General features: G+C 46.3%; 4 protein-coding genes, 1 non-coding gene and 1 pseudogene across 16 annotated transcripts; 3 read left to right on the top strand and 3 right to left on the bottom strand.

The window, feature by feature from the left end:
• Positions 1–22,283: 22,283 nt before the first annotated feature.
• Positions 22,284–43,769, top strand: COIL (coilin). 7 transcript variants are annotated; one of them, XM_027975392.2, is made up of 7 exons: positions 22,284–22,552; positions 33,677–34,787; positions 34,906–34,992; positions 35,476–35,523; positions 38,438–38,507; positions 41,470–41,558; positions 42,817–43,769. In XM_027975392.2, the coding sequence occupies exons 1-7, from the start codon at positions 22,308–22,310 to the stop codon at positions 42,880–42,882; spliced, it is 1,716 nt and encodes a 571-aa protein (XP_027831193.1). In that variant the 5' UTR covers positions 22,284–22,307; the 3' UTR covers positions 42,883–43,769. The 7 variants fall into 7 exon arrangements, with proteins under 7 accessions (XP_027831193.1, XP_042111181.1, XP_060250707.1 ...); XM_027975393.3 differs by lacking the exon at positions 22,284–22,552 and adding an exon at positions 22,875–32,358; XM_042255247.1 differs by lacking the exon at positions 41,470–41,558.
• Positions 43,770–75,699: 31,930 nt separating this feature from the next.
• On the top strand, positions 75,700–107,576 carry TRIM25 (tripartite motif containing 25). The gene is made up of 9 exons (XM_015098442.4): positions 75,700–76,377; positions 81,348–81,443; positions 84,665–84,898; positions 87,701–87,872; positions 90,082–90,147; positions 92,999–93,025; positions 93,378–93,455; positions 93,585–93,683; positions 95,414–107,576. The coding sequence occupies exons 1-9, from the start codon at positions 75,778–75,780 to the stop codon at positions 95,941–95,943; spliced, it is 1,902 nt and encodes a 633-aa protein (XP_014953928.2). The 5' UTR covers positions 75,700–75,777; the 3' UTR covers positions 95,944–107,576.
• A 22,486-nt stretch (positions 107,577–130,062) lies between these two features.
• Positions 130,063–160,035, bottom strand: DGKE (diacylglycerol kinase epsilon). Of its 5 annotated transcripts, XM_042255244.2 has the most exons (12): positions 159,819–160,035; positions 158,933–159,409; positions 151,098–151,257; positions 149,353–149,472; positions 146,623–146,766; positions 146,229–146,386; positions 145,800–145,851; positions 141,348–141,461; positions 139,915–139,986; positions 136,087–136,214; positions 135,752–135,863; positions 130,063–135,376 (listed from the first exon to the last, which is right to left on the bottom strand). In XM_042255244.2, the coding sequence occupies exons 2-12, from the start codon at positions 159,385–159,387 to the stop codon at positions 135,197–135,199; spliced, it is 1,695 nt and encodes a 564-aa protein (XP_042111178.1). In that variant the 5' UTR covers positions 159,388–159,409; positions 159,819–160,035; the 3' UTR covers positions 130,063–135,196. The 5 variants fall into 5 exon arrangements, 4 of the variants coding, with proteins under 4 accessions (XP_042111178.1, XP_004012435.4, XP_012040537.3 ...); XM_004012386.6 differs by lacking the exon at positions 159,819–160,035 and having other exon boundaries at positions 158,933–159,716; XM_012185147.5 differs by lacking the exons at positions 139,915–139,986; positions 159,819–160,035 and having other exon boundaries at positions 158,933–159,716.
• Positions 150,822–150,894, bottom strand: TRNAY-AUA (transfer RNA tyrosine (anticodon AUA)). The gene has a single exon. It is a non-coding gene; the product is annotated as a tRNA-Tyr (tRNA).
• A 4,556-nt stretch (positions 160,036–164,591) lies between the features above and the next one.
• C11H17orf67 (chromosome 11 C17orf67 homolog) lies at positions 164,592–201,902 on the top strand. 2 transcript variants are annotated; one of them, XM_027975394.3, is made up of 4 exons: positions 164,592–173,455; positions 174,370–174,470; positions 197,010–197,147; positions 201,490–201,902. In XM_027975394.3, exons 1-3 carry the CDS (start codon positions 173,401–173,403, stop codon positions 197,124–197,126), a joined length of 273 nt encoding a protein of 90 aa, XP_027831195.1. In that variant the 5' UTR covers positions 164,592–173,400; the 3' UTR covers positions 197,127–197,147; positions 201,490–201,902. The 2 variants fall into 2 exon arrangements, with proteins under 2 accessions (XP_027831195.1, XP_004012434.1); XM_004012385.6 differs by having other exon boundaries at positions 201,487–201,902.
• LOC105612049 (sorting nexin-7-like) lies at positions 184,340–194,998 on the bottom strand (annotated as a pseudogene).
• Positions 201,903–261,070: the final 59,168 nt, after the last annotated feature.

The following is a 261,070-nucleotide window of genomic DNA, read 5'->3' as shown; positions in this document are numbered from 1 at the left end:
GGTCGCGAAGAGTCGGACACGACTGAGCGACTTCACTTTCACTTTTCACTTTCATGCATTGGAGAAGGAAATGGCAACCCACTCCAGTGTTCTTGCCTGGAAAATCCCAGGGACGGGGGAGCCTGGTGGGCTGCTGTCTATGGGGTCATACAGAGTCGGGCATGACTGAAGCGACGCAGCAGCAGCAGAAGCATGGGAAGGACATGTGCAGGAGAGCATCTTGTTGTATTAATACAACCTGTAGCTGTCAATCAATGACCCCTCTGGATTATGCAAATGGCCCTGCCTTAAAAACTCTGTATCTCAGCCCTCTAAGCCCATTTGCCTCTTTTGGCATGGCCCACCTCTTTCGGGGCTTCCGTCTTGAGAGGTTATCTTTGTCCTTTCTTTGTGTGTTCTCACATTGCTCAGTCGTGTCCAACTTTACAACCTGTTCTTTCTTTCCTTACTGTTAGCAAACTTTCTTGCAGTGGGTAAGACCTTACATTCTTCTTTGCATCCTTACTAAGAACCAAGGCCCAGAGGAAGAAGGGTCTCTAGACTCTCCTGCTAACAGTACCTCATTGTAGTTTTTGATTTGCATTTCTCTAATGATTAGTGATGTTGAACATCTTTTCATATGCCTACTGGCCATTTATATGTCTCCTTTGGAGAAATTCTGTTAAGGGCGTCTCCTCGTGTTTCAATGGCATTGTTGTGTGTGTGTGTGTGTGTGTGTGTGTGTGTGTGTGTGAACTTGTGTGAGCTGTTTGTATTGATATATTTTGGTGATTAAGCCCTTGTCTGATGCATCATTTGCAAATATTTTCTCCCATTCTGGAGATTGTCTTTTTGTTTTCCTTTGCTGTGCAAAAGTTTATAAGTTTGATTACGTCACATCTATTTACTTTTGTTTTTATTTCTATTGCCTTTGGAGACTGACCCTAAGAAAACATTGGTGTGATTTATGTCAGAGAATGTTTTGCCTATGCTCTCTTCTAGGAGTTTTATGGTATCATGTCTTGTGTTCAAGTCTTTAAGCCATTTTGAGTTTATTTTTGTGCATGGTGTGAGGGTGTATTCTAACTTCACCGATTTACATGCAGCTGTCCAACTTTTCCAGCACCATTGCTGAAAAGACTTTTTCCCATTTTATATTCTTGTCTCCTTTGTCGAGAGAAATTGACCATGGATATGTGGGTTTATTTCTGTGATCTCGGTCCTGTTCTGTTGATCTGTATGTCTGTTTTTGTACCAATACTACACTGTCTTGATTACCTTAGCTTGGCAGTATTTTCTGATGTCTGGGAGAGTTATGCCTCCTGCTTCATTTTCTCCCCCACTACCCCAGGATTGCTTTGGCAATTCTGGGTCTTTTATGGTTTCACATAAATACTTGGATTATTTGTTCTAGTTCTGTGAAAATTGTCATAGATATTTTGTTAGGGATCGCATTAACTCTGTAGATTGCTTTGGGCAATAGTGCCATTTTAACAATGTTAATTCTTCGAATCCAAGAGCATGGGATATCTTTCAATTTCTTGGAATCCTCTTTAATTTTCTTTGCTGTTTTATAGTTCTCAGGACATAAATCTTTCACCTCCTTGGTCAGGTTTACTCCTAGGGTTTTTGTTTTTTGGTGTTATTTTTAAAAGGTATTAATTTTTAACATTCCCTTTCTGATATTTCACTGTTACTAGAAAGAAATGCAACCAATTTTTTGAATGTTAATCTTGTATCCTCCTACTTGGCTGGATTCGTTTATTAGATATAGCAGGTTTTGTGTGGAGTTCTTAGAGTTTTCTATATATAGTATCATGTCAACTGCATATAGTGACAATTGTACTTCTCTTCCAATTTGGATACTTTTTTTGCTTTTTCTTCTCTGATTGCTGTGACTAGGACTTCTAACACCTGCTGGGGTCCAGCCTTAGCAGGATCCAGGGATACCCTCAGGATAGATGGCGTCGGCGAGAGAGATGGCACAGTGAGACCAGGCTCAGGTTTAAAGCAGGGTCTGTCACTTTATTCTCTCAGGGAGTTTTTATACCCTGAGTTTGCACGTCAAGGATGACCAAGCCAAAGTTAGTTTAACATTACATCAGTTTGACCTTAGAATGTTTTCTGCATACTCCTTTGTTTATGAGTCTTTGTGCATTATCTTCTGGCCTTGGGGCCTATTGATATTTTTTACCTTTTCCTGCAGGCTGGGTGAATGTAAAACCTGTTTTCCAGAATCTATTCTTTATTTTCCATTTGCCTTGAGGTTAACAAAAGACAGTTGCAGTCGCATAGGGTAAAGGTACAGCAGGTTGCAACATAGTAGAAATGTAACAGAAAGATCAGTTCTTTCGCAGAAGTCACCAGCTAAATTTGTACTCTTGGCTAAAATTAACAGTTGTCTTATTGTTTTCACACTAGGGCTAAACTCTCATCTTCTAAATTCGTTAACTATATTAACAATAGTTCTCATTGTACAACGTCAGCACATTAAGAGCAAAAACACAGCAAGCAAGCATTGATCCAGTAACAACTTCATAGAATAATATTTTTTATGTTCTCTAATAGGGCTTCGTTCCAATCCCAAAGAAAGGCAATGACAAAGAATGCTCAAACTACCTCGCAATTGCATTCATCTCACACGCTAGTAAAGTAATGCCCAAAATTCTCCAAGCCAGGCTTCAGCAATACGTGAACCGTGAACTTCCACATGTTCAAGCTGGTTTTAGAAAAGGCAGAGGAACCAGAGATCAAATTGCCAGCATCCACTGGATCATGGAAAAAGCAAGAGAGTTCCAGAAAAACATCTATTTCTTGACTATGCCAAAGCCTTTGACTGTGTGGATCACAGTCAACTGTGGAAAATTCTGAAAGAGATGGGAATACCAGACCACCTGACCTGCCTCTTGAGAAACCTGTATGCAGGTCAGGAAGCAACAGTTAGAACTGGACATGGAACAACAGACTGATTCCAAATAGGAAAAGGAGTACGTCACCCTGCTTATTTAACTTCTATGCAGAGTACATCATGAGAAACGCTGGGCTGGATGAAGCACAAGCTGGAATCAAGATTGCCGGGAAAATATCAATAACCTCAGATATGCAGATGACACCACCCTTGTGGCAGAAAGTGAAGAGGATCTAAAAAGCCTCTTGATGAAAGTGAAAGAGGAGAGTGAAAAAGTTGGCTTAAAGCTCAACATTCAGAAAACTAAGATCATGGCATCCGGTCCCATCACTTCCTGGGAAATAGATGGGGAAACAGTGGAAACAACGTCAGACTTTATTTTTTGGGGCTCCAAAATCACTGCAGATGGTGATTGCAGCCATGAAATTAAAAGTCACTTACTCCTTGGAAGAAAAGTTATGACCACCCTAGATAGCATATTCAAAAGCAGAGACATTACTTTGCCGACTAAGGTCCGTCTAGTCAAGGCTATGGTTTTTCCTGTGGTCATGTGTGGATGTGAGAGTTGGACTGTGAAGAAGGCTGAGCACCTAAGAACTGATGCTTTTGAACTGTGGTGTTGGAGAAGACTCTTGAGAGTCCCTTGGACTGCAAGGAGATCCAACCAGTCCATTCTGAAGGAGATCAGTCCTGGGATTTCTTTGGAAGGAATGATGCTAAAGCTGAAACTCCAGTACTTTGGCCACCTCATGTGAAGAGATGACTCATTGGAAAAGACTCTGATGCTGGGAGGGATTGGGGGCAGGAGGGGAAGGGGACGACAGAGGATGAGATGGCTGGATGGCATCACCGACTCAATGGACGTGAGTCTGGGTGAACTCTGGGAGTTGGTGATGGACAGGGAGGCCTGGCGTGCTGTGATTCATGGGGTCGCAAAGAGTCGGACACGACTGAGCGACTGAACTGAACTGAACTGAACTGAATAGGGCTTCCTCACCCCCCGCAGTGCTCTGTGCCTATTAGGGCCTTTTGTGTGTTCATGTTCTTTATGCTGTTTATGATTAAGGTGTTGTGAACAGTCATGTGCATTAGTACCAAGAGCATTAACACATTTGTCAAGCAAACTAAAATGCTAGCAAAAAGGGGTTTAGATTGAAATAGTCTTTTCATCCCGGATAATCTTATAGGAGGCCACTGTCCTGGAGACATACTGATTAAAGTTTTAAGTTGATTTTGTTTGGAAAGAGATCAGGGAAAGCCTTCTGCCTGTGTCACAGAAATTAGGGAGCAGTCGAGTCGGCGACTGAACTGAACTGAACTGAACTAGTATAGTAAGCATCAGAAAGATAGGTATCATCTTTAAGGTGAGCGCCGGGGCAGCTTTTCTAAATCTCTGGAGTCCTGATCTGCCTTGCTTGTCAGGTCTTCTCATGACCTTGTCATGGGTGGGATCTCGTGTGCTGGCTCCCGGCAAATACCACGCTGAATAGAAGTGGTGAAAGTGGACATTCTAGTCTCGGTCCAGATTTTAGCAGGAAGGTTTTTAGGTTTTCACAGCTGAGTAATATACCAGTTGTGGGTTTGTCATAAATAGTTTTTATTATGTTGAGATATGTTCCCTCTAGTCCCGCTTTGGTAAGAGGTTTTTTTTTTAAATCATGAATGGATGTTGAATTTAGTCAAATGCTTTTTCTGCATCTATTGAGATGATCACGTGGTTTTTGACTTTTGTTAATGTGGTGTGTGACACTGATTGATTTCCAAATGTTGAACCACCCTTGTGAATTTGGGATGAATTCCACTTGTTCATAGTATATGATCTTTTTTGTGAATTGTTGGATTTGATTTGCTAATATTTTGTTGAGAATTTTTACATCTATATTCATCAAAGATATTAGCCTGTAATTTTCTTTTTTTGGTGGTATCTTTTCTAGTTTTGGTATCAGATTGATGGTGGCTTCACAGACTGTCTTTGAGAGTATTCCCTCCTCTTCAGTCTTTTGGAAAAGTTTGAGAAGAATTGGCGTAAGTTCTTTTTTGTTTGTTTGGTAGAATTGGCCTGTGAAACCACCTGGTCTGGACTTTTGTTAGGAGTTTAAAAAAATTATTATTATTACAGATGCACTTTCACCTCTAGGGACTGGTCTGTTCAAATCACCTGTTTCTTCTTGATTCAGTTTTGGTGGGCTGTATGTTTCTAGAAAGTTGTCCATTTGCTCTAGGTTGTCACTAAAATAAAATTTTAGAACTGAAAAATACAATTACCAAAATAAGAAGCTCAGTGAAAGGATTCCACAGCAGAATGGAGGTGACAGAGGAAATAATCAGTGGATTAAAAGAACAATATAAAGTACCCAATCTGAACTGAGGAGAAAAAAAAAAAAGAGCCACAAAGACCTGTTGGACTATAATTAAGAGTTCTAACATTTAAGTCATTGGAGTCCTAGCAAGAGAGACTGGAAAAGTACCCAAAGAAATCATGGCTGAAAAATGCCTCAAAGTTTCAGACTGGAGTCCTGAGGAGTGTCCTAAGGTGTATAACACACTAACCAGACGTAGGTATGTTGCAGGAAGGGGGACCACTTCCAGGGCCCGAAACTGGGCTTTATCTAACACTCGGAAATGAATGATCCGAGGAGACACTTGGGCTGACAAAGCGAGAGATTTTATTGGGAAGGAGTGCGTGGGTGGAGAGCAGCAGGGTAAGGGGACCCAGGAGAACAGCTCTGCCACGTGGTTCGCAGTTTCAGATTTTATGGTGATGGGATTGGTTTCCGGGTTGTCTCTGACCAATCCTTCTGACTCAGAGCCCTTCCTGGTGGTGCACGTATTGCTCAGCCAAGATGGATGGCAGTGAGGAGGATTTTTTGACCTTTCCTGATCTCTTCTGGAGGGTGGTGGCTTGTTAGCTCCATGTTCTTTACCAGGGTCTTTTGTCCTAAAACAACTCATGCAAACGGTTACTATGGTGCCTGACCAGGATGGGCGGTTTCAGTCAGTGCTGTACCCCTAAAAGGATGCGTGCTTTTAAGAAAATTCAGTTCATCTCCCTTTTTCACTGGGACGCCTTCCTAAAGTCATTCCCTGGCAACGAGCCTGTGCACTCTTTATTTCTTTCCTCCCCAAGGAAAAGTGTCTTTCTCCCTCCTGACCCTATCTACATAGCCTAACAGCGCACACTATACTTGTTTTCTTTTTTCACCATCGAATATTAAACGTAGACTAACTTTAGGGAAACATGTAGTGGATTCTGCTGTAAATCAAGCACATAACAGCATTGATACATGAAAGATAGTACTGCCTGAATTTGAGAAAACAGCTTCACTGTATTGGGAGTAACTCTTCTTTCTTAGAAGTTGATATACTATTCCAATTCTATCAAATCAATGTTTCAGTTCAGTTCAGTTCAGTCGCTCAGTCATGTCCGACTCTTTGTGACCCCGTGAATAGCAGCACACCAGGCCACCCTGTCCAATGCCAACTCCCGGAGTTCACTCAAACTCACGCCCATCGAGTCGGTGATGCCATCCAGCCATCTCATCCTCTGTCGTCCCCTTCTCCTCCTGCCCCCAATCCCTTCCAGCATCAAAGTCTTTTCCAATGAGTCAACTCTTCGCATGAGGTGGCCAAAGTATTGGAGTTTCAGCTTTAGCATCATTCCTTCCAAGAAATCCCAGGACTGATCTTCAGAATGGACTGGTTGGATCTCCTTGCAGTCCAAGGGACTCTCAAGAGTCTTCTCCAACACCACAGTTCAAAAGCATCAATTCTTTGGCACTCAGATTTCTTTACAGTCCAACTCTCATATCCATACATAACCACAGGAAAAACCATAGCCTTGACTAGACGGACCTTAGTTGGCAAAGTAATGTCTCTGCTTTTGAATATACTATCTAGGTTGGTCATAACTTTCCTTCCAAGGAGTACGCGTCTTTTGATTTTATGGCTGCAATCACCATCTGCAGTGATTTTGTAACCCAAAAAATAAAATCTGACACTGTTTCCACTGTTTCCCCATCTATTTCCCATGAAGTGATGGGAAAGGTCAGTTTTCATTCCAATCCCAAAGAAAGGCAATGCCAAAGAATGCTCAAACTACTGCACAATTGCACTCATTTCACACGCTAGTAAAGTAATGCTCAAAATTCTCCAAGCCGGGCTTCGGCAATACATGAACTGTGAACTTCCAGATGTTTAAGCTGGTTTTAGAAAAGGCAGAGGAACCAGAGATCAAATTGCCAACTTCTGCTGGATCATGGAGAAAGCAAGAGAGTTCCAGAAAAACATCTATTTCTGCTTTCTTGACTATGCCAAAGCCTTTGACTGTGTGGATCACAATACACTGTGGAAAATTCTGAAAGAGATGGGAATACCAGACCACCTGACCTGCCTCTTGAGAAACCTGTATGCAGGTCAGGAAGCAACAGTTAGAACTGGATATGGAACAACAGACTGGTGCCAAATAGGAAAAGGAGTACGTCAAGGCTGTATAATGTCACCCTGCTTATTTAACTTATATGCAGAGCACATCATGAGAAACGCTGGGCTGGAAGAAGCACAAGCTGGAATCAAGATTGCTGGGAGAAATATCAATAACCTCAGATATGCAGATGACACCACCCTTATGGCGGAAAGTGAAGAGGAACTTAAAAGCCTCTTGATGAAAGTGAAAGAGGAGAGTGAAAAAGTTGGCTTAAAGCTCAACATTCAGAAAACAAAGATCATGGCATCTGGTCCCATCACTTCGTGGGAGATAGATAGGGAAATAGTGGAATGTTTATAAACATAATTGGAATGCAATGTTTCAGTACAACTTGGAATTAATTACAAGTGCTTATTTGCTCAGCCATGTCCAACTCTTTGCGATCCTATGGACTGTAGCCCATCAGGCTCCTCTGTCCATGGGATTTTTCAGGCAAGAATAATGGAGTGGGTAGTCATTCCCTTCTCCAGGGGATCTGACCCAGGGATGGAACCTGGGTCCTCTCCTGCATTGCAGGTAGATTCTTTACCATCTGAGCCACCAGGGAAGCCCCAGAGAGACGATAAATTTTGTTTGGCTACTCAAGTCTTCTTTTGCTTAATATATTGAAATACATTTCATTGAAAAAAGTGGGAAAAAGTTCTAGAGCAGGTATTTTACAGAATTTATAGCAAAAAAATATTCAGAAGTAAAATGCATATCCATATATAAGATTAAATTGCTAACAAACCTATATGTAATAGTTCAGAATCATTTATCTCTCTATTCACCAGTCATCAATACACGGGTCTTTGATCATATCTTCACTTTTATGGAATTGTCACTTTTACCCTTCATCTTAACTCCTTAGACCAGGCACCCTCTAAATGCAAGAGCAAGTGGTATATTAATCACTTAAGTCTTAGTAGTGCATTCCCAGGTGTTGAGAAAGTGAGCAATTCTAATGACTGGGTAAACACTTTCTTTCCAAGTCAGGTAATTCCCAGTTCTGCGTTCTTAACGGTATTTAACCTAACTGAGTTGTTGACTGATCTCAGTCGCTCAGTCATGTCCAGCTCTAAGCAACCCTATGGACTGCAGCACACCAGGCTTCCCTGTCCATCACCAACTCCTGGAGCTTGCTCAAACTCATGTCCATTGAGTCCCTGATGCCATCCAACCATCTCATCCTCTGTTATCCCCTTCTCCTCCTGCCTTCAATCTTTCCCAGCATCAGGGTCCTTTCCAGTGAGTCAGTACTTTGCATCAAGTGGCCCAAGTATTGGAATTTCAGCTTCAGCATCAGTCCTTCCAATGAATATTCAGGACTGATTTCCTTTAGGATGAACTGGTTGGATCTGCTTGCTATCCAGGGGACTCTCAAGAGTCTTCTCCAATACCAGAGTTCAAAAGCATAAATTCTTTTGCGCTCAGCTTTCTTTATTATCCAACTCTCACATCCATTCGCAACTACTGGAAAAACCATAGCTTTGACTAGACTGACCTTTGCTGGCAAAGTAATGTCTCTGCATTTTATTTATTATGCTGTCTAGGTTGGTCATAACTTTTCTTCCAAGGAGCAAATGTCTTTTAATTTCATGGCTGCAGTCACCATCTGCAGTGATTTTGCAGCTCAAGAAAATAACGTCTGTCACTGTTTCCACTGTTTCCGCATCCATTTGCCATGAAGTGATGCGACCAGATGCCATGATCTTATCTTCCGAATGTTGAGTTTTAAGCCAGCTTTTTCACTCTCCCCTTTCACCTTCATCAAGAAGTTCCTCAGTTCCTCTTCACTTTCTGCCATAAGGGTGATGTCATCTACATATCTGAGTTTATTGATATTTCTTCTGGCAATCTTGATTCCACCTTTGGCTTCATCCAGCTTGGTATTTCACGTGATGTATTGTGCATATGAGTTAAATAAGCAGGGTGACAATATACAGGCTTGGCGAACTCTTTTCCCAATTTGGAAACAGTCTGTTGTTCCATGTCCAGTTCTTACTGTTTCTTCTTGACCTGCACACAGATTTCTCAAGAGGCAGGTAAGGTGATCTGGTATTCCCATCTCTTTAAGAATTTTCCACAGTTTCTTATGATCTACACAGTCACAAGCTTTGGTGGAATCAATAAGGCACAAGTAGATGTTTTTCTGGAATTTTCTTGCCTTTTCAATGATCCAATGGATGTCGGCAATTTGATCTCTGGTTCCTCTGCCTTTTCTAAATCCAGCTTGAACATCTGAAAGTTCATGGTTCACCTATTGTTGAAGCCTGGCTTGGAGAATTTTGAGTATTACTTTGCTAGTGTGTGAGATGAGTACAATTGCGCAGTAGTTTGAACATTCTTTGGCATTTGCCTTCTTTGGGACTAGAATGAAAATGGACCTTTTCCAGTCCTGTGGCCACTGCTGAGTTTTCCAATTTGCTGGCATACCGAGTGCAGCATTTTAACAACATCATCATTTAGGGTTTTAAATAGCTCAACTGGAATTCCATTACCTCCACTAGCCTTGTTCATAGTGATGCTTCCTAAGGCCCACTTGACTTTGCCTTCCAGGATGTCTGGCTCTAGGTGAGTGATCACACCATCGTCATTATCTGGGTCATGAAAATCTGTTTTGTATAGTTCTTCTGTGTATTCTTGCCACCTCTGTTTAATATCTTCTGGTTCTGTTAGGTCCATACATTTTCTGTCCTTTATTGAGCCCATCTTTGCATGAAATGTTCCCTTGGTATCTCTAGTTTTCCTGAAGAGGTCTCTAGTCTTTCCCATTCTGCTGTTTTCCTCTGTTTCTTTGCATTGATCACTGAGGAAGGCTTTCTTGCCTCTCCTTGCTAGTTTTTGGAACTCTGCATTCAGATGAGTATATCTTTCCTTTTCCCCTTTGCCTTTCACTCCTCTTTTTTCCCCAGCTATTTGCAAGGCCTTCTCAGTCAACCATTTTGCCTTTTTGCATTTCTTTTTCTTGGGGACAGTCTTGATCACTGCCTCCTGTACAAGGTCATGAACCTCTGTCTAGAGTTCTTCAGGCGCTCTATCAGATCTAATTCCTTGAATCTGTCACTTCCACGGTGTCATTGTCAGGCGAGTGTATGCTCCTGGGTTCTGTCTCATCACAACAAAGATCTGGAGTGACAGACATTAAAGCCCTCGGCGCGTCACAGCTCCTGGGTCTTGGACAGATGGTGTTATAGCTCTCAGACAAATCAGTGTTACCGCTCCGTGTTATAGCTCTATTTTTTTTTTTTTTTTTAGAAAATAACAGGATAATCCATTCTCGAGGCGTGAGGACATGCCGACCCAAAGACGTGAAGAGAAGAGTGGGGGAGCGCTCCAGCACGCGCGGGAGAGGGCGCCCTGGCCCTTTGGCTCCCCCTTTTATATGTTTTTCCTCCCCCTGGCTAGCCAGGGGTGCTGTTTGTTCTTCCTGAGGTCCTCACTCTGGTCCTCGGACCTTCCTTTGTCATTTCTTTGTTCCAGTTTTGTGGGCTTTTCCCTTCCTTGTCTTTTAGCCACTTCCATTCTGGACTCCTGTTTCCTATTCTAACCACCTAACCTTCCCCCTCAAGAGATGGGAGGCCCAACTCTTTGGGAATAGGGGCGTCGAGGTCTTTCTGCTTATTTCCTGCTGAACTGGGACGGCGAGCGGTTATTGGGCCTCCCCCTCTTGCTAGCCTCAGGCCTCAGAGTCCTTATAGCGGTGTCCACCTAAGGGTGTGTGATATTTTCCGTGGTCGGCTGGAGTTTTATATCTTTGTTGAACTGGCACTGTGTGTTGTAGCTTGTCGACCTGGGCAGAGACAAAACAGGTTAGACAATTGATAATACACGGAATAATCATAAGCAGCATCAATACGGTATAACAAGGACTAGTGGGGCATTAGCCAATTTCAAATTCCCAGCTCCAGGATGGCTCAAGTCCCTCCTTGTTTAGGGATCAGAAGATTTATTTCCTGCCTGTTTTGGAGTACGGTGCCTACCAAGCTGTGTTGGCTCTTTAGAGCTATCCTGAGAAACCTTACCCCCAGAAACTAGATTTTGTGGGTGTTCATTAGGATGGCACTCATTTGTACTTCTGAACAGGTATCTGAGCTCTCCCAAGGGCTCACAGGTGTATTGATTTTGGGGGTGTTCATTAGAACGGCACTCATTTGTAGCCCGAATAGGTATCTGAGATCTCCCAGGGGCTCACAGGTGTATTGAGTGTCTTCTTCTGTTTTTTTTTTACGGCTTGACTCGTGAGTAGTGAATCCAGAAGTCGTGTCCTGGCACCTTGACTGCTGTGGGGGTAGAAAGTATTACAGGGTAGGGGCCCTTCCATGTGAGCTGGAGTTGAGCTTTTGGGGACCCATCTGTTCAGACTTTAATTAGGACTTGAGTCCCTGGAGCATATAGTGGTGACTCCTTAGAATCTTTTGGGTCCTGGTTTATACCCCACAAGCGCATACCCTGTTGGAATTGCCCAATGGCCATGGTGTAAGACTGGAAGGTCTGAACCTCTGGATCTAGGAAGAGGTCATTGACATAAACAAAAGGTCTCCCATATAGCATCTCATAAGGGCTAAGACCAAGCTGTTCCTTAGGGGCAATGCGGGTGCGGAGGAGAGCTATCGGTAAAGCCTCCTTCCATCCCAGGGAGGTCTCCTGGGTTATCTTTTTTATAGCTGATTTTAAGAATTAATTGGCTCTTTCTACTTTTCCCGAAGATTGAGGCCTCCAGGCACAATGGAGATAATAAGTAATGCCCAGTGCTTTAGAGACCCCTTGGGTGACCTTGGAAGTAAATGATGTCCCATTGTCACTTTGTAATGACCTGGGCAGACCAAATCTTGGAATGATTTCATGAAGCAGTTTTTATATCACCCCCTCAGCCTTCTCAGTCCAGGTGGGAAATCCTTCAGTCCATCCTGTGAATGCATCTATCATGACTAATAGGTATTTATACCCTTGAGAAACTGGCATCTGGGTGAAGTCCATCTGCCAGTCCTCTCCTGGGTAGGTCCCACGTCGTTGGATGGGCTGGGCCAGCTGGGGTCTTCAAGCTCCTTGGGGGTTGTTTAATTGGCAAGTGGGACAAGAGGAGACCACCTGTCTGATAGTTGTTTGGAGGCCTGTTCCTCTGAAGGACCTTTCTAGTAATCTTTGGAGGGCCTTTTGCCCTAAATGAGCGGTGGCATGTAAGGAATTAACCAACTTCCTTTGGAGGTTCCCAGGCAGAAAAAGGAGTCCCTCCTTTTGGAGCCACCCCATATGATCTTGAAAGCCCTCGCTCTTGGCTTTAAGAGTCTCACCTTCAGTATAGGAAGGAGTTTCTAGCAAATTAGTCTGTGGAACTAAGGTGGCAACCCCTATTAGGTCATGGTTCTGTAATGCTGCTCTCTTAGCTGCCTGATCAGCTGCTTGGTTCCCTCGTGCCACTTCCGTGCTCCCTTTTCAGTGTCCTTTACAGTGGGAGACTGAAACCTCAGTGGGCAGATGGACTGTCTCCAAGAGTCGAAGAATTTGATCACCATATTTGATTGAGGACTCTTCGGTGGTCAAGCGGCCCCTTTAGTTTCAGATAGCTGCATGTGTATGTAGCACCAGAAAGGCATACTTGGAGTCAGTGTAAATGGCTATTCTTTTTCCTTTTCCCAGCTCTAAAGCTTGAGTCAGGGCTGTGAGCTGAGCTAATTGGGCTGAAGTACCTGGTGGCAGAGGCTTAGCCTCTATGGTCTAAAAATTGGAGACTATTGCATAGCCGGCTCTTCTTTTTCCATCCAAGACAAAGCTGCTTCCATCAGTGTGCCAGATTTCCTCCGGATTGGTCAGAGGATCTTCTGACAATCCCTCTCGGGGTTTTGTCCAGTGGTCCAAGATTTCTAGGCAACAGTGAAAGGGGAGAGAGCCCTTGGGGGTAGGCAGGAGGGTGGCTAGGTTAAGAACCTCACAAGGGAATATACTGAGGCCTGGGTTTTCCATCAGCATTACTTGATATCTAAGGATTCTTTGATCAGACATCCATAAATGGCTTCTCCCATTTAGGCATTGTTTCACTTGGTGGCTGGTAAAAATAGTTAGTTTGCCCCCAAAGGAGAGTTAAAGCATATTCTATCATGATTGCAATAGCCGCAATATTTCGAAGGCAGGGGGTGGCCAGCCTCGGGTCATTGGATTGAGCCTCTTGGATAAGTAAACTACAGGCTGGACTCAGATCCCAACTTTTGAGTTAACACTCCCAAGGCTACTCCCTCTCTTTCATGGACGTAAAGTTGGAATGCTTTTTCTGGGTCTGGCAACCTCAAGGCAGGTGCCTGAGTTAAGGCCTGTTTTAGTGTAGCCTCTGCCTTCTTTGGAGGAGTTCCCCACATCAGTGGGATTGAATCATCCTGTCCCTTTAAGCTTTCATATAAGGGCTGGGCAATTAGACTATAGTTGGGTATCCAGATTCTACACTACCCAGTTAGCCCCAGGAAAGCTCGCAATTGTTTTTGAGTCGTGGGGGAGGACAACCGGAGGATTTCCTGTACCCGATCAGAGGACAGCCTCCTGGACCCGTGTGTAATCTGAACTCCCAGGTAAGTGACCTTTGTCTCGACCATCTGTGCCTTAGCACGGGAGACTTTATACCCCCTTTCTACCAAGAAGTTTAGAACCTGAATTGCATGTTGTTGGGCACTTTTCTCATCTGGAGAGCAGATTAGTAGGTCATCTATGTCCAGTTCTAGGAGATCCCGGCTAAGGGCCTATCCAAACAGGTGGGAGCTATCTCTGAATCCCTGAGGTAATAGTGTCCAAGTCATCTGTTGGTGTTTTTCTCCTGGGGCCTTCCACTCAAAGGCAAAAAGATATTGGGATTCTTTAGCCAATGGTATGCAAAAAAAAAAAAAAGCATCTTTGAGGTCCAAGACTGTGAACCACTTGGCACTGGGTGGGGTTTCTCCCAAGATTACCTAGGGTTTGGGTACTGTGGGATGGAGGGGGACTACAGCTTTGTTGATGATCTGGAAATCTTGAACCATTAACCAGATTCTGTCCTTTTTCTTTACTGAGAGGATTGGGGTGTTACATGGCAAATTGGTGGGGACCAGTAGCCCACAAACAAGGAATTTATTTATTAAAGGCTATAGTCCCTCCCAAGCCTCTCTTCTGAGGAGATATTGTTTCCCGTTAGGAAACCGAGTGGGATCTTGGAGGACAGTGATGACCAGTTCAGCTTGGTGGGCTCATCCAGGAATCCCCTGGTCCCATGCCTGGGGGTTAATTTTGCCCTCCCATAGTTTTTGGTCCCTCTCTATTGGAGAAAGTATAATGGGTTCTTCAGTAGTAACCAGAAGCTATAGGGCTCTAGGGGCTGAAAAGCTTCCCATCACAAGGGTGGTCCCCAGTTTAGTAAGTATGTCTCTTCCCAGTAAGGGAGTAGGACACTCAGGGACCACCAGAAACTGGTAGGAAAATATTTGTCCATCCCAGCAACAAAGAAGTGCTTGGGTGAATCTTTTAGTAGTTATTTTTCCTGTAGCACCCAAAATGGTACAGGTGTGGGAGGAGAAGGCTCCGGAGTAGATCAAGACAGAGTAGGTAGCCTCTGTGTCAACCAAGAAATTCGGACCTACCGGCCACATCCAGTTGCACCCTTGGCTCCAGCCCCGTGATGGTTATCTGTGACAGGCGGGCTGGCTGGAGCAGGCCGCTTCATTCCTGTTGAACCATCGTGAGGGAAGGCTTGGCACTTGACCTTGAGGTTCTTGGGTCCCAAGGGCAGAGTGCCACCCAATGTCCCAGTTGATGGCATTTGTAGCAAGCTGTTTGAGGAGACTTATCATGGTTTGGACACTCTTTGGCTCAATGCCCCTCCTGTCTACAGGTCAGTCATTTGCCTTGTGCCTTGTCCTTCAAGGGCTCGGGGTTTGCCATGGGGCTCCCTTGCTGGGTGGCCAGCATCTGGGCATGCCTTGTCTCTTTCCTTTTCTCCCTTTCCTGGGCCTTGGCCTCCTTCTCCTGTTTTCTGTTATAAAAAAGTATTGGTGGCTGTGTGGACCATCTCATCTAAAGAGGAAGCAGGGTTTGGCTGCTCTAGCTGTTGTAACTTAATTCTGATATCTGATGCACATTGGGACAGGAATCTGTCCTTTAAAATCACCTGTCCCTCGTAAGAGTCTAAGTCCAGATTGGTAAACTTTAGGAGGGCCTCTTTTAGCCTTTCCAGAAAGGCAGTGGGGTTCTCGTCGGGCTCCTGAGTTACTGCTGAGACTAGGCACAGTCCCATAAGTAATAGGCTTCCTTCTGTTTCCATGGGTGGACTTCCTTAAGAGTGAGTCTTTCTGAAGCTTATTCTACCCAGTACTGTTGCAGCCAGAGAGCCAGGCGTCCCCGGGTCAGGGTGCAGATCCCCAGGCAGGCTAAGGCGTGACAGCCTCTTAGAGATCGAATCCCCAGGCAGGTCGAGGCATGACGGCTTCCTGGGACCCCTGGACTGGCGGATCCCCGAGCAGGTTGAGACGTGACAACCTTTTGAGGACCAGGACCAAGATCCCTAGGCAGGTTAAGGCAGATTGACCTCCTGGGACCCCCGGACTGGAGTTGGGCATCCCCACGGTCTCCAGCATGACCAGTGCTGGGTAGGATTAAGGGGTTGTAATCTTAACTCATTGCTGGTTGGTCCACCGTGGAGGGAATAGATATGATGATGTAAAGCAATCCAAGCCTGTGCTCTGAGGCTGGGAAACAGTGAAACAGTCACAAGCCTTGTCCTCTTACGGCCCTAAGAGACTGCAAGTCGCTGATTTCTTCCCCTCGTCCTCCACAAGAGCAGGCTAGGGTGTCTCCAATGGTAAGTTTCGTTGTCATAGACCTACTTTAGGTAATAACATGAGCAATGACAAAGGAGAGGTTATCTGGCCCTGTTGAGGCATTAAGGTATGTTAGTAATAGCCTGGGTGGAGCCTACAAGGGAACAGGGTCCTGATTGTAGGAGTTAGAAATTGGCTTAAGAACAAATTGTTAAGAGGCAACAGACCAGATGTTCCTTAAAAGTGGAGTGGAGATTTGATCCAGGGGTATGTTTGTAACTTTAGGAGAAGGGTGGTAAGGGTTTGGGCTCAAACGGCCTGCAGGGCTAACTCCCAAAGTGGCAAACATTATCCCTGGAAGCCCAGTTGCCTTTGAAGGGATGCCAACTGATGGACAGGCATTGTGTGCCCGTCGCCCGCCCTAGCGGGTCCCCTGGGAGATGCTGGTGGTGTACATGTTGTAGGAACATGCAAGATGAAGGCCTGAATGTCTAGAGGGGTTGGATATCGCACAGTATTTCCCTCCCAGGGGCCAGCGATCTTCTGGTTGCCCCTCCAGAAGATTGTAGAGGCAGCGTTGTGGGCCCGGATGGGGCTGAGGAAAAGAGCATGAAACAGGAGGGAAGGGGGCAGAGCACAACCTTTGACAGAATGACATAGCGCAAGGGCATAGCGTAAACTGATTAAAACGGATTGGGTCCAAGATGACGAGTCCAATTCAAGCAAACCTGAATCCCCAATCTATAAGCCAAAAGACACATCCAGAGGTGGCAGGACTGCTCTAAGGCACTGTCAAAAGATGGAGGAGTGGGTGGTTCCCCAATAGTTGGGATGAGCCTCCCCATCATCAGCATATGAATTCACCCCGCAGGCAAAACCTAGCCAGACTGCATTCCTCAGCAATGGCCCACACCCTGAAGAGTGGACGGCTCCTCTTTTTATGTTTGTTCCCCCCCCCCCCCCCCCCCCCCCGCCCTGTCCTATGTAAATTGCTGTTCTGCCTGATGTCTTCACTCCAATACTCTGACCTTCCTTTGACCTTCCTTTGTTCTATTTTCTCAGGCTTTTCCCTTCCCTGTCTTTTAGCCACCGCCATTTTGGACTCCTGTTTCCTATTCTAACTACCTAACATAGTCATAAGGGATTTGACTTAAGTTATACCTGAATGGTTTGAACATTCTTTGGCATTGCCTTTCTTAGGGATTGGAATGAAAACTGCCCTTTTCCAGTCCTGTGGCCACTGCTGAGTTTTCCAAATTTGCTGGCATATTGAGTGCAGCACTTTCACAGCATCATCTTTCAGGATTTGAAATAGCTCAACTGGAATTCTATCACCTCCACTAGCTTTGTTCGTAGTGATGCTTTCTAAGGCTCATTTGACATCATATTCCAGGATGTCTGGCTCTAGATGAGTGATCACACCATCGTGATTATCTGGGTCGTGAAGATCTGTTTTGTACAGTTCTTCTGTGTATTCTTGCCACCTCGTTTTAATATCTTCTGCTTCTGTTGGGTCCAGACAATTTCAGTCCTTTATCGAGCCCATCTTTGCATGAAATGTTCCCTTGGTATCTCTAATTTTCTTGAAGAGATCTCTAGTCTTTCCCGTTCTGTTCTTTTCCTCTATTTCTTTGCACTGATTGCTGAAGAAGGCTTTCTTATCTCTGCTTGCTATTCTTTGGAACTCTGCATTCAGATGCTTATATCTTTGCTTTTCTCCATTGCTTTTCACCTCTCTTCTTTTCACAGCTATTTGTAAGGCCTCCCCAGACAGCCATTTTGCTTTTTTGCATTTCATGACGGGCAGGTCATGGTGGAGAGGTCTGACAGAATGTGGTCCACTGGAGAAGGGAATGGCAAACCACTTCAGGATTCTTGCCTTGAGAACCCCATGAACAATATGAAAAGGCAAAATGATAGGATACTGAAAGAGGAACTCCCCAGGTCAGTAGGTGCCCAACGCACTACTGGAGATCAGTGGAGAAATAACTCCAGAAAGAATGAAGGGATGGAGCCAAAGCAAAAACAATACCCAGCTGTGGATGTGACTGGTGATAGAAGCAAGGTCCAATGCTGTAAAGAGCAATATTGCATAGGAACCTAGAATGTCAGGTCCATGAATCAAGGGAAATTGGAAGTGGTCAAACAGGAGATGGCAAGAGTGAATGTCGACATTCTAGGAATCAGCGAACAAAAATAGACTGGAATGGGTGAATTTAACTCAGATGACCATTATATCTACTACTGCGGGCAGGAATCCCTTAAAAGAAATAGAGTAGCCACCATGGTCAACAAAAGAGTCCGAAATGCAGTACTTGGATGCAATCTCAAAAACGACAGAATGATCTCTGTTCGTTTCCAAGGCAAACCACTCAATATCACAGTAATCCAAGTCTATGCCCCAACCAGTAACGCTGAAGAAGCTGAAGTTGAACGGTTCTATGAAGACCTACAAGGCCTTTTAGGACTAACACCCAAAAAAGATGTCCTTTTCATTATAGGGGACTGGAATGCAAAAGTAGGAAGTCAAGAAACACCTGGAGGAACAGGCAAATTTTGCCTTGGAATGCGGAATGAAGCAGGGCAAAGACTAATAGAGTTTTGCCAAGAAAATGCACTGGTCATAGCAAACACCCTCTTCCAACAACACAAGAGAAGACTCTACACATAGATCATCACCAGATGGTTAACACTGAAATCAGATTGATTATATTCTTTGCAGCCAAAGATGGAGAAGCTCTATACAGTCAACAAAAACAAGACCGAGAGCTGACTGTGGCTCAGATCATGAACTCCTTATTACCAAATTCAGACTTAAATTGAAGAAAATAAGGAAAACCGCTAGAACATTCAGGTATGACCTAAATCAAATCCTTTATGATTATACAGTGGAAGTGAGAAATAGTTTTAAGGGCCTAGATCTGATACATAGAGTGCCTGATGAACTATGGACTGTGGTTTGTGACATTGTACAGGAGACAGGGATCAAGACCATCCCCATAGAAAAGAAATGCAAAACAGCAAAATGGCTGTCTGGGGAGGCCTTACAAATAGCTGTGAAAAGAAGAGAAGCAAAAAGCAAAGGAGAAAAGGAAAGATATAAGCATCTGAATGCAGAGTTCCAAAGAATAGCAAGAAGAGATAAAGCCTTCCTCAGAGATCAATGCAAAGAAATAGAGGAAAACAACAGAATGGGAAAGACTAGAGATCTCTTCAAGAAAATTAGAGATACCAAGGGAACATTTCATGCAAAGATGGGCTCAGTAAAGGACAGAAATGGTCTGGACCCAACAGAAGCAGAAGATATTAAAAAGAGGTGGCAAGAATACACAGAAGAACTGTACAAAACAGATCTTCACGACCCAGATAATCACGATGGTGTGATCACTCATCTAGAGCCAGACATCCTGGAATATGAAGTCAAATGAGCCTTAGAAAGCATCACTACGAACAAAACTAGTGGAGGTGATGGAATTCCAGTTGAGCTATTTCAAATCCTGAAAGATGATGCTGTGAAAGTGCTGCACTCAATATGCCAGAAAATTTGGAAAACTCAGCAGTGGCCACAGGACTGGAAAAGGTCAGTTTTCATTCCAATCCCAAAGAAAGCAATGCCAAAGAATGCTCAAACTATTGCACAATTGCACTCATCTCACATGCTAGTAAAGTAATGCTCAAAATTCTCCAAGCCAGGCTTCAGCAATACGTGAACCGGGAACTTCCAGATGTTCAAGCTGGTTTTAGAAAAGGCAGAGGAACCAGAGATCAAATTGCCAGCATCCACTGGATCATGGAAAAAGCAAGAGAGTTCCAGAAAAACATCTACTTCTGCTTTATTGACTATGCCAACGCCTTTGACTGTGTGGATCACAATGCACTGTGGAGAATTCTGAAAGAGATGGGAATACCAGACCACCTGACCTGCCTCTTGAGAAACCTGTATGCAGGTCAGGAAGCAACAGTTAGAACTGGACATGGAACAACAAACTGGTTCCAAATAGGAAAAGGAGTACTTTAAGGCTGTATATTGTCACCCTGCTTATTTAACTTCTATGCAGAGTACATCATGAGAAACGCTGGGCTGGAAGAAGCACAAGCTGGAATCAAGATTGCTGGGAGAAATATCAATAACCTCAGATATGCAGATGACACCACCCATATGGCAGAAAGTGAAGAGGAGCTAAAAAGCCTCTTGATGAAAGTGAGAGAGAGGAGTGAAAAAGTTGGCTTAAAGCTCAACATTCAGAAAACGAAGATCATGGCATCTGGTCCCATCACTTCATGGGAAACAGATGGGGGAAACAGTGGAAACAGTGTCAGGCTTTATTTTGGGGGCTCCAAAATCACTGCAGATGGTGATTGCAGCCATGAAATTAAAAGACGCTTACTCCTTGAAAGAAAAGTTATGTCCAACCTAGATAGCATATTGAAAAGCAGAGACATTACTTTGTCAACAAAGGTCTGTTTAGTCAAGGTTATGGTTTTTCCATTGGTCATGTATGGATGTGAGAGTTGGACCATGAAGAAAGCTGAGTGCCAAAAAGTGATGCTTTTGAACTGTGGTGTTGGAGAAGACTCTTGAGAGTCCTTGGACTGCAAGGAGATCCAACCAGTCCATTCTGAAGGAGATCAGCGCTGGGTGTTCTTTGGAAGGAATGATGCTAAAGCTGAAACTCCAGTACTTTGGCCACCTCATGCGAAGAGTTGACTCATTGGAAAGACTCTGATCCTGGGAGGGATTGGGGGCAGGAGGAGTCGTGGACGACCGAGGATGAGATGGCTGGATGGCATCACCGACTCAAATGATGTCTTTTAATGAACTCCAGGAGATGGTGATGGACAGGGAGGCCTGGTGTGCTGCAATTCATGGGGTCGCAAAGAGTGGGACAGGACTGAGTGACTGAACTGAACTGAACTGAATTTGCCTGGATTCATGGATCTAAAATTCCAGGTTCCTGCACAATATTGCTCTTTACTGCATTGGACTTACTTCCATCACCAGTCACATGCACCACTGAGTGTTGTTTTCACTTTTGCTCCGTCTCTTCATTCTTTCTGGAGTTATTTCTCCACTGATCTCCAGTAGCATATTGGGCACCTACCGACCTGGGGAGTTCATCTTTCAGTGTCGTATCTTTTTGCCTTTTCATACCCTTCATGGAGTTTTCCAGGCAAGACTACTGAAGTGTTTTTCTATTGCCTTGTCCAGTGGGCCACGTTTTAAAAGGAAACGTCTCCACCCTGACCCATCCGTCTTGGATGGCCCTGCACACCATGGCTCATACTTTCATTGAGTTAGACAAGGCTGTGATCCATGTGATCAGTTTGGTTAGTTTTCTGTGATTGTGGTTTTCATTCTGTCTTGCGTCTGATGGAGAGCTTACTGGAAGTTTCCTGATGGGAAAGGCTGACTGAGGGGAAACCTGGGTATAGTTTTGATGGGCTGGGTCATATTCAGTAAGTCTTTAATCCAATTTTCTGTTGATGGGCTAATGGAATACTTTTTAAAGCATGATCTGTAGGTGAGTTTAGCATGTACCTTGGAAGTTTAAGGAATTGACTGATACTGCCAGTGACATAAGTCCCTCCATACTTATCTATTTATATAAGTCAGCAAGTTTTCTCAGGGATTGACATCTATAAAAACAAACCAAAAACATAGGTCCAAAATTGATGGCGAGCTCTGTCTTATTTAGTAATATTCATTCAAAAGATTCAGATTAAAAAAACACACACACACGGCTGCATTTATTCATAGCTATATTGCCATGCCCATTTTATTTTTCCTGTTTAATAATTATGTGACAAAGTGTGTGGTGTTTCATGCTATTTTGATGAACCATGTCCCACTAGAAATAATAACTCAATCCGGAATAGATTGTGTTATTTTACGTATATGAGCAAATATCTTAGAGCAGTGCTGAGCAGGGTTTGTCTAGACAGTTGACTGAACGCGGACCGTACCTAGCGCGCAGGAGAAAAGGTGTAAACGCCTATCTGCTGTCCTCTGCCGGCGCGCCGTCCTGAACGGAACCCGCTCCGCGCCGCGGCGCCCTCACAACGTTCCGTCGCAGCCGCTCCCACCAATAGGGGGCACACGCTCGTAGGCTGCCGGGGGCGGGCCCCGAGCACGCCTCTCGGTCGCCCGGTCGAGTCTCTCGGCTTCCGTTGCGCATCGAGCAAGATGGCAGCCTCCGAGACGGTTAGGCTACGGCTTCAATTCGATTACCCGCCGCCCGGCGCCCCGCACTGCACGTCTTTCTGGCTTCTCATCGACCTGAACGGATGCCGCGTCGTCACGGACCTCATCAGCCTGATCCGCCAGCGCTTCGGCTTCAGTTCCGGGGCCCTCCTGGGCCTCTACTTGGAGGGGGCGCTCCTGCCCCCCGCCGAGAGCGCGCGCCTGGTACGAGACAACGACTGCCTCAGGTGCGCGCGCGGCGCGGCGCGGGGGGCGGGCGCGCCTGCGCACACGCCGGGGCGCCGCCGGCGCGGAGGCCGCGCGGCCGGCTGCGCGGGGGGCGGCGAGCGGCCTGCCGGGAGCCCGGGGGCCTCCGGCCGCCCCGTGGGGCGCGGGGGCCCGGCCGCGGACAAGCCCCGGCCCGCTGTCTGGGCGGGGCCCGCGTCCCGTCCAGCCTCGGCGTCCCGTCCAGCCTCGGCGTCCCGTCCAGCCTCGGCGTCCCGTCCAGCCTCGGCTTGCCGAGCGCTTGCTCAGCCGCGCCCCGTCGTTAGGTGCGCGGCGCGGGCCGGCCTCGGGCTCGGCCTTGCCCCGGCGGCTCGCGGGCCCCAGCGGGCGCCCAACAGGCGTGGCTTCGTCACCAGGTGCGGTCTCCCCGGCCTCGGAGCGCCTGCCGGACCGCCTGGCGGCCCAGTTCTCTGTCTCACTTGGGTTCGGTTAAATAGGTGTTTGTAACCTTTTGGCTTTGACTTGGGAAACCAAAGTTTTAAATACGCTTTTGGAAACTTAAAAAAAAAGAGAGAGACAGACACTGACATGAGTGTGAAGGTGCAGTCTTGTGTAAATTGCTCACGTGTGGCTCATATGTCTCAGTAAAATGGTAAGCCAGTCGTTTTGTTGCAGGAAGGGGGACCCCTTCCAGGGCCCGAAACTGGGCTCTTGTCTAACAGTAGGAAATGAATTGTTGGAGGAGACACCTGCGCTGACCAAGCAAGAGTTTTTATTGAGAAAGGGCACCCGGTGGAGAGCAGTAGGGTAAGGGAACCCAGGAGAACAGCTCTGTCTCATGGCTTGCAGGCTCAGGTTTAATGGTGATGGGATTAGTTTCTGGGTTGTCCTTAGCCAATCATTCTGACTCAGAGCCCTTCCTGGTGGTGCAGCCTTGTTCAGGAAGACGGATGCCAGAGAGGATTCTGGGAGGTGGGTAGACAGGTGGTGTCTCCTTTTGACCTTTCCCAAACTCTTCTGGTTCAGTTCAGTCGCTCAGTCGTGTCCAACTCTTTGCGACCCCATGAATCGCAGCACGCTAGGCCTCCCTGTCCATCACCAACTCCCGCAGTTCACCCAAACTCAGGTCCATCGAGTCCATGATGCCATCCAGCCATCTCATCCTCTGTCGTCCCCTTCTCCTCCTGCCCCCAAACCCTCCCAGCATGAGGGTCTTTTCCAGTGAGTCAACTCTTCGCATGAGGTGGCCAAAGTACTGGAGTTTCAGCTTCAGCATCAGTCCTTCCAATGAACACCCAGGACTGATCTCCTTCAGAATGGACTGGTTGGATCTCCTTGCAGTCCAAGGGACCCTCAAGAGCCTTCTCCAACATCACAGTTCAAAAGCATCAATTCTTTGGTGCTCAGCTTCCTTCACAGTCCAACTCTCACAGCCATACATGACCACAGGAAAAACCATAGCCTTAACTAGACGGACCTTTGTTGCCAAAGTAATATCTCTGCTTTTGAATATGCTATCTAGGTTGGTCATAACTTTTCTTCCAAGGAGTAAGCGTCTTTTAATTTCATGGCTGCAGTCAACATCTGCAGTGATTTTGGAGCCCCAAAATAATAAAGTCTGACACTGTTTCCCATCTATTTCCCATGAAGTGATTGGACCAGATGCCATGATCTTCGTTTTCTGAATGTTGAGCTTTAAGCCAACTTTTCCACTCTCCTCTTTCAGGTTCATCAAGAGGCTTATTAGTTCCCTGTTCCTTACCAGGACCTCCTGTCCTAAAACAACTCATGCAGATGGTTATTATGGTGCCTGGCCAGGGTGGGCAGTTTCAGTCAGTGTGCTTCCCCTAACAGTTTCAGTTCAGATTCATATATTGGAGTGATTTATTTAGGGCTGCTTTTTTTAAAATTTAAGATTTATTTATTTTAAAGTGGAGGATGATTGCTTTACAATATCGTGTTGGTTTCTGCCAAATATCAACATGAATCAACAATAGGTATGCCTCTGTCCCCTCCCTCTTGAATCCCCCTCCCACCTCACTCGCATCTCACCCCTCTAGGTTGTTACAGAGCCCCAGTTTGAGTTCCTTGCCATACAGCAAATTCCCCCTGGCTGTCTGTAGTGTGTATGTTTCCATGTTCCTCTCTCCATGCCTCCCATCTTCTCCTTCTTCCCCCACCCCACGTGTGCGTAAGTCTGTTCTCTATATCTCTGTCTCCATTGCTGCCCTGCAAATAGGTTCATCAGTACCATCTTTCTAGATTCCATAGATTTTGTTCATATATATTTGTCTTTGTCTTTCTGACTTACTTCACTCTGTATAATAGGCTCCAGTTCATCCACCTCTTTAGAGCTGACTCAGATGCGTTCCTTTCTATGGCTGAGTAATAGCCCCTTGTGCGTATGTAGGTGAAATCTAGGTTGCTTCCGTGTCCTTGCTGTTGTAAATAGTACTGCAGCCAATATCAGGATACATGTGTGTTTTTCAGTTTTGGTTTCCTCAGGGTTTATGCCTAGTGATGGGATTGCTGGGTCAGAGGGTGGTTTTATTCCTAGTTTTTAAAGGACTCTCCATACTGTCTTCCATAGTGGCTGTATCAGTGTATATTCCCACCAACAGTTCAAGAGGTTTCTCTCTTCTCCACACCCTGTCCAGCATTTATTGTTTGTAGATATTTTGATGATGGCCATTCTGACCAGTGTGAGGTGATATCTCATTATAGTTTTGGTTAGCATTTCTCTAATAATGAGTGATGTTGAGCATCTTTTTATGTGTGTGTTAGCCATCTGTGAGGCTTCTTTGGAGAGATGTCTGCTTAGGTCTTTTGCCCACTTTTTGGTTGGGTTGTTTGTTTTTCTGGTATTGAGTTGTATGAGTTGCTTGTGTACTTTAGAAATTAATCCTTTGTCTGATGTTTCAGTTGCTATTATTTTCTCCCATTCTCAGCGTTGAGTGTTCACCTTGTTTGTAGTTTCCTTTGCTGTGCAAACACTTTTAAGTTTAATTGGGTCCCATTTGTTTATTTTTGTTTTCCTTTCCATTACTCCAGGAGGTTGGTCATATCGGATCTTGCTGTGATATATGTCATTGAATATTCTCCCTATGTTTTCCTCTAAGAGTTTTATAGTTTCTGGTCTGAAACGTTTAGGTTTCTAATCCATTTTGAGTTTATCTTTGTGTATGGTGTTTTAGGAAGTATTGTAATTTCATTCTTTTACATGTAGTTGTCCAGTTTTCCCAGCAGCACTTATTGAAAAGACTATCTTTGCCCCATTGTGTATTCTTGCCTCTTTTGTCAAAAACAGGGTACCCATAGGTGCATGGGTTTGTTCTGGGCTTTCTGTCTTGTTCCATTGGTCTATAGTCCTGTTTTTGTGCCAGTTCCACACTGTCTTGATGACTGTAGATCTGTAGTGTAGTCTGAAGTCAGGAAGGTTGATTCCTCCAGCTCCATTCTTCTTTCTCAAGATTGTTTGGTCATTTGGGAGCGTTTGTGTTTCCATATGAACTGTGCGATTTTTTCGTTCTAGTTCTGTGAAAACGCCGCTTGTAGTTTGGTAGGGACAGCACTGGATCTGTAGGTTGCGTTTGGCGGTGCAGTCACTTTCCCAATAGTGACTCTTCTAGTCTAGGGACGTGGAGCGTCTCTCCATCTGCCTGCGTCATCTGTGATTCCTTTCATCAGTGTCTTCCAGTGTTCTTTTGTCTCCTTAGGTAGGTATATTCCTAGGTATTTTATTATTTTTGTTGCAGTAGTAAATGGAACTGATTCCTTAATTTCTCTTTCTGATCTTTCACTGTTATAATATAGGAATGCAAGTGATTTCTGTGTATTAATTTTGTATGTACAAAATCAAGGCCTCTTTTTAAAAGCTTCATTTACAGTGAAAAAAAAAAAATAGAGTTGTGAACCAGGCTACTTCCTTCTGCTTGCTTTTTGTTGAATGTTGAATATTCTTTTTCCCAGAGTATGTCAGATTCATATGATTTTTTAATAGCATCAGGGAATTTAATTTGGAACAGTTGCTGTATCTTTGAGTGCATGTATGTATCTTTCTGCCTTTCTTATAAAAGCAGGAACACTATGATTTACTAATAACGTTTAGCTATTTCCAATGACAATTTGAAATAGTCCAGGTTTCAAAAAAAGTTGTTTTCCTTTTTTATTCATTCTGTTCTTTCTGCAGTTCAGGGACTGTTTATTATAAATATTGCATCCTGTCCTGTTATGCTTACTTTCTGATCTCTCTCCTGCTTCATGAATTAATAACTTGCTGATAGCTAATTGCAGTTGTACTTCATTTAATCATCTGAAAATTAAACTCTTTATAATGAAGTTAGCAATGTCAAAAGCAAACTATGAAAGCTGTTATAGGAAATAAATACAGCACCGATGGCAGGCAGACTTCTTCCTAAACACCAGATGCACAGTCGCGTATGTCAAAAATATCTCGGCAGCTGGCTTCAGTGGTGAATGGGGCGGACCGTAGGAAAAAGTTGAATTTGGAAAAGTCCTGTATGTTTTTGCGACTTCATGTCCCCAGTCATTTGCTCGTCTTCCTCAGACTCACTTTTCTTCAGAGCTACAGAAGAACACAATCTCTTTTCTCCACGGTACCTAATATTTTTGGAGTAGAGCAAAATAGTTTTGTGTTTCTGTATACTATCTTCTTGTGCCATGTGGACTGGGTCGTTATTCCACGTTTTGCTGCTAAGTGCAAAAAGGAGAAAGGAGAGATCATGATGGAACCCAAATGATCAGGGAATTCAGCAGTAACTGAAGGGGAGGTAGGGAAATGTTGGATGGCCCTGTATAGTTGTGGAGACAGAAGCAATACTAACTTGGCGAATAGATGAGTGTGACCAGCAGAAGGGCTTTGTTGGGATTGCCAGGAGTGCTTAGAGAATTCTCACGAGGGAACGTGGAGCCTGGTTGTGGGAATCCTGAGAAATTAACCCTGGAGGCTCAAGAGCATCTCCACACTGTCTGGCGCGGTCGCTTCCTCACAGCCCCTTCTTTTGAACCCCCAGAAGCTGACTGCTCTGCCCCCAGGCTGCTGACAGTGGCCTCCTGAAGGCGGTCTCCATCCCCCCTGGGAAGAGGATGCACTCCCGTTTGCCTGGAGCCCCGTTAGTCTGCGAGGGCCACTCTGATGAAATACCACAGGCTTAAGCAACCGAAAGTTCTCTCTCACTATTCTGGAGCCTGAAAATCTAAGATTAAGATGTTGGCAAGTTTCGGTTTTTACTGAGGCCTCTGTCCTTGGCTCGTGGGTATCTCTCTTACTGTGTCTACACATGACCTTTTCTCTGTTGTCACAAAAAGGCGCGTGACTGATGTTTCCTTATGTGTCCAAATTCTCTCTCTCATCAGGACACCAGTCACAGTGGACTAGGGCCCACTCTAACGGCCTTACCTTAATTTTATTACCTCTTCAAAAGCTCGTCTCTATATACGGTCACATTAGAGTACTCTGGGGTTAGGGCTTCATAGAAGAATTTTAAGGGGACACAATTTAGCCTACTACACTCCCTGAAGGGAGCTTCACAGGGGCCTGCCGGCAGCCCCTGGCTTGGAGAGCGACCAGGTGAGGTGAGAGCTCTCTGTTGAAGAGTCATTCTGTGAGAAAGTGCCTGCTCTCCTCGGTCACTCTTTGACCCTGTGACGTTTGATGCTTATTATTAAATACAGAACATTAGAGACGAGTTCTCATCTCATGGTGCTGTGATCAGTAGCTCCTTGGATGGCCAGCCAAGCCCTCTGACATGTCTGTGAGGCTGCCAGCGAGCGTGAAGAAGACAGTGTTTGAGCCAGACTGAGAGCAGTCCGGTTTCCGGAAATCTTGGATGCCAGAGAAGGTCCTCGCCTTTAAAGCTGCTGCTCCTCGTGCAGCTCTGGGCCTCCTGATGCTAAGTCTCACTTTGTGGCATGCTGATGGTTTGAGGAATATAGCATGCCGGGCGCACCTCTCTGTCATATCAAGGAGCATGCTTGTCTAATGCCCTTGGGTTTTCCCTGTACATACTGCTGTGGTGAATATTCTTCAGTATCTTTGTGTACGTGAGCAGTGACTCAGTAAGATCATTCCTAGAAGGGGTACTACTTGGTCAAATGTTAAAATCTGATAAGTACTGTCAGGTTGGCCTCCAGAAAAGTTGTACAGGTCTGTATTTATGCCAAGAGTGTGTGGGTTACCTTTGTTCAATATTGTGTGACAGATAAGAGTGACGGAGAGCAGAATGATGAAGAGATCAGGGTCTGAATTCAGAGCTCTGGATTCGAATTTTGGCTCTGTGGCTCATTAACTGTGTGCCCTTGCTCAGACAACTTACTTCTCTGTAGGTGGTGATGCGGGGGACACATGGGGCCCCAAGAGATTGCAGATTCCTGCTTACACCCACTTTTTTGAATTTCACCTCCATTTGATGGGACAAGTTCATTAAAAACCCACCAACTCCTGTCCTCAGAAGACATTCATTTTATTAATACATTCATTGTATTAATAAAAATTGGAACTAACATTTGGATAGCTCTTGCTCGTAGCCCAGCACTGCTCTAAACATATATGGTAGCTCATTTGAGTACTATATTATTACCCTGATTTTCACAGATGAGATAAGTTGAAATAATGATACTTTAAACTTTTAGCCAAAGGCAGAAGAAGATTTGAATTCAGTCACTTTGGCCTTGGCAATGACTAGGGGGAGTGGGGAGGTGTCAGGCAGTACAAATGATCATGTCTTCTCTATTTCTATATGATAGAATCCTCAAAGTGAACTTGCAGATTTAAAGCGACTACCTTACATTTTAATACATTTTACCCAGTTTGCCCTGCAAAGAGTTTGAGTGAACAGGGAGTCTTAAAAATTTCTTGGAATTAGACAGGTAAACTATACAGGCCGTCTGCCTTCACTGCTCATTGTACAGGTCGCTCACTGTTCTTTGTAAAAGGACAGCTTCATTCACTTTTGTTTGTGAGCAGACGGTTACATTTGTTGTCTGTGATCCAAGTGGAGAAATGAAGAGCATTGCCAGAGAAGCGTCCACCACTGGGCAAGTGAGCCGTTTCTCGTTCCCTGGTTGGCACTGAGCTTCTCAGCCTTAGTATGTTCCAAACTGGAATTGTCTTCAGCAGCCGCAGATGGCGAGGCTGCAGCAGTCACAGGTCGAGCACCCGCAGACCCTTGGTCTTGAGAACGCGTGAGGTGTCGCTCAAGCTGCTCTGGAAGGCTCCTCTGAAAGCCGGGGTCCTGCCCGCAGTGGGTGCAGCGCGTGCGGCGTTCCAGTGAGCTAATGAGCCGCAGTGACTGAACAGAAAGTCTGACATCTGTGTCCTTTTCATTCACTTACTTATTTTAATTGGAGGGTAGTTGCAGTATTATGATGGTTTTGGCCATACATCAGTTTGAATCGGCCACAGGTATATGGAACACGTGTCCCATACATGTGTTCCCCCTCCACCTTGAACCCCCCTCTCCCACTTCCCTCCTCACCCTATCCCTCTAGGTTGTCCCAAAGCACCGGCTTTGCGTGCCCTTCTTCATGCATTGGACTTGCACTGGGCATCTATTTTACATACGGTAATATGCATGGTTCAGTGCTATTCCCTCAAATCATCCCACCCTCTCCTCCTCCCACTGAGTCCAAAAGTCTGCTCTTTACCTCTGTGTCTCCGTGCTGCCCTGCATGTAGGATCATTGGTACCATCTTCCTAAATTCCATAATATGCATTAATATACAGTATTTGTCTTTCTCTTTCTGACTGACTTCACTCTGAATAATAGGCTCCAAGTTCATCCACTTCATTTGAACTGACTCAAATGTGTTCCTTTTTATAGCTGAGTAATATTCCACTGTGGTATGTATGACAGGTTCCTTATCCACTCGTCTGCCAGTGGACATCTAGGCTGTTTCCATGTCCTGGCTATTGTAAACAGTGCTGCGATGAACATTGGGGTACACGTGTCTCTTTCAATTCTGGTTTCCTCGGGTTGTATCCTCAGCAGTGGGATTGCTGGGTTGTATGGCAGTTGTATTCCCAGTTTTTTTTTTTTTTTTTTTTAAGGAATCTCTACACTGTTCACCACAGTGGCTGTACCAGTTTGCATTCCCACCAATGATGTAAGAGCGTTCCCTTTTCTCTATACCCTCTCCAGCATTTATTGTGTATAGACTTTTTGATGATGCTCATTCTGACCGGTCTGAGATGATACCTCATTGTGGTTTTGATTTGCATTTCTCTAATAATGAGTGATGTTGAGCATCTTTTCATGTGTTTGTTAGCCATCTGTGTGTCTTCTTTGGAGAAATGTCTGTTTTGGTCTTTTGCCCACTTTTTGGTTGGGTTGTTGGTTTTTCTGGTATTGAGCTGCATGTATATTTTGGAGATTAATTCTTTGTCAGTTGTTTCGTTTTCTGTTATTTTCTCCCACTCTGAGGTCTGTCTTTTCACCTTGCTTATAGTTTCTTTCGTTGTGCAAAAGCTTTTAAGTTCAGCTGGGTCCCATGTGTTTATTTTTTTCTTTCCATTACTCCAGGAGGTGGGTCATGTAGCATCTTGCTGTGATTTATGTCACAGAGTGTTCTGCCTATGTTTTCCTGTAAGAGTTTTATAGTTTCTGGTCTTACATTTAGGTCCTTAATCCATTTTTAGTTTATTTTTGTGTATGGTGTTAGAAAGTGTCCCCATTCCATTCGTTTACATGTAGTTGACCACTTTTCCCAGCACCACTTGTTGAAGAGATTGTCTTTTCTCCGTGATATTTTTTTTGCCTCCTTTGTCAAAGATAAGGTGTCCATAGGTGTGTGGATTTCCTGCATCTATTTTCAAAGTGTGATGAGAAGTTTGGTACTCATCAGCATCTCAGAACTGAAGCCCGAATCATTGCATCGCTACACGTGAAAACAAACTGATGAAAGAGGGTACGGAAAGTTCCGTACCCTGCAGTTCCTCACTAGTTCTTAGATTCGCAGTGTCCCAGACTGGCTTTTGCCAGCTTGAGGGTTACTTCCTTGCTCCTAGGTGCCGACATCCACAGCTGAGGACAGCAGGTAATGAGTTTTTATTATGGAAGTCCCTGCTATTTCAGAGTTTTATTTCTCTCTGTGTCCTCCTTCTGGCATCAATAGCTTTTATTTTATCTTTATGTGTATGTGTCTGTATATTTGTGTATCTTGAAGGGTAACTGAGGATTTTTTTCAACTACCACATTGAGATAAATCCATAGGATTAATGTTCCTTCAAAAATTTAAGAATGCCTATAATCTGTTTTATTACTCACTGGTTGTACTTTATTTTCAAATCTGATTGTCGGCATTGTTCCCTGGTCACTAAAAGTACTTGGTGAAAGGTACACCTGGATGTGAATATGTTGCAAGAATAGTGTTTGTTTTTAGCAGGCGTTTTTAAACACCCACTGCGTGCTTGACATTGGTGACGCTCACTCAGGTCTCTGTCACTCTGGCTGTGCATATTAGAATTAACTGTCGCCAGTCCATGGAGGAACAGAATTCCTTTACTACAGTGAAGTGCTGTTGGATGAACTGTGTATTGGAGTTCTCCAGAGAAACAGAAAGAATTCGAGCTGACACAGACGTGGCTGTAGCTGTAGATGTAGAAATGAGGTTTTCAATAAGGACTTGGCTCATGAGATTATGGAGACTGAGGAGTCCCAAGATTGCAGTTGGCAATCTGGAGACCCGGGAAAGCTGATGATAAACTTCCAGCCCAAGTGCAAAGGCCTGAGAACCAGGAGAGCTGATGGTATATTTCAGTCTGATTCCTAGTCTAAATGAAGAGAAGTTCTTCTGATGTCCCAGCTCAAAGGTAGGCAGGGGGTGGGAATTCCCTCTTGCTCAGCCTTTTAGTCTGAGTCTCATTCACACTGGGACGTCTGCTCACAAAGGTGGGCTTCCCAGTGGCACTAGTGGTGAAGAATCCGCCTCCCATTGCAGGAGACTAAGAGATGGGAGTTCGATCCCTGGGTTGGGAAGATCCCCTGGAGGAGGGCACAGCAACCCATTCCAGTATTCTTGCTTGGAGAATCCCAGGGACATGGCTGCCTGGTGGGCTACAGTCCACAGGGTCATGAAGAGTTGGACACGACTGAAGCGGCTTAGCAGCACGCCTGGTCACAAAGGCAGTCAGTCTATTTAGTGTACAAATTCAGATGTTAATCGCATTCTGAAACACCCCCACAGACACACCCAGAACAATGTTTAACCAACTATCTGGGTACCCCAGGGCCTGGTCAGATGGAAAGTGAAAGTCAGTCATATCTGACTCTTTGCAACCCCATGGACTATGTATAGTTCATGTAGTTCTCCAGGCCAGAATACTGGAGTGGGCAGCCGTTCCCTTTTCCAGCAGATCTTTCCAACCCAGGGATCGAACCCAGTTCTCCCACACTGCAGGTGGATTCTTTACCAGCTGAGCCAAGAGGGAACCCCAGGAATACTGGAGTGGGTAGCCTGTCCCTTCTCTAGGGGATCTTCCTGACCCAGGAATTGAACCGGGGTCTCCTGCATTGCAGGCAGATTCTTTACCAACTGAGCTCTCAGGGAAGCCAGGTTGACAACATGAAATTAATAATCACCAAATGTTATAGAATTTTATAATGGCTGTCAGTACAGTTTAAAACATGTTCAGTGTTTTCCTAAATTCAAACAAAATAAAAATGAAATCTGATTTTAAAAAATAGCTCACAACTTAAAGCAAAATGGGTAATCAGCATTGTCACCATTTAGGGTAGGCACATAACATAGTGGAAAGGTTGTGAACTTTGGAATTAGAGAAACAAGCTTGAGTTACATTTCCGTGACTTACTGGCTGTGGGTCCTGGGCAGTTAATTGTATGAACTGTAATTTTGTGATCAGTTTTAAAATGAAAAGAAACCTACTTCACGATGGTGTTTAGATGAAAAAAAAATCTGATTTTAGGATGCAGTAGATGATCAGTAAATAAAACTGGTTGTTTGAAAGTTGACCATAAGTGACGCCATAGATCATTTTGTTAAAGAGAGTCTTTTATCTTGAAGTGATTTGACCTTTTTTTCATTGCCTGATGTAATCATGTTAGCGTATAACTATGCCCTGGAGACATGCTTATGAATTACTAAAGCTTTCTCTCTTGTTCTTTTAACAGAGTTAAATTAGAAGAGAGAGGAATTGCTGAGAGTTCTGTAACAGTTAGTAATGGGGATAGTACTCGTTTATTACCTAGAAAAGCAAAGAAGCGGGCATTTAAGTTGGACGAAGATGAAGAAACTGAACTAGATTACAGAAATTCAAAGAAGCTTTGGAAGAGGCCTGAGAACAATAACAGTGAGAAGACCTTGGATTTAGAACCGAAAGCCGCCACAGACCAGAGTGTGAGTAAAAAAAACAAGAGGAAAAACAAAGCCACGTGTGATGCAGTGGAGGTTGATGATGGAGAGACTGAAAAAAAATCGCCAAAGAAGAAGGAGAAACGTGAATATAAAAAACATGCCAAGACTCCCAAGTCTTCTAAAGCACAGTCTGTGAAAGAGTGGGCCCTCCAGAAGTGCAGCCCTAAAGCTCTTCCTGCTAGAAACAGCCTTGTGAAAGCCAACAGGAAAGGTGGCATGGTCGTCCGTACAAAAGACAGTCGCGATTCCTCCTCGGAGTCTGAGTCTTACCACGAATCAACCAGTGATGGCCTCAGCAACGTCATCTTGGAGGTCAGACACTCCTCAGAGAAAATCTCGACGGACGTGTCAAAGGACGGATCCTCCGTGAAAACCACAGCTGCAAACAAAGTGGCTCCAAAAACTGGTTTTACCTCTGTCCCTGTCAAGGGCAAGACCTCCAGAACATCATCTTCCAGTTCAGACTCGAGTTCAGAGTCAGACGATCAATGCGTGATGCCAAAAAGGACCCCCGAGTGTACTGCGGAGTTCTTAAAGACTGTAGGCCTCTTTGTAGGAAGAAATTGTCCAGGGCCATCATCACAGGCTCCAAACGCCTCTGGATGGAAGCAGTCGGACCCAAACAGTGGCGGTCGGACCCAAACAGTCCTCTGCCCTCCTCCCAATGTGACTCTCCCCGCCAGTTTGGGAAGAGGCTGGGGTAGAGGAGAGGACCTTCTTTCCTGGAAGGGAGCGAGGGGGCGGGGTATGCGGGGCAGAGGTCGAGGACGAGGGCATGCTGTTCCCTATGTTTTAAATAGAAACGCCGACTATCAGAAGCAACAGCAGTTGAATGAAATGGTAACAAACTCATCTACCATCATCCAGGTAAGTACTGCTGTGAGCGCATGTCTTCCTGTTCCCTCGTGCTGTGTGTCTGGAGCAGATGTCGGGGTTCACATTTTCTCACCAGTAACACAGTCTGGTGACTCATGCTGTTTTTCAGAACCCCATGGAGACACACAGGAAGGACTACAGTCTCCTACCACTGTTAGCAGCCGCCCCTCAAGTCGGAGAGAAGATCGCATTCAAGGTATGTATTTAAAAACAGCAGCAGTTAGCAGCAAAAGAGTTCATTCCTCGTCCCGGTAAACTTAGTCATTAGCACATTAGGTTATATTTGTACCTATAAGTTAATGTAATTTATGTTAATAAAATTTAATGGATTATTAAACTAACTTATTTATAAAAACTCTTCCTGAATCATATCTTTCATGTTCTCTTGCCATGTGGTAGGTGCCCAGTAATTCTTTTCTGAGTGAATAAAAATAGCTCAGCCTGATGTCTGGAACACAGCAAGTGCTCAATAAAAAAAGGCTCTACATGTCACCTCCAAACCTCCCAAAACCCCCCAAAGAACCTTTCCTACTTGAACCCCTGTTTTGCTACAGGCTCTTGGTAGGGCTTCCTGAGTGGTGGAGTAAGCACCCGAACACGGCATGTTTTGTTTTCTTAGGAGTAAGGAAAAGGAAACACGGGGTATCTGTATTTGTGAGTTTTTTTTCTTCTTTTTTAGCTTTTGGAACTAACATCCAATTACTCTCCTGATGTCTCTGACTACAAGGTAAGGGTCTTTATTTACAAATAATCAAATGTCAGTACATTAAAGAAGCTAAAGTCATGTTTAATACTGCTAAATAACAGATTTTTATGGAGTAAACAGTGCTGTAAAGTAGAAAATAAAAATATTATCAAAATGTAAACTTTTTAATGATATCAGTTTGAAGTCTCTCCGTGTTATAATACCTAGGAGGAATATAGAGTGAGAATGACAAATTTTTTTTTACTCAGTTTTTTCTAATCAGCTTAGATACACAGAGTTATTTGAATATCCCTCCCCATGATCCTCATCTTTGAAAGGAAATAAAATAGCTCTCAGTCAAAGGGCTTCCCAGATGGCTCAGTGGTAAAGAATCTATCTGCCGGCGTAGGAGATGCAGGTGATATGGGTTCAATCCCTGGGTCGGGAAGATCCCCTGGAGTAGGAGATGGAAATCCACTCCAGTATTCTTGCCTGGAGAATCCCGTGGACAGTGGAGCCTGCTGCGTGAGCACGCATGCACAGACTCAGCCAGAAAATTTGATTATTTTCGGCATGGGAATCTATTTCATATATTTATGATTTCCTATTGGTTCAGTCAGTTCCGTTGCTCAGTCGTGTCTGACTCTGCAGTCCCATGGACTGCAGTATGCCAGGCTTCCCTGTCCATCATCAACTCCTGGAGCTTGCTCAGACTCATGTCCCATGAGTTGGTGATGCCATCCAACCATCTCATACCCCTTCTTGTCCCCTTCTGCCTTTAATCTTTCCCAGCATCAGGGTCTTTTCCAATGAGTCAGCTCTTTGTATCAGGTGGCCAAAGTATTGGAGTTGCAGCTTCAGCATCAGTCCTTCCAATAAATATTCAGGACTGGTTTCCTTTAGGACGGATTGGTTTGATCTTGCAGTCCAAGGGACTCTCAAGAGTCTTGAACAGCGCAGTTCAAAAGCATCAATTCTTTGGCACTCAGCTTTCTTTACAGTCTAACTCTCATATCCATACATGACTACTGGAAAAACCACAGCTTTGACTAGATGGACCTTTGTTGGCAAAGTAATGTCTCTGCTTTTTAATATGCTGTATAGGTTGGTCATAGCTTTTCTTCCAAGGTGTAAGCGTCTTTTAATTTCATGGCTGCAATCACCATCTGCAGTGATTTTGGAGCCCCCCCAAATAAAGTCTGACACTGTTTCCACTGTTTCCCCATCTATTTCCCATGAAGTGATGGGACCAGATGCCATGATCTTTGTTTTCTGAATGTTGAGTTTAAGCCAACTTCTTCACTCTCCTCTTTCACTTTCATCAGGAGGCTCTTTAGTTCCTTTTCACTTTCCATAAGGGTGGTGTCATCTGCATATGTGAGGTTATTGATATTTCTCCCGGCAATCTTAATTCCAGCCGTGCTTCAGCCAGCCTGGCGTTCCTATTGGTTACTATGATCTAATATGGTTTCTTTTGCCTTACCAGTTAACCACAGGTAATTCACAAATATTATCCGTGGAATTTCCTCATTTAATATTTGTGTGGGACTTCATACTGGCATATGAACTTCATCACAGTTCAGTAAAAGTGTGACTCAGTAGGACTATAGAATTACATGTTTTCTTCCCTTTCTTACCCATTCAAAATTGTGTTAAAATCTTGTTAAAATGCATACTTTCTTATTTTGATGTGAGATTCAGAATGTGAGCCCATTTTTAAAGGAAATAATTGATATGCTAACATAGTGGTATAGATAAGGCACAACAATGAATTAATCTGAGTTGATACCTTGGAAGTCTTTTAAAATCTTGGTAAGAATCTTTGTTCAAAAGCAGGCTAGAAGAAGAATCAGTTCATGAAGAAATTTGGTTGGTTAGTTCTGGGTGTTTGGTGTATTTCCATCTTTTCATCTTAGTCCCTTAATATAGGTGACCACATAACTTACCATCTACATCAGAACACTTGCAAATGAAAAGGATTACTACTGTATTGATAATTTATACTGAAGGGAAGCATAAATGGACCTGTCTTTGGCAGACCAGGATGTTTTTTCACCCTACTACAGATGATTAATTTAATTCTGCAGTATGTGAGGAAATGGAAATAAACATAGAATTTATATGTCCCACAAGCTGTATCAATCATTGATTATAGATGATGTAGATTTTTAAAAAATATTACTTTATAATACTGTATTGGTTTTGCCATACATCAACATGATACAGATTTTTTAAATGCATATTAAATAGATGTTGGTCATTAGAGTTATTATTTTGGAAAGCTGTTTGCTACTTTGTTTCCAGTATTTTTAGGACTTTTCTGAAGTTACTTTCCAAACCATTTCAAGAGTGAACATCAGTGTTACTGTTTTGCTTTGATGTCAAATGCTGTTATCCACCTAGATCATTAGCTTTATTCATTAAGCTTGTCTTTAAAAGTCAAAGCTATCTTCAAAGAATGTAGTCTCCCCAACCCCCGACCCTGTCTAATATCTATCCATGGGACTTTAATTTATGGAGGTGACGAGCGATAACACAGCAGAGTCAGTGCTACTGAAGAGAGGAATTTATTAGTTACATTTCCCAAGAGAAAGGAGATGCCACGCCAGGCAGGCCTCCAGGCGCCAGCGTCTGGCTGTGGCCGGGAGGCAGGGCAGGGGTGAGCAGCTTCCGTCCGGGCCTCCTCGGGGTTGCAGGGCCGGCTGGTTTGGGTGACTAGAGGCTGTGGGCTCTGGGGCTGTTCCTAGCCGTGTGGAGCCTGCACCAGCGATAATTTAGACCAGAGAAATGGGGCTTGCTGTGGGAGTCATGTTTCAGATACATGTCGACTCATTTAAAAAAATTTTGTTGAAATGAAATTCACAGAAAACTCACCATCTTAACTATTTCTAAGTGGTTTTAGTACATTCATCCTATTTCACATGGTGATTTTTGACTTGGACTTTTATTTTGAAAGGAAGGAAGAATATTAAGCCATAACCCGGAGACCCAGCAAGTAGACATAGAAATTCTTTCATCCTTACCTGGTGAGTCTTCTAGAAAGATATTCGAAAGCGTAGGCTCTTCACGTCCGCACGGGCTTGTGAACAGCTTCTAGCGCAGGCGCCGCCGGCCTCCTTGGCCGCCGTGGCTACGGGGCCCTCTGCTGCCTCTGTCCGCGCGCAGGGCCTGGGGTGGGCCGCGCTGCGCTTCCGCTAGTGCGGTTGCGTGTCTGCTGAGAGCTGTTGGCGTTGTTCCCCAAACTGTTAGGCACGTTGTTCTTATTACTGTAACCATGTAATTTCATAAAATTACATCAATTAATGAAAATTGATGGCAAAAAAAGTTACGTCTATGAGACCTAAATTGAATGATAACTCAGGATCGTTGCTGAAAATTTTGCTTTTGAATTATATGTGATGGGTTAGCTATAAGAGTTTGGGAGGAATTTGATAAAAATGTGAGAAGATTCTGCACTTAAACTGTGTTGCTAGTTTTATATTCTTGCATCCACTTGAAAGACAAAAATCAAAAAACCTCGGGACTTTTCCTGGTGGTCCAGTGGTTAAGACTCCATGCTCCCAGTGCAGAGGGTGTGGGTTTGATCCCTGGTGGGAAAACTAAGATCCTCCATGCTGCGTGGTATAACCAGAAAATAAAACCAAACAAAACCCCTCAAAACTCAAAACCTGGAAATTGCATATATGCATCAGGGATAAAGTTTATAAAAGAAAGACAGCTCCAGTCAGTGACTCATAAGACCTACTAGCTCTGTTTGAAAAGGCTGGCAAATGAACATACTTCTCTGTGTTAAATGAAAATGAAGAGTCTGAAACAGATAAGTGTAGCCACACTCTCATGCATTATTTTAAATGGTTCCCTGCTTTATGCCTGAATCACCCCACCCATTTTTGGTTCTGAAACCCTGGAATAACAGGGCTTTTATTGTGTATGGCTTAACTTGGGTGGTGTTTGCAGGGGTCCCTGCCCAGAGATTAGAGGCGATCCCTTTTTCTTTAGCAGACTAAGGAATTAATTTTCTGTTCATGTTTAAATAAGATAGTAAAAGAGTTAAGACTGTAGTATGCAGGAATCATGCAAAAAGATTTTTCAGGGGATTCCCTGGTGGTCCAGTGGTTAGGATCTGACGCTTTCTCTGCTGGGGCTCAGGTTCAATCCCTGGTTGGGGAACTAAGATCCTGCAAGGTGTGAGGGCACCCAGAAAAAACATAAACAAAAAACCTTACACTGGTTTTCCAGCTCTCTTCTAATTAGATTTCATTTGAAGAAATCCTCCTTAGGAATGTCGGACAGAGGTTTGTCTGTGGTCAAATTCTGTGGACACAGCCTGGTCACTTCTTGTCAGGTGATTGACAGTGATGATATCCAATTAGAACTTTTCTTTTTGGGAGCATCAAGAAGCACCTGATCTGTCTTGTAGCAGAAATACAGGTAGTCCTCACTTTGCACAGTTCTAATATACATGAATTCAAGTTACCATGGTTTTGTTCAATAGAACCAGTCTCCAGTGTCCTTGGTATATTAACTCTCCTTTTTAAAAGTATTTGTTTCTTTCTTTGACTGCACTAGGTCTGAGTTGTAGATCTCCCGTTGTAGCGTGTGGGTTCTAGTTCCCTGACCAGGGCTCACACCTGGGCCCCCTGCATTGCGAGCGTGGAGTCTTAGCCACTGGACCACCAGGGAGGCCCCTGTTAGCTGTGAGTGAGTGTGTGAAGTACTGCCAGCCCTCCAGCCCACACAGACCACTGCACAGTAGCAGGTGCCCATTATGGCCAGGGACTAGTCACCCTGCTTCTTTCAGAGTGTTTTGGCGCTGGCCGCGGTGCATCTGTTACTCAGTTCCCACACCGTAGCACAGGGTGTGGTTGTGGTGCCTCCTTGTCTCAGTCATAAACCCACGTGTCGCTTTACGAAAGTGGATAATTGAATAGGGACTTGGCCAACAGCAGTGAAGGAGTGACAAAGAAACAGAAAGGGATAGCCCTAAAAGTCACATCCACACTGAATTTAAGTGAGCTCGCAGAAGAAGGAGCTCACTGTGGAAATGCTGACTTTGCGCTTCCTGTGCACTTCTTGACATCAGCGAGGAGAGCGGTCATGATGAAAGGAATAAGGATGTCCTAGGAATTACATCAGCAAAAAACTGAGCAAAACTGAGAGAAAGAAACTCTCAGATCTATTTCATAACGTTAAAACCTCAAAGGATATCTTGCTGAAAGTGGACTCAAACGGAAAGGAGTGTGGCGGCTGTGCCAGGCGTGGGCAAGGTCCTCGCTCTGCACTGTGGCTGGATGGCAAGGGGGCGAGCGCTGTCCAAACCACCTGGGTGTGTGTGGACACAGAACAGTCACGGTTCTGTCACTGATTCTCATTGCTTCTGTTTCAAGTTGGGTCAGTGTCCTACATAAATGGCAGTTGTACTGTGTTTTCATTTCCCTATACAGTAAAGGTTTGAATGTTTTGACAAAACATTTTAACCGTGAGACAGTCATCAGTTTCCCCATTGATTAAGATTGTTCTGCATGATTTCAGCTTGTGTGGTCATTTCTAGAGCCCCACCCTACCATGTAAAATGAGGGCTGCTGTGTTACCAGGGAAGCATGTACAATGTCTGCGGACGCAGCAAGATATAAGAATTTTGCAGAATTCACGTTGCCTTCTCTTATTGAAACAAACCGGTTCTGGGGGTGTTGGGGATTATCTTGTGGTTACACACTCTCTTCTGGGATTGCTAGTGCATCAGCTCACTTCTTTTCTGGGAAGGGCGGATTGTCACTGGGGAGTGCCTGAGAAGCCCCTGTCTGTCGGCACAGGCTTCAGAGCATCTCCTGTCACTGAGCACTCTATGCTTTCCTGTGTGCACCAGCCTCCACATCAACGGGCAGTTTGTTTGTGGTGGTTTTTCTAATGATACGAATTCCCTGTAGAGGAACTTTTTCACTACTGGGAAATGACTTATTGTCTCTCCTTCCTACCGTCTGGTTTCAGCCATGAAAGAACCTGGGAAATTTGATTTGGTTTATCACAACGAAAATGGAGCTGAGGTAGTGGAGTACGCTGTGACGCAGGAAAAGAGGGTAGGCGTGCTTCTCTTCTGGGATTGCGTGGTCGTCCATTCGCTTGACTGGCTGCTGGTGGTCTGGAGGGTGACACGCTGCGGCTTCCTGCACTGCTTGCATAAAATCAGAGAGGATCCCGGCCTTGCGGGGCGGCGGGGGGGGGGGGATCTCCAGAAGTCTCCACTGTGTCTCCTTACAGTCACTACTACCTCCCAAGAGTTACCGTGATTCTGACGTAGAACAGTGCAGATACTTTTGAAGAATGACACAGTGATGAATCTGTCTTCTGATTTTAAGTCCTTAAATTGCCATTTTAGGAAGTATATGGTTTAGAGCTTTGTTGGCAGCCAGACTTCCAGAGATGCTGGAATGGCTGCCTCGTTAGAGTATGGTAGCATTGAAGTGAATAGAATTTATATTTAAGAAACCGCTTCTTAAGGTGTTTATATTTGAAATGTTATGATATTATTCTGAAGTTTTACTATTGCACAGTCACGTTTTATCTGGAATGTAAACTTGTGGAAACCCTAACCAGACTGTATGTTTTGCTTTGTCTTCAGGATAGATGACACTCAGGGATTTACTCCAAAAGCACATTTTTAGGATCTGTGGTAGGCTCTGCAGATTTGGCCCCGTATCCTGTACTTCTTTATTTGCAATATATGCAGTCCCACTTTTTTGTTGAAATGTATTCTTGGAAACTACACTGGAAAATTAAATGTTGGAGGCTTTCCTCTTGGAGGGAGGCCTTATTAAACTGAGGCCTGAAGTAGGGCCTGTAATTACGTTTTTGGACACTAGATGGCTCTCATTATTCATCCACATGGCCTTCGTTAGCTTTGCTTTCTCTTGGTAAAATGAAATAGCTCCTCTGTTTTTAGGCAGCACAGGAAAAGAACCATAGAGCTGCATGAAAGGGCATGGGCAATCTAGTGATAACCCTCTGGGCCGTATCTGCCTCCCAAGAAGTCTGCAGACTGCTTGTCCATAGAGACTGGTTGGGCAAATCCTTCTGACCCCTTGGTAACCAGCTGGTACCACCCAGCCCCAGCCCATGCTCTAAATCAAAGGAAGATGAAATATATTTAATATAAAATTTAGCTGTGTTCTAGGTAAACAAGGCCTTCTACCCTAGTTGAACTGAATTTACTGGGACTCAAATTACCTCCAGTCCTCAAGCATTCTTCACAAATGGAAATTGAAGTTTTTAACTGACTAAAATTCATATGACCTCAAAATGACGTCTCTAAACTGAATATTTTCTGTTTTTCCTCAGATAACCGTTTTTTGGAGAGAGTTGATTGATCCAAGATTGATTATCGAATCTCCGAGTAACACATAAAGTGTGGAGCTTCCCCGAGTTTGACCTCTCCACCTCGTGGTTTATAAATGTCTTATTTGTGAAAGTGACTATAACCTGAACGGTTTTTTTTTTAAAGAAGATTTGTGAGCTGTATGCATTTTCGGTTATCTTCCATTTGCTGCATAGGAAAAAGTCTACCTCACCATTTAAAAGCACATGGGTGTTGCTTTTGTAGATCTTTTTTTCTCCCCAGGCTTAATCTTAGTAACAGAATTTACAACATGACATTCCTTCAGGCATCGTTTATAAAACAATACGTACGGTTTCTTCTCTTTTTTATTTTTTTCAACCATCAAGTAGCTTATCGTCAGTAGGAGTTTGTAATACCAAATACAGAAAGTGCTGTATATCTTGTCTCAGTAAGTTTTATTAAGTAACGTTTTAAAACATGAAAGCATGTTACTTGACTTAATTTTTTTAAATTTAAGTTGTTCCATTCAACGTGGAGCATCTTATACATCTCAAGTGTTTATACTTGTGATCGTCAGCAGTTAATCAGTAGCTGGGTTTGTTACAGGCAATGAGTTACGGAATCCTTTCACACTTTTCTCAACTTTAAGGATTCTCAGGGCCTGTGGAGAGCAGTGAAAATAAGTCTGTGTGCTTGGGAAAGAACTAGGGCTCTACTTGAGGGGGAGGATTCACTGTGAGCTCAGGCCAGGGTGACCCGCCCAGCCACTCGATCCCGGGCGCCTGGCTAAGTGTGCTGTGCTGGAGTGAGGGTCTTGAACAGAAATTTCCTTTTCTGTTATTATTCAACACAAAGCTAAAAAAGGCTGAAATATATACTGTGAAAATTGTTTTAACAAAACATCAGACCCCTCCTTTGGCTGTGCAGATTTTTAAATAAAATCATATTGGACTAAGCTTCTGTGCTGAGTCATCTTGTTCGAGTTTTGTGGACCGCCACCTTGTTTTATAGTGATGCAGAAGATTGAAATTCTCTGTGACAAGAAGGTCTGCCTTGACTAAAGACTGTGATGTCGCAAGGCTTAGTTCAGTGGAGTTCATTAGCTCTGGGAGCAACTGGATCAAAGGAAATGTCTGCCTCTAAGTTGCATGACATTGATGTGCATCAGAATTGGTATTTACTGATTTTTAGACAAGAAACATGACTCCAGAAAGAGAGAGATTAACGTGAACGATGCCATCCTGGTATTGGGGCCCTGGTGTGAGCATGCTTTCTTTCCAGGTTTGGAAAACAAGACAAATAGTAAAGGCCAACGGGCGCTTGAAAACAGTGCTCAGCACCACTATCATCAGGGAGACCAAAACCACAGCGAGACATCACCTCACACCTGTTAGGGTGGCTCTTACCAGAAAGACAAGAAATCATCGCTGTTGGAGAGGGCATGGAGAAAAGGAAACCCCTGTGCGCCATTGGTGGGAATGTAGATTTGCTATGGAGAACAGTATGGAGGCGCCCCCCGATGTTTTTTTAAATTAAGAATAAAAGTATCATATGATCCAGCAATTTCACTTCTGGGTATTTACCCAAAGAAAACAAAAACACTGACTTAAAAAGATTGCTGTATTCCCATATTCATTGCAACATCATTTACAGTAGTCAAGCTATGGAGTCACTGATATCCATGGATGGGTGAAGAACGGATGAACGGATGAAGTGGTGTGTGTGTGTATACATAGTCAGCCATAATGGCACCCACTCCAGTGCTCTCGCCTGGAAAATCCCATGGACGGAGGAGCCTGGTAGGCTGCAGTCCATGGGGTCGCGAAGAGTTGGACACGACTGAGTGACTTCACTTTGACTTTTCACTTTCATGCATTGGAGAAGGAAATGGCAACCCACTCCAGTGCTCTTGCCTGGAGAATCCCAGGGACGGGGGAGCCTGGTGAGCTGCTGTCTATGGGGTCACACAGAGTTGGACGCGACTGAAGCGGCTTAGCAGCAGCAGCAGCAGCAGCATAAGAATCAGATCTTGCCTTTGTGATAATATGGATGGATCTTGAGGGCATTATGCTAAATGACTTAAATCAGACAAAGACACATACTATATGATCTCACCTATCGAATTTCGAAACGGATACAAAGAACAGATTGGTGGTTGTCAGTGGCATGGGCTGAAGGTGGGCAAAATGGTAAAGAAGGTCAGAAGTATAAACTTCAAGTTATGAAATAAGTCCTGGGGGTACAATATACACTATGGTATAGATAATAATACTGTATTGCATACTGCATTTGAAAGTTGTTCAGACAGTAGATCTTATAGGTTCTCATCACAAGAAAAAAATGTTGCTGTCTGGTGACTAGACTTTTTCTGGTGCAATGTATGTAAGTATTGAATATGTTATACTCCTGAAACTAATGTTATGTGCCAACTAGACCTCAGTTTAAAAATAAAAAAGACCTCAGGATGTCTTTTCTTTGGATTATAATTAGTTCACGAGTCATCTTGTCCTCTATGGTGGTGGTTTTCTAAGTGAATAGCAGTCCACCAGAGTCATGGTATCAATGTAGGGGGTCATTACCTGCAGTTTGGAAAATAGGATAGAGAAATAGTGTACCACATTCAGTAAATTTCAGTTTGCTTTATGAAAGAAACAATTTGCATATAGCCAAGTGTGCATCATGTACAGCTGTAATTGCCACACGTGGAAACTGTAAACAATTATTCTAGGAGTGAGAGAGGAGAGGTGAAAACAGGCAAAGCGTCCATGCTGAGGACCGAATCTGCCTCACTGCCCCTTGGCTGGTGGTCCAGAAGCACAGTGGTGTGATTTTTAATCTTTACTGGCTTAGTTGCATCGTGAGGAGTCTTCCCCGCAGTATTCGGACTCTAGCGGCAGCACGGGGGCTCCGGAGTACACAGGCTCAGTACTTGGGGCGTTTGGGCTCAGTTGCTCTGCGACATGCGGGATCTTAGTTCCCCGATAGGGATTGGACCCACACCCTCTGCATTGCAAAGTAGACTCTACCATTGCTCTAGCAGGGAAGTCCGAGAAGCGCAGTTCTTGATGCCAGTCAGTATTATTCTAGGATTATTCTCTGGGCTCAAATAGGAACTCAGCTAACTCTTGTCAATTCAGTATTGAAGAACTTGCCAAAGACCACCCAACAGAAGACGGAGAGCCTAGTGTCATTTCAGAGCAGGATGACGGCCGTCCCTAAAGCGGCTCCGTCTTGGCCTGAGTGCTCGCCCCCCTGCTGCCTTTATCCTTGGGAGCACATTTGAATCTTCTGGCTAATTGCCTTTCTGGCCCCACGACCCAGTTTTGTCCATCTTCAGGCTGTCCACTTACCATTAAGTTAATTAAGTTCTCTTTTTAAAAAATCAAATTTTTATATATATTTTCGGTTTGGATTAAAATTTTTTTAAAGAAAACAGCTTTATTGAGGTATAACTTATATACCAAAACTGCACATCTTTAATGTGTTCAATTTGATGAGTTTAGACATGCACACAGTTCTGAAACCATCACTACAATCAAGGTAATAAGTATCTGTCACCACAGATTCATGTTGTACGGCAGAAGCCAACACAGCACTGTAAAGCAATTATCCTCCAATTAAAAGTGTTAAAAAAATATCACTGCCAAAAGTTTCCCATTCCCCTTTGTTTGGTTTTGTTTTTGTAAGAACACAGCATAAGGCCTACCCTCTTAACACAGTTTTTAAGTGCACAATATAATATTGCTCACTTTGCTGTACAACAGAGCTCTAGAATGCATTCATCTCTCCTAACAACCTTCACACCCACTGAGTAACAACGCCCTGTTTCCCATACCGCCTGTCTCTGGGAACCACCGTTTGCTTCTATGTGATTATTCTAGACCCCGTATGTAAGTGGAGTCTGCGGTATTTGTCCCTCTGGACTGGTTACTTCACTTAGTATGACCATGCCCTTTGGTACATCTGCGTTGTCACATAAGGCAGGACTGCCTTCTTGTTTTCGAGGCTGAATAATACTCCACTCTGTGTACTACCACATTTCTTTATCCATTCATTCATGGAGGGACACTTAGGTTGTTCCACTTCTGGGCTACTGTGAATAATAAAAAATGGTAAATTCTTTCTTTTTCTGGCTGTGCTGCTCTGCTGGGTCTTGTTGTGTGCGGGCTTTCGCTGTTTGTATGTGGAAGCTTCTCTAGCTGTGGTGTGTGTGGGCTTTCTCTGGTTCTGTGTCGAGGTTCTCTAGGTGTGGTGTGTGGGCTTTCTCTGGTTATGTGTTGGAGCTTCTCTGGTGTGGTGTGTGGGCTTTCTCTGGTTGTGTGTGGGAGCTGCTTGGTGTGGTGTGTGCGGGCTTTCTCTGGTTGTGTGTGGGAGCTTCTCTAGGTGTGGTGTGTGTGGGCTTTCTCTGGTTGTGTGTGGGACCTTCTCTAGGTGTGGTGTGTGTGGGCTTTCTCTGGTTGTGTGTGGGGGCTTTCTCGGTTGTGTGTGGGAGCTGCTCTAGGTGTATGTGTGGGCTTTCCCTGGTAGTGTGTGGGAGTTTCTCTAGGTGTGGTGTGTGTGGGGTCTCTCTGGTTGTGTGTGGGAGCTTCTCTTGGTGTGTGTGTGTGAGCTCTCTCTGGTTGTGTGTGGGAGCTTCTCTTGGTGTGGTGTGTGGGCTTTCTCTGGTTGTGTGTGGGAGCTTCTCTTGGTGTGGTGTGTGGGCTTTCTCTGGTTGTGTGTGGGAGCTTCTCTAGGTGTGGTGTGTGTGAGCTTTCTCTGGTTGTGTCTGGGAGCTTCTCTAGGTGTGGTGTGTGTGGCCTTTCTCTGGTTGTGTGTGGGAGCTTCTCTTGGTGTGGTGTGTGGGGGGTCTCTCTGGTTGTGTGTGGGAGCTTCTCTTGGTGTGGTGTGTGTGGGCTCTCTCTGGTTGTGTGTGGTAGCTTCTCTTGGTGTGGTGTGTGTGGGCTCTCTCTGGTTGTGTGTGGGAGCTTCTCTAAGTGTGGTGTGTGTGGGGTCTCTCTGGTTGTGTGTGGGAGCTTCTCTAGGTGTGGTGTGTGTGGGGTCTCTCTGGTTGTGTGTGGGAGCTTCTCTTGGTGTGGTGTGTGCGGGCTTTCTCTGGTTGTGTGTGGGAGCTTCTCTTGGTGTGGTGTGTGTGGGCTTTCTCTGGTTGTGTGTGGGAGCTTCTCTAGGTGTGGTGTGTGCGGGCTTTCTCTGGTTGTGTGTGGGAGATTCTCTGGTTGTATGTGGGAGATTCTCTAGGTGTGTGTGCAGGCTTTCTCTGTGTTTGGGAGCTTCTCTAGAGGTGTGTGTGGCCTTTCTCTGGTTGTGTGTGGGAGCTTCTCTAGGTGTGTGTGTGGGAGCTTCTCTTGGTGTGGTGTGTGTGGGCTCTCTCTGGTTGTGTGTGGGAGCTTCTCTTGGTGTGGTGTGTGTGGGCTCTCTCTGGTTGTGTGTGGGAGCTTCTCTAGGTGTGGTGTGTGTGAGCTTTCTCTGGTTGTGTGTGGGAGCTTCTCTAGGTGTGTGTGTGGGAGCTTCTCTTGGTGTGGTGTGTGTGGGCTCTCTCTGGTTGTGTGTGGGAGCTTCTCTTGGTGTGGTGTGTGTGGGCTCTCTCTGGTTGTGTGTGGGAGCTTCTCTTGGTGTGGTGTGTGTGGGCTCTCTCTGGTTGTGTGTGGGAGCTTCTCTTGGTGTGGTGTGTGTGGGCTCTCTCTGGTTGTGTGTGGGAGCTTCTCTTGGTGTGTGTGTGTGAGCTTTCTCTGGTTGTGTGTGGGAGCTTCTCTTGGTGTGGTGTGTGCAGGCTTTCTCTGGTTGTGTGTGGGAGCTTCTCTAATTGTGGCATGTGTGGGCTTTCTCTGGTTGTGTGTGGAGCTTCTCTAGCTGTGGTGTGTGCCGGCTTTCTCTAGTTGTGCTGTGTGTGGGAGCTTCTCCAGTTGTGGTGCCTGGGCCTCTTTAGTTGCCACGTGCGGGATGTTAGTTCCCCAACCAGGGATTGAACCCATGTTCCTTGTCTTGGGAGGCAGATTCTCACCCGCTGGACCATGAGGGAAGTCCCTACAGTTAAGTTCTAAACTGCCTGAGCCTTCAGGTGTCCAGCTGTGTGTAAAAAGACCCCGACTTGGCCCAGTTTCATGCTGCATCTTTCCCGCCTACTTTGAAAGCTTCAAGCTCTCCAGTTCCCCCCTGTCACTGATATGATTGATCTCCTCTCTGCTGTCCTCATCGTGGACACTGTGATGGTCAATTCATCGCCTGTTGAATTCTTTTTTAGTTACTTTCAAACCTCAATTGGGTGGGTCATTCACTTCCTACTCATTTAACTGTTTGAAGGGATGACATCACACTCTTCACAGGTGAAAAAAATAGCTTGCTGGAGATGTAGGTACTATTTGGTTTAATTTTCAATTCTTATTTATATCTAAAAGCAGCTATTCCAACTTTCTTTTCAAACTGCACCCCCTCCCCTTGGGGGCTCTTGCTGTTGACAAAGATGAGGAGGACGGTGCACCGTGCCCCTCTCCTCGCTCCCTTCGCTTCTCAGCAGTGACTGTTGTGGTTTGGTTTTCTTCCCTGGTGACTGTTCTCAGCTTTTGCTTGCAGGGCCAACTGTGCTAGTCTCGATCCAATCAGGAGAGAGAGAACACAGTCATTCAACCAGAGAATTACTAACTATAGCAAGGGCTGGAGTCATGAGGAACTGGCTATTAGGAAACAGAACTCTTAAAAATACGGTAATAGCAGTTATGACGGGTGGCCACAACCCCTGGGGCTGAGATAACACCCCTACCCCTGGGGTTTGTGATCAGACCTTGCTGGGAGGGTTGCTAGAAATCCACCATCTTTCAAATCCTGACATATTTAATTATGCAGAATGTTAAAGTTACATTTATTAATACTGCCAAATGTCTGATCTCACCAGAAAGGTCTTTTAGTATTGGGAAGGTATCAGCTCACTATTACCAGAAACAAGTTTTCCAAAATTGTAATTGTTGCTTGAAAGCTCAAATTTTTTTTCATTGGCAATTAACACACACACCCACCCAATTATTCTTCTTGAAAGAGAAGGTCACTTCATTCATTGTCTCGACAATGTCTGGCAGTACCCGTGTCTGCATGACCACTGGTTTTCTATCAGTAATTATTTCAAGTAATAATGGTGTTCCATGAAAAATGGGGCAGTCCAGCTCACAATGCAACCAGTTACACACGTGGTTTTCCTTTGGACAACCCCGCTATACTATGGTATGAAGCCTTTAAGGGTCACGATTTAATAACAATTGTCCCTGCTGCACCAAGGATGTTCTTAAGTGCAACTGTCTTCCTCCCCTCCCCCCGCCCTGCACTGTGCGTAAGAAACCGAGGACACCACTGGCTAGATTGGTGTTTAGGCGCAGCAGTGGGTTGCTTTTGCACCATCTTTGCAAACATCAACATGTGAAAGGACAAGTGCCATCTTAGGAGTTCTGACCTCACAGCACCCCTGAAAGTGTCTAAAGGACCTACCTGCAGGGCGTTCACAGGCTGCACTTGAGAACTGCCGAGGAAAGTTACAGTGGAAAGAAAATGGGCTTTGAAGTCTGAGCTAGGTGACAAAGGGTGAGTGTCTTCGTTTGTAGAGTGAGACCAATCCACCTTTAGATTTGTAATGAAAGGTCAAAGTAATGTTTGTAAAACGTGGCATTCAGAAAGTATTGGTCTATCCTTGAGACTTTAATATGACTGTACAGAAACGGATTGATCAAGTAAACTCTGGGGAAATCCCTGGTGGTGCAGTGTTTAGGGCTCGGCACCCTCAGTGTCCAGGACCCATGGCTTAGGTTGATCCCTGGTCGGAGAACTTGAATCCCACAGGCATATTGAGTGGCCAATAATAATAAGAATAAATTCCAACTTCCCTGAGGGTCCAGTGCTTAAGACTCCATGCTTCCATGGCAGGGGTCATGGATTCAATCTCTGGTTGGGGAACTAAGATCTCCATGCAGGTCCCCTAAACATAAATACGTAAAAATAAACTCCAACTCAACCTTCAGAAACAAAAGTCACTAACAAATATTAGCATTGGGTATTCTTCAACTGTGGTGTTGGAGAAGACACTTTTGAGAGTCCCGTGGACTGCAAGGAAATCTAACCAGTCCATCCTAAAGGAAATCAGCCCTGAAATTTCATTAGAAGGACTGATGCTGAAGGTGAAGCTCCAATACTTTGGCTGCCCGATGCGAATAGCTGACACATTAGAAAAGACCCTGATGCTAGGAAAGATTGAAGGTGGGAGGAGAAGGGGATGACACAGGATGAGATGCTTAGATGGGGCCACCGACTAAGTCAGTTCAGTCGCTCAGTCGTGTCGCTCATTGCGACGCCATGGACTGCAGCACCCCAGGCTTCCCTGTCCTTCACCACTTCCTGGAGCTTGCTCTAACTCATGTCCATTGAGTTGGTGATGCCATCCAACCATCTCATCCTCTGTCATCCCCTTCTCCTCCCACCTGCATCTTTCCCAGCATCAGGGTCTTTTCCAATGAGTCAGTTCTTCACATCAGGCGGCCGAAGTATTGGAATTTCAGCTTCAGCATCAGTCCTTCCAATGAATATTCAGAACTGATTTCCTTTAGGATTGACTGGTTTTGGCACTCAGCTTTCTTCATAGTACAACTCTCACATCCATACATGACTCCTGGAAAAACCATACCCTTGACTAGACGGACTGTTGTTGGAAAGTAATGTCTCTGCTTTTTAATACGCTGTCTAGGTTGGTCATAGTTTTTTGTCCAAAGAGCAAGTGTCTTTTAATTTTATAGCTGCAGTCACAATCTGCAGTGATTTTGGAGCCCCCCAAATATTAAGTCTGACATGGTTTCCACTGTTTCCCCATCTATTTGCCATGAAGTGATGGGACCAGATGCCATGATCTTCGTTTTTTGAATGTTGACTTTTGAGCCAGCTTTTTCACTCTCCTCTTTCATTTTCATCAAGAGGCTCTTTAGCTCCTCTTCACTTTCTGCCATAAGGTTGGTGTCATCTGCATATCTGAGGTTATTGATATTTCTCCTGGCAATCTTGATTCCAGCCTGTGCTTCATCCAGCCTGGCATTTCACATGATGTAAAAAGCCTCTTGATGAAAGTGAAACTTGAGAGTGAAAAAGTTGGCTTAAAGCTCAACATTCAGAAAATGAAGATCATGGCATCTGGTCCCATCACTTCATGGCAACTGGATGGGGAAACAGTAGAAACAGTGTCAGACTTTATTTTTTGGGGCTCCAAAATCACTGCAGATGGTGACTGCAGCCATGAAATTAAAAGACGCTTACTCCTTGGGAGAAAAGTTATGACCCACCTAGATAGCACATTCAAAAGCAGGGACATTACTTTGGCGACTAAGGTCCGTCTAGTCAAGGCCATGGTTTTCCTGTGGTCATGTATGGATGTGAGAGTTGGACTGTGAAGAAGGCTGAGCCCGAAGAATTGATGCTTTTGAACAGTGATGTTGGAGAAGACTCTTGAGAGTCCCTTGGACTGCAAGGAGATCCAACCAGTCCATTCTGAAGGAGATCAACCCTGGGATTTCTTTGGAAGGAATGATGCTAAAGCTGAAACTCCAGTACTTTGGCCACCTCATGCAAAGAGTTGACTCATTGGAAAAGACCCTGATGCTGGGAGGGATTGGAGGCAGGAGGAGAAGGGGACAACAGAGGATGAGATGGCTGGATGGCATCACTGACTCAATGGATGTGAGTCTGAGTGAACTCCGGGAGTTGGTGATGGACAGGGAGGCCTGGCGTGCTGCGATTCATGGGGTCGCAAAGAGTCAGACACGACTGAGCAACTGAACTGACTGAACTGACTGACTGACTCTGTATATAAGTTAAATAAGCAGGGTGACAATATACATACTTGACATACTCCTTTCCTGATTTGGAATTGGTTCTTTGTTCCGTGTCCAGTTCTAACTGCATACAGATTTCTCAGGAGGCAGGTGAGGTGGTCTGGTATTCCCATCTCTTTAAGAATTTTCCAGTTTCTTGTGATCTACGTAGTCAAAGGCTTTGGTGTAATCAATAAAGCAGAAGTAGATGTTTCTCTGGTATTCTCTTGCTTTTTCTGTGATCCAATGGATGTTGGCAATTTGATCTCTGATTCCTCTGCCTTTTCTAAATCTAGCCTGAACATCTGGAAATTTATGGTTCATGTACTGTTAAAGCCTGGCTTGGAGAATTTTGAGCATTACTTTACTAGCATGTGAGAAGAGTGCAACTGTGCAGTAGTTTGAGCATTCTTTGGCATTGCCTTTCTTTGGGATTGGAATGAAAATGGACTTTTTCCAGTCCTGTGGTCACTGCTGAGTTTTCCAAATTTGCTGGCATATTGAGTGCAGCACTTTGACAGCATCATCTTTCAGGATATGAAGTAGCTCAACTGGAATTCCAGTTGAACTTTGTTCATAGTGATGCTTCCGAGGGTCCACTTGACTTAACTTTCCAGGATGTCTGGCTCTAGGTGAGTGACCACACCATCGTGGTTATCTCGGTCATGAAGATATTTTTTTGTACAGTTCTTCTGTGTATTCTTGCCATCTCTTCTTAATATGTTACACTTCTGTTAGATTCATACCATTTCTGTCCTTTATTGAGCCCATCTTTGCATGGAATGTTCCCTTGGTATCTCTAATTTTCTTGAAGAGATCTCTAGTCTTTCCCATTCTTTTGTTTGTTAGGTCCATGAATCAAGGCAAATTAGAAGTGGTCAAACAGGAGATGGCAAGAGTGAACACTGACACATTAGGAATCAGTGAACTAAAATGGGCTGGAATAGGCGAATTTAATTCAGATGACCATTATATCTACTACTGTGGGCAAGAATCCCTTAGAAGAAATGGAGTAGCCCTCATAGTCAACAAAAGAGTCCAAAATGTAGTACCTGGGTGCAATCTCTCTCTGTTTGCTTCCAAGACAAGCCATTCAATATCACTTAATCCAAGTCTATGCCCCAACCAGTAATGCAGCTGAAGTTGAACAGTTCTATGCAGACTTACAAGACCTTCTAGAACTAACACCCCAAAAAGATGTCTTTTTCATTGGAGGGGACTGGAATGCAAAAGCAGGAAGTCAAGAGATACCTGGAGTAACAGTCAAATTTTACCTTGGAGTACAAAATGTAGCAGGGCAAAGGCTAACAGAGTTTTGCTGAGAGAACGCACTGGTCATAGCCAACACCCTCTTCCAACAACATAAGAGAAGACTCTACACATGGACATCACCAGATGGTCAATACCAAAATCAGATTGATTATATTCTCTGCAGCCAAAGATGGAGAAGCCCTATACAGTCAGCAAAAACAAGACTGGGAGCTGACTGTGGCTCAGATAATGAACTCATTATTGCAAAATTTAGGCTTAAATTGAAGAAAGTAGGGAAAACCACTAGACCATTCAGGTATGACCTAAATCAAATCCCTTACAATTATACAGTGGAGGTGAGAAATATATTCAAGGGATTACATCTGACAAGACAGAGTGCCTGAAGAACTATGGACGGAGGTTCATGACATTGTACAGGAGGCAGTGATGAAGACCATCCCCAGGAAAAAAAATGCAAAAAGGCAAAATGGTTGTCTGAGGAGGCCTTACAAATAGCTGAGAAAAGAAAAGAAGCTATAAGGCAAAGGAGAAAAGGAAAGATACACCCATTTGAAGGCAGAGTTCCAAAGAATAGCAAGGAGAGCTAAGAAAGTTTTCCTCTGTGATCAATGCAAAGAAATAGAGGAAAGCCAACTCAATGGACATGCGTTTGAGGAAGCTTTGGGAGATGTTGATGGACAGGGGAGCCTGGCGTGCTGCAGTTCATGGGGTTGCAAAGAGTTGGATACGACTGAATGACTGAACAGCATTCTTCATGGTTGATTGATTCATTTCACTTTTCAAGTTATATTTATGTATCCTGCTTTAAAATGTGCATTCAAAAGATTCACTGCCTAAATGAGAGTGGGGTTGTAGCTAACACCCGCTCTTTAAACAGTCTGGGCACCTTGCTGGGAATGGATCAGCCAGGAGAACATCATCTCTTCCGCGTCCCAGTGGACTCAAGGGAGAATTGAAGCTCTGGTCTGAACTGTGAGTGTTTCCTGAAATCTAAGCACCGGATCTTTGATCATTGTAGGGTCATAAAATGTCCAAGCTAGAAGCCACCTTGGAATGACAAAGCCCAAACTCCATTTTACCCTAAAACAGCAGGTTCAGAGGTGGTGAAATAACAGAGATGCTTGTGGTTAGACCATGGGCACTAGAATCTGATGAACCAGGAATAGTTCTGTCTTATTCTCTTCGTTGTCATTTTCCCATAAGACAAGTTTTCTAACTTTTCTGAACCTCAATTTCCTCATCACCGTAACCACCAATAGGAGTATGAGATAATACTCCTATTATTAGGAGTATTGAGGATTGAATTAGGAGTAGTGAGGATTGAATGAGATAATAATGCATGTAAAGCATTTAACACAGGCCCTGGCACATAGTAAATGCTTGATAAGACACTACTTTGCCAACAAAGGCCCGTCTAGTCAAGGCTATGGTTTTTCCTGTGGTCATGTATGGATGTGAGAGTTGGACTATAAAGAAAGCTGAGCACTGAAGAATTGATGCTTTTGAACTGTGATGTTGGAGAAGACTCTTGAGAGTCCCTTGGGCTGCAAGGAGATCCAACCAGTCCATCCTAAAGGAGATCAGTTCTGGGTGTTCACTGGAAGGCCTGATGTTGAAGCTGAAATTCTAGTACTTTGGCCACCTGATGCAAAGAGCTGACTCATTTGAAAAGGAAAGGTTGAGGGTGAGAGGAGAAGGGGACGACAGAGGATGAGATGGTTGGATGGCATCACCGACTCAATGGACGTGGGTTTGGGTGGACTCCAGGAGTTGGTGATTGCCGGGAGCCAGCACGGGAGATCCCACCCATGACAAGGTCATGCAGAGAGACCTGATGGGCAAGGCAAGTCGGGTCTCAAGGGGTCCTCTGCCTGAGCATCTACCCCGAAACCAAAATCTGTCTATTTACTGTCTGCTATACTATACTCTTCTGACATTACAGGGACTATCCCCAACCACCTTTCTCTGGAAAGAGTTAACTTAGAGCGCTAGTTAACAGTCTCCTGGGCGTAAAAAGAATGTCTCGGCTTAAACCCCTGATGGCCCTCTAACTTGCCTGAAAGTTGGAGACTTTTACAACTTGTGATTGTTACAGCCCCCCCAACTGCAAGAGGCACGAAGCTTAAAGCATCTTAAAGATATAGAGCCTTTTAGAGCTAAGAATTAGTTTGGTGAAGGGTTCCATTGTTGAGTTAATATTTGCTGCCAGGCCTCCATATCCTTTATCTTTTAGGCACCTGGGAGGATATTAATCAATGTAATTGGGATGCAGAAGTAGGAATATAGTAGTTTTGATGTTAGCAACACTAGACTTTTGAGTTAATGAATTTTCTCTTTGTTATAAATCACTCTTTCTTTGTTATAAATTGTTGTGTCCTTGCTATGTAAGAATGTAACTTTATTTAGTGCTTTCTGAGAGTGGCACCAGACTTTGGGAAGAACAACACTATTACCCTTATCAGAAAAGGGCTGTAAATGTTAATTGGCCTTCTGACAGAAGGTGATGTAAATCACCTAAGACTTGTGTATACAGCTAGGTATGCAGAGAGAAAGCCTGGTCTCAATAAGAGTCAGGGCTACTGACGCTGCATAATTTTGTATTATCCATTGATCTCTATGTACAATCAAAAGTATAAAAAGCCTTTCCGAACAATAAAGGATGGACCAGTTTCTCAGACCAGCTTCTCGAACTGGTTTCTTGGAAATCTGGCTCCCCCCGTGTCTCTCTCTCTTTCTCCCTCTCCCTCCCTCTCCTTTTCAGGCTGAATTCCCATCTGGAGCACGGAGGCTCACCAAGTCTACTTACCTGCACTATTCAAACGGGTGCCAGTGGCCTAACGTAGATGGTGCAAACCTCTTCTCGAGGTTTTATTAGTTCTCCACGTAAACCAAGTTATTCAGCATCTTTTCTCCACTAAATTTTCCTACCATACTGTTCTTTCCTAATCTCTCTTTATATTTCTAATTAAATAGTCCTTTCCCAGACTCTGACTCTGTCCCCACTTCAAATTCCCTGGATCCACCCGGGGCTGGACCCCAGCAGGTGATGGATAGGGAGGCCTGGCATGTTGTGGTTCATGGGGTCGCAAAGAGTCAGACACGACTGAGCAACTGAACTGAACTGAACTGAAAAGGTTTAGAGTGGAATCCCTTTCGGTTAAGAATATGCTCTTGTAAAATCAATAAGTAAAAAAAGCCAAGCATAATTGAATACAAGAATGTGTTTTGGGCCTATTAGCAGATAAGTAGAATGCGCTGCTCTGTGTGCAACATGAATAAGGGTTTTGGTGCTTTTTTAAAAAAACTTCTTTATGATAATCATCAGTGCAATTTTTTTGCCCCTTCAGTATAAATTCAAATGTCTTATTGTGTCATACCTGGTCATATTAATTTTTTAATAAATATAGGTAACCTCATCCTCCCTCCCATTTTTTTTTAAACAAATGTTGTCTTACAAAAGCCTTGGATTTTCAAACATTTACTGCATTAAAGCTGCCTGTTGCCAACTCTCTTAGAATCTCCTTTGGGCAGCAGTCTTGAGAATGCCACTCAAGTAATTACAGTAATGAAAGCAATAAAAGTATAGCTAATCTACTATTTTTAATTCCAGATTTAATTTCTGGAAACAGACAAGTTTGGTGGATAAAGTGGAGATACCATTTATAAGGTAACATCCCTGATGTTACTGTGTGGGTCTGTGTGTAGGACAGCCACAAACACAGTTTTATATATCTTGTTAACAGTGGGGAATCCAAGGACCTCAGATGAAAAACTCCAACTTTCGAGAATCTCCTTTGGCTCATTTAACTAAGGGATCTATTAACGCTCCAGCCATCAGGTGGCTGGATACAGGAGACTCTGGTTCGATCTCTGGGTTGGGAAGATCCCCTGGGGAAGAAAACGGCAACCCACTCCAGTATTTTTGCCTGGAAAATTCCATGGACAGAGGAGTCTGGCAGTCCATGGGGTCACAGAGAGTCAGACATGACCACGCAACTGAACACAAACACACAGACATAAACACGCAACACGCACGCATGCACGCACACCCTCAGGGGCGTGGCGATTTAAGCTATTGAGCGCTCCCTGCAGACGGGAGCCAAGGACAGTAGCTCAGCACAGTTGGAGCCCTGCTTTCCAGTCACAGCGCTGCAGCTGAGCAACGATCTGGCTCCTAGCGTGGAAGAGGATGGACGTGACATTGCACTCCAGCTGACATGTCAGTTACTGCGTTTTAAGTGCTTTAATAAGATTGTTTTAAGTGCTTTATTCATTTAATCCTCACAGAAACCCTAAATCGTGTTGCCTCCCTTTTATAGCTGACATGCAGAGGGACCCGAAAGCCAAGTAATTTGCCCAGAAGTCACAGAATAAGAGGCCGAGTTGGGATTTGAAATCAGCTATGCTGAGCTCCAGAGTCAGTGTTGGTGTCTATGCTATACTGACAAGGATCTTAAGCCACTTGAGTGTGTTTTTCAGAATCTTATAATGTAGGAGTTTTGCTTATTTTATCAGATGTCTCATGTAAAAGTCATAGGAACTTGGGACTTTCCCGTTGGTCCAGTGGCTAAGACTCTGCACTCCCAAGGCACAGGGCCCAGGTTCGAGCCCAGGCCTGGAAACCAGATCCTACCCGCTGCAACCAAGGGTTCGCGTGCCACAACTAAAAGATCTGGCTCACTGGGAGGAAGATCGAAGATCCTGCATGCTGCAACTAAGTCCCGGCACAGCCAAATAAAGAGATAAAAGTAATTAGAAAAGTCAGAGGAAAGTGGACACGTCACTTAACTGCTCCAAGCCTCCCTCTGTCATCTGAAGAAAGAGGGAGAACACAGAGCTATAAGGATTCCTTCAAAAATGGATAAAAAGCTTCTGGTATTTAAGAGGCATGCTGGCCATTTCCTACAGAAGGAGGGTCAAATATAGAAAATGTTGTCCACTTAATACTTTTTACAGGGTGGGGGGCACATTATGAGAAGATTACTATGATTCCACTTTAATAAAATTTTGCTTAATTTCATGAACAATCTTCCCTATTTTTAACATTAACTCCTTTTTGTTCATATGACTCATTTTAAAAACTATACATTTTTCTCCTTAAAAGCAATATATGCGTTGTTTGTAATAATATAGAAAACAGGAAAAAAATGCCCATAATACACTTACCGACAAACATCTCAACAGTTTGATGTGCACCCTCTTTCTACACACAAATACATTTAAATAAAACTAGCATCAAATTGTATATATTTTTTGCAAGCTGCTTTGTTTTAAAAATGTTATCATGGTGCAAGCAATTACGTATAGGATGGATGAAGAACAAGGTCCTCCTGTTATTATATATAGCACAGGGAACTATATTTGATAACTGATAAACCACAATGGAAAAGAAGATTAAAAAGGAATGTATGTGTATGTGTGTGTGTGTGTATTCAGTTCAGTTCAGTCGCTCAGTCGTGTCTGACTCTTTGCGACTCCATGAACCGCAGCATGCCAGGCCTCCCTGTCCATCACCAACTCCCAGAGTTTATTCAAAGGTCGGTGATGCCATCCAACCATCTCATCCTCTGTCGTCCCCTTCTCCTCCTGCATTCAATAATTCCGAACATCGGGGTCTTTTCAAATGAGTCAGCTCTTCGCATCAGGTGGCCAAAGTATTGGAGTTTCAGCTTCAACATCAGTCCTTCCAACGAACACCCAGGACTGATCTTTAGGATGGACTGGTTGGATCTTCTTGCAGTCCAAGGGACTCTGTATATATATACATATGTATATATGTGTATATATATATATATATATATATATATATGTATAACCAAGTCACTGCTGAACAGTAGAAATTAACACATTATAAATCAACTGTACTGCAAAAAAGAAAGAAAAACATTAGTATCTAGAAATATAAAATCGCTACGTACAAATAGCTGTTTAACCAATATTCCCAAATGATGTTGCTATATAATGGCTAACAACGTCTAGAACAATGGATAGAACACAAAAAAGAATATAAGAAAATATAACAGAAACAAAATAATGGTGTGTCCTTGGTGTTCCTCAACAGAAAAAAAAAAAAAAAAAGATGGGGAAACAAGGTTAAAAATATGTTTTCACCAAATGTTTTATGATTTTTAATAAAACATTTTAGTACACTGTTTTCCTAAAGGAATTAAAGCTATAATAAAAACACAATCATCTCAAAAACAAACAAAAAATGTTATTTTGAAAGTATTAATCTTATTCTCCCATGTCCTTAAATATTACACAATATCTTTGTGAAGATCTGTAAACTATCACATCACATGGATGTATTAATTTACTTAATTAAGCAGTCCTCTACAGAAGTTTTGTTTCTAAGTCCACAATGAATGGCTAACTAGATGTTAAGATGGTTTCCAAGGACACAATGAATATCCCTGGGGGTAAAACGCATAGAAATACAACTAATTTTTTTTCAGGCAAGGCTTCATTGGGGCTCCTGCTGCAGCAGGAGAGAGTGAGAACAAGTCGCAGGTTCCCTTGCTCACTCGCCAAGCAGGGGTGAGCTGGTTCCGTGCATGGGGTGAGGGTAGGGATGTGTCCGGGCTGCAGGGGCGACCTGTCATGTAGTGTGCAGAGGGCGAGAGCAGTACCCTGCTTTTACTCAGGGCGCCGTGCTTTTGCTCCCAGCTCCTCGGAAGTGGAGCTGTGTTTGGGCCTTTTTGTATTTTGTTGTCCATAATTTCCTCCAGCTGTTCACGCACACTGTTATTTTCAGTCCCTTATGAAAGTGAAAGTGTTAGTCACTCAGTCATGTCCGAATCTTTGTGACTCCGTGGACTGTTGAGTTCAGTTCAGTTCAGTCGCTCAGTTGTGTCTGACTCTGCGACCCCATGAATCGCAGCACGCCAGGCCTCCCTGTCCATCACCAACTCCCAGAGTTCACTCAGACTCACGTCCATCGAGTCCGTGATGCCATCCAGCCATCTCATCCTCTGTCGTCCCCTTCTCCTCCTGCCCCCAATCCCTCCCAGCATCAGAGTCTTTTCCAATGAGTCAACTCTTCACATGAGGTGGCCAAAGTACTGGAGTTTCAGCTTTAGCATCAGTCCTTCCAAAGAACACCCAGGACTGATCTCCTTGCAGACCAAGGAACTCTCAAGAGTCTTCTCCAGCACCACAGTTCAAAAGCATCAATTCTTCGGCGCTCAGCCTTCTTCACAGTCCAACTCTCACATCCATACATGACTACTGGAAGAACCATAGCCTTGACTAGACGGACCTTAGTCGGCAAAGTAATGTCTCTGCTTTTGAATATACTATCTAGGTTGGTCATAACTTTTCTTCCAAGGAGTAAGTGTCTTTTGATTTCATGGCTGCAATCACCATCTGCAGTGATTTTGGAGCCCCCCAAAATAAAGTCTGACACTGTTTCCACTGTTTCCCCATCTATTTGCCATGAAGTGATGGGACCAGATGCCATGATCTTCATTTTCTGAATGTTGAGCTTTAGGCCAACTTTTTCACTCTCCACTTTCACTTTCATCAAGAGGCTTTTTAGTTCCTCTTCATTTTCTGCCATAAGGGTCATGGACTGTAGCCCATGGAATTCTCCCGGAAACAACACTGGAGTGGGTTGCCATTCCCTTCTCCTGGGGATCTTTCCAACCCAGGAATCGAACCTGGGTCTCCTGCATTGCAGGCAGATTATTCACCATCTGACTCCCCAGGGAAACCCTTACAGAGTTTCTTTGTTTTCCGTTATTCTTACAGTTTCTTTGCATTCTGTTGCTCAAGAAGGGGATGTTTTTCCAGGTGCAAGAGCACTGCAGCAAAGGGTCCCAGGTCCCAGCCTGTCTCATTTCTCCCCCAGGAGTGACCCACCTGACTTTCAAGAACAAAGGCCCCAGGCAAAAGGCAGTGAGTCTCAAAGCCCCACGTCCTGACTCTGGAGGAAAGTCACAGTCCTACGGAGGTCAACAGAGCAGATCTTTAGAGTTTGGGGGAAGTTCCACTTTCTCCCAGACCTCAGAGGCTCCCAGGCTCCGACTGAGCCTTGGCTGGAATCCAGAACAGATACAGGAATGTCTCAGGGAGACTGGAACAGAGGTAGGGGGAGAGGATGCGGCCTCTGACAGCCCAGCTAGAGAGGTAGCCACCAGTAAACGTTCCCCTCTCAGCCTCAGGCCTGACTCCATTGGCCAAGTCACCCCCTTCCCTCTTGGATCCTACAGAGAAGAGGCCAAACCACTGGGGTGACCAACTCAACCATTTGCCTGGGACCTTTCTAGTGTTAGCACCAAGAGCCCTGTGACCTGGCTAGCCTGGGTGAGCTAGAATGGCTAATCAGCCTCCATAAATCCAAGTCACAGAAAATGCCCATGGCGCCCAGGATGCAAGGGCTCAGGTATTCCTGTGGGCAGGGGTCCTCCAAGACTCATTGGCTAAGTTTCCACAATCTGGTGGAGCAGGTTTCACTGCCTGTGAGTGCATTTTTTCTCCACGTTCACCAGGATTTTCCATCAGTCACAGTCAGATCCAGTAAGCGCAGCTAACTAATAACTGTGGCTGTGGCCAGAGATCGGTCGAAACTACTTTGGGTTTTGCTACCTGAAACGTCCTCATGCTCTGGGCAAGTGGTCCCCATCTTTGGGGATACATTAGAATCCCCTGCGGGACTGCGCTTCTGTGTTGTTCAAAGCTCCAAGGTCATTCTGGTGCACAGCTAGGATTAAAGACCCACAGTGCTAGGACACAGAACACCAGGCACTCAACTTCCCCTTTATCTGAAACTGTTTTTCAGGGAAACTCAGCTCTGCTCAGGATCTCCAGCTCACCTTTCTGTAGCTGTGAACCGGCCTCCACTCAGGCGTAAGTCCTAGTTAAAGCAATTTCCTTAAACCAAAAAGATCAGCCCTAGATTACATTTTCTTTCTTTTTAATTAATTCATTTTTGGCTGCGTTGCTATACACAGGATTTCCCAGCTGCGGAAGGTGGGGGCCACTCTAAATGCGGCGGGGGCTACTCTAAATACTCTAAAGGCTTCGCATTACGGTGGCTTCTCTTGTTGCGGCTCGTGAAATAAAACTAATTTATAAAAGTAGTCTCAGGCAGACTACTGAGGATGATAAACCCCTGGCCTCCAAAATGGCCATCGTGTTTGTTTATTGTTAAGCAATTATTTGAGGTTTTGAATTCTTAGAACCATTACTTCCTCTGAGAGTCCAATTAAGAGAACGCGCTAATGTGCTAGGTATATATAAGCTGTCTGCTAAGTCTCTTCAGTCGTGTCTGACTCTGTGCGACCCCATAGACGGCAGCCTACCAGGCTCCCCTGTCCCTCGGATTCTCCAGGCAAGAACACTGGAGTGGGTTGCCATTTCCTTCTCCAATGCATGAAAGTGAAAAGTGAAAGCGAAGTTGCTCAATCGTATCCGATTCTTCACAACCCCATGGACTACAGCCTACCAGGCTCCTCCGTCCATGGGATTTTCCAGGCAAGGGTACTGGAGTGGGGTGCTATTGCCTTCTCCGATACAAGCTATCTAATTTTAGATAATCAATGCAAACCGCACACTCTACTGAAAGTTTCCCTAAGCCTGTTACAATTCCTTTAGTTGGCTTTCCCTCTCAGTTCAGTTCAGTTCAGTCGCTCAGTCCTGTCCGACTCTTTGCGACCTCATGGACTGCAACACGCCAGTCTCCCCTGTCCATCACCAACTCCCAGAGCTTGCTCAAACTCATGTCCATCGAGTCTGTGATGCCCTCCAACCATCTCATCCTCTCTTGTCTGCTTCTCCTCCTGCCTTCAGTCTTTCCCAGCATCAGGGTCTTTTCCCAGGAGTCAGTTCTTTGCATCAGGTGGTCAAAGTATTGGAGTTTCAGCTTCAACATCAGTCCTTCCAATGAATATTCAGGACTGATTTCCTTTAGGATGGACTGATTTGATCTCTTTGCAGTCCAAGGGACTCTCAAGAGTCTTCTCCAACACCACAGTTCAAAAGCATCAATTCTTCGGTGCTCAGCTTTCTTTATGGTCCCACTCTCACATCCATACATGACCACTGGAAAAACTGTAGCTTTGACTACATGGACTTTTGTTGGCAGAGTAATGTCTCTGCTTTTTAATAAGCTGTCTAGGCTGGTCATTGCTTTTCTTCCAAGAAGCAAGTGTCTCTTAATTTCATGGCTGTAGTCACCACCTGCAGTGATTTTGGAGCCCCCCAAAATAAAGTCTGTCACTGTTTCCATTGTTTCCCCATCTATTTCCCATGAAGTGATGGGACCAGAGGCCAGGATCTTAGTTTTCTGAATGTTGAGTGTTAAGCCAGCTTTTTCACTCTCCTCTTTCACTTTCATCAAGAGGCTCTTTAGTTCTTCTTCACTTTCTTCCATAAGGGTGGTGTCATCTGCATATCTGAGGTTATTGATATTTCTCCTGGCAATCTTGATTCCAGCTTGTGCTTCATCCAACCTAGCATTTCACATGATGTACTCTGCGTATAAGTTAAATAAGCAGGGTGACAATATACAGCCTTGACATACTCCTCTAGCATTTGCTTAATCCAGCACCACTTTGACTCCTAATTAATTTATCAAAATAGACCATTAATGGTATCACAGCCTAGTGTTGAAATAGGAGAGAAGAGGGTAGGACACAACATTTGAAAGAATGACATAGCCTTAGGACACAACATAAACTGATTAGAATCAGATGGGTCCAAGATGGCAGACAAGTCCACTTGGCTAGCCCTTGACCTTCAGCATATGCTCACTGTAACACAGCAGAGCTACGTGACACACCCACAGGTACTGCGACAGTTCCCAGGCCAACTATCAAAGATCGAAGAAGTGGGCGGGGCCCAATTCCTGGTAATCTCTGCTGCTGCTAAGTCTAAGTCTTTTCAGTTGTGTCCGACTCTGTGCGACCCCATAGACGGCAGCCCACCAGGCTCCCCCGTCCCTGGGATTCTCCAGGCAAGAACACTAGAGTGGGTTGCCCTGTCCTTCTCCAATGCATGAAAGTGAGAAGTGAAAGTGAAGTCGCTCAGTTGTGTCCGACTCTTAGCGACCCCATGCACTACAGCCCACCAGGCTCCTCCATCCATGGGATTTTCCAGGCAAGAGCACTGGAGTGGGGTGCCATTGCCTTCTCTGGGTAATCTCTGCCCTTTCCCCAAAATAGTTGGAATAATTTTCCCACTCATTAGCCTATGAAATTACCCAGCCCATAAAAACTAACCACACCACATTTTGAGGCCACTCTTATCTTCTGACATGGCCCACACTGTCTGGAGTGTGTTTCTCGCTAAATAAATCCACTTATTACCTATCACTTTGTCTCTCACTGAATTCTTTCTGTGATGAGACATCCAGAACCTGAGCTTTGGACTGCTCATGTGGTACAGTGGATGGGAACCTGCCTGCCAATGCAGAGGGCATGAGTCTAACCCCCGGTCTGGGATGCTTCTATGTGCCACGGAGCAGCTAATGCACGGGCCACAATGACCGAAGTAGAGCTCATGGACCACCACTACTGTGAGCTGCCACTACTGAAGCTCGTGTGCCCAGAGCCTGTGCTCCAACAACAAGAGAATCCACTGCCACAGAAGCCTGCACAAGGCAACCAAGAGTAGCCTGCTCAGTGCAACTAGAGAATGCTCGCATGCAGCAAAGGATACCCTGCACAATCAAAACAAAAAAAGAACCTGACTTTCATTAGGGCTTGAAACCAGGTGTATGATTTCAACCAGAACACTATGGCTTTTGGCCAGGAAGTCCCACCCACATGGGTAAGAGTCCCAAACTGGGTTTTGGCTGGGTTTGAATCCTGGCACATGGGTTTAAGTCCCAATATGAGGTGAATGGTTTCCGTTTCATTGCCTTAAAAATCTGGAAACCACTGATCTTTTTACTGTCTCCATATATCTTGCCTGATCCAGAATGTCATATCAGGGACATATCCAGAATGTCCCTGGTAGCCCAGCTGGTAAAGAATCTGCCTGCAATGCAGGAGACCCTGGTTCGATTCCTGGGGCAGGAAGATCTGTTGAAGAAGCAATAGGCTACCCACTCCAGTATTCTTGGACTTCTCTGGTGGCTCAGCTGGTAAAGAATCCGCCTGCAATGTGGGAGACCTGAGTTCGGTCCCTGGCTTGGGAAGATCCCATGGAGAAGGGAATGGCCAACAACTCCAGCATTCTGGCCTAGAGAATTCCACAGACTGTATAGTCCATAGGGTCACAAAGAGTCAGACATGACTGAGTGACTTTCACTTTCAGAATGTCATATAGTTGGAATCATATAGTATTTAGCCTTTTCAGATTGACTTCTTTCATTTAATAATGTAGATTGAAGTTTCTTCCATGGCTTGACAGCTCGCTTCTTTTTAGTACTGAATAATATTCCATAGTCTGGATGCACCAAAGTTTATTTACCCATTTGCCTACTGAAGGACATCTTGACTGTTTCCAAGTTGTGGCATTTATGAATAAAGTTGCCATAAATATCTGCGTACAGGTTTTTGTGTGGATACCGATTTTCAACTCCTTTGGGTAAATACTAATGAGCATGATTGCTGAATTGCGTATTGAGTATGTCACTTCTGTAAGAAACTGTCAAACTGATTTCTAAAATAGCTGTCCCATTTTTGTATTCCCATCAGCAATGACTGAGAGTTCCTGGAGGGTGTTGTCAAAATTTTAGATTTTGGCCTTTCTGATTGATGTAAACTAGTATCTCGTTGGTTTAATTTGCATTTCCTTGAGGACATATCATGTGGAGCATCTTTTCATATACTTATTTGCCATGTACATATCTTCTTTGATAAAGTTCTTGTTCAGGTCTTTGGTCCATTTTTTTATTTGGGTTGTTTGTTTTCTTATTGTTGAGTTTTATGAGTTCTTTGTATATTTTGAAAAATAGTCTTTCACTGGGTCCATGTTTTACCAGTATTTTCTCACATCCTGCAGCTTGTCTCCTTATTCTCTTGATCCTAATCCGTGTTTAGGATTAGAAGATAGAGTGGGAAAAAAACAGGAGACAGGGTGTTGCTGGATTACCAAAATGGTGGACTGGAACTAAGCTTACAGCCCCATTAGAAAACAGCATCGAAAACATCAGAAACAAAATGTTCTGAAAGAATCTGATATTGAAAAAGACATGAGAAATGTCCACCTCTGGCTCCCTCCCGCCTCCTCTTAGTCACTCAGTGGTGTCTGACTCTTTGCAGCCTCATTGACTATAGCCCACCAGGCTCCTCTGTCCATGGAATTTTCCAGGCAAGAGTACTGGAGTGGGGTGCCATTTCCTACTGCCGAGCACTGAACCCACATCCCATGTGTCTCCTGCATTGGCAAGCAAATTTGTTACCACCAGCGCCACCTGGGACAGCAAGTTAAAGACTTCAGAAGACCAGACTTTAAAGACCAGAAGAAAGGACTGGCAAACCCTAAAATCAGGTCAATAGAAACAATACTAGCTAGAGAAGAGGAAGAAAATGAGACTTAAAAAGATTCACAAAGCCTCAGTAACCTACAGGACAATATCAAGCAAGCTAACATGTATTAAACTGGAGACAGGAAATGAGGCCCAAAACTGGAAGTAACAGAAACTGAAAAAATTGCCCAAATTTGGAAAAAGAGAACAAGGTACAAACCAAAGAAGCCTAGTGAGAGAGTCAATTCTTATGTAGGTTGATAAGGAGTCCAGGGCCCTCGAGGAGGAGAAAGGGATCTTGGGCCCTCAAGGAGAAAAGGGATAAACTTTTTTTCTACATTCCTTGACTTGGTTACATGAGACTTTTTTTCTAAAGCTCTGAGTTGTTAGTTGCAACAATCTATTTCTTCTAAGACCAACTTTCTTTAAGCCCAGAGTTAATGATTATACAACAAAACAATTCATCTTGTGCAAGGGCATGTTTTTTCTTAAATTCTGTACTAATGATTATAAAACAACAATTTTATCTTGCTCAAGGACATATTTCTCCTTCTTAACAAGAACCTTCTGACTAATCTTATTATCTTAAAATGTATGTTGTGGGAGTGGGTCTGGCAAGACCTTTCTTTTGTTAGTAACCAACTGAAAAAAGTATATAAGGCCTGGATAAGACTAGTGAGTAGGGCACTCTCCACCCCTTTCTGATGTCTATGGCAGAAGCTTTCTCTCTTTTTCACTGTAATAAAACTTTTTCCGAAGTTCTGAGTGCCTGAAGCTGTGTCTCTGGTCCCGAAGCTAAATTCTCTGCTTCAGAGATCATGAATCTGACACCATTCACCAGAAGCTATAACTAGCAAAACCCAAGCAAGATATTTTTTAAAAAAGACACTTAGGCACATCATAGTTAAAACGCTGAAAACCACAGTTAAAGAGATAATCTCAAAACTCATCAGAGGAAGTAAAAAACATTCAACAAACCGTGGAAAATTCTTAAAGAGGTTGGAATACCATACCACCTTATCTGCCTCCTGAGAAATCTGTATGCAGGTCAAAAAGCAACAGTTAGAACTGGACATGGAACAACAGACTGGTTCAAAATTGGGAAAGGAGTACGTCAAGGCTGTATATTGCCACCCTACTTATTGAACTTATGTGCAGAGTACATCAAGCGAAATGCTGGGGTGGATGAATCACAAGCTGGAATCAAGATTGCTGGGAGAAATATCAATAACCTCAGATATGCAGATGACACCACCCTAATGGCAGAAAGTGAAGAGGAACTAAAGAACTTCCTGATGAAGGTGAAAGAGAAGAGTGAAAAAAGTTGGCTTAAAATTCAACACTCAAAAAATTAAGATCATGGCATCCAGTCTCATCACTTCATGGCAAATAGACGAGGGAAAAATGAAAACAGTGACAAACTTAATTTTCTTGGGCTCCAAAATCACTGTGGACAGTGGCTGCAGCCATGAAATTGAAAGATGCTTGCTCCTTGGAAGAAAAGCTATGATAAACCTAGAGAGCATATTCAAAAGCAGAGACTTCATTTTGATGACAAAAGCCTGTCTAGTCAAAGCCATGGTTTTTCCAGTAGTCATGTACAGATGTGAGAGTTGGACTCTAAAGAAAGCTGAATGCCAAAGAATTGATGCTTTTGAAGTGTGGTGTTGGAGAAGACTCTTGAGAGTCCCTTGGACTGCAAGGAGATCCAACCAGTCCATCCTAAAGGAGATCAGCCCTGCATATTCACTGGAAGGACTGATGCTAAAGCTGAAACTCCAATACTTTGGGCACCTGATGCAAAGAGCAGACTCACTGGAAAAGACCCTGATGCTGGGAAAGATTGAAGGTGGGAGGAGAAGGGGGGTGACAGAGAATGAGTTGGTTGGATGGCATCACTGACTCAGTGGACATGAGCCTAAGCAAACTCTGGGAGATAGTGAAGGACAGGGAAGCCTGGTGTGCTGCAGTCCAATGGGTCACAAAGAGTCAGACATAAGTCAGCAACTGAACCAGAACAGCAGGGGGGCCCCAGGACAAACGAAAGTTGATGTCTCATCAGAAACAACAGAGGCCGAAGAGAACAGAACGGCATCTTTAAAGTGTTGAAAGGAAAGTCAATCAACAATTATATATTCTGTGAAACTACCCATTAAAAGTGAAGATGAAAAAAAGACACTTTCAGATCAATAAAAGATGAAAGAATTGCCAGCAGTTCTGCACTGCAGGATATGCTGAAGTGAACTTGCCGTCAGAAGGAGGAAGAGTACCGGAAATGGTAAATACGTGGAGAATAGATCTTTCTTTCATGTGTAACTGTATTTTCCTTTGAGAGGTGATTGCTTAAAGTAAATGTAATAATATAACACTGTTAAAAGATTAGCTGAGGAACATTAAACTTGTGAAGAGTTCATTGGAGAAAACGATTTAAATCAGGCAGTGCCAACCTGAAAGTGGTTAGAGGGCACTCACTCTGCCAGCAGGGACGAAGGGAAAGGCTCCCACAGGGCAGACACAGGAGCCAAGCAAGGGGGTCGCTTAACTGGTTTTAGTTTGGGCAGTTGCATTATTCGGGATAGTCTAGTTAGCTGAGTTTGTGATTGGCTGCTCTCAAGGGTTGATTTCTTCACCTTGAGGTATTTACAGAAATTGACTCTGGCTTAAGTTGTGGCTTGCTTACATTGGCTGCCAAAGCATGGGAGTCACCCTAGTCTAATGACTTCCTTGTTTAATTACTTTCACAGTGGTGTGGGGTTATTAGGTATGTGTATGTAAAATGAATGTGTACTCGGTCGATAAGTCATGTCAGGCTCTTACATGACAACAATAGCAAAAGAAGTGGTCAACAAAATTTTAATGTAATAAGACTGTCACATTTTATGTATCTATTCATTCTAACATATTCACTATAAATAGACTGATAAATTAAGGCTGCATATTAAAATCCTCAGAATAACCATTAGAAATATGATAAAAAGAAGGGATAGTTAGGGAGTTTGGGATTGACATGTACACACTGTTAAATTTAAAATGGATAACCAACAAGGACCTACTGTATATAGCACAGGGAATGTGCTGTGTTATGTCTGGTCAACGTTATGCAACAACCTAAATGGGAAAATGACTTGAAAAATGACAGATACATGTATAAGTGAATCACTTTGCTGTACACTGAAACTAACCCAACACTGTCAACCAATTATACGTGAATATAAAATTTAAAAGTACAAAAACAAAAGTATAAGCAAAAGGCCAAAAGAGAAACGAAAAAGAAATGTATAGCATCTTTGAGTAATCCAAAAGAAGACCAGAAAAGAGGAAAAACAGAGAAAACCCAAAGAACCAACCAAATACAAGGAACATTTTGGTACATTTCAAGTCAATAAGCACGTTAAATTCAAATGGACTAAACACTCGAATTCAAAGGCTGAGACTGTCAGACTCGATGTAAAAGGAAGACCCAACTGTGTTCAATCTACGAGACATACTTTGAATACAAAGACACAGAGAAACAGAAATTAACAGGTTAGAAATCTATTCCATACAGGTAGGAAGATAAGAAAACTATTTGACTATATTGATATTGGACAAAGTGGATTTTTGTTTTGGTTTTTAGATGATGTATCATCATTTACTCATTTGGTTGCACCGGGTCTTGGTTGTGGATGCAAGATCTTCGTTGCGTCATGCAGGCCTTCTGCTGCGGTGCATGGACGCACCGTGGTGGCGTGTGGACTCAGTAGGTGTCGTGCATGGGCTTAGCTGCTCCACCATATGTGGGATCTAAATTTCCCGACCAGGAATTGAACCCACATCCCCAGCAGAGAAGTCCCAACAAAGTAGATTTTAAGAGAAAGATTATTATGAGACATAAATATGGACTTTCAAGGGGTTAAATACCACGAAACATATAAAATTCTTAATGTGTAGGTACTCGTATTAATTTCCTAGGGTTGGCATTACAAAGTACCACAAACTAGGAGACTTAGAACAAAAATTTATTCACTCACAGTTTTGGACGCTGAACGTCCGAGATCAAGGTATCAGAGGACCATGCTTCCTCCAGCATCTGTAAGAGAGGCTCCCTTCTTGCCTCTTCCCAGCTTATGGTGATTTTCCAGCGATCTCTGGTGTCCCTCGGCTTTCGGCTACAGCAGTTGTCTCTGCCCTCAGTGTCATCTGAGTTTGTCTTCACATGGCATTTTCCTACATCATGCCAAATTAGAGCCACCCTAATGACCCCATCTTAATTGATTACAGCTGCAAAACCCTATTTCCAAATAGACACCAAGGGTTAGGACTTCAACATATATTTTGTAAGGACACAATTCAATGCGTAACAGTACCTAATGACAGTTTCAGAATACATGGTGGGAGGGGCAAATACAAAGTGAGAAATAGACAGACAAGCTCATCATCACATAGAAGAAATTAACATCCTGTCAGTCTCTCCATATTTCAAAAGACAAACAAGTAATAGAGCTGACTAAGATGGAATTAAATTAGAAATTAATAACAAGATATCCAGGAAAGCGCTAGATACTGGGAAATGAAGCCATATCCTTATACGTAATTACAAAGAAACTACAATAACAAAGAAGAGATTACAAAGGAAATTAGAAAATATTTTGAATGAAATAACAATGAAAACACACACCAAAACTTGTGGAATATAACTAGACCAGTGCATAGAGGGAGATTGATAAACATTTATATTAGAAAAGAAAGTTAGATAATAATGATCTGATGTTCCAGCTCCATAAACTTGAAAAAGAAGAGCAAACAAAACCAAAAGTAAACAGAAGGAAATAATAGCTATGAGAAGAAATCAAGGAAAAAAACAGCAAGTAGAGAAAATTAAAGCCGAAAAAGGAGAGCTGGTTCTTTGAAAAATTTAATAAATTAATAACCGAGTAGATGGAGGAACCAAGAAAGAAGAAAGAAAACACAGATTATTTATATCAGGAATGAAAGAGGGGTTGCTGCCACAGATTCTACTGACATTATATGGTAGAAACAAAGACCTCTGAAAATTCTGCCTCTATAAAAGAAAACTAGCAAACATTCTCAGGATAAACGTTTTTAGCACTCTATAAATTAGCAAAAAGCTTGCAACAATTCAGAAAAATGCTTACTCAAAGAAAGTGGCTGAATCTTGGTAAGAACAGCAAGTTTTGTGGGGTTTTAACTTGACCTTTTCCCAATATCCCCACCCTAGTTCCATGGTAGTCTAAAAAAGTAATGGTCTGCAAATAACTCCTTAGAAAACACGGGGATTGGTTTCAGGCACTTAAGGAAATTCATATCTAATTGTTGGCTGATTACGAAGCTAAACAAGCAGAGTTTACAGCTACACATGACAAAGAATATAGACTTTACAGAATTAATTCAGAAAAGTCACTAAACAAATAACGACGACAAATGGCCACAGCAACAAACCCTGGGAATGGGTGAATCTGGTGTCCACAGAGCCACACTGTATTATTTTAAATGTCCATGTCCAGTTCTGAACAAAAAGTTGATGACACAAACAAAGAAGACATGGCCCATATAAGGAAAAAAAAAAAAAAACCCAGAAACTGTCCCTGGGTAAGCATGGATGTTGCACGTTCTAAACAAATTCTTTAAAATCAGTTATGCAAAATACATCCCAAGAACATTAGGAAATTATGTCTAAAGAAATAAAGCATGAGAGTGATGTCTCTTTACTGTATCAGTATGGAAACAGAAATTATTATTATTTCTTAAAAAGAACCAGATCAAAATTCTGGTTTTGGAAAGTACAATAACTGCAATGAAAAATTCACTAGAGAGACTCAATATCAGACTTGAGCAGGCAGAAGAAAGAATTCATGAATCCGGACATAGATTAATTGAGACAAGCCAGTCGGTGAAGCAGAGAAGAAAAAGAATAATGAATACAGGCTCAAAGACCCGTGAGACTTGAACAAGCTCTTCAACATACACAAGATGGAAATTCCTAAGGGAGAGGAGAGAGGAGGAGGGAGGAAAGAATACTGGAGGAAATAACAAAAGAATAGAACAGTCTACTTGAGAGTATTTAACACAGTGATTGGGACGTTGTTTAGCTGCTAAGTCATGTCCAACTCTTCTGTGACTCATGGATCGTAGCTCACCAGGCTTATCTGGCTTATCTGCCATGGGATTTCCCAGGCAGGAACACTCGAGGGCGTTGCCATTTCCTTTTCTGGGGGATCTTCCCGACCCAGGGATCCAACCCGCATCTCCTGCACTGGCAGCTGGGTTCTTTGTGGCTGAGCCACCAGGGAAACCCGGTAATGGAGATACTGAAGTACAAAAGATATATGACATAAAAATAGGTAGTGAATGGCAGATATGAATGGCAGATATAAATCCTATCTTAGGACTTTAGAGACTTCCGTGGTGGCTCAGACGGTAAAGCGTCTGTCTACGATGTGGGAGACCTGGGTTTGATCCCTGGGTGGGGAAGATCTCCTGGAGAAGGAAATGGCAACCCATTGCAGTATTCTTGCCTGGAAAATCCCATGGACGGAGGAGCCTGATGGGCTACAGTCCATGGGGTCCCAAAGAGTCGGACACGACTGAGTGACTTCACTTTCTTAGGAATTTAATGTAAATGGGTCAGATGCTCCAATTAAAAGGCAGAGATCGGCAGGATCACACACACAAAAAAGTGATCTCACCATATACAGTCCACAAGAACCACACTTTAGATTCAAAGACACAAATAGGTTGAAAATAAAAGGACAGAAAAAGAGAAACTACGCAAATAGCAACCAATAACAAGATAGACCACATCTGGGTCTCAATAAATTTAAATGATTGAAATAATACAAAGTATATTCTCTCTCCATAATGGAATGTATTTAGGTAGGTCTTAGTAAACAGCCACTGCATGGAATTTGATAATAACGCATGTCCCTCCTAATGTTATTCACTAACTAATCAGCCTTTCTAAACTTCTCTTCCTGGAAGGAGAGGTCTACAAGCATTCTGGCATGAGTCAGGTCACCTCACCCACAAGAGCTAGGTCAGAGGGAATTTCATAATGTTTATTTCCTGGAAAATGCTCCCCGTGGGGGACAACTTTTTATAGTAGGACACACTTGGTTTTTGGAATCATAGTCTGGATACCAATAATCATTACCTTAGACAAGTTATTTAGTTTCTCTAAGCCTCAGCTTTCTCATCTGTACCATAAGGTATTTGTACCTCAAGGATTTAGAGGCTAAATAAATAAATGTAAATTTCCTACCTTCTTCAGTCTTCTTTTTCTCATGCAAATAACATCGTAATATGCAAGAGAAGACATGGGGTAAATAGTCCTGGAGCAATAGAGAAAGCTGGCATTAGGATGTTGAATAAAGCAATCTTGAGCTAGTATCCCAGTCCTCTTTTGTATGAAGTATGTGACCCTCATCTATAAAATGGGCATAATGACGTCCCTCCTGTAGTGCTAACAAGGATTATGGGAGATTATAAGGCTATCTACGACTCGCCTAGCACCCAGAGGTACGGATAAATGGTAGTGGTCAGAATTAGAATCCGCCTTTCCCCCCTTTTTGGTGCCCACCCTGTCCCCAAAGTAAACTCCAGTTCACTCCCCCCATAGCACTACGTTTCCTTTCGCCCGCATCTCCTCTTGAACTCGTCTCCCCTACTGCACACACACTTGTGCACCGAGGCTAGAGCAGCCGGGGAAACAAAGCTACAATTAGAAAGCAACTAAATAAACAATTTTGAGAACAATGTCTCAAAATTATATTTGTGTGCGTGCACAGGCGCGCGTGAAAGTGGGGACGTATGAGACAGGAGATTTTTATGAGACTGGGGTATCTCCAAACTCCAGGAAACTAGAAGGCGGGGCGGGGCGTAGAGGGGAAAGCGTGTCACATCGCCGGGCGCGGAAAGAAATCGCCAAGAGGAAGCCTCAGCCTGCGGAGATCGTGTTGCCCAGACGCCAGGGCCCAGCACCAGGGAAACGAAAGGAAGGATGAAATAAAATTTTAAAAAGGCAGAGAGTGGCGGGCCACCCGGGAAGCCCTTGCTGTAGGTGTTTCCACAGGTCCGTCCGATAAGCCCGCCTGGCGTGCGGCCGGGCTCCCCGAGGGTAGGGACCCGCGCAGGCGCGCCCGCCCGGGGCTCCGGCGCGCTCGGGAGCCGGGGTTCACTCCGCGCCGCGCGGCCGCGGGAACCGCCCTGGGGCCGGGAGGCCGGTCTGAACGCCCAGGGTGCGGCGCCCCGCGCCCGCCGCCGGGGCCGAGCGCGGCGGCCGGGACCGCGGGGACCCCGGGGCGCCCCCACCCGGCGCGGCCCGCCCGCCCCACGTGACTTCCTGGAAGCCCGGGGGCCCCGCCCCGCCGCTCGGTTTCGTTTCCTCGGCGGCCTCGGGGCCACTGCGCCGCCGTTTCCCCGCACGTCCCGTCGGGCGCCGCAGACGCACCATGGCGGAGCTGTGCCCGCTGGCCGAGGAGCTGTCGTGCTCCATCTGCCTGGAGCCCTTCAAGGACCCGGTCACCACGCCGTGCGGCCACAACTTCTGCGGCGCGTGCCTGGACGAGACGTGGGCCGTCCAGGGCGCGCCGTACCTCTGCCCGCAGTGCCGCAGCGGCTTCCCCGCGCGGCCGCAGCTGCGCAAGAACACGGTGCTGTGCGCCGTGGTGGAGCAGTTCCTGCAGGCCGAGCAGGCCCGGCCCGCGCTCGCCGCCGACGGCTGGACGCCGCCCACCCGCGCCGCCGCCCCCAGCGCGGCCGGCCAGGTGGCCTGCGACCACTGCCTGCAGGCCACCGCCGTCAAGACGTGCCTGGTGTGCATGGCCTCCTTCTGCCAGGAGCACCTGCGGCCGCACCTGGACAGCCCCGCCTTCCAGGACCACCCGCTGCAGCCGCCCGTCCGCGACCTGATGCGCCGCAAGTGCGCCCGCCACAACCGCCTGCGGGACTTCTTCTGCCCCCAGCACAGCGAGTGTATCTGCCACGTCTGCGTGGTGGACCACAAGACCTGCTCGCCTGCGCCCCTCAACGAGGCCAGCACCGACCTGGAGGTAGGGGGGCGGCGGGCGGGGGCGCCGAGAGGCAGCCTAGGCCGGCGGGGTGGCGCACAGGGCCCCGCTGTGGGCAGTGTGGCCGACCAGGCGGATCCCGTGGGGGCGGTGGAGGGGCATCCTCAGGCCTTGCTGTGCCTGAGATGGGGCCAGGGGTACAGCCAGTGTCCTGGTAGAAGGGGCCGTGAGAACATACAGCCCTCATATTCGTGGCTCACCCCACTCACCCATTTTACAGAGGGAACTACTTAAGACGCAGGTGATATGTTGTTTGCATTAAGCCTAGCAGTTGTCTGGGGGTCGCTTGTGGCTCAGACGGTAGAGAATCTGCCTGCTATGCTGGAGACTCCGCTTCTATCCCTGGGTCGGGAAGATCCCCTGGAGAAGGGAATGGCAACCCACTCCAGTGTTCTTGCCTGGAGAATTGCGTGGACAGAGGAGCCTGGCGGGCCACAGTCCCTGATGTCTCAAAGAGTGGGACACGGCCGAGTGACTACACTTTCACTTTAGCAGTGATCTGACATGTTTAGTAGAGGGTTTTGAACATCAATATGAGGGCTAGAGGTTACCTACGTTCTCTTAAGTTCCCCTAGCTCCCAGGTGGTGGGTATAATGAGTTGTTTACAGCTGAGGAAGTAGGAAATGGACATTCAGAGAAGTTCATTTCACTTGAGTTAACCCAAGTGGCCAAGTGGTCATTGAGCCTTGGCCAGCTGGTCGGACACCATTGTTGCTGTTTCTCCTGGTGGACCAGCCTCAAAACCAAGTCCTGGAATTCAGAGCACAGGACATTCCTGAGGTCATGTGAGATAAAGTCTTTGTGAGCCAGAGACTTCTGGTGACCGGGGAGGACCGACCACTGTGAGGGGGAGGGTGGGCAGGGTCCCAGGAAGCCCTGGACAGGAGGCCCAGCTGCACGCTTGCTGTGCCCTTTCTCCTGCCTGAGCTCCTTTAAAGCACGGGGCTGGTCCTCATCAGCAACGTGAGGAGGGGGATCAGGGCCCTTCTTGGTCTGAGATGGTTTCAGTGGTTGCCTGGGGTCGGTCCTCATCAGCAATGTGAGGAGGGGGATCAGGTGGATTCCTCAGGGCCCTTCTTGGTCTGAGATGTTTTCAGTGGTTCGAGGACCCTGATTTCCCATCTGGAATGGAGGCAGAGGCTGAACAGGTGTAGGCCCACTCCCTTTCCTTGCTTCAGTCAAACTTCAGGGTGAGGCCTGGGTTCTTTTCTCTCTCCCAGGCTCTCAGGGAAAACCGGGGCTGTCCTCGTGCTGTCTAAGGAGATGTGAGGCCTGGGGAGCTTTGCAGTGGCTCCACGGCCCGGGGGCAGGTGCTGCTCTGGCCTGGGCAGGACCCTCCCTGCCTCGTCTGCGTGTCCAGGCCGAGCTGGGTTCCTGCGGCCTGCTTCTCTGAGTCCCTCAGGCCTTGCCTGACATTGACCAGCGAGGTACAACTGTCTCAGGCCCAGCCCACTTGGGTCTTCACCTGTTACAGGAAAGAACCTGCCTGGCCTTCAGAGCCTGGAGGCCTGCTCTGCGTACATCAGCTGTGGTTCAGGGCAAGTCATTACATTTCTCTTGAGGGTCAGCGTCTTCATCCCTAAAACGGGATTAATAGCATTCCGTCTGCACATCCAAGAGTGGCCAGGAGGCTCCAGGGGGCTGAGCTGTTTGGGAAGTGCTTCTTAGGCAGGCCCCAGGGCCCAGCTGGTTGACTCGGATTCTGACCAGAGCTGAATGTTGAGACCTGGGTTTGAATTCTGGCTCTGCTTCCTGGCTGGGAACCCATCAAAGGGCCCAATAATGCTGCCTATCTGAGGAGGTGGTTGGGAGGATTAATGAGGTGATCCATAAATGGTGGGTTTTGTTTATTTGTTTTAAACACAGCTGTCAATCCGCCTGCAGTGTGGGAGACTCAGGTTCAATCCTGGGGTCAGACAGATCCCCTGCAGAAGGGAATGGCTACCCACTCCAGTATTCTGGCCTGGAGAATTCCAAGGACAGAGGAGCCTGGCAAGCCACAGTCCATGGGGTTGCAAAGAATCAGACACGACTGAACAACTAACACTTCACTTCTTAGCTTTTAGGTTGTGTGTGTGTGTTTTTTTTTTTTTTTTTCCTTTTCAGTTGACAGAGATCAGAGTTGCTTTTTAAAAAAAAGTTGTTTTAAGTTTTGGCCCTGATGGTCTTAGTTGCGGCGCACAGCTTCTCTAGTTGTGGCGCGTGGGATTAGTTGCTCCTTGGCATATGAGATCTTAGCTCCCTGAGCAGAGATTGAACCTGTGTCTCTTGCATTGGAAGGCGGATTCTTAGCCACTGGACCACCAGGGAATTCCCCATGCATGGCATTTTTATAGCTCACTAGTGCTCCATAGAGCTGCTGCTATCATTTCTGTTACTCAGAAATTCCCTGAGGAGAGTTGCTGCATGGAGGGTGTTAGACTGCCCAGATTTTCTTCTCAGGATGTGTGGGCCTGAGGACTTGGGCAGCCTAGATCTGCTCAGAAGGCCTGCTAGCAGTTCTTATCCAGGGGGCAGAAGGCAGTGAGGGGCAGAAGGGCCCTTTGTGGTCTGGTCTGGAGCCACAGCTTCCGCTCGATCTCCAGGGCCTGGGGCTGAAATCTGCGCCCAGGTTATCTGTGTGCCATGCACGCTCGGCTTTCTAATCCTTTTAACAAGCCTTGCCTGCCCTCCATTCTCCTGGCCTGCTGTGTCCTTTAACCCTGCGGCCCCCCACCTTTTTGGCAGGCAGCAGGGACTGGTTTCATGAAAGACGGGGAGAGGTGGTTCAGGCAGTGTGGGGAGCGGCAGGTGAAGCCTCGCTTGCTCGCCTACTGCTCACCTCCTGCTCTGCGGCCCGGTTCGTGGCAGGCCTTGGACCAGTACCGGCCTACAGCCCAGGGTTGGGAACTCCTGCTTTAACCTATCTCCTTTTCCAGCCCTGCTGCTGGTCAGTACTGGTGGCAGAGCCAGCCCAGCTGGGTTTGATCACTGGTGTAGGGTGGACTCAGGACTCTGGTGCCTACTTGGAGGACCGAAGTCCCTAGTCTGTAAGCGATGCTCAGAACTTTGAAAAGTTCCCTGTCCTTGATTAGCTGCGCTCAAAGGCCTTGGGTGGCTTTCCTTTGGTCTATAGCCGTGTGTGCCCCTGTGTACCAACAGGGACTGTTGTATGCATTTGATCAATATGTGTAAAATCTTTCAAGAATGGTGAGGGACAGGGAGGCCTGGTGTGTTGCAGTCCGTGGGGTTGTAAAGAGTCAGACACGACTGGGAGACTGAACAGCTATAAGAAAGACCACTGAGAGTGGGTCTTGGAAACAGTTGGCAGCCCCCAGGAGTCCTGAGGTCTCTTCCAGGTCTGAGACCTGTGAGGCTGCATGTGCCCGGGGCTGGCCTTCTGCCTTTGGCCACAGTTTATCTTGGCCACTGCTAGAGGCTGGGTCAGAGGTTATTGTCACAGAAGTCACATCTGAAACACCATCAGTGACTTGGGCTTTCGGGGCTGAGTTAGTGTGGCCTTGGTTTGTGCTTCCAGCCTTTCCATGTGACTGTCACTGGGTTATTCAAATCTGGAGTGAAGGTCAGTGACCTGGGAGAGTCAGAGGAGAGGAAGGGAAGGCCAGAGTATTGTTGAGCCAGCTAGTTAAGGGACGTGCATTTTTTTCCCCTAGAATTTCCTGTGTGCTCAGTTTGGACATAAGTCTGTTATTGTAATGCCAGCATCTTGTAACACTAGTTAATAATGATGTGACTTAGGTAAGCCCCTTAATTATTCTGCTTCAGTGACATCATATGTAAAGGGCGGATAATCCCCTACCTCCTAGTGTTGTTTTTAGCTTTACAAAGTTAATATGTGGAAAGCACTAGAACAGTGTCTGACTTGGAGTAGTTCATGACCAACACTAGCTGCCCTTATTACGGTGGAGGTGGTGGTGATTTTCCTACCCATTTCTACGCCACAGCATTTTGCCTGAGTTGGGTGCAAGTCAGCTGGTGATTATGAAAATTTACGAAAATACTCAGAGGCTTCGGGTGGCATTAGCTGCCTTGGCGCCTAATTTACTTTTGCATCGGAACGTGACCTGGGGCCTAGCGATTCTGAATCACCCTAGTTCAGTTTCAGGGACTGAGCTGGTTTGCCGCCGGTTCGTCCTTATTCCAGGGTGTAGCCCTTGGAGGGCTTTTGTCTGTGGGGCTTATCAGGTGAGCCTTGGACTTTGGTTTTTGTCTCCCTGCCTCTCTGAGGCGCACAGAGGCTCTCCCAGCTGTGTTCCGGAACTGGCAGATGGCCCTGGGAGAACCCCAGATGCCAGGCTCATCTCTTTGGGTTTCTTTCTGGATTTTAACTGTATGGTTCTCCCTTTCTCTGTTAGCCCCCCACTGGTTTTCAGTAGGTCCCTCCTCCCCCAGTATATTGTCTGCTTGTTGGTTGTTTGTAGTGGGAGGCTTGGTGTGAACAACTCCATTTGCCACTTACTGAAGCGGCTGTCTCAGCTCATTCTGTCTGGGTGAGCTTGGCCCCCTTGCTTTCCTCTCTGCCTCAGTTTCATCATCTGTAAAATGGGTTCTAGTGAAGAAGCTCGTAGTAATCCAAGCTGATGTTTGCTAAGGACGTTTGTCCTTCCTAAGATCCAGGCACTAGGCTGAGGACTGACACTGCTTCAGTTAATTGTCCTTCTAGCCCTGCAGGGTAGGAACAGCTGTGTCTATTTCCTGACCAGAGAAACAGGTGAGAGACAGTTGGACAGCTGAGAACTGAGTCTGCTCTGTCCAGCTCCAAGTCCTATCCTTATAACTTCTTCACTGTGCTGTCCCCCTGAAAGGATGGAGGCAGTGAACACGAGCATGCGTCAGAAAGCTGCAAGCAGGCGAGACTTGGGGTGGTGGAAACAGCTGTGGGTCCCTGGTGTTGGGTGCTTCTGGGGGGCTGGGACAAGGTGTGTTCTTACCTGGTTCGTTTTCTCTGCAGAACAAGTTGAGGCAAAAACTGACTGTCATGTACGGCCAGATCAATGGGGCATCAAGAGCGCTGGAGGACGTGAGAGCCAGGCAGCAGGAGGTGCAGGTGAGTGACGGGGCGCCCCGCCCCTCCGGGGAGGCGGGCTCAGCTCTGGCATCCGCACGGCTCCTGTTGGGTCCACGCACACAGTCAGAATTCAACAAAACATGCAAAAATCTACATGCCCAGAGAGATTCTTAATAGACTACGAGTCCAACCTGAGTGGGAGGAATCACTGAAAATTAAGGTTAAAACATAGCACCATAAAAAGTAGCTACGGTTTAAGTGGGAGAGAAAAGAAAGCAAAAGCTGCATCTGTCTGTTTAGTTTTCGGCTGCGCTGCACGCAGCGTGGAGGAACTTTTGTTCCCCAGCCAGGGACGGAACCCTTGTCCCCTGCATTTGAAGCAGTCTTAACCACCAGGCCCCCAGGGGAGTTCCTGCACCTTCTTGTTTGTAAAAAGTGTGTTTGTCTTCTAGGACTACTGTAACAGATTACCACACACGCGGGTTCCGAGAAATGTAGTCTCTCACAGTTCAGTTCTCGGGTTGGTTGCAGGCACAGGCTTGGTTTGAACGACCGCATCTGCCACTTACTGAAGCCGCCGTCTCAGCTTGTTCTATCTTTGTGAACTTGACCCCTGTGCTCTCCCCTCTGCCTCAGTTTTATCATCTGTAAAATGGCCGCCAGGAGGCCCGCAGTCCAAATCCAAAGTGTCGACAGGGCCACACTGCTTCCGAAGGTCCCGAGGAGGGGTCTGTCCCCGCCTCTCCAGCTTCTGGTGACTTCAGGCGTTCCTTGCCTTGTGCCCACATCACTGCAGTCCCTGCCCCCATCTTCACATTGCCTCCTCCCTCTGTGTCTGCTCTTTGTCGCTAATAAGGACACTTGCTAGTGGATTTAGAACCACCTGGGTAAGCCCGGATCATCTTGGCTCCAGGTTTCTACCTTGGTTACATCCGCAGAGACTCCTTTTCTCAGTAAAGTCGCGTTTCCAGGTTCTGGAACACAGATGTAGCTTTTGGGGAGCCCCCATTAAGCCCATTACAGAAAGTGTAGGAAAAAAGACTGGGAGGAAATATAGTCAGGGAATAGTAGTGCAGGTGTTGGAGTGGTAGAATTATAGAGGTTTTTCCCTTCCAGGTTCGTAATTTTTATAAGGTTACAGTGCTTTTACGTTGAGAGGAGGTTTGATTTTTAAGCATCTTTTCTGGAGGGGCAGCATCTGGTTTCACTGCCACAGCTGTGGTTAGATTAGATGAGATCTAGATTAGAATCCTAGCCTGTGATACTGTGGTCCTGTTGGCAAATCTCTGAGCCTTAGTTTTTCCATCTTCTTCCAGAGCCTCTTTCCGAAGGTGAGCTCGAGGCTTAAGTGAAAGATTGCACGTGAGAATGCCTGTATTGATTGGCGGGCAGGCTAAGTTCTTGGAGCAGAGATACCCCTCGGAATCAGAGGCTTCAGTAAGATCGCTATGTATGTTCCTCTCTGCGACGGCTCAGGGCTGGACCCGAGCCAGGCGGGCTGTGGGATGGTCTGCGGCCTGTGACCCATCAGGCTCCAGGCCCTCGTCTTCTTCCTGCCCTTCCCCCGTCTCTAGCTGCCACTGGGTCACCGTTAGATCTTTGCTGTAGCCTGTGAGGAGGGGTGACAAGGGGGGAGAGTGTTGCGCTTGTTACTTGCGTTTGCGTTGTGTAGGCTGCAGCGTAGTCACCTGACCAGCTGCAGGGGACGCTGGGAGATGTAGTCTGTGGCTGGGCAGCCGTGTGCCCATCTGAACCCAGGGGTGTTTTCTTACTGACGGGGGAGAAGGAGGATGAGTGTTCGGGGACATTGATGGTCACATTGAAAGGGGCAGGGTCAGGTACTGGTTTAAGAAATGAATCGAATTCTCAGGAATTCCTGGTGGCCCAGTGATGAAGACTCTGAGCTTCCGCTGGAGGAGGCTTGGGTTCAAATCCCTGGTGGGAAAACTAAGATCCTGAATGTCGCATGGTGTGGCCAAAAAAAAAAAAATTGAATTCCAATCTCCCTGGCCCTCTTGTGTGTGTTTCTCTTTGTCAAGTTTGATTCTGAGCTGATGAGGTGACCCAACCTGTAAAGGGAAACTGCAGCTTCTAGAGCAGTGCTGTCCAGTAGAAATACAAAGTGGACCTTATATATAACTTTAATCTGAATAGTGCATGAGACTAGGTCTGTTAAGGTATTTTATTTAACTCAGTATATCCAAAGTGTTATTTTGGTCAATGTAAGGTATTAATGAGATGTTCCATACTCTTCTTAGGTCACTCTGTCTCACACCTTAGCTTGGACTGGCCGTAGTTCAAGGGCCTGCAGCTGCGTGTAGTGCGGTTCTAGAGGGAATTGTCTAGGGCAGCTTCATACCCTTGAAAAAAAAGTTACTCATGAACTGCTTTCTAGCTTAAGAAATAAAACATTGCCAAGGAGAATATAGCCCTGGCTTTGCTTTCCCCTTTCTGTATCCCTCGTCCTCTCTTCCGGGAGCCACGGAGAGTCCATGGGGACACAGAGAGTTGGCCACGACTGAAGTGGCTGAGCACGCACGCGCCGTTCTCTCTGTTTCTAAGTCTTGGGTACGGTGCATCTCACTGCGTGTCTTCTATAAGTTGTTTTTCCCTTATCATAGTTTAATATTCCATCCCAGGGAATAATTGTCAGTCTTCTAGTGACTGACATTCAGGTTGTTTCCTTGATTTTGCTCTTCAAACAGTGCTGCTTAGAGCATTCTTGGGTGTCTCTGGAGCAGTCTTTTTCTAGAGTACATTCTTTGGACTCAGTTGCTGGGTCCGAAGGTGGTGGTGGTGATGGTGGTGTTCAGTTGCTCAGTCATGTCCAGCTCTTTGCAGCTCCATGGACTGCAGCACGCCAGGTCTCCCTGTCCTTCACTATCTCCCAGAGTCTGCTTAAACTCACGTCCGCTGAGTTGATGATGCCGTCCAAGCCTCTGTCATCCCCTTTTCCTCCTGCCCTCAATCTTCTCCAGCATGAGGTTCTTTTCAAGTGAGTCAGCTCTTCACATCAGGAGGCCAGAGTATTTGAGCTTCAGCAACAGCCCTTCCAATGAATATTCAGGGTTGATTTCCTCTGGGATTTAGGTCATAAGGTATGAACACCTTGAAATTCACTGATCTTGCCAGATTGCTCTCCAAAGTGGTTGCACCCGTCTGAGTTTCCGTGAAGCCCAGGTGAGAGCTTGCGGTGCTCCGCGTGTCGGGCCCAGCCCTTCGGCCCGTCTAACGGGTGCCCTCTTGTCCTGGCCTCTCAGGAGGCTGCACATAGGAAGATGGACCAGCTGAGACAGGAATACCTGGAGATGAAGGCTCTCATCGATGCCTCCGAGGCCAGCGCCACAAGGAAGATAAAGGAAGAGGAGAAGAGGGTCACCAGCAAGTTCGACAGCATTTACCAGATCATCCTCAAGAAGAGGAGCGAGATCCAGACCCTAAAGGAGGAGGTTGAGCTCGCCCTGACTAAGGGGGACGAGTTTGAGTTTCTGGAGGTGAGTCATGATGAGCGTGTTGCTGAATCCTCTTTCTGCCTCGCATTAGAGTGTGGAGCGGGACTCTCAAGGGGTTGGGGCGGTAAGGGGTTTTGGAAGCATCCCTGAGACACGCAGGCTGTATTAGTTTTCTACGTTTTGTGACCACTTACCGCAAACTACGTGGCTTAGAAGAAAAGCTGTCCGTTACCTCACACTCTGTGTGGCTTAGGCTGTGGTCTCACCAGGCTGTATGTTCCTTTTGGAGCTCAGGGTTGTCTTCTAAGCTGACATGCTTTTTTTTTTTTTTTTTTCACTGTGTAATTTTTCTGTATTAAAAGAGATTTGTTTCTCTGAAATGATAGATCTACTATTTGAATTCATAGCTGGGATGAGATTCAGTCAAAACAGTCAGCAGTGTGTATCCATTCAGCCTCTTTCCCACTTTTTATTCTTCTGGATTGCCCCAGCGTTCTTCTTCCTGTTATTCACATCTATCAGAATCTTAGTGATAACGTTGCTGCTGCTGCTGCTGCTGAGTCGCTTCAGTCGTGTCCGACTCTGTGCGACCCCATAGACAGCAGCCCACCAGGCTCCCCCGTCCCTGGGATTCTCCAGGCAAGAGTACTGGAGTGGGTGCCATTGCCTTCTCCGGTGACAATGTTACTGATTCCTTTTCAACTTAAGCTCTCTTCAGCCGGTGTCTGGTCAAATCACTTGGAATAAGCAAGGTCATTGTTGATATCTGATCCTGATTGAACTCCATCTCTGTGTACAGCTTAAACTCTTCATTCGGAGGGCTTCATACTCCCAGAAAACCACAAACTTCAGGGAAGTTTTAGCTCAAGACCCATTTTTCAGTGTTTTCTGCTCTTTGATGTCTCTCCTTTGCCTGTCTGACAAACACAGACAGAATACCTGTGTCCCTTGGACATCTCCCCCAAGACATGTATTTCTCTCCCCCTTAGAAAAAAGCCTAATTCTCCTTTGTTGGGGTCCAGTGTGTTTGGTACCTGTGGGTTCTAATAACTCATAAATAGGGCGTCTGACTCTCTCGTTTAAGAAAGGAGGATATTCTGTCGTTTTTGTTCCTGGTCGCTAAGTTGTGTCTGACCCTCTGGCAACCCCAGGGACAGTAGCCCGCCAGGCCTTTCCCTCTGTGGGATTTCCCAGAGAAGAATGCTGGAGGCGGTTGCCGCTTCCTTCTGGGGAAGCTGTCATGCTTGTTGGCAGAGTTCAGTCCCTTGCGGTGCAGGCTTGAGGGCCCTGTGTCCTTGAGGTTCCTAGAGGCTGCCACGATTCCTCAGTATGTGGTCCTCTTTCGATTGGGCAGCTGGTTTCCTCAGAACCAGCAGAGAATTTCTCCTTCCGGGAAGACCCACTTTCTGTTTTAAGGACTTTTACCTGATTTGGTGAGGCCCACCCAGAAGAATCATCTTTGTGAAGAAGGCGAAATGAACAGATTGGGATCTTACTTACACGCGCAGTACTCCTGCAGGGTTCCCGTGTTCTGCGACGTAGTGACAGGAGTGATACCCTTTCACACTCACTGTCCTGCCCTTAATCTGGGGGGGAGGATGTGTAACGTGTGTGCCCAGGGCAGTCAGGAGGCTTGGGGTCCATCGTGGGATGCTGCCTGCATTAGGCTGCCACCTTCTTCCCCCCATCCCGCCTCTGCATGGTCCCCAGAAGTATCTTTCTACAGCACGGACACCCTTTCTGCCTTTGTGTTCTCGGCGTGGCCCGTAGGGCCCTCGGTGACCTGCCTGCCTTTGCCAGCAGTCTTATCTCTTGTGAGCCACCCCCAGCATATGCCTGGGGCTCTGACCCCAGCAGGGTGCTCCTCAGAGGCCCTGAGCGTGGGCAGGGGACTCTGAGACTGGCCTCTGCCTCGTAAACCCTGTCATTTGTCCAGGGCAGCCCCAGTTCCCCCATCTTCTGGGATCCCATTGTTTTCCCACTGCTGGTGATCCGGAGCACGTGACCTGCCTCTGCTGTCTCCCTTGACGACCTCAGTCTAGACGTGCTTGTTTCTTTGTCTGTTTCGAAGGCTGTCTGCGCCTTTCAAGAGGGGCCCTTCACCCTCCCAGTGTGCACAGGAGAGTGCCGGGCACGCGACGGGTGTCTCCGGGAGCCCTGCTGACTGGGTGGCATGCTGCTTTGACACCTCAAAGGCCCAGATTCCACATTCAGGTCCTGGGGAGGCACAGGAGTGCCCAGGAACCTTGTCTCCTGTGTGCAGGGTCTTCTCACCACGCCTGGCGGGGATGGCATTTTCTTCCCACGTGCTCACTCCTGTTTGTTGATCTAGCTGCCTCGAGCTCTCCCAGAAGGATTCTGAGTCCACATCTGGGCCTCTTGAGACCATATGATGTGATTTGGTCTCCAAGCTTGGGAGACCTTCTGTAAGATTCTTCTCCTGCATTGGATGTGTGGCGGAAACCTGCAGCCCTCCAGGCCTTCCTGTTCTGTTTTCGGAACGTGCATTCAGAGCTGGTCTTTGAGGGGTGATGGTGGTGGAAAGAGCATTATCCATGGGTTAGGAGGCCTGGCTCCCAGCTGTGTCCTTGCTACTAATCGGCAGAGGTCCTGGCAGGACACCTGTCATTTCTTGACTGCAGTTTTTCCCTGTGTAAGGTGAGGGCTCTCCCACCTCCAGAGGGCTGTGTCTTAGAGTGGCACTTCAACCCCCAGCCACTTTTAAGAGGCTGATTAGGCTTAGTGCCCATGGGCACGGGGACGCTCCTTCCAGGGTTCATGAGGCCTGAGCCTGGGCCCTTGCTTTGCCAGACCTGCCTGAACTAACCCCCTGGCTCATTGCAGAAAGCGACAAAGCTGCAGGGAATCACCACGAAGCCAGTCTTCGTCCCCAAGGTGGAGCTGAACCACGAGCTGATTAAGGAGGTCTATCAGAGCACCTCCGACCTCAAGAATGAGCTGAAGCGGTCCCTCAGACAGCCCCAGGACAAGAAGCTCGAGGAGCTCACCGTCCCAGGTAACCATCGGCAGCCTCCCTGGCTTTCCACTGGGGGTTCTGGAAACGGGATGGGTCCCCTCTGCTGTTGGGGAAGGGAAGTCCTGCTCTGGAGGACTGGGGCTTGAGCTTCAGATGTTACAAGACCACTGCCCTCATCCAGGAGGCAGTGGGCAGTCTTCACCTCATCCTGAGACTGTAGTCACCCTTCCTAAAATGTCTTTCGTGGCCAGGTGTTATGAAGGTCCTTTCTGGATAGGCTTTTATTTGGTCTGAGTCTGAGGCTGGCTCAGATGGGCTGAATGGATTCTGGGTTGTCAGTGTTGTTTGGTAAGGAAGTGGCTAGTTTGGAGGTCAGAGAAACGTGAAATTCTTTCTTGATACCCCCTACCTTGGGGCCTCCCAGGTGGCTCAGTGGTAAAGAATCTACCTGCCAAGCAGGAGACGTGGGTTTGATCCCTGGGTTGGGAAGATCCCCTGAGAAAGAAATGGCAACGCTTCAGTACCCTTGCCTGGAGAATCCGATGGATAGAGGAGCCCGGCAGGGTACAGTCCATGGGGTTGCAAAAGAGTTGGACACGACTTAGCAACTAAACAACCACCACCCCATGTCTTTCTGCTTATATCCAGCCCATTGTCAGATTTTGCTTCTTAAATATCTCTGGACTCAGCTCGTTTCACTGCAGCCACCACGTGCCTGCTCTCCGCTGAATCACCTGCGGCAACTTCCTAATGAGCGTCTCTGCGGCTGCTCCTGTCGCAGCTGGAGAGAGTGCCTCAGGGTGACAGTCTGCTCTCCTGGCATCCTCTCCCCTGCCTCCTCTTTGGAGAATTTCCTTTGTTTAGATTGAAGACCACACTCTTGACTCTGGCTGTTAAGCCCCTGCCTGATCAGGCCCCGTCCACCTCTCCAGCCCTGAAGCGGCCCCGTCCCCCCAATACATCCCTTTAAACTCAGTCCTTCAAAAATGTTAACCTCCCTGCCACAGGGTCTTTGTACATCCCACCCCCCCCTACCCCCCCCCCCCCTACCCCCCCCACCGCCCCCCCCACCGCCCCCCCACCCCCCCCACCGCCCCCCCCACCGCCCCCCCCCCCCCACCGCCCCCCCACCCCCCCCACCGCCCCCCCACCCCCCCCACCACACACACACCTAGAGGGCTCAGACTCCACCAGGTGACTCCTGCCTCCCTTGGAGATCAGTTAAAACGTTAACATTTCTCAGCAAACTTTTCCTGTTGCCACTCCGACTCCTCAGACAAGGTCCCGGGTCCTTATCCTTCCTTGGGGCCCTTTTTGCACCTGTCGTTTAAAAAAAATTATATTTATGTAGCTGCCTCGGGTCTTGCTTGCATCATGCGGGCTCCTGCATTGAGGCACATGGACCCTCTAGTTGTGGCTTGCAGGCCCTGGAGTGCCCAGGCTCACAGGTTTAGTTGCCCTAAGGCCTGTGGGGTCTTAGTTCCCCAGCCAGGGCTTGAACCCGTGTCCCCTGCTTTGCAGGGTGGATGCTTAACCACTGGACCAGCTGGGAAGTTCCTTCGCGCCTGTCGTTTTACTCCTCCTTGCCATCGCCCTTTGTCTCCCCTGCCAGATTGTGATCCGTGAGAGCAGGGGCTGGGTCTGTTTTTCGTCCAGTACTGTCCCCAGTGCCTGGCACAGAGCCCAGCACATGCTGGGTCTTTGGTCTGTAATCCAGGGAGCAGGCCTGAGTCCCAGCCTGGTTGGCCGAATGGCCCTGCCGAAGAGCCTGCAACCGGTGTGCCGCGGCCGTGGCCACGGGGAAAGCTAATTTGGTGCGTTAGCCCCGTGTGTTTGTTTTCCTGCTGCACCCGTGGTCGCTGGCCTGGGGACAGAGTGGTGAGAGACTCCTGGGGGAAAGGAACCTCCTGGACACAGCAGGCACCTTGGTCTCGCTCCCTGGGTGAGGGGTCTTCCCCACGGTTTGGGCGAGCAAGCACAGCTCACAGACAGGTCAGCGGTCATGGAGCTGGGTGCTGGCAGAGAAAAGACTCCACCCCAGCTACATTTTAAGGCAGAGAAGAGAGGGAACACACCAAACTTGTGTTTCTGTTGCCTCGTTTCTAGTGCTTGTAAGCGGTCAGCGGGGAAGGCTGGTGGGGATCACCTTTGTAACCTCCCTGCAGCTCGCTGCCCTTCTACCATGCGGCTGGCTCCTTGGCTGGGTGTGGAAGAGCCGCCTAAACTAACCTCTCCTTCTTTGGCCCAGGGGACGCTGGAGGATCCTGCGCACCACACACACCGAAGCCCCACCGGCCTGTGAAGAAGGTTGCGAGTAAGTAGTCGCACCTCCCTCCCCGTGGGCGGCGGCAGCCGTGGGCATCAGCGCTCAGGCTGAGGCACCAGAGGGTGTCACGGCTCCTCCCGGGGGGCCCGGCCCACCCCAGGTCCTGGGAGGCCTGGAAGCGCCTGGGGGCAAGTACCGACCGACCCTGATGTGGGGAGGTTGCAGGGCTCCTGGGAGGACCAGCCGTCAGCGCTGGACAGCCCCACTGCTTGGGACGGCAAGGTGGCCAAAGCTGGTTCGTCTCGAGAAATACTCAACGTGATGCCAAGTTCCGGCCTGGGTGGTAGCACCCCGAGCAGAGGCCGTCTCTCTTCGGTCCCGGGTGGGATGCGAGTCAGCCCTCCCGGAGCCTCTCAGCCTTTTCTCCGTCATTACCCTCTGCTTTTACCCCTCAAGCCCTTTTAGACAGAATTTTCCTAGTCACCCCGTACGTGAAGCTTAATACCCCACATATGGTGTGACTGTTTACATATGGTGCTGTGATCCATAAAAAGAACAAGATTTTTCCTTCCTTGCCTCTTCCTGAGTCCCTAAAGATCAGTTTTTGTCCTCCACTTTGGGGGTAATGGGCTGATGGCTCAGATGGCACCTAATCTGCCTGCCGTGCAGGAGACCTAGGTTCGACTCCTGGGTTGGGGAGATCCCCTGGAAAAGGGCACGGTAACCCACTCCACTATTCTTGCTTAGAGAATTCCATGGACAGAGGAGCCTGGGGGGCTACAGTCCGTGGGGTCTCAAAGAGTCGGCCGTGACCGAGTGACTGTCACTTTCGCTTTCACTTGGGGATGTTGGAGCCCTTGTTGAGATGGGGGCTGGGTGCAGGATGGTCCTCAGGTTCCTCATCTGTCGAACGCAGACCATAGTGGCGTTGACCTCATGGGACTGTTGGGTGACGTTTATGTGGGACACTGACAGTGAAAGCTCTAAAGGCCAGGCGTACGTCCCTGATGCTGAGCTGAGACTCCAGCACTGTGGCTGCACGAAATGAAGAGCCGACTCACTGGAAAAGACCCTGATGCTGGGGAAGATTGAGGGCAGGAGGAGAAGGGGGCAGCAGAGGATGAGATGGTTAGAAAGCATCACCGACTTACTGGACATGAACCTGAGCAAACTCCGAGAGACGGTGAAGGACAGAGGAGCCTGGTGTGCTGCAGCTCATGGGGTCACAGAGTGGGACAGAACTGAGCGACTGGACCACAGCAATAAACGCCATCAGACTGTGGACCGAAAGAGCCAGTGAGGACGGGGGAGGGCTGCTCGCCGCCGTGGTGGGTGAGGGGTGAGAGAGCTCTGCGCTGGTTTTTGTTGTTGTTTGCTTGTTGTTAGTGTTTAGTGCTTTCGGAGTGGCGTGTAGTCAGGGGCTGGCATGCCTGGGGCGGGGGAGGAGGGGGCCTTCAGGGGAGCCTGACACGTGCAGGGTGCCCCGTGTGAAGACAAGGTGACACGCACTGTCAACCTGTGTCCTTCTCACGGCTCGGGCCCAGAGAGCCTCCCTCCCACTGCCCCCTTCCACAAGCCCGCTCTGCGTGTGCGAGCCGAGGATGCTGGCATCAGGCTGCTCGTGGGTGGACTCGTCACAGTGTGGGGGAGGCTCCCGTGGTCACTGGGAGGGAGCCCTGTGCCCACAGCCGAGGTCACAGCCTGGAGTCCTCCCAAGATGCTGGTCCAGTGGGAGTGGTGGGGGGTGGTGAGACACAGGTGGGGAGAAGGGGAGAGTGAAAATGACCCCTGAGAAACAGGGCTCTGAGTGAGAGGAAGGGGCGGCCGGGGGCCATGTGGGGCCGTGGGTGGGTCCAGTGGGGCTGGTCTGGAACATGCAGGGTCCTCAGGCCAGCGGGGATGAGATCCAGGACTCCCCTTTTCATTTCAGTTGTGGTAGTGAAGAGCGAACCCGAAATCTTGAGCACACATCAGAGTCCAGTGGCTTGTAACCCAGACTGTTATTTCAGCTGGTCTGAGGGGGCCTGGGAATTTGCATTCCTTACAGCTGCCCAGGTGACGCTGACGCTGCTGGCTTGGGGTGCATGCTTCGAGGATAGTTGTTTTAGCTAAACTCAGTCCCCATAGATATACACTGCAGATACTTTTATAAAGACTATTGTGATATCTGGCAAGCATGTTTTTTTTTTTTTGGCTGGCTTTCTATGTGGGTTTTTTTGTGTGTGTGTTTTTGCATTTTTTCCTTTTGTGGAGATATGATTTACCTACAGTAAAGTGTCCAGATCTTAAAAGTACAGTTAGATTAACAAACGCATACGTCTGTGTTGCTGCTGCTGCTGCTAAGTCACTTCAGTTGTGTCCAACTCTGTGCGACCCCATAGACGGCAGCCCACCAGGCTCCCCTGTCCCTGGGATTCTCCAGACAAGAACACTGGAGTGGGTTGCCATTTCCTTCTCCAATGCATGAAAGTGAAAAGTGAAAGTGAAGTTGCCCAGTCGTGTCTGACTCTTAGTGACCCCATGGTAGCCCACCAGGCTCCTCCGTCCGTGGGATTTTCCAGGCAAGAGTACTGGAGTGGAGTGCCATTGCCTTCTCTGATACATCTGTGTTACCATTATGCCTTCTCCGATACATCTGTGTTACCATTACGCAAATCGGGATAAAGATTTCCATTTCACCAGGAAATCCATTCATGTTCCTTATTAGCCCCTCACCACCAAAACCATGATGTAGGACCGTAGATTAATTTACCTGTTGACCCCCTTATATTTTTCAACGTAAAATGTACTAGCTCTATTTGTATGGGTCACCTTCATGTAGCGATTATTATTACGGTGTTTGAAAGTATGGTTGTGTTGTGCTTTGAAACATTTTAATTCTGAAAATTTTGTTTTTCAGAAGAAGAGAAGAAGCCCAAGAAACCTGGTAAGTTATGCATTTCTGCATCTTTTAGCTCCTTGAGTACCCAAGTGCAGAACTAAATGCCAGCAAGGAAAGCTGAGCTGTGGGCTGGTGTGTGTTGGGGGAGGGTCTGAGATGGGCATGGGCTCCATAACTGTGACTTGTGCTGGCCGCTGGGTCTGGGCTTGGGCGTGAGGATAAGTGGACATGCATGAGACCAGTATGATGCATGTTCCCCTGTCTGGACTCTTTCATGTCACCCTGGTGGTCCAGGTGTGTGTTTGTGGAGGCAGCTCTTGAGAAATAGTGTGGGAGGGGTTCCAGGCCATCAGGTCACTCTGTCGTTTCCCCAACTCACCTGTCTTCCTTATCCCAGCCTCTGCCTTACTCAACAAGCCTGTCACCTTTGGATCCTCGGAACACTTAGTGAATCTCAAACAACCTGGCCAGGAGGGTGAGTTCTGGTGGGCCGTGGACAGTGGAATGCTCTGAATTTGTTTGGAGCGGGAATGAGCAGGAGTGAAAAGCAGCACTTTTCATTTTATGCATTGGACAAGGAAATGGTTTTCTGTTCCTCCTCCAGGTGCAGCCAAAGCCCCTGCCGTGCCACCGACCTCAGCATCTCTCAACGCCAAGGTGCTGGAGAACTTCCTAAGCAAGTCCAGGCCGGAGCTCCTGGAGTGTGAGTAGCTGCTGCCTTGCTTGTCCTTGCCTCTGTCTGGCGTGGTCAGCCTGCCCCCTGGAGGGTGCCCTTACTGCTCCTCTGTGGCTTCCAGCCTGGAAGTGGTGGCAGTTCCTTCCTCCAGGCCAGGCCTCGGGCCACCCATAGCTTCACCCACGGAGCACCCTCCGCTGGTGGTCACTTCCTTGCAGCGGCAGAAACCTCTCTCTGCAAAGTATGCTCTGGCCCTCCTTTTCCCACAGCTGCTGTGGGCGTGGTTCTGGCGCAGTGGGCGTGGCTCACCCATTGCTGGAGCTGTGGGTGTGGTTCTGGCACAGTGGGCGTGGCTCACCCTTTGCTGGAGCTGTGGGTGTGGTTCTGGCGCAGTGGGCGTGGCTCACCCATTGCTGGAGCTGTGGGCGTGGTTCTGGCGCAGTGGGCGTGGCTCACCCATTGCTGGAGCTGTGGGTGTGGTTCTGGCACAGTGGGCGTGGCTCACCCATTGCTGGAGCTGTGGGCGTGGTTCTGGTGCAGTGGGCATGGTTCACCCGTTGCTGGAACTGTGGTACCTGGTATCAGGGCCGGCCTCCCTGGAGCTTCCTGGCTGGGAAAGGCCTCCCCTGCCCCCAACCCCTGTGATTGATGCCAGGCTGCTGGGGACAGTGCTGAGCCACGTGTCTGTGGAGACCCCTGCACTCTGCGGTACAGCTGTTTAAGCAGAGGAAAGGAGTTCTAGGGACTTAGGGTATTCAGAGGACATTTTCCCAGGCCATTCATTTTGCCCTGGGGGAGGCCCAGGGCCAGGTGCAAAGTGTCTTTCCCTGAGCCAGGGGGTGGCAGAGAACCCTGGTCTCTAGCTTCCCAAATTTCTAAGCTCAGGATTTTCCCTGTCTGCCCAGCTCTCTATCATTGGTCCAGGGTCCTCTGTGAGTGGAAGGGCAGGGAGGGCTAGGGAGGAGCACCTATCCTAGGGAGGAGGTGGAGGCCAGGCTTATGTCCTAATCAAGGATTCTATTCAGGTCATTGCTATGCTTGGCAGACCTCAGTTGACTGCCCGCTGCCCCCAGTTAAAGTCGAGACCCTTTGGCTCGGCACTGGTGGCTTCAGAGGTCCCTCTTCTCTCGCTGCAGCCTCTGTGTTCCCAGCTGCCCCGGCTTCCCTGTTCCCAGCACGTCCGTCATCCTCGTGACTCCATGCTTGCCTTCACTGTCTCTCGCAGCCTTTCTCCCTCCCCTGCTCTCCTGTTTAATTCTCATCTCCCTTTCGCTTGGCTCAGATTCCAGCCCACCCCTGAAGTACGTGTTCCTCGGTGCTCTCCCCTCCCTTGGCCCGTTACCCCCATGGCTGTGTCCCTCCAGCAGAGTGCCTGCCCGTCAGTGGAGCAGGGAGTCCTCACTGTTGTCGCTGCTGATGTGCTTGCCTTACTTCTGGGAGTGGGAACTCCACGAGGCCAGGCTCCGCATCTGGTTCATGGCTGCGCGTCCTGTATAGAGCCTGGCATAAGCCAGGGGCTCCGTAGGTGGTTTTGGGTGGAGGAATAGAGAGACAGACGGGTGACTAATAGACACACAGATGGCTTGATTGGCAGTTAGAGAGGTGGACAGATGTCTGACGAGCTGGACAGAATGAATGGGCTGGAAGGGTGGTTGAATGGATGGGAAGAACAAATGAATAAATATTACCAGCTAGAGAAAGGAGGCAAGGTGGGAGTGCTCGGAGCGCCTCTGATTGACTCCTTGATGCTTCCTCAGATGTGGTTAAGGTTGTCCTGGACTACAACACCGCCCACAGCAAGGTGGCCCTGTCCGAGAACTACACCGTCGCGTCCGTGGCGGAAACGCCCCTGAACTACCGGCCGCATCCCCAGCGGTTCACATACTGCTCGCAGGTCCTGGGACTGCACTGCTACAAGAAAGGGATTCACTACTGGGAGGTGGAGCTTCAGAAGAACAACTTCTGCGGGGTGGGCGTCTGCTACGGCAGCATGGAGCGGCAGGGCCCCGAGAGCCGGCTTGGCCGCAACAGCGCGTCCTGGTGTGTGGAGTGGTTCAACACCAAGATCTCCGCCTGGCACAACAACGTGGAGAAAACCCTGCCGTCCACCAAGGCCACGCGGGTGGGGGTGCTTCTCAACTGCGATCACGGCTTCGTGCTCTTCTTCGCCGCGGCTGACAAGGTCCACCTGTTGTACAAGTACAAGGTGGACTTCACCGAGGCCGTGTACCCCGCCTTCTGGCTCTTCTCCACAGGTGCCATGCTCTCCATCTGCTCCTCCAAGTAGGCCGGCCACGGATGCTCGGCCGAACCGCCCACGTGCTTTCCCAGGTCCCCCCGGGAGGGTGCTGCAGCTGGGACCCCTGGGGAGTTGCCCTAGGTCCCCCAGGGCCAAAGGGATGGGAGGGGAGCTGCGGAGGGCGGGAGGCTGGGCAGATGGCATGAGAAGTCAGGGTTGGCCAGGGACAGGGGTGGGGGTGTTTGCCTTGTGGGTCAGGAAGCCTCCCACTTCCTGGTGCCTCTCCAGCCGGATGCCCCCCTCGGTCCTGGTAGATCCAGGCGGCTGGGCGGGTCTCCAGGGAGTCAATGTCACAAGCGCCTCTTTCCTGCTGGACATAATCTGTAACCCCTGTGGGTTATTCCTCAGGCCTCTGGTGCCTGCTTCTTTCTTCTCCGAAGTAGCCTTCAAATCTTGGAGTTCTGATGACTCTTTGTAGAGCTATTCAGGTCTGTAGATTAAAAAAAAAAAAAAAGCCAAAGTCAGTGAATTTCATTCCCCTCCACTGCCTCCGTGTGGGAGTTGGGATGAATGCTCAGACTTCTGGTTATTTTCTGTGCTTGAGGGAAGCAACCCACAGCAGGTCTCCACCCAGACCGGAGTTTCCCAAAGAAGCATGTCCTTTTGCCCTCTGTTGTCCCTTCCTGTCCTGCACCTCATCACCCCATCCACGGTTTTAAAATGTTGAGTCCCAACAGGAATGCTTCCGGTCTAAGGTTTCAAACCATGATCTGGATCAGTCTATGCTGACTTTGTGATTCAGGGTCAGCATGACCTGGTCCCCACATGACCAGAAGCCCCACCAACTCCTGTGTATTATGAAAGGCATTTCCGCAGATGCCTTTGGCTTTGACTGCGGCCCAAGAACCTTCCGGTCGCACAGGCTGTGGGGCAGCGGTCCCCCTAGGCAAGAGGGTGTTAGCAGTCGGCAGCTTTGCTCTCATCAGAGCATCTCGCCTTTTGACTGGCTCTCCTCAGTGCTAGCCTCCTTCCTCCAGGACCGTGAGACCCTGCCCTAGCTGGCGGACACCCCACCGTGGCCAGCAGAGCTGAACGGTTAGCTAAGCCTGCTGCCACGCAGACAGGCCCGGCGCGGCTGCCTCCATGACCACCCCAGTCACCTGCTTGGGTGCCTGCCTGTGGCCAGAAGGGCCTGCTCTCAGATCCATGGGCAGCAGCAACATTCCTGTTCAACCCAGCGCTGGTCCTCTTGTGAGTCAGAGAGGCCCGAACCCTTCTACTCTCTTCCTCACTTGAGCCAAATGCAGATGTAGGAATTGACCAGGAGAAGGGTCAGAAAGACTGAAACCAAGGAGGAAACCAGCTGCCAGGCTCAAGTAAAAGGGGCTATTTTTTCCTGCAGTGTTTCTGTGCAGTGGAAATAGCCTCAGTCCACTGAGGGCTGGAGGGAGTGGATGGCTGGAATTTCCTGAGCTCCTTACATCCTTATCAGGATGTAAGTTTTCATCCCCAAAGTGGGAAAAATGTTAACAGCCTGTGAAGAAATGAGTCCTGCTCTGGGCTTTCCCAGCAGGGGAGCTGAAGTCAGGCTCCTTACTCATGATCTGAAAAGGGCGATGCCACTGGAGACAGGCACCCCAGGCCTTCCCATATAGATGTTTGATGTTATGTCAGCTCATCTTTGGTCTTGTGCTGGGTCTTCAGGGCATTCTAGTTAAGCCCAGAGCACTTGATATTGCCGGCGGAAGTGTTGATCTGTGTCACCTTCCAACACGAACTTTCACTTCCTTGGGAGAGCACTCATCTTTGTAGGGAAGATCCCCTGCAATAGTTGAACTGTGGGTGTTTGAAGATTTTCTTCCTTTGCTACTGGGAAGAAAAGTTCTTTGGTGATTCTTCTCTGCTTTTGGAGATGGTTCAAAGCACCTTCATTGATCTCCTGAAACAAAAGCCTTGTTCAGAGCCAGTTCATACTTGGGGAACAGCTGGGTTGAGGAGAGTGCCCAAGATTAAACCACAGGTCCTGCTTGGGCTCTCCTCTAGAAATGAGGGCAGCCGGGGGTGGCGCTTCCCTGTTAGTGCATCGTCCAGCTCAGGACGGAGGAGCCTGAGCCCCTCTTGTGATGAGAGGCAAGCAGGTAACCCAAGCTGAGGCTTATGTGGGTGCCTTGGAGACGTGAATTGAGGAGCACGCCCTCGCTGTCTCAAACCATACTGTGTCCAGTGGTGAGACTTCATGTCCCCTCTCACCTTGCAGGGCTGGTACCCAGTGGTCAAGTCTTAGACTTGGGGGAACTTTGCATTCATTTGACTTCCTGTTTTGCAGAGTAAGTCAGATGGGCAGGTGTTGGATGAATCCACTCACTGCTCTTGCCATCCCATCTTGGAGGAGGTACCTTGTAGATGCCCCCTGGTACCCTGGGGAAGGGTCAGAACTTCCCAGATAAACGTAAAAAGTGTTCTCCCAACCTAGGTAGCAGGGACTGTCTCTGCCACTCTGGCATGATAAATCAAAGATCAGGGTCAAGTTTTTGTTGTTCAAAGACTGATTGATTGGTTTGCCTGTTTTAATTATTCTGAGATGGGTCTGTGATCTAGAAAATAATACCGATACATTATTTCTTACCTTATTCTGTCTGACCCTGCATTGATTTTAATTAGGAGTATTTAAGCCTGTATTCTTGAGCTTGTATTTTTGTGCATTGATTCTTTAGGACATAATCAGTGTTGTAGACACTGTTCCTTTGAAAGGCATGAGAAATACCAGGACCAAGGCTGGCTTACGTGCCTTAGAAGCTTTGAATGCAATAAAGCGGTGGTGTTGGGTGCTCTTGCACACTTTCCAGTGTGTGTAGAAAGTGTTCCTTAACTGTCATGCAGGAGTCAGCAAATGAGGTACCCAAGAGCCTCTGGGTAGCCCCCACTCAGCTGCCTGCTAAATTTCAGCAGACCTGGAGCCTACTTGAGGCTGCATGGGTGGGGCAGCCCCTCAGGAAGCTTGCCATGAATTCTCAGCCAAATGTCCTTCTGGGCTTTGCTTCGGGATAATCTGAAGATGAGGGTAGGGAGGTAGGGGAGGGGTATGAGTGAAAAGAGTAATCAAGGAAACAGTGGTGGAAATATGAGTGAAATATTCTTTCTACTGTTGTCGCTGTTTGAAAATTCCTATAATAATAAAAACTTAAAAACAATGAACCAAAACTAGCCAGCAGTGGGCCCGGATTTTATCCTTGTTTGAAGAGGGGAGGGAGTTGTGGGAGGTGTGGATTTGAGGTTGTTGTATAATAACTTGACTGGCTGTTGTCTCTTGTTCCTGGTGGGGAGATTCTAAATCCTTGGAATTGCCCTCGGCAATGGGAATGTCCTTGTAATTCACCAGCCCCTCTTATCACATCTGAGCTTATGCTAAGAGGTGAGATGACCCAGGATCGGGGCTGGTCATCAGAGAGGCCAGCCATGAGATTATAAATAAAATAACGTGTACACAGCAAAGGAAACCATAAAGAAAACAAAACAGAAAGACACCTATGGAATGGGAGAAAATATTTGCAAATGGTGCACAGACAGGGCTTAATTTCTAAAGTAGACCAACAACTCATACAAGAGCAACAACAGCAAAATACCATCCAATCTAAAAAGAGCAGAAGACCTAAATAGATAATTCTCCAGGGAAGACATACAGATGGTCAATATGCACATGAAAGGATGCTCAACATCACTAATTATTAGAGAAATGCAAATCAAAACTACAGTGAGGTACCATCTGACACCAGTCAGAATGACCATCTTTAAAAAGTGTATAAATAACAAATGCTGGAGAGGGTGTGGAGAAAAGGAAACCCTCCTACACTGCTGGTGGGAATCTAAGTTGGTGCAGTCACAGCGGAAAAGAGTGTGGCGGTTCCTAGGAAAACTGAAAATACTATAGAATTACCGTAGGGTCCAGCAGTCCCACTCCTAGGCATGTGTCTGGACAAAACTTTAAAAAGATACATGTTCCCCTGTGTTCATAGCAGCACTGCTCACAATAGCCAAGTTGTGGGAACAACCTAAAAGTTCATCGGCAGAGAGATGGATAGGAATAGGTGGAGCAGTGGGATACTACTCCGTCGTTAAAAATGAAAAATGGGGTTTGCAGCAACATGCGTTCAACTAGAGCTGATCTCACTAAGCGAAGTCAAAAAGAGACACATACCATGTGACATAACTTATATGTGTTATCTAAAATATGGCACAAATGAACCTGTCTGCAGAATAGAAACAGACTCACAGACATAGAGGACAGGCTTGTGGTTGCCGAGGGGACTGGGGACGGGATGGACTGGGAGTTTGGGGTTAGTAGATGCCAACTGTGATAGAATGGATGGACAACAAGGTCCTACTATATAGCACAGAGAACTATATTCAACGTGCTGGGATAAACCTCAATAGAGAAGAATGTAAAAAGAATGTTCATATGCTGTATAACTGAGTCACTTTGCTTGCAGCAGAGATTGGTGTAACATTGTAGATCAATTATACTTCAATAAATTAAAAAAAGAAAATAATGTATATGCTGCTGTTGCTGGGTGGAGGGTTCTGTGTCAGCTGGTCAAGTGGGTTGATAAACGTTTAGGTCGTTTATGCTCTTTAAAAAAGTGGATTTGGCTGTGCTGGGTCTTAGCTGTGGCATGTGGGCTCTTACCTTAGTTGCGGCATGTGGGATCTAGTACCCCGACCAGGGATTGAACTCGGGCCCCCTGCATTGGGAGCATGAAGTCTTAGCCACTGGGTCACCAGGGAGATCTCGGGTCTTTCATATGCTTATTGATTTGTGTCTACGTATGAGGCAGTGGGAGAAGGGTGTTAAACCCTCTGAAACTTTGAATGCATCTATCTTTCCTTGAAGTCCTATCAGTCTTCATTCTGTGTAATTTGAAGTTGCCTTCTGCTTAGTTGCTCAGTCATGTCTGACTCTTGGAACCCCAGGAGCCTGCCAGGCTCCTCTGTCCATGGGATTCTCCAGGCAAGAATACTGGAGTGGGTTGCCGTTTCCTTCTCCAGGGGGTCTTTCCAACCCAGGAATTGAACCTGGGTCTGCTTGAAGCTGCCTTACCAAGTGTATAAATACTTAGGATTTTTATGTCCTTTTGGTGATTTGACCTCTTTATGAACTGACCCTTTTTACACCGCTACCAGTTTTTGCTCTGAAAGCCACTTTTTGTGATATTAATATAGTCAGTCTAGTTTTGTTTTGATTAAAGTTAGTGTGATGTCTCTTTTTTTCATTCTTTTGCTTTTAACCTGTGTCATTATATTTAAAGTGTATTTCTTATAGACAGCGTGTACTTGGGTCTTGCAGATCTGACAGTCAGCTTTCAATTGGCATGCTGAGACCATTTACATTTAACGTAATGGAGCATTTAACGTAGAATGAGAAATAATGCTGTGGTCATCTCTGGGGAAAAAAAATCTGTCATAATCCTCTGAATCACTTCTTTCTCCTTGAAAACAAATGAAACCATGTGACTCATACTGGGACTTTAACCTGGCCAAAACCCAGGTTGGGGGTTGAACCCACAGTCCTTTAACTGAGATCACACCTGGTGTCAGGGCTTTATGAATCTGAGGTTCTTGATGTCTCATCACAGAAAGAATTCAGTGAGAGACAAAGTGATCGGTAAGAAGTGGATTTATTGAGAGAGAAAAACACACCACAGTGTGTGGGCCATCTTAGAAGGTGAGAGAGAGCCTCGGAGTATGGCATGGTTAGTTTTCATGGGCTGGGTAATTTCATAGGCTAATGAGTGGGAGGATGATTCCAACTATTTGGAGGAGTGGGTGGATATTTGCAGGAACTGGGCCGCCACCCACTTTTTGGTCTTTGATAGCTGGCCTCGAAATGGACAAGGTGCTGATGAGTGTATCACGCAACACATGCTAATATGTTATGATGACCGTATGATGAGGCTCAAGGTCCACTGAAAGTGATGCATTCTGCCAACCAGAACCTAGTTGGTTCTAACCAGTTTTCAGCACATACTCAATGGCTGTGTCATTCTTTGAAAGGTTAGGCCATGCCCCCTTCCTTCCTGTTTCATTTACATACTGGTTTCAGCTTGCCAACACCTGTAATAATTTAGTATTGCTCTTTGAAAATATTATCGTTTTGAGTATAAGGGAATGTTTATGTATATATAAATATATATGTATATATATAATCACTCAGTTTGCAACTTTACATTTATCTTTGTGTAAAAGGTCCATATACACATACAAATGGCATTTGACTTTTAATACCGATATCCATGAATAATATTAGATTATTAATCACCCTCTGATGCCACTGGGACTATCAGATACAATAACCCTTGAAGTTATAAAAAGAAGAGTGTCACCTTTTTATTGGGGAAGGACATGGCAACCCACTCCAGTGTTCTTGCCTGGAGAATCCCAGGGACGGCAGAGCCTGGTGGGCTGCCATCTATGGGGTCGCACAGAGTCGGACACGACTGAAGCGACTTAGCAGCAGCAGTAGCAGTCACCTATTTAGAGCACAAAAACTAAATTCTTCAAATGCCATGCCAAATCAATGTTTCTTTTAACAGAACCTACTTAAAAAAAAAAAAAGCTCACAAATTTATTCCCACTTTATAAAACAGTCACTGCTTATCTGTAAAAGATGACATCTCTTTATACAACACTTAAAGAAAAGGCTGAATGCAACCTATGCTGTGTTCCCTTTTTGGAAAGTTATGTTTTAAAAACTGTAGATCTAAATTTTCTAATGGTGTAGGAAGTGCCAGCTATCTTTAGTCAGAAATAGATGCCAGTAACGTCATCTCAAAACAATTCCATGAAGTGTAAACAAAAAAGCTGCGTTTATTTCCTGCTGTGCGTGCTGCACAATTTTGTGCCGTTCTGTGAGCAGCCCTTTGCTCTGTTAATAGGAGCCCCACCCGTTAGGTGGAGTGGTTTCTGTTTTGTATCTCTAACCCTTAATGATTCATAATGACTCACGATTCTTTACGTCTAGCTGTTTAATATGCCTCAAGTCAGATTTGCTTAGCAAATTCGAACAGTGGCACACAGTGACCTTTCCTTTGTCACCTTTCTGAAAGGTAGCCAATTATCAGAAACTACAGTGGTATTGGGTACTCTTGAACACTTTTAGGAAATCTTAGCTGCTACCATGAGGAAAAGAAAGTAATAGACGTGATAATTCCTAATTTTATGTCAAGATGGAGACTAAGAGAAGTTGAAAAGTAGAGGTTGGAATTCTGTTCAACAGTCATCTTTTCTCTCGTGTATTTTTAATCTTTCCCTTTTCTCTGTGCTGCATGGCAACCCACTCCAGTCTTTTTGCCTGGAGAATCCCATGGACAGAGGAACCTGGCAGGCTACGGTCCATGGGGTTGCAGAGTTGGACACGACTGAAGCGACTCAGCATGCATGTATGCTGCCAATAATGCCGTTACATTTCTTTCTTTAAAAAAGATTATTTCTTTCTTCATTTTTGACTGTGCTGTGTCTTCATCGCTTTGCATAGGCTTTCTCTAGTTGCTGTGAGTGGTGGCTGCTCTTCGTTGCAGTGCGTGAGCTTCGCGTTGCAGTGGCTTCCCTTGCTACGGAGCTTAATAGTTGTGGCTTGTCGGCTGTAGAGCACAGCTCAGTGGCCGTGGCACATGGCCTTAGTTGCTCCTTGGCATGCAGAGTCTCCTTGGTTTAGAGATCTAACTTGTGCCCTTACGTTGGCAGGCAGATGCTTACCCACTGCACCACCAGGGAAGCCCTCTGCCACTACACTTTTTAACAAAGCACCAATATTTAATGAAAAATTGCACTAACTTGCTAAATCTGTTGTAGCCCAGGTGTTGCAAGAAGGGGGACCCCTTCCAGGGCCTGGAAGTGGGCTCTTATCTAACACTCTGAAATGAATTGTCTGAGGAGACACATGTGCTGACAAGGCAAGAGATTTTATTGGGAAAGAGCACCCGGGTGGAGAGCAGGAGGGTAAGGGAACCCAGGAGAAGAGCTCTCCCACGTGGCTCGCAGTCTTGGGTTTTATGGTGATGGGATTAGTTTCCGGGTTGTCTCTGACCAATCATTCTGACTCAGAGCCCTCCCTGGTGGTGCACGCATTGCTCAGCCAAGATGGATGCCAGCGAGGAGGATTCTGGGAGGGGGTTGGACACGTGGTGTCTCCTTTTGACCTTTCCTGAACTCTTCCCATAGTGGGCGGCTTATTAGTTCCGTGTTCCTTACCAGGACCTCCTGTCGTGAAACAACTCACGCAGTGGTTACTCTGGTGCCTGGGCAGGGTGGGCGGTGTCAGTCAGCGTGCTTCCCCTGACACAAGGGTCTGCCTCCCAGGTCATGGTTCATCTTCAGCTGCTCCATGTAGGACAGCTGCTCCTCTGTTACTGAACACAAGTTCACGTGCCTGATGCACAGTGATGTTACCGAGTCCAAGCTTGCTCTGCTCACTGCGCAACAGGCCAATAAATCATGAGGTGAAGTGTTGAGGCAAGAAATACAACTGTATTTGAGAAGCTGGCAGACCGAGAAGGGGGAGGACTAGTGTTCCCCCAGAAACCATTTTATTGGGGTCTGGATGCCAGTTTCTTTTATAGAACAGAAAGGAAGACGAGATGAGAATGTGAAGTAAAATGACAATTAATATTATAAAACATCTCCTTGACTTGACCAGCATCAGGGAGGGGATGTGTTAATTTATTTTTTTCTGTAGCTGTTTCACGGATGGGCAGGGTCAGATTGTCTCTCTGAGATAAACAAAGTCACTTTAGTTTAACGTTCAGACAGAGGGGCACATTTCCTGGGGCAGGCCATCACGTGTGATTGTAATAACAAAAGCAATGAGAAAAAACTCAAGAGAAACAGAGCCAACACAGAGTCAGATTTTGCTTTCCCCTGTTACAGTGAAGCCAAATAAACTGAAACGTCAGAGTCTGGAGCAGAGAAAGGTTTATGGCAGTGTCAAGAAAGGAGAAAGGGTGGCTTGTGCTTGAAAATCTTGACGTCCCTGATGGTTTGGGAGAAGGTTTTCTTATAGGCAAATTTTGGGGTAAGGGCTGCAGGGTGTGTGACTTTCTTCTGATTGGTTGGTGGTGAGGTATTGAGAAGTAACTGTCCTCCACCTTGGTAGAGACCTTTGTTTCTGCAGAAGAACTCAAAGATTCTGTTACGTGTATTCTTCAGGAGGAATCAGGACCCTGCCCCGAGGCTGTGCTATTATTTATTGACTGCTCCTCCTTTGTTTCTGTATTTCTTCTCTTCCCTGATTAGCAACTGTTTGAATCTGCCCTTTGGAACTCAGGGAAGGTCAAGGAGGCTGAATGAAACCTATTGCCTACCAATAGGAACAGTGGACACAGAGAGGACTTGCACCCAGCAGGGCTCCGCAGGGTCGTGCTGTGTCGCCTCCATAAGACCTGTCCTGTCCCCGCCCTCCCCCAGGTACGGCTCCGGTTCACCAGTGCTTCCTCACCTAGAACCCTGGCCCACCACCCGCCTTGAAACAATGCTCCTGTTGCTACAGTGGCCTCATGGACAGGTGACTTATTCCATGAGCATTTTTTGAGTTCCTGTTATGTGCCAGGCATTGTTCTCATGCTGGGGACACAATGGAAAAAAAAAAAAACAAGCCCCAAACCCCTGCTTTTGTGGATCCTACACTCTAGCAGAGGATACAGACAGTACGCAAAGTATTAGTTAAGGGAGACCTGCTATGAAGAACGTAAGGTAAGGGGGGAGCACAGCTCTACACAGTCAGCAAAAACAATATCTGGAGGTGACTGTGGCTCAGATAATGAACTCCTTATTGCCAAATTCAGACTTAAGTTGAGGAAAGCAGGAAAAACCGCTAGACCATTCAGTCACTCAATCGTGTCTGACTCTTCACGACCCCATGGACTGCAGCACGCCAGGCTTCCCTGTCCATCATCAACTCCCGGCGTTGACTCATACTCATGTCCATTGAGTTGGTGATGCCCTCCAGCCATCTCATCCTCTGTCATCCCCTTCTCCTCCTGCCTTCAGTCTTTCCCAGCATCAGGGTCTTTTGCAGTGAGTCAGTTCTTTGCATCAGGTGGCCAAATTATTGGAGTTCCAGCTGCAGCATCAGTCCCTCCAATGAACACCCAGGACTGATCTCCTTTAGGATGGACTGGTTGGATCTCCTTGCAGTCCAAGGGACTCTCAAGAGTCTTCTCCAACACTACACTTCAAAAGCATCAATTCTTCGGCACTCAGCATTCTCTATGGTCCAACTCTCACGTCCATATGTGACCACTGGAAAAACCATAGCTTTGACTAGATGGACCTTTGTTGGCAAAGTAATGTCTCTGCTTTTGAATATGCTGTCTAAGTTGGTTACAACTTTTCTTCCAGGGAGTAAGTGTCTTTTAATATCGTGAATGCAGTCACCATCTGCAGTGATTTTGGAGCCCCCCAAAATAAAGTCTGTCACTCTCTCCACTGTTTCCCCATCTATTTGCCATGAAGTGATGGGACCAGATGCCATGATCTTAGTTTTCTGAATGTTGAGCTTTAGGCCAACTTTTTCATTCTCCTCTTTCACTTTCATCAAGAGGCTCTTTAGTTTTCTTTCACTTTCTGCCATAAGGGTGGTGTCATCTGCATATCTGAGGTTATTGATACTTCTCCTGGCAGTATTGATTCCAGCTTGTGCTTTCTCCAGCCCAGTGCTTCTCATGATGTACTTTGTATATAAAGTTAAATAAGCAGGGTGATGATATACAGCCTTGACGTACTCCTTTCCCTATTTGGAACCACTCTGTTGTTTCATGTCCAGTTCTAACCGTTGCTTCCTGACCTGCATACAGATTTCTCAAGAGGCAGGTGAGGTGGTCTGATATTCCTATCTCTTTAAGAATTTTCCTGTTTGTTGTGATCCGCATAGTCAAAGGCTTTGGCATAGTCAATAAAGCAACAGTAGATGTTTTTCTGGAGCTCTCTTTTTCAGTGATCCAACAGATGTTGGCAATTTGATCTCTGGTTCCTTTGCCTTTTCTAAATCCAGCTTGAACATCTGGAAGTTCACGGTTCCTGTACTGTTGAAAGGCCATTCAGGTATCACCTAATTCAATCCCTTATGATTATACAGTGGGATAGATTGAAGAGATTAGATCTGATAGACTAAGTGTCTGAAGAACCATGGACAGAGGTCTGTAATGAGGTAGAAATTGCTAGGCCTTCAGTGTAGGACTCTGAGACCTCAGTCTTGTTTTCAATAAACATCTCACACCATTAACCTAAAGCTATACCCCTTGTCCTGAATTCCTGGAATGTGTCCTTTGTGTGATAAACTATCATCACTCAGATCCAGGGAAAGGCTGTAATTAACTTCTGTTCCATATGCCTGAGGGAAAAACAACTGGTGATCACTAATCTTTAGCCCATACATCTGTTCCATTGTAAAATGGCCAGGGGGCATTTATTCAATCGAGAGAAACCATAAAGATATTAAATTGACCTTTAAACTGATTGGTTAAAAATGACCTATTTTAAGGAAAGGAGCCAACCAAAAATGCACAGATTAATAGTGGTAAAGATATAAAGAATTGTAAGTCCCACCTTTGGGGGACTCTTTACCCTATCTCAGTGTCTATGCTGAGAGTTTTGTACTTGCCTTCTCTTTAATAAATCCTATTTGCTTGTTACGTTGAGTGTTTGCGTGTTCTTAAAGTTCATCCTTCAGCTTCATGAACAAGAACTTGGATTCCCATTTCATCAACACTGTACAAGAGGTGGTGATCAGAACCATCCCCCAAGAAAGAGAATTGCAAAAAGGCAAAATGATTGACTGAAGAGGCCTTCCAAATAGCTGAGAAAAGAAGAGAAACTAAAGGCAAAGGAGAAAAGGAAAGATATACCCGTCTGAATGCAAAGTACCAAAGAGTAGCAAGGAGAGATAAGAAAACCTGCTTAAGTGAATAATGCAAAGAAATAGAGGAAAATAATAGAATGGGAAAGACTAGAATCTCTTCAAGAAAATTAGAGATACCAAGGGAACATTTCGTGCAAAGATGGGCAACAGTAAAGGAAAGAAACAGTATGGACCTAACAGAAGCAGAAGCTATTAAGAAGTAAGATTACACAGAACTATACAAAAAAAGTCTGGATCAACCGGACCCCCATGATGATATGGTTACTCACCGAGAGCCAGACATTCTAGAGTGAAGTCAAGTGGGCCTTAGGAAGCATTTTAGAAGTGATGGAATTCCAGATGAGCTATTGCTAATCCTAAAAGATGACTCTGTTAAAATGCTGCAGTCAATATGCCAGCAAATTTGGAACACTCAGCAATGGCCACGGGACTGGAAAAGGTCAGTTTCATTCCAATTCCAAAGAAAGGCAATGCCAAAGAATGCTCAAACTACTGCACAGTTGCACTCATCTCACATGCTAGCAAGGTAATGCTCAAAATCCTTCAAGCCAGGCTTCAGCAGTATGTGAGCTGGGGAAAATCCAGATCTACAAGGTGGGTTTAGAAAAGGCAGAGGAACCAGAGATCAAATTGCCAACATCCATCCATAGAAAAAGCAAGGGAATGCCAGAAAAACATCTGCTTCATTGACTATGCGAAAGCCTTTGTCTGTATGGATCACAACAAATTGTGGAAAATTCTTAAAGAGATGGGACTGCAGAACTACCTTACCTGCCAGTTGAGAAACCTGTATGCAGGTCAAGAAAGAACTGACATGGAACAAGAAACTGGTTCAAAATTGGGAAAGGAGTACATCAAGACTGTATATTGTCACCTTGCTTATTTAACTAATATGCAGAGTACATCCTGAGATGCTGGGCTGGATGAAGCACAAGCTGGAATCAAGATTGCAGGGAGAAATACCAGTAACCTCAGATATGCAGATGACATCATCCTAATGGCAGAAAGCGAAGAGGAGCTACAGAGCCTCTTGATGAAAGTGAAAGAGGAGAGTGAAAAAGCTGGTTTAAAGCTCATCATTTAAAAAATGAAGATCATGGCATCTGGTCCCATCACTTCTTGGCAAATGGATGGGGGGAAAAAATGGAAACAGTGTCAGATTTTATTTTCTTGGGCTCCAAAATCACTTTGGATGTGACTGCAGCGATGAAATTAAAAGATGCTTACTCTTTGGAAGAAAAACTACGACAAACCTAGACAGCATATTAAAAGCAGAGACATCCCTTTGCTAACAAAGATCTGTACAGTCAAAACTATGGTTTTTCTACTAATCATGTATCGATGTGAGAGTTGGACTATATAGAAGGCTGAGTGCTGAAGAATTGATGCTTTTGAACTGCCTTTCGAGAGTCCCTTAGACTGCAAGGAGATCAAATCAGTAAATACTGAAGGAAATCAACCCTGAATATTCACTGGACGGACTGATGCTGAAGCTGAATCTCCATCTTTGACCACCTGATGCAAAGAGCCAGCTCATTGGAAAAGACTCTGTTGCTGGGAAAGATTGAGGGCCGGAGGAGAAGGAGGTGACAGAAGATGAGATAGTTGGATGGCATCACTGACTCAATGGACATGAATTTGAGCAAGCTCTGGGAGACAGTGAAGGACAGGGAAGCCTGGCGTGCTGTCATCCATGGGATCGCAAAGAGTCAGACACGACTAAAAGGCTGAACAGCAACCACAGATTCCTGGGCTCCATCTGTGAGTTTCTGACCTCAGAATTTATACTTCTGGCAAGTTCATTGGTGTTGCTGATGCTGCTGATCTGGGAACCGTACTTCGAGAATCATCGATCTAAAAGAACACCTCAGGGGGCATCAGCACAGACATCCAGCTGGGCTTTTGCGTGTCATATTTGTCCCCGTTGAGGTCTCCACTGATAGGACTGCAGGAGGACCTGCAAGATTCGTATGGTGGAATCAGCCCTTGGTATTGATAGAGGTTTCCCCTGCGTCTGAGAGTAGTAGTTGTTGTTCAGTCACTCAGTCATGTCTGGACTCTTTGCGACCCCATGGACTGCAGCACACCAGGCCTCCCTGTCCTTCACTGTCTCCCGGAGTTGCTCAAATTCATGTCCATTGAATCAGGATGCCATCCAGCCATCTCATCCTCTGTCATCCCCCTCTCCTCCTGCCCTCAATCTTTCCCAGCATCAGGGTCTTTTCTGGTGAGTCAGCTCTTCGCATCGGGTGGCCAAAGTGCTGGGAGCTTCAGCTTCAGCATCAGTCCTTCCAATGAATATTCAGGCCTGATTTCCTTTAGGATTTAGGATTGACTGGTTGGATCTCCTTGCAGTCCAGGGGACTCTTAAGAGTCTTTTCCAGCAGCACAGTTCAAGAGCATCCATTCTTCAGCGCTCAGCCTTCTTTATGGTCCAACACTTACATCTGTGAAAAGTAGAGCACACGTATTATGGCATAAAGTAAAGAGTATCCCCAGCTTTCAATTAGTTCCAGTTAAGATACAGACTCACAGGCTTAGATTTGGCAACGCTTATGGTTGCCATTGGAGACGGATGGGCGGAAGGGATACTTACAGAGTTTGGGATGGACATGTGTACACTGCTGTACTTAAAATGGATAACCAACAAGGACTTACTGTATAGAACAAAGAACTCTGCTCAACGTTATGAGACAGCCTGGTTGAGTGGGTGGGGTGGGCAAGTTTAGGGGAGAATGGATACACGTGTATGTATTGCTGAGTCCCTTTGCTGTCCACCTGAAACTATTAAATATTGTTAATTGGTTATACTCTAATAGAAAATAAGTTAAAATAATAGTTCCAGTGAGATCACTTTGCTTTTACAAAAGTCCTACATTAGTGCATTAATATGGCAATAACTCTTTTCCATAAGAGTGAAGATTCTCTTCAGATGTCTCTGAGTGGTTGAACACAGGGACTTAGGTGGGTATTTTGTGAAAGCACAATAGTGTAATGCGAACTTCCAGAAACTGAGAGATAACCTGTGATCTCATCTCCTTGGCTTTCCTTATGCTTCACTTCTTCCCATTCCGGGTATTTGTCACTTTGTCCATTGTTGATTCTCCCTAGCCACTCTCCCCTAAAGTAGAGTGTTCTCAAACTCCACAGTTTTTGCTCTTCTCACCTGAGTATTCTGATTTCCAAGAATTCACCCTCTTTCTTCATCGTCATCATCATCCTCATTGCTGGTATTTATTTCTGCTTACTGTGTTCTTACGTTCCTTGTAATGCACTGCACTTGATAGACATATCAGGATGTTGCTTTTGGAGGCAATGAGCAGAAAATCCAACTTTAATAAAATAAGGAAGATGGCAGAGTGTAGGTGGACGTGGAGTCCATCTCTCTCCCCAGATACATCAGGAAAACACCTTCAGACACAGAGGTGCATGTAGAACTCCTGTCTGAGAGCAGACAGGAGTGCCTGACCAGTGGAAAAGAACCTATAGAACCACGCAAAGCTCGATAGGACGAAGGAGCCAGGGGGAAAGACAGGAGTGTTAGTGGGACCGGACTTGTCCCTGAGGGTGCGGGAACAGAAGCAGGGGTCCCATCCCCACATCAGGGCAATTGTCTTGAGTCAGAGGAGAAACACTCAAGGTTGAGAGTGAAACAGCTGATCTGTGGTGTCCTCAATGGAGTGAGATACAGAGAGTCCTTGCCGCAGCCATACAGACCCTGGGCAGGGACACAGGTCCTGTGGAAGGTGCCGTGGCTGGGAGCTGGCGTTTGGGGATTGTGGAGCAATCCCAGGATGAGTGCTGCTGTTGACTGTGGAGAGACAGATCGAGGGGATGTGAGGGAGGAGACTGTGGTGGGAAATGCCTGTGGAGGGAAGCCAGGGAGCGGTGGAAGCAAGGCAGTGTTGCTGAGTCACGCGTAGGGGGTGGAGCCATCACCATAGCCTCTCTCTCCCCAGAGGCCAGCATCCACTGCTGAACAATAGAGAGACTGGCCCATCAATCGCCTAATGCACTGAATTATAGAGGACCCCACCCAGGGTGCCCCTTTAGTGCCTGATGTACTGATCTATAGAGCAGGACCCCAGCCAGGGGGCCCCCTCTGTGTGCCTGCTGCACCGAACAACAGAGAAGGACCCCGGGCAAGGGAGCCCTCTAAGTGCCTGAATGGGTGGAGCTGCAGAGAAAGAGTGGCCAAAGAGACCTCCTGATCCCCAGCTACAAGAGGCTCGAAAAAGACTCTGATAGGGCCATAACTCCTGGGGCGGAGGCAGTGGGTGTCTCTGCACAACCTGGCACCCCAGGGTCCCCGCAAGCCAAGCAGCTGCGCCACCTCCACACTCAGGCCTCACTGGGGCAGAGCTGCCACAGACAAAAAATGTCTTCCGTCTACACGCAGAGTGTCGCTTCAGTCGTGTCTGACTCTGCGACCCTGTAGACTGTGGCCTGCCCGGCTTCTCTGTCAGGAGGGGTTCTCCAGGCAAGAATCCTGGAGCGAACGGGCCAATCACTGGTCGCTGCACCCTTCTAGAGCACAATATTCCCTTCTGGCCTAGCCACCAACCCCCCTGAGTACCTGGTGCTTCTGGAACCCCTGCAGCCCAAGCAGCTGCACCACCCCCACAGCTGGCCCTCACGGGGAAACCCAAGTCCTCCAGGGCAGCCTCAGGAGCAAAGCTCAGTGGACGACCCCCATGCAGAGGCGGAAATAAAACCACAATTGAAACCCAGAGGCAGTGTGACTAAGGAAGAAGACCCAGAATCTTCCCACCAGCTGTACAAGCTGCAGGTTAAATCCACATGATCAACTAGGCAGACTGTGTCTATGGAATATATAAAAGGACATTGAGAGCTGCCACAAAAGAAAATGTACTAGTTCTGATAGCTGTGAACATGGGAGGCAAGAACACACAGGAGCAGGACCAGATTAGGATCTGAGCTGCCCCCACAGTGGGTCCAGAGATCCGCACAGTGCTGGAGGGCATCCCAGGGAGGTGAGGTGGACTGTGACACCCAGCGAGGGAAAGGTCTCTTAAAACATTTATTATTCTTATGTTTTGGCTTGTTCTGTAGATTCTTTTGGATTTTTTTCTCTCTCCACCCCTCCACCCCCCCCCCCCCTTTTCCTCCCTCTGTTGTAGTTGTTGATTTTACTGGCACTATGAAATCTAATTCAGCTTCTGAGGGGTTTTTTTCCCCCTCAGTCACACTTTTTATTGTTGTTATAAACCTCTGCCTCTGTGTTGGGCTTGTGCAGTTCTGGGGAGTTTTCCTTTTTTCTTTTTTTTCTTTCTTTCTTTTCTCTTTTTTTAAATTTCAATTTTTTATTTAACATTTAATTTAATAAACATTTAATAACATTTAATAAACATTTAATTTAGCATTTATTCCTTTGTTTGCTTTTCCTACTGATCTTTTCCCTTCGCGGTTAATCTTTAATGTATATAAATCTTCTTCATCTACTTCTATTTAACTTTGCATGTCTATTCTTTCTTTCTTTTCTTTCTCTCCTTCCTCTCAACATATTTGCTAGTTTTGTTTTCATTGCTTTATTCCCCACTTGGGGCCTTGCTTTAGTTTTGTTTTCCACTTTGTGCTTTAGTTAGTTTTGTTCTTAACTGGTAAATATGATTTTTTTAATTTCCTTTGTTCACCAGGTCAATGGATTGTACTTTATTTTTGTTGGACTGTTTTAACTTTGCTGATGGGTGTATATGTATACGTGTCTATTCCATTATTTTAATTATTATTTGCCTGATTTTGTAACTGCCGTTTTCCTGAGGTTAATCTTTGGTTTCTCATTTTTGGATATTTGTTTTAACCTCACTTAATGCCATAACAAACCACTGTGGAATCTTTGTTTCTACAAGATCAAGCCCTGAGCCTTTGGAGTGGGAGCACTGACTCCAAGACCCTAGACTACAAGAGAGTCTACCAGAGAACCAGCCCCGCTGCTAAGTGGCTTCAGTCATGTCTGACTCTGTGCGACCCCGTAGACGGCAGCCCACTAGGCTCCCCCGTCCCTGGGATTCTCCAGGCAAGAACTCTGGAGTGGGTTGCCGTTTCCTTCTCCAATGCATGAAAGTGAAAGTGAAGTCGCTCAGCTAGCCCTAGTGAAGTGAAGTCGCTCAGTTGTGTCCGACTCTTTGCGACCCCATGGACTGTAACCTATCAGGCTCCTCTGTCCATGGGATTTTCCAGGCAATAGCACTGGAGTGGATTGCCATTTCCTTCTCCAGCAGATCTTCCCGACCCAGGGATCGAACCCAGGTCTCCTGCATTGTAGACAGATGCTTTACCATCTGAGCCACCAGGGAAGTCAACTAGCCCTAGGGAGTATCAAATAGTGAGAACTCGCAGAAAGAAAACCACTTGAATGCAAGACCATCACCCAACCACCAGTAACACTCTCTGCAGGACGCCTCATCTAAACAACAAACTAAACAAAAATACCATCCAAATCATTAGCGGGCAGGACTACTACCTCACTCAGCCTCGCCCATCAGAGGAAAAACAAACAAACAAAACCTCAGCACAAATCTCAGCCTATAGGAAGCTTACACAAACCACTGGACCAACCTTAGGAGGGCAGAAACCCAAAGGAAGAAAAAATTCAACCTTGAAACCTGGGGAAAGGAGACCTCAAACATAGTAAGTTTAAAAAAAAATAATGAAAAGGCAGAGAAATACTATGCAAATAAAGGATCAAACTAGAAACACAGAAGTCCAAATGAATGAAGAGGAAATAAGCAAATTACCTGAAAAAGAATTCAGAATAATGATAGTAAAGATGATCAAAAACCTTGAAAACAGAATGGAGAAAAGGCAAGAATCAATTAACATAGACCTGGAAAATTAAAGAATAAACATACAGAGACAACCAACACAATTACTGAAATTAAAAATACTCTCGAAGGAATCAATAACAATATCTGAAGCAGAAGAACCAGTCAGTGAGCTGGAGGATAAAATGCTGGGAATAACTTCTGAAGAGCAGAATAAAGTAAAAAAGAATGAAAAGAACTGAGCTGAGGACAGTCTCAGAGACCTCCGGTACAATATCAAACACATCAACATTCGAATTATAGGGGTCCCAGAAGAACAGAAAAAAGGGCTATGAGAAAATTTTTGAAGAGATTGTAGTTGAAAATTTCCCCAACATGGAAAAGGAAATAGTCAGGTCCAAGAGCACAAACAGTCCCACACAGGATAAACCCAAGGAGAAACATACAAGACACATACTAATCAAAGTAACAAAGACTAAGCACAAAGAAAGAATATTCAAGGCAGCAAGGGAGAAGCAACAAGTAACACACAAGGGAAACCACAAAGGCTTAACCGCTGATCTTTCAGCAGAAACTCTGCGGGCCAAAAGGGAATGGCAAGATATATTTAAAGTACTGAAAGGGAAAAATCTACAGCCAAGATTACTGTACCCGGCAAGGATCTCATTCAAAATTGGTAGAGAAATAAAAAGCTTTTCAGACATGCAAAAGTTAAGAGATTCAGTACCACCAAACCAGCTTTACAACAAATGTTAAATGGACTTATAAAGTCAAGAAATACAAGAGAAGAAAAAAGAACTACAAAATCAACCCCAAACAATTAAGAAAATGGCAATAGGAACATATATATCAATAATTACTTTCAATGTAAATGGATTATATGCTCCAACCAAAAGACACAGACTCACGGAATGGATACAAAAACAAGACACATATATGTTCTGTCTACAAGAAACCTACTTCAGACCTAAAGACACATACAGACTGAGAGGATGGAAAAATATATCCCATGCAAATGGGAAGCAAAAGAAAGCTTGAGTAGCAGTCCTCATATCAGACAAAATAGACCTTAAGATAAAGAAGATTACAAGAGATAAGGAAGGACACTACGTAATGATCAAGGGATCAATCCAAGAGGAAGTCATAACATCATAAATATCTATACACCCAACATAGGAGCACCTCAATACATAAGACAGACACTGACAGACATGAAAGGAAAAATTAACAATAACACAATAATAGTAGGAGACCCCACTCACACCAGTGGACAGATCATCAAAACAAAATTAATAAGGAAACACACGTCTTACATGATACATTAAATGAGGTGGATCTCACTGATATCTTCAGGACATTCCATCCAAATGCAGAAGAGTACACCTTCTCAAGGACACATGGAACATTCTCCAGGATAGACCACATCGTGGGTCACAAATTAAACCTCAATAAATTTAAGAAAATTGAAATGGTATCAAGCATCTTCTCCAACCACAACACTATGAGACTAGATATCAATTACAAGTAGAAAACTGTACGCAACACAGACACATCTAGATTCAACAACATGTTTCTAAATAACCAACAGGTTACTGAAGAAATCAAAAGGGAAATAAAAAAACTTCTAGAAAGAAATGACCATGAAAACATGACAACTCAAAACCTATGGGATGCAGCAAAAGCAGTTCTAAGAGGGACGTTTATAGCAATACAATCCCACCTCATGAAACAAGAAAAACATCAAATAGATGACCTAACTTTACACCTGAAACAACTGGAAAGAAAAGAACAACAACAAAAAAACCCCCAAAAATTAGTAGAAGGAAAGAAATCATAAAGATCCGAGCAGAAACATTATGAAAAAGAAAGAAACAATAGTAAAGATTAGTAAAGCTAAAAACTGGTTCTTTGAGAAGATGAACAAATAGACAAACTTTTAGCCAGACTCATCACGGAAAAAAGAATCAAACAGCAAAATTAGGAATGAAAACGGAGAGGTCACAACAGACAATGCAGAAATATGAAGAATTATAAGAGACTATTATGAACAAATATATGGCAATAAAATGGATAACCTGGAAGAAAGGGACAGATTCTTAGAAAAGTTCAATCTTCCGAGACTGAACCAGGAAGAAATAGAAATCATGAACAACCCAATGACAAGCACTGAAATTGAAGCTATGATCAAAAATCTCCCTAAAAACAAAACCCCAGGACCAGATGGCTTCACAGGAGAATTCTATCAAACATTTAGAGAACTAATGCCTATCCTTCTAAAACACTTTCAGAAAATTGCAGAGGAAGAAACACTTCCAAACTCATTCTACAAGGCCACCATCATCCTGATACTAAAACCAGACAACACAAAAAATGAAAACTGCGGGCCAATATCACTGATGGACATAGATGCAAAATATCCTCAACAAAATATTAGCAAACTGAATTCAGCTACACATCAGAAAGCTCATACACCATGATCAAGTTGGATTTATTCCCGGAATGCAAGGATTCTTCAATATATGCAAATTAATCAATGTGATATATCATATTAACAAATTGAAAGATAAAAAACATACGATCATCTCAATAGATGCACAAAAAGCCTTTGACAAAATTCAGCACCCATTTATGATTAAAATTCTTCAAAAAATGGGCAGAGAAGGAACCTACCTCAAGACAGTAAAGGCCATATATGATAAGCCTACAGCAAAGATTATTCTCAATGATGAAAAACTGAAAGCCTTCCCCCTAAGATCAAGAACAAGGCAAGAATGTCCACTTTCACCAGTATTATTCAACATAGTTCTAGAAGTCCTAGCTCCAGCAATCAAGAGAAGAAAAGGAAATAAAAGGAATCCAAATTAGAAAAGAAGAAGTAAAGCTCTCACTGTTTGAAGATGACATGATACTGTACATAGAAAACCATAAAGATAGTATCAAAAAATTACTAGATCTAATCAGTGAATTTAGCAAAATTGCAGGATACAAAATCAATACACAGAAGTCATTTGCATTTCTATATACTAACAATGAAAAATCATAAAGAAATTAAAGAATCAGTCCCATTCACCATTGCAACAAAAAGAATTAAATATCTAGGAATAAACTTACCTGAGGAGACAAAAAATTATAAGACACTGATGAAAGAAATCAAAGACAATTTGGAGAGATATACCATGTTCCTGGGTAGGAAGAATCAATATTGTGAAAATGACTATACTACCAAATGCAATCTACAGATTCAATGTGATCCCTGTGAAATTACCAATGGCATTTTTCACAGAACTAGAACAAAAATTTTCACAATTCATATGGAAACACAAAAGACCCCAAATAGCCAAAGCAGTCTAGAGAAAGAAGAATGGAGCTGGAGGAATCAACCTTCCTGATTTCAGATTATACTACAGAGCAGCAGTCATCAAGACAGTTTGGCAGTGGTACAGAAACAGAAATATAGACCAATGGAACAAGATAGAAAGCCCAGAAATAAACCCACGTGCCCATGGGTACCTTATTTTTTATAATGGAGGAAAGAATATACAATGGGGCAAAGACAGCCTCTTCAATAAATGGTGCTGGGAAAACTGGAGAGCTACATGTAAAAGAATGAAATTAGAGCACTTCCTAACACCATTCACAAAGATAAACTCAAAATGCATTAAAGACCTAAATGTAAGACCAGAAACTGTAAAACTCTTAGAGGAAAACATCGGCAGAACACTTGATGTTGTAAATCAAAGTGAGATCCTCTATGACCCACCTCCTAGAGTAACGGAAATAAAAACAGAAGTAAATAAGTGGGACCTGATTAAACTTAAAAGCTTTTGCACAGCAAAGGAAACTGTAAGCAAGGTGAAAAGACAGCCCTCAGAATAGGAGAAAATAATAGCAAATGAAACAACTGACAAATGATTAATTTCCAAAATATATAAGCAGCTCATAAAACTCAATACCAGAAAAACAAACAACCCAATCAAAAAGTGGGAAAAAGGCCTAAGCAGACATTTCTCCAAAGAAGACATACAGATGGCTAGCAAACACGTGAAAAGATGCTCAACATCACTCATCATGAGAGAAATGCAAATCAAAACCTCAATGAGATATTACCTCACACTGGTCAGAATGGCCATCATCAAAAAGTCTGCAAACAGTAAATGCTGGAGGTTGTGGAGAAAAGGGAACGCTCTTGCACTGTTGATGGGAATGTAAATTGATACAGCCATATGGAAGATGGTATGGAGATTCCTTTAAAAAATAGGAATAAAACCACCATATGACCCAGCAATCCCACTCCTAGGCATACACCCTGAGGAAACCAAAACTGAAAAAGACACATGTATCCCATTGTTCATTGCAGCACTGTTTACAATAGCTAGAACATGGAAGCCACCTAGATGTCCATCGACAGATGAATGGATAAAGAAGTCATGGTACATATTCACAATGGAGTATTACTCAGCCATAAAAAGGAATGCATTTGAGTTAGTTCTGATGAGGTGGATGAACCTAGATCTATTATACAGAGTGAAGTGAGTCAGAAAGAGAAAGATAAATATCGTATTCTAACGCACATATATGGAATCTAGAAAAATGGTACTGAAGAATTTACAGGGCAGCAGTGGAGAAACAGACATAGAGGATAGACTTATGGACATGGGGAGAGGGGAGGAGAGGGTGAGATGTATGGAGAGAGTAACATGGAAACTTACATTACTGTATGTAAATAGATAGCCAATGGGAATTTGCTCAAACTGGAATTTCCTGAATGGCTCAGGAAACAAACAGGGCTCTGTAGCAACCTAGAGGGGTGGGATGGAGAGGGAGATGGGAGGGAGGTTCTAAAGGGAGGGGATGGATATATACCTATGGCTGATTCTCTTTGGAAGGAATGATGCTAAAGCTGAAACTCCATTACTTTGGCCACCTCATGCGAAGAGTTGACTCATTGGAAAAGACTCTGATGCTGGGAGGGATTGAGGGCAGGAGGAGAAGGGGACAACAGAGGATGAGATGGCTGGATGGCATCACGGACTCGATGGACGTGAGTCTGAGTGAACTCCGGGAGTTGGTGATGGACAGGGAGGCCTGGCATGCTGCGATTCATGGGGTCACAGAGTCGGACACCACTGAGCAACTGAACTGAACTGAACTGATGGCTGATTCATGTTGAGTTTTGACAGGAAACAACAAAATTCTGTAAAGCAATTATCCTTCAAAAAACTACAGGAAAAAATAAAAAGAAACATTTTCATCTCACATACCAAGTTATCCCAAGGAAGGGAAATTCCAGGATTGGCTGAGTCAGTTGCTTAACATTGTAGTGATTGGGTCTTTCCACCTTCTCAGTGGTCTTGCCATTCTTGCCCTGTTAGCTTTGTCCTCAGTTTTGCTAACTTCCTGTTTAGAAAATGACTGCAGTGGTTGCAGGCATCCCACCATCTCTTTCTCTCTGTATCTCTTTTTAAGGGCCAGGGAGTCTTTTCTAGAAGCAGATCTCCCCCATAAGATTGATTGGCCAGAACTGGGTCATATGTCCACCTACAGCTGCCAAGAGAATGGGATTCCATGTTGGTTATCCCTGAGTTGGGGTGGGATTACCTTCTCTGAGTACTTGGTTATACTCTGGGGCACAAAGATGAAAAAGGGAAATGGGATCAACAGCTGTCAGCTGTACATGTGTCCTGGTTATTTACTGCTATGTAAAAGCACAAAAACGTAGAGCTGAAAACAATACCAGTTTTGCTCTTGACTGCGACTTGCATAAGGTTTGATTGAAACAGCTTATTTCTGCTTCACTTGGCATCTCCGGTGGTGGCTTTAAGGCTGGGCTATAATTGCCTTCAGGCTGACTCACTCACAACATCCGACAGTTAATGCTAGGGGGCCTTCCCTGGCAGCAGGTGGACTTTCTCTGTGTAGGACTGAAAAAAGGCCTGAGTTCCAAGGGCAGGTGTCTCAACAACCAGGCAAAAGTCATATCACGTCTTATGCCCCATTTTCGCTGCTTTGTCTTCAGTGCAAGTAGGTCACTAAGGTCAGACCATGTAAGTGGAACTCGGTTTCACTTTTAGATGGGAGGAGAAGCAAGGAGTTTGCACATCATAATACGCATTATCTGATTAAACCCTTCCAGCAGCGCTGTGAAGTAGGTTCCATTCTCTATCTTTTTTATGGATGAGGATACGAGTTCATCTTAGAACCTTGAAAACATGATGCCAAGTAAAAATAAGCCAGCACAAGAGGACAAATAGTGTATGGATTCTGCTTCAAGGAAGTGCTTAGAATAGGCACGTTCATAGAGACGAAAAGCGGAACAGAGTTGACCAGGTCCTGGAAGAGGTGAGAACTGGGGAGCCGTTGTTGCATGGGTTTGGAGTTTTTGTTTGGAATGATGCAAAGGTTCTGGAGATGAGTGGTGGCGATAGTTGCATAACGTTTGTGAGTATACTTTGCTCTTGTTCAGTCACTGAGTAGTGTCTGACTCATTTCGACTCCATTGATTGCAGCACGCCAGGCTTCCCTGTCCTTTGCTGTCCCAGATTCATGTCCATTGAGTCAGTGATGTTACCTATCTCATCCTCTGCCACCCTCTTCTTTTTCCTTCAATCTTTCCCAGCCTCAGGATCTTTCCCAATGAGTCAGCTCTTTGCATTAGGTGCCAAAGTATTGGAGCTTCAGTTTCAGCATTAGTCCTTCCAGTGAGTATTCAGGGCTGATGTCCTTTAATCAACTCTCGAGTTGATTTCCTTGAGAGTCCAGGGGACTCTCAAGAGTCTTCGCCAGCATCACATTGCAAAGGCATCAATTCTTTGGCACTCAGCCTTCGAAAAATCATAGATTTGACTAGACGGACCTTTGTCAGCAAAGTGATATCTCTGGTTTTTAATACACTGTCTAAGTTTGTCATAGCTTTTCTCCCAAGGAGCTAGCGTCTTAATTTCACGGCTGCTGTCTCTGTTCACAGTGATTTTGGAGCCCAAGAAAAGAAAATCAGTCTCTGCCTCTACTTTTTCCGCATCTGTTTGCCATGATGTGATGGGACCAGATGCCGTGATCTTAGTTTTTTAAATGTTGAGTTTTAGGCCAGCTTTTTCACTCTTCTCCTTCCCCCTCATCCAGAGTTTCTTTAGATCCTCTTCACTTTCTGCTGTTAAGAGTGATATCATCTCCATATCTGAGGTTGTTGATATTTCTCCCTGCAATCTTGCTTCAAGCTTGTGCTGCATCCAGCCCGGCATTTTGCATGATGTACTCTGCATATATGTTAAATAAATAGGGTGACAGTATACAGCCTTGATGTACTCCTTTCTCGGTTTTGAACCAGTCCATTGTTCTACCTTTGGTTCTAACGGTTGCTTCCTGACCTGCATACAGGCTTCTCAGGAGGCAGGTAAGGTGGTCTGGTATTCCCATCTCTTTAAGAATTTCCCAGTTTGTTGTGACCCACACAGTCAAAGGTCTTAGCGTAGTCAGGAAAGCAGAAGTAGATGTTTTTATGGAATTCTCTAGCTTTTACTATGATCCACCGGGTGTTGGCAATTTGATCTCTGGTTCCTCTGCCTCTTCTAAATCCAGCTTGTACATCTGGAAGTTCCCCGGTTCACATACTGCTAAAGCCTAACTTGAAGGATTTTGAGCAGCTTACTCACTTAGAAAATTGAAATTATTTTCTGCTCTGCCTTTTCAGTTGGGTTTTGTGAGGAATAAAGAAAATACTTCGTATAAAATTGCATTATAAACGATCAAATGCTCTATAAATGATTATGCTACTTAATTCCAGACCATATGGTTCTTAGTTAATATATTCCAGTTTGCTTACTTTCTTACCCCTCTTCAAATAACAGGTTCTTACTAGTCTTATCTCTTGCCCCTGTTGTCTGGGTGTTTCATTCGTCCAGCGTCTATTGCCATTACCTGAATCATGTTCACAAGCTTTGGTGTCAGATCCTAAAGGTCACTGCTGCTCTTACCAAATTAAAGCAAGCCTCTTGCATTGTGTTAGAGCTTATTTTTTTTCCTAAGAAACAGGAACTGACTGCAGCTCAGTCCCTCCGAAGGAAGAAAGCAAGTTATTTGCTAAAACAGTGCTTCTTAAACCACTTGTGGTGAAATAGCAGATGTTTAGTTTCTTTTTAAAAATTTCCAGTACACTGTAAAATATTAATAAAGAGAAACCCCAATTAAGTAGAGTCAAGAAACAAGAAGGGAGAGCTCTCAGACCCTGCGATGATAGCAGAGCCCAAGAGGAAGAAGAAACATCCCTCTTCTTTCCTGGAGAGGACTCAGCCTTTGCAAAGCCACAGAGTCTGTGTTGACTACAACCCTCGAAACTTCCTCCCCCGCCTCCAATAAAAGTGTGTTCCTTGCCTTCCCCGTGGTTGTAGACCTTGAGTTGCGGTTCTCTACTGCTTGTGTATAAATGTATCTTTGCTGGAGAACTAGCTGGTAGTCCAGTTTTAGAGCAACAGCATCATGTATCAATATTTTTATAAAATATAATAAGGAGAAAAATGGCATAAAGGGACCTACATAATAAAAAACACATCTTTATTAGGATTAGATCCGATAGCCAGCTATCAAGATAGCTATACAAATTCAAACTCTTAACTCTCAGTTTCTGCACTTATTTCCTGGTGGATTGAAAGAAAATCGTCTAAAATAGTCTGTGGGTCAAATTTTGAGGAGGACAGATTTTAAAGGTTACAAAAGGGACTTCCCTGGTGGGGCAGAGGGTATGAATCCTCCTGTCCATGCAAGGGACACGGGTTTGATTCCTGGTCCAGGAAGGTTGCCCATTAAACTCAAGCGCCACAACTACAGAGCCCACGTAGTATATCCGAACCCCTAGAGTCTGTGCTCTGTATCGGGAGAAGCCACCACAATGAGAGACCTGAGCACCACCACCGAGAGTGGCCGCTGCTTGCTGCAACTAGAGAAAGCCCACGCGAAGCAATGAAGGCCCAGTGCAGCCAAAGGTAAGTAAATAAAATACAGTTATTTTAAAAGTAAAGGTTACAAGAGCATTTTGTGGAAATGAAGCCCAGTGGAAAATCGGACTGCTTGCCGGTTGGTAGACAGGCTTCCTGGGTCCAGTCAACTGCAAGGGAGGGACTGTCACGTGCCGAAACATGGCTGTAGCAGTAGGAACATTTTTCCCTCTTGAGTCTTCAGCTGGTCTAATAACTAAATTGATAAAAGACAGATAAATAGAAAAACACACAAACTTATGTACATATGGGGCCTAGTAAGATATGAAGTCCCAAAGACAGTCAGGTAATTGAAGCTTCTGTAACATCCTGAGCTAAGGGAAGAGGCAGCGGTACAGAGGGGAAGAAGGCCATTTGGAGGAAGGCAGGGGAGATGCTTGAAAAACAAATGTCCTGTTATGCTGATAAGTTTCTTAGGTAATAAGGTATATCTGGTAATAGCTCTCCTTTTGGTACAGGCTCCTTTCCAACCTAAATTTAGGCAACTGAGGGGGGATGTAAGGGCTTCCCAGGTGGCGCTAGTGGTAAAGAACCTGCCAGCAAAGGAGACACAAGAGATGTGAGTTTGATCCCTGGGTTGGGAAGATCCCCTGGAGGAGGAAATGGCAACCCACTCCAGTATTCTTGCCTGAAAAAATATTGTGGACAGAGGAGCCCAGTGGGCTGCAGTCCATAGAGTCGTGAAGAATTGGACACGACTGAAGTGACTTAGCACGCATGCATAGGAAAAGTAAAGACATTTTCTTGAATCTACTGGCTTTTTGACTACTCGGACACGACTGAAGCGACTTAGCAGCAGCAGCAGCAGCAGCAGCCCAAACTAAAACTCACGCCAAAGTGGCATATATGGGGTGCCCACTCTGTTCCTGTTCATGGTCCTTGGCAGAGCTTTGGCTGGAGCATTTCCCAGAAAATGGAGCCTGAGATGTATGCGGCCATGTTCCACGAGCACACACAGGCTCCAGGAGCGCACAGGGGCTCGGCGAGCACACAAGGGCTCCAAGAGCAGGCACGGGCTCCAGGGGCAGGCACGGGCTCCAGGGGCAGACACGGGCTGCAGGGGCAGACACGGGCCCCGCGAGCCCACACGGGCCCCGCGAGTGCACACGGGCTCTGCGAGCGCACAGCACTGCAGTTTACCTGGGTTGCTGAGTGCAGCCCATCAGCAAATTCATATATTCAAATACTGCTGGGTACCCACCTGTGCTGGAAACTGGAGGCTGAGTAAGTATTCCATAATTCATGGAATTTTCACAAAGACATGCAAATAGTCATCAGTTTGAGTGCAGAGATGACCAGGGTGAGCAGCCTGTTGTCGAGAAGCTCAGTGTACACAGATTTCTCATAGATGAATTTATCTCTGTCTACTCACAAGTAATACAAAATTTTTATTTTCTAGTTCCCACAAATTAAATTTCTACCTATAGGCACCATGTAGCCCTTTCAGCTCCTTAAAAATCTAATTCCTTCCATGTGTAGCATCCTGGTTTCTTTGTTTGGGGGAGTCCCTTTGAGGACTGTGCCCAGCACAATGGTGAAAGTGAAAGTCGCTCAGTCGTGTCCGACTCTTTGTGACCCCATGGACTATACAGCCGATGGAATTCTCCAAGCCGGAATAACTGGAGTGGGTAGCCATTCTCTTCTCCAGGGGATCTTCCCAACCCAGGGATCGAACCCAGATCTCCCACCTTGCAGGTGGATTCTTTACGCTGAGCCACAAGGGAAGCCCAAGAATACTGGAATGGGTAGCCTATCCCTTCTCCAGCAGATCTTCCCAACCCAGGAATCGAACCAAGGTCTCCCACATTGCAGGCAGATCCTTTACCAGTTGAGCCACAAGGGAAGCCCCAGCACAATGGTATATCTGCCTGTACTCAACTTTATGAAAATAATTTTATGTATTAGTTTTTGTCTGTGCTGGGTCTTTGATGTGTGAGGGCTCCACTTGCAGAAAGCAGGGGGCACTCTCCAGTTGTGGTGTGCAGGTTCCTCACTGCTCTGGCTTCTCTTGTTGCAGAGCAGGGGCTCTGGGCCCACGGGCTTCTGTAGTTGGCGCACGTGGGCTCGGTAGTTCCGGCTACTGGGCTCTAGAGCACAGGCTTGATAGTGGGGATGCATGGACTCAGCTGTTCTGCGGCATGGGGGATCTTCCTGGGTGGGGGATTGAACCCGTGTCTCCTGAATTGGCAGGCAGAGTTCCTTATAACCAAGCCAAAAGGGAAGTGCCTATATTCACTTTTTTAATACTGTCGGCTGTGATGCTGATGATGAAAAAGCAGCAGGGATGAGGGCCTGGGATTAACATCCAGCCCTGAGTTATCAGTCTGTGAAATGAAGTTCATAATGTCCACCTCGGGTTATGAGATAAGGGTAAATAAAAGTCTGTGGCACGATACTCAAGTGCCCAAGCTGTAATTTCAGAAGTCAAAATGTGAGGAGTTCCCTGGGAGTCCAAGCGTTATGATAGTGTAGAATAATACGATAGTTATAAAGACAGTTGTAGAAGTCCCAATAGGGAACCATAGATAGAAATCCAGGAAGCTATGGGAGACCACTCTATGTTAATGATCTCTCAAGAAAGCTATAAGAACGTCATGGAACAAAGCGGGCTTCCTTAACTATAAAGCCATAAATAAAAGCACAAGATGTGCCCCAGGTCATTAGGTGAAAGAAAATGTCACCACCCTTCTGATTTAATAAGCATTCAAGCTGGTTTTAGAAAAGGCAGAGGAACCAGAGATCAAATTGCCAACATCCGCTGGATCATGGAAAAAGCAAGAGAGTTCCAGAAAACATCTATTTCTGCTTTCTTGACTATGCCAAAGCCTTTGACTGTGTGGATCACAATAAACTGTGGAAAATTCTGAAAGAGATGGGAATACCAGACCACCTGACCTGCCTCTTGAGAAACCTATATGCAGGTCAGGAGACAACAGTTAGAATGGGACATGGAACAACACACTGGTTCCAAATAGGAAAAGGAGTACATCAAGGCTATATATTGTCACCCTGCTTATTTAACTTCTATGCAGAGTACATCATGAGAAACGCTGGGCTGGAGGAAGCACAAGCTGGAATCAGGATTGCCGGGAGAAATATCAAGAACCTCAGATATGCAGATGACACCACCCTTATAGCAGAAAGTGAGGAGGAACTGAAAAGCCTCTTGATGAAAGTGAAAGAGGAGGGTGAAAAAGTTGGCTTAAAGCTCAACATTCAGAAAACGAAGATCATGGCATCTGATCCCATCACTTCATGGGAAATAGATGGGGAAACAGTGGAAACAGTGTCAGGCTTTATTATTTTGGGCTCCAAAATCACTGCAGATGGTGACTGCTGCCATGAAATTAAAAGATGCTTACTCCTTGGAGTAAGTATTTCAGTGAAGAAATAACTCCAGAAAGAATGAAGGGATGGAGCCAAAGCAAAAACAATACCCAGTTGTGGATGTAACTGGTGATAGAAGCAAGGTCAGATGCTGTAAAGAGCAATATTGCATAGGAACCTGGAATGTCAGGTCCATGAATTAAGGCAAATTGGAAGTGGTTAAACAAGAGACGGCAAGAGTGAACGTTGACATTCTAGGAATCAGCGAACTAAAATGGACTGGAATGGGCGAATTTAACTCAGATGACCGTTATATCTACTACTGGGCAGGAATTCTAAGGGATGGAGTAGCCATCAAGGTCAACAAAAGAGTCTGAATGCAGTACTTGATGCAATCTCAAAAATGACAGAATGATCTCTGTTCGTTTCCAAGGCAATCCATCCAATATCACAGTAATGCAAGTCTATGTCCTAACCAGTAATGCTGAAGAAGCTGAAGTTGAACGGTTCTATGAAGACCTGCAAGGCCTTTTAGAACTAACACCTCAAAAAGATGTCCTTTTCATTATAGGGGACTGGAATGCAAAAGTAGGAAGTCAAGAAACACCTGGAGCAACAGGCAAATTTGGCCTTGGAATACAGAATGAAGCAGGGCAAAGGCTAATAGAATTTTGTCAAGAGAATGCACTGGTCATAGCAAACACCCTCTTCCAACAACACAGAGAAGACTCTACACATGGACATCACCAGATGGTCAACACTGAAATCAGATTGATTTTATATTCTTTGCAGCCAAAGATGGAGAAGCTCTATACAGTCAGCAAAAACAAGACCGGGAGCTGTCTGTGGCTCAGATCATGAACTCCTTATTACCAAATTCAGACTCAAATTGAAGAAAGTAGGGAAAACCACTAGACCATTCAGGTATGACCTAAATCAAATCCCTTATGATTATACAGTGGAAGTGAGAAATAGATTTAAGGGCCTAGATCTGATAGAGTGCCTGATGAACTATGGAATGAGGTTTGTGACATTGTACAGGAGACAGGGATCAAGACCATCCCCATGGAAAAGAAATGCAAAAAAGCAAAATGGCTGTCTGGGGAGGCCTTACAAATAGCTGTGAAGAGAGGCGAAAAGCAAAGGAGAAATGGAAATATATAAGCATCTGAATGCAGAGTTCCAAAGAATAGCAAGAAGAGATAAGAAAGCCTTCCTCAGCAATCAGTGCAAAGAAATAGAGGAAAACAACAGAATGGGAAAGACTAGAGATCTCTTCAAGAAAATTGGAGATACCAAGGGAAGATTTCATGCAAAGATGGGCTCAGTGAAGGACAGAAATGGTCTAGACCTAACAGAAGCAGAAGATATTAAGAAGAGGTGGCAAGAATACACAGAACTGTACAAAAAAGATGTTCACAACCAAGATAACCACGATGGTGTGATTGCTCACATAGAGCCAGACATCCTGGAATGTGAAGTCAAGTGGGCCTTAGAAAGCATCACTACGAACAAAGCTAGTGGAGGTGATGGAATTCCAGTTGAGCAATTTCAAATCCTGAAAGATGATGCTGTGAAAGTGCTGCACTCAATATGCCAGCAAATTTGGAAAACTCAGCAGTGGCCACAGGACTGGAAAAGGTCAGTTTTCATTCCAATCCCAAAGAAAGACAATACCAAAGAATGCTCAAACTATTGCACAATTGCACTCATCTCACATGCTAGTAAAGTAATGCTCAAAATTCTCCAAGCCAGGGTTCAGTAATATGTGAACTGTGAACTTCCAGAAGTTCAAGCTTGTTTTAGAAAAGGCAGAGGAACCAGAGATCAAATTGCCAACATCCATTGGATCATCAAAAAAGCAAGAGAGTTCCAGAAAAACATCTATTTCTGCTTTATTGCCTATGCCAAAGCCTTCGACTGTGTGGATCACAATAAACTGTGGAAAATTCTGAGAGAGATGGGAATACCAGACCACCTGACCTGCTTCTTGAGAAGCCTATATACAGGTCAGGAAGCTACAGTTAGAACTGGACATGGAACAACAGACTGGTTCTAAATAGGAAAAGGAGTACATCAAGGCTGTATATTGTCACCCTGTTTATTTAACTTCTATGCAGAGTACATCATGAGAAACGCTGGGCTGGATGAAGCACAAGCTGGAATCAGGATTGCCGGGAGAAATATCAATAACCTCAGATATGCAGATGACACCACCCTTATAGCAGAAAGTGAAGAGGAACTGAAAAGCCTCTTGATGAAAGTGAAAGAGGAAGGTGAAAAAGTTGGCTTAAAGCTCAACATTCAGAAAACGAAGATATGGCATCTGGTCCCATCACTTCATGGGAAATAGATGGGAAACAGTGGAAACAGTGTCAGACTTTATCTTTTTGGGCTCCAAAATCACTGCAGATGGTGACTGCCGCCATGAAATTAAAAGACGCTTCCTCCTTGGAAGAAAAGTTATGTCCAACCTAGATAGCATATTGAAAAGCAGAGACATTACTCTGCCAACAAAGGTCTGTCTAGTCAATGCTATGGTTTTTCCAGTAGTCATGTATGGATGTGAGTTGGACTGTGAAGAAAGCTGAGCACCAAAGAATTGATGCTTTTGAACTGTGGTGTTGGAGAAGACTCTTGAGAGTCCCTTGGACTGCAGGGAGATCCAACCAGTCCATTCTAAAGGAGATCAGCCCTGGGTGTTCTTTGGAAGGAATGATGCTAAAGCTGAAACTCCAGTACTTTGGCCACCTCACGCGAAGAGTTGACTCATTGGAAAAGACTCTGATGCTGGGGGGATTGGAGGCAGGAGGAGAAGGGGACGACAGAGGATGAGATGGCTGGATGGCATCACTGACTCGATGGACGTGAGTCTGAGTGAACTCTGGGAGTTTGTGACGGACAGGGAGGCCTGGCCTGCTGCGATTCATGGGGTCACAAAGAGTTGGATACGACTGAGCGACTGAACTGACTGACTGAATGCTCTACTTTGCCCTGAGTTAGTCCTTAAGTATGTATCTTTTTATCCATTCAGGTGGATCTGACCCCAGGCTTGTCACACACTGTAACCTCTGTCCTGCTGTACAAGTGCCATCTTCTGTGAAACTAACTCAAACTTGTTTTTTTCTCATTGTTGTATCAAAAAAACAAGACAGAGTGATACTTTTCAAATGCTGTGCTTTACATTTTATTAAAAAAACAAGCAAACATCTTCAACATCAGATGCTTTAATTCATGTTTTTCTGTCAAGCATTGACCACATTATAGACTCAACGAAAGCAATTAACACAGGGTCGTTCGTGATAGGGACACAGTACGGAGGCCAAGGGGGTAGAAAGTGCACAGGACCAGCTGGCTGCTCGAGCTGCTCATCCTTGACACTGTGGGTTCCCAAGAGCCAGTTCCGTCAGTTCACCTGCAAGTAATCAGGGCCACGGATCTGGCTGCTCTAAACTTGCATAAAACAGGATTAAACTCAGAGTTTATCTGTTGGGCTCATTCTGGTTGATCAAATTGGAGAGAGAGAGTGCTGGCGGAGCCCAGAACGGGAGTACTAAGAACAAGTGTTCTCATGAGCCATCGTCACCCAGGTGTAGACAAAGTGACAAGGTGTAGACTCCTACTCCCTTACTGTAGGAGTTTGCTCAATAGCCCAGGCTCATCTGATCAGGAAGTCCCCTTGCCTGGATAACGTTAGAGCAACAAGGAAAGCAACCTAACTTGCCAGCTCCCCACGTTTCGGGTGAGTCATCACAAAGCACCACGAGATGGCGACTTCCTGCAGTTTACTTTGTAAAGCACATTCTGCCTTGACATTTCCCTTTAGCGGTGAAGTGGCCTGGGGGACGTTTGCAGAGACTGAGGAAGTGTCCCAGGTCTACCATCAGCAGTACATGTAAATTTATAGCCTTTAGGTGACATTTTCTGCAGACATTTCTGTAGATGACTAACCTCAATCATTTAGTTTAGTGAACGTCCATATTAGAGGGTGACTTTTTTTATTCTTTCTCCAGAACCTTAGAATATTCCTCTTTGAAACCTGTGAACCTCATGCACTGACTGCACTTTCGGGGCCATGAGGGTAAATGTGTATTTACAAAACTAAAATGAATTAAATACACGACCATTTCTATACTTTACTAAAATCAGAAGTATAGGCTAAATCAGTGCTTTACTATTCAACAAAATGCCTTCAAAATGTGAGAAGTAGCCAAGTGGCCATATTCCAAGCAGCAACCGAGACATCCAAAATACTCTTTTTAATGTAAAAATCAGTAGAAAATTAACCAGCTGACAGAGTCATTATAATGGCTTCCAAACTCTTTGAAAGAAAATAGTGGAATTTTTGTTTTGGAAAAAACGAAGTGCTTTGTCTACTGAAATCTGATCTGAAGCAGCAGCCCAGCATGGGGAGAAAGCAGGGGCTCTCCAGAGGTCCATTCCACCAGCCCTGAAGCACCGCCTGTCCTCCAAGACTCCACGGATCACAGCCCCAAACCCACACAGCTCTACAGGAAAACCTGGGGCTACCAACTTTTATGTAATACAGCTTATCAATTTGGGTAGGATATGACAAGTTTTTCAGAGTTCCTTTAGGAAAAACAATTTAAGAGTATCTAATTAATTCAAATGTTCGGCATGGTATCTATCGGGCAAAAGCCCCGGGTGGACACAGGAGGTAGAGATGAGTAACTTTAACGTGTCAGTTGATCAGAAGCACCAGAGGAGCAGACGTCCCGTATCTCCAGATACCCCGCTTCCTTAAGTCAAGGGCTGGTTCCCGGGCTCAGGCAGCCACACTGTCAGCCAGCTCCCACGCTGATTCTGATACTATAGACAGCCTGCAGAGCGTATTCTGAGAAACAGGAGATGAGCCTCCATCGGAAAATCTGAGAAAGCCAGGGATATACTTTTAAAAGGCAAAACCCCACACCCTCTTCTGTCTTGTTGCTGAGGACAGACCTTCATTCAGATTGAGATAGAGTAACAGCACTATTTTTTCTTTTTAAATTTCTAGAAATTTTAAATAAATCTACCTCTACCTACGTTCCTATCCCAAATTAGGTAGAATTTTTTTTTAAAAGTCTGAATATAAAGTGCTGGTTCTTGTTTCAGTATTATCAGCTTGAGGGAAAACCACATAAAATTATCACCCGTTCTATTGACCTTTTCGGCTGAACAAGTACAAATTACGTATTCGGATCCACATGTATCTGTAAATTAATATCATCTTTAAATTTTTTGGTCAGTGCAAATTTAAAATTCCATAGTATACATTAAGTACAATTTTACTTTATATTACAAATGCACACCACTTTTCTTTTGACATGCTGGTAGTAGTCATTTTTACAGCAAAAAGGACTGTTTACAATTTCTGAGTCACAGTATATTGTCCAGCTCTAGGTAGGCAAACATATTTCAAAAAGCAAATACTACACGTTTTTGACACATCCTAAAAAAAAATAAGTAATTTTGACTATAAAATTTTATAAATGTTAGCTACAATAAGGGTTCACAGCTAACAGTTGCAGAACACCTAAAACCCCTTTAAGATCATGTAATCTTACCATCAGACAACGTGTACAACACAAGTCAGTTTGATTTCCATTAAACAAAAAAGCGCACTGAAAATTCTCATCATCTACTTATGGGATCCCTAAGAGGCTGCCAGGGATTCAGTGTCTAACCTACTAAGACTGCAGGGGGCTAGGAACTGTATTAGAATGAAAGGAGAAGTCTGAAAACAGACATGAATACAAGCTCTGCTCCACATATTTCTTCCTGAGAATTTAGAAGAAGTCACTATTTTAAAATCAGAATAGTTTAAAATGGAACGGAAAAATTTTATGGCAGATCAGGTTTTGTAAAGTGTGGACTCTCTGGTAATGTCAACAACTGCTACCCTAATATATAACTTGCAAGCATGAGTCTTATAAATTGTATTTACTGAAACCAAGGTGCATGCCTCCACATTTATTTGAAATGCTGGGCAAACGTGCCTGAAAAGTCAGAGAGTTTTTCCAAAATATGGTTTATGACCTGAATCCTGAAGTGGCTTTCCTAAAAACATTAGGTCTGAATGAGTGAGTGAGGTTTGCAAATAAACTTCATGAAGGTCAAACTTCAGTGGATTATGAAAATGAAAGACCAGTTTGTTTTATAAGACTGTTCTAAATCCAATGTAATATTATAGCTAGAATACAGGTTTAAAAATAAAAAAAAACTAAATAGTTATTTTGATTATTTTAATTCTGATACCCCTATTAACTATTTACTTTGCTTACTCCATAATTAGACTATGAATTATAGATAAAATACGGCCTAAAGCAAAGTGAATCTAACAGTGTATTTGTAAAATGTGGTATCGGTAACAATTTTGACCACAAATTATGAATGAAGCTCGTTATACTGAAAACGTGATCAGCCCATGAAGGAAAATCCGCAGACTCTGCCAACCACCACCACAGGCAACTTCTGTGAATGGCGTGTGAGTAGGTGAAAACAGATCTTCTCACAGAACCTTACAATATTAGAATTTAGCTGCTCACATTGAGATCTGGAAGAGATTAATTTAAGCAGAATAAAAGCATTCTAATGTAACTGACCACTATTGTATACATTTCTTAGTTGTTCCTTCAAAACATGGCCTGGGCCTGAAGGTGACTGAAATTTAAGTTTCTGGCAACTCGTAATAGACGACAGATGCATTCACAGATCTTTCAGGGGAGCTAATGGTGTTTGGTGGAAGATACATTCTAGTTCTTCACAGATTAATGGCATAAAAGACCACCAAATCCACAAATGGGCCATCTGTCCTAAAAATAACCAGGCTGGGGGCCCCCTGGGGCGGCCTTGCTGTGGAACCTGAGGGAGCAGGTTGGGGAGCAGCTGAGGAGCACCCTAGGAATATTTCTGAAGAATGAGAGTATCCAGATAATATATCTATCAGAAGAAGTATGGGTTTTAATTATTACTTAGGCTACATTTCTATCTGTGACTAGCAGAATTTATTATCAACTTAACTTATTAAATAAAGCAACATATTGTAAACACTAAACACAGGTATACCACGGTGAAGAAAATAAATAAGTTAAAAAAATATACCTCTCATTTTAAAATAAATATGATATAAACATTTTAGTGGAGGATTCTATATCCATTTCCCCATGGGAAATTCTGTTAAGTACTTTGGATATACTCCTGTTACTGTAAGACCACCAGATTTTTAAAATGTATCAATCAATACCGAACTTGTTCTGAGCAATTAGCCTGACTGGTAAATTTTTTTTGAATTGTTGACACTGTCTTTTAACCAAAAGAGAAGTTGGTGAACAGTCCGATTTGAAACTCGTAACTTTTTTTTTGACTGCCACTCTGCAAGAGCTTAGTTCCCTGACCTGGGGTTGAACCCCATACCCTCCGCAGTGGAAGCATGGAGTCTTAACCACTAGAATGCCAGCAAAGTCCTGAAACTTGTAACTTTCAATGCAAAGTGCTCTGAATGTTGACTTTTACAACTCGCCTAGGTGGTCCCCTTTCGGCTATTCTGGAGTATAACAAGATGGCCGATTTTAGCTCAACTCGGTCATTAACAGAGTTAACCAAACAACAGTAGGAGACTGAAAGTGTCCTTAAAACAAAATTTAAAACAAAAAATCCGAGTGTTGCCTTCCTTTTACATTTCTCCTTTTAGGGTTTCCTGGAAATAGATATTTATGTGTTCACTTGGTGCTGGGCTGCAAGAAGTCTTAAGAGGCGTGCTATAGGAGGCTGCCCAGCATGAACCATGCTGGTGTAACACCAACCATCTCCTTTCAAAACAGCAAGTCATTTTTAAATTTACAGTGTCATCACATTCCACATTAAAATGGCAATGATTTTCCACCCACACCTTGCTGGGTATACGTGTCCAACCCACTGTGTGGCTCAAGAATAAGGACCAGGAGGGAGTGCGCACGTCAGCAAGCCTACCCGCAGACACGGAGCCTTCGTGGAGCATTCTGGAACTTTGCTCGTGCTGGACGGTACGTCAGCGAGCCTACCCACAGACACGGAGCCTTCGTGGAGCGTTCTGACTTTGCTCGTGCTGGACGGTCTAAGTGTTTGCCGCAAAAAGGCCAGGCGTTTATGAACACCCGGAGGTCTGGCTGTTTTTGGAATGTTATGTACATAGATGTATACCCACTCTACTACTGATGAAATGAAGACTAAGCCAGTTGACAGTTCTTTCTTGGATGAATGGGTATCTACTTGTCTGCGAGGATTCTACACCAAGTCCTCACGTCCTCCTCCATCTACTCAGTCTCCTTTGTATCCTCTTGATCTGAAGCACTAGAGACGTCGTCATCCGTTTGCTCTCCAGAGAAATACAGCATCAGTGCGTGTGTCTTGTGGGTTATGGTGACGGTGCAGGGCCCCTGGGCCCACGGCTCCCCATCGACCTGCATTGGCATCATTGAGCACTTCAAGATCAGCTAGAATTACGGGTACAAATGAGAAGAGAGTTAGTCCCCAGAAAGCTCAGAAAAATCTTCCTTAATAAGATCTCGAGTCCCTTAACCCTTCTTAGGGACATTTCTTAGCAATGCACTCTTAGAAAATTAATCTGAATATATTTTATTCTTCAATTATTTAAGGGATTCTTTTTCACTGAACACTTCACTTCTTCAACTGGACCGAGGGCCATATTTCCCGTCTTTCCCCATCCTATTCAGCCTGGGTAGAGGATGACTGATCGCATGGGTTGTAAACCACATGTTGGTTTAGGGAAGGCTATAGTATATTATCTTCTAAACCTCAATGGCTTAGAAATGGGACAGATGAGTCCATTTTAGCAATATTTCACCTACTCGCACTGTATGTGCTTGTCCTATTCGAAAAGGATTCGCCAGTTTCACTTGAATCTGAGCACAGTGGAAAGACCCATATACTCCGACGACTTCCAATAAACCATCATCATGCCTAAAATTGGACAAAGGAAACATGGATTATGCGATGCGGTGAAATAAAACCAGCCACAATAGGACAATTACTTTTCAGCATAGGTGGACCATCAACTTATTAACTATTGATATTAATGAGGTATACAAGAGGAAAATCTGGGGTAAAAATGTGAAAAGTCTACAAAGAACAGACTGCTTTAAAGAAACCAGTGACATGAGAAACCGCTTGCAAGTGTGCATACCTGGCTAGAGGGTAAGTCTCGTCCCCCATCCCTTCCCACAGTCTGCAGCCGCCACCCCAGTAGCCGATATTCAGAACGATGATGCCTTCCAGATTCGGCAGTTCTACTCGCTCACCGTCCAGCTCTAGCTTTAAAGAAGTACAAGGAGTAAGTTACTTTAGGGCACACTACTCTCAGACACAGCCACTCAGAGTCCTATCCACTTTCACATACATGTGAGAGCTGGCAGGAAGACTGCTTCCTACCCAGGTAACCTAGCCTTTCTCATTTGTTCAATGTTTGTTGCAATTAATTAATCATAACTGAATTTTTTAAAAATCAAAGACATCCTTTTTCTTACATCCCATTATTTTTTCAGGCTTTATCTAACTTGCTGTTTTAGCAGCATCTCACACTGCCAACCCCTTCCTCTTTCCCTGAAATACTCTCTTCCTTTGCTTTCTGGGAACCAGACTACTTCTCCGGGCGTCCCTCTGCCACTTCTGAGAGCTCCACTCCCAGCCTCACATCGAAGGCATTTCACACAGCTATGTACCATGTCCTGGGCTCCCTTCTCTTCTCTACACACTCTGGATTGAAATCTGAGCCACTTCTGTCTTGCTAATTGCCATCTCTGTGCTGATAGCAGGAAAGTTGTTGGTGCAGGAAAGTGAACTGGGCTAGATCTGTATATCCAACTGCCCACAAAACATTTCCTATTGACTATGGCTCCTAAAACTCTCATGCCCAAAGCTGAGTTAAGCATCTTCTCTGCCATCTACTTTCCCAGGAAAGGTTAGCACCAGCTGTCCTCACCCCCCTAACTAGAAACCTGGAAATTATCTTTGACCTCTGTCTCTTCACCTTCCATACCAATTAAGCACTAAAAACCATCGATGCTACTTCTAAGTCTCCCCCTCGCCGTCTTTCCTGACCGCACCCTCGTCCAGCAGCCACAGTTTCTCTAGCTCTGCTCGCCTCTTACTCACCTCTCAAAGGCTGGTTAGACTGACACTTATCCCGATTACGTCCCTTCAATGGCTGGACTCAGTGTTCACGATGAACTCCAAGTGCCTTAACGAGTCACCAGTTTCTCTGTGACCTTGGTGTCTGCCTGGTTCTCCAGCATCAGCTCTCGCCACTGTCTCTCCTGCAGGCTACACTCCAGCCTGAACACACTCAAATATGCTATGTTCTCTCCTGCCTCTGGGCCTTTGCCCATGTTGTTCTTAGCCCAGAATAATGTTTATCTCCTTTATTTAGCTAAGTTTTAATTTGCAGATTACAGTCTGTTAACTTCTTCCAGAAAGACTTCCTCATCAGTCACTTTTCCTAGACAGTTTCCAGTCTGTGGGTTATGTACAGTTCAGTTCAGTCGCTGTCATGTTCAACTCTTTGCAAGCCCATGGACTGCACCACGCCAGGCTTCCTTGTCCATCACCAACTCCCAGAGCTTGATCAAATGCAAGTCCAATGCGTCAGTGATGCCATCCAACCATCTCATCTTCTGTTGTCCCCTTCTCCTGCCCTCAATCTTTCCCAGCATCAGGGTCTTTTCCAATGAGTCAGTTCTTCGCATCAAGTGGCCAAAGTATTGGAGTTTCAGCTTCAGCATCAGCCCTTCCAATAAATATTCAGGATTGATTTCCTTTAGGATGAACTGGTTGGATCTCCTTGCTGTCCAAGGGACTTTCAAGAGTCTTCTCCAACACCACAGTTCAAAAGCATCAATTCTTCAGTGCTCAGCTTTCTTTATAGTCCAACATCCATACATGACTACTGGAAAAACCATAGCTTTGACTAGACGGACCTTTGTTGGCAAAGTTAATGTCTCTGCTTTTTAGTATGCGGTCTAGGTTGGTCATTGCTTTTCTTCCAAGAAGCAAGCGTCTTTTAATTTCATGGCTGCGGTCACCATCTGCAGTGATTTTAGAGCCCCCCCAAAAATAAAGTCTCTGTTTCCACTGTTTCTCCATCTATCTGCCATGAAGTGATGGAACAGGATGCCATAATCTTAGTTTTCTGAATGTTGAGTTTTAAGCCAACTTTTTCACTCTCCTCCTTCACTTTTATCAAGAGGCTCTTTAGTTCTTCACGTTCTGCCATAAGCGGGGTGTCATCTGCGTGTCTGAGGTGATTGACATTTCTCCTGGCAATCTTGATTCCAGCTTGTGCTTCATCCAGTTTGGCATTTTGCATCATGTACTCTGCATATAAGGTAAATAAGCAGGGTGACAATATACAGCCTTGACGTACTCCTTTCCCGATTTGGAATCAGTCTGTTGTTCCATGTCCAGTTCTAATTGTTGCTTCTTGACCTGCATACCTGTTTCTCAGGAGGCAGGTAAGGTGGTCTGGTGTACCCATCTCTTGAAGAATTTTCCACAATTTGTTGTGATCCACACAGTTAAAGGCTTTGGCATAGTCAATAAAGCAGAAGTAGATGTTTTCCTGGAACTCTCTTGCTTTTTCTATGATCCAATGGATGCTGGCAATTTGATCTCTGCTTCTTCTGCCTTTTCTAAATCCAGCCTGAACATCTGGAAGTTCACGGTTCATGAACTGTTGAAGCCTGGCTTGGAGAATGTTGAGCGTTACTTTGCTAGCATGTGAGATGAATACAATTATGTGGTAGTCTGAGCATTCTTTGGCATTGCCCTTCTTTGGGATTGGAATGAAAACTGACCTTTTCTAGTCCTGTGGCCACTGCTGAGTTTTCCAAATTTGCTGGCATACTGAGTGCAGCACTTTCACAGCATCATCTTTCAGGATTTGAAAAAGTTCCACCGGAATTCCATCACCTCCACTAATTTTGTTCGTATTGTAAGGCCCACCTGACTTCACATTCCAGGATGTCTGGCTCTAGATGAGTGATCACACCATTGTGGTTATCTGGGTCGTGAAGATCTTTTTTGTACAGTTCTTCTGTGTATGTAATTCCTGTAAGACTTCGTATTTTCCTTATATTACTTCTTATGCCATAGTACAGTGTGGTTTAAATGTCTTTCTTCTCTCCAGACTGCAAACTTAGTGACAGGGAGAGATCTGTCACTGTAAGTCTAGTACCTAAAACTGTGCCTGGCATTTAATGGGTGGTATCACAGGTGATTTTTGTATAAACAGATGATTAGACAAAAATATGTGCTACGTCATACGCTTCACTCTGCCCAAGTAATCAAAGTTAGGAAAAAGGAAATAGGGTAGAGCGGGAGGGAACATTCTTCACGGCCAGCCTCACCCTTCCACCTGTGCTGCGAGCTCAGAGTCTGTCTAACTGCAGCAGCTTTCCCCGCTGAGTGTGCAGTCAGGCTCCTCCCTCTCTGCTCATTTTCCACTCTTTCTCTAAGCTGTTTATTGTTGGGCTCTTTCCTTACTCTTTTTTGGCCATGCTGCACGGCACATAACAGAGATACATCACAACCATAACAGGAATTAAACTTTGGGCTTCATCTTCCTCTGAGAGTCCATGGCTCAGGCACTGTTGTCACAGAGCTTCACACTGGTCATCACGCATGAACAGACGCTGCTCAGTTTAAGAGTTACACAGACTCTGGAGTTGCATAAACCTGGGTTTAAATGCTGGTTACCTGTATCCCTGGGCACTCTGTGAACCTGGGCAAGTTATTTAATTTCAAACAGCTTCATGAGTGACAGGAATATAGTAGTATCTGCCTTACAGGCTGTGGTGAAAATTTAGTGGGAAAATTTAGTGTGTATAAAGCACTTAGAAGTGTCTGGTACACAATAAATACTCCATATGTGTTATCGAAATATGTTAATAGAAAACTCAGCATTTTTGTTTAAAAAAAGTTAATAGTCCAGAGACCACCTAAAAGTTTAAAAGCTTACCTCAACTTTTTTATTCAAATCTTTACATTCTTGCACTAAACAATCTTTGGTTCCATAAAATAAGTAAACAGCCTATGAGAAAGGGACAGAAAATATGATATTAAAGCAATCTAACCAGCCCTGTAAGCTGAAAAAAGACACTGAACCAAAGCTCCCTGATGTGACGACTGAGTCGTGTATCCACAGAGTGGACTGCAGACTGATGGGAGAAGACGCCATTATTACTACCTGCAGACTGATGGGAGAAGGCGCCATTATTACTACAGTTCAGCCCATTTCCTTAGGGGAATGTAGCATTAGGTCAGAGAGGGCAATGGCACCCCACTCCAGTACTCTTGCCTGGAAAATCCCATGGACGGAGGAGCCTGGTAGGCTGCAGTCCATGGGGTCACTAAGAGTCAGACACGACTGAGCGACTTGCCTTTCTCTTTTCACCTTCATGCACTGGAAGAGGAAATGGCAACCCACTCCAGTGCTCTTGCCTGGAGAATCCCAAGAACGGGGGAGCCTGGTGGGCTGCCGTCTATGGGGTCACACAGAGTCGGACACGACTGAAGCGACTTAGCAGCAGCAGCAGCAGCAGCAGGATTAGGTGGTTTGTGCTTAAATGGTGTTTTCTCCCAGTTTATCCAAAAAGCTACACCTTATGAAGAAAACTTCACCTTTTCCTAGTACTTAACATTACTTAATGGAAGTAATACAGGCAAATCTAGCAAACATTTGATAATCACTTTTGAATATAGAAACGTTGATGGAAGCATTGAGATGCTAATTACCATACTGTATAACCAGCAACACTATTGTGTTGGTAACTATATTAATAAAAGGGAGCTATTTGTAAATTTCAAATATTTGTAAAACAGAACCAGGAACAGCAGATAATTGTAAAACAGAACCAGCATTTCTCTGTCACATCCTATTGCTCAATCACCAAAAGTCATTAAAAAAAATTCCAAGACAAATGTTCCACCAAAGGAATCAATTGTACTAGAAACCAGAGACGATCTCCGTTAAAACTGTGTAAACAAACTGCTCCTCTTCTTACCTCATTTGCCTTTTAGAGTCTTTTCAGGCCTATTCAATCTATTTTTCCACTAATGACTTCATCAGAAATTCATCTTGCCTAAATTTACTTCCAATTCTAGTTGCCATTTAAGATAAGCTATCATATATTCCATTTAGTAGGCATCTAAGCAAAAGATGCCCTAAAACACTGCAACTCTCAGTTAAAAAATTTTGTCATGGTTATAGAATACTTCAATAAAATACATTTAAGGATCGAATTTGACAGTCTTACACAAAATGGAGCAGGCAAATGTTTCCGTAAGTTAGTTCTATCTCAATCGAGTTGAAAGAGTGCTAGGTATAATTGAACTATTGATTTTTACTGTACCTTAGGTGATAAGCAGGAAATGCTATTTTATCCAACACACCTTATTAAGAATTCTGCTAGAAAACAGAGATGGGGCCTTCTCACGGTGCGCGTGAAAATTGAGGGCCATGAGAGCGTCAGGTCCAACAGAAAAATAGTTGTTCATTGTGAATTCCTGTGGAAAAGGGTAAGCAGCAGATTATGCTTCCATCCCTGCCTGTGTCACTTAATCAACGTATAAACCTTAGTCTTTATGTTCTTTATGAAAACTGAGTCACTTACTTTTTACATAAGCTATTTTATGCTATCCAGTGATGTTTCCAGAGATAAAGCTTCAGTTTAAAGGCTGATTCTTTAAGACAAAATTTCACTTTCCATTTCTGGTTAATATGCTACATCTAAACAGTTCTACTCTACACCCAGGCTTTCCAATCCTGTGTTCTCATTATATTTGCTTGTTACTTCCAGTACTTCTCAGGTTCTCAATTTTCCAGTCTCCATTAGGCTATTGGTGCCTGCTCAGTTTATCTTACTTCCCAATCCAGCCGGGGTTCCTCAACCGAGCTGCACTTGGTCTTCCCCCTGAGCAATAGACTGCATTTCTGACTTCTTGTTCAGTGGGTCACAGACTAAAGGTTGACATGCCCTGAATATTAATGAATTTTCTTCCTATTCACACCTGAAACCCTATTTTTCTTATTTTGGTTAATGTCATTTTCACACATCCTGTCACAAAAACTAGAAATCTCGTAGTAAAGTTTTTTTTCCCGCTTCCCCTAATAGCAATCAGTTGCCAAGTCTCGATCAATACTACTTCTAAATCGTCTCTGAACAGGGAAAGTGCTGAGTCATGGTCTGGAAATGCTGAGTCACAGTGAGGAAGGTGCTGCGTTATGGTGAGGAAGTATGTAGTCCTCCTCCTAAGATTCCCTTTGTTTTGTCATAGTGCAGGTTTCTTACCTATTTTCACATTATCCCCAGTATTTTTTCTTTTTATTTTTTTCTGTCTTGTTTTTATATATTATTAATTTTAAATTGGAGTTTAGCTGCTTTACAATGTTACCTTAGTTTCCGCTGTACAACCAAGAGAATCAGCTATATGTATACACATGTCCCTTCGCTCTCGGACATCTCTCCCCGTGGCCACTCCCCCACCCCACCCGTCTAGGTCACCACAGAGCACCAAACTGAGCTCCCTGTGTTATGCAGAAGCTTCCCACCAGCTGGCGATGGTGCCCCACTCCAGTGCTCTTGCCTGGAAAATCCCACGGACGGAGAAGCCTGGTGGGCTGCAGTCCACGGGGTCGCTAAGAGTCGGACACGACTGAGCAACTTCACTTTCACGCACTGGCGAAGGAAATGGCAACCCACTGCAGTATTCTTGCCTGGAGAGTCCCAGGGACGGCGGAGCCTGGTGGGCTGCCGTCTACGGGGTCGCACAGAGTCGGACCCGACTAAGGTGACTTAGCAGCAGCAGCAGTGTGTCTGTATGTCAATGCTAGTCTCTTGATTCACCCCACCCCTTCCTCTCCTTCTTGTGTCCCCAAGTCCATTCTCTATGTCTGTGTCTCTGCTCCTGACTTGCAAGGTTCTGCAGGTTCTGCAGGTTCATCAGTACCATTTTTCTAGATTCCACATACATGCATTAATATACAGTATTTTTCTCTGACTTACTTCACTATGTATGACAGACTCTAGGGCCATTCACATCTCTATAAATGACCCAATATAATTCCTTTTTATGGCTGAGTATAGAAAGAGTGCCTGAAGAACTATGGATGGAGGTTCGCAACATTGTACAGGAGTCGGTGATCAAAACTATCCCAAGAAGAAGAAATGCAAAAAGGTAAAATGGCATTTTTATCTCCTCTGAGGAGACCTTGCAAATAGCTGCAAAAATAAGAGAAGTGGAAGGCAAGGGAGAAAAGGAAAAATATACCCATCTGAATGCAGATTTCCAAAGAATAGCAAGGAGAGATAAGAAAGCCTTCCTCAGTGATCAATGCAAAGAAATAGAGGAAAATAGAATGAAAAAGACTAAAGATCTCTTCAAGAAAATTAGAGATACCAAAGGAACATTTCATGCAAAGATGGGCACAATAAAGGACAGAAATGGTATGGACCTAATAGAAGCAGAAGATATTAAGAAGAGGTGCCAAGAATACACAGAAGAACTATACAAAAAAGATCTTCATGACCCAGATAAACATGATGGTGTGATCACTCACCTAGAGCCAGACATCCTGGAATGTGAAGTCAAGTGGGCCTTAGGAAGCATCACTATGAACAAAGCTAGTGGAGGTGATGGAATTCCAGCTAAACTATTTCAAATCCTAAAAGAGGATGCTGTGAAAGTGCTACACTCAATATGCCAGCAAATTTGGAAAACTCAGCAGTGGCCACGGAACTGGAAAAGGTTTGTTTTCATTCCAATCCCAAAGAATGTTCAAACTACCACACAATTGCACTCATATCACACACTAGCAAAGTAATGCTTGAAATTCTCCAAGTGAGGCTTCAACAGTATGTGAACCATGAACTTCCAGATGTTCAGGCTGGATTTAGAAAAGGCAGAAGAAGCAGAGATCAAATTGCCAACATCCATTGGATTATAGAAAAAGCAAGAGAATTCCAGAAAAACATCTATTTCTACTTCACTGACTATACTAAAGCCTTTAACTGTGTGGATCACAACACACTGTGGAAAATTCTTCAAAAGATGGGAATACCAGACCATCTTATCTGCCTCCTGAGAAATCTCTACGCAGGTCAAGAAACAACAGTTAGAACTGAACATGGAACAACAAACTGGTTCAAAATCTGGAAGGGTGTACGTCAAGGATGTATATTGTCACCCTGTTTATTTAGCTTATACGCAGAGTACATCATGCAAAATGCTGAACTGGATGAAGCACAAGCTGGAATCAAGACTGCAGGGAGAAACATCAATAATCTCAGATATGCAAATGACAACATTCTAATGGCAGAAAGCAAAGAGGAACTACAGAGCCTCTTGATGAAGGTCAAAGAAGAGAGTGAAAAAGTTGGCTTAAAACTCAACATTCAGAAAACTAAGATCATGGCATTCGGTCCCATCACTTCATGGCAAATAGATGGGGGAACATGGAAACAGTGACAGACTTTATTTCTGTGGTCTCCCAAATCACTGCAGATGGTGACTGCAGCCATGAAGTTCAAAGATGCTTGCTCCTTGGAAGAAAAGTGATGACCAACTTAGACAGCATATTAAGAAGCAGAGATATTACTTGGTTGACAAAGGTCAGTATAGCCAAAGCTATGTTTTTTTCAGTAGTCATATATGGATGTGAGAGTTGGACCATAAAGAAAGCTGAGCACCAAAGAATTGATGCTTTTGTACTATGGTGTTGGAGAACACTCTTGAGAGTCTTGGACTGCAAGGAGATCAAATGAGTCAATCCTAAAGGAAATCAGTCCTGAATATTCATTGGAAGGACTGATGATGAAGCTGAAGCTGCTATACTTTGGCTACCTGATGCGAAGAACTGACTCACTGGAAAAGACCCCGATGCTGGGAAAGATTGAAGGGGATGACAGGGGATGAGATGGCTGGGTGGCATCACCGACTCAGTGGACATGAGTTTGAGTGAGCTCTGGAAGCTGGTGATGGACAGGCAAGCCTGGTGCACTGCAGTCCGTGGGGCCAGAGTCAGGCGCGACTGAGGGGCTGAACTGAAATGATGCCCACTGCACGCGTTCACCACATCTGCTTTACGACGCGCCTGTCGCTGGGCAGTCAGGCTCCTGCCACGTGAACAGTGCTGTAATGAACACTGGCATGTATCTTTTCTACTTATGATTTTCTGCAAGGAAGACAATACAGACGGCAAAGAGGCACATGAAAAGATGTTTAACGTCACTAATTATTAGAGAAATGCAGACCAAAACTGCAGTGAGGTATCATCTCCCACTGGTGAGAATGACCATCATCATAAAATCTACAAACAATAAATGCTGGAGAGGGTGCAGAGAAAAGGGAACCCCCCTGCACCGTTGGCAGGAATGTGAACTGATAGAGCCGCTGTGGAGACCAGTATGAAGGCTCCTTAAAAACTAAAAATAGCACTAGCATGTGGTCCAGCAATCCCGCTCCTGGGCACATACTCTGAGAAAGCCAAACTCCAATGCATCTTTTTAAAAATACGGATCTGCCGTCGCTGTGCTGCCTCCGTATTATTTGCCATTTGCTGACCAAGCTGGCGCCCGCCAGTCTACTTCCTCTGCCTGGGGAGACTTCTGTTTCTTTCTCTGTTGATCTAAATTGTACTTACATTTTAAGGACCAACTCCCATGTCACTTCCCCTGAAATCTTTCCCGCCTGATCTACCAGGGGAGAACCAGGCACACCTGCAGCCTGCTCCACAGCCAGCTCCCCAGAGATAAGCGCCTGTTGCCGCGTCCCCCTGCAGTGCCACGGTGGGAGCGCCCCGTCATGTCTGCTGAAACCACTAGCAACTGCAGCCCTAAAACATACCTTGGGTTTTCTTAAGTTGTAGTATCCTTTATTTGTTACTTGAACTTTCCACCTAAAAAACAGGTTTAAAAATATCAGTAATTACTAACAAATTAACTGTCAGTTAATTATAATCATTACCAATCAACTCTGGATGTCTGGTAGATACGGTTCTTCCATTAAAACAGCTTTTGGGAAATGAGCACATTTAAGTGGCTACGTAAATCTCGAGAGGAGTGCTCAGCCTAACTTGTCACCTAACTTACGACTTGCACAACGACACAATATGCAGCAGCAAGATGAAGCGCCAGTGTCCACACGTGAGTGCAACTGGCCCAGTCTTTTACGTTTGAACCACAGTTACCTTGATAGCTACACCAGTCCTCGTTCATAAGTCAAGCAGTGTTCCCAAAGCTCAAGCCATCACTTTTGAGGGCAAGTATAACTTACCGATCTAGTTTAATTCCATCTGCGTCCATCACGTTTCTTAAGACTTGTGCAACTGGGATTTCTCCCGCATAACCTGTTCCCCACCCCAAGGTATTGGACAGATCATTGCCTGTTCCCAGAGGCAAGACTGCAACTTGTGGAATGTATTTCTCTTGTCCCTACAATACAGAAGATTATTTTAGATTTTTCTCTTCAGACTATTTGGAGGGTAATAATATTTGGTAAAATTTAAAGCCCAAAGCAATAAAGATACAAATAACTGCTCAATCACAATATTCAAGGTTGGCAAGGTCTTCTAATATTCACCTGCAGAATAAAAAATATAACCACAAATACTGTGTAACTTTCTTGGAAGTGCTTCTGTGAGAGGCAAGGAGACCTTAAGGACGGATACCTTAATCTTCATTTCGTCAAGGGCATCCAGGACCCAGCCGACAGTCCCATCCCCTCCACAGACAAGCACTCGAGCTGAGTCATAGGGAAGAAGAGTACAAAGTTGTAGGGCTTTGATGGGGGGAGTTTTAGTAACATCAAAAACCTATAATGTGAAAGAAAAGGAAAAAATTATTTTACCCCACACTGTCACCCACCTGTGAGGATAATTTCCCTCTAGATGAGGACCTAGATGTGCTTAAATAACAACGCTGGCATTTATCTTTATGCTGGGCAGTATACCAGACTATACTCACTGTGGCTCATCCTGAGTGAAGTGAGTGAAAGTCGCTCAGTCGTGTCCAACTCTTTGCGATCCCATGGACTATACAGTCCATGGAATTCTCCAGACCAGAATACTGGAGTGGGTAGCCTTTCCCTTCTCCAGGGGGTCTTCCCAACCCAGGGATGGAACCCAGGTCTCCCATGTGGCAGGCGGATTCTGTACCAGCTGAGCCACCAGGGAAGCCCTGAGGTGGCCCCTGAAAAGCATGAGCAAACAGCAGTCTACTGGAGATGGAGACACAGGGAGGCTAGAGAACTTGCCTGCGCTTCCTCTGGTAATGAAGTGCTGACAGAGAAGTGGAACCCTGTCTTCTATCCACTGTACAATACTGCCACCTTTATGTTCCCTAAAGCCAGGCTGTGCTAAGTTCACCTCTAACTAGTGCTGCCTATTCTGTACGGGCTTTAAAAAATCCATTATCAGTGCAAGTAGTACACATTTCTGGAAAACAATTTTGCAATATGAGTGAAATGACATAAAGATGGAAGGATCCATAATACCTATAGTTCTATAAATGATCTAGGAAAGTATTTCAAAAGATGAAAAAACTGTGTATAAAGATATTCAGTGCAGCATTATTTATAATCATACAATTGTAGAGACAAACTCGACTGCCATCAGCAGGAGACTGTATAAATATGGATACATCCACTTGACGGTTTCTTAGTCATCACATATATAATTATGAGGACTGGGCTGCAACACTGGAGAAGGCAATGGCAACCCACTCCAGTACTCTTGCCTGGCAGATCCCATGGATGGGATTTAGCTGAAAAACTAAACAACCCATTGTGCAGCAATCATTCTTTCCAATTTGTAATTTTCCCTTTCAACGTTGTACGACTTAAGAAAATATAAAAATAATTTTGAAAGGAAAGAGAAAGGGAAGTTCCCTGGGAGTTCAGTGGTTAGGACTTGGCATTGTCACTGCCATCAGCCTGGGGTTCAATCCCTGGTGGTTTAGTTTTTCAAATCCCACGGAGGAGCCTGGTGGGCTGCAGTCCACGGGGTCACTAGGAGTCGGACATGACTGAGCGACTTCACTTTCACTTTTCACTTTCATGCATCAGAGAAGGAAATGGCAACCCACTCCAGTGTTCTTGCCTGGAGAATCCCACGGGGGAGCCTGGTGGGCTGCCGTCTATGGGGTCGCACAGAGTCGGACACACGACTGAAGCGACTTGGCAGCAGCAGCAGCAGCAGCAGGTTGCAACATGGGAGAATACACTTTTAGGGAAATGCAAACTTAGATTACTTCTAAAGAAATGCCAGTATATAAACACATGCACAATTCATGGAAAAGAACATGGAGGAATGAAAACAACTGATGTATTTGTGTAGAGGTACAGCAGGTGATTGCGAGGCTTGTGTGATCTTCGGTCCCCAACCAGGGGTTGAACCCCAGGCCATGGCAGTGAAAATGCCAAGTCCTAACCACTGAACTCCCAGGGAACTTCCCTTTCTCTTTCCTTTCAAAATTATTTTTATATTTTCTTAAGTTGTACAACGTTGAAAGGGAAAATTACAAATTGGAAAGAATGATTGCTGCACAATGGGTTGTTTAGTTTTTCAAAGTAGAAGCTGCTAGCAAGTCATCTCAGTCTCAATGGCATGAACCTTTTATTCTTACTTTTAAAACTGAGGTATAACTTACATATAATGAAATTCACTGATTTAAAGTCAACAACTAAATGAATTTTAGGAAGCTTAGTGAGCTGTGCATCATTCAGTTTAGCACATTTTCACTGCTCCAGTAAGATTTCCCATCAGTAAGTGTCCATCAGTCACTCCTAATTTCCAGCCCTCGTCTTAGGCCATCACTGATGTACTCTCTGGCTCTACAGATTTGCCCTCTCTGAACAGATCGTATGAAGGGGGTTATGCGGTACTGACCCCCGGCACTGTGCTCCTCTCACTCACATGGTTTCGAGGGCCATCTAATTTGTAGTATGTATGCACTAGCATTCCTTTTTATCGCTGAATATTCCATTCGTGTGGGCACGTCACATTTTCTTTTATCCCGCCAGTGACTGATGGGCTTTTCACTTTTGGGCTATCATGAAAAATGCTGCTATGGAAATCTGCATAAAAGTATTTGCAGGATATATGTTTTCGTTTCTGTTGGGTAGATTCCTATAAGTGCTATATGGTATGGGAAGTTTAGGTTTGAATTTTTAAGAAAGTGTCCAAGTGGTTGCTAAAGTTGCTGCACCGTTTACATCCCCACCATGAGAACCCCTCTTCCTCCACAAATTCAGACAGCTCAATACTATTTTCATAATTATTATTCTTCCCTATAACCAGGTGATTACTGGCTTAAAGCATTAACAACCATTACAATTTAGGGAAAATGTACAAATGAAATGAAAAGATTACTACAGAAAGAAAGGTCTCCTCTTCGGTTACCTGGACGGGATTTAGGAGGATCCTGAATTCTCCCAGCAATCCTTCTCCCATGTTAGTTCCACTACGAGAGTTGGCCAGAATTATTAATGGAGTCCATTGCTTTCCAAGTTTAGAGGCGAGCTAAAAAAACAATGTGCGTTAAAAGACCTTAATATCTCAAAGACAGTGAGTAGTTTTTCATTACTTATTAACAACAGTGCTGTAAATCTGCTGAGAGAAATATCAACTATCCCAGTAAGTACAATATAAAAATCAAAGAATTCTAAGAATGGAAAGAGATGAATTAATTTAATTTCTGCTTAATATATTAATATAAATCTCTTCTACATTATTCTAGATGAGTTATCCAGTATACACTTGGGTACTCATGTAAGAAGGAACTCACTGAACAAGGAATTCCACTGCTAACTCAAATTACTAGAAAATTTCGACTTAAACTGAGTTAAAAACCTGCCTTTCAGTAACTTTCTACTTTTGATTCCTGCAGTAAGGACTAATCTCCTTTGCTCCTCCATCTGACTGCTGTGTCCAATCGCCTGAAGCACCACTGTTTAGTCCAGCCTCCCAGGCAGCGCACCTCAGCCCTTCACAGGAGGGACACTCATCCCTGCCCTCTAAACCCTGACTGCGCTGTTCAGTCCTGCCTCCCAGGCAGCGCACCTCAGCCCTTCACAGGGGGACACTCATCCCCCCTCTCTAAACCCTGACTGCGCTTTTCCGGCTGTACTCTCACTGTCAAGCTTTTTGATTTTTTTGAATGGCGTATTCAGAAATAGACTCGAGAATCCAGATTTGTACAAAGCCCTAAATCACGTTAAATTCCTGTTTCTCTAACCTGAACACTTCTTTCCTCTCCCCTTCCCCTCGTGGGTATAAGCATTAGTGAAGATGCTCCCTGGTTTTACTTGGTGATCCTCAGTCTCCTGTGAGGTCAGACTGAATTCAGAGACATAAGGGGTTGCGTATTTTTTTAAAAAGTATCACAATAACATTAAACATAATGTTTTTAAATTTTAAAATGTCTATTTTGGACTTCCCTTGTGGGAATGTTCACTATTATTTGTGGCAGAATCTAATGTGCAACATAAATTCTTATCTCCAGGTACCCTATATGAGGTTCCAAAGGAAAACACTCTTCAGAGCAACGTGTGAGGAAAAATCTGTTTTCTTTTTACCGACAATAATGAGTCCCAAACCTGGCTGTTCATCAGTCATCTGAAAACTTAAAACAAATGCAGGTTCCTGGGACTTATGGCTACCTGCTCCAGTATTCTTCCCTGGAAAATCCCACGGACAGAGGAGCCTGGAGGGCTCCTGGCGGGCTGGGGGGTACAGTCCATGCGACTAACACTTTCACTTTCACAATATGGTGGTGGTGGTTTAGCCGCTAAGTTGTCTAGGCTCCTCTGTCCATGGGATTTTCCAGGCAAGAATACTAGAGTGGGCTGCCATTTCCTTCTCCAGGGAATCTTCCTGACCCGGGAATCGAACCCGGGTCTCCTGCACTATAGGCAGATTCTCTACCAACTGAGCTATGAGGGAAGCCCAAAATATAACACATCCCAATTTCTCCTTAGACCTGACGGAACTCAAGTGCCAAAGTTCATGGCACATCTTTAGGAAGTGGGTAGGGTATCATGGCTTACCATAATGATTCTTCACACACACACAGTTCTCAGAGTTTCACACTGACTTAAATAACCTTGTGGAAATCAATTATGTAAAGAAAAATAAACTCTGATTACCATTTCATAATCTGTTTTTTTGTCTTTACGCATATGATTAATGGAGGTTAAATAACTTGGTGGAATGATGAGGTTTTTGAATTCTCCAAAATCACACTTTTCATTCCTTAAGCTATTTTTCATACACTCATCATGTACTGTTTTCTGACACCAAATGCACCTGAGGGAAGGAAAAAAAACAGATAATAATTGGAAACCATAATCATACTAATCTGTAAACCAATCATTTTTGTCAAAAAAACAAATTATAATCTCATCACCAATGAAAAAATCTGGCAAATAAAAATTTATAATTGCTTTCTACACAGTCAAAATAGAGCAATAAACTTTGAATAAACTTGTTTAACAGTAGTTCTTAAAGTGTGGTCTAGGGAAGATCATTTCAGGGTGTCTCTGAGGTTGAAACCATTTTAATAGTAATATAAGATGTTATTTCGCCTTCATTTCTATCAAAAGCATACAGTAGAATTTTCTGGAAGCTTTACGGTATGTGCCAAATCAATGGACTGAATGCAGAAAGAGATACAAGCCTCTAGCTGACTTCCACATCAAAAATATAAAACGATGTCACTTTCCTCTATTTTCACAAAATATTTTGTTACCAGTATTATTTTTAAAGTGAATATTTTAACCGTTTCTCAGTTTTAATTTATAATGTGGTAAATATCAGTAGATGTAATCCATGTAAGCAAAGCTGGTCTAGAATAATGGTTCTCTGTACTATGTATTTGGGCTTTGGCTGGAACAGGGTCATTAGGCCTAGAGGCCTGCAGCTTAAACACCTCACTGGCCCCAGTACTTGAAGAGCTCCTCAAGGTCCAGTCTGAAAACCTCCTGATTTATAACCATCTGTGACCACTTCAGCAAAGATAGCAAAACAGTCAATTTCTTATTGGCAGTTAATATGAAACAAATCTATATGTTTACATCTAAATTACAGGCAGAGACATTTATGTTCAAATTTGTCTCTCTGTTTAAATCATATATGAAATGAGAATAGACTGGCAAAGGTCTTAGGTTTCTATTATTAATCTACTAAGTATTTAATCTGCTCACGGATCAGGCAGATCTGACTGTACAGATAAGAGCAGGCCAACAGAAAACAATGGTTGTAACTAAAAAAAAAAAAAAGAGGATACAAACTCTTTCACCCCAAGGGCAACTCTCTTGGACTTCTATTTTAAGGCTGTTTTTTTCCGGTTGGATGTTCAGTTTTGTCAAGTAATTACTGCTATTAACTCAAGAATCCTAATTACTGCTGAAATTATAATTATCTGCATAATCTGTTAGAGGGAAAATGTAAAATAACTGGCATCACAGACTTTGTTAACACTTGCTTTCAACCTAAGCTTGAGAAATTACAATTGACTGCTTATATAGCCAAAGTATTTTACCTCCACTTACTGCTCTACTATACACTTTAAACTAGTGTATTGTTACTGAAAATAATCTGAAAGGAAACCCCTCTGAATTATTTCACAACGGTTTCCTCTGGGAAGAAACGTGGGACTGAGGAAGGAGAAGAACACTCATTTTTTTACTCTACGTTCTTTTGTATTGTTTGAGTTTCTAGACATCAATATATATTCATAAACTACTTGAATAAATTTTTAAAAGTGTATTTTAGTTGATATTGGCTTGAAAGTAAAAGTGTTAGTCGCTCAGTAGCGTCTGACACTTTGTGACCCCATGGTCTGTAGCCTGCCAGATTCCTCTGTCCATGGAATTCTCCAGGTAAGAATACTCTAGTTGGTAGCCATTCCCCTTCTCCAGGGGATCTTCCTGCCCCAGGGACTGAACCCACATCTCCTGCATTGCAGGTGGATTCTATATGCTGAGCCACCAGAAGCCCAAATTTAACTAGTAATCTGCAACAAAGCACAAATCAAATTAAGCAGTAATTCACCATATCAGTGGAGGATTTTTTATTTTAAGTGAAAGTGAAAATGAAGTTGCTCAGTCGTGTGCGACTCTTTGCGACCCCGTGGACTGTAGCCCACCAAGCTATCAACTTTCAAGACAGAGTAAAATTTGCTGGTATGGGAGGCAAGGCATGCCAGTGGGTATTCCAGAATCTAGATCTTCCCGATCCAGCCAATTAAACCCAGGTCTCCTGCACTGCAGGCAGATTCTTTCCCGGCTACCAGGGAGGCCTCTTATGCTTGAGAATTTAGAAAATACAGAAAGACATAAAAGTCATCTAGAGCTAGTTACTCTTTTTGATATATTTAATCTCAGTTTTATAGTCCTCATGTATTTATTTTTCATGTTAGGGGTAACAATGTATATATGTCTGGAGGTACTTTTCCTCGGAAATTGTATCATGAATTCTGTCCTATGCCGTTAAGTATTTTTTTAAAAAACATAGCTTGTAAAGATGTATAATATCACATCACATGGACATAACATAATTCATTTAATCCTCCCCCTTCTAAAAAATTTAGATAGTCTGTCTAAGTATAAACGACATGATGCACAACCTTAAACATAAATGAGATTACTTCCCTGGAGTCTTTAGAAGTCAAATTACCGAATCAAAAGGCATGCATTTTCCTAAGTTTCTTGAGATGTCTGTCCAGAATGGTATCAACCAGCACACAAAGGTGTCCATCATATTCAATACTCGCTCAACACTTTTCCTTGAGGATTTGATGAGTGGAAAAGCACTTCGCTGTTTTAATTTGGAGACCTCTGGTCACCAGATGAAGCTGAATAATTTTTCTACCTTGTTTTGTGAGCTGATTCATAGCCTATCTTTTACTAGGTTTTAGTAACTGTTAGTGATGTAGGATATCAACTTCTTTTCTGTCATATTTCCCGAAAATATTTCAGTTTTCTCTTAAATTTACTATTTTAATCTACTTAAGTTTATTTTTTGCTAGACAGATTTATATTCCCTTTGTGGTTTATTTAAATGTTTTCAAGCTTTGAAGACCTTTACCTTTCCAAATTAAACATTCGCCTATATATATAGCTATTTTCCCCCTCACAATTCAGCTTTAATCCTGTGCTTCTTAACCTTCTGGGGCTACAGATTCCACTGAGAATCTCATGAAAGTGTTAGGCTTCCTGGAACCTTATCTATGAACTAACAATTCCTGCTTCAATCCATCTGGAGTTTATTTTGGTATAGAGCGTGATATGAAGAGTTAACTGTTTTCCTCTCAAAGAGCACTTGTCCAAGCATGACTGATAAAGTCATCTTTTCTATCCCATTGATTTGTGACACCTTTATCATTCACTAAATTCTCATAAATTTCAGAAAAGACTGTTTTAACCAAGATGATGGCTATTATCAGCCTTTGCTCTGTGAAAGTAAAGCCAACATACTCATTCCTTAGGCAGCACTCTTGTTTTTCCTGAGAAATACCATAATCAAAATTGGGACCTGGTCTCTTTACATATTTTTTAACCGGTGTTTTACTTTACCTAGATTTCAAATCTGATAGGAAAATAAGACATTAATAGCAACATTTTAGTATTTTACTTTTAGCAATCATCTTTTTGAGTGATTGTTTATCATCTTTATTCTTTCCCTATTTTGAAAAATTTTAAACCCTTACACAGATGTCAAAAGAATAGCAAAATGAATACTTTTAAACCAACCCTTAGCTCTGATCCTTAATTAACATTTTTCTCTCATATTTTCTTTCTTTCAAAATAAACTCATATTTTGATGAATCATTTGGAAAGAAAATTGTAGACATTAATGAAATTTCACCTTTCAATACTTCAGCAACTATTTCCAAAAATACAAGGGTAGTCTCCTTGCTTTTTCAAATGTTTTGCATTAGAAAAAAAATTTTTAACAGCAACACAGGTAAGCCCACCACCCATATTCCAGCATTAGTAACTTACTGTAATTACTTTGCTTCATTTCTGTCTATCCATTTCATGCGTGCTTAGCCCCTCAGTCATGCCTGACTCTCTGAGAACCCATGGACTGTAGCCCGTGAGGCTCCTCTACCCATGGGATTCTCCAGGCAAGAATACTGGAGTGGGTTGCCATTCCCTTCTCCAGGGGATTTTTCTAACGCAGGGATCAAACCCGGGGTCTCCTGCACTGCAGGTGGTTTCTTTACCATCTGAGCTACCTGGGAAGGCTTTTTTTTTGGTGCACAAAAGTAAATTGCAGACATTAGAGTATCTCCTAAATACCTCAGCAAGCAGGCATATCACTGTTTAGACTTTTTCTTTTGATTTTATATATGATGAAATCTATAAATATGTACATTTCCTGAGTTTTGACAAGTAAATATCATCATGAATCATAATCATGTTCATCATCTTATGAACACATAGAACATGACCCTATGAGTATTTTTGTGCAGGAGTATGACTGCCTTATTAAAAAAAAGTTCACAAGGCAAAAAAAACCACTTGCTGGCAACACTGCTTATTAGTTTCTCTAAAGTTGCCCCTTAGTAACTTTACCAAAAAGGTACCAGTTCTCAGTATGCTGGAAGAGGCAACAGACGGTCACCTAAGAAATTCATGTTAGAATGGGGTTCAAACTACAAACTACAAACATACCTGCCTCCTAATTTTGGAATATGTTTTATTGGAATATAGATTCATTTATGTCTCTTGCTGGTTTTGCACTATGATGGATGGTAGAGTGAGTTAATTATGACAGACCATATGCTCTGCAAAGCCTGAAAATGCTTAGCTTTGGCTCTTTATAGAAAAACTTGGCCCACCTCTGCTCCAGAAGATAACTTGTTCTCTTTCATTGTTTCACATAATTAATGAAATGAATAAACACATACCAATAGAATGTAAAATCAAAAAGTTAAGATCAAAGCCTAAAGTTGCCAATATCGCTTTCTAACAGTCAGAAGTTTTGTATTATTAATCACAGTGGGTATGTATGTGGGGTGGGGTGTAGTGAAAAGGATATAAATAGAAGTGTTTTATAAATAGAAATGTAATATAAACCAAAAAGTTTTCCTAACAAGAGACAGAACACAGTTTTATTCAATAACGTAATGAATACTTAAAAAAGAGAACCCAACTTCCTATTTTAGTCAGACGAGAGGTGCGAAGAAAGAAAAGCAGCGTGAGGCAAGAGAAGAGAGGATACTAGGTGCAAACACGCTCTGCCATGGGCGAGGTGGGAGCAGCAAACACAAAAAAGAGAGACGGCTACAGAGAAAACAGGGCCCAACACGGTGCCTGGCACAAAATCGACGCTTAGCACGGGAAACCTGAATAATGACAATGGGACCAAATTAAAAGTCCTTTGTCACTTATTCTGTAGTTTTTAACTGGGTTGCAGGTTTTAAAATCAGGTATCACATGGCCCTTTGAAATTCTATCTAATGGAATAGTCTTCATGGTTTACTTGAAATCTTGGACTTCCTAAGAATGTGAGGCAGTCACAGAAGGAGCCCTCCCCAGGGCTGGATAAAATCCAAAGAAGGACAGTCTGGTCTGTGTTTAAAGGTTATAAATATTTAGTTTCTTTATCTGAAATATCTCATTCCTGCAGAAGGTCACAGCAGACTGTAATCCTACATAAAATGATCAGCTAAAATAAATCAGAGCACTGCAGAATACACACTATTAATATTTCAGGTCACTGCCCCTTTCTTCTGGGAATAATAAACATTTCCTAAATTGTAAAGAAACCATTTTTACCACGGGTTAAGGGTTCTAGCATGCTAGGGAGAGACTGCTCAGTAACCTGGAGAACAAGCTAAGGAGGAAAAGGAGGTCTTTAAGGACAGAGGCTCATGTTTAAGAAGTACATAAATATAGCAGTAATTCTTAAGCTTTAGAATCACCTGCAGGGCCTGTTAAAGCAAAGATTATTGGTTCCCAGCCCAAGTTTCTGATCCACTGGGTCTGGGGTGAGGCTAACGTTGCCAGGAAAAATAGAAGATGCTCAGTTAAATCTGGATTGTAGGTAACAAATAATTTTTTGGTTTAAGTATGTCTCAAATAATGCAAATATTTTTATTTCATTTTGTGTTAGATGCAAATATCTGGTTTTTATTCTGTGTGCTAATCTAAATCTGTGTTAGAATCTGCATTTCTACCAAGTTTCTGAGCGATACTGATGCTGCTAGTCTGGGGACCTTATTTCAAGAACCACTGACACACAGGATATTATGTCATCATCAAGAAGGAAAAATTAGGGGCAGGGATGAGTAGATTAGGGAAGGATTCCTGGAGGAAAGGGCACAAGATAGTCATTAAGGATGCCAAGAAGCTAGCCAGGAAGAGGATACTTCAGCCTTGAGGAAAAGAAGGGTAATGTGAAAAGTTGGTATTTAAAGGAAACCACAACCAGCCTGCTGTTGCTGGTGCGTAAAGCTTAATGCAGACAGTGGTAGATAAGACTGCAAGGGCAGGGATGGTCCAGAGAGCACAAGGACCTTGTATGCCATGTTAAGCTCCTGGAGTTTACACTGAAAGACCATCACTGCAAGTGACGGGGGTTAGGGAAGGGCTTTAAACACAGACCCCATCAGATATGTATTTCTAGAAAGATCACTTAACTGGAGAATCAGAGCACTGTGATTATTTGCTAAGGAGTAACTGAAATGCAGTTAAGATATTTACAGAAATCATTTTAATCTAATTCTGCACAGACAAAAAGAAGGGAAGGAAATAATACTTAATTCATGCCTTCATTTAAACCAATCCCAATTCTCTAAAAGTTTAACTAGCAAGAGAATTACGAAAAATTTTTAAAAAGATACTGGTACCTGAGCTCTCACTGAGGCCAAAAGGACACCTAAATTTGAAAGATATCAAGTAAAAATGGTTATAAAACTGTAGTTGTTGAAAGTATATTTTAAAAGTCTTAATCTGATGTGTAAGATGTTAGAAATAATTGTTGATATAACAGTGCTCATGCTAATTTAAAAAAAGGACTTTTAAAAACAAAATACAAACAAAAAAAGTAACCTGCTATCTCATGCCAGTTTTCTATTTCTGTTCTTAAACATGGCGAGGGACTTTTCAACTTGTCAGAAACAAAATCCAACACAGTGAAGATGTCCAGACTTAAGGCAGAGACAAGACTGTACTGGAGGTTAGAAATTCTGAAGGCCAATTCTATTTTACCACTGAGTAAAATTCTCTATCAAATTCTCTCATGTAAAATGAATTAGCACAGATAATCTGCAGAGAAGCATCCCCTTTTATTACCAATGTGTAACACAAGCAAAGAACAGCTTCACCTATTTTCAGACAGTATTTAAGTACACAAATGTGTATTTAAAAGCTATTAAAATATTCTTGGCTTAATCAAAGTCGCTTGGCTAAGATGCCAAAGGTCCTGAAAGACCATCTGGCAAAAGGAGTATTCCTTTAAGTGTTCTTTCGGAGTGTGCACTATAGCACCAAACCTATATTAAAAAGAGATACCTGAAGTGCTGCCCTGGAAGGAAACTAGTTTTCATTGTACATTCATAATACAAAACCCAGGATGAATCAGTTTTGCAATTTTAGGGAAAAATTAACTGGTCCATACTTCATTTTTCTTTATGCAAAATGGAGCTAATCAATAATTAGCAAAAGTTAAAATATAACCTACATTGGCCGTAAAGTCTGCAGCACTTAGAGACCTCTGGATGAAAGTTAAGAGCCAAGTTTTATTACCCAAAAAGGGCAGGCTGGCTAAGGAGTGTGGGCCAGAAGCACTCGACAAATAACCACTGCAAAGCTGCCTCGTTCTACCATTCCAGGGCTATATATTAACTTGTTTCCTCTAAGTGGGCAGGTGAGGTCTTTTGTGGCGATCAAAGCAGGCTGCTGACACCCACTTTGAAAAGCTTGACTCCCTCCAAGCACTGTGGGGCAATCAGGACCCACCGAAGCCGTACCTGTAATCGCAGAGCTTGGGCTGGTTGCCGCACTGCTGCTTGCAAACCACACAGTAACTGCACAGGGGGACGTTTCCCCGGATCCAATGGTGGGGCATGGCGTCCACGGCCTTGCTGTCACTCTTGAGCATGATCTCCTTGCAGGGGAAGCGCTTGTCGGCCTTCTTGAGGCAGCCCTCGTCCACGCGCAGCCCACAGCAGTCGCAGAAGGCGCCCTGCAGGATGTGCTGCGCGCACACACAGCAGTAGGTGGGCTGGCTGAACAGGTCCGTGTCGCGCCAGCCGTGCTTGCTCTTGCGGAAGATGTCCCTGCGGTGCAGCTGCCGGCGCGACCGCTGGACGCTGCACCAGAAGGTGATGAACACGGGCAGCAGCACCGAGCACAGCGTCCACAGGACCAGGTGCCCGTCCGCAAATAGGCTGGCGGGGGGCGCCGGCCGCTCCTGGCCTTCCATCTTTTCCAAGGACGGCGTCTGGCTAGGAGAGAAGCGGGCGGGTCCCCCACGATCTCGCCGTCCCCCTGCAGCCTCCCTCCCTGTCTGTCCAGGTGGCCGCGCGCGCCCCGCCTTCCCCACGGCCGGACCCCGGAGCCTCAGGGTCACCGACATGCCTAGCCGAAGGGTCGGCGCCCGGGGCCGTCAGGCTCCCCTCCCGCGCCCAGTCCTCGCCAGGCCGTGGGGAGGGGAGCGACCCCGCCGTGGAGGCCGCTCCCCACGAGGAAGCCGGCGCGGCGCCCGGCCTCGGTGCGCCGCGGTGCACGGGCCTCGCCCGCAGCCGTTAACCCAGGCCCGGCACCCGCGCGCCTCGGGGGTCAGGGCCCCACGGGCCCGCCCACCGCGCGGCCTCAGCGACCAGGGTGCCCTCCCCGCCCGCGCGCCCGGCCTACCTCGTGCGGGGCTGGGGGCTCGGCTCCGGGGCCCAGGCCTCCGGCCTTGCTGTCGCCCTCGCGTCGCCGCGAGTCTCGCCGGGTGTGCGGACTCCGCGGGAGAGGCCGGCACCGCCGCGGCCACCGGTTATGGGGCGGGGCCTCAGCCGGAGCGCCGGGGCTGCGACGAGGTGTGAGGTGCGCCCGCGAGGCCGCGGGGCCCGACGGGGCGGTGCCTGACGGGGCGGCGCTAGACCGGGGGGCGGGGCCTCGGCGGGAGCGCCGGGGCTGCGAGGAGGTGTGAGACGCGACCGCGAGGCCGCCGGGCCTGATGGGGCGGGGCCTCGACAAGGGGAGGGGTTAGATCGGGGGGGGGCGGGGGACGGGGCCTCGGCAGGAGCGCGGGGGCTGCGAGAAGGTGTGAGATGTGACCGCGAGGCCGCGGGGCCTGACGGGGCGGGGCCTCGTGGACAGGGAGGGGCCTCCCGGGCGGGGCCGGGCTAGATTGAGGGCGGGCCCGTGGGCGGGGCTTCGGGAGGACAGTGGGCGGAGGAACAGTAGAGGGGGCTTCAGAGGCTTCCAAAGGCTATGGTTTTTCCTGCGGTCATGTATGGATCGGAGAGTTGGACTGTGAAGAAGGCTGAGCGCCGAAGAATTGATGCTTTTGAACTGTGGTGTTGGAGAAGACTCGTGAGAGTCCCTTGGACTGCAAGGAGATCCAACCAGTCCATTCTGAAGATCAGCCCTGGGATTTCTTTGGAAGGAATGATGCTAAAGCTGAAGCTCCAGTACTTTGGCCACCTCATGCGAAGAGTTGACTCATTGGAAAAGACTCTGATGCTGGGAGGGATTGGGGGCAGGAGGAGTAGGGGACGACAGAGGATGAGATGGCTGGATGGCATCACCGACTCAATGGACATGAGTCTGAGTGAACTCCAGGAGTTGGTGATAGACAGGGAGGCCTGGCGCGCTGCGATTCGGACACGACTGAGCGACTAAACTTGAACTTGAACTTGAACTGCAGCCTGGTGGGCTGCAGTCCATGGGGTCTCTACGAGTCGGACACGAAATGAGAGACTTCACTTTCACTTTTCACTTTCATGCATTGGAGAAGGACATGGCAACCCACTCCAGTGTTCTTGCCTGGAGAATCCCAGGGACGGGGGAGCCTGGTGGGCTGCCGTCTATGGGATCTCATGGAGTCGGACACGACTGAAGCGACTTAGCAGCAGCAGCAGCCTGTGATCACAGGGAGCCCTGGCATGAATGATTTATTTACACAGTATACATTTTTCTATGACCTATAGCCTCACCCCTCCTCACTATCAAAAGAAGGTGGAACCTGGTTTTTTGAACACAGAAAGGGAGAAAACTGGCAGTTTTGAGTGTGCTATGTACTGATTGAAGGGAACAATCCAAGTCAAAAATTGGTGGCTGTTGCCTGCGCTCTTACTAGTTGCTTATTAGACGCACACTGGCTGTGGGCTCTCTATGTGCCAAGCACTGTGCGAGGAGCTCCAGCTCTCTTGGAGTTCCGGGACTGTTGAAATTTGCCTAACAAGGAGAATTTGGTAGCCTTTTTTTTAATGACTTACAGCACCTTAGCTTCCATCTTTGCACTTAGCAGGGGCCATGCTGAACTTATCATGCCCATTTTAAAGGTGAAGAAAGCCAAGGTAAGGAGAGGTTGAGAAATATGCTTGATGTCATAACTCAGTGTTGAGACTGATATCACCTTAACTTCATCACTGAAGTTCAGTTCAGTCACTCAGTCGTGTCCGTCTCTTTGCGAGCCCATGAACTGCAGCATGCCAGGCCTCCCTGTCCATCACCAACTCCCAGAGGCCACCCAAACTCATGTCCATTGAGTCGGTGATGCCATCCAACCATCTCATCCTCTGTCGTCCCCTTCTCCTCCTGCCCTCAATCTTTCCCAGCACCAGGGTCTTTTCCAAAGAGTCAGCTCTTCGCATCAGGTGGCCAAAGTACTGGAGTTTCAGCTTCAACATCAGTCCTTCCAATGAACACCCAGGACTGATCTCCTTTAGGATGGACTGGTTGGATCTCCTTGCTGTCCAAGGGACTCTCAAGAATCTTCTCCAACAGTTCAAAAGCATCAAGTCTTCAGTGCTCAGCTTTCTTCATAGTCCAACTCTCACATCCATACATGACAACTGGAAAAACCATAGTCTTGACTAGACGGACCTTTGTTGGCAAAGTAATGCCTCTGCTTTTTAACTTGCTGTCTAGGTTGGTCATAACTTTCCTTCCAAGGAGTAAGCGTCTTTTAATTTCATGGCTGCAATCACCATCTGCAGTGATTTTGAAGCCCCCCAAAATAAAGTCAGCCACTGTTTCCACTGTGTTTCCCCATCTACTTGCCATGAAGTGATGGGACCAGATGCCATGATCTTTGTTTTCTGAATGTTGAGCTTTAAGCCAACTTTTTCGCTCTCCTTTTCACTTTCATCAAGAGGCTCTTTAGTTCCTCTTCACTTTCTGCCATAAGAGTGGTGCCATCTGCATATCTGAGGTTATTGATATTTCTCCCGGCAATCTTGATTCCAGTGATCTTGATTCCAATCTTGTGCTTCATCCAGCCCAGGCTTTCTCATGATGTACTCTGCATAGAAGTTAAATAAGCAGGGTGACAATATACAGCCTTGACGTACTCCTTTTCCTATTTGGAACCAGTCTGTTGTTCCATGTCCAGTTCTAATTGTTGCTTCCTGACCTGCATACAGGTTTCTCAAGAGGCGGGTCAGGTGGTCTGGTATTGAAGTTAGCATCAATCTAAATGATCAAAGCGGCTCCCCTGGTGGCTCAGTGGCTTCTTGTTGTGGAGCACAAGCTCCGGGGCACGCAGGCTTCAGTACCTGTGGCACACGGACTCAGTTGCCCTGTGGCATGTGGGATCTTCCTGGATCAAAGATCGAATCGGCGTCCCTTGAATTGTGAGGTGGATTCTTAACCAGCAGACCTCCAGGGAAACCCAAGGTGTGATCTTTAATCACCTCCATTGGCATCATCTAAAAATGTGGGTTCCCAGGTCATCAGATCCCTGGATCAGAATTGTACTGGAGTTAGGAGTCTACCCTCTTAACAAGCTCCCCAGATAATTCTTTTATTTATTTATCCAAACTTTTGTTTGGTTTAAATTGTGAAATGTATATATCACACATACAAAGGATTTTTATAAACCATACGCACAGTTAAAAAAATAATAAGCACATGTATACCCGCCATGTAGGTTACTGTATGGAACATTAAGAGCCTTTCCTGTGCCCACCTGATGGCTATGCCTCCTCCCCCATCAGGAAACTGTCATCCTGTTTTTTGTGTTCTCCATTCCTTGCTTTTCTTTATAGTTTTACCCTTCCTGAAAGTGTCTCTACACAATATACTTTTATTTAAGCCCAAGCCTGGCCCTGTCAGGAAGTAGCAGTGAAGCCAGTAATACGTGAGGGCTCCCAGGACGACAAGATACACTGAGCTGGGTCCTGACAGAATCTGGGCTCAGTTTCCTCCCTGAGAAGATCCCACCTGGAGAAATCAGTGGCGGTGGGTTTGGGAAGATTGTTCATCCCCATGGGGGTCAGCTGGGCCGGGCTGTAGTTTGAATATCTGGAAAAATATGGCTGGGGAAGGGGATGCTTTCTAGTTTTGCTTCTCAGCTCTGTAAGACTTCCTCCAAGGTCTTAGAAAAAGGTCCGGTAGAATGCTGCTCAGGGAGGAATGCATATCTTTAGCTGATCCAGGCAATACGCATGGTCATTAAGACAAACAAGATACAGATGGTCTGTCCCAGGCTTACTGCTGCCTGTCCTCAGTGTGTCTCCATATCATGATGCCAACCTGGACGGCCTGTCCTCCATGTCAGAACACAGAGGTCATCTTGGGATCCTCCTCACTGCCCTCCTGTCTGCATCTTCTGCTTCCTGGGTCCTGTGACTTCCCCTTTCTTGGCGAGTTCTCTGTGGTTTGTGGAGCACATCCTTCAGTAGGTTTGAGAGCAAAGGTACATGGAAGCATATTTTTGAGTGCTTGTATGTCTACAAATGTCTTTATTCCGCCTTCTATACCTGATTGTTTATCTGCATGTACAATTCAAAGTTGGAGAAATTTTCCTTCACGCCACTGAAGACAGTGCTCCATTTCTGCTTTCTTTCAGCGTTGCTGTAGAGATGTCTGAGTGTTGCTGATGGGCCTCCCTGGCGTCTCAGGAGGTAAAGAATCCACCTGCCAGAGCAGAAGACACCGGTTCAATACCTGGGTCGGGAAGATCCCCTGGAGAAGGGAATGGCTACCCACTCTAGTATTCTTGCCTGGAGAATTCCATGGACAGAGGAGCCTGGTGGGCTACAGTCCATGGGGTTGCAAAGAACTGGACAGGACTGCACAGCTAACCCACACCATTAGATGTCTGATGTTATTCGTGATCCCTAGAATGTGACTTGTTTTTGCTTTCCTGAAGCTTGTAGAATCCTCTCTTTTTCTTCAGTGTTCTGAAATTTCACAAAGATGTGCCTTGGCATGCGTCTGTTTTCATCTGTTTTGCCAAATTTGCCTGGCACTTTCAGTCTGGAAGCTCGTGTCCTTCAGTGTTGGAATTACTTTGTTGATTTCCCCCTCTTTACTGTCTGTGTTTTTTTTTGAAACTTCTGTTATCTGGATGTTGGACCTCCTAGACCGTTCTCTCTCTTTTTAAAATAGACTTTATTTTTTTAGATCGGTTTTAGATGCACAGCAAAATGGAGCAGAAAGTGCAGAAAATTCCCTTATATCCCCTGTTGCCCCACATGCACACCCTCCCGCATCATCAACGTCCCCCACCAGAGTGGTGCATTTGTTACAGCAATCGATAAACCTACTTGGACGCCGCATCATCACTGAAAGTCCGCAGTTTGCAGTAGAGTTCACCATTGGTGCTGCGCATCCGCTGGGTTTGGACAAATGTATGATGACATGTATCTATTATTATTGTTCCAACATAGGACAGTTTCACTGCCCTACAAATCCTCTGGGTTCCGCTTGTTCCTCACCCCTGGTAACCACTGATCCTTTCCCTGTTTCCATAGTTTTGCCTTTTCCAGACTGTAATACAGTTGGAATCCTAAGGATATGTAGCCTTTTCAATTGGCTTCTTTCATGTAGTAATGTGCATTTAAGTTTCCTCCATGTCTTTTCTTTTTTTTAAATGTATTTTAATTGGAGGCTAATTACTTTACAATATTGTATTGCGTTTGCCATACATCCTCCATGTCTTGATAGCTTATTCTGTTTTAGTGCTAAGTAATAGCACTTTAAATTTAGGGCTAAGTAATTGTCTGGATGTGATATTATAGTTTATTTACCCTTTAACCTACTGAAGGACATCTTGGCAGCGTCTAGGTTTTGAAGTTATGAGTAAAGCTCCTAGAAATATCTGAATGCAGTTTTGTTTGGACATAAATTTACAGCTCCGTTGGATAAAAGTCCTCTCTGTAAACATTCTAAAAGACTTCCATAGCTTTATTCTTGAATCTTTTTATTGAGTTTTTAATTTCTAAGAACTTTTCTGTTGATTTTTTAAAAATGAACGTTCCTTTCCTACAGCATCCTATTCACACCTCCTGGGAGCAAAATTTTTCTCCCACCTCTCCAAGGCTACTCTGCGTGTGTGTTTCCTTTTCTTTTGTCTGTGATTACCCCAAGTTGCTTTCTCCTGTAGCTTCGTCTTCATCTTCCACATCAGAGTCTTTCTCAGATGTCTCCTGACCCTCCTGGTGAGTCTTTGGCATCTTAAGATTTGAGAACCACGGCCAGAGTGTCTCTTCAGCCCTCAAGCTTGTCATCCCAACTGAAATCCCACAGAGAAAAACAGCACATATTGCAGTAATTTTTTTTCTCCAGGAGAATTGGAGCTTTTCTGTTCTAGTTCCAGGCCTTGCCCTTTTCCTGAATGAAATATGACAGAGGCCTTAGAGGTGGTTTCACGAGTCAGTCAGTCCACGCGCCATCCCTCGTGTGTTTGTTTGAATTGTCTTACATTCCCCTGCCTTTGCCAGGGCCGCGGTCATTCCTGTTTAGTTAGGCTGGAGAGGCGCTGGCACCGTCAGCCAGGGACCTGGTGAGACCTTGGCCGTCCTTACCTGCTGGGCAGATGTAAGTCGAAGCCAGTGTCCTGGCCCAGGGCAGATTTTACAGCCTGCCTGGAAAGGGTCCTGTTCAAGGCCGTTGTATTGCTGCTTCAAAGAGGAAGGCGTGTGTTTGCGCAGCAGTCCTGAGGCTGTGGGAAGAGAAACCCAGGACGTGGGGTGCAGAGACAGCAGGGGAGAGGCAGGAGATGGGGAAAGCAGCTCCCGCTTAAAAGGAACCAGATCTTCTTTTCCAAGTAAAGATGTACTTTATTTCAACAATATATAAAATTAATTTAATATGTATTTGGTTAATCTCGACATCATTTGGTCATTAAGTTTTTTTTTACAGCCTTTCTGTCATGTGTCTGAGAATGAGGAAGTTATACAAAGATAAATAAGAGTGACTTCATGGAGGGGGAAGAATAATAATAACAACAGTAATAACAGTGGTTTCCAGGTATTAGTTACATCTGTCAAGTTCTTGACATATTCTTTCTCTTTAAAGTCTTAAAACATGTTAAGAGGTAAGTTGTATTATAATTATTCCTGTTTTTTAAAAAATTAATTTATTTAATTGGAGGCTAGTTACTGTACAATATTGTAGTGGTTTTTGCCATACATTGACATGGATCAGCCATGGGTGTACATGTGCTCCCCATCCTGAACCCCTCTCCCACCTCCATCCCCTATTCCTGTTTTAAGATAATGAGCAGACAGTGACTTGGACAGTCAGGAATGCGTACAGCGTCACACAGCTTCAGCGTAGCACAGGCAGTGTTTCTGAGCCAGGATTCAAGCTCAGGTCTATGGATGACTCCACAGCTCACAGTCGGGACCGCTGTACCACTCGGCCCACACAGTAGGTATTCATTCATTTTTGAATGAAGCTCTGGCAACACCCAATTATTAACTTGGACCCCAAAGCACCCAGGTTTGCACATGCTGACCATCCCATCACACCCCTGACCAGTTTTATTTCCCTGGGCTCCAAAATCTCTACAGACAGTGACTGCAGCCACAAAATTGAAAGATATTGCTTCTTGGAAGGAAAGCTATGACAAACCTAGGCAGCATGTTGAAAATCAGAGACATTACTTTTCTGACAAAGGTGCTTACAGTCAAACCTATGATTTTTCCAGTAGTCATGTATGGATGTGAGAGTTGGACCGTAAAGAAGGGTGAGCGCGAAAGAATTGATGCTTTCAAGTTGTGGTGCTGCAGAAGACTCTTGAGAGTCCCTTAGACAGCAAGATCAAACCAGTCAATCCAAAAGGAAATCAACCCTGAATATTCACTGGAAGGACTGATGCTGAAGCTGAAGCTCCAGTACTCTGGCCATCTGATATGAAGAGTTGACTTATTGGAAAAGCTCCTGATGCTGGGAAAGATTGGAGGGCAGGAGGAGAAGAGGGCAGCAGAGGATAAGATAGGTTGGATAGCATCACTCAGGCAATGCACATGAATTTGAGCAAACTTCAGAAGATAGTGAAGGACAGAGGAGCCTGGTGTGCTACAGTCCATGGCGTTGGAAAGGGTTGGACATGACTTAGCGACCGGATAACAACAGCATCAGTTATCTGCTGTCAGAGCAATGCTGCGTAACAAACTGCTCCTAGCTCGTTTGTGCAAACTTCCCGACTCAGGGATCAAACCCTCGTCTCTTATGTCTCCTGCTTTGGCGGGTGAGTTCTTTACCAGTAGCACCACCCGGGAAGCCCGCTCCCTAATTCCATGACTTGAAGTAACAATCATTTCCTGGTGGCTCAGTGGGTAAAGAATCCGTCTGCAATGAGGGAGACCTGGGTTCAATCCCTGGGTTGGAGAGATCCCCTGGAGGAGGGCATGGCAACCCACTCCAGTATTCTTGCCTGGAGAATCCCATGGACAGAGGAGCCTGGCGGGCCACAGTCCATGGCTCACAAATAGTTGGACACGACTGAGCAACTAAGCACAGCACACACAGTCTCAAGAGCCTGCAGATTATTGGGAGCCTCTGCTGCAGGCTGTGGTAGCTGGAGGGCAGCTGAGCAAGGCTGGCTGGGCTGGGTGGGTCTGCTGCCGGCTGCACATCGGTGGAGACACTTTCCATGTGAACTAACTGTGAGACCAAGCTTGAAGGACGGCAGCTGTCTGGGGAAAGCTCTTTTTGCAGCAATGACTGCAAAATGCAAGAGGGCACACGGAACTACACAAACACATTTCCTGCCTGTTTGTGCCATGTCTGCCACCCTCCCACTGTCCAGAGCCCATCACTCGGCCGGGCCCGAAGTTAAGAGAGAGGACTGCAGCGCCATATGGTAAAGAGCACAGATGTGCAGTGGCGATGGTGAAAAACTGATGCTAATGATTCAGTCCACCTAGCCCACGCCTAACATCTCACGTAGTGTGCCTGTAAATTAACATGTGGGTGGGTACACACGCAGTTTATGGAGGTACTTTATGAACAGTGTACAAGAATCCTATGTACATGAGTTTGTAGTCTAGTGGAAAAGAAAGAGCAAAAAAAAAAAAAAAGGAAAACAGAAAAGAGAAATTAAAAAGAAAACAACTATGAAAGGAAATGTTAGTATTTATTTAATTGGCTCTGGGCCTAAAGAATGTGGACACATTATTATTCTCTTGGGGCCGGTTCAGCAGCTTTCTGTAGTTAGAAAGGAAAGATGTCCTCTTGTTTCTGAAGTTTCTTTAACTCACAGAATTTGAAATCACTGTCTTACCCTATTGAAACACTATGCGGTATGATTATATTGAGAGCTTGAGGATGTTGGCTTCATCACCGATCCTTAAACTTTGAAGAATTTCTTTTTAAAAGAGATGGGAGGGCTTCCCTGATGACTCAGTGGGGGAATCAGCCTGCCAAAGCAGGAGACGTAGGTTCGATTGATCCCTGACCCGGGAGGATCCCACATGCCGCAGAGCAACTATTTAGCCTGTGCTCTAGAGCCCAGAAGCCGCTGCTCCTGAAGCCCATGCACCCTACAGCCTGGGCTCCGCAACCAGAGAAGCCGCCACGGTGAGAAGCCCTCGCATCACAGCTAGAGAAAGCCCACAGAGCAACAAAGACCCAGCACAGCCAAAAATAAGTAAATGCAAATTTATTAAAAGAGAGAGAGATAGGAAACCGATACAAATGAAAATGTCAATTATGTCAGGGGTCAATGGCACCCCACTCCAGTGTTCTTGCCTGGAGAATCCCAGGGACGGGGGAGCCTGGTGGGCTGCCGTCTATGGGCTCGCTCAGAGTCGGACATGACTGAAGCGACGCAGCAGCAGCAGCAGCTGTGAATATGGGTGGTAGTATCCTTCCTTTGGGGCTCCCCTGGTGGTTCAGATGGTAAGGAATCTGCCTGCAATGTGGGAGACCCAGGTTCAATCCCTGGGCTGGGAAGATCTGGAGGAGGAGATGGCACCCCACTCCAGTACTCTTGCCTGGAGAATCCCATGGACAGAGGAGCCTGGAGGGCTACAGTTCATGGGGTCGCAGAGAGTCAGACACGACTGAGTGACTAACTCTTTCCTTTTCCTATTCTTCCTTTATATATTCTTCAGTCAGTTCAGTCGCTCAGTCCTGTCTGACTCTTTGCGACCCCATGGACTGCAGCACGCCAGGCTTCCCTATCACCAGCTCCCAGAGCCTGCTCAAACTCATGTCCATTGAGTTGGTGATGCCATCCAACCATCTCATCCTCTGTTGTCCCCTTTTCCTCCTGCCTCCAATTTTTCCTGCCATCAGGGTGTTTTCCAACGAGTCAGTTCTTCGCAGCAGGTGGCCAAAGTATTGGAGCTTCAGCTTCAGCATCAGTCCTTCCAATGAACATTCAGGACTGATTTCCTTTAGGATTTAGGATTGACTGGTTGGATCTCCTGCAGTCCAAGGGACTCTCGAGAGTCTTCTCCAGCACCACAGTTCAAAAGCATCCTTCTTCGACGCTCAGCTTTCTTTATGGTCCACCTCTCACATCCATAGATGACTACTGGAGAAACCACTCTTAAATGTTGTCATGCCTCAGATTGATGAGGGCCTTCAGATCAGTTTAAAAGGTAGGAGAACAGTCTGAGGCACTGCAGCACCGTCTCTCTCCACCTCCCATGGATTCTCTGGTGTGGTTGGCAGCTTATGGAATAGTGAACCTTGGTGGCCTTGAGTGTCTTCCCCTGACCTTGGTTGTCCCAGGTTCTTCTCTCCACTCTGCCACCTTGTGGATTTTGGGGGAACTGTGCCTTCTGCTGTGAGCCCTGGTGACTCATCTAACTGATGCTCCCAGTTTCCCTGGAGATGATCATAGGCAAATAGAAGGAAATTCTCCCCACCAGAATGACACTCCCAAGACGATCTTGCTCCTTCAGTTTTGCCATTGTTCCCTTTTGTGAGATGATATCCCCAGAGCCCCACCTGAAAGACATGTGAATGACCTGCCAGTATCACATCCGGGTGGCTTTTCACCTGAGACCTTGAAGCAGTATCCCAGGGCGGGATACAGCCTTTCTCCAGTAGCACTTCTGTCCACTCAAGGGTCCCTCTTCTTTCTGTTTTTTGTTTTTGTTTTTTTTTTTTTAAATTAGAAAAGTAATCCAGGCTTACTTAGAGTTTACAATCCAATGGAGGAGACGGATTTTAAAAAGTAAACAAAGACAACATTTACCTGTTTACAGGGAGTGCTATGAGGTGGACAGTTGTAGTCGTGGCAGGGAAGCTTCATTACATAGGCTGGTGCTTGCTTGTGCAAGGGAAATCACAAACAGACGCCTGGAGATTGAGAAAAATCCAGGAACAGGGAAGCAGAGCGTGTGCAAAGGTCCTGGGTGGGAGAGAGCTTGTGGAGTTGAAAGTAATGAAGTGTAGCTAGATTGGCATGAGCTGGAGGGGTGTGCTTGGACCGGGTTTGGAAAGGACCACAGTCCCCGATGACACAGCATCCTGTAATGCATCGTAGGGATTCTCATTCTGTTCTGAGCACAGTGGGACAGTGAAGAAGGATTATTAAGCAGGGAAGTGATGAGGCCCGATTTATATTTTGTGTTTCTGTTTTAAGAAGACTATCATTATTGCTACATGGAGAATGGATTGAAGCAAACAGGGAGGGAAGCTGGGAGACCTCAGCAAACAGGGAGGGAAGCTGGGAGACCTCTTGGGAGATGGGTACAGGCAGCTGGGTGAGAGGTAATAGTAGCTTAGATTCTGGTGGCGGCAAGAGAGATGGAAGAAAGCAGCCCCATGTGGCTACTGAGCACTTGAAATGTTCAGGTGTTAAAGATGTGGTACAGAAAAAAAAAAGATTGTGAAATATCTCACTATTTATCTTGATTACTTGTTGAGATAATATTTTGGATATTTCATGTTAAGTATAATTAAAATTATTATCTTTTTTACTATAAAAATGTGGCTACTAAAAAAAATGTAAGTTATGTATTAGTAGCTTGCATCTATGACTCACATTATGATTTTATTGGTCAGTGCTGATAAAGCAAATAGTTGCCAAATTAAAAAATACTTTTTCCCTGGTGGCTCAGACGGTAAGGCATCTGCCTACAATGCGGGTTCGATCCCTGGGTTGGGAAGATCCCCTGGAGAAGGAAATAGCAACCCACTCCAGTACTCTTGCCTGGAAAATCCCATGGATGGAGGAGCCTGGTGGGCTACAGACCATGGGGTCACAAAGAGTTGGACACGACTGAGCGACTTCACTCACTTTCACTTATAGTAAATTTACGCTGGATACATAGAAATTTCTAGCTAAGTATAAACTTTTTTTTTTGGCCCACAGACGATGTTTATTTGGTATAACAATGCAGCTAATGTTTGCTCTAAGAATAAAAAGAATAAAAGGCTTGACAATGCACATAAAAAGCCAAGGTGTTTAGTGTGACAAAAATAGTGCTCCTAAAATTTCTCAATAATTACAGTTATTGAAAACTGTATGAAAACAGAAGGATGTTAATAGCAACAGAGTACATAAAACCAAACATAAAATATTGAGCAAATTAACATACGAGGTGACTTTGCTAACAATGCATGATTTTTTTCCCTTTGTTTATACTCTGTTCAGACTATTTTTATACCAACAGAATGGGCAGAACACTTTGGTTTAATATCAGTTACACAAATTAGCATAAACTTGGACCACTACCGATAGGAGGCTGTTTTCTTTTGAGTGGGCAAAGTAACCACACAAACATAAGATCCCTTCTCTGAACTGAGAATTTTATCCCAATCAATGCCAAGTACCATCCACACACATATTTTATAATATTTTTAAAATTTTATGTAATATATATTTGGTGATTTGGATTTAAAAGGACTAGCTTACTGAGATTTTATTATCTTTAAAAAAATATACTTCAGTATGGAGCGAGGCTGCTTATAGTAGGATTGATAGCATATTGCCAGAGCCCTTCTGGGGGCATAATGGGAAGAGTGCTGGGCTTTAAAGGCAGAAGAATTTGGCTGGACTTCTGCATAACGTGTGAACTTGGACATTATTTCACCTCTCTGAACCTCACTTCCTTGTTTATAAAAAGAAGATGAGCTATGCAGCTCATTCCCTACGTGGTAGGTATTGTTATTTCTTTTGTTCAGGCGAAGAAACTGAAGTTCAGAAAGGGTAGGTGAGGACTTCCCTGGTGGTCCATCGGTTAAGAATCTGCCTGCCAATGCAGGGGACACGGTTCGAATGTGGGTCCTGGAAGATCCCACATGCTGCAGAGCAACGAGATCCCCTCCTTCTCCCCCACACATACAACTACTGAGCCCAGCCCGCGAGTGGCAGCTACTGAAGCTCTCTCACCTAGAGCGCACGCTCTGCAGCAAGAGACCCCACGGCTGTCACTGCAGTGAGAAGCCCGCACGGAGAAAGGAAAACCCGGCACAGCTACCAATAACAAAACGTGCTTTTAAAAAAGGAGAGAGGGTAAGTGACTGATGGAAGGTTACAATGCTAGAAAGACATAAACCCCAGGCATGAACCCTGGTCTATCTGGCTCCAAAGTCAGCTGAAAAAAAATTTCCCCTTATCAGGCTCCTGGCTAATTTCCATGCCGACCTCTGAAATTATTGGGGAGGTCAAATTAGATTGGTGAATGGGCTTTGGAAAAAAGTCATAAAATATGCAAATGTAAGAGATGATTCAACCTCAGTGAAACAATAGGAACATGAACAGAAGCTACAGATAAACACAAGCCACTCCAAGATGTCTATGTATCTGTTTAAATGAAATGGTTGTTGCGTGTTGCTCTGTCAAATTCAAGCTCTGAAAGGCATCTGACAGAGGGATAATTTCCTTCCTCAGGACGAAAATTTATAGGAATTCAGAGGAAAATATTTTGGTGATCATAATAAAAACTTCGAGTCAGATGAGTTTTGCATCATGCTGTGAGCGCTGTGAGTCAAAGAACACACAGCGTTTGGGCCGGATGTGGCTTCCTTCAAGTAGGCTGGCTGTCTGTGGGGGGATTCATTCTGCGACAGGCAGAGAGGGCCCAGCAGGATGAAGGGGTTCTTTGTGCTTGCGCTGTCTCTCACCTTGCTGATTTTCTTCTCAGGTGAGCATTAACTCCCGAAACCTATTTCTATGCTGACAAGATAAACTGGAATAAATCTATTTTATATTTTTAAAGTATTTTTTTCAGAATTTCAAATAATATCTAATACATAATAAGTCAATGCTCTTTTTTCCTTAAGAGTGGGCTCCCAGAATTGCTATCATAAGGGATACATTTTTTTTTAATCTTTAAATGTATTAGAATACTAATTCTCAAAAATGCTGATCAATCTTAAAATTTGACATACATTTTTTTCACCTTTTTTGGGGGGCTGGTGCTGTGCTGCCTGGCTTGTGGGATCTTAGTTCCCCGGCCAGGGATTGAACCTGGAGTTCCCTGCAGTAAAAGTGGAAGTCCTAACCACTGAACCACCAGGGAATTCCCTTGATATACTTTTATTATGATAATATCTTTTAGAGTTTGTGTGTGATTATCAAAATTTGATTTACTTTAATTATAATATCTGTTTTGAGGGATCATGGGTGCTTACCAAGTTTAACATAATCTTCTTGTCATGGGGGAACCTTCTAGTAACAATTTAAACTTGATTTAGTGTGTTGAGGCTTTGAAAGAATCTCACCAAAGCAACCCTGAGGGATAAGAAACACACTGATCAGGAACCTGAAGGAAATGTGTTTAAAGAAACATATCCATTAAAGTAATGGCCACTTTTAGAGGAATGGGTCATCGCAGTAGGTAAATACGTCTTAGTTATGCAGCCTTAGCCATCTTAGGGGCAATTAAAAATTCCTCTCTGAGCCTTTGGGAAAGCCAAGCCCTCTGAGACAGGTCTCTGTGAAAGAACTTTTGTGTGCGGACCCAAATTGGACTTGCAAATGCTTGGCCTTGGACGGCGAGATGGCGCGTGGATGGGGGTGCCTGAGAGTCCCTGAGGTCCTTCCTGACTTTTTCAGGGGCCTCTCCCATTCTGACGGAAAAGCAGGCCAAGCAGCTCCTGAGATCCCGGCGCCAGGACAGGCCGAGCAAACCCGGATTCCCCGATGAGCCCATGCGGGTGAGTTCCAGGCAGGCTCTGGGCTGTTTGAAGGGAGAGGGAGGTGGCTGGAGTGCTTGTTCAGGACATTAGATGGAGACTGTAGAGCCTCAGGTGCAGGGTGATCACCTTCTTCTCACACCGTTCTCTCCCAGAGGCGCCAGCCCCACTCCCCTGCTGTTCACACACGCTTTAAATGGAAACAGTGCAGCCCCCGCTGGGGGTCCAGGATCCCAAGTGGGCTGTTGGGTGGCTCCTCTGAACGGGAGGCTCGGGAGCTGTGCCCCGAGGCTGGTGTCAATCCGGTCTTCTCCCTCTTGCCTTGGGCCCCGGGCAGGCTGGCCCAGCATCCCGGACCAGTGACGATGCTCTATCTGGGCAAGGCAGAATCTCTGCCCTGCTGCCACCAGCTTCTGCGCTCGCCCCATGCCTCTGATTTCAGGCTGGGGCCTCGGCTCAGCCCTGTAGGATCCTGGTGTCCGCCTAGTTTTTCTGAACCAGGAGCCCCTCTACTGCCTTTATTTTGTGACTTGTGCTGGGTGCTACAAGACCCTGCCACCCTGGCTTGTCTCGCCTTCCCATGACCGAAGTGCTGACATTCCCACTCAGCCTCCCAGTGGTAAAGAATCCGCCTGTCAAGGCAGGAGACATTGGTTCCATCCCTGGGTTGGGAAGATCCCCTGGAGAAGGAAATGGCAACCCACTCCAGTATTCTTGCCTGGAGAATCCCATGAACGGAGGAGCCTGGTGGACTACAGTCCCATAGGGTTGCAAAGAATTGGACCCGACTTAGCAACTAAACAACAGGTGAAGGTAAGCAGCAGCGATCCCGGCAGAGTCAGCATGTCTGTGAAGCTGTCTCTGCGGTCCAGGCTGGTCCCCACCCTGCGTCCACTCCAGCCAAGCCCCACACTCACCTCTGTTCACTGTGTCTCTGCGACAAAGCCCCGAGGATCTGCAGCAGCGCTGGCTTCGCTCCCTGCGGAATCGAGCGGGCAGGTGGATTAGTCCCTTTAAAAAAGGCTTTCATTACCGAGCCCGGCCGAGCAGTGGTGGCTGTGGGGAAACCGTCTGAGTGTGAATCTCCCCATTTTCCAACTATGGAACTTTGAAGACGTCCCCTCACGTTTCTCAGTACTCTCGATTCAATATTCTCGACTGTGAAAAGAGGGTAACAAATAGTACTACTTATATTGCTATGATATCATTGTTATAAACAATAGCGTAAAGCAGCTCCTTTGTGAGAACAGAAGAAGGTAATTCATACTAAGGCACTTAAGAGAGTACTCAGCAAGCAGTAAGACTCCTCTGAGTACTAAGTACCAGGGACGAGGTGCAGCAAGGCTGCAGACGGTCCTCCGGGTTTCTGCTCCCCGCAGGTGGGAGACACAGAGAAGCCAGCAAAGCGCTGTTTCCCAGAGTCACTTAGAAACCAAGCGAGGGCTTCAGACTGGGAAGGGTGGATGTGGCTTTGTTCTTTTTGGTGGGAGAAGCCAGAGGCGGCTGGAGTCTCTGAGTGCAGGGGGACGGGGCTGGCGGGGGCAGACGCGGGAGCAGGGAGGGTGCGGGGACGCTGGACTTCTCGGTTCAGCGGAGGACAGTCAGAGGATGATCTGAGTGGGGGAGTGCAGACTCGGGCTTTGGGCACAGCGTTTAGAAGAGGTCCGGGACTGAAGTCCGAGTCTGCCGGCGCTCAGCGGTGGGCATAAGCAGAAGACCCCTAGGGGCTCAGGAGGAATGTGAGGGGATAGGGCGGTACCAGGCAGGGGGCCACGTGGGCGCAGGGGACAGGGCTTGGGAAGGGGAAGGGTGGAGGGTGAGCAGGGTGCCTGGCTCCAGGGTCCCTGGAGGGCCCCAGCTGGTTCTTTGTGCTTTGGGGGTGTTGTCTGGAGGGGCCGTTCCAGAGGCTCTTCCTCGTGGGCCCCGGAGGCTGGGGGAGGCTGGTCACAGGGCTGGTTCAAGGCCCCCACAGGTGCCCGGGAGATAGGCTGTGCTCGGCTCCGGAGCGGGCCCAGTGGTTTCTCCGCCGGCGTCTGCCCCGAGCTCTGATTGCGGGAGGGCGGCCCTGTGCGGACTGGAGGCGGTTTCGGCAGCAGGCGGGCGGGGCGCTAGGCTCCGCTTCCTGCCTCCCGCTTCCTTCCTCCGCCTGGGCCAGCTACGCACCGTGCGCGATTCTGTCCTGAGACACGGCCTGTGGTGGTTCTTCCACGCCCAGAATGCCCCAGAGCTCCTTCTCTGACTGTTTCCCTCTTCCCAGCTCCTGGTCATCATCAGCCTTCATCTGTGACAATCCTGCGCTTGCCTCCGGCTTTGCTATTTTCTGGAATATCTGGCTTTGGGGTTTTGTTAATTTGGTCGTCTTTCTTAGGTTTGACCACCGACTCGGGCTTCCCAGGGGGCGCTAGTGATTAAAAACTTGCCTTTCAGTGCAGGAAATATAAACGACTGGTGTCGATCCCTGGGTCGGGAAGATCGCCTGGAGCAGGGCATGGCGACCCACTTCAGTATCCTTGCCTGGAGAATTCCTTGGACAGAGGAGTCTGGCGGGCTATAGTCCATAGGATTGCAAAGAGCTGGACACGACAGCAGTGACTTAGCATGCACGCACGCGCCACTGACTCATCTTAACTCCTTGAACTTGCCTAATCTAGTTTCTGTGATTCTGTCTCGACTCACCCACCACTTCCTACGCATCCTGTGTGTGGTGCAGTCCTGTGCGTCCCTCACCAAGACACTGACCTGTGTCTAGAGTCCTTAGCCACTCAGTCAAATTTAGAAAAGTGCTTGTTGTGACCTATAAATATGCAACAAAACAGTTAGTACTTAGTTTGCACCCGTAGCTCTCACATAGGGGTGATTTTGTTCCCCTGCCTCAGGGTCATTTGCCGATGTCTGGAGACTTCTTGGGTTGTTGCAGCTGCTGTGGGAAGGGTTTACTCTTGGCATCTAACAGGTTAAGGCCCAGACCGCTGCTAAATATCCTACAGTGCACAGAGAAGCTCCCGCAACAAAACTCATCTGGCCCGAGCTGTAATAGCGCCGGGGGTGAGGAAGCTTGTCTACAGAGCTGAACAACCTCTTCCTCTTTCACTGTGTGTGTCTCTCACCCTGTCACTCGCAATTACCTCCACCCACGCACGGTCCTGGCTGAACCAACACAGTTTCCGGAATCACATTTTTCTTTTCCTTAGGAGCGTATTTCTTCACCTTGGCTAGGTGCTGGAATCAAATAGGGAGGTTAAAAATATGCCACCTGGGACCCCTCAGGGATGGGTGGCCCGAGGTGTGACATCGGGGAGTGGGTAGAGGCCCCCCCAGATGGCATCAGTGTGCAGCTGAAGCCCAGAACCACCAGCCCGGGCCTTCTCCGGGGAGGCCTGCCACGGGTAACAGTGGGGAGCACGTTTAGAAAGCAGTTGAGGGTTGAGCTGAGTGGTCTGGAGAGTAGGTGTTTTAGTTGTTTAGAGGCAGGTGAGAGAGAGAGCGTGTGAGAGGGTTGAGTGGTCGAGCAGAGAGGCCTCCATGCTTCCCAAGATGGGTTCTGAATTTCACTCTACGTCCGCCGTGCCCTGCCAAGCACCGGACCTGAGGCTGAAGACTAGACATTCTTCTTTCACTTGAGAAGCATGTGTCTGTGGTATGGATAAGGAAGAACCAGAGCCGTCCAGCCTGACTCCAGTTATCTAATGAGGTTATCTGGCACACAGGGTCTGAGGAGAGGGCCTCGAGCTCTGACCTGAAAGAGGAGGGAGGCTGGGAAGGCTTCCTGGAAGAGGCTCCACTGAGCTGAAGCTTGAAGGATGTGGAGTTTGCAGACAGTGTGTGGGTGGGCGAGGCGGGACGAGAGCGCCCCGCAGTATTATTCCAGGCTGTGTTCTGTACAGACTCATTCTGGACTATGGCCTTTCGACTCGGGGTGAGTCCTTTCCTTTTCCTGGAGTAGCAGTTGTCTCTGTAAAATGCAGAGTTTGGCCCAGAGTCTGGCTGCAATGTTCGTCCCAGGCTTCCTAATCTAGAATCTGGAGAGAGCGTCAGGGCGACCATGTTCTTGGTGCCAGTCAGCGACTGACAGGAAGAGCCCACAGCCAGACCTGGACTTGGCAAGGACCAGAGGGGCTTGTCTGGAGCCCCTGGAGGGGCTTGTGTAGGGGTCTCCCTCAAACGCCAGGCGCCCTCGAGCTGTCCCTGCTGCCAGGTGCCCGGCCTCCTGCGCTCGCTGCCGGACGTGGTCCCCCCTGTGTCTCCACCTTGGTCCCCTCTGTGTCTCGCCGCTGACTTTTCCTTTCAGGGGGTTTACTGAGGGCAAGGTGAGCAAGACCCACCACCTGTTGTATAAAAAGGGGCAACTCAGCCCTTTTTAAAAATTACAGTATTTTTTAGTTGAAGTATAGTTGATTTACAATGTTGATTTGTGCTGAACAGCAAAGTGAGTCAGTTATATATACCTACATACATACATATATATATTCTTTCTGTGCTACTTTCCATTATGGTTTATCACAGGATATTGAATATAGTTCCTTGTGCTATAGTTAGTTGCCTCATCGTTTCGATTCACCCCTTTTAGCTGGGCAACTGGTGGGCGTCACCACCGTCTTAACCTGCATCGCTGTCGAATGTGAGCCCTGGGTGCAGTGACCTCTGTTTGTCAGCAGGTCACCAGGGGCCATGAGATGCACCTCTGGCTGCGTAAACCACACCTCGTGGCTCTTTACCTTTTGCCGAGACCACTTTCTACCCTCCTTCTTTCTTTGTGCAGACGATTTACCTACATGCTCCTTTGTTAGGGATGGAGACACGGTTCTGTGTGTTCAGGGTGGCAGATATTGTGTGTGTGTGTGCGAGAGTTTGTGTATGACTGTGTGTGTATAGTATATCCTATATACACACACTTGAGGGTGTGTATATATGAAGGTGTGTGTGTGTGACTGTACGTGTGTGTGTGAGCATTTGTGTATGACTGTGTGTATAGGATATAAATGTATGTGAGGGTGTGTATGTGTGAAGGTATGCGTGTGTGTATAACTATGGGGGTGTGTGTGTGAGGGCTTGTGTATGACTGTATGTGTATGAGGAAGTGTAGGTCTGTGAGTGTGTGTGTGTGCATGAGGGTGTGTGTGTGTGTATAACTATGCGTGTGTGTGTGTGAGGGCTTGTGTATGACTGTATGTGTATGAGGAAGTGTAGGTCTGTGAGTGTGTGTGCATGAGGGTGTGTGTGTGTGTGTATAACTATGCATGTGTGTGTGTGAGGGCTTGTGTATGACTGTTTGTGTATGAGGAAGTGTAGGTCTGTGAGTGTGTGTGTGCATGAGAGTGTGTGTGTGTGTGTATAACTATGGGGGTGTGTGTGTGAGGGCTTGTGTATGACTGTATGTGTATGAGGAAGTGTAGGTCTGTGAGTGTGTGTGTGTGCATGAGGGTGTGTGTGTGTATATAACTATGCGTGTGTGTGTGTGAGGGCTTGTGTATGACTGTTTGTGTATGAGGAAGTGTAGGTCTGTGAGTGTGTGTGTGCATGAGGGTGTGTGTGTGTGTTTTGGAAAAGGCATTGCAGGATAATGTTTTTTCAGACAGTCTGGATTCCAGTTTCCTCTCTTTTGACCTTGAGTGTCTAGGATACATGGGATGATAGGTGATGAGCATGGAAGATCCTCTCGGGGCCAGGTTGGGAGGCGCTGGCTGTCCTAGTGGAGTGGACTTTCATTCTGTACTGGGTGGGAGCCACAAGGAGTTTGAAGCTGGCGGGGTTAAGCTGGCGTGCAGGAGCCACTTAGAGGCTCAGGACACAGCCTCTTGAACTCTGGCCTTCAGGTCCCATTATCCACAGAACGTGGGATATTACGTTTTTGGACATGTTATGTAACCTGGAGATGGACAGGTGGGCTGGGAGAGATGAGCAGCGTGGGTCTGTCTTTGGGAGCTGAGCGTGGAGACTCATGTGCTCAAAATTACCAAGAGATGGCCGGTGGGTTATTTCATTTTGTTCCTCCCATCTGACTGTGCACAAGAAAACCCTTTCAGAGAGAAGAGAGGCCACTGATGAGAGGAAGTGGATGGTGCTTTGGGGAGGGATCAAGAATTCAAAATGAAAGCAAACGGGCAGATTTGTAGTCGTCTCTCCTCAGGAGTGTCTATGAAGCAATGTTTATATTCTTGACGCTAGGCTTAAATATTGGCAGGTGTTGGCTTCTGTGGGATGATAGGTGTTTTGGAAGCAGGTTCAGACAAGCTTTGCCCACACATCCCAGGGGCTGGACTGCTTTGACAGCCTGTATCCTGCTGACTCATGGCAACAGCCGCTCTGTCCTGACTGTGTGGTGGGAAGGACAGAATAACGCCTTTGAAAAGATCACTGGGGGCCCTCCTTGTGAGGAGGTCTGGCTTCTGCCTCAGAGGAGTGGGAACACCTTGCTGGCACCCTTGATGGAGGAAGGTGAGGACCGAGGGAAAGAGGAAGAGACCAGCTCTGGGGAAGGAAGCCGGAAGTGTTCTGAGTGTCTGGAGGCAGCCAGGGAGGAAGGGGTGGAAGCCCCAGAGGCGGGGATGGGGAGAGGGTCGGGGTGGGATGGGTGGGGAGGTCAGAGAGGCCCACCTCTGACAGAGCTCTCGTGGCGAGAAATAGCCGACACGTTCATTTTATGGCCTTGGCGTTGAGTTTGAACTCGTTTTCTGCTCTGTGACCACCCTCTGTGGCCCTCACCCCGTCAGAAAAGTCTGCTCTACGTAGCAACCTCGTGTTAGTGTTTCTCTGGGGGAGTGACAGAGGGCAGGTGTGTGCTGTGCAGGCTGAAGGTGGCTGAGGAAACGGGGAGGGACTCACTCGGATCTGGAAGCTGGAGTGATGGGGAAACGCGACCCCCAGATCTTCGGAGAAGCGGGGGAATTGGGTTCTAGATGTCAGAGGAAGGCGACAGGCCCTCTTAGAGGGCTAGGATTCACGTGGGGACAACCCCTCTGGGGACATCTGGGTGTTCGCTGAGTTCACTTACTCGGCTCTAGGATTTAGGACTGAAGGTTATGAAGACATCATGCTAGAAGTCTCCAGATGCTCAGATAGGAGAAACAGCCTGAGAAGCGGAGGGGGACAGGGCTGTGTGGACAGAAGGGCTGGGCTTGGGGTGCGAGGGCAGAAGCTGGAGAAGGATAGTCCTGCGCTTTCCCTGGAGTGTGTCAGCAGTTGCGACTGCACTTCTGCTGATGGTCAGGGTTTGGGGGCTGAACTCTCAGAACTCCAAAAGTGGTCCCCAGCCCGGCTGGTGGGCTTCGCTTGGAAGCCCACCAGACACGCAGAGCCTCAGGCTCCTCCCCACACATGAGGGCGGACCTGAGCCTCAGGCTGGGGGCCCCAGGGGCACATCTAAGTGGGAGAAGTTCTGTCCTGGAGGGGCAGCCCTTAGCACCTACTCCCAGCGTCCTGGGGACTGGGAGCAAGCCGGCGCTTGTTTTGTTTCGACACAGGGATCCCTCTTGCTTCCCTCTGGGCTCTCTGCTTGAGTGGATTCCTGTTTTCCAGGACACCTGGCCCCTGGCTTCTCTCTCTGCTCTGTGGTTTCTGCTGCTCAGCCACAGTCTCCTTTGCTGGGTTCTTAGCCCTCAACAATCCTTTAAGCATTGGAGCATTCCAGGGCTCTGCTCTCTGCCTCTTATAGTCCCCTAGTTGAAATATCACCTCTGCACACTCCTAAGTCCAGCCTGGGCTCTCTGCACGAGCTCCCTCATACAACTGTCTGCTGGGCTGTTTGCACTAGAATATCTAGCCAGCAGCTCAGACCTAACTGCTCCCTGCCCTTGCCTTCCCCCTTGGGGTAAGGGGCTGGCCACCTCCTCCTAGTTGTGTGAGCCTGAAATCCAGCATCTGACCGCTTCTCAGCCTCCCCTGCCACCACCCGAGTGCTTAGAGTGGACCGAGCCACATCCTTTCTGGACCCCTCGGCTTCTGTTCTCAACAGAGCAGTGAGAGTCAGTTCTTAAAAAAGTAAGCGAGACCCCATTTTCCCTCTGCTTAAATCCTTCCAGTGACTTCCTGCCTCGCTCCCCAAACGGCCGTGGTCCGACAGTGGCCTGCGAGGCCCTAGAGGTCTGCCCGCTCCCTGTTCCCTCCTTGACCTCCGCCTGCGTCGCATCCCTCTCCCCGCCCCACCCCTGCGCTCACGCTGGCCTCCTCCCCGCGCCTTCAACGTGTCACGCTTGTCTGCCCCTTCACTGCCGTAGTTCAGGCTACGGGGAAAGCAGGGTTGCCTTTATTTCGTGACTTCTTTACTATCTTTTACTTCTACAAGAAGTAAAACTTCTTGTTCTAGTTCATTTTAAATTGAAGCGTAGGTTAAGTGTATTATGCTATGGTCTGAGTGTTTGTGTCTTCCCCTCCCCTCCAGTCATATACTGAAATCTGAACTCCCAAGTGACGGGCTTTTGGGCGGTACTCAGATCGGAAGGGCTCTGCTCTCATGGATTGTAAATGCGATTAGTGTCCTTATGCAAGAGGCCCCAGGACATCTCCCCAGACACGTCTGCCACGTGAGGATGCGAGGAGATGTCTGGCCTGCCAGGCAGCCCACGTCCGCCCGTGCTTCCACCCTGATCTGTGATCTTCCACCTCCTGGGCTGGAAGAAGTCAGTTTCTGTGGTTGGTGAGCTGCCCAGTCTGTGGAATTTCAGGTTATAGAGCCTGACTGGACTAAGACATGATACAACTTATTTATTTTATTTAACTCTTCCTGAGACAATGGGCGTTGTAGTTATTTCTGATCATGATATCCTTGTACACATGTATATTTTGCCAAGTTCAATGATAAGAAATGAAACTTCGGAGTCAGAGGGTTTATGTACTTGCAATTGAAATGGGTACTGCCAAATTGCCTTACCAACTCCCATCAGTAGTGTATAGAAAAATACCTAGTTCCTTGTATTCTTGGCAACACTTGTTCTTATCAGACTTTGCATGTACAACATTCAAAATGGGAATAAATAAGGTTTTAAAAGGAAGCTCAACTGCATGCTTTTTTATCTGTTTCTCTTAATATTATACACATTTCTTCATATTATTATAGCTTTTTATAACCATAATGATAGTAAATCATCCTCTTTTGTTCAATCATTTCCACTATCTTTTTAAATCTAATTTTCATATTAATCTTTTTTTAAAAAACTGCATCTTTGCAATATATTTAAAATGACATATTCCACAGACAAATATTTAAGAGAAAACTTCTTTATGTATAATTATTGGCATACAAATTTAAGAACATATTTAAAACAAAGCTAAATATTTATATAAATATAGCCAAGTTGGAAGTGGAAGTCACTCAGTCGTGTCTGACTCTTTGAGATCCCATGTAATTCTCCAGGCCAGAATACTGGAGTGGGTTGCCTTTCCCTTCTCCAGGGGATCTTCCCAACCCAGGGATTGAACCTGGGTCTCCCACATTGCAGGCAGATTCTTTACCAGCTGAACCACAAACGAAGCCCAAGAATACTGGAGTGGGTAGCCTATCCCTTCTTCAGGGGATCTTCCCGACCCAGCAATCGAACCAGGGTCTCCTGCATTGCGGGCGGATTCTTTACCAACTGAGGTATCAGGGAAGCCTGTCCAAATTGGATGCATATCCAAATTTATATCAGTGATCCGGAACACCTGAGTTTTGAGTTGTTTTTCCAGATAGTGTGAAACACTTTTCATCCACTTTGCAAAGGACCCAGGCCATCTAGAAAGAGTAACTTTGTTTCACAGACACTGTTTCCCAAAGATCAGATAGCAGTCTTCAATGCAATTGCAATTTATCTTCAGAAGCTTCTTCCAAGTGGAGATCTGTGCATGACGTAAGCAAGGATTCCCATGTACCAAGGCGCTAAGCAGAGGAAACACACCATCGGGAGATGAATGGTAATTCACTTCCACTGTTCGTCATAGAGAGTGTTCTTCTCAGCCATGCTTGTAAATGCTGGCTTGATATCATTTTGCATTGTTTTGTTTCCATCTTTCCCAATCTGCTTTCAGGGTTTTATTCGTGTTCCCCACTTTATCTCCCAGTTTTCCATCTCTTCTGTAAAGAGATCAGTATCTGCCTTTCTGGAGGTCAAAGCTTCGACTCTGGAATCCAGTTCTGCCTGACTTTGGCCTCTTCTTTTCATGCCACCCATTAACATTTCACTGTAAAGCACATCCTCACATACAACAGGAAGCAGGGCCCCTGAGAGGCCAGACATCGTTTTCAGAGGCCTTACAGCATTTGTCAGCGCAGCTGGCAACACGTTGCAGAGCATCAGCCAGATCTCCTTCTGATGCCGACCACAGAATATGAATTGGGTCATAGTCTTTCATTTCATCAAAATATTCCCTTTCTTTCTTGCAAATTCTCAGAGATATTTTAATCTATCAAATTTATTTTCTGGCTGAATATTTCAACAAAGTTATTCATTTCCTTGGATTCCTCGGGGCGACTTTTAACTCCTCTCATTGATAATGCAGCCGCTCTGTCTGCCCCATCCTGCTGAGTAATTTAGGCCCTTGCTTCTTGCGAGAAGAGAGTTCCCAAGCTTGGGCAATAGGAAAAACTTTAAAGTCCTCATTAACTGTTAGAGTTGGATGATCAGCAACTTGGTTCAAAAATTTGTACAATGCCTTCCTGCGTGTCTCAGTGATGTCACCATTAAAGCATTCCACATTCCTTTCACTCTAAACTTTTCTGACAATGGTGGAATAATCAGAGTGGGTTGTTTTTCTTCAAGTTTTTCTTTTAATCAAAGAAAACCTGATAATGTCTCCTAACTTCGGATTCACTGGAGTCAAATTCTCCATGAGATGTCTTAGTAACAATCCTGTAAGTAATAAAAGTTTCAATTGTAGCAACGTGGCTTTCTGGTTCATCAACTGTAATGAAAAGAAGGAGTGTGCCTTAAATTTAATTTCTATTTTATATTGGAATATAGTCTATTTACACTGTTGTATTAGTTTCCGGTATACAGCAAAGTGGTTCAGTTATACATATAGCCATTCGTTTTCAGTTTATTTCCTCACATAGGTTATTATAGAATATTGAGTAGCGTTCTTTGTGCTGTACAGTAGGTCCTTGTTGATTATCTATTTTATATATGGTAGCAAGTATACAGAGAAGGCAATGGCACCCCACTCCAGTACGCTTGCCTGGAAAATCCCATGGACGGAGGCGCCTGGAAGGCTGCAGTCGACGGGGTCGCTGAGGGTTGGACACGACTGAGCGACTTCACTTTCACTTGTCACTTTCCTGCATTGGAGAAGGAAATGGCAACCCACTCCAGTGTTGTTGTCTGGAGAATCCCAGGGGCAGGGGAGCCTGGTGGGCTGCCATCTGTGGGGTCACACAGAGTCGGACACGACTGAAGTCACTTAGCGGCAGGAGCAGCAGCAAGTATACGCTAATCCTAAACTCCTAATTTATCCCTCCCTGACTTTTCCCCTTTGGTAATCATAAGTGTGCTTTCAAAGTCTGTGAATCAGTTTCTGGTTTGTAAATAAGTTCACGTGTATTATCCTTTTGGATTGGACATGTAAGTCGTCTCATATGATATATGCCTCTGTCTGGCTTACTTCACTTAGTATGACAGTCTCTAGGCCCATCCACGGTGCTGCAAAAGGCATTGCTTCACTTCTTCTTACGGCTGAGTGATACTGCGTCGTACACAGGTACTACCTCTTCTTTATCCCTTCATCTGTCGAACATTCAGGTTGCTTGCATGTCTTGGTTATGATAAATGAACCTCAGGGTGCATGTATCTTTTATAATTATGGTTTTCTCCAGACATATGCTCAGGAGTGGGATTCCTGGGCCATATGGTGGTAGCTCTCTTTTAGTTTTTCAAGGAACCTCTATATTGTTCTCCATACTGGTTACACCAGTTTACATGGCCACCTACAGTGTAGGAGGGCTCCTTCTTCCACTGTTTTTTCTATTATAAACAACAGTCTACAAGTTTGTTCTTATAGTATTTTTAACATTTTGAATTAGTTGCTAAGGACATATTGCCAGAAAGTAAATTACTGGGTCCAAGTATATGAATATTTTTAAAGCTTTTATTTCTGCATTGCTTTCTACAAGTTTAAAAAGATAATTCATGCTCTTGTCCTGCTAGAGTGTTCCAGTGGACGTTTTAAGGTAAAGACATGAGGGGAGCATAATTATGGTATCTTAATTTGTAGATCAGTTGGCTGTGTCTGGGGTGGGAGGAGTGGATGCAGTCAGGGAGGATGAGGGATCAAAACTGACTTGCGGGCGTCTGTGTGGACACGTGGGTGCTACTCAATGGCGCTGGAAACGCAGGAGGAGACGTTATCTGGAATGATGATGTGTTTGAAGCTCTTCTCTGACAGGACCCGCCTTTGTGCTTTTTTCTTCTGCCCCTGCCTACCTGGTTAACTCTACTTATTTGCAGAGATTCACCTGAAATGACGCCTTTTTAAAGAGGATTTCCTGATGTCCCCATCTTCCCACCATGAATTACAGCATCCCTCTGGCTTAGCACTCACAGCATAAACTTGCTATTTCTGACTTAGAAAAACAAAAAACAACCAACCTCTCTCTCTTACTAGACTGCTCTAAACTGCTTGAGCAGATGGACTATTTGTTTCACTTCTGGGCCCCCAGCACCAAGCAGAGTTTGACATTTACTAAATGCTCATGATACTTATTTCCTTTCCTCTCTCTGCTTCTCTCCAGGGGAGAAGTGTTGTAGGACATAACTCTACCATAGAACCTGGAGGTTATTTCAAAGACGTCTTCCCCATGGCCTTCCTTTAATTCATTAAATTTCTCTTAGTCATTCCAAATTTTAGGAAAGACATTATTGCCAACTGCTGGGGTGAACCATGGAAATTCTCTAAAAAGATGACATCTGAGCTAAAATTATGTCCTTTTTGATTGTATTCGTAAGCATTTGTGTGCCCTGGGAATATGCTTTCCATTTTGGCCTGTGTCCCTTGAAGGAATGTTCTTGTTGGGCAAGTATAAATCATATTAGCTTTATTGTAAATAGTCTTTGTAAAATATGCTCTCATATTTGGCGCCTTGACAAATGTATGTAGTGACTCCATTACCCTTTCGTGCCCTGTGATCTCAAAAACCAGTTCAGAGTGGCGGAGAGGCAAATTGTGCACATAAATGATTTGCCTTCTTTTAGCACTGAGCCTTCTGGTGGCCCTGAGCAGTTAAGCTCTGAGCCACCCTACTGCCTGTATGATTACCTTGCTTTCACTAATGAGCAAAATACTTCATCCAAATGTCAGTGGGTCTTTAATTCCATGCAAATGTCATGGGAAGAAGTTTGCCTTCTTGGAAAAAGATCCCACCTTGATAGATTAACTGTCTAGTTTATGATTCTCAGCTAAGCTCAGGTTCCAGTGGGTTTTTAATTCATTATCACACCTCTCCTGTGCCGTTATAAATTTCTCTTCCAATTTCTGCTCTAATTACTGAGAAATTATTTACTTAAACCATTACAGTTGGCATTGGACACGGAAAACAGATATTGGTTTTTGTTTGCTTTTCTTCCCCGTGAAGAAAGAAATTAAAAAAAAAAATGAAAACTTATTTTCCATCTACCCCTTCTTTCTTGATCCAGGAACATTTGAGATTATCATTAATGCTGGGCCATTTCTAACCTAGCCAGCACAATTGTTGAATTTGTGGTTTTCAGCAGATTTTCAGTTTGGCTTTTCATCTTTGACTAATGATTGCTTTTAGGCCTTTGTGGCGTATTCATTTCCCTAACATTTTAAATAAATAGTGAAATGTCATGGAAACCAGAGCTTGTTTCTTTCTCTCTCTCTGTGTGTGTCTGTATTGTTTTTCTTCAACAATGATTTCAGCCTCTGTTTAAGAGTGTGAAATATGTATATATATTTCATTCTTGGATGCTTTTTATGTACATTTGGCCTGGGCCGTTATAATGGGCAGATTGACACAGATACCCAGGAACCTCCCAAGGAGGAGTTAGTGAGATTATGGAGAAAGAACAGTCATTTCACTTACTCATTCACTTGTTTGTACATTTCTTCTGTGTGTTTTACTGAGGTCCTACTACGTGTCAGGAAGTAAGTCATATACTAGGTATGTCTTCGTCACTCATCAAAAAGCCAGATAGGTGTTTGGCTGAAAGGGACAAGGATTAAATGAGTAAGGATGCCAATAAGCATATAGTTATAAGAGGTGCAGACCCACGGTTGCAGATGTAAGTTTCCCAAAGTTCTAATTTCCCCTTGAAAGCTCAAATTTCATCGTTTAGTAACAAGCGCTGTCAGTTGCTTTCCTGGAAGTGACAAGCTCAGTGCATTCGTTTTTGGAAAGATGCGTGCCAAACAGGCACGCGAAACACCTAGTGTAACCCTTGACACCTCCATTCCCCCAGGTGCTGTTTCTCGACAAAATCGTCGCACTTTGCTGGGCAGCGGAGGTGCTGCTTGTGTGCTTCCTCTCGGCCACTTTCTACGGCTTTACCAGGGCGTGTTTCAGTGAAACTGGCCTGTTAAGCATGCCTTGTTTTATCATTTATTTTAGCTGTGAGTGTGTGATGGACACTGTGACCGCTAGGATAGCTGGGTGCCTTTGCTCCTGCAGAGGCGTCAGTTTCACCCACAGTGAGGGGGCTTCCCAAGTGGCTCAGGGGTAAAGAATCCGCCCGCCAGTGCAGGCGATGAGGGAGACGTGGGTTTGATCCCTGGGTCGGAAAGATCCCCTGGAGTAGGAAAGGGCAACCCACTTCAGTATTCTTACTTGGAAAATTCCATGGACAGAGGGGCCTGGCAGGCTACAGTCCCTGGGGTCACAAAGAGCTGGACGTGACGGAGTGATTGAGCACACACGACGTGCACAGTGAGAAAGCAAACGTCTCAATATTATTCAAAAAGTAGTTTTGACATCATGGACCTGTGAGGGGAGCACAGACCATGCTTTGGGGACCACAGCTTTAGTCTTTTATTCAACAAACGTTTATCGAACGTTTCCTGTGGACCAGTTCCTGGGAGAGATGCTCTATCCACAACTTCAGGGCATGCTCAGGTCTCCTATATCAAATAGCAACCAAAATTAACTGAGGAGGGCTTAGTCAAGGACTATTTACAAAGGTGTCGCAGGATGAAGGGGAACTGACGAGAAATGATAAAGGCTGCAGGGCTGAGGCTCTTGAGGCAGGAGGGTGGAAGGGAAGAGTGTGGTTCCGCAGACCTGGAGGGGCAGACCTCTAGAAGCTGGGTCGTCAGGGGAGCGATGCAGACCACCTGCCGGGAGTGCTCAGGGAGGTACTGGGGGAGTCTGCATGGACCCCACCTCTCGCCTCCTGCCTCCAGGCCTCTGCTGGCACCTCCTCCTCCAAACCCAACTGGGAGCTGCAGGACAGAAGCGTCTGTGTTGCACTTCATCTAGGTCAGCCTCTTAGTGCCAAGGGCCAGGTGACGGAAGGGATAGAATGGGTTCATTTATTTATATATGGTTGCACCGCGCCGCATGAGAGATCTTAGTTCTCTGATCATGGATGGGAACTGCACCCCCTGCATCGGAATCCAGCGCCTTAACCCCTGGACAGCCAGGGAAGTCTTGAGAATGGGTTTAGAAAGGAAAATGCAGATGATTATGAATTTGGCACAGAGCTTCATTTGTATCATTTTATTCAATCCTGGAAACACAGTGAAGTGAGCGCTAGCACAACCTCATATTGCCGACGGACAAATTGAGGCTGGACACGTGGTGGCTGAATGGTGAAGGGTCTGCCTGCTACTACAGGAGATGCAGGCTTGATTCCTGGGTTGGGAAGATCCCCTGGAGAGGAAGATGGCAACTCACTCTAGTATTCTTGCCTGGGAAATCCCATGGACAGAAGAACCTGGTGGGCTACAGTCCATGGGTTTGCAGAAGAGTTGGACACGACTTAGCGACGGATATGGAAAGCAGCAGCTGTGGTAAGGTCTTGAGTGGGACTAGCCCCCGGATCCAGACCCAGACCTGACCCTCTTAGCTCTTCCACCACGTGCCTGGCAAACAGGCAGGCGAGAAGACAGCAATGCGGGTTTCCTTCAGGGAGCTATTACATGGAACAGCTGAATAAGTAAAGCAATGTGCTGAAAAGTCCTTGTTCCTTATTTACAAGACTCCACGCTGCCTCCCTGTTCCTCCCAGTGACTATTCTTCTGGCCAAAGACTCCGCAGATAGGGCAAGACAGGGCAGGGCTGAGCCCCAAACTCACAAACGTGTCCAGCAAGCTGCTGGGGAGTCCTCGTTAGGTCCCACAAGGAGCCCTCCCAGAAACCAACCCCTCCCCGGCTGTCCCAGAGATTCCTCACCCAGGACACAGGGTGCATCTTGATGAGTTAAATGAAAGCAATAACGTAATCAAAACAGTTTCAAACTGCCCGAGTCCTGGGGGAAAGAAAAAATATTTCAGGAAAATTGGACACCTCATAATTCATTCTTTTGCACAGTCATGAAATTAAAAAAAAACCTAAAATATCTAGGATGTAGACTTCCTAGAGGATTTTCTTGAAACTTAAAAACTCAAGAGTTCTAAACTGGACTGCCTGTTAAAGCTTTATCAATGCCATTGGAGGGTTTTCATGATTTAGGATTTTTAGATCTGTACCTGCCAAAATTATCTTCTACAGATATTACCACCTATGTGTATAAGGTGAAATGCCACTTCTCTGATTAATGGCCTGAAGCTTTGGATTATCTGCATGTGCTCATAGGGACTGTTCGATGCATATTTTGCAGTGATCCCCACCCCATAATTTCAGCACCAAGCCTTATTTCAGGGCAATGTCGACAACATATATCCATCAAATTGAAAGTCAGTTCTCTCTCTTTCGAAAGGAAACATCAAGTCTGTGTGCCAGCACATGAGCCAACATACACAGCACCTCCACTAAAAAGTCCTATGAGGCCCAATTAAATCCCTGCTCTCAGGGAGAGGTCACTGCTAAGCTGAGTGACCAGAGCTGTGCTGGGGGGAGTCCAGAGAGCTGCGGTGCCACAGAGAATCTGAGAAGCTGCCTGGAGGAAGTAACGTCTAAGCTGAGGGCTGAAAAGTCAGATCGGGATGAGAGAGAGAGCTGGACTCTAAAGAAAGCTGAGCGCCGAAAAATTGAAGCTTTTGAACTGTGGTGTTGGAGAAGACTCTTGAGAGTCCCTTGGACTGCAAGGAGATCCGACCAATCCATCCTAAAGGAAATCAGTCCTGAATATTCATTGAAAGGACTGACGCTGAAGCTGAAACTCCACTTTGGCCACCTGATGTGAAGAACTGACTCATTGGAAAAGACCCTGATGGCGGGAAAGATTGAAGGCAGGAGGAGAAGGGGACAGCAGAGGATGAGATGGTTGGATGGCATCACCGACGTGATGGACATGAGTCTGAATAAACTCTGGGAGTTGGTGACGGACAGGGAGGCCTGTCGTGCTGCAGTCCATGGGGTCACAGAGAGTGGGACAAGACTGAGCAACTGAACTCAACTGAGGAAAAAGAGAAGGCACAGGGGTATTCTGGGCAGAGAGACTAGCCTAAAATCAGAGAGCAGAGCAAGCATAGCCCATCCAGGGAAAGATGGAGCACAAAGCTCGTGTCGGGTGATGGTGATGGAAGAGGCTCAGGAAGTGGGTGAGGCAGGATCACCAGCAACACTGCAAACCACTTTAAGGAATTTTCTTTAGCCCAGTGGAAGCCATTCAAGTATTTTAAGAGAGGAAGCAATTGCATATAAAATTTTTAAAAAGTCACTTTGCGGCAGAATGAAGAGATAGACAAAACCAAACCAAACCAACAGCAGGGATTTTTCACTGTCTTCTTTATAACTTTTAATTTTTACATAATTTCAAAACAGTAATATGTGTCATCTGGGATAAAAACAATAAAGCCATTTTCATTATTCATATTTTAAAAACCTACCTTGGCAAAAGACCTGAACAGATACGTCACCAAAGAACATGGATTGGAAAACAAGCATCTGAAAAGATGCTTGTCTCCTATGTCGTCAGGAAAATGCAAATTAAATAATGAGACACCACTGACTGCCTGCTGGAATGGCCGAAACCCAGAACACTGACATGATCAAATGCTGGCAAGGCTGGAGGACAACAGGGGCTCTCATCCACTGCTGGTGGGAATGCAGAGCGGTACAGCCACTTTCAAAGGCAGTCCAGGTCTTTCCTTCACAACTAAGCATCCTCATAACATATGACCCAGGAATCGTGCTTCTTGGTATTTACTCAAATGAGTTGAAAACTTATGTTCAATACAAAACACGCACATAGATATTTATCTCAGCTTTATTCATAATTGTCAACACTCGGAAGCAACCAAGATGCCCTTCAGTAGGTAAATGGATAAATTGTGATATATCTAGAAAATGAAATATTATTGAGCTCTAAAAAGAAATGGGCTATTAAACCATGAAAAACTATGGAGGAAACTTAAATGCATATTTCTAAGTAAAAAATGCTCATCTGATAGGGTTACACACAGTATGACTCCAATGATAAGATATTCTGGAAAAGATAAACATTGTTGTTATTTAGTTGCCAACTTGCGTTCGACTCTTTGGGACCCCATGAACAGTAGCACACCAGGCTTCCCTGTCCTTCACTGTCTCCCAGAATTTGCTCAAACTCACGTACATTGAGTTGGTGATGACATCCTCTGTCATCCCCTTCTCCTTCTGCCGTCACTCTTTCCCAGAAACAGTGTCTTCTCTAATGAGTCAGCTCTTCCCATCAGGTGGCCAAAATATTGGAGCTTCAGCTTCAGCATCAGTTCTTCCAATGAATGAATATCCAGGGCTGATTTCATTTCAGATTGACTGGTTTGATCTCCTTGCAGTCCAAGGGACTCTCAAGCAAAGTAAACTCTGTCACTGTTTCCATTTTTGACCCATCTATTTGCCATAAAATGATGGGACTGGATACCATGATCTTACTTTTTTGAATGTTGAGTTTTAGGCCAACTTTTTCACTTCCTCTTTCACCTTCATCAAAAGGTTCTGGAGTTCCTCTTTGTTTTCTGCCATTAAAATGGTTGGTGCTGTTGTTCAGTCACTCAGTTATGTCCGACTCTGGACTGCAGCACACCAGGCTTCCTTGTCCTCCACCATCTTCTGGAGCTTGCCCAAACTCATGTTCATTGAGTCACTGATGCCATCCAACCATCTCATCCTCTGTTGTCCCCTTCCCCTTCTGACTTCAATCTTTCCCAGTATCAGGGTCTTTTCTAATGAGTCAGTTCTTCGCATCAGGTGGCCAAACTATTGGAGCTTCAGCTTCAGCATCAGTCCTTTTAATGAGTATTCAGTACTGATTTCCTTTAGGATTGATTGGTTTGATCTCCCTGCTGTCCAAGGGACTTTAAGAGTCTTCTCCAACACCACATTTCAAAAGCATCAGTTCTTTGGTGCTCAGCTTTCTTTATGGTCCACATCTCACATCCCTACATGACCACTGGAAAAGCCATAGCTTTGACTGGACGGACCTTTGTTTGCAAAGTAATTCTCTGCTTTTGAACATGCTGTCTAGGTTGGTCATAGCATTTCTTCCCGTGAGCAAATGTCTTTTAATTTCATGGCTGCAGTCACCATCTGCAGTGATTTTGAAGCCCAATAGAATAAAGTTTGCCACTGTTTCTACTGTTTCCCCATCTATTTGCCATGAAGTGATTGGACCCAACCCCATGATCTTAGTTTTTTGAATGTTGAGTTTTAAGCCAACGTTTTCACTCTCCTCTTTCACTTTCCTCAAGAGGCTTTTTAGTTCCTCTTCACTTTCTGCCATAAGGGTGGTGTCATCTGCATATCTGAGGTTACTAATATTTCTCCCGGCAATCTGGATTCCAGCTTGTGTTTATTCATCCCAGCATTTCTCATGATGTACTCTGCATAGAAGTTAAATAAGCAGGGTGACAATATGCAGCCTTGACGTACTCCTTTTCCTATTTGGAACCAGTCTGACGTTCCATGTCCAGTTCTAACTGTTGCTTCCTGACCTACATATAGGTTTCTTAAGAGGCAGGTCAGGTGGTCTGGTATTCCCATCTCTCTCAGAATTTTACAGTTTGTTATTTATGATCCACACAGTCAAAGGCTTCAGTGTAGTTAAAGAAGCAGAAGTAGATGTTTTCCTACTTCTAAGGCAAACCTGCTGCTGCTGCTGCTAAGTCGCTTCAGTCGTGTCTGACTCTGTGCGACCCCATAGACGGCAGCCCACCAGGCTCCCCCGTCCCTGGGATGCTCCAGGCAAGAACACTGGAGTGGGTTGCCATTTCCTTCTCCAATGCATGAAAGCGGAAAATGAAAGTGAAGTCGCTCAGTCATGTCCAACTCCTAGCGACCCCCTGGACTGCAGCCCACCAGGCTCCTCCATCCATGGGATTTTCCAGGCAACCGTACTGGAGTGGGGTGCCATCGCCTTCCTTTGAGACAGTAAAAAGATGGATTGTTCTCAGGGGTTAGAGGGGAGGGAGGGATGAAGAGGAAGAACATGAAAGAATTATAGGGCAATGCAAGTATTCTGTACGATAGTCTAATGATGGATACGCGTCATTACGCATGTGTCTAAACCCATAGAATGGACACCACCAAGAGTGACCGCAGCATAAACTCTGGGTGATGACGCGCCGTCGACGTAGGTTCCTCTCTTGCAGCAGACGCACCACTCCGGGGCAAGGTTTTGATAATGGGGGAGGTCGTGCAGCTGTGGGGTATATGGGAAATGACTGTATTTTTTGCTTCATTTTGCTGTGAAACCAAAACTTCTCTGAAACATGTCTATTAAAAAGAAAAGAGAAAGGAAAAACAAACAAGTGAAAAGCACAGTCCCCACGCGCCGCCCCCCTCTCCCCGACCCTCCCCCTGGAGTTGAGTGGAGAGGAAGGAGGTAAGGCTCGAGGCAGGGAGAGCTCCCCAGACGCCGGGGAGGGAACCGTGCAGGAGGGCTGGGGACTGCGGCTGCATGGAGGCGACGGGCAAGGGGTTCGGGGGGGGATCCGGGAGCACCCACTAGGCTTGGGGCTTGACTGGCTGGTGGGGCTGGAGCGTCGGGCAGAGGAGGAGATCCTGGAGCACGATGACGCTCTGCCTCCCGGCCACGTGGGGCTGTCGATGGAGACGCTGCTCAGAGACGGGCAGTACCGAACAACCAGCTGCCCTCTGTTGCGGACACACCAACACGCAGAGCCAGTCACATTTCATAGAGATGAAGCCGCAAACATGTGGTCCTTTGTGAGTGGCTTTTCAAACTTAGCATAGTATTTTTGAGGTTCAGCCAGATTGCAGCATGCGTCATTCCTTTTAATGGCCATATAGTATTTCCATTGTCTGCCGATACCTTGTATTTTATTTATCCATTCATCGGCTGATGGACATTTGGGTTGTTTCTACTTTTTGACTTTAATGAATAATGCTGCTGTGAAAATCCGTGTACACACTTCTGTGTGAATATATCCTTTCATTTTTCCCATTGCCTGCTCGTATACTAACGCTATATTCAGCATTTTAAGAAATTGCCAGGCTGTTTTCACCAAATGCCCCTAGATCCCCAGTAACATTTTTTTGGCTTTAAAACATTTTGTTTGACAATAGCATATCAACTCCAACGTTCTTATAGTTATCCTTTACCTTTTGAAAAAGATGATTTTATCACAAATGTGTGGTACCATAACTAGTATATTATTGAGTTATGCATGTTTTCAGCTTCATTAAAATGATGCCACACTATAAACATTGTCTTCTTGGACTTGCTCTTTTCACTCATGCTATTTCTAAGACTCATCTATGTTTCTGTGTGTTAGTATAATCACATTTTCACTGCTGCATAATATTCTGCTTTGTGATCCTCCCGTAATTTATTCATCCATCCTCCTATCAATGGATATTTGAAATGTTTCCACCTGTTTCCAGTATTTTGCTACTACAAATTTATTGCTACTGTAAACATTCTTATCTTCTCTTTTTCTCAAAGTGACCAGTGACATTCACAACTGGATACTTGTTAGAAATGGAAATTCTGGAGCTGTATCCCAGACTCATTGAATCAGAAACTCTGCAGGTGGGGGCCCAGCAATCTATAGGTTTTTAAAATTTTATTTTTATTTATTTATTTCGGTTTTCGTTGCAGCATGTGGGATATTTTTCAGTGGTAGCACGTGAGATCTAGTTCCCTGACCAGGGATGGAGACCCCTGCATTGGGAGCGTGCAGTCTTAGCCACCAGACCACTAGGGAAGTCCCAATCTGTAGGTTTTAACAGGCCCTCTAGGGGGCTTCTTGATGCCTGATAAAATTTGAGAATCACTGCTTTAGGCTATAAAAAAGAGAGGCATTTCAGGATTCTAGGCAACAGATTGTTTTCGAAAGTGGTTGTTGTATGTAACTCTCCGTCATCAGTGCCCATGAGCCCCCATGGATACATACCCTTTCAGCACTTATGGTTGCTGGTACTTCCTCCTCCCTGGCTGTGCTCCTGTATCTCAGAAGCACAGCCATACCCTGCACAGGGGCGGCTCGGCCGTCACCATGGATAAAAGCTTCTCTCTGAAACGTGTGTTTGTTTCACAGGAATACATGCACCATCTGCTCCTCCTGGAACACCGTGCCGAGGAGCAGTTCCTGGAGCACTGGCTGAACCCACACTGCAAACCCCACTGCGACAGGAACCTGGTCCATCCCATCTAAGTGGCTCGGGACCAGCCTCTGGTATGTTTCTTCTCCCAGGCCTTCTGTTTCAGGGAGACAGCAGTGAGCAATGCAGGCAGGACTCGGGGGACCTTTCAGAACCTGACGCTACAGGAACCAGCAGCTCAGCTAGTTACGGGTTGGCGATTGGGAGGAGCGAGGCATGAGAAGTGGGTGGGTACCAGGTGGAGAGGATCACGGGGGACACGCAGGGGAGCCTGACTCCTACTGAGTCACCTGGAGATCCCAAACAGGGGAGGTATGAGACCTCGTATGCCACCCAGAAAGATTCCCTCTGGAATACAAATCTGGAGAAGTGTGGCTTGTTGAGACTTGGGTCTTTCCTGGGGGGAGGGGGGGGTCAACATCCATGGGCTTGACGGGTGACATCACAAGGGTCACCACTGTCACCAGGATCAGAAACTTATTTTTTTGCTCGATCTGAGTTCCCCAACCAAGGATCACACCCAGGTCCCAGGAGTGAGAGCGCGGAGTCCTAACCACTAGACTCCCTAGGACCAGCGCCTTCTTTACTGCCTCCCCATCTTCCAGCCCGGGACCCTGCCCAGCCAGCCCAGTCTTCCCTCCTCCTTTGGCTCTGCCCTTTCAGTGCCCCTGAGCTCGACGGCTCAGCCTTCTCAGCCCGCCCGCGCCCTGCAACTCTGTTCCTGCAGGGGGCTGCTTGCTGGTTCCTTGGCTGTCCATCCGTATCCATCTCCTCGCTCCCTTTCCAATTCTTGCCAGATAACACAGCAAAACCCCATTCAGAGGTGAAGCCTGGTGAGTTTCACTTCTCCTCTGTCACGTGAGTGGAGTAAGCAGGACAGAGTGTACAACCTGACACTTGATCAGCTGTGGTTAGCAGCCGTCTTGTTTCCTTGTTGCTCATTCTGTGCCACTGTGAGTGGACACATGAACATCCCGTTCAGAGGATCGCTCTTTGTAATCTTCAGGGTGCTATTACACAAACCTGTCATCTGGTCCTCTTAACATCCTTGGGTCGTTGCAGGGCATGACTTTTAATCCTGTTTTGTTTTTTTTTTTCCTTTTTTAGTTTTGGTTGTGCTGGGTCTTTGCTGCGACGCTCAGGCTTTCTCTAGCTGCAACGACCAGGGTCCACTCTTCGTTCCGGTGGGCGGGCTTCTCATTGCACTGGCTTCTCTTGTTGCGGAGCACAGGCTCTAGGTACACGGGCTTCAGGAGTTGCGGTACTCAGGCTTAGTACTTGGGGCTTCTGAGCTCTAGGGCACAGGTTCAGTGGTTGTGGCACACGGGCTTAGTGGCTTCGCAGCGTGTGAAATCTTCCCGGGCCGTTTGCTGAACCTGCGTCCCCCGCATGGGCAGACAGGTTCTTATCCACTGGACCACCAGGCAAGTCCTTAATCCTGTTTTATAGGGGATTTAACTGAGTGTGATTGAGCTACTAACGCATGCCAGCCCGTGGCTGATATGGCTGTCTTCTGAGAGCCCCAGATCCTGCACGCTTTCTGCGGGCTGTACTGCTGGGACCTGTGTGTGCGTTTCAGGGGTAGGTGGGGCATGGTCCTCCTGAACGGTGAGAGGAGCATCTCCGAGGAAAGGAACAGGAGTTCTGTTTTTGAGGTCTAGGGGCTCTGCTAACATCCTGCTTTGGCCCCTCCAGGCTCTGAGCTGGTTCCTTCCTCTGCCAGAACTCGTCCCTCCCTTGGCACCTAAGACCTTTGTCCTCCGGCGTCAGAAGTGCTTGCTTGCGGGCTCCATAAGCCCTCAGACTCTGGAACCCGGTGGACCTGGGTTTGGCACCCTTGTGTTTCTGCTCCGTGACTTGGGCAAGTCCCCTAGCCTCTCTGAGTCTCTGAGTTGGGGTAGTGATGATGTGTAGAGCCGGGCACGTAGTGACTGACACTACGAGCAGGATCCCTTGTCAGCTTTGGTGCAGGCCAGGTGAGAGGAGAGCCTTCCAGACTGGAGAGCCTCAGGGCAGCAGCCTCGCCTCTGGTGGCTGTGGTGGCAGCTCCTGCAAAACACAGGATTCCGCGGGTGCCACGCTTCAGAAGACCAGGAAGCAGCTGGGGGGATATAGCACTCTGACTCTGCTTTGGAAAAAAATATTCCTCACTTCTCTCTCAGCTTCCTCATTTGCAACATGCCCCTCATATGGCTATTCAGAGCATTAAAAAGTCAGGGCATGGAAATTAGTACTGCCCTGGCACCTGCTAGGAAGTGTTCAGGAAATGACAGTTTGGTAGCTGTTTCCCCTGCCCTCCTCCTCTTCCCCACTTCTTTGTCAACATCATCATCACATTGACATTATTTTCTTAAAATTAAAAAAAAAACTTTCAATTCTATATTGGAGTACAGCCAATTAACAATGTTGTGATAGTCTCACATGGACAGCAAAGGGTGTCAGCCATACACATATATGTATCCATTCTCCCCCAGACTCCCTTTCCATCCAGGCCACTCAGCAACGTTGAGCAAAGTTCCCTGTGCTATACAATAGGTCCTTGTTGGTTATCCATTTTAAATATAGCAGTGTGTACTGTGGATCTAAACCCCCCTAACTATTCTTTCCCTACATATTCCCCCCAGTAACCATAATTTCCTTCTCTAAATTTGTGACTCTATTTCCATTTTGTAAATAAGTTCATTTGTATAATTTCCTTTTAGATTCTTCATATAAGGGATCAGTTCATTTCAGTTCAGTTCAGTCGCTCAGTCGTGTCCGACTCTTTTCGACCCTGTGAATTGCAGCACGCCAGGCCTCCCTGTCCATCACCAACTCCCGGAGTTTACCCAAACTCATGTCCATAGAGTTGGTGATGCCATCCAGCCATCTCATCCTCTGTCTTCCCCTTCTCCTCCTGCCCCTAATCCCTCCCAGCATCAGAGTCTTTTCCAATGAGTCAACTCTTCTCATGAGGTGGCCAAAGTACTGGAGTTTCAGCTTTAGCATCATTCTTTCCAATGAACACCCAGGACTGATTTCCTTTTGGATGGACTGGTTGGATCTCCTTGCAGGCCAAGGGACTCTCAAGAGTCTTCTCCAGCACCACTATTCAAAAGCATCAATTCTTCAGCGCTCAGCTTTCTTCATAGTCCAACTCTCACATCCACACATGACCACAGGAAAAACCATAGCCTTGACTAGATGGACCATTGTTGGCAAAGTAATGTCTCTGCTTTTGAATATGCTATCTAGGTTGGTCATAACTTTCCTTCCAAGGAGTAAGCGTCTTTTAATTTCATGGCTGCAGTCACCATCTGCAGTAATTTTGGAGCCCCCCAAAATAAAGTCAGCCACTGTTTCCACTGTTTCCCCATCTATTTCTCATGAAGTGATGGGAACAGATGCCATGATCTTTGTTTTCTGAATGCTGAGCTTTAAGCCAACTGTTTCACTCTCCTCTTTCACTTTCATCAAGAGGCTCTTTAGTTCCTCTTCACTTTCTGCCATAAGGGTGGTATCATCTGCATATCTGAGGTTATTGATATTTCTCCTGGCAATCTTGATTCCAGCTTGTGCTTCATCCAGCCCAGGCTTTCTCATGATGTACTCTGCATATAAGTTAAATAAGCAGGGTGACAATATACAGCCTTGACGTACTCCTTTTCCTATTTGGAACCAGTCTGTTTCAAATAGGACTGAACCATGTCCAGTTCTAACTGTAGCTTCCTGAACTGCATATAGGTTTCTCAAGAGGCAGGTCAGGTAGTCGTATTCCCATCTCTTTCAGAATTTTCTACAGTTTATTGTGATTCACACAGTCAAAGGCTTTGGCATAGTCAATAAAGCAGAAATAGATGTTTTCCCGGAACTCTCTTGCTTTTTCGATGATCCAACGGATGTTGGCATTTTGATATCTGGTTCCTCTGCCTTTTCTAAAACCAGCTTACACATCTGGAAGTTCATGGTTCACGTATTGCTGAAGCCTGGCTTGGAGAATTTTGAGTATTACTTTACTAGCGTGTGAGATGAGTTCAACTGTGTGGTAGTTTGAGCATTGTTTGGCATTGCCTTTCTTTGAGATTGGAATGAAAACAAACCTTTTCCAGTCCTCTGGCCACTGCTGAGTTTTCCAAATTTGCTGCCATATTGAGTGCAGCACTTTCACAGCATCATCTTTCAGGATTTGAAAGAGCTCAACTGGAATGCCATCACCTCCGCTAGCTTTGTTTGTAGTGATATAAGGGATAGCATATGATATTTCTCCTTCTCTGTCTGACTTACTTCACTTAGTATGACAATCTCTAGGTCCATCCATGTTGCTGAAAATGGCATTATTTCATTCTTTTCAGTGGCTGAGTGATATTCCATTGTATATACGTACCACATTCTTTATCAACACCATCATCATAACATCTTCTTGTTCTTTTCCAGCAGGTGCTTTGATGAGCAAAGGCCCGGATACTATTGAAACACGATGAGGCTCCTTTCATTTCTTTCCCAGTTGTGGAGTGGAGATCTCCAGGGCTTGTGAACTGTGGGCACAGCAAGATTATGTTGAGGACTAACGGCACATATTTATGCCGCTTCACTTTACTAACCTGAACAACTCACAACCAGAGCTCCTCCCTCCCTCCCCTTTAATGGTCCCTTCCTACCAGTTTGAAGGGTAAGTAGAAGGAGAATCTTTCCTGGGGCTGGTGGACCTGGGGTCTCCAGAACAGGAGAGAGGTTAGTGGGAAAGACTTGTTCAGCCCAGTGAAACACACCACTCCGGCGGCGGGGGCTTTGGTCATTGCCTTTTTGTCTTCTCTGCTTTTCTGCTGTAATAAATACTGGTGTTAAACCTACTTCCCATTGGTGTCTCTTTTCATTTCCTAGAAGAAGAGAAGCAGAAAATTTGTCTCTTGTGACTCCGGCATCAGAAAATTCACTCTTCTTAGAAGAGTTCGATGGATAAAAACATGAACACCCAGCAGTTTTCCACAAAGGTTGTCTTTTTTGGTAAAGAGATTATTTGTCCAAGACCAGCTGTGGGAATATGGCCATAAGTTAGTACTAGGTCCGCACCCTGGCCTTCTAGCCAAGGGGACGTTTCTTGTGGAAAGTGGGTCACAGCTTCTGTATGTAAGTGCCCCTCACCTGCTCACAACCCCCAGAATCAGAGATTGGACTATCAAAGACCAACAAAAGCAGAAATTGGGAGGGCGACAGAAAGTGGACTGGGTGGTCCTAAGGAGAATGTGGTATCCTCAGAAAGGATGAGGAGAGATGCTCGTCCAGCCTGGGCTACAGAGGTGGGTCTGTGCCGAGGGAGCCCAGAAGGGCTTTTCCAGGAGACAGTTACTGAGCTTCTCAACAATGATACTGTATTTATTTTATACCTACTAAAGTTCTGTCTAGTCAAAGCTATGGTTTTTCCAGTAGTCATGTACAGATGTGAGAGCTGGGCCATAAAGAAGGCTGAGCTCCAAAGAATCGATGCTTTCAAACTGTGGTGCTGGAGAAGACTCTTGAGAGTCCCTTGGACAGCAAGGAGATCCAACTAGTCCATCCTAAAGGAAATCAACCCTGCATATTCATGCTGAAGCTGAAGTTCCAAAATTTGGCCTCCTGATGTGAAGAGTCAACTCATTGGAAAAGACCCTGATGCTGGGAAAGATAGAGGGAAGGAGAAGGGGATGACAGAGGATGAGATGGTTGGAAGACATCATTGACTCAATGGACATGAATTTGAGCAAACTGTGGGAGATAGTGCAGGACAGGGAAGTCTGGTGTGCTGCCGTCCATGGGGTGGCAAAGAGTCGGACATGACCGAGCAACTGAACGACAATGGGCTGGGCATGTGCGTGCTCAGTCATGTTCAGCTCTTTGCCACCCCATGGACTGCAGCCTGCCAGGCTCCTTGGTCCATGGGATTTCCCACGCAAGAGTGGGTTTCCATTTCCTACTCAAGAGGATCTTCCCAACCTATGGATCAAACCCACATCTCTTGTGTCTCCTGCACTGGCCGGTGGATTCTTTACCCACTTTGCCAGCTGGGAAGCCCATGATGGGCTGAACCCTGCACAAATAATTTTTATATACATTACTTCATCTGATCATCACACTGTAGGCAAAATATATTGCCTGTGTTTCAGTAAACAGTGAATGTTGCCCACCATCAAGCCATCAACCACTGCAGCTACCCCTGACCATGTGTCCTGAAGGCAATTCAGGACAGAGGAAAACAGGATACTGGCCCTCGATACAGAGATGCCTATTTAAGGAATTATTTCAATGTGTCCAGAGTTGCAACTGCCATAGACGGAAAGGTGGCACCCGTGGTAAAGAATCTGCCTACCAATTCAGGAGATGTAAGAGACCAGAGTCTTCCCTGGAAAATCCCATGAACAGAGAAGCCTGGCAGGCTACAGTCCATGGGGGTCTCAAGAGTCAGAGATGACTGAAGCGACTTAGCACACACAGATAGCACAAATTTGTACGGGGAGGGAGGAGGTAGAGGGGTTCAGGATGGGGAACACGTGTATATCCGTGGTGGATTCATGTTGATGTATGGCAAAACCAATACAATATTGTAAAGTAATTAACCTCCAATTAAATTCATTAATTCATTGACTAATTCATTAATTCATTGAGTAAATTCATTGAGATGTCTGCTTTTTTGTGATTAGCAGTAATTTTTTGATGTTTGCCTACAAGTCTTCTATTTTTTTCTAGCAATACCATGTGGCTTTCAGGGTCTTAGTTCCCCAAGTAGGGACTGAACCCAGGCCACGGCAGTGAAAGTGCTGCGTCCTAACCACTGGGAATTCCTTGTTTCCACCCTGCCTCCCCAGAAAAAAGTCCTGTATACCGTGGCTTCTCCCCAAATCTGGGAGGCTGTGTCTCGGGCTATAGCTCTCAGTAAGGTCCCTGAATAAAACTTCACTTGAAACCTTTAGGTGGTACCTTTTTCTTCAGTTGACAACACCTACACTGGGCAGTGATTGTAGTGATTATTCCCACTTTATAGATGAGAAAACTGAGGTTTACAGAATTTAGGTGGTGTATTAATTTTTCTACCTCTCTGTAAGAAAAAGACCAGAACTTTTAACACAAATTTGTACAGGGAGGGAGGAGAGAGGGGGGTTCAGGACGGGGAACACGTGTATACCTGTGGTGGATTTGTGTTGATGTATGGCAAAACCAATACAATATTGTAAAGTAATTAACCTCCAATTAAAATAAATAAATTTATATTTTAAAAAACCAAAAAAAAAAAAAAAGACAAATTTGCTATTTTACATTCTGCAGGTCAGAAGTCTAACATGAGTGTCGTGAGGGTAAAGTCAGAGTGTCAGTCTCTCTGGAGCCTCGAGGGGTGAATCTGTCTCTTTGCCTTTCCCAGCTCTGGAGTCTGCCTGCATCTCTCATCTTCTGTCTTTTTCCCTCCGTCTCCAAGGCCAGGAATAAGGAGCTCTTCTCTCACCATATCATTCTGAGTGGTCCTCCTGCCTCACTCTTCCACTTTTAAGTACCTTTGTGATTACACTGGGCTCACTCACATAAGCCTGGACAACCTCCCTATCATAAGGTCAGTTGATTAGCAACCTGGATTCCCCCACTGCCACCTAAGCTAACAGACTTGCAGGTTCCAGGGATTGAGATGTGTACATCCTGGAGGGAAGGCATTGTTCTGCCTACCGTAGACTATTTGCTCAAGTCCCCGCAGAGCTGGAATCTGATCCTAGGAAGCCCCTCACTGCTCTGAGCCCCCCAAACCCTGCTCCTCTGCCCTTAACGTGAAATTCGTCTGCCTTACGCAGTCATTGCTTCATCTGAGCTTCTTGAGTGCTCAGGATGCGTCTTTACTGGGACCCCACTGCACCCCCACCTAGCAGAGGTGTCACTGAGCACCAGACCCGTTCCGCGGGTCTGATATTTAACACAGAGACTTGGATGGGGCACAGTGGCAGACAGGGCAGTCCTGTGCAGGCTACCTCAGCACCTGTGTCTCGGGGTGTTTGCTAAGAAGTAGGAGCACATGAGTGCGGGGGACAGAAGGCAAGATGATTTCCCTGATGAGTCCCAAAGATGAGGAGGAATGAAGCAGAATTCAAAGCAAAGCAGACCCTGAGGGAGCCAAGGTCTCCTGTCCCATCAGAGAAAGAGGGGTCTCTTTGAGTGGCTAGGAACGCTGGACGCAGCTCAGATCTCAGGGGGCAGACGCTCCTCTTAGGATCAGAGGGAATTCTTCCTCGGTCAGACGGACCCTGATTTTCAACCTCCTCCCTGAAGGCGCGTTGGGGCCACAGATGAAGGGGCTCGAGCTCTGGGTTCACAGTATGCCCACTCCAAAGTCAGCCTCTCTGCCTCACAGACGGTGGGTGAGTGACAGCATGGGTGCTCCAGGAAAAGCCTGACTGCAGCAGGGAGCAGCAGTTCAGCAAACGGGCTTGGGGCTTCCCTGGTGGTCCAGGGGCTCAGGATCCGCCTTGCAGTGCAGGGGACACAGGTTCGATCCCTGGTCCAGGAAGATCCCACGTGCCTTGGGGCAACTAAGCTCACGAGCTGCAGCTACTGACGCCCAAGTGCCTGGACCCCACGCTCCGCACCGAGAGGCCACCTCAACATGAGGCCTGAACAGCATGACTGGAGGGTAGTTCCGCTCTGCACAACTAGAGAAGGCCCAGTGCAGCTACAAAACCGCACACAGCCAGAGAGGAACAGACACACAAAAGCAAAATACCCACAGAAAGAAAGAAAACAGGCTTGGAGCCAGGCTGCGCGTCCTTGGGCAAGTTGAATAACTTCTCTGGGTCTCAGCTCATCCATAAAATGGGAATAATGATAATAACACCTAGTTCAAGAGTTATTGTGATTATTCCCTTATTGAGTGAGTGCTCAGTTGCTCAGTCCTGTCTGACTCTTTGCAACCCTGTGGACCATAGCCCATCAGGCTCCTCTGTCTATGGAATTGTCCAGGCAAGAATACTGGAGTGGGTTGCCACTTCCTCCTGTAGGAGACCTTCCTGACTCAGGGATTCAACCTGCAGCTCCTGCTTGGCAGATGGATTCTTTACCACTACGCCATCTGGGAAGCCCTTTCCTCTATCAAGTGGCACTCCAGAAAGGTAGTCATTACTATTAAAAAAAAATTATTGGACATTGCTTTATTAATCAAGATGAATTCTATTTACGTATTGGGGCTTCCCTGGTAGCTCAGACAGTAAAGAATTTGCCTGCAATGCGGGAGACCTGGGTTCGACCCCTGGGCTGGGAAGATCCCCTGAAGAAGATTGGCAACCCACTCCAGTGTTCTTGCCTGGAGAATTCCAAGGACAGAGGGGCCTGGTGGGTTACAGTCCACGGGGTTGCAGAATCAGACAGGACTGAGTGACTAACACTATTGGTATGTATTAAAACTTCTTATTTAGAGAAGAGATAGAGAGTGGTTGGGGGAATACAGGGTACAGAAAGACTGCCCCCCTACTTGAGAAAAATTTGCTATCTTTACATGATTGAACCTTCATGTGTGTGAACATGATCAATCTCAGCTTTTCTTTAGGCCTCTTTCTAGCATCCATCATTACAATTTTATAATATTCTTTATGAAGATTGTGCATACTTTTTGTCAGCATTATTCCTAGGCACCTTGCAGGACTTTTAAAATTATAACTGGAATTTTCTTAAAATTACATTTTCTCAGGAATTCCCTGGTGGTCCAATGGTAGGACTCCACACTTTCACTTCCAAGGGTGTGGCTTTGATCTCTGGTGGGTGAACTAAGACCCTGCCAGCTGCCGTGCAGCACAGCCAAAAAAAAAAAAAAAAAAAAAAATTACGTTTTCTAGTTGGTTATTCTGCTGTATATAGGAGTAATATTGATTTTTATATATTGTTTCCAGATACCTTTTTGATATCTCTTATTAATTCTAATAGTTTCAGGTTTTGAGAGGGTTACTATGTATGACCTTTGCTCCTCTACCAAGTTTAGAACAAATTGAGAAGTTAGGAGTCTGCAGGAGTCAGATAGACAGAGGTGCAAACTCTCACCTTAATTCTTCCCAAAATTGTTTGGGAAATATGGATTAGATTTGTGGCTACAATAGGCTCTTTAATATCCTATTCCATCATTAAATGTACCCAGTTGCAGACAGAGCTGGAAGACTGCTGGTCTTGCCATCGCAGATATCACAGGGTGGTCGGGGGGAGAGGATGAGAGGTTCCTACGGGCAGGCTGTTTCCCCAAGAGGATAGAAAGGAGGCTGCTGGTCTGTGCGGGCCCAGTTCTTTCTCCAAACTTGACAAGTTATTCTTTGGTGATGGGTGAAAAGAGAGCCCAGGGCACGATTCTAATGGAGTTATCACCACAAAGAATCATCCATACGAAGAAACAAATGGCCCTTGCATATTGTAGGTTCCCTTGCATTTTCTGTGTAGAAACTCTTACTGCTCAGGACAATACCCTTTCTTCTGTTACAAGAGCTATAACTCTTGTTAGTTTTTCCTGTCTTATCACTACATCTAGGACTTCTAGAACAGTGTTGAACAGAGGTCTTCTTGCCTCCCATCTGTGTTCAAAGGGAATAATATGATTGCTGTCACCTTTTGGTAGAAGGCTATTTGGGGGCTATTTCTCTTCTGTTCTTAGTTTGGAAAAAAAATTATAAAAGGGTGTTTGCTTTTTTGAATGCACTTTTGCATTAATTGAAATGACTATAATATTTTTAATCATATCAATGTGATAGTAATTAATAGATTTTTAATTCCTTAAAGATCCTGAACTAATGCAGCTCGTCAGGGAAGCCTTCTTACAGGGTAGGAAGGATTGTAAACTAATCAGTCAGACAAAGGAGATGGAGGTGGGGATGAAAGGGAGGGAATGGGGAGGGCCAGAGTTGTTGCAGGCAGAAGCAGCAGAAAGTGCAAAGGTCCCAAGGAAGGAACCGCTTTGTTCTAGGAGCTTCCAGAAGGCCAGTGTGGCCTCACTTCTGAGGAGCAAGAGATGTGTCTGAGTTGAGGAGGTAGATAGTAAGTCTCCTCCAGTCCAGTTAAACTCCCCACCAAACCTGTCAACTCAGCTGATAGAAAACAAGTCTTTGCCTCAGAGACTTTTCGACTGATTAAAACTGATTTTTTTTTTTTTTTTTTTTTGCGTAGCTGCATTTGTGGTTTAAATCTATTTCTCTTTGAATTAAGCATCAGCCCTGGCTTTCCTCTCTCCTGGTCACATCAGAGTTCCTCTTCTCTTGGTGGTTTAGCGGGCAGCAGAGGGCAGCGGCTTCAAAGTGTGGCCCCTGGGCCAGTACAGAACTTGTCAGACAAGCAAACTCTCAGGTCCTGCGCTTAAGCCCTGTAGTCTGTGTTTCAGCGAGCCTTCCAGGTAACCGGATGACCCAGAGGTTAAGAACCACTGAGTTAGAGCTTTCTGATGTTGTGGAAAGAACTCATGACTGGGAGCTGGGAGGCCTGGGCTCTGCTCCTTTCTATTTGTTTCTCCAACAAACATATTTTGGGCACCTACTGTGAGCTTCCTAACATTCTAAGCCCTGGAGATCCATAAATGAACAAGACAGATGAGTCTGAACTTTTTAAAAAAAGCTTAAAATTCAGACATATATACACCACCACTTTAACCATTATAAAGTATAAGTTTAGTGGCACGTAGTACATTGACCATGGGGCGCAACCATTATCACTATCCGGTTCAGGAACACTTTCTTCCCCCAGAATGAGACTCTACAACCGTTAGGCAGTCGATACCTCTCTGCTCCTCCCCTCACCCCTTAGCAGCCACCAGTCTGGCCTCTGACTCCAAGGGTTTCCCTATTCCTGACATTTCATGTAAACCGAACAATGCAATACGTGGCTTTTTGTGGCTGGCGTTTTTCACCGACTATATGTTTTTACAAGTCATCCTTGCTGTAGCTTATGTCAGCCCTTGATTCCTTTTTCTGGCTGAATAATATTCCACTGGATGGACAGACCACATCTTGTTCAGCTATTCAGCAGCTGATGAGTCATCGGGCATTTCCACCTTTTAGTTATGGGGAATAGCGCTACTATGAACATTCACGTGTATGTTTCTCTTTGAGTCCCTGTTTTCCATTTCTTTTGGTATATACTTGGATGTAGAACTGCAGGGTTGTATGGCATCAACCATACATCACCAAACTGTTTTCCATAGTGGCTGCACCACTTTACACTCCCCTTAACAACGTATGAGGGCTTCAATTCCTCCACATCCTTGCCAACACATACCTTCTATTTTTTTTCCCATTAAAAATTTTTTTTTAAATTTAATTTTACTTTTTAGTGGCTAGAGTTACTTGACACTGCTGTGTTAGTTTCTGCTGTACAGCGAAGTGAATCAGCTGTATCTATACACATCTCCCGTCCCTCTTGACTCTCTCGCCCCCCCCCCCCCCCCCCGTCCCACCCATCCAGGCCACAACAGAGCGCTGACTTGGCTATAGCCTTCCCAGCACGTGTGCCGCACTATCTTAAGGTTTGATTTGCATTTTCCTAACAACTAATGACAGAGAAGGCGATGGCACCCCACTCCAGTACTCTTGCCTGGAAAATCCCACGGACAGAGGAGCCTGGTGGGCTGCAGTCCATGGGGTCACCAGGAGTCGGACACGACTGCGACTTCCCTTTCACTTTTCACTCTCATGCATTGGAAAGGGAAATGGCAACCCACTCCAGTGTTCTTGCCTGGAGAATCCCAGGGACGGGGGAGCCTGGTGGGCTGCTGTCTGTGGGGTCACACAGAGTCGGACACGACTGAAGTGACTTAGCCACTTAGCCAACAACTAATGAAGCACCTGTTCATATGCTTATGGGCCATTTGTATGTTTTCTTTGGAGAAATTTCTATTTAACTCCTTTATGCATTTAAAAATTCAATTGCTTTTCTTTTTGCTGTTGTTGCTGCTTCTGGCTGTGCCAGGTGGCTTGCAGGATCTCAGTTCCCCCATCAGGGATCAAACCCCAGGATATAGCAGTGAAAGCATGAAGGTCCTAACCACTGAACCACCAGGGAATTCTCTTGTGTTTTTGCTGTTGAAGGCTGATGTCTTTGTAGTAGCCAAGAGCAGTGCTCACTAAAGGTGGAATCTTGGACAAGTTACCAAACCTCCCCTGTCTCAGCTTCCTCTTTTGTAAAATGGGGATAATAATGGAACCTACAGGAAAGGAGAGCGTGATGATTAAATGACCTACTGTGTGCAGAGCTCTTGAAGCTCTGCTGGCACATGTTAGCTTTGTGCCGTGTAACTGATAGCCTGCATTATACATGAGATGAGACTAACAATAGTAACTGGACATGAAATTACCAGAGATGAATCACTGCTGGGAAGAAGACAAAACAGTGACGCAATAGCCAGTGACTGGAAGGCTATTTTAGGTTGGGTGGACAAGGAAGGCTTTTCGGAGGAGAGGACACTTGAGCTGACACCGGAATGACAGGAAGGAGCCAACCAAGTGAAGATCCACGTACAGGAAGCGCATCTCAGGCTGAGGGAACGGCTGGGGCAAGCCGGGACCCAGTCGGCCAGTCCAAAAGGCTCCGTGGGAGACCGACAGGGCTGCCAGGGTGGGGGCTGGGCTTTCCCCGGTGAGGGTCCTGCCTGATACTGACAGCACGTGGGGGCGTGGGCTTTGGAAGGCCGGAAACCGGGTGGCCAGGTCTCTACGCATTAGCTGGGAACCCAGGACAAGTCAGCCCGTTTGGAAGAGCCTCTGTTTTTCTTGCTTAATGTGGGGCTGATTATATTTATCTTATGGGCTCTTGCTGTGAAGCTCAGATGAGATAAATTCAGAGGTGGGAGGGGGACACACTTTAGAAAATGTTAATTACGGGCATGTGCAGTAGGGGGCGCTCAACTACAGTCTAGCTTAGGGCTTCCCAGAATCCACCGGCAAATGCAGGAGACACGGGTTTGATCCCTGCTCGGGAAGATCCCCTGGGGAAGGGAATGGCAACCCACTCCAGTATTCTTGCCCGGAGAATTCCATGGACAGAGGAACCTGGTGGGCTAGAATCTATGGGATCGTGGAGTTGGATACAACTGAGCGACCAACACACACACACACACACACACACGCTCAGGTTGCGGCCCAGAAGACCATGGGTGGGTTTGAAAATACCTTTTCAGGGGACAGTATTGGGAAACATGATCTGTGCTTTTCTGCCTCAGCATGGTGGTTCTTGCAGTCCTTGTAACCTGCCTCCCACCTTCACTGAAACTTCTTTCAGGGTTCACGAACCTTCTTTCAAGGTCCAGTCTGGCTGAGCACCCCTTCCGCCATGTGCCTGCTCTGGGGCTCTGACGGTGAATGGCATGGTCCCTGACTTCCAGGAGATTCAGTGCGGCCTTCTCCACTATGTTTCTGTAGACGGTCTGTGAGCTCTCACCTGTGTAGCTGCAGCGTTTTATCCTTGGGGGATAAAAGACCTCAGGGAAAGAGCTGGGATTTGGAGTGCTGGTCTTCTCTTTACAAGTATCCAGGATACAGGCTGCCTCGCAGCGGCCAGAGTGCAGTGAAGCCAGACTGCGGCGCTGAACACCAGATCCACCACTCACTAGTGATTTAACCTCTCTAGGCCTCAGTTTCCTCATCTGTGAAATGGAGGTAATAGTACTTCACAGGACTGCAGTAAAGATGCTGTCTAGTCAGCTGGGAGATAGATACAGTAGTAGATGACTGCTTGACAGGTTTTATGTGAATATTTGCTTATTTTAAAAAAATCAGTAAAGAGAACTGTGATGTGGGCAAGCCACACAGCCAGAGCTTTAGTTTCCTAATCCGTTCTTTGGGGCGACTATGGCTCCGGTGCCCAGGGCCTGGTTCACGGGAGCCCTCCACAGGGCCGGTCCTCCCCTCCCTTTCAGCCCTGGGTCCTGCTGGGCCCCCCGGAGGCCTTTCTCACAGCCATGCACGCCGGGAGCAGCAGAAACAGGCCTTCTCTGTAAGCCCAGAGCGCCCACGGTGAAGGTTCTCGGGAGATGGATGCTCTGGGAGATCGGAGAAGAGGAGAATTGGGGCAGCGTGCGCGCGGGTCTGCGTGTGTCTCCCTGTGTGCGGCTGTCTGCGTCTGCGCCGGGGGCAGCCGTGGGGGGACACGGCGAGGCCACCCTGCAGCTCACACGCCGCGGGGAAGGAGCGGTCTCGCCCAGCCGGGGCGAGGCTGGGGGCCGGGGGCGCCCGGCTGCGAGGGCCCGGCCGGCCACTGGGGGTCAGTGTGTCTCCGCCGCTGGCCGCTTTACCTGATGGGGCCGGCGCCCACTGACAGTTCCTGACAGTTTGCAACATCTCCTGCCCCAACGTTAAAAAAGAAAAAAAAAATTAATTAATTAATGTATCTTTCTCCGCAGCAAAGAAGGGAGCCCAGACAACCGAAATAACGAGCCGACTCTCTTCGGAAAACGCAGGAGGTGGTTAAACCGACCGACCTTCGCATTCTTGGGCTGACGGAATTAAGAATCCAATTGTGGTTTCTGCTCTGGTTATCTTGGTGCCGCCGAGGGTGCCACGGGGCAAAATCTGCTGAATTCTCCCTTCTCTGTTTTCTTCCTCGGCGAGGAGGAGGGCGTTAATGCCGGCTGGCAGTTACATGAAGCTGAGATGGATGGTAATGGGGTGTGTTAACAAACAAGGGCAGGAAATAAAGTGTCATATTTTCTGGAGGGCGAACCGCTCCCCGGAGACTGCGGCAGCATTCTAGTGAGGAGACACGTTGAAGCAAAACAAAACAAAAAATGCTCTGCATAATCATCTCTTTCTGTGTCTCTGTCTGCTTCACTTTTTTGGTGCCTCTTTGGTGAGACATAAATTCTGTCTTATCCCAGGGCTGGCGAACAGGCAAATAACTGGGCACCGAACAGGAAAAAAAAAAAAAAAAAATCCCACACTCAGACTCCAGCTTCAGTGTTTAGCTATCCTTTGTCCTGGGTTGAGTCTGGAGATAAAGAAGACTTTGGATGGAGACTTCTCCACTTCAGAGCTGCCTGCCTGGAAGCCCAATCCCTGTCTGATGGTGACCCCCCTCCTCAAGCCCACTGACTCCCGGTGTCTGATGCCCTGAAGCTGGGCCCTGACTGGTGCTTCTGCACCCGCAGGGGACACCCTCAGCCCCCTTGCTGCAGCCTCCTCACCCTCCTTCTCCACACCGTCTTGATTTCTCTGCAAGCACCCGAGGCTTCCACGGGCCTCACGCCCCCACTCGCGCTGGCCCTCGTGTGCACCTAACTTCACAGCCTCTCTGACCAGTGTGCTCTTTGAAGACCTCGCTGCTCTCTTCTCCTTGGTAGGAGCCCAGGGAGGGAGCTCATTTTCCCCACCGGAGCCGTAGTTGCCCCAACGGACAGATTGGGAAACTAAAGCTCTGGCTGTGTGGCTTGCCACATCACAGTTCTCTCTACTGATTTTATCTAATAAGCAAATATTAAGGTAGTCCTAGCACCTGGCACGATGTCTCCTAGGTGCTTGGTCCATGTTTGTGAGTGAACTGGGGATGTCCTGAACCGCATGCTAGAAATCACAGAACCAATGTTTACTGGAGACATTCTCTGTCCTAAACGTTCTGCTCACTTTCTCTCACACAGTCCTTGAGCCATCCTGGGAGACAGGACCTAGCACATCTGTTACCAGCATTTTCACTTTACAGATTTGGAAGCTGAGCCTCGCAAGAGGAACCTGACTTGTCCACCACCGTGGAACATGGCAGCCTCAGAGCAGAGAGGGAACCAGGGATCAGGGCTTCAGGGCCTCTGCCTACTTGGATGGCCCAGTGCCTGGCACCTGGTTCCATAGCATGGCACATCACACTGGCTCACTTGTCCTACTGTAGACACGTGTGTTCCTTGGGGCCAGCACCCTGCCTGTAGCTTCTCCATAGCCCTCAAGAGGGAAGAGACCCAATCAGGGCAGGGGGCAGAGTCCTCCAAAAGCAGGATCGTGGGTTCAGCTTTGGTTTGGACCGAATGGATCCCCATGGGGCCCAACTCCTCTGGACTGTGGGGCCAGGCTGCCTGGATTCAGACTCCAGCCCTGCCACTTACTAACAGGACTCATCACTGTGATCTCTCTGGGCCTTGGTTTTGCTCATTTGCCAAAAAGGCCATAACAGCAGCACCTACCTTGTACAGATGCTGTGGGGATTGAATGAGGGGGTACGTTTGTGTTGAGGATGTGTGTGTTCAGTTGCTCAGTTGTGGTCTGATTCTTTGCAACCCTTTGGACTGTGGTCTACTAGGCTCCTCCGTCCATGAGGTTTTTCAGGCAAGAATACTGGAGTGAGTTGCCAGATTCTTCTCCAGGGGACCTTCCACACCCAGGGATCGAACTTGCCTCTCTTGGCAGGCGGGCTCTGTAGAGGGTGCTGGGCACTCACACCTGCTGCATGTTAGTGGTTCTCATTTGAAACCCGGACACGGAATCTGCACTTTTTGCCGCCTTCTTAGCTGCACGCCTGTCCCTATACTGGTCATTAAACGTCTGTGGGCCTTACCATGATCTTTTTTCATTGAAAGGAGAGTCATTCCATTAAAAACAAGCAATATGCCAACAAACTCGCGCCTTTGAGATCACAGGGGAGGGTGAACATTTGGCTTTCTGCCTGAGCCCCCTTCATGTCATGGATTCATATATAAATCAACAAGGGATACCAGACCATATAAGGTCTGGTATTCAACATATTCAGCGTATGGCTGCCTTGGGTGGACATACGCTCACAATTAATGAAACCAGCCGGCTTCTCCGGATGGATATAAATACTCTAGGAAGAGAAACCCAAGACCAAAGGCTCAGGACAGCCCGCGCTGGCGGCACCAGCTCAGGCTCTTCCTGTGTGTGGTGCAGCCTGACCCCATCCTCGGTCCTTCCTGAGGGCTGGGCGAACCCCCCACGGCTGCATTTTTGTCAGGCTTCCCAGGGGTGTCACCAGAGTCTGTGATCTCTAAAATCAGAGTGTGTGCTGTTGAGTTTTCTTCAGAAAGGGCATTGAGAGGCATGAGGGTAGGGCACCCAGGTAGCTCTCAGGATTATCACTCCGTCTTCAAGTATCCACAGAGTACTGGCTGTATCCCTGGGCACTGTGCTAGGTGGGAGGTACTGGTGGGCCCCTATGTCCAAGGAGCGGGCAGCTTAGTGGGCATCAGCTAGTGGACAGGGAGCACCTCTATGCTGTGTGCTGGGAGGGAGGAGGCCAGCGCACCTAGGGCTTTACATGGGAGCCAGGGGGCCCTGCTTTGGCCTGGGGACCCCAGAGGAGTGCCAAGTGGAGGGTTGAGGAGTGAGCTAGGCAGGAGCTCACTAGGAGCTAGGCAGTTCCTAGCTCGTTCAAGACCCCGATGCCGAGGAGAAGGTGGGGGAAGCATGTGGGGCTGGAGAAGGGCTCCCAGGACAGGGAGCACGCATGGAGGTGAGCCTGCATGGGTCGGAAGGCAGGGCACACGCTGCCCTGATATCCGTGTCAAGGACGCGACGCTTCATTGCTACCCAGCTGGGTTCCTTTTGCCTGGTGCATGCTGAGCCGAGATGCCGAGACTTTCGAGGATTTATTTGCAAGGCAGTCAAGGGTGGAGATGACAACAAACCGTAAACCCACCACCCTGAAGGCAAGGGGCTCAGGGTATTTATAGGCTAATGAATAAAGAAGCAGGCAGTCTCAGACATGGGGAGTGGTGATTGGAATAAGGTGGAGTAACGTGGTTCTGGTCTATCTAGGCCACAGGCCCCTATGTGTTCTGACAGTGGAGTTTTTGGGCCCCTGATGTCAAAAGATCACTGAGTGGACACACACGTACCCAGCTGAAGGGCTGGTGGTCCTATCTAGTCTTAACCAGCTCAGCTCGAATTAGACACAGCTGGCTCCAAGTTCCGGGAAAAAAAGTTGGGCAATCATTTACTGTTTAGGCTATGTTCTTCTTGGAGGACATACAAGTCTTAAAACAACTTTGATGAGTGAAGACAGGTGAGATGGGTTTAAGCCACGGTTTCAGCCCTCCCGGATTATTCCTCAACCTTGAGGAAGAGAGGCAATGATTGCTCCAGCTATTTCCTGCCGATCAGGGGCTTAGACCCAACAAGGGCTTGAGGGTGGAGAAGGCTTAAACACAAGAGGACAGTCATTCTGGTAGTGTGACAAGTGATTCAGATTTCCTTTAGAAGAATTTTACCTTACCAGCATCACTACTGCCAAGCTGCAGACGAAAACGATCACCCAAATTTCTTTCTTACAGCTTGCTTCCGTTAGAACCTGAGATCTGTTAGGGGTTCCCTTGCTGACTCAGAAAAGTCAAGGTTGGAATGATCTCGGTCACGGTTTTTCTCCCGCAGCATGGTCTCCATATTCTGTTGTGTTCCTTACATGGTCCAGTCCAGCAAGGATGGATTTGGTCTTCTGGATTTTTAATCTTCCAAGATTTTAGCCCAGAGGTTCATTGTTTCCTCCTTTAAGAAATTCCTCCTGCAGTATATTCTTCTGGAATGGTTGCAAGCCTTTTTTTTTTCTTCCAGGATTGGAACAGAGGAGATTGCAATAGACAAGCCTGCTCTGGCTTGTACTTTGTATCCATTTGTCCAGGTGCAAAGGCAACCCTCTTGCGGAGTTCCCTGTGAAAGCTTCAGCTTGGCCCTTTTTTCCCCTGTGTTAGGGCAGCTGCCAGCAGAGTGGCCTGTCTTATTCTCTGTTGTCCCCTTTTCTCCTGAACCTGGTCTCTGCTATTAAAAACTTTAAAGGCAGTTTCAGCAAGCTAAGACATAGGCATCCTTTAAGCCCCAGAGTCAACAGAGTTACCACCAAACTCACCACCAGACTCTTGCTCAAAACCCATCAGCTCCCTCCCTCGAACAGAAACTAACATATACCTTTAGATCATATAGTTTGGACACAAAGAAAGCCAGCTATAGGAAAGGGAAAGCAAAAACTGTATGGAACCAGCTGAAACCAACGTGGCAATGAATCTGACCTCCAACAGACCCCAAGTCTTACTCTCCGCTGATTTGACTACATTAGCATAAAAAATGACACCCCTACTAGCAGCCATGAGTGGAAGCCACAGACCAAAAAGAGAGTGCACCCCACTCTCTCCCAGGGAACTGATGTGCCTGCCTACCATAATTAGCGTCCCTCCTCTCCCCACTGTTCTTACATCCTGAAAGCAAATCCGTCATGCTTAAGGTGAGAAGCTGGTTTGAGAACCCGACTCCTGCTTTTCCAGTATCTGGGCATTGCATAAAGCTTGTGCTGCTCTCAGCTTAGCTTCCGTCTTATTTTTGGCTGCATGAGTCTGAATGGAAACAGAACCTTCAGAACCTCAGAAAAAGAAGAGTAGGGTCCATGTGTGGAGAAGGCAACTGCACCCCACTCCAGTACTCTTGCCTGGAAAATCCCATGGACGGAGGAGCCTGGTAGGCTGCAGTCCATGGGCTCTCGAAGAGTCAGACACGACTGAGTGGCTTCACTTTCACTTTTCACTTTCATGCACCGGAGAAGGAAATGGCAACCCACTCCAGTGTTCTTGCCTGGAGAATCCCAGGGACGGGGGAGCCAGGTGGGCTGCCATCTGTGGGGTTGCACAGAGTCGGACACGACTGAAGCGACTTAGCAGCAGCAGCAGCAGGGTCCATGTGATAGACATCACTTCTATCTCTTACAGTTTCTTCTGTATATTGGGGGTCACTCTGACCGATGAGTCATATTAACCATCTTTAAATTCTCTGGGACTGCAGCTCTCTGTCTATGTACTGCCTATGGGCTTAAAGACCCTTTTCTGAAATCCCGAAGGATCTTCATTTGGTTTCTCTTTTATGTCCTGAACTTTATTAAGGCTTCTTTGTTTTGGTGCCCCTTGTCATAATCCTGCAAGAATGCAGCGTCTACAGTGTTCAGCTGGTAGCCCAGCATTCCCGTCTCAGTTAGGATCCACTGCTGGTACCGCTGTGCTTGCTGCAGCCTATAGCAGGTTGCCAGGGGTTCCGTGTGAAGCCATCAGCCTCCTCCCTAGCTTTATCCATCACCATTCTATATTCTTCTGAAGTGAAGAGGGTATCTAATGAGTTTTGATTATCTGTCCAGGTTCGGTTGTGGGTTGCCCCCCGCCCTAAAAAAAATCGAAAATCTTTCCCATTTTCTTTGGATCATCTCTATAAGTTGTCATGTTGCTCTTCCAATTCAATGAATTGGAAGTTAATCTGGGTCCACTTCCCTTTTTCAACCCCATCAGCCGCCTAGTCTCAACATTGACGCCCCTTCACCCAGGGAGGACTTGCCTTGATGCATCTTGCCCCATCTGAGTCTGGTAGCTTCCTGGTCACATTCAGTGCCCTAGTGGGTATGAGAGGGGAGACCATTCTTATTTCTCGACAGCCAGGCCTGAGGCTGTGGCTCAGATGCTGGCAATGAAAGAGCAGCTACACCTTCGTGTGGGGGAGGAGGGGCCATTGGGAGTGTTCAGCTGGATCAACAGCCGTTCAAACAAGTTTCCTTAGCGTCGAGTGAAGCCAATTTATTTGCCTTCTTTTCCCGTTGGACTATAAGATTACATCTTCTTTGCACAGGTTTATTTTGATACAATAACAAGACTGTATGTATGATGTTTCATCCCGTTTTTCTTCCCATTTACAAAATAAATCTAGCTGTAGAGTTATACTGCAATTTAAGAAGCCTTTTTTAGGCCACCTTGCTCTGAGTCTGAAGGATGCTGTGACCATACAGAGTTACAGAAGATTAATGCCATCTTTTTCTTTACCATGGATTCGTAATCTAAAGTCCTTCAACTTGGAGAATACAGCCTGGAGGGCTGCAAGAGGAAATTGGATTAGCACTTCTCCTTGAAACTGAAGAAGCTTTGCTTCTAGGTGGTAGCAGCCACAAAATCTTTCCAAGAGTTCTTGCTTACAGTCACCAAGAAGCTCAATCTCCAATAGCCAATTCTTAACTGTTAAGACAATCAAACACAGACAAACAAGAACCAAACAACAAACCCAAGAACTAGGGTCCTGGTTCTATAGAACCCTGGGCCTTTAACTCAGATATGGATTGCCTCAGTAGTAGTAACCTTTTATATTGCCTGCCAACAACCTGGCAGCTGGACCCCAATCCACCTTTCGGTGAGGCTTGTGGAAACAATCTAGACATAGGTGCATTTCTTCAACACAATTACTCTCCAAAAGAATGTCTTCCAAACTTTGAGACCCCCAAATCCCCAAACCATCTCTTTGCTACAAAGGAAAGTTAAGCACCGAAGGTCAGTGGAACCTTGCCAGGAAATCTAGGGGATGGTCCCTGGAACAGATGGATCAGGCAGCTGCTTTTGATACAGGCGAGGGGCCAGCAAACCACAGGCAGAATGTCTGTCTGGTCTTACCTTCTGGCTGGCTTGCCAAATGCTGGGCTGCAGAGGTTTGTAGCAAAGAGAGAGTTTATTTGCAAGGCAGCCAAGTGAGCGAGGGGACGAGAGAACACATCTCCAATCCACCTTCCTGAAGACCAGAGACCCAGGGTATCTGTGGGATAACAAACGGAGAAGCGGGGCATCGTGAGGTGTGGGGGAGCAGGGGAAAGGCGCTGCGGTGACCGCGATGGGGAGCAGTTGTGACTAGCTCACAGGCTTCTGCATGTGCTAAGGGGGACCTTCCAGGCCCCTGGTGGCAAAAGGTCACAGAGCTGACACTCACACACGCCTTGTTGAAGGCTGGGAGGTCCTGCCCAGTCTTAACCAGCTCGGCTTGAATTAGAAGCAGCTGATTCCAAGTTCCTGGAAAGTAACTCGAGCAAACATGATATTGCTTAGGCTACATATTATTGCTGAAGCTCCAATACTTTGGCCACCTGATGCAAAGAGCTGACTCATTGGAAAAGACCCTGATGCTGGGAAAGATTGAGGGTGGGGGCAGGGCGACAGAAGATGAGATGGTTGGATGGCGTCACTGAGTCAATGGACAGGAGTCTGAGCAAGCGCCAGGAGATGGTGAAGTACAAGGAGGCCTGGCGTGCTGCAGTCCACGGGGCCACACAGAGTCGGACGTGACTGAGAGACTGAAAAACTACAGCAAGGCTACATGTGCTTGGAGGGTATTGCAAGTCTTAACACAATCTCAGTGAAGGCGGGTGAAATGAATTTAACCCATGGTTTCAGAGGCAAAGCCTATAGGGTTTAAGCAGCTGAAGGGTTTAAGCAAGGCAAACAAGGTCAAAAGATTACCATTAAAGATGATGCTTGTAGCTGTGCTGTGGACTGAAGCCCTGTTGCTGCTGCTGCTGCTGCTGCTGCTAAGTCGCTTCAGTCGTGTCCGACTCTGTGCGACCCCACAGACGGCAGCCCACCAGGCTCCCCCGTCCCTGGGATTCTCCAGGCAAGTAACACTGGGGTGGGTTGCCATGTCCTTCTCCAATGCATGAAAGTGAAAAGTGAAAGGGAAGTCGCTCAGTCGTGTCCGACTCTTCGAGACCCCATGAACTGCAGCCTACCAGGCTCCTCTGTCTGTGGGATTTTCCAGGCAAGAGTACTGGAGTGGGGTGCCATTGCCTTCTCTGATGGAAGGACTAGAGAGAAGCAAAGATGACCCTGGGAGACCGATTAGAAGACTCCGTAGTTGGATGGGGGAGAGATGTGGGTGCCTGCGGGACGGTGGGAGGGGTGGGGATGGAGAAGATCACTTCTACAAACATTTAGGTGGTAAAATCGATAGGGCTGGGTGTGGGGAGGAAGAGGCATCACAGCGGACTCCTGGCTTTTGAGTTTGAGCAAAGGAGCGGATGGTGGAAGAGAAATGGGTTTGGGGCAGAACAGACTGCCTGTTCAACTTGGACGCATCGAATGTGAGGCTCTGTTGAGACATCCAAGTGGGGAGGAGCTGGTAGGGTCTGGAGTCCGGAGTGCAAGCAGATAGTGTTGGAGACGGGAGTCATCAGCCACATAGGTGGGTTTTAAAGCCATGGAATGGATGAGGTCGCCCAGACGAGTAAGCGGGTCAGGGCTGGAATGGAGAAGGAGAAGGGTGCTCAGGGAAGCGGAGGAGACTACAGACGGTGAGGCGGGGCTCCCCTGCAGCTCCATCCGGCATCTGTCTGGGTAACCAGTCTTCGGTGGCAAACCATTTTTGGTACTATTGCTTTGGAGGGCTTCCCCGTTGGCTCAGGGGTAAAGACTTGGCTTGCAATGTAGGAGACATGGGTTTGATGTCCCGGGCCAGGACAATCCCCTGGAGGAGGACCCACTTCACTTCCCATCCTTGCCGGGAATCCCATGACAGAGGCGCCTGGTGGGCGATGATCCATATGGTCACAAAGTCAGGCAGCAGCCGAAGTGACAGCACGCATGCATTCCTTTGGAAGAAATAGCTGTGACATAGGCCCTTTCAACCACATGATGAGAATTTACAGTCATTTCTTAATCTTCTCGGGGACCCGCCTAAACCTTGTTGGGATCTTAAAGCCACACGTCCTTTGCCACCGCTTTGCTTTGCTCAACAGACCTCTCTTGGGTGCTCGTTCTGTCTCCCGTGGTACTTGCCCTTAGGCAAGGTGGAATTCCTGACCAAGGAAAGGCTGGAGAGGGGGCCCCCTCCCAGCTGGTGACCCTCCTGACACTTGGGAGCACCTCGTGGTGAAAGCTGCTTTGGGGGGACGGGTGCCTCTGGAAGAGCTGACCATTTAAATGCACGAGCCAGCCCTTGCTTTCTCTTATTCTGTCTTTCCCAGCGTATTTGATGTCCTCCGCTGGTGGTGTGGGAGGTGACTTTTAGATAGGTGGACTATCTAAAGATAGATAGATGGACTACACTGTGTGTGCTGAGTTGCTCAGCTGTGTCCAACTCTTCGCGACCCCGCGGACTGTAGCCCACCAGGCTCCTCTGTCCGTGGGATTTTCCAGGCAAGAATGGGGTTGCCATTTCCTTCTCCAGGGGACCTTATTAAATAAGATAAAAATCACAAAGTGATCCATTTATTTTCAATCCTGCGTATGGAAAAAAGAGAATCACAGGATGTTTTAATTTCTTACTAATCCTTCCTTTTACCAAAAAGCGAGCAGACACGTGGGGCCAGACAGAACCTTCAGTCAACCCCACTAGTTGGTGTCATTTGCTTTATTTTCATTGATTTTTATCCCCCTTCCCCCTTTTTATGGCCCGCAATGCTGATTTATTTTCACAGTGGTAGGGCTATTCCTGTGTATTTCCAGCTCTCTACTTGGTGGGTTATTTGTCACCTCAGGGCTCCACTGGTGGTTCAGATGGTAAAGAATCCACTGGCAGTGCAGGAGATTTGATCCCTGGGTGGGGAAGATCGCCTGGAGAAGGCAGCAGCAGCCCACTCCAGTATTCTGGCCTGGAGAATCCCGTGGACAGAAGAGCCTGGTGGGCTACAGTCCGTGGGGTTGCAAAGAGTCGGACACGACTGAGTGACTGACTTTCAGCTAAGCTGGCTTATCCTGATTGCTGCAGTAGCAATGTAAAACAAAGTGTGTGCGTGTGCGTGTGTGCGTGTGTGTGTGTGCGTGTGTGTGTGCGTGTGTGTGTGCCTGGGCTCTTCATTGCAGCGTGTGGATTTCCCTGGCTTTGGCGTGCAGCATGCAAGCTTACACTCCACTAAGATGTGAGATCTTAATTCCCTGACCAGGGATTGAACCCACATCCGCTACATTGGAAGGCAGATTCTCAACCATCAGACCACCAGAGAATATGCGTATTTGATAATTTCACGGTTGGAATGACCGAAATAGCTCAGTTGGGAGAGCCTTAGACTGAAGATCTAGAGGTCCCTGGTTCGATCCTGCATTTCAGCAGTGTCTTTTTTGGGGCTTCCCTCATAGCTCAGTTGGAAAAGAGTTCTCCCGCAGTGCAGGAGACCCGGGCTCAATTCCTGGGTCAGGAAGATCCCCTGGAGAAGGAAATGACTACCCACTCCAGTATTCTTGCCTGGAGAATCCCATGGACAGAGGAGCATGATGGGATAGGCTCCTCTGTCCATGGTGTCGCAGAGAGTCAGACACAACTGAACAATTAAACCACCACAGTTGGAACACAGTTACGACAAAATATCTGAAGGTGATAACTTACTTATGCGGCCAGATTTCGAGAACGATGGATGAGATTATAAGATTTTTTTGAAAGAGGCTGACCTAATTAGTGTGATGAGCTGTCCTAATTTTCCTGGGACTGTGTTTCTTGGATGTGGTACTTTCGGTTTTGGAACTGAGGAAGTCCCGGGGAAACTGAGATGAGTTGGTCAGCCTGGTTCTAAGTGAGACAAACTGATCATCTTCTCTCACTCGTCTTAATCAAAGTGGCGGCGCTGGCTGGTGCACTCATTGGAGTCTCCAGAGGTTTCGGGTCCGATGAGGGAGTTCGGGGGTCTTTGTCAAACCTCCCCAACCCAAAGAAGTTTAACTCCCTCCCACCGGACAGACGCGGAAACTGGAGAGGAGGAGACTGACAGGTTTGTTCCCGGCTGCACAGGTTGTAAGCGGCAGATTGGAGAGTAGAGCCGCATCTCCTGACTCAGTTCTGGTCAGTTTTCCCTCTCCTGGATCCCCTAATCCTAAGGGAAATCAACCCTGAATATTCATTGGAAGGACTGATGCTGAAGCTCTAATACTTTGGCGACCTGATGCGAATAACTGACTCATTGGAAAAGACCCTGATGCTGGGAAAGACTGAAGGCGGGAGGAGAAGGGGACGACAGAGAATGAGATGGTTGGATGGCACCACCGACTCAATGGACATGAATTTGAATAAGCTCCGGGAATTGGTGACGGACAGGGAAGCCTGGCGTGCTGCAGTCCAGAGGGTCACAAAGAGCTGGACACAACTGAGCAACTGAACTGAACTGGATTCCCAGCTAGAGCTCTTTGCCCTATTCTGCTGTTCCTTCCCAGCCTGTTTGCTTTCAGACGCCTCTATAGTAACATTAAAACAATGAACAATTAGATGGCATTTCTTAAGTGTGAGACACTGTCGTAAGAGCTTCCTATTAATATACTATATTAACCAGTACTCTAGATTAAATTAATGTGCAGTGTAATAAACATTAGCATTATATAACATATCGATTATAATTGGAGAAGGAAACGGCAGAAAGGAACCTCCAGTATTCTTGTTTGGGAAATCCCATGGCCAGAGGAGCCTGGTGGGCTACATTACATGGGCTTGCAAGAGTTGGACACAATTTAATGACTCAACTACCACCAATGCTGTCAATCAGTATATATATATATATAAATTATATAGAATATATATTAATATTATAATATTACCATAATATATAACATATAATATATAATATATACATTATAATATATATTAATGATATAGTATAAGAATAATATTAATCATTGATCTTCACAACAAGCCTATGAGGCGGCTGCTGCTGCTGCTAAGTTGCGTCATCGTGTCTGACTCTGTGCGACCCCATAGACGGCAGCCCAACAGGCTCCTCTGTCCCTGGGATTTTCCAGGCAAGAGTACTGGAGGGGGTTGCCATTGCCTTCTCTGATCCTATGAGGCAGGTATTCTTATTATCTCCCTTTTGCTTATGAGGAAACAGAGGCATTGCCCAAGGTCATCAGTCAGTACATGGCCGGGGCAGGATTTAGAAGCCAGGCTGTCTGGCTCCAGAGGCCACGTGAATAACTGCCGAGCTCCATGGTGCTCTGTGCTACTGTCTTTTATGAAAGCAGCCCACGATGGGGAGATGGGGCCCAGAGGGTGGGTCACGTTTATGTGGAAAGGGTTTAGGTGTAGGCCTCGTGAGAGCTGAGCTTGAATCTTGGTTCTGGCATTCACTTGGAATGCCTAGGCTGTGCTTTAATAGGATAATAATAAGAAGAATATCATATCTGTTTCTTATTTCTCTGCTGCTGCTACTGCTAAGTCACTTCAGTCGTGTCCGACTCTTTGCAACCCCATGAATCGCAGCACGCCAGGCCTCCCTGTCCATCACCAACTCCCGGAGTTCACTCAGACCCACGTCCATCGAGTCAGTGATGCCATCCAGCCATCTCATCCTCTGTCGTCCCCTTCTCCCTGCCCCCAGTCCCTCCAAGCATCAGAGTCTTTTCCAATGACTCAACTCTTCTCAAGAGGTGGCCAAAGTACTGGAGCTTCAGCTTTAGCATCATTCCTTCCAAAGAAATCCCAGGGTTGATCTCCTTCAGAATGGACTGGTTGGATCTCCTCGCAGTCCAAGGGACTCCCAAGAGTCTTCTCCAACACCACAGTTCAAAAGCATCAATTCTTCAGCACTCAGCCTTCTTCACAGTCCAACTCTCACATCCATACATGACCACAGGAAAAACCATAGCCTTGACTAGATGGACCTTAGTAGGCAAAGTAATGTCTCTGCTTTTGGTATACTATCTAGGTTGGTCATAACTTTCCCTCCAAGGAGTAAGCGTCTTTTAATTTCATGGCTGCAGTCACCATCTGCAGTGATTTTGGAGCCCAAAATAATAAAGTCTGACACTGGTTCCACTGTTTCCCATCTATTTCCCATGAAGTGATGGGACCAGATGCCATGATCTTCGTTTTCTGAATGTTGAGCTTTAAGCCAACTTGTTCACTCTCCTCTTTCACTTTCATCAGGAGGCTTTTAGTTCCTCTTCACTTTCTGCCATAAGGGTGGTGTCACCTGCATATCTGAGGTTATTGATATTTCTCCCGGCAATCTTGATTCCAGCTTGTGTTTCTTCCAGTCCAGCGTTTCTCATGATGTACTCTGCATATAAGTTAAATAAGCAGGGTGACAATATACAGCCTTGACGTACTCCTTTTCCTATTTGGAACCAGTCTGTTGTTCCATGTCCAGTTCTAACTGTTGCTTCTAACTGAGGCAGATCAGGTGGTCTGATATTCCCATCTCTTTCAGAATTTTCCACAATTTATTGTGATCCACACAGTCAAAGGCTTTGGCGTAGTCAATAAAGCAGAAATAGATGTTTTTCTGGAACTCTCTTGCTTTTTCCATGATCCAGCGGATGTTGGCAATTTGATCTCTGGTTCCTCTGCCTTTTCTAAAACCAGCTTGACCATCAGGGAGTTCACGATTCACGTATTGCTGAAGCCTGGCTTGGAGAATTTTGAGCATTACTTTACTAGCATGTGAGATGAGTGCAACTGTGCGGTAGTTTGAACATTCTTTGGCATTGCCTTTCTTTGGGATTGGAATGAACACCGACCTTTTCCAGTCCTGTGGCCACTGCTGAGTTTTGCAAATTTGCTGGCATATTGAGTGCAGCACTTTCACAGCATCATCTTTCAGGATTTGAAACAGCTCAATTGTAATTCCATCACCTCCACTAGCTTTGTTCGTAGTGATGCTTTCTAAGGCCCACTTGACTTCACATTCCAGGATGTCTGGCTCTAGATTAGTGATCACATCATCATGATTATCTGGGTCATGAAGATCTTTTCTGTACAGTTCTTCTGCGTATTCTTGCCACCTCTTCTTAATATCTTCTGCTTCCGTTAGGTCCAGACCATTTCTGTCCTTTATCGAGCCCATCTTTGCATGAAATGTTCCCTTGGTATCTCTAACTTTCTTGAAGAGATCTCTAGTCTTTCCCATTCTGTTGTTTTCCTCTATTTCTTTGCATTGATCACTGAAGAAGGCTTTCTTATCTCTTCTTGCTGTTCTTTGGAACTCTGCATTCAGATGCTTATATCTTTCCTTTTCTCCTCTGCTTTTCACCTCTCTTCTTTTCACAGCTATTTGTAAGGCCTCCCCAGACAGCCATTTTGCTTTTTTGCATTTCTTTTCCATGGGAATGGTCTTGATCCCTGTCTCCTGTACAGTGTCACGAACCTCATTCCATAGTTCATCAGGCACTCTATCTATCAGATCTAGTCCCTTAAATCTATTTCTCACTTCCACTGTATAATCATAAGGGATTTGATTTAGGTCATACCTGGATGGTCTAGCAGTTTTCCCTACTTTCTTCAATTTAAGTCTGAATTTGGTAATAAGGAGTTCATGATCTGAGCCACAGTCAGCTCCTGGTCTTGTTTTTGCTGACTGTATAGAGCTTCTCCATCTTTGGCTGCATAGAATATAATCAATCTGATTTCGGTGTTGACCATCTGGTGATGTCCATGTGTAGAGTCTTCTCTTGCGTTGTTGGAAGAGGGTGTTTGCTATGACCATTGCATGGTAAAACAGCGGCATAAAGAGATGCTTGTTAAGGGCATGGTAACGATGGAAAAGCTGTGTGAAAAGGCAGTGGGGAGGGCTTGGCAACCCACTCCAGTATTCTTGCTGGGAGCATCTCATGGACAGAGGAGCCTGCCGGGCTACAGTCCATGGGGTCACAAAGAGTCAGATACGACTGAAGTGACTTAGCACGCATGCACAGGCTAATTACAAAATTTGAATCGAAAGTCTGGATGGTGGTACCATAACTGGTAAGCACTCAGTCAGTATGTTGAATGGACAAGTGAGTGACAAGACCTGGAAATGAGAATGAGCTGGGCAGGACCTTGACTTCTTGACGTCTCTGCATCTCCTCTTCCTTCCCTCGCATGCAGCGTGGAGGGAAGTGGATGCGTGAGCCCAGGCCGAGTGATCAGCCCAGCGCCTGGCACCTGGGAATCCCTCAGTCAATATTAGCTATTATGATTAGTGGTGGAAACTGCTTTTTAAAGTGAGCCCGCACTCGCCACCTGGAAGGCGATTGCATTTCTCCATCTCCACTGATTGGTGGGAAACTGGTTGGTCAGGAGCTGGGAAGTCTTGCTCTGATTTCAGGATCCCTGTGGCCCTCCCTCGAGGCAGAGGAATGTATTTCAAGACCCCTTGAGGCCGCTCCTGGATCCCAGCCCCTCCTCCACAGTTGAGGATCTTGCAGCCCATCCTTTACCAGCTCGCTGCTTCAGGGAAGGGCTGCCAGATACAAGGATGAACTTTCCCCCCCGGATTCCTTGCTGCCTCCCTTCAGAAGCAAAAGGCCATGGTGCTAACAAAGTGTTTTTCAAGAGACCAGAGGCCCAGACTGTGGGCTGCTGCCTGCCGGCCAGGGCACTGGTTTTCCCCCACCCCCATTCCGGGGACAACGGCAGGCCATCCCAGCCGCCCCCCACCTCCCTTCCCCTCCATGTTATCTATGGGGATTGGGAAACATTATCAGAACAGGCCCCATCTGTTCCTGAAGTCATGGAAGAATACTCGTGTGATAAATTTACGGGGCACTGGAAGACCCTCTAATTTTCTGGGAAATGACAAGGCCTCTGTGGCCACCTTGTGTAAAATTTCCTCTTTTATCCCCAAGTTACATGCCCTGGACTATTTACTTGGAGTCTGAGGGTATATTTACCATTCAGGCAACATCACAAGCCGTCAAAGAAATCTACTCAGAGTGGGATGTGTTGGGTGTCTTGCCTTTCTAAAAATGACAGTCAGCTCTTTTTTTTTTTTAAATAAATCTTTTTAGGTGTTATGTTCACAGTGTAAACAGTTCAGGAAGGACGCGGGTAGGGAGTCAAAGTTCAAGTCAGGGCAGACGTCCTGAACAGAAACGAGACTCAATCCAGCAGCTCTGCCAAGACAGAAGCTGGTTAGATGTTGGATTCCCTCTGTGCGTTCTTCCTAAGCGGGTTATTGCTCTATCGATCTGCTGCGGGAGCACCTCGAGGGTTTGAAGCCTAAGAGTCATTCAGAACCAACCCTGGACAGCCACACCGAGGAGAGGATTTGCCAGTAGCTGAAGGAATGCTTTTGTGGGAGAGGTGGAAGGACATGGTTTTCCAAATTTAGAACTCACTCACATTTCGTGGGTTCTGACATTAATATTGAACTTGAACATGAAGTCCTGGCAAGATCCAATTTCCTGATTCAAAACAAGCTGCTCAGGGAGCCCACCAAGGTGCCTGGGAAGCGCTCTGTCTCTCACAAGACAGCCCGTTGGAGGATTCAAGTGTGAAGGCGCCAGGACCACACTGATCCCGTTTCCCTTACAATCCATGTGGCTTTTAGAGTGAAGCAGCTGTGGGGTGTGCAGAGGAGCAGAAAGCATGGGAAAAAAAGTGCTTCTGAAGTTTTGCAGACCTGAGGACATTTGAAAATTGGCGTGACTCCTTCTGCCAGGTCTGGACAGTCCACGAATCTTGCGGACTTTGTTTTTGGCCTGATGACAGATGCTTAAGAGGAGCTGTTGGAGAACAGAGTAGGTGTGGCCTTCCCCCACCCCTGGGGACACAAGGGCAGCCTCCCTGGGGCCCTGTTCCCTGTTTTTATCACAAGGCCTGTCCCCAGGAATGGCTCTGTCTGGTCTCATACCCAGTGCCCCCTGGGCTGGAAGGCACACTGCTGCCTTGCCGTGACTTTGGCCCTGACCTTGGGGCTCCCACAGCCTCCGGGTTGGGGCTGAGTGACCCCATGTGTCTCAGCCCCTGTAATTTTTCGGAATTCTCTCACCAGCGTCTCGCCTCTTGGCTTCAGCTCTCTCAGCAGCTCTGCAAGCAGAGGTTCGAGCCCATGGTCCTCAGCGGCCCCCGGCCCCTCCTGGCCTCACCGTGCCCGCCTCTCTCCCGGGAGTTGTCTTCAGCTCCCCACACCTGGTGCTCCTGCCCCGCTGAGCCACTTTCGTCGCCTCTGACTCGCCGTGCCCTCTCTGGCTTCTCTGTCCTCTCTACTTGCCCGCTGGAAATGTCCTCATCTGATCCGCCTGTTCCAGGAGCCTTTCCTGCAACCCCGCCCTCTCTGGACACCTTGAGCTTGTCCTGCTGCTGCGAGCCGCCTCCTTCATTGTCACCCTCCCTTCTGTGAGGCGAGCACCTCATCTTCACCAGGTTCTGGGGGCCGGCTGCCCCGGGGATGTGTCGGGGTAGGGAGTGAGGACTGGACCATCCTTGCAGGGGGCAGTGCCGATCGCTGGGCTTTGGTGAAGTGGAGGGTTCCTGAGGGCAAACCAGGAAGATGGTGGAAGGCCGTAGCTTGTCAGGTCTACAGCGTCACCACATCCAGAACATTGCCGCTGGGATTACGTTTCCTACGGAGAGCTAGTAAAGGGGCTGAGGGCTTTGTGCCCAGTGGCTCGAGGCCGTATTGCGATGACACTTAACGAACAAGCATGGGGACAGAATCAAGAGGAAGAAACTAAGAACCTGCTTAAACTGTGAGGAAGGAGTCTGGATTCATGGAGGCTGTGAAACTGGGGATTTGCACGATAGGTAATGCTTGTCTGTCTTTCCACTGAACTGTGAGTTCCTTGGGGGTGGGAGGGACGGATAATTCACCTCCGGATGCCCAGGGCCCAACTGAATACCTCATGTATAGCACACAGGGCTCAGTGGATACTTATTGGACATATGGGTGGATGGATGGAGGGATGAATGGAGGGATGAAAGGAAGGAAGGATGGATAAATGGATGGATGCATGGTTAGTTTTTCTAAGGAGGCAGCCTGCAGTTATCTGCCTTAGGTGCCCTTTCTTATCCTGCCCTGCTCCCTTCCTCAGCCGGCTGCCTTGAACTCATCCTTCCTAACACAGCATCTGGGGCTGACGGAGCAGTACAAGCAAAGGCCTGGAAGTAAGAGGGGGCAAGGCCAGTTGGCAAACTGTAGGAAGGTGTGTGTGGTTGGAAAGCACATTTCGAAGGAGAGAGCAGGGGTGGGTGATGCAAATGGAGACTTTTAATCAGGGCCAAGATAGCAAATTTGGAAAACTCAGCAGTGGCCACAGGACTGGAAAAGGTCAGTTTTCATTCCAATCCCAAAGAAAGGCAATGCAAAAGAATGCTCAAACTACCACATAATTGTACTCATCTCACATGCTAGTAAAGAAATCCTCAAAATTCTCCAAGCTAGGCTTCGGCAGTATGTGAACTGTGAACTTCCAGATGTTCAAGATGGTTTTAGAAAAGGCAGAGGAACCAGAGATCAAATTGCCAACATCCACTGGATCATTGAAAAAGCAAAAGAGTTCCAGAAAAACATCTATTTCTGCTTCACTGACTATGCCAAAGCCTTTGACTGTGTGGATCATTCTGAAAGAGATGGGAATACCAGACCACTTGACCTGCCTCTTGAGAAACCTGTATGTAGGTCAGGAAGCAAGAGTTAGACTGGACATCGAACAACAGACTGGTTCCAAATAGGAAAAGGAGTGTGTCAAGGCTGTATATTGTCACCCTGCTTATTTAACTTCTAGGCAAGGTACATCAGGAGAAATGCTGGGCTGGAAGAAGCACAAGCTGGAATCAAGATTGTGGGGAGAAATATCAATAACCTCAGATATGCAGATGACACCACTCTTATGGCAGAAAGTGAAGAGGAACTAAAAGCCTCTTGATGAAAGTGAAAGAGGAGAGCGAAAAAGTTGGCTTAAAGCTCAACATTCAGAAAACGAAGATCATGGCATCTGGTCCCATCACTTCATGGGAAATAGATGGGGAAACAGTGGAAACAGTGTCAGACTTTATTTTTCTGGGCTCCAAAATCACTGCAGATGGTGACTGCAGCCATGAAATTAAAAGACGCTTACTCCTTGGAAGAAAAGTTATGACCAACCTAGACAGCATATTGAAAAGCAGAGACATCACTTTTCCAACAAAGGTCCGTCTAGTCAAGGCTATGGTTTTTCCAGTAGTCATGTATGGATGTGAGAGTTGGACTGTGAAGAAAGCTGAGCACCGAAGAATTGCTGCTTTTGAACTGTAATGTTGAAGACTCTTGAGAGTCCCTTGGGCTGCAAGGAGATCCAACCAGTCCATTCTAAAGGAGATCAGCCCTGGGTGTTCTTTGGAAGGAATGATACTAAAGCTGAAACTCCAGTACTTTGGCCACCTCATGTGAAGAGTTGACTCATTGGAAAAGACTCTCTGATGCTGGGAGGGATTGGGGGCAGGAGGAGAAGGGGACAACAGAGGATGAGATGGCTGGATGGCATCACTGACTCAATGGACGTGAGTTTGAGTGAACTCTGGGAGTTGGTGATGGACGAGAAGTGCTGCGATTCATGGGGTCGCAAAGAGTTGGACACGACTGAGCAACTGAACGGAAGAGTCTCAAGAGTCCCTTGGACTGCAAGGAGATCAAACCAGTCAACCGTAAAGGAAATCAACCCTGAATATTCATCGGAAGGACTGAAGCTGAAGCGCCAATACTTCGGCCACCTGATGCCGAGAGCCAACTCATTGGAAAATTCCCTGATGCTGGGAAAGATTGAGGGCAGGAGGAGAGATGGTTGAATAGCATCACTGACTCAATGTACATGAGTTTGAATAAACTCTGGGAGACTGGGAAGGACAGGGAAGCCTGGTGTGCTGCAGTCCCTGGGGTCACCGAGAGTCACTGGAGGGTGGTCTTTCTGAACTGTCAATTCTGCCTGCAGCGCAGCAGGTAAAAGCCACTTTGTACCTCGTGTATTTCTGAGCAACTGAACAGCAACAGACTGTAAAAGGGCTCCCTCTCTGGCCCTTTGCCTGAGAGCCGTGGGACCTGTTGAAGCGTTCTGTGCAACAGCATGAACAATCGCCTTCCACTTTTTCTTGTCTACCCCACTTTTCAAACAATGCTTAGAACTTCCCTGCCAGGAACACCCTGGAGCAGAGCTGTGACCCAGAGCGGGAGCGAGTCAGCTGTGTCACCAGGAAGCACACCAGACCTGGACTCAGAGGGCCTGAATTTCTTTTGAGGCTCACTCTTTTGGTTGCCAGCGGAGTGACATAGAGTCCCTTTCCCTTGAGCCTCCGTCTCCTCACCTGTGAAATGGATAGAATAGAATATGCCCAGGGCTGGCTTCATGGACCTATAGCTTGTGCGGTAACACAGGATTCCACCCTTACAAGGATCCTGGCCTTGGCTTAATGCTGTGCTGCTGCTGTATTGAAATTCTTATTAATTTTTAAACGCAGAGGCCCATATTTTCATTTTGCACTGGGGCTCACAGATTATGCAGTTGGTCCTTAATCTACCTCACAGGGATGGCATGGGAATGAAATAAGATCCAGTCTGTGAAAAGTCTTTCCTGGGTTTTTTGGGCTCTGTGGCTCAGCCTGTGGGATCTTAGTTCCCCAACCAGGGAAGTCCTATGAAAGGTCTTAAAAGGCAATAAAGCCCTCAGCAAATCTTAGGCCTTATGGATATTATCCAAAGTGATGTGATTATTCTGTTTATGCATCTTCCTGTGTGCCAGGTGCTGGGGACCAAAAGATGATCGAACCTAGTAACTCTCCTCAAGGAGCTCTGGGCTCTTTAGTAAAGGGCAAAGCTGGAACTTGAACCGATGTCTTCAGTACCCAGTCCAGGGCTCCTCTACAGTGAGCCATTTGCCTCACTGTTCCTTCAGAGCCTTAGTGCCCAAGCTATCTTCCTTATCTTCATGGTGCCTGGAATAGCAATTTGCACATACAAAGTGTGTTAGCCATTCAGTCATATCAGACTCTTTGGCACCACATGGACTGTAGCCCGCCAGGCTCCTCCATCTATGGAATTCTCTGGGCAAGAATACTGGAGGGAGTAGTCATTCTCCTTTCCAGGGTATCTTCCTGACCCAGGCATCGAACCTGTGTCTCCCGCATTAGCAGGTGGGTTCTTTACCACTGAGCTGTCAAAGTGAAAGTGAAAGTCACTTAGTCGTGTCCGACTCTTTGGGACCCCATGGACCATACAGTCCATGGAGTTCTCCAGGCCAGAATACTGGAGTGGAAGCTTTTCCCTTCTCCAGGGGATTTTCCCAAAACAGAGATTGAACTCAGGTCTCCCACATTGCAGGTGGATTCTTTACCAGCTGAGTCACAAAGGAAGCCCAAGAATACTGGAGTGGGTAGCTTATCCCTTCTCCAGGGGATCTTCCTGACCCAGGAATTGAACCAGGGTCTCCTGCATTGACAGGCAGATTCTTTACCACTGAGCCATCAAGGTGCCCAGTAAATGTTTATTCAATTAATCATTTGAGACAGTGACATAGTTTCGTTCCAAGCATCATTGCTTAAATGTCCTGTAAGACTTCCCGTTACTCTCAGGATAAACCCCACCCGCCTTGTCTCGGCACCAGGCTCCTGTGGTCTGGCTCCTTCCTCCACCTCCAGCCTCCTCTGCTGCTGGGCCTCCGCCCTCTGACGGACACTCCGGCTTCTTTCAGTCGCTCACATCTGCCATGCTCTGCCTCCCAGGACCTTGGCACTTGCTGTGCTTTGCTCTTCTCCGTTGCCTGGTTACCCCCAGCTCACGGGTCACGTTGCTTCCCAAGCTCGACTTTCTCGGAGAGGCTTTTGCTTACCTCACTAGCCAGACCCCCCTCCTCTGGATGGTCTCTCACAGCCCAGCAAGCTGCCCCACGCTTCCTGCAGACGCAACTGTGGATTCCACGTGGTTTTGTCAATGGTGGCCTATCTCGGGTGCTAGCCAACTGCATGTGGCTTTGTCCCCTGCAGTCCTCCTGGGGACTGGCGCAGTGCCATCACAGAGTGGGCGCTCAGTAGAGCATGTGAAGAAGCATGTAGTGTTCGAGAAGGTTATGCCTGGGGGGAGGGGGGGCCGGGAGGGGCGGCCACAGGCCAGGGCTGTATGACAGCTACAGAAAAATGATGTCACGGGCCCCTCATATTGTCTGCATGATGCGTCCACTGTACAGATGGTAATGTCGAGGCTCAGAAAGGTTAAGTGATGTCCCCAAGGTCACTGGTCTTGTCAGGGGCAGTCTGGGCCTGAGGCTAGAGCTGGTTAACATGACATCTAGGCTTTCTTTCACCACTTCCTGTAGCTCTTAGGTTTCCCCCAATCTGCCTTTCCCCAACCAAGTGTCCTGCAGGCCTGTGCCACATACATGCGAGCTGTGACATGCGACACACGGAACAAAGGTGGGCCAGACTGTCGCAGGTCCGGGGACCAGTCCCAGCTGTAGTCTTAATCTCAGAGTTACCCTGAGCAAGTCAGGCTTGCTCTGTGAGCCTCTGTTTCCCAGCTACACGGCTGAGGATTGGACCCCCACGGTGAGCGTCTCTTCCTGGCACTGACTCTGGACCCACACGGTTCTGCGGCGCTCTGCCCACCCCGTGCCCTCCTCTGCTGCTTTCTTCCTGCTCCCTGAGCACGGCAAGCTCCTTTCTGCCGTGAGGCTTTGGTGCCTGCTGGGCCTTCTTCCCGGAGCATCCTCCTTGCATCTTCACCGGCCGGCTGGCTCCTGGGCGCAAAAGTTTCAGCTTAAGTGTCACAGGGAGGCTTTGCCCACCCCCCTGAGCTAGCGTTAGGGCCCCACAGCAGTCATATATGCGTGTGTGCATGCTAAGTTGCTTCAGCTGAGTCCAACTCTTTGCAACCTCATAGACTGTAGCTCACCAGACTCCTCTGTCCATGGGATTCTCCAGGCAAGAACACTGGAGTGGATTGCCATTTCCTTCATCTTCCCAACCCATATGTATATGGCTCAGGAATCTGTCTTCCACTGTCTATATATATACATATTCACACACATATATACATTTTAACCTATTTATAGTAATTTTTAAAGTTCTCTCTCCGTATCTACCTACCTATGTGTCTGTCTGTCTGTCTGTGGTTGTTCCTTTGCTTGAAAGTCTCCTGTCCCTCGGACGTGATGGGGAGCAGGGCAGCGGGCTGTCTCAGTCGTGGCTGCACCTCTAGCTCTTGAGAGGAACACAGTGAATTTTGACTGAAAGCAAGGAAGGGCCAGTTGAATGAGTGAGTGGCTAGTTCTCAAGAGCACCAAGGGCAGGGATGTAGCAGGGAGAGGTCGGCACGATCAGGACCACCGTCGTCAGAAGGCCAGCGCCCACCCTGTAGCTCACGGAGCAGTGTGCACGGTACCTAGTCATCACAGTCACGGACTCATTTAACCAAATCGGTCATGGCAGCTGCCCTGATGGGGCAATTATAGTGTTTGCAAAGCCAGTAAGAATTATCCTGGAGAAGGCGTCACAGATCCCAACATGGCCCAGATGAAAGGACCACCTCCTAACATGCCTCCCAACCCCCTTTCTCTTCCTTGTACTGGAGGATGTCAGTGTCCAGCTGCTGGGAGACGCAGCTTGTGTGTGTCTGACCATGTCACTTGGGGAGTTTGTATTCAAATGTTAGGGGTATATCCACAGCTCTCAGATGCTTGTGTAAAATCTATAGCTCCCCAGGAGCTCGGAGGGTTCACACCTACTGTTTGAGGAAATGTTCCACAGCTTGAGGAACACACGCGCTCTGCTCCACGTCTGGCCTAGCCCCACCCCTAGGCCCCCCCCGCCCCGGAACCCCCGCTCTTCACCTTCTCCTCCCCCTACCCCCATCTGGGTTTACCTTTTGCTGCTTTAGAGCTTCGCAGGGACTGGAAAGGAATGGATTTTGTTTCACACCCTACAGCTGTTACAAAGCTGGAGAAACCCCACATCTTAAAATAGTAAAATGGCTTTCAGGCTAAGAGTATTTCTCATTTAGTATTTGAAAATCTGGAGCCTGCTACTCGGTTGAGTTGACCTATCTCTGAAAAATAAGATAAAAAAGTAAACTGTGAAGCTTCATCCTATACCTGTCCCGCCCACCTCCTTGAGAGTCTGAAACAGTTGCTGTCCTGATCTGCTTTCTGGACTCAACTGTAAACCCAGAAAGGCTGGGGAACCCTAAGTTCTTAGATTGGAAAGTGCTTCCTGGGATGGGAGGAAGAGGCTTGAGAATTTATCACCTCTCTCTGCCTGCCCCTGGGCAGGCCCACCATCCACTGCCCTAAGGAAGGAAGCAAGAAGCTACAAACTTTGCGAGAAGGCGATTTCACAGTCTCTCCAGGAGGACCCCCTTTCATGGCCCAATAGGCCTGTGCAGGCAGGAAGTCATTGCTTGGGTTGACCTATGGTTCTTACGTTACGTTAGACCGTGTTGATCTGCACGAGTCGGGTTTTCCTGGATGGTACCTATTGTGGGCTTTCCTGGGGCCCAGGACGGTAAATGAGCTGCCTTTAAAGGCACATTTCAGAGGATATCTGTCTTCCACTGTCTAATGGCCGGGGTATTCCTGCTGCTGGAGCCTTTGATGATTTCCGTGGTCGCCGAGGATGCCTGCCCCACAGCAGGGAGGCCGCCCGAGTCCCCCAGGATCCTGGGGATGGTCTCTGAGGCGAGGTTTAGATGAGGCTCTCTGTGCTCTGTCCTAATCCTTAACCCTCCTGGGGGGCCAGGCTGAGAGTGTTCTTAATTTCATTCTTTAATTGCTTTACTAACCTCCTGGCTCCATCTCATTCTTCATGCCTCTCTTTAGGATACCCCCGGCTGCTCCAGGCTATACTCAGCCTGGCAGAGGCTGAAGGCGCTTTCCCTTCTTCTTTTCACTCTGACCAGGGTTGGTTGGTTCTCCTCCCTAGTTTTGAACGAAGCTGCCAGCCCCGCAGCCCTGAGTCGCTGAGGCAGGTAGCAGGCTGGCGACAGGTATTTGTGAATGGGGATATTAATGAATGAATGGGATAGTGCATGGCCGTGTACCCGACCAGACGTGTTGGCATTTGGGGTTTTCAGTTGCTTCCCTGTTTAGCAGTGGGTTTTCTGCCTCCCACTACCTGAGATCACAAAGCACATTTAGTAAGTAGAGAAGACGCCAGCAACCCAGGACAGGGAAGCCCCGTCTGGGAATCCGGGAAAGAGTTTGACCAAATTTTGGCTTCGGCACTCAGCCATGAACCGGGCAGGATCCAGGTGGCGGGTGGGGACAGAATGACCTCTTGTATTGGTGGCATCCGCTCCAAGGTGCTTTTACTACTCCATCTTTGGGGCCCAGTAAACTCTTCTGTCCTGATTCTCTGAGCCCCCACCTCTGCCTCAAGGCTAAGGGAGCCAAACTGAGGAGGCTAGTGTTGAGTTCAAGTTCCTCTGATTTTGAGTCAGCTCGCTTTCCTAAGGAGGGCTATGCTATAAATATGACGCCTGCATCTCTCTGTCCTCTCCCGACAAAGCAGGCCGTGGAGCTTGGGAGCCAGGCTTTTAGAAGGAAGTGTAATAACGTAAACTATGGGACTGGAGAAGTCAACACGGTTTTACACAAGTCATGAGAAAGCAATGAGTTTGGTCATTGGTCATCCCAGGAACCAAATCCCACTCCATATGGTGAAAAGGAATTTCAACAACTACAAAAAAGCTTGTTGCTCCAACATTTTCTATTACTAACACAATAACGCTCCCTCTCCGGCACACACCTGGCCCCTCCAGAGGGGACGCTACAGCCTCTTGGGCGTGACCATCCCCCAAGCCTCACATGGGAGCACCGGAATCTAGGCTTTCCAATACCCTCAAGAAATAAATGTCCACATTAGCCCTCAGCTCTCAGACCGAATATCACCCCCAAGGTCCCACAGTGAGCCAGCGAATTAGTAAGTCAAGGAGCTAGCAAAATGCTGTATCTACCTGCCCTCCAGTTAAGGGAGCTGATTACTCTGTGGTTCTCATCTTTTTGCAGCTTGAAAAACAAAATAAAATGCAGTTGGATAAATCTTGAGTTTCTCTCTCTTGGAAGGTGCTTTAACCTTCTGCTCTTCCCCCATGCTGACTTCCTCTCTCCTCCAGGAAACAGGATGCTGCCCTCAGGCTATGAAGCCCTTTCCTGAAGCTCACAGGAGCTCCTAGTTTTTAATTTCAAGGTCATTGTTGAGTTCACGGGTCTGCAGGAAGTTGCCTTCACTGTGGGAAGTCTTCTCTATCTGAATTTTACTCTGCTTACTGTACCTGACGGTGCCCAGGAAAAAAGGTGGTCTTGCCTAGCAGACTAGCACACATCTTTTAATGGTGCCCCCTATCCTCTTTCCCTTTATGCCTTGGTCACCAGGAAGCTCAGTGACACTTTTTGCTCAATTGCACTCGCTTTCCTTAGCTTATGCTTTTTGATTCTGACTTGCTTCTAGTTCATCCACTAGAGCTTTAATCATCCTCTGCTATTTGTGGAAGTTTGGCCTTCAAGCCCAGGAGAATCCATGAGATATTCAGAAAACTTGAGTATCTAGGGGGATTCTTGCTAAGCTGTTGACGGAGGGGGTTTGACGGAGTCCTGTCGTGTTGGGCGGAATCCTAAAGGAGAGAAGGCAGGTCAGAATCAGAAAGAGAAGGCGAGGTTTTGCCTTGCACCAGAGCTGGAGCCTGCAGGGGTGTGGTGGGGGAAGCCAGAGTATGACGCCCCTTCCGAGTGAAGGATTCAGAACTTGCTTATCGATTCATTCATTTATTCCTTCTTCCATCCATCCAGCCACCCATCATTCTATTTTTTTTAACTTTAAAAATGTTATTGTTGACTGTGCTGGGTCTTTGTTGCTGCACAGGCTTTTCTCTAGTTATGGGGCCGAGGAGAGGGGTCTCCTCTCTGGTCGCGATGTGTGGGCTTCTCTTGCGGCAGAGCATAGTCTGAGGGTGTGTGGGCACACAGGCTCTGGAGCACAATCTCAACAGTTGCAGTGCACAGCTTCGTTGCTCTGAGGCACGTGGGATCTTCCTGGAACAGGGATCAAACCCGTGTCACCTGCATCGGTGGGCAACGTCTTTACCACTGAGCCACGAGGGAAGCTCGTCATTCCATTTATTAAGAATGTATTCCATTCTACAGATTTTGCAGGCACTGGAAACAGTGAATGACTGAAAAAGTCCTCTGTTCTTATGGAACTGACCTTTTGTTGAAGACAAACCATAACAGAAAGTATGTGAAATATGTCATGGGGAAACACGACAGGAGCAGGAGGGTTATAACTTTATGTAGGGTGGCCCAGGACAGAGGATGGCATGGAAATTAATGGAAAATATATGCCAGAAAAGCCCACTAACATGGTATGGACTGCAAGAGTTGAGATTCTCAGTCAATCTCTTCTAGGAGTAGAACGGGTGCTACAGAAATAATAGATATTATAAAGATGTTTAGACCTCCCTGGTGACCCACTGGTTAAGAATCCACCTGTCAATGCAGGGGACATGGGTTTGATCCCTGGTCTGGTTGCTCTGATAGAGTGTCTGAAGACCTATGGACAGAGGTTCGTGACATTGTACAGGAGGCAGGGATCATGACCATCCCCAAGGAAAAGAAATGCAAAGAGGCAAAATGGTTGTTTGAGGAGGCCTTACAAATAGTTGAGAAAAGAAGAGAAGCAAAAGGCAAAGGAAAAAAGGAAAGATATGCCCATCTGAATGCGGAGTTCCAAAGAATAACAAGGAGAGATAAGAAAGCCTTCCTCAATGATCAATGCAAAGAAATAGAGGACAACAACAGAATGGGAAAGACTAGAGATCTCTTCAAGAAAGTTAAAGATACCAAGGGAACAATTCATGCAAAGATGTGTTTGCATGAAGGGCAGAATAAAGGGCAGAATTTAGGACAGAAATGGTATGCACCTAACAGAAGTAGAAGATATTAAGAGCTGGCAAGAATATACAGAAGAACTATACAAAAAAGACCTTCATGATCCTGATAACCACAATGGTGTGATCACTCACCTAGAGCCAGACATCCTGGAATGCGAAGTCAAGTGGGCCTTAGGAAGCATTTCTACAAACAAAGCTAGTGGAGGTGATGGAATTCCAGCTGAGCTACTTCAAGTCCTAAAAGATGTTGCTCTTAAATGCTTCGCTCAACATGCCTGCAAATTTGGAACATTCAGCAGTGGCCACAAGACTGGAAAAGGTCAGTTTTCATTCCAATCCCAAAGAAAGGCAATGCCAAAGGATGTTCAAACTACCACACAATCGCACTCATCTCACACACTAGTGAAATAATGCTCAAAATTCTCCAAGCCAGGCTTCAACAGTATGTGAACTGTGAACTTCCAGATGTTCAAGATGGTTTTAGAAAAGGTAGAGGAACCAGAGATCAAATTGCCATCATCCATTAGATCATAGAGAAAGCAAGAGAGTTCCAGAAAATCATCTACTTCTGCTTTATTGACTATGCCAAAGCCTTTGACTGTGTGGATCACACAAACTGGAAAATTCCGAAAGAGATGGGAATACCAGACCACCTGACCTGCCTCTTGAGAAACCTATATGCAGGTCAGGAAGCAACAGTTAGAACTGGACATGGAACAATGGACTGGTTCCAAATCAGGAAAGGAGTAAGTCAAGGCTGGGTATCATCACCCTGCTTATTTAGCTTATACACAGAGTACATCATTAAAAATATCGGGCTGGATGAAGCCCAAGCTGGAATCAAGATTGCCAGGAGAAATATCAAAAACCTTACATATGCAGATGATACCACCCTTAAGGCAGAAAACAAAGAAAAACTAAATCGTCTTGCTGAAAGTGGAAGATGAGAGTGAAAAAGCTGGCTTAAAATCCAACATTCGAAAATCGAAGATCATAGCATCCAGTCCCATCACTTCATGGGAAATAGACAGGGAAACAATGGAAACAGTGACAGACTTTATTTTCTTGGGCTCGAAAATCAGATGGTGACTGCAGCCATGAAATTAAAAGACACTTGCTCCTTGGAAGAAAAGCTATGATAAATCTAGACAGCATATTAAAAAGCAGAGTCATTACTTTGCTGATGAAGGTCTGTATAGTCAAAGCAATGTTTTTTCCAATACTCATGTATGGATGTGAGAGTTGGACCATAAAGAAATCTGAGCGCCGAAGAATTGATGCTTTAGAGCTGTGGTGTTGGAGAAGACTCTTGAGAGTCCCTTGGACTGCAAGGAGATCCAACCAGCTCATCCTAAAGGAAATCAGTCCTGGATGTTCATTGGAAGGACTGTTGCTGAAGGTGAAACTCCAGTATTTGGCCACCTGATGTGAAGAACCGACTCCTTGGAAAAGACCCTGATGCTGGGAAAGATTGAAGGTGGGAGGAGAAGGGGATAATGGGCACTTCAGCAGTGGCCCTGACTGATGGACAGGGAGGACCTCCCGGGGCAGAGCTGGGGAGAAAGGACCAGGGAGCTAGTCTGAAGGTATGCGACATGGGGCCAGGTCAAGCAACACCCCTTACTCCCAGATTAATCCCTGTTCAGGTGAGAGTGTTTCTGCAGTGTTTCTGACCCTGTCGCTCCACTGTGTGTTAGGGTTACATGGGAAAAACAACTTGTCTTTTTGCTTTTCTGTGGATCAAGAGGAGCCTCAGCGAGGTGTGATGTAGGTCTTAAGTTTCTTGATTTCCAGGTCCGTGTCAGGATTGGATAAGACTATTAGAGTGTCTTCCGGATGGAGTGAGTGTATTTTGCATGTGGGGAAGGAATGAAAATTTGTGACCTAAATGGCACAAGGAGGGCATCATCTGTAAAAATTCCCTCTCTCCCCTTTCTGTCCATCCCCATGGGGCAACTCTGCTTGCCTACCATTGACTTTAGGCTTTGTCATTTCGTCCTGGCAAATGAGGTGCTGCTGGATATGCCATGAGCAGAGACTGGAAAGGTGCTTGTGCTGCTGAGCTTGCTGTCCTGGTTCTGCTGTGGCCACAAGAAAAGCACGACATGGGCCCAGGAAGATGGGGGTTATGCAGAGCTGCCCCAGGTGACCCGAAGACCTGCAGTCTGAAGCAGAGCCACCCCCACTGACCCTGAGGCGTAGGGTGAGAAATACTTCCTGTTGTATGCCACTGTGGTGTTTGCCTTCGTTACGCAGCAGCAGCTGACTGAGGCAGCCCGCAAGAGCAACCTGGAGCCCCATGGCTTCCTGAAATACGGGAACTGGAAAAATAAAATGCCTAAAATTGGGAGTGAGTTTGAGTCAACAGAAGAGAGAAATGATAGCATCTTTGGGATGAGCTGAGAAAGGCTCTCCCTGCTGCCTTGAGAACATAGCGTGAGTGATGGGCCCTGGAAAGGTGGGAGGCTCTCTAGAAGCATGGGTCTCCCATGCTGGTCAAAGAAGAGAAATAAAGAGTCTGTTGAGGTTGTAGGTGAGGTGAATGGGTTTATAGACTGAGGTTGCCCAGGAATTCTCAGTGTATATATGCAGTGTACATACTTAATGTTTGATATATTTGTTGTACAGTAGTATTATGATAATTAAACTTCTTAATATAGCTTTGTGGGGAAAGTGCTCCTCCTACATTCCAAAGATTACCAGGAGTCTGACCTTTTTAAAAAAAAAAAAAAATCTTGTATTGTATGTATTTTTGGGAAGACATAGAGTAAAAATAAATAGATTAACCAGGAGTGCTGGGAACGGGGGTTGCGGGGGCGGGAGGAGAGAAAAAATGCCATGCAGGAAAAGACTGTGAAACTAATTACCTAGATAAACCAATGTAAAACATTTATTGTTTAGGACAGGGGTCATAAACTCAAGTACCTTGGGGGCCAGGCAGGTGATACACACGAGTCACCACTTGTTTGCGCCGGGCCAGCTGGGCACTGTGGGGTGCGGACTGTGTGTGTCCACTCTAAGACGGCAGCTTATATGACTGGGCCCCCTCCAGTTGCCGCCATGAGGGAATGGAGCCCGGTGCGGCCACGTCCTCTGCATTTCCCTGAGAAGCAGAGCTGTCATGTATGCTAGGGCAGGTCGTAGCCTCACAAGTGCTTGCAGGGTTACTGGAGCCTGCATCACAGTCCAAGCTCGGCTTAATGAGCCTTGGCTAGGACACATGGCTTGGAGAGTAGAGATGGGCTGGACTTCAGGCCCCTCTGTCTGCTTCAGCCTCCCTTTGTGTAGTGTTTGATCGTACGAGCTGGCATGGGAAGGAAGATCCATTACCCACTGGTGAACCTTATTCCTACCCCTGGCAGCCCCTGCAAAGATGCCCTTCCTCGGCTCAGTTGATTAGTTGCTCCTTCCCAGGACTAGGAACGCTGCCTGAGAGGGGACAGCGCAGAGGTGGAGAGATGACGTAGGCTGTGTTTAGGTGTGCCTGAGTTGCAGTCGACATAGCGCCTTTAACAACACTGAGCTGGGGACTTCTCCGGTGGTCAGTGACTAAGCCTCCACACTCTCAACGCAGGGCACCTGATGTTCCATCTCTGGTCAGGGAACTAGATCCCACATGCTGCAACTAAGACCTGGCACAGCCAAATAAATGGACATTAAACAAAAAACACGGAGCTGCTAAACAAAACTCCCCAGAGGGTCTCCACCTACCTACTCAGGATCAAGACATTCCAATGGCAGGAAAGGAACTCTGAAAAGACTCGCCTCTTCTTAATAAACCTTGCACAATGCGCAGGAGGAAGATGCCCTGGAGAAGGGAGAGGCTATCCACTCCAGTATCCTGGCCTTAGAGAATCCCATGGGCCGTATAGTCCGTGGGGTCGCAAAGAGTCGGACACGACTGAGCGACTTTCACCGTTGCTTTTCACTTTCACTCCTTCATGAAAGTTCGCTGAATTTTGTGTTTCATCACAGTTAGCTGTCTTTCCTGGGTATCAGAGTACAGGGCAGTGAAATCTCCTTTTCTCAAAGGGCTGGCGTTTGGTCCCAGCTCCACTATGGCTTGGTCCTGTGATCTTGGTCAAATTTTCATCATGCTGACCCTCAACTTCCTTGTCTATGAAATGGGTATTTAGATGTTGGTCCTCTTTCCCTCCCAGGGATGTCGTAAGGATCAAATCCAATGAGATGATGGATCAGAGAGCACTTTGCAAGCGCCCACACGTCATGTGAGCATAAGGTATCACTATATAGCTGCTGAGACAGGAGAATGGATGTGGCTGATGTTTTAACCAGAGATGGGGGCATCTGGCACAGGAAAGGCCATTTGATAATTATCCAAATGCCGAGAAAAGGACTTTGCAATTCATTATCCACCCTGTCCACTGCTGCAAATCTGTGCCTTTCCTATAATAATCAATATTTATAACGCATCTTGCCATTATTTTATCTGACCCTCACAACAGTCCAGTAGGATAAGGATTATTATCCCATTTGCTCGTGAGGAAGCTGAAGCTCACGGGCCTAAGGTTATGCAGCTGGGAGGGAGCAGAACTAGGGAGTGAGTTGGGGCTTCCCATTGCGGGAGTTCGGGTTCACGGTGTTTCTGGACAGTTTCGTGGGACCATAAGAGGCCAACCTGGAGCTCAACAGCACCATCAGTGATAGCAAAGATTCCAGCAAAGCACTCAAGGGATCCAGAGGGAATCACTGGAATTGATGACTTAGAACTGTGGTGTTGGAGAAGACTCTTGAGAGACCCTTGGGCTGCAAGGAGACCCAACCAGTCCATCCTAAAGGAGATCAAACCTGGAATAACCACCGGAAGGACTGATGTTGAAGCTGAAGCTCCAATACTTTGGCCACCTGATGCAAACATCTGACTCACTGGAGAGGACCCTGATGCTGGGAAAGATTGAGGACAGGAGGAGAAGAGGGCAACAGAAGATGAGATGGTTGGGTGGCATCATCAACTCAAGGACATGAGTCTGAGCAAACTCTGGAGCTTATGAAAAACAGGGAAGCCTGGCGTGCTGTAGTCCACGGGGTCGCAAACAGCTGGACATGACGTAGTGGCTGAACACAACTTAATGTCTGATGAGCCAAGGAGCTGGCAGCCCAGAATCCCTCCTCTCCATCTCTGGAAACAACAGTATCCACCTCTGACTTTTGGGGAAACTGCCTTCTTCCCTATTCCATGTAGGTCTGTATGAAGCTGTCTCTTCTTGCCAGAGAGGGGCATGAGATTTAATCTAGACCAGTGAGATACATGGTCTTCCCTGGTGGCTCACTAGTAAAAAATTCACCTGCTAATATAGGAGACCTGGGTTCAGTCCCTGGGTTGGAAAGATCCCATGGAGAAGGAACTGGTAACCCACTCCAGTATTCTTGCCTGAAAAATCCCAGAAACAGAGGAGCCTGGCCATGGGGTTGCAGCGATTTGGACACAGCTGAGCGACTGATCAACAACAAGGAGATGCATGGTCCCAGTATCCGAGTCTTGGGAGGTCACATACAGGGATGGAGGGAGGTTGTACTTGAGGGCATCCCAAGACCAAGCCAGGCAAAGCAACTCTCAGAATCACCCAGAAGGCTTGTAAAATGCAAATTACGGGGCCTGCCCTCAGGGCATCTGATTCAGAAGGTCTAGGTAGGGCCTGAGGTTTTGTACTTCTAATAAGCTCCCCCGTGATGCTGCGGCTCAGAGAGCTTCAGGACCAGGGGTGACTCTGCCCCCCAGGGAACAGATGGCAGTATCTGGAGGCATTTTTGATTTTCACGAGTGGAGGGCTGTTATTAGCATCTAGTGGGTAGAGAGGTCAGGGAGGCTGCTAAACATCCTCCATCGCACAGGACAGCGCCTAGAACAAGGGACTCTGCGGCTGCCAATGTCAACAGTGCTGAGAGGGGCAAAGTTTGCCTGAGGAATGGTCCACGTGCTCCTACACGGAGGTTCCAGAAACCTGGTTCCTGCTTCTTTCCATGCTCATCTTTGAGTCTGGGGGCAAGCCCAGTAACTTTCCAAAGCATTTCTTTCTCTTAGTCAGTCAGTGTTTGTTACCAGCAACGAAAGATCTGATGGAGATGAAGTTTTAACCACTTTGGAGGAGTCAGGCGGCTGCTATGGAAGATCGTGAGCTGGCTTCTGGGTGGTTGGTGTTCAGTTGCTAAGTCCTGTCAGACTCTTTCCGACCTCACGGACTACAGCACGTGAGGCTTCCCTGTCCTTCACTATCTTCCTGGAGTATGCTCAGGCTCATGTCCATTGAGATGGTGATGCCACCCAACCATCTCATCCTCTGTCATCCCCTTCTCCTCCTGCCTTCAATCTTTCCCAGCATCAGGGTCTCTTCACACCAGGTGGCCAAAGTACTGGAGCTTCAGCTCAAGCATCAGTGCTTCCAATGAATAATATTCAGGACCGACTTCCTTTAGGATGGACTGGTTGGATAAGGATATATAAGCCACAATCCTTTTTTCCTTCCCTCCCGTGACTCTACCCTCCTCCTAGTACACAAGTCCACTTTAAATAAATGCCATAATTTGTTGATCCATTCTCCTATTCTCGGAAAGATCATTTCCTTTCATTTCTTGTTAGTAAACAATACCACTATGAATGCTTTTACATATAAATGCTCATGCTTATGTATAAGCGTTTCTGTAAGATTCCTACCCAGGAGTTAAATTGTTCGATTATGCCATCGAGACACCTTCAGTTTTGCTATTGAAAGTGGAAGTGAAAGTTGCTCACTCGTGTTCGACTCTTTGCGACCCCATGGACTATACAGTCCATGGAATTTTCCAGGCCAGAATACTGGAGTGGTAGCCTTTCCCTTCTCCAGGGGATCTTCCCAACCCAGAGATCGAACCCAGGTCTCCCACATTGCAGGTGGATTCTTTACCAGCTGAGCCACTCTTGGCTTGTTTTTATAAAGTACAGCTTTTATCTTCCCTCTCAAATTTACGGAATATTAGTAAATTCCATTTCAAAATTGTTGTATCAAGTCATCCCAACACAGCGGTGGGTGTATCCATGTTGTCCCACCTCTCCATCAACACTCTTTGTAGACAGATGTATTAATTTGTGCCGTCTGTTGAACGGCTCGCTTTGATTTGCATTTCCTTGATCACTGAGGTGTCTGACCGTATTTTCATATACTTAGTGCTCACCTGGGATTATCTTCTTGGAAATCGCACTTCGAGTTCTTTGCTACTCCCGCTTCCTTTTCTCTTTCTTTCGTTCTGTCTCTATGTCCCTTTCTTGTTTCCTCCCGCCCTCTCTCCTTCCTTCTTCCTTTTTCGTTCAGTTTCTTAGTGATATGTAGGCTGATGGGCTGTACTCTGGGTGCTAGTCATGTGAATTGAATATCTATTCTGTGACTTGTCTTCTAACTTTGTTTATGGTGTTATTTGTTGAACAGAGCTTTTGAAATTTACTTCCGTCATATGCATTAATCTTTTACTTCTTGGATTATTATTTTTCCATCCTGCTCTAAGGATCTTTCCGTATGCCAATTATTAGAAAGGTATCCTCCTCTATTTTCTCTTTAAAAATATAAAGCTTTAAAAAAATTGAGTCCTTAATCCATCTGGAATTTATTTCTGTTTGGAGAGTGGGTCAACAATCTCACTTTAATTTTTCCATGTGAGTAGCTAGTTGGCCTAGCACCAGTTATGAGGCAACTCAGCCTCTCCTCATTGAAGGATACTGTCACAACTGCGTGTAGGCGTTTCCATTTATGTGAGGGTCTGTTTGGGGTTCTTTGTTTTGTTCAAATTGGTCTATTTGTCAGTCTCTGCACAAATACCACATGGATTTAATTACTGTAAATCTGTAATATGTCTCGATATGTGAAAGTGTGAATCTTTCTTCCTTGTCTTCCTCATAATTATCTTGTCTAATTCTCGTCCTTTACATTTTGCATATATAAAATGGTATACTCTGTGTGTGTGTGTGTGTGTGTGTGTATATATAAAACGCTTGCAGGCTGTGTAGGTGCCTGGCCCAGAAGTGGAGCCCAGGAAATATCAATTTCCTATCCTCCATGGAAGGGTTCCTTGTTGTTACCACCAGGAATGTACATTTCTTGGCTTCGCTTCATTCAGCCCCTGACCTTGTGCCCTAAAGGAGACAACAGAATCACTGTTCTGAATCCAGGGATCCACTTTGTTACAAGTAGTCTCCTGACGCACATGACCCCAGCTACGGATACATAATAGCACCTAGTAAATATTTGCTGAAACTGAATGAAAATGCCTGCAAGAGACTGAATGCCCCAGAGGAGGGTCCGTCTGCGAACCTCCAAGCAGCGCCAGAAATAGCGCGGTGTTTGTTCGTTCAGCGTGTTTGCGTAGCTCCTTCCGTCCTCCTGCTAAGCCGACGAGCCGCGGCCTCAGCCTCACAGAGAGACATTCAATAAGCAACCTCCCTGCAGAAAGCGCTGGAAAAGAGAAGAGGCTGGGCCTTTAAGGGAGAATAATGTTATTGGAGGGTCAAGGGAGCCTTTCCTGAGGAAGTGACCTTTGAGTTCAGGGTGGGTAGGGCCAAGTTAGGCCAAGAGGAAAGGGGATTGCTTTACACGGAGGAAGCAGCTTGTGCGAAGGCCCTGAGGCAGAAAACACTGGACGTGCACGAGCGGAGCTCTTCACTGCAGCGTGTACCTGGGGCTGTTCTGGAAAGGCAGGCTCTGGCATGGGGCTGAACTCCCGAGTCTCCAGCCATGCCCCAGGTGCTGGTCTGAGGCTGTGGCTCTTATTTAGGGCAGTGTGGTGGCAGGGGAACCGAGAGGGCTGTGAGCGGCAGAGCGTGGGGCGCAAGGCTGAGGGCGAGGAGCTGGGGCTGGAGGAGCAGGCAGGAACTGCGTCCCGCAGGGTCTTGGGAGCCCCTTCCAGATGTAAGCGGGGGAGTCCGCGGTCTGATGTGGCAACTGATAAAACCTTTCTTAAAAGTTTTATTTATTTATTTTTTTTAATGCTCTGTTACGTTGCTGAGGATGGTAGTGGTTGAATCAGACATACCCAGGGAGTTTACAAGCCTGGGCTTGTTCTTGATGCCAGAGAACCCTAGGAACCAAGGGGTTGCTGGAGTGTTTGAACTCGAGGCTGGTAAACCGCACAGCCAGAAGTCCACCCCGTCTCTGTCTCCCCTCTGGCGCCCCTCTCAGATCTGCGGCTGTGTTTACAAAGGAGGCTGCGTGGAGCTCTGAAAAGAGGAGCCTGGAGACTTGAAGGGGGCGCTTGGCGCCCCTGCTCGCCCCTGGGGCATCTGTCCGACTTTAGGCATGCCCTTCATCTACCTGAGCCTCAGTTTCCGCATCTGTAAAATGGAGATGCACAAGCCTCCCCGGCAGAGGTCTTGGGAGGACTGGAGGTAATATACGATAGTCACAGCCCCTCAGCAAACGAGATATGCTTTTCCTGATTCCTGTTCCCGAGTCCTGGGTTTGGAAAAGTTCTCAGCGTGCTACCTTCGGCACAAAGTTCAAGGACTTGAGACCAGCAGGACCTCCTTTACCTTGACAAGGCACTCCACTTGGGGAAGGTTCCCTTGTCTTACGAGAGGGTTCCCTTGTCTTACGAGAGGGTTCCCTTGTCTTACGAGAGCGAGTAGTATCTGGCGTTAGACAGGAAAATATAGGCCAAAAAAAAAAAAAAAAAGTGAATATTTCCCTTTTGAAAAGGCAGCTTCTCCATAGGGGGGACAAATGAGCTGAGTTCGCCTGCTAGGGTCTGTGCTGACCTTTCCTCCCTGTCTGTCTGTCTGTCTCTGTCGTCTCTGCTCAACAACAGGATGTCCTGCGTCTCCCCCTCCTCTGGCTGCAAACAACCCCGGAGCCGCTCTGTCTGCCTCGCTGCTCTCTGTTTAAAGGAGCAGACACCCATTTCTCGCAGAAGAACCGTTAGGTAAACAATAATATATTTTTTTAAGCCCAGAAAGTGGCTCAACATACTCTGTGTGGAGGGACTGTCTCAGGCATTCTCCAGCTAGTTTCAGGGCAAAGGGCTCCAGAGGAAGAGTGTTTCTGTCCCTTTCTTCTCCTTCCCTTCCCTTCTCTTTTTTTTTCCCGAGTCAAAAGAGGACCACAGACCAAGAGGGGCAGGGAGACGGGCAGGCGGGAGCCTTGTCTGACGATCTGGGAGGCTGCTCTCCGGGGCACCCCCCCCCCCGCCCCCGCCCCTGCCCCGCATGGCAGGAGAGGGTGACTTTGGCTCTGATGCATCTTGTCTCCTCAATGCCCCTCTGCTCTCTGAGCCCTTCTGGGCCTGTGTGGCGACCCCCCTGGGGTGACCTCACTCCACACTCCTCAGGACACCTTGAGGTATGAATTATCGCCCTCACTTCCCAGATGAGGATATTAAGGCCCAGGGGATGAGGTAATTTGCCCAAGGTCACACAGAGCAAAGTTCAGGTCAGGACTCAAAGCCAGGACTCCAAAGCTCCCTTCTGAACCACCTCCAGCATTGACCCCAGCTTTCTGAGTGGCTTGACTTCACCCCATAGCCCCGCAAGAGAGGAGAGAACCCATGTTCTAGATTCGGAGGGTAGGATCTGGAGGAATGAGCTGCTCCAGGTTATGTGGGTGGGGTGGTCAGGGGTAAGACTGAGGTTTCTGGGGTCCTGACTCCAATACCAGCGCTGATAGTTTCAGTGGCGGAAAAGCCCAAGAACTAGATGTAGTCAGCCACTTCATCACCTTACGTGCACGCTCCGTTCAGAGGCTCCCCTCCCCCCTCTGCCTTTCAGCCCTGTCTGCACAGCTGTGAGCATGGAAGCCGATGGCTGTACACCCAGGTTCCCATCTGTCCATAACATCAAAGCAATAATTACCAGAAAGCTAAAGCCACAGAACAGGTTCTCAGAGCAAGCGGAAAGAAAGGGTTTTTGGCTTTTTCAAAATGCAGTGACTGTTGGCTGGTGGGGACAAGTCAACAGGCAGGGCTGTTCGGATGGGCTGGGGTGTGGGAGGCCTCCGCTTTGAGATGAGCTTGCTGATGTGGCTCCATGAGAAGGTCCTTCCTGGTTATTATGGGCCTCGTTTCTTCGTCTGCCACACCTGCGCTGCAGGGTTGTTCCGGGGAAGATGGGGTTATGGAAGGCTTCTCTGTGCCTGCTTTCTCCTTCTATTCCCACAGCAACGCAGAGATGCTTCACCAAACCACTGAGCTACCCTGGGTATGTGAGTAGAATCGATTTGGGCTCAATAGACCTGATTCATTTCCTTGATTCCTTGACTGTGAGGGGCAAAGAGCATGTTAAAGATGGAAGCCCGGCCATCTTCGGGAGGCCAGGCCAAGGTGAAGTCAAGGAGGTTTCGGTGCGTTGCACCCTAGCCCCCACCCCTGTGCACTGAGACCCAAGGTGAAATTTGGTCATCGGAATGGAGCTGAATGTTGTCATCTCTGTCAATTATTTCCTCTCTAAGAAGACAGGGGATGACCGGGGTCTTCCCTTCATCTGAGCGAAGAAGGGACGGCAGAACAGGGCGGGAGGCAGTGTCACGCCAGAATGACAGGAAGTTGACGGTGATGACAGCAGATGGGCTGACGGGGAGACGTGCCCGGGTCGCAGCCCTCTACCTCTTCCGGTGGAACCGTGACGCTGCTGAGGTGGTGACGGCGTCCTCCCCTCCAGATCCCCTCTTTGCTCTTCCTGCTGTGCCCAGGAGGCTGGGCTTTCACAGGCAGCCTCGCCTGGGCTTGTCTGATCGGTGAGCGGGACGTCAGCGGCCGGAAGAGAGAGGCCGGCGTGTCTCTCCCCTCTCCTGCCTGCTCTGGCTCTGCGTCCGGCAGTGGCTCCTAGCAGGGGTGCCTGCTGTCTCTCCGGCTCCTGCACTGCCTCCGCCCCGGGAAGCAGCAGCTCCCTTCACCAGGCTCTCTTCGCACCTCCCTGCTGAGTGTGCCTCCAGCCCCTGCCGCCCCCCAAGTGGCTGTTGCCAAGTGCCTCTGTCTCCATACCGCAGGGATGAAGCCTCAGACCCCGCAAAGCAGGTCTTGCCGAGGTCACAGGGTCTGTGTGCGGCAGACAGAGGATCTGAAAGTGAGCAGGACGGACTCGGTGGGCCCGCATGGGGAGCCCCTAGGCTGCTCCTGAAGCAAGCTCCTGGGTTGGGGGGGGCGTGTGGAGTGAGAGGCTAGCCTGCCTGGCCCTACACCCTCCCTGTGCTGAGAACAGGCCCAGTGGCTCTGCCTGACCCAGGGATTCCTGCATGCGTTGGGCCCGGGAGCTCTTGATGACCTTCTAGCTAGAAGCAGCAGGTCTCCCGGGAACAGGGAAGGTGAGCAAACACCAGATTCTGCTGCCTGAAGCCATTGCTGTTTTACCTCATGTTATTAAATGTTTTTCACGTTTGCAGAGCTTTCCTCTTGCTCTCCTGCCCTCCGCCCTCTCCGCCTCTTCCCTGTGGACAAATGGGGTGACCCCCCAGTCCACTTTCCAGATGGGGGCCCTGAGGCTCTGGGAGACGCAGGGCTGGCCTGAGGGGGCGGCGAGTGACTTGGGGGTGTTGCTGTTCTGGGGGCTTAGCTCTGATGTCTGCTCTATGAGCCACCAGTCAAGATGAACAGTGGCCTGGCGCAGAGCACCTGAAGCTTTGGCGGGAGCAAGAAGGTGGGAGAGATGGAGGAGAGGGGCAGTCAGCATTGGTGGGGAGAAAGGTAATACTGGACTTCCCAGTGGCGTTAGTGCTCAAGAACCTGCCGCCAGTACAGGAGATGTAAGAGACTTGAGACTGATCCCTGGGTCAGGAAGATCCCCTGGGGAGGGCATGGCAACCCACTCCAGTATTCTTGCCTGGAGAATCCCCTGGACAGAGGAGCCTGGCAGGCTGCAGTCCATGGGGTCACAAAGAGTCAGAAATGACTGAAGCGACTCAGCATGCACACACAATGTAATAATGACATAGCAAGACAGTTGCCTCAGCGCATCTGCGTGACCAGTGCGTACCATATTCCCATCGTCCGGATGAGGAAACAGAGACTCGAAGGGGTTAGGTCCCTTGGGACCGGCATATCATCGGTGCTGAATAAACATGTGCTGACTGAATAGATTAAGTGACTTTACCCAACTAATCAGTAGTGGAGCTGGAATGGAGTTCATCTGTCTGACCCCAAAGCCCTGTGTGTGTGCCAGTACCGTGTCTGTGCCAGGCAGAAATAAAAAGAGGGAAAGGACGGAAGCCAGAGAAGCGACTGGCTGCGAGACCAGAGGCTCTGGGGAAGGTGCTAGAGCGCTGCAGGTCAGACTGGGGGTTCCAGAGCCAGGCGGTCTGGGTGCAGACCCCCACCTCGCTACTGACTCGCTGTGTGATATGGGGCAAGTGGCTCAGCTTTTCTGTGCCTGTCTCTTTATGTGTAAATGGAGATAATGGTACCTACGTTGGCCCCGGCCAGCACGCCTTGTCTGCTCTGCACCTTTCCCCTGCTCTGCCAGCTCGGTGCCCACCCTTGCAGGCTGCGTGTGCAGGGCTTCTGTGACATCTGGCTTCCAGCAAGGTTCAGCCAATGAAAGGCGCTGGCGGGAGGTTGATGGGCGGGGTGGGGTTGAAGCCAGAGTACTTCTCCTCTTTCTGCCTGGAGTCCGGTCTCTGCAAGCAGCTCCTTGCTCCTGCTGCAAAGGGCCACCATGTTTCCAGCTTCCGGACGAGCCCAGAAGCCATGATTCCCACTCTCTTTGTCTGCCCAGCTCTGGCTGGGGGTGGGGTAGTGACTTTCTCTGAGGACTAAACTGGGCTCTCTCATTGTTCTTGTTTGGCTTCTCTGCTGTTTCATCACCAAGAAAGCTGGTTCTCTGCATTAAACTCGCTCTTTTTCAAGGACTTCAAGTGATTTCTCTTTTCCTATTTGGTACCTTGTGGGGTATCAAAGCCTAAGCACCGAATACATTCTAGCCTCTAGCTTTTGTCTTTTAATTGAAGTATAGTTGATTGACAACTATACTTGATTCAAGTGTACAGCAAAATGATTTAGTTATATCAGTTCAGTTCAGTGGCTCAGTCATGTCCGACTCTTTGCGACCCCATGAATCAGAGCAAGCCAGGCCTCCCTGTCCATCACCAACTCCCGGAGTCCACCCAAACCCACGTCCATCGAGTCAGTGATGCCATCCAGCCATCTCATCCTCGGTCGTCCCCTTCTCCTTCTGCCCCCAATCCCTCCCAGCATCACAGTCTTTTCCAATGAGTCAACTCTTCGCATGAGGTGGCCAAAGTATTGGAGTTTCAGCTTCAACATCAGTCCTTCCAGTGAACACCCAGGACTGATTTCCTTTAGGATGAACTGGTTGGATCTCCTTGCAGTCCAAGGGACTCTCAAGAGTCTTCTCCAACATCACAGTTCCAAAGCATCAATTCTTCGGCACTCAGTTTTCTTTATAGTCCAACTCTCACATCCATACATGACCACAGGAAAAACCATAGCCTTGACTAGATGGACCTTTGTTGGCAAAGTAATGTCTCTGCTTTTGAATATACTATCTAGGTTGGTCATAACTTTCCTTCCAAGGAGTAAGCATCTTTTAATTTCATGGCTGCTATCACCATCTGCAGTGATTTTGGAGCCCAGAAAATAAAATCAGCCACTGTTTCCCCATCTATTTGCCATGAAGTGATGGGACCAGATGCCATGATCTTCGTTTTCTGAATGTTGAGCTTTAAGCCAACTTTTTCACTCTCCTCTCTCGCTTTCATCAGGAGGCTCTTTAGTTCTTCTTCACTTTCTGCCATAAGGGTGGTGTCATCTGCATATCTGAGGTTACTGATATTTCTCTATCTTGATTCCAGCTTGTGGTTCCTCCAGCCCAGCATTTCTCATGATGTACTCTGCATAGAAGTTAAATAAGCAAGGTGACAATATACAGTCTTGATGTACTCCTTTTCCTATTTGGAACCAGTCTGTTGTTCCACGTCCAGTTCTAACTGTAGCTTCCTGACCTGCATACAGGTTTCTCAAGATGCAGGTCAGGTGGTCTGGTATTCCCATCTCTTTCAGAATTTTCCACAGTTTATTGTGATCCACACAGTCAAAGGCTTTGGCATAGTCAATAAAGCAGAAATAGATATTTTCCTGGAACTCTTTTGCTTTTTCGATGATCCAACGGATGTTGGCAGTTTGATCTCTGGTTCCTCTGCCTTTTCTAAATCCAGCTTGAACATCTGGCAGTTCACAGTTCACATATTGCTGAAACCTAGCTTGGAGAATTTTAAGCATTACTTTACTAGCATGTGAGATGAGTGCAATTGTGCGGTAGTTTGAGCATTCTTTGGTGTTACCTTTCTTTGGGATTGGAATGAAAACTGACCTTTTCCAGTCCTGTGGCTGCTGCTGAGTTTTGCAAATTTTCTGGCATATTGAGTGCAGCACTTTCACAGCATCATCTTTCAGGATTTGAAATAGCTCAACTGGAATTCCATCACCTCCACTAGCTTTGTTTGTACTTATGTATAATTATATATACATTATTTATATGTAGTTGAATATATATACATATATTTACTCTTTTCAGATTCTTTTCCCTTGTAGGTTATTACAAAATACTGGATGTAGTTCCTTGTGTGAAGTAGGTCTTTGTTGTCTGTTTTATTTATAGTGGTATGTATATGTTAATCCCAAATTCCCAATATTCTCCTTGTCCTCTTTCCCCTTTGGTAACCATAAATTTGCTTTCTGTGTCCGTGAGTCTATTTGCTTTATAAATAATTGCTAAGAAAGAATTTCTTTTAGATTGCACATGTAAATGACCATAGGGTATTTGTCTTTTTCTGTCTGACTTACTTAGTATGATAATCTCTAGGTCTATGTATGTTGCTGCAAATGGCATTATTTCATTCGTTTTTATGGATGAGTAATATTCCTTTATATACAGATGTACTGCTTGAGTGCTAAAGGGCTTCCCTGGTGGCTCAGATGGTAAAGCGTCTGCCTACAAAGTGGGAGACCCGGGTTTAATCCCTGGGTCAGGAAGATCCTCTGGAGAAGGAAATGGCAACCCTCTTCAGTACTCTTGCTTGGAAAATCTCATGAACAGAGGAGCGTGGTAGGCTACAGTCCATGGGGTCACAAAGAGTCGGACACGACTGAGTGATTTTACTAGTTGAGCTCTAAGTTGACTCAGTCATGTCCAGATCTTTGGGACTCTGTGATCTATAGCACACCAGGCTTCTCTGTCCATGGGATCTTCCAGGTAGGAATACTGGAGTGGGTTGCCATGCCTTCTTCTAGGGGATCTTCCAGACCCAGCCCGTATTCCTTGGGCTTCCCAGGTGGCTCACTAGTGCAGCAGGGTGCAGCAGGGGCTGCAGTTGGAAGGAGAAACCAGGAAGGCGTTTCTCTTTGGCTTGGCAGGGTTGAGAAGGGACAGTAAATTGCAAATGAAATGCCCAAAGTAGGGATCCTGGTTGAGTAATTGTGGCAAGACCATGCAACAGAATCCTAGCAGCATCAATAACAGTACGCTCTCATATTTGTTGACTTGGAAAGACACTCACAGCCTGTTGTGTGGTGAGAAAAGCTGGTCAACTATAAACCTATCGGTGCCGAGCTTGGTACATACACGTGTCTGACCAGACGGATGGCGGGAGTGGTGGGTACAGCCACAGACGGCGCCTAGTTCTCCTTGACAGAAGAGAGCCCCATGTTGGTTTTTAAATGTTCTTGCATGATTAGACTCTTTTGAAAATAAACGGTGAGCATATACCCTTTTATTAATAGAAATAAAAACCCTAAGAGATTTTCCCTTTTAAAATGCATGCATGAAAAATAAGAAATTTTAAAGTAGCTTGCTTTTCAGATTTCTCAGCCAGGAATTTAGCAGGGAAATAAGCTGTTACTAAAGGCAAGAACAAAGTTGGGGACTTTCTTTTTTTTCCCTGCGAAGAAGAGTCCTGATCAAGTATTTGTGCTGAGACTGAGATGCCCACAGTGGGAGGAAGGGTACGGGAAAGACGGGGTGCTGCTCGGTGGGACAGGGACTTAGGGAGGTGGGGGTGGGTGGAATCTTGGCACAGGTGGTGGGATTAGCCCTGGACAGGTGGTGCACACCCCTTGCATGCCGCAGGAAGGGCAGCACAAATATACAGAGCACGTGGGTGGGGATGGCAGGAAGGTGAGGGTATGCTGTCCTGACAGCCTCTATTTTCTCTGCAAAGTAGGAGGCAAGGTCAGCTTCCCAGGCTGGGGGCTGGAGGGGCCTGAGGGAGGCTTGGAAAGCGCTGTGGGAGATGGGAGAATGGCCAGTGGGGACGTGTGGAGGGATGGCTGGTCTTCTCCGCGGCCTTTCCTTTGGCACCTGCCCACGCAGCTGGTGTGGGGAGATGGAACGCTGCGGGCTCGGCTACAGAGCTGCAAGGCCCTCTGGATTCAATGTGACCGAGGAGCGAGGTGGTGAGCGATGGGCAGTGACAGCCAGCGAGCGAGTTAAATGAGGATCCATGGCCTCAGGCCAGCTTAAGAAGGGACGGAAGTCAGCAAGCCGGAGAGAGAGGTCTTAGTGAGAATCCGCAGTGGGCATCGTGGAAGCGAGTGAACAAGAGGAGGGCGGCTGCTTTGGCTGGGGGTGAGGTGTTGATGGTGGCACTGCAGGGTCATTGCTTTCCTTTGCCGGGAGGGGAGACGGGAGAGAGGAGTCGCCTGTTCTGTGTCTCCTGATTCCACGGGACGCACGCTGCAGAGGCAGCGGCCTGGGCTCCCAGCATGCTTTGTGTTCTCGCTGAGCACTGGCGTTGCCTGGGCTGGGGCCATCCTGCTCCAACCAGTAGGCTTGCAGGCCCAGGTTCCCCACTGCTTGTATTAGTACCAAGATACCTACAGTGGGCACACTTGATTAGTCAGGCTCTGTATGAGGCTGCTCAAGTGGCCACAATAAAACACCACAGACTGCCTGGCTTAAAAGATAGAAATTGTTTTCTCCCAGTTCTGGAGGTTAGTTGTTCAGGGACGACACATTGGAAGGGTCAGTTTCTTCAGAAGCCTCTCTCCTTGGCTTGCAGACAGCCGTTTTTCCCTGTGTCTTCCTGGGATCTTTCCTCTGGGTGTTTCTGTGTCCTGATCTCTTCTTATAAAGAGACAAGTCATGCTGCATTAGGGTCCATTTTAAAGCTCTCATTTTAATTTAATCACCTCTTTAAAGACCGTATCTCCAAATACAGTCATATTCTGAGGTACTGGAGGTTAGGACTTCAGCATCAAACTCTGAGGGACAAAATTTAGCCCAAAGTAGAACTATTTTGGTTGCAAGGCCTAGACGCCCACTCAAATTAACTAAGTGAAAAGAGGACTCTTGCTAAGGATGAAGCTTTCTCATGAGAGCTGCAAACTGGAAAGCGGCTCCCCCTGTCTCTCTCCTCTCTGGGGTGGTGGCTCTAAACCATGGCCATAAATCCTTTAACCGCCTCCCTCACATGAAGTGGCGGGGTCTGTATTGAGTGTGGGTGTGCTTACAACCACTTCAACCAATGCAGTGTGGCAGAAATGTTGCTCTGAGACTTCTAAGGCTAGGCCATGAAAGGCCAGGGAGCTTCTGGCATGTTCACTGAAATACTCACGGAGTGGTGACTCTCCTATGAGAAGGCCAATAACCCTGAAAGGCTATGCTGGGAGCCTACAGTTGGGCACTCCGGTTTATAGTGCCAGCTGAGCCTGGCTTCCACCTCCTTGCCAAGATGCCAGACACAGGAGGGAAATCATCTCAGACACTCCTGCTCCAGCCCATCTGCCAGCTGATGACCGCACAGTGACTTCTGTCCATACCAAGCAGAACAGAAGAATCACCCAGCTGAGCCCTGCACAAATTCCTAATCCAGACATTCAAGCTATTTAATAAAATCGCTGTCATTTTGAGCCACTAAATTTTGGAGTAATTTGATATGCAGAAATAAGTATGTGGAAACACCAGAAATCTGCTTCTTTCTGCTTTCCCCCTCTCTGTTGGGTTTTCTTGTTTACTCATATTTCCTGCTCCCCCATACATTTAACCTGCGTGTGCCCATGACTTGCTATGGTTCCAAGTTATTCGTGCTAGCCCCTGCATCTCTCTGATTAGAATCTCCATATTAGTCAAAATACGTGAGAATCTGGTCAGCCAAAGCCAGGAGCAGGGCCATGTCTCCTGGAGGTTGGGGCCCAGCAGACACAAAGCCTTATCTATGCAGGGTCAACTTTAATGGAAATGTGTTCTCTGATCATTCAGTTTATTCTGCTATCTCACCAGGACTTCCTTGGATGATATCAGAAAGATAAAATCCCCATAGCCTCTCTTAATACCTCCAGGGCCAGCTCATCCTGTGAGGCAGCCCACTTGCCATGGGTCACTTGCGATTTAACATTTCTGCATGTGGAGCTGAAATTTGTTTTCCTATACTTTTTGATCTTTGGTCTTCATCTTGTCCTCAGCAATCACATAGAATAAGTGACTTTTTTCTTTTGGTGGTTTAGTCTCTCAGTCGTGTCCAACTCTTGTGACCCCATGGACTGTAGCCCTCTAGGCTCCTCTGTCCATGGGATTTTCCAGGCAAGGATACTGGAGTGGGTTGCCGTTTCCTTCTCCAGGTGATCTCCCTGACCCAGGGATCAGACCTGGGTCTCCTGCACGGCAGGCGGAGTCTTTACCAACTGGGCTACCAGGGAAGCCCAGAGTTTCTTTTTTTGGCAGACAATATTTGAAATTCTTGAACCCCTCGTTTTTTTTTTGTTTTTTTTTTTTTTTTTTTTTTAGTTTTTTATTTTTTAAATTTTAAAATCTTTAATTCTTACATGCATTCCCAAACATGAACCCCCCTCCCACCTCCCTCCCCATAACATCTCTCTGGGTCATCCCCATGCACCAGCCCCAAGCATGCTGTATCCTGCGTCAGACATAGACTGGCGATTCAATTCTTACATGATAGTATACATGTTAGAATGCCATTCTCCCAAATCATCCCACCCTCTCTAGCAAATGAAGCAACTGACAAACAACTAATCTCAAAAATATACAAGCAACTTATGCAGCTCAATTCCAGAAAAATAAATGACCCAATCAAAAAATGGGCCAAAGAACTAAATAGACATTTCTCCAAAGAACCCCTCGTTTTAAGGCTTAATCTCTTCAAGGCAAACCTGAGACTCAGGTATAATGACCAGAGTGGGTGATCAGAGAGGGAGGAGCGAGAGGAGAGCTGATTTTCTCAACGGCAAGTTCTTTCTGATCCTGTATTTGTTCTTTAGTGATTTTCACACGTGAGCATGTCTGGCTTGGCCTTCCTTTTCTGTATTAGTACTTCAGGGCAGCCATAGCGAATTACCACCAACTGGATGACTCAGAACAGCAGAAATGTATTCTCTGATGGTTTGGGAGGTCAGAAGCACAAAGTCGAGGTGCTGGCAGGGGCGGTTCCTTCTGGATGCCCTGAGGGAGACTCTGGTCCACGGCTCTCTCCTGGTTATGGTGGCTGCCAGCTATCCTTGGCGTCCTTTGGCTTGCAGTCGCATCACTCAATTTGTGCCCCTGTCTTCACGTAATGTTTTTCCTTGTGTCTTCTGAGTCTATGTCCAAATTTCCCTTTTTTTCTAAGAATACCAGTCAATGAACTAGGGCCCACCCTAAGCCAGTCTAACCTCATTTTAACGAATTACACGTGCAAAGAACTTTTTTCCTTTTTCAAATAAAGTCACATTTTGAGATTCCAGGTGAATATGAATTTCGGGGGTCACTATTCAATCCAGTACTCTCCTCCCTCTTTCCTTCCATTTCTCACTTCCTCCTCCTTCATTTTCTCCTCCAACCATATCTCCC

Source organism: Ovis aries, chromosome 11 (assembly GCF_016772045.2).
Source record: "Ovis aries strain OAR_USU_Benz2616 breed Rambouillet chromosome 11, ARS-UI_Ramb_v3.0, whole genome shotgun sequence".
NCBI classification, from domain to species: Eukaryota; Metazoa; Chordata; class Mammalia; order Artiodactyla; family Bovidae; genus Ovis; species Ovis aries.
This window is presented reverse-complemented; position numbering and strand designations above follow the sequence as displayed.

What these genes read in the sequence shown, in the direction of transcription:
- COIL (XM_060394724.1), top strand. Translation starts at nt 22,308, where the DNA reads ATGGCAGCCTCCGAGACGGTTAGGCTACGGCTTCAATTCGATTACCCG. An exon ending in CTGATGTCTCTGACTACAAG is followed by an intron (nt 35,524 to 38,437) that starts GTAAGGGTCTTT and finishes TTATTTTGAAAG; the next exon opens with GAAGGAAGAATATTAAGCCA. An exon ending in AATTCTTTCATCCTTACCTG is followed by an intron (nt 38,508 to 41,469) that starts GTGAGTCTTCTA and finishes GTCTGGTTTCAG; the next exon opens with CCATGAAAGAACCTGGGAAA.
- TRIM25 (XM_015098442.4), top strand. Translation starts at nt 75,778, where the DNA reads ATGGCGGAGCTGTGCCCGCTGGCCGAGGAGCTGTCGTGCTCCATCTGC. An exon ending in CGAGGAGCTCACCGTCCCAG is followed by an intron (nt 87,873 to 90,081) that starts GTAACCATCGGC and finishes TCTTTGGCCCAG; the next exon opens with GGGACGCTGGAGGATCCTGC. An exon ending in CAGGCCGGAGCTCCTGGAGT is followed by an intron (nt 93,684 to 95,413) that starts GTGAGTAGCTGC and finishes ATGCTTCCTCAG; the next exon opens with ATGTGGTTAAGGTTGTCCTG.
- DGKE (XM_004012386.6), bottom strand. Translation starts at nt 159,540, where the DNA reads ATGTCGGTGACCCTGAGGCTCCGGGGTCCGGCCGTGGGGAAGGCGGGG. An exon ending in GATGGAATTAAACTAGATCG is followed by an intron (nt 145,852 to 146,228) that starts GTAAGTTATACT and finishes CCTGTTTTTTAG; the next exon opens with GTGGAAAGTTCAAGTAACAA. An exon ending in ATTTGAATAAAAAAGTTGAG is followed by an intron (nt 136,215 to 139,914) that starts GTAAGCTTTTAA and finishes ACTTCTTTAAAG; the next exon opens with CTAGAGCTGGACGGTGAGCG.
- C11H17orf67 (XM_027975394.3), top strand. Translation starts at nt 173,401, where the DNA reads ATGAAGGGGTTCTTTGTGCTTGCGCTGTCTCTCACCTTGCTGATTTTC. An exon ending in CTTGCTGATTTTCTTCTCAG is followed by an intron (nt 173,456 to 174,369) that starts GTGAGCATTAAC and finishes TGACTTTTTCAG; the next exon opens with GGGCCTCTCCCATTCTGACG. An exon ending in TCCCCGATGAGCCCATGCGG is followed by an intron (nt 174,471 to 197,009) that starts GTGAGTTCCAGG and finishes TTTGTTTCACAG; the next exon opens with GAATACATGCACCATCTGCT.